At 41.5% G+C, this 257,278-nt stretch overlaps 6 protein-coding genes and 1 long non-coding RNA gene across 7 annotated transcripts; 5 read left to right on the top strand and 2 right to left on the bottom strand.

The window, feature by feature from the left end:
* The first annotated feature begins 2,822 nt into the window (after positions 1-2,822).
* gse1b (Gse1 coiled-coil protein b) lies at positions 2,823-153,776 on the top strand. Its single transcript, XM_029497711.1, has 17 exons — positions 2,823-5,612; positions 48,404-48,536; positions 130,053-130,250; positions 136,986-137,194; positions 141,987-142,153; positions 142,409-142,609; positions 143,837-144,004; positions 144,117-144,481; positions 144,730-145,060; positions 146,398-147,044; positions 147,192-147,304; positions 147,394-147,655; positions 148,647-148,760; positions 148,963-149,337; positions 149,550-149,888; positions 150,475-150,578; positions 150,927-153,776. Exons 1-17 carry the CDS (start codon positions 3,102-3,104, stop codon positions 151,065-151,067), a joined length of 6,378 nt encoding a protein of 2,125 aa, XP_029353571.1. The 5' UTR covers positions 2,823-3,101; the 3' UTR covers positions 151,068-153,776.
* A 152-nt stretch (positions 153,777-153,928) lies between these two features.
* On the bottom strand, positions 153,929-156,624 carry gins2 (GINS complex subunit 2). The gene is made up of 5 exons (XM_029498821.1): positions 156,255-156,624; positions 155,948-156,062; positions 155,188-155,287; positions 154,950-155,076; positions 153,929-154,400 (listed from the first exon to the last, which is right to left on the bottom strand). Exons 1-5 carry the CDS (start codon positions 156,465-156,467, stop codon positions 154,272-154,274), a joined length of 684 nt encoding a protein of 227 aa, XP_029354681.1. The 5' UTR covers positions 156,468-156,624; the 3' UTR covers positions 153,929-154,271.
* Positions 156,625-156,786: 162 nt separating this feature from the next.
* Positions 156,787-157,961, top strand: LOC115041445 (uncharacterized). Its single transcript, XR_003840606.1, has 3 exons — positions 156,787-156,853; positions 157,031-157,136; positions 157,830-157,961. It is a non-coding gene; the product is annotated as an uncharacterized LOC115041445 (long non-coding RNA).
* Positions 157,962-170,187: 12,226 nt separating this feature from the next.
* emc8 (ER membrane protein complex subunit 8) lies at positions 170,188-173,452 on the bottom strand. Its single transcript, XM_029498608.1, has 5 exons — positions 172,957-173,452; positions 172,525-172,601; positions 172,341-172,410; positions 171,727-171,821; positions 170,188-171,597 (listed from the first exon to the last, which is right to left on the bottom strand). The coding sequence occupies exons 1-5, from the start codon at positions 173,167-173,169 to the stop codon at positions 171,438-171,440; spliced, it is 615 nt and encodes a 204-aa protein (XP_029354468.1). The 5' UTR covers positions 173,170-173,452; the 3' UTR covers positions 170,188-171,437.
* An 89-nt stretch (positions 173,453-173,541) lies between these two features.
* cox4i1 (cytochrome c oxidase subunit 4I1) lies at positions 173,542-175,973 on the top strand. The gene is made up of 5 exons (XM_029497996.1): positions 173,542-173,613; positions 174,385-174,461; positions 175,049-175,213; positions 175,396-175,527; positions 175,703-175,973. The coding sequence occupies exons 2-5, from the start codon at positions 174,386-174,388 to the stop codon at positions 175,837-175,839; spliced, it is 510 nt and encodes a 169-aa protein (XP_029353856.1). The 5' UTR covers positions 173,542-173,613; position 174,385; the 3' UTR covers positions 175,840-175,973.
* A 733-nt stretch (positions 175,974-176,706) lies between these two features.
* On the top strand, positions 176,707-187,252 carry dusp22a (dual specificity phosphatase 22a). Its single transcript, XM_029499084.1, has 7 exons — positions 176,707-177,138; positions 178,065-178,098; positions 178,863-178,945; positions 179,597-179,646; positions 183,096-183,170; positions 183,393-183,564; positions 186,432-187,252. The coding sequence occupies exons 1-7, from the start codon at positions 177,118-177,120 to the stop codon at positions 186,615-186,617; spliced, it is 621 nt and encodes a 206-aa protein (XP_029354944.1). The 5' UTR covers positions 176,707-177,117; the 3' UTR covers positions 186,618-187,252.
* Positions 187,253-189,892: 2,640 nt separating this feature from the next.
* irf8 (interferon regulatory factor 8) lies at positions 189,893-193,188 on the top strand. Its single transcript, XM_029497988.1, has 9 exons — positions 189,893-190,017; positions 190,188-190,396; positions 190,711-190,894; positions 191,158-191,252; positions 191,487-191,544; positions 191,845-191,892; positions 192,035-192,427; positions 192,586-192,701; positions 192,828-193,188. The coding sequence occupies exons 2-9, from the start codon at positions 190,226-190,228 to the stop codon at positions 193,026-193,028; spliced, it is 1,266 nt and encodes a 421-aa protein (XP_029353848.1). The 5' UTR covers positions 189,893-190,017; positions 190,188-190,225; the 3' UTR covers positions 193,029-193,188.
* Positions 193,189-257,278: the final 64,090 nt, after the last annotated feature.

A 257,278-nucleotide genomic window follows, 5' to 3' on the forward strand; every position in this document is an offset into this window, starting at 1 on the left:
ACAAGGGGATTTTATTCAAATCAGACTTTGGCCGCATTCCCCCTCTGCCCCCCCACCCATGACCCAGCACATACAGAAACATGCACACATCCACTTGTCCTGTCTCCTCAGCCTGGAGGGTCTGCCTTAGCCTGATTGGCGCAATTTCCTCACAGCGTACGACAAGCAGTGGGGCAGGTACCTCAACTAGCATGTAATTTGCATAAAGCCCTAGTTCAGTCACTCAATAAATTGAGGCGTTTGTGTAATATTACCTATGATAAGCACTTAAGGACACAGAGACATTTACTTACAAGTATAAGGTACACTGTTGTTCACTTGCTATTTGACCCCTTGATATGGAGCAGCGTTAACTTGTCAATCCCCTTTTTATTGTCGCAGTAAGGATACAAGTTGTGAGAAGTTCACACAAAGAGTGACGAGACAACTTTTTGTCAAGCTAATGAAGTGAAGGTATATAGTATAAAGAAAAAACATCTGAATCTTGTGATCCCAGATCCATCCAAAGCACCAGGTTTAGGGCCAGTGCATCAAAAAAGAAGAATGACATAAAGAAAAGAAAGGTGATACAATACAATGTTTTTTCCTTTGTCATCTTTTTTTATCTCCTTCTTTTCCTTTTATTCTGCTCATCTGTGATTCCAGCATGAACCTACGTCTGACCAGCTATTATTCGATCATGCAGTACCAAGATCTGACACTCCAAGGCAGTGTTGTAAATCTACACTGACAATGCATCTGGTCTACAGTGTTTCATTTCTTATTGGCTAATGAGTAACTGGGGTAATACATTATGAATACATAATGTATTCATGATTGAAATAGTCAGTTAAAATCATCTCAGCTGATCCATTTAATGTTGGACTGTGCTCTCTGTGCTTTCTGTGCTTGCATTTCCCCTCGCCTCCTATAGCACATCTAACACCCTTCTCTCTCGCTTGCTGTGGAAATTGACACTAGAAATAGGTCGGTATCAGCAAGGAATGCCCTTTTTGTCTGATAGTTTTCTTCGCTGCCATGCCAAAAACTGATAAATGAAATACCTTGGGTGGGTAAGAAGGTGTACAAAGGCTCAGAAATATCCTTAAATTTTTTTTATTGTGCTTGAGATGAGGAGGATGCCCAATTTGCCTTTAGGTTCAAAATGATAATGAAAATGATGCAAGGATAGGCAATCATGGCTAAGTGCAAAAGGGAGAGAGAGTTATTCCTTGACTCTCTGACATCACTGAGTCAGTGGACAGGGGCCGCAGCCAGGGACAGCACAAAGTGTAACGGACAGACATAACTGTTTATGCATGTTATTGTTAGATGATGTGAGTGTTTGAGGTTTGATTACTTGGCTTGCTGTCTTGTCTTTTTCTGAGATGCTGAAGTTTAGTAAGGGGAAAGGTACTGGGGTCATGGGTGTAGTTATTGTGTCATTTGTGTTGATGGAGAGACAGACAGATGGATAGATATATAGATGTACAGGCAGGCTGAAAGAAATATGCAGAGCTGGTTAAGCTCAGTAAAGCTGCATGGGGAGAAATGTTGAGTTCTGTCATAAATTCTACGCTGGACTGAGATCTGGACTCTGACAAGATCTTAAAGCCAATCCTGTGTAGTTCAGACTTAATGTTTGGTGGGGCTCCTTGCTAAAACCTTTCCTGGGTCACGGCCGGGTCACAAACCTGCAATGGGGTTTCTGTCATGATTTCTTTGAATTTGCTGCATGATGCAGAGAAACATCCCCACATCATGACCAACATGCTTAATAGTGGGAATTGTGTGTTTCTGCTAGTGTGCAGCTTGTGATGTGTAATGTGCCTAAAAGTCCAGTTTAGGTGTTATATAACCATTCCTGGTTTCTGGTTAGATTTTAATTTTTTTTTTGTTTTTAAGTCTCCCACATTTATTTCTTCTGGCAAACAGTATCCCAGATGCCATGTGAATTTTCTTCAAAAATGGTTTTTGCTTACACTTACTTCCATATAAACCAAAATCACTTTTGACCGATTACACAGTTAAAAAATCTAGTTCAATATGTAAATATAAATATTTATTCACCCAATAGAGAGACACATTATTATGATTAATTATCCCTAAATATAAAATCAAGAAATATCATGAAATGACATCAAGCCAGTTGTTCAGAAATCTTAGTTGTCCAAACAGGCTTTACAAAATTTCATTTCAGTGATTCAGTGCTGCTTTTTCATCTTCAATCTGAAACAGAGAAAAGAAACGGGATTTTGCTAGTGTATATATTTAGTTTTGGTCCCAATTCATATTTTACACAAAAAACTTAATAGCTAAAACATTTGTCAGAAATCTACTGTGGAAAGTTTTAAGACTCGCTTCATCATGAATTTTCCATTTCGTCTTAGTGCAACAAGCTGAGAAAAGTGATTTAAAAGAAAAAGTTTGACGCAATTGGTCCAACAGTGCCTGATATTGATTTATATGAGGGATTTGGAAGTTTTGAACACAGGTGGTAGCTTCATACTGACAGCCAGCCTGTTAGATCTGACGCCCCAAGTGCATGTTAAACTGTGGATATCCTCTGCAGGTCGGTGCGTTCAGGTTCGGTCAGCTACTGTGGGAGTGCGGGTTTATAAATCTCTGCTGAAGTATCGGTGGGGATGGGGGGGTGGACGCTACCGTCGGGGTGTCGGAGCGGGTCTTGTGAATTGGGGATGGCGCTGTGTACAGTGTGAGGGAGTTAGCAGCCAAAGTTTGTGGAGCGCAGACAGGAAAGCTCACCGGAGGGGCGACCCGGGATCGGACTTTCTTCTGTCACAATTACACACAGAGTCCCGGCGCAAACGGACTACACAGTTCACATCACAAGGACGTGTTTGCTGTTTTCTGGATGTTTTGGTGTTTTTTGTCCCTTCTCCCCTGCTCTTTGGAGGATAACAGTAAACGGTCTCTTGATTTGTTGCCTTCGCTTGCACGTTGAGCTTTCAATGGACCTCCGTCTATCTTATCACTCAGTGAGTAACTTGCTCTAAAAGAGATTGCATGATTTCCTGACCAGCAGATAAAGTGAATACCGTGGGCATGACTTCACTATTGATGTCCTGCTATGTAGCCTAGTCCTGGGTGTTATAAAAACAATGAACTCCCCCCGTGACAAGGAACTGACACCCTTATCTAGGAAGCACCGTCTCATGGCTGCAGCTATGCCTGGTGAGGACAGCCCTTTGCCCGGTAACACTTCCAGGAACGATCGGAACGGATTCGGGGGACTTGTTCATTGTTTTATATGTGGAAGCGGAGTTACACCAGGGAAGGAACTAAGGTTGCAAGTGACATACCAAAAAGAGAGGGTTCCCTTTTTCCCGTTTCTCCAAAACCAGGAGCCAGCCCCGGGTGCGTGTGAAGTGAGCCCGGACGGACATGCGCTGGTGTGCGCCGTATGCCACTTCTTCCTGACGGAGCAGTGGAACTCCTTCGAGCGGAGCAGGACGCCAATCGAGAAGCGCATGTACTGGCTCAAACGGCCCTACCAGTGCGACTCTCGGCGGGTCCCACAGGAGTGGAACATCTCCTATGACCTGGAGAGAAGGATCAGCGTCAGCAGCCAAAATTACGACGGGGGCGCAGAGTCGGACTTCTCAGATTTTTCCGAAAACGAGAACATATCAGACCAGGAGATGGATTTAGTCGACAGAACCGGTGTGGGCAAAGACAAGTGCCTGAAAGCGTCTGGCAAATCGCCGAGAGACAGTAGCAGGAAAAACAATGTCATCAGTGTTAAAAACAGCCCGGATTCTCAGCGGGCGGTCCGCTATCCCCTTGGTGTTTATGGGGCGCAGAGATCGCCAAAAGCAGAGAGTGTCCTGCCGGCGAGGCGCGGGGCTAAAATTATGAATAATGTCTGTCAGTCATCAGAATCTCTGGCAAAGCCCCAGGAGAGATTCCCCCAGCGATACTATGACAGCCATGTGTCTGACACACCTGTGCAAGACAACGGGGTCATTATGCGCAACAGGCGATGGCTGGAGGACGGGAATGTCAGACGTGCGGAGCCGCGTCAGATCCAGCGTGCCGCCGACAGCAGCTGCGCCTCGTCCAGGCATCCGCCGCTGCTGTACCGGGGAGCAGGCGAGGGCCACAGCAACGCTGCTGTCACCACTAAATGTGGCATGGCTGTTCCCAAGGAGCATGACTCTGACAGCTCTGATGAAGATGAGATTAACATTACAAGTGATGATGACAGGGACACGTACGACAGGAAAACGGGCCCAACAAGTCAGTTCAGACCTGCCAGAGACCTTTCGGCGAGTAAGAGTGTCCAGCAACACAGCACCAGGGACTCCAGGCCTGAGGAATGTGTGTGCTATATCTGCGGCACCGGACTGAGACCAGATTGTCGCTTTAAAGTCAGTGTTCAGAAACAAGAGAGGGCACAGGGTGAACCCTTCTTTCCTTTCCTGTGGCTCCACTCCCCTCCCCGCGGTGCAGTGCCTATTAGTCTAGCAGGTACAACCCTTGTTTGTGGCAGCTGCCACACCTCCCTCATGCAGCAGTGGCAGAGCTTTCAGCTCGCCGACGTGCCTGTTCTCCAGCGCCTCTATGTTGTTCCCCTCAACCAGACCACCAGTGCTGTCTGTCCACCCCACCTTAATCCCCAGGAGGGCAGACCCCCAGAACGAATGGAGTGCTTACCTGAACAAAAGGCTGCCCACAAGGCCTGTTTCCTCTGTGGTCAGGAGTGTAAAGGGGATATGAGAGTAGCATATGCACAAGCAGGTGTTGGCAAGTCCCGTGGTGTAATGTATTTCCCCTTCATCAATATGTTGCCTTGCCCACCAAATGCCCAGGGGGTGAGTAATGGCCGTATACACTGCTGCCCACAGTGCCATTTAATCCTGGAGGAGATCTGGGGTGCATATCGACTCAGTCTCAGTGAAGACCTCATCACTTCTGTCAGTTCCTTCCTGGTCAGGTATCACGCTGCCATGGCAATTGAAGGGTCTGGACCTGATCATTCCCAGACAGGTGTGACCTCTTGCCCCATCAGCTCAATGTCAGTGTGCTACCTGTGCGGAGCTGAGCTTTCTGCAGGCAGAGAGTACCAGCTACATGTCAACCCACCTGGACGTTGTGGGGAGAGAGAGCCCTTTTTCCCTTTTCTCACTGTCCACCCTCCTGCTCCCCAGGCTAAACCAGTTGATGCTACAGGCTTGGTGTCAGCTTGTAACCTCTGCTATCATGACCTGCATGCCCAGTGGGCGCTGCATGAGAGCAAGAGCCTGGGACCATCCACTCCTTCTACCTCTAGCTTACCCAATGCCAACCTCCAGCTGCCCAGCTCCCCCTGGGCCCGGCAATACAGCTGTGAGGTCTTTGTTTGTTTCTTCTGCAGGCAGGAGCAGCGAAGGCAAGGTAGGCTGTGTGCTGTTACAGTGGCCAGGTTACCTCTGTTCCTGTACGCCCCACGCAGTACACGCACACTCCTGGTGGATGATGGAAGGAAGCTGGTGATTGGCTCATGTGTGGAATGTAAGGCCATGGGGCAGGTGGGACAGAGGATGCAGCAGGACAGGGATAGGCTGCAACATGGAACTTCAGACGGGGAGAGCAGAGAACAAGAATTGGCTGTAACACCGTCTAGACATAAGGTAAGACCAAAGATGTGACACAGCTGAGGCACAACACATATTCCTTGCTGTTCCTAGCGCTTTTAATTTTCACTCAGCAAATTTGGGTATTGTTCAAAAAACAGTCTGTCAATCTGTCATTCTATTACTACAGATCCACAGGGCGCTACAGACTGTGCATGCCCTAATGCAACCAATGATTTATGTGGCAAGGGGAAAGTTTTATGTTTTCCGAGGTTGAAAGCATTCATAGCTTGGATGAACAATGATGAGACAAACATTTTCATGAAAACTCATTTGTATAAACACTACAGGAAAACTACTGGGATCTGAAGGCCAAGGCCAGCCTTGCATTTACTGTAGCATGTGTGTGTGAGTGTGTTCATTTAAGCAAGCATGACTGAGTGTGTCTCAGCAATGCTGAATAGGCTTTGAGCAAGTTGAGGACATTGAAGAGTAACCAAGAGTAACCAAAATTATTTTAAACACATTAGCTGCATCAACATAGGGGCTAAAAAGAGCCAATAGGAATTTGGAAGTGGTTATTTAAAGGTGTTGAATGTCTCTTTATGTTATATTAGCATGTGCCAAAAATGCAACTCACTCTGTTACATTAATCAAGTTAACTTCCCACTAGCAATGTGAAATTTGTGAATCTTAGTCCAAATATTATAACATAAATTCTCACTTAGTTGGTCATTGGTTTTAATGTTTTATTTGCCGTATTTTGTTAAGTAGCTTAGTTGACAAGTCTATATGTGGATGCATTTGCAATGACATAGTTGATCATGAGATCAAATTAATGTGTTACTGATAATTGATCCTTGTTGTTGTCATCCAACCAAACATGACTCCACCCCCAAGTCATCCTCATGCAAAGACACACTGTGATTCCAATACCTCCCAGCTTTGGCTAATTTGGTAGCGATGCAGAGAATTTGCGCTCTACAAAAGCTGAGTGACGTGTTTTACCAATGTAACAATTTATCATTGTAATCATCACAAAATACTCAGTGTCGTAAAAAGCTATTTTGACGTGTAAATGTTTACAAAGGTAGTCCTATTGGGCTAGCTCAAGATACAGGCCATGTATACAGGCTTCCCCCTGAGGAGAGAGCATTCTCTCATTTTTCACTTTTTGTCTGTTTCTTGTTTTCTTCTCTGATGATTTTCTCCTGTCCTTTCAACGGCACACATAAAAACTCATTCCTGCTGTGAATTTGATATCAAAACTCTTCTCTGTTACTCCAAATGATCAATAGCAGAAGATGAAAGCTTGGTGTTACAAGCCAATATGGTGGACGAGTGCAGAGCAACTAAAGATGCTGATGTGTTAATGAAAGGCTGAGGCAATTTTATATAGCCAGTTGGCTTCGTGAGCCATTCAGAGCGGCGCTCTCATGCAAACAGACACTGACTGTCCGGGCATGTGGGACATGTGAAGAACATCTGTGGATGCCATTCACACTCAATATGGTGCACACCCATTAACACTGTCACTCTTACTGTTACAATAACCAAATTTTAGTCTATAGTGTTTGTCAGAGCTAGTCCTGGATGAGCTCATCAGAATCACATGTGGGGCTCATCTTGATATAGAGGAAAATTATGGGTGGGTGTGATAAGAGGGGTGTCGGGGCAGGCAGGGTATCGGGTGATTATTTTGGACAGGGAGTGTTGCAGGTGGCACAGCCAGTTTTGGCCTAAGTGAGCCGGTGATCTCATGGCTGAGAAAGGGCCAGTGTGTGTCTCTGCGGGGAAGGGGAAGTGTCAAAGAGCTGCAGGGGAACAGGTGCTTTGTCCCCTCGTGTCATGCTATACACTTGAGAGGATCTGTCATTGCTGGGGTTTGGGCTGTCAGGAGGGGGTACCCATCTGGTTCCCCTTAGCGCAATGTGTGTCTATTGGAGGAGGCTGTGCAAAGATAATCACATACAGTTATAATCTTTTCTAGTTTTTTATCATGCTCCCACAAAAATACAGAGGGGGATGCAGTGCCAGTAATTTATATCTGGTTATAGTTTAGACTTAACCAGGACTTGGACAAAACCAAGATATTAAATATAACATATTGAGATTAAGAATTGAATGAGTTCTCAATTTCTAGTCATTAGGATGCTCGCTGTAGTGTAAATATGATTGTATATGTACGAATGCTCACCCTGTGAAGTGTGAAAAGGGTGGATTATGCTGTGCTGTCTGTTTTCCCTGTTTGGCAAGATGTGAATTAGCAAGTGAGATGAATGAGAACTACTTCAGGACACTCTAGTAGCTGTTAAATGTTGTGGGTGCGGACACACACACACACACACACACACACACAGATATGTGATGGTTGGTTATCATATTCTCTGTTCTGCTGCCTCTTTAATTAGTATGTTGGACATGACCTTTGACAGGTGCTTAGTATACACCAGCAGTCAGCGCCTGTGGAGAGACTGCTGGTCAGCAGAACTTTCACTTGCACCCTTGGTAAAACAAACCTCTTTTGGTCTGCAGTGAAGTCATTAAATATTGTTGCTGCTTGATGGGATGTCAGCAGGGTGGCAGACTAATAAGCAAAGGTATACGTGGCATACTTAGTGCTTAATTTTTGACATACTCTGCACTTAAAATGTGGAATTAGTTTGCTGAAACATGTAAATATGGTGGAAAAAATTTCATTCATTTTCTTTGTTTCAGTATCCATCTGACTGGTGACTCATATTAGCCCCAGCTTAAGTTTGGAGTCTGGATTCTGTCCCACTCACCCCGACAATGAATTTATTTAAGGAAGGGAAGGGATATCCTATTTTCTTCATAATCAGACTATGGACAGAATAAATGATTGTAACAACTAAATCCTTTATTTTCAGTTGAGAAAATGTGAACCAATATTTTAAGGAAAGACCATGAATGCATGACTACTGGAATACTAAACTGAAGAAAAAATGGAAATTTTTGTTTTTTAAACAATGTAATATAAAAAAGTAACAAATGACACAGAAAAAATAAAAAAAATAAATGAACATGCAAAAAGGCAAATGACAAAACCACAATAAATAGATACAAACACTGCATTAAGATGTATGTTTAAAGATTAATCTCTCAAAACATCTTTTGTATGTAAGGGAATTAAAACATCAAATAAATTAATAAGTAGTCTGGCTAGTTAGTCAGGCAAAGATAAATATGACATAATTGCACATAGACACAGAATACTCAAACCTGCCAAATCTTGCTTGCTGAAAACCACTCATATGTATACAGATGTGTGCAAAAGGTGTGTTTGTCTGTATACACATTTGGATGTTTATCTTTGAATGGCGCTCTGCTGAGTGACTCTTCTGAGTGGATGATTATTGTTGACCTGTTGGAAGAGTAGCGTTGAATGGTGTGTGTATTTAAGGGAGGGTATGTTTGTATGAGCATTGAATGTGCTGTAACGTTAGTGTGATTATACATGTGTGCATTGTGTGGTCATGTGTGTTTTGTGTAAAACATGTAAAGACTGTGTTCTCAGTGCACAGCCCATATCCTGTGAAGGAGGTATTTGCTGTCACAGGAAAAACATGCCGGCATCCTGACAGTGTCGCCAAAGAAGATTTATAGCGAGTGAAAGAAGGAGTTTAGGGCAAAATTATTAATCAAATCAGAATGTGAAGTTGGAAGGCAGAAGACAAAATTATCTTGAGTGAATTATTGGAAGAAGAAAAGGAGAGAAAAGATGGGGGGCTCAGAGAAGGTGAGGGGGTTAATGGGATTTAAAATGTGGGACACAGGAAAACTGAAAAAAAAAAAAGGTCCATTCATCTCAGACAGAAGTATAACAGGAGAGAGTTTTTTTTATGGAATGGGGATTGTATTAAAAGTGTGTTAATCTGAGGCATGTGTGGGAGTATGGTCATAACATGTGGTGTGAGCTGTCGTTTTTCGTGCCTGTTCATATGTGTGTTTAGTCAAAATTGCGTGTATCCTGTAAAGTTCCTGCAGCTGTGCTTCTTTCTTCTCCCAGCAGTGGAGCCTGACAGACAGCCTTGCGTTTCACAGCGAATCCTACAGTATCAGAGGGGTTTATTTCAAAGCTGTTGGAGGTGGGTTTTGATTTAGCACTCAAAGCTTTAATCACGCTCTTCCTTCCAGCATCCCCCACTGCCCATATCTGAATGGAGTGATCAGATTCTACATAGAGCAGATGAGATAGAGGTGTTCCAATGATTCTTGGGCGTGTCTCCAAGCTCTCTGCCTCACCTGTAGCCCACTACAAATTGTGTGTCCTGGCTAGTGTTTGTCAATGCAGGCCCTGAACCCTGTGTCATTTCTAAGTTCATAGATGGTGTTTAGGCTGTCCATGTGAAAGCCCCCAATGAATTTCAAAGGAGAATCCTGTGATCTAGCATCTTTCATACATAAAGTACATTCAATTCCAAAGCATATCCACTATGCGTGTATGTCATAGATGTAATAAGAGAACTTGATATCGGACTCCAACATGGCTTCCATTCATTCCGATGAAAGTTGCTTTCATGTACTGAAAAGACTCATCCCTCACTACTTCTGCACATCAGATTCAGTTTCTGTGAACCAGCCAGCACATTTAGACTTGCATTTAAGGTTCTGTTTTGCAAGATTTCGAGTGCCATAGCTTAGCTCTTGATTGTTGGGAAAGATTAATTATACCTGCAGGTAAAAGTTAACCATTACTGTGAATCTGTGTTTTTGGGTCCATCCATCCAATCCAATGCAGCCAATCATTTGGCCCAGATGGCAAAGACTTGCCTCCATTGATCGACTTTCAAGTTGTAGTTCAACTGGATCACCAAATGCCAAATTTGATCATAACTGGCATTTTGATTTAAAAATTCCCTGGCAGGTGATTGACAGGAGGAAGCAGTGGTTTGCCAAGGAAGGAAGGAGAGAGTGATTGAATTAGGCAGTGTCAGAAGTTTCCTCACAGAGAGGAATGTCAGTGAGTACAAAGCATGAATGATGGCAATGTCACATCTTTGCTTTTATGTTTCTTTTGAGAAAAAGGCCTTGACGTCATTGAGAAAGAAGCTTGAGTTTTGAAGCTTTTCTGGCTTCCTATCTAGTTTTTAGTTGAGAGATGGGGAATACTGACCTTTTAACCCAGCAGAGCTAGAGAGAGATGGGGTATTGATAAATTCTCAGCACTCAGAGCAAGGTCATACCATTTTAGCGTTTCATCAAAAAAAAAAAAAAAAAGAGTATTACATGGTCAGTTTGCACTGGTGATCTTTTCAGCTCTTTTTTTTTGTGGATGATGTTGGATTCAAGCAAAAGTAGAAGCTGATATAGCAAAATGCCCCTCTAAACCACTTAAATGCTATCCTGCTCAATTTCAAACCCAGATAAGCAGTAAAAAAAACATTTTGTGGACATGTACATGGCATGTAGTGGGTTTTAAAGGGATTTCTTCAAGACTGGATTTATGTATACTCTGTGCCATAAACTCTGCCAGTTTTTATAGGACGAAAACCTAAATCAATCAGTTCAATTAACCAAATATAAATACAAATACACCCCTTTAATAGATTTCTGTGAAACGCCTTAGCCTCTGGAGACCTGAGCTTTTTATTTGGTACAGCATGCATGTTAGTGGGAATTGTTGGATATCTTCACACAAGATGACAGACAATATGTCCACAAATGAGGCCAACAGGTCTAACTTAATCAAAATTGATGCAGGATCTTAGGAAATTGAATATGTTTTCAACAAACTCAAAGGAGAACACCAAGGATAGATATAGAAATCTTTTAACAAGCTTTGGGGAGTAAAAATGTTCCAATTGCTGGTATTGATATTATTGATATCGATAAAATATATTGATATCGATAAAACACAGTTACATAAAGCCATTTGAGTGTATCTGCTGCAGTGTTTTTTATTTAAATGTCCACTGTAAGTTGAGAATGTTACAATGATGTAATGGAGAGAAATTTCTAGTATCAAAAGATATTACACATTTTAGCAGCCAGCAATAACCCCCCCCCCCAAAAAAAAAAAAAAAAAAAAGTTAAAGTTATTATACAAAAAAATTTATATGGCAACTGTTCTGGATAAACATTACAAAAATAAACATAGCTCTTGGTCACGGTTTGTCATTGACATTTTCAATCTGCTTTGTAGCAAAATCTGCTCTGTGTGTGTGTGTGCACATGAGTGTCTGCCAGGTGGTTGGGAGCACTGGCAGGTGTTTCTGCTTGTGCTGGCAAATGCAGCTGGATTGTGCCACAGCTGTGTAAGTGTGTGTGTGTGCGTGTGTGGTTCTGCACCTGGATGTAGCTCTAATGTGTGGTGGCACAGTAGCTAATGGTAGACCTGTTTCCTTGCCAGAGATTTAACATGTAACTCGTGCTTTCAGCTGACTGGATATTATTCATCACTGCTCATTAGTCGTTCTTTTTTTCAGACTTCCCCTTTGCTGAGGGTCTGTATAAGTGTATGTTCCTTAATCTTTGAATTCTGTGGCTTAGCTTTTGCATCACTTTCTTGCTCTTCTGTTTGCCCTCTGTTCTGCTAATACTTTGGTGAAGAGATGAAGATACCTTCTTGTCATGACAACTGGCGATGTCACGGGGAGCCAAAGAGCCCCTGTAATGGACAAAATATAAAACACACTCTCCTACACTACAGTCTGCACACAGCCAACCACCGGCTCTGACAAGCCAGCCTCTAGCTAGTTTGACCCTCCTTCCGTCAGCCAACCAGAGAAGAGATAATGATTAGCATTACTGATGATCTTCCTGGATCTCATTTTGGCTGAAGAAGACATTCCATCCTTGGCCCTCCGCACCCTCCCAAGTCGTGGCCTTGACACCCTCCACTCCCACCCAAACCCCCACATATGCCATCCAGCCACCTGGTCTCTCGCATACTCAGCTTGTTCTGCCAGCTCAGCCCAGGACAGCTGGGGAAGAAATAGACTGAGTATGAGTTTTGTACTCAGGCTCCCATGAAGCTACAGACAGTAATACCTCCAGAAGAATGCAGCCCATACTAAAATATGCTGTAGTCCTGACACGTGTAGTATTTTGTCTATACACTTTGCGTTAAAAGATGTTGACACGAGTAAGATAATAATGTATTTAATGTATTAGTTGCTGTCATGTACTATACAGGAACTCTCTGGGATTGCCTGTTGAGAAAGCTGTCAGCTGTTTTTTGTGAATTCCCTTCAAAAAAGGAACATTTGATTTGACATTAATACTTGTCTGATGTTAAAGTCTTAGTTTGGGTTGTGACTCAGTTGCTGTGGCTGAGCAATAATCCAGAGCATCATCCAAACAAAGAAAAGTTACCTAAATGTTACCCAGATCATGTGGTCTTCAATGGAGAGGCTCTCAGTGGCCAAGCAATGAATGGACACACACACATAGACGTAAACACATATGTGCAAGCACACGCAAATGCACTAACATAGCCAGTCTTACTTGGTCTTTCTGAATAGTTTCCATGGGTGAGAGTCTGCCACACTGACATGGCCATCCTGTGAGTCAGAAGTAAATTGTTACAATTTCTCCATCTGTGTGACAGATAGTTATCACAGATTCTTCCCAAAGGCTCATCATTATTTATTTGTTACCTTTTTCCTTCTTTTCCTTTCAAGTATGCCATTTGCAATTTTTGATTTCATGTGGCTTTTGCCAAGCTGCTGGTTACATCCGACTTGCCCAACCAAATCCAAGGCTATGAGGCTACCAGCATGACATAACACATGACTTGCCAGCTTGGTTAGGCATTTCCCACATGACCAAAAGTGGTGTGTGTAGTGTGTACTGCAGTGTGTACCTATGTACTGTGTAAATCACAGCTTCAAGTCCCCAAGTGAAGTTAACAGGAGTGGTAAACCACCAGAGTCAATTTAACCTGGTGTTAAAGATCCCCGATCTCCTTTAGGCACAACCACAGGGTTACCAACTGTAATGTGTGGTGTATGTGATATTACTGCAATCAAAGATCAGCTTTCTCTTATCATTTCAAGTTTGTAGAGACTGGATATATCCCAAACAGACCCATAACTCATAGTGTTGGATAAAAAAAGGGGATTAAAAAAGGTACTGTAAATGCAGCACCTCTTAATATGGACATTATAGGGTTAAAAAGTAAAAATCCAGTGTTTCCTTCCTCATTATAAATTGCTTAAGTTATTATTAAGGCCCACAGAGGCCAAGAGGCTCTTAATGTCTTTATGGTTTTTGTCTCTACAGGGGACTTTTAAAATAGTACTTGGCCTGAGGTAGGTGTCAGAGGTCTTCTCTTCTCTCCCTTCTGTCCTCTACTTCTCCCAGCTCTTACTTCCGTCCACCTCTGTATTTCTCTTTGCGTGCCCATCACTTCACTCTTCCTCTTTCTGTCTCTGCCCCCCCCCCCCTTCCCACCACGTTTCCTTTCTCTGTTTTTCCCTTCTCCCCCAATTTTCCTCCCTCCTCTTCCCCCCTCCTCTTCATCTCTCCCTGTGGTATTAGCGGGGCCACATGTTGCTGGCCTCTCCTGGTGGTGTGAGCCCCATGGCAGGCCCTGGCTCCAGGCTGACGCGTAGCTCAGTGTGTGTGTGTGTGTGTGGATGAGAGGGAGCCTGTTATGTGTGCTTACATGCCTTGGAGTGAATGTGTGTGTGTGTGTGTGCAGGCCGTGAACACAGTAACCTGATAGTGGTTCGGCTGAGCAGTACAGAGCGGAGCAGTGCTGTGATTTATCCCGCGGGCTCAGCAGATGGCTGCAACAGGAGTTTGTTTAAGTTTGCTTCAGAGCCGGGCAAGCCGCCAGGAGCATAGAAAGGGCCTGCCAGAAAAATGTTCACTGATTCTGGATGCCTAACCACACTACTCCCCCTCTCTTCTCCCTTATGCCTTCCCCTAACCCCTCACAATCCCCTCAGTCCAACGCACACACATACACACACATGCTCTTGCAGACTTTCTGTCGCTACTCTCCTTTTACCCCTCTCTAATTTCTCTCTTCCCTCCCATCTGCTTCACACATACACAGAGGTGCGCGCACACAGAGAGACACACACCAGTTTGTGCATGCTACTCTGTTCTCTTTGATACAGAAACGGCCTCACACATCAGGGGGTCTTAAAGGACCATCCATTGTGCTGGAGGTCTTCTGAACACAACCATATGACAGATGCTTTGCTGTCTTATCCTAGAACAGAGAGATTTCGGCAGCATTAATAAAAGAGAGAACTAGAGTTCCGTTGGGTTTTGATGTGTGTGCATTAACCTTCCCCTCTCTTGCTCTGACTTAAGCTCTCGAACTCTGTTTGCAAAGGTGATGGTGAAGTCCTGTCACATCGTTTCAGGTCACTCAGGTGATGGTGCTTGACCTCACTCTCCAAACATCAGCCTAGCTTTTTGTACCTTATCTCTTCCTGTATGATTCCTTCTTTTCTCCTCTTCTCCATATACAACCTTCCCTTTCTTGACACGGAAGGCATCAGCCAAAAAAAAAAAAAAAAGAAGTTGCTATGTCCAAATCAGATGAAGCAGTAGGTATCAAATCTGACAGACAAACACTCAAGACTAAATAATGGTTTGTTTGTTTGTTTGTTTGTTTGTTTGTTTTGAGACAAACTTACAGAGTACAGAGGCAGGGAAAGCCTTTAGTTAGCATATGAAATACAGAAATTTGATCAAATGCTAAAAGCTTTGAAGCATCTATTGTGTTGATTTCAGTTTATTTTTAGGATTTCTACCTAACCAAACATTAAATCAAATGCATAGCTAATCCTGCCCTGTATAGTTGGTTTTCTCCGTGATGTTTTATCCAATGTCCTAAAGAATTTTAAATCAAAATCAAAATATCTGAGTAATTCAGTTGAAATTTGACCAATTAGTCTTGCAAACCTGTAAAGCCGGAGACCATCTGTAGTTCTATCTTTAATTGCACTTTTTTTGTCTTATAGGCATTTGTACTATACCTATAAGGTACTGTCATGTAGGTACAATCATCAACGCAATCACTTTAATATCCTTACCTTTTTCCCGCAGGAGCATTTGGTTATGCACACACATACTTGCTGTATGCAAAGAATACCTTAGATTTTTACTTAACTGAATCAGGCAAAGTTTTTAAAGATCTACTGTTAATTTAGTATTCTTAGCGATCTATGTGCATAAAGATGTGCGTTTGTCACCGCTTATTAAACAGAACATGCAAATCAAGCTCACATGGATGAGTTCCCAAAGATCCCTGTATCTTCTGTTTTTTATTTTCTGTTATGACATGTCCTCTGTTTAGGCTCCTAGCATCAAATGCATACAGAGCTTTAATCAGATTTCTTGCCAGCATCAAGGTGAGTAAGTAGTAGATCAGAGCCACTCCAGAGAAGAACAGAAGTGCTATCGTAGTTTCTGGTTTTGTTTTTGACTTAAAAAATAATTATTAAGAGCTGCTGAGGGCAATTATTGAGAAAAAAAAGAAGCAAAAAATACAAACAAAAACAAATTGTGCATCAATATTACAATTAACAAAATAACATTAATTATTGTTTTAAGCCAATAGTCATCTGTATTTTAAGGAGAAGTACATTTTCAGTATTCCATCTTTATGCTGGTTCTTATAGTAACAGATGCTAGGGCAGTTCATTAATTGAAACTGCTACTCCAATTAACACTTGGCAAGACCTTTGTGTATGACTCCATCTCTCTAAGGTACATGTGTGCTTTTGAAAATATCTTTGAATGCAGACTAGCTACAAAAAAAAAGGACAAAGAGGACAAAAACCTTTTTTTTTATTAGACTTCCAATCTGTCTGCAGCTCTTGATAGCATCAGAGGATAAAGAGTAAGTGGGTCGCAGGTAGGTTAGCTTTTCAGCCCAATAATGAATATGCCCGTCAAGGATAGGTAGTCTCAGAAGAAACAAAATACCACAGTCAAGAATTATCTGCATGTAAATGGGGTTACATGCACTCATTACCTTCATATACGCTTCTTTTTGGACTGGTCGTAAAATAAGATAGGTAGATTATCAGAAATAACAAAGCCATTCCATTGTATTTTAGGTGCTTTCACATCTCTCACAACATTTTCACCAGAAATCGTTGATTACTTCAGCTTTTGAGCTATGAATTGTGTTCAAATTGACTTTCAGAGCATGAAGGTCTAAGTCATCTCCACAGTGCAAGAAATAAAAACACATGAAGCCTTTAAATGACTTTTTTACTTTTTTGTCAATGTAAAACTAGAAAATACTTTCACCACTTTGTACAATTGCCACCAAAAATCTAGAGCTGCAGGATAAAATGCTCCGCAAGTTGCTAAATAAATTACAGTGCACATGACCTCACTGTTTTCATTGGATATCTACAATGTCCCTTATTAAAACATGTAAAACATACCTTTTTAAAATAGAATGTGGAATTATGTAGCTGCATATAATCACACTAACTGCAGACTGCTAACTAAATCAGCTTTCAGTTTAGCTAATTTAATGATTTGTAGATTACCAATATTTCTTTCATGGAGTGATTTGACGCCTCTTTCAATATGAATTACTAGGGCTCTTTGAAATTTCATTAAACAGACTGGAAAATAAATTCTTAATCTGTCACCACAGCAGGCACTGATCCTGTCGCATTTATTTCATGAAGGTGTTTCGTATTCATTTATTTGATGTTACAGCAAAGTGGTTTAATTGAAAACCAAAACCAATATAAATGTGCTTTAAAACCACATTTCTACCTGTGTGAAATCTGTCTTGGATGCGGCTTTGAAACAAAGTCAAGTGTAATAGTAATTCCAGTTCTTGGATCTGTGAGATTCATCAGCAATCCTAGTACTCTTTAACATACTAAAAAAAGAAACATATAGCCTTGTATTATCTCTGATCTTCAATCTAGTTAGTCTCTAATCCATAAGGGAATGGCATTCATAAGATGCCCTCAGTCTTTTTGTGTGTATTATACTTTGTTTGGAATGGGCCAGATGCTTATTTTCGTCCACCTGTTTGTTGCCTGAGGATAACAATAAGCAATTTCTACAAACCAGATCTCCAGACAGACTGACGCTGGCCGAACACCGATCAGACGCTGTTTGACTTCCACTCAATATGTAACATGTGTCCTTAGCGTTGGATTGATAGCAGACTTTGGGTGGTTTCCCACACTTTACTACTCCACAGGTGTCAGATTTGTTCACCATTGAGTATAAGACGAAATGATTGTGTTACGAATATCAGACAGCTTTCATGTTTGTTTGCACATACATATGAGAGCATTTTGACTGCCCGAGCCTCTTAAGTGTGAGGATCTGTCAGTGTGTCTCGATCAAAGCTCTTCTTCTCTTGTGTTCCTGTACTTGGCTGTGTCAGCATGCATGGAGTCTGAGCTGGTTTTATGGAGTGTTGCTGAGCTGGTCAGTGGCCTGAGCCTGTATGCGTGGTTGTGGTCCTGTTGGATCTCTGTGATAGGCTGTTAAAATGACTGACAGCTCTGTTTTACAAGTTGCTATACATCAACTTGTAGCCCTGTTGCGACTGTGGGAACACAGAGTCATTTGTGTTTGAGTGTGTGAGTGTGAGTCTGAGAGTAATGGGGGTCAGCATGGAGGAGAAACAGGGCATGTTGCTGAACGATAAGGCCTGCTGACCTTGTAACCTGCAGCTCACTGTGACGAGGTCATCTCGTATTACACCTAGCCAAATGTTCCCTGTCTGCTAACGTTAAAACAGGAAGGTCTAACCTCTGGAACAGAAACCTTTTTTGGTCTGGTGATGGATGGCGGTCTTCAGTCCAACCTTATGTTCAACAAACACAGACAAATGGACAAACACCCTCATAGTCACATAGTGATGGCATGAGAATTGAAGCCTGCTCCTGATAACATACTGTCAGAATATTTTGCTCACGATAACAATAGTATTACAGTGTGTGGTATGTATTCTATCCTGTAACAAGGAAAAGATGCCCAAATTAGTCTAAAGTGTAAAAAAATCTATAACATGCATATGATACAAATAATGCATCATGTACTGTATCAGGAGCAAGAAGATAGAAAACGCAAATGTTCACCAACATTGAATAAAGGCGACAATTGTGTGCCAGATGTTTGCAAAAGGAAAAGTAGGAAGCACCCATAATACATTGATCATTCTGCACAGGAAACATGATATCTTCACCTGTATCATAACATATGGCAGCTTTAATGATGTTCTTACTAATCAGGTACATCAGTTACACACTGAATTCCTAAAATGTTTTGCAGGTTTAAGCTCCTCTGGATAAGAAAATATCTTCCAAATAAATAAAATACAAAAAGGCAATTTATTCAGATTTTTTCAGATGCACCCCATCAGCCATTAAACCACTGAGTGATCATATGCTAAACCTGGTGTGTATGAAAAAGAGGTACGGGTGAGAGCAGAGTTCCAGTGTGTGGTATCGCGTGGCTCAGCCCTGAGGTAATATTAGAGGACTGCAGGCACCAGTCAGCGAGGGTCTGTCTTTGATGGGCTGATTTTCGTGTGAGGCCAAGGATGACGTCAACTTTCCCTCAGAGGATCAGAGAGAGAGAGCCAGGAAGACTGTGTGTGTGTGTGTGTGTGTGTGTGTGTGTGTGTGCGCTCATGCCTGAGCGTGTGAGTGTATCTGCAGTTAATGTGCACACAATAGCAAACTCTTTTCATTCAGAGCACAGAATGTGGGTTTGTTTGTGTATGTCTCTGTGTTTATTGGAAGTTAAATTACCCTCTACTTTGGTTGTGACATCCCTTCAATCACGTTTCCTCCTCACCTGCCACCTGGGTTCTGCTCAGCGACAGGAATCCACACGCTTCAAATACATCAAAAGCATTACAAATTCATTTTGTTTAAAGATTTAGATTTTTTGTATCCAATGGACAACTGGCAGGAACTTGTGTTGACAGAAATTTCACCCAAGCTGCCAAGGCTCCTCAGTGCCACTGCTGATCTCTTTCTTTTTCTATTTATGCCACTTTTCTCCCCACTTTATTCTGATTCTTAATTGTAAATCTCCCTCATTTTCCTCCTCCTCCTCATTCCTCTTCTATCTCAAATTCACTGCAGAGTAAGCCAATCTTTGTTGGCGCCGATGTTGCTTCTTTACTTTCCCTCTTGATGACCCAGATTTGTTGTTCCGATATTTAGTTTTAAAACAAATTTTAGTTGTTCATTACTCACGGATTCAAGATAGTAGAGTGTCTTTTTTGTAGGTCCAGTGATAAGAAATAGTTATTGGTGTGCAGTCCGGCAGGAGGAGTATGTGTTGGGTTGCACTTGCACGTGTGTCAGTTTGTGCATGTAGGTGCAAAGTCAGTGTACAGATGTTTTCAAAGGTCCCAGTTTTCAGGCTGCAGTTCCCCCTTTTACTTCCAGAAAAAGGGAAGTGTCTAATAAAAGGTGGGTGTATGTGTCGGGGTGAGTCACACACACACACACACACACACACACACACACACACACAGGCACAGGCACAGAAAGCGAGAGAAACAGAGTTGGCCTCTCTCGGTCTCCCTGAGCTTGTGTGTGTGTGTGAGAGAGAGAGAAAGAGCAAGTGAGTGAGAGAGTGAGGCAGGAAGCAGAGAGGGAGGCTGTGCCAAGCTGGAGCTGAATTCCTGCCAAGAGTCTACTTGTTTGCTCGTCTGGCTGGAGCCAGAGGCTGACCTTATTAGCTGGGAGGGCAGCCGTCTTATTAAAACACATCTGGCGCTCAGGGAGCCCAAATAGTCCTCATATTGTCTTCCTGCTTTCTCCTGACCTTGCGTTACCTAGCAGGAATGCTGACAAGGGCTTCACGCATCTGTTGAGAGTTTCACCAGGATCTTTCTCCCCCTTCTTCTCTCCCTCCTCCCCTCCCTTCCACTCTTGCTGTCTTTGCTGGCGCCTGCACGGTAGCTCTGAGACCTACATTAACCCCCCCCCCCCACACTTTTCTTTCCACACACCACCCCAAAACACTGCCACCACTTTTCAGCATAGCATCCTGTACCCCCGTTGAGAGACAGCCTTTTTTTTCTATTTGCTTACTGTGTAGCAATATCACAAATATTGGTACAGTAGTCAGTACCAATACTGTTGGGATTTCATTATTCTCAATACAAAATTTGATGCATACACAACAAAACAAAACAAAACAGCAAATAACAGACTGCTTGTGTAATGAGCTGTCACCTATGTTGTCTGTGTTTGCCTGTGCAATGTCTATATCTGTGTCAATTCAAATATTCCAGTGTATCTGTTTTATGAGAGGCTGCAACCTGGTCCTGTTTAAATAGCTCTTTGCTGGTTATTTTAAAGTGTGAATGGTGCCATTTCCTGGGGCTGCTAGCTACTCTTTATCATCTGTTTAGAGAAGGGGGGGCTTTTTATAGTATGTACAGTTGCTTACAAGAGAGGAGCTGTTGGTAGGGATGCAAGCTGTTAACGCACAGGCACCAGATCCCAGCAGGCGTCACAATGGATACACTTTAATTACATGAAGTCTGTGTGCTGAGTTCACTTTATACACAATGCAAAGGAAGACCTGCTAGCTTTCACTGTGGGGAGCCTCATTTGTTGAAAAATTTAAGTCGAAGCTTATTCCTGGTTGATTGTTGGATGTTTGCCATGAAAGCTCTGCCTTGATGACTCCTATAGCAAAACTCTGGGTGGATGGCTGCTCACTGGTCTGGAAACACTCTTGCTATCATTACCAGCCTTAACACCTGTAAGTATCTTAGGCTGCTGCAGATGGAAGTGAAGTGACCCACTTAACACACCACTGTGACAATCACTGATATTTCGCCCTACTCCTGCAGTAGTTTACACCCTTCTCCAATACAATAACCCCATTTGACTTGCTCTATTGTGTAAAGTTTGTCTATTTGTTGGTCCAGTTCCTGTGCTTTGCAGCATGCTGAATTTGCATATTTTCTGCGCTGGTAAGTGCTTCCTCAGCATCCTCTGGGTGAAGGTCAGATTCAACTTCAACTCTCCCTCAAGTGATTCTACCCCCTGACCCAGGCCCCTTAACCACATATCAGACCCCCAAAAGCCCACCAGGTCACTCACTTTTCCATCCTCCATCCCCTAGTCCCTGGTTCCTCTTGGAGTGTTTATGTTCTTATTTGATGAACAGCCTTTTTAAGACTAGCGCTTTTAAATAGAAGTTTCCACAAGCAAAAAATGTGTATTTACCGGGACCGAATCCAGTGACAGGCACATTCTACATCTTATAATATCACTCTTTCTCCTCTTTTCTCTCTGTTTACATCTTCTGGACGTCTTGTTTTTTTCTACCAGTCTCTGCATCCATCCACTCTACGCATTTTATTTTTTTCTCACGCTAACTCTATCATTCCCAGCACAACACCACAGAGGGTGATGTCACTTGCAAACATACATATTTTCCTGCCCATGATTCACATCCTACAGTCTTGCCTTAATCCTCTCAGCCTTCCTTTTGGCTGCTCCAGGTGCCACAACAATTCACTTTGTTGTTTGCATGTGTGCTTTCAGGTGACCTGGGACACAAAACACAGTAGTCATCACTGAGGATCTGTACAAACACACATTAACACACACGCTCGTCTGTTCTCCACCCTTTGTTCACTCATGACCTGTAAAGGCTTTATCACCACCACCACCTGGATGCTCCTGACTGGCTGCCAGCACATTTTGTGGAACAGACATCAATGCTGAAAACTGCACCGCAAAGTGGAATTCACACGCACACACACACACACATGCACAGAAGTGAACATGATCTTGGACAATAAGAGAAGAGGACACTGACACATACAGACTGATAGAGGATTGTTTCACTACCAAGTGCAACTGGCAAAGTGATGAGAGCTCCTGACAAAGTCTGTCCACCAGCTCTTTCATCTCACCATTTAAGTCAGACTGACACACACACATCAGAGGTCTCTGGTAAAAGCTTTATTTTACCTGCTCCCAGGCTGTTAGTGAACTTTATTGGCTAAAAATCTTTTTATGCTCATCTCAGCGACTGTGTTTGGCTAGTGCATGACTATAGCTACATATGCATGCACTATATTTAGCCTAAGCGCCTGAGATTGAGAGAGTGAATGAGAGAAATGGGAAGAAGGAGAGAAACTGTGATAGTGAGAGAAAGAAGGCAAGAGAAAGACAGGGTTGACCGGACAGACCCTGCATCCTCTGGGGAGATTTCTGACATTCCTCTACTTCCCTGCCCACTACAAAGAAATCCATTCCCCAAGGCATGTCACGTCTCTGCCCTGTTACACCCACTCACACACACATACACACACATGAAGAAATCCTCCATCCTAGCTCTGTTTGTGGGCACTGTTGCAACCTAAAGATCCAATTACAAAGTCTGAAAAAGCTAATCTAAACAATGATAAATCAGTGGCCTCTTTATTGCAGAGTACAATGTGTTTGTGTCTTGTAGATTTTGTGTGTGTGTGTGTGTGTCCTTAGTGGGCTGGATTGGAAAGTGACGTCTCTTCCCAGAATAAATAACAGAGCTTCTTCCCTTTGCTTTTTGACAGTTCCTGTTGTCGGCTTTTTAGAGGGAGGAAAGGACATAGCACTTTCGCACCTGTCTCACAATCTGCATTTTATCTGTTGGTCTTAACATAAATACTTGCCCAATGACTAAAATCCTGTCTGTATTTATTAAGGTCTGTTATTAAGGACTCAAAAAACAAAGCAAAATGACGGAAGTCATAAAATAAAACAAAAACATCAGAATAGTCAACTTTGGTTTAAAGAACAGACCCAAATATACAGTATTATATGTTTCCTTCAGCTGCTCTTTTTTTATTTTTTCTATTTGCCATATGAGTTCATTCATTCAGACTATGGTTATGTGTGTGCTAACTACACACTGATAATACCTGGATGGCTTTACAGGACGTGTGTGTGTGTGTGTGTCCGTATGTGTGGTGTGTGGTGTATGTGGTGGCCAGTTCCTCAGCATGGGAACAGCTGTTTGGAGCATCGCTGGCCACACACACATGGGTCTGATTAGCACTTGGTGACTCCTTCCCTCCCTCCTGCTCTCCCTGCTCACCTCCCTCCCTTTTCAGTGGGGGCCACGGCATGCTGGCGGCACCAATAATTTTAATGCCTAGTCTGAGTCTGCCAGGAGTACAAGCTTGTGTGTATGTGTCTGTGCGTGCACGTACACTCACTCACACACACACACACACACAGACACACACAGCAACAGTTTTCTCAAGAGAAGAAACACAAAGCTCTCATGCCTTGATCTGCTCTTTTCCTTTTCCTCCCTTCCCCTCAGTCTTTTCTCCCTGTTTACCCCTGACCTTCCCCTCTCTCCCTGCCTCTCAATCACAGATGTTCTATTTTAACAAGTTTAGAATTGATATGCGGGGGTCTTCATGCCCTCTACCGCTGTATACTAATCCCCTTGTAAATGTTATATATTGCTCTTGCCTTTTCCTCCTTCTCTGGTTAATCCCTCCATCCACCAGTCTGTGTTTTTGTCTCAGTGGAAATGTTTAACGACTTCATTTATCTGTTGATGTTATCGACCTTGTATGAGCAAATATTTCTTTGTCCTCAGTACGGTATAATGCAGTAATCCAGCAGAGAATGTCTTTCTTTTTCTTTTTTTTTGAGAGGCAGATTCTATGTAGAGCAAAAGCGCTATGGGGGCAATAACTCACAAAGGGAGACAAGTGTGTGACAGTGAGAGAGGAAAGATGACGATAGGGGAGAGGCAATGTTAGGAAAAAGTTTGAGATGTAAAATCAGAATTGGACATGTGGTAAGAGGAGGATGAGAAGCTTGGATCAGATCATAGATCATTGGAAGGAACAAACGCAGCATGGGAGACAAAAAAGATCACTTGCAAGGGAAAGAGAAGATCACAGCCTACCATGAGCCATCAGTGTGGAGTTTGTGTGTGAGTGTGTGTATGAAAAGAACAAAATCCAGACCATAACATTAAATGTTAAATTGGTCAAACTCATACATGTACTAAACACTGCTATGTAAGTTAAATGTAAGGTAAACAGTGATTGGGTGCAATGACCATTCAACTCAAATAGTGTTTAATTTGTGCAGCAGAATATGGAGCTTACCACAAAGATATGCAACCTTTGCATATACAAAAGTATATATTCATATAAAGTGCCTTTTCCCAACACAACACATTAAAGTGACTGGTTGAGTAAATGTGCCATCAGTCTTTGTCCCCATTGCTTGAGGTTTTGGCAAGCTGTTATGAATTTTGATGATATTATATCCCATCTTGGGTTGTCTCCCCCCACTCTCTCTCCATCTGTGTCTCTTCTTCTCTCCCTGTCTCTGTACCGTATGTAGTGTTTCCTGTTAGGAAGTACTGTGCGACAGACAGAGAATAGACTGGAACCTTGTGGTTGACTCCAGAGATCAAAACCACCGGCGTCTGCTGTCGCCGCTTGATTTGTTCCAAGTGACTGTAGTCTGGACAGACTTTATGTTTCAGTTTCCAGCTGCTGGAAGCATCTTGTCTTTTCTCTTGACATTACATGGAATTTATTAGCAATCTTATATTTTTCAGATAAATTATTGGGCCTTCATTTTGTCCATTTCTTTTTTAAATACGTATCAGTATCATTAGTGGCTCCCTCAGCATGTCAGTGGTCCCTGGCAAATAGGAGATACCATGTAGTAGACTCTGCAGAACTTGTATTTATCCACCAGATGGTGTTAGTGCTCCACAGTGAGGTCTTGTTGTCAAGCACAGAGTTGGAGATCCAGAATTGGTTCAAAAATGGAGCTTACAGACGGTAACTTGTGACTGAACACAGGTATTTGTGAAAGTGGACCTTAAATAAGTGATAGTTTGGTCCTCATTAATGTGTGTGTTTATATATATGCCCATTTGTGTGTGAGAAAATTAGATTCCTTGTGCTGCAGTTCTAGTCCCTCTGTACCAGTGGGTGGCTTGGAAAGTGTGCTTGAATGCATGTGTGGTTTTGAGGAATTGGGATATAGAGCAGCTGTTTAAATGCTTGGTGCAGTAATTGCTGTTGTGTGTGTGTGCGTGTGTGTGAGAGAGAGTGCGTGAGCACGTTTGCGTATGCATGCATGTGGTGTATGGTGTCATCACTTTGGATGTGTTGTGGTAGACTCTCGGCTCCACACACCAGGCAAGTCTGTAATTACTCAAGCCAACACTCATACACAGTGTAAGCTTGTACAGTCTGTGGTCCCCCACCCCCACTCCCTCAACTCGCTCTATATCGCTTTCTCCTAACTTGGTCTGTCTTTTTCTCCTTTAAATTCTTCCTCTCTGATTCCCACTGTGGTCCCAGCTCTGGTTTTGGCCTTGAGATCTGTCTCCTCTGTTTTGGAATGTGTTGGTGATTCTCGCCAGTTCACCCTCACGCTCACACTTCACTGGCAGCAAATGCACACTAACACATGCATATACACACAGACACCAATTATCATCAATGTCTGGTTCCTCCAACCAACCTGAGCCAGCTCCACACAGTGGGCTAGCACACATATCAGGCAGATTTTGAAATTGTCCTGTCAGCACTGCGTTTGTCTGGCTCTGTGTGTGTGTTGATTAAAACAGCGGCTGGTTCACTCCAGCCAGACCTGGGATTGCAGCCTGTTTGACCTCCAACCTCCTCATCTTAACGTTAACACAGACAGGACATAACTATCCCCAAGTCATGCTGCCGCTGGATTGTACATATAAAAGTTCTGCAGCTTAGATCAGCCAGGAGGAAGATGATTTCTGTGTTTCACCCGTCTCATCCGTTCATGTGTTTGTTTGTGTGTGTGTGTGTGTGTGTGTGTGTGTCAGTGTTCCTATGTAGTCCCTGCCAGCTGTCAGAGGACAAGAGGCTAAGCCACCAGTTTGAGAGACCCCCTATCTCTACTCACAGATTGGGTTGTTGATCATAAATGTAGACACACTCTCACAGTCTCTCAGAGAGAGAGACTGAGACACATACAATCTCCTTAATAGTGAAGAGGACACCACAAATACAACCGAAATCCAACACATGCTTGTGCACTCCTAGATGAACATTCCCTTTTTCCCTTTTTCTCCCTCTCTTCTTAAATCATGCACACATTCGCTCACACATGCCCCCCGCACGCGTGCAAACACACACACACACACACACACATACAGATTCCCTTTCCCAGTGTGCCTAACTAAATTAGCGAGTATAAAGGCTCATAATCCCTGCTGCCTCCCCAGCAGGCAGAGAGGAGCCTGTCCTCCAAATTAGGTTGGCCTCTCTGGGTGATGAGTGGCTGCCAGCAAGGGTCCACTGTATTTACGTGTATATGTGTGTGCATTTTGCATTTGTGCATGTGCTTTGAAGAGCATGTCTCCAGCTGCTTAGTGACTTGTCCACACGTGCACGTCAGTCCAACAAAGGACAAAGGACAAAGATAGCACCAGCACCAGTGGCACAGCGTTTACTTTACTTAGGGTTATATCTTATGTTGTCTGTTGAATGCGCAAAAAATAGACAGTTGTCGTCTCGGCTTAACAGCAGGATTTGCTTGTTAAAGGGTGTGTCAGTGTGTAATATCCCCCGGTAGAGTGTATTTCCTCGGAGGGATGTGTTAACGTTTTCTGTGGTAGCTGATTGTTGCTGAGGGAGTGAAATACGTTATTATTGTAAGATGTTTGCAGTGTTATTGTACAGGACATACTGTAAAACGCAGGCTGCAGGACTCCACTGTTTTGGTTGGCTGTTGTTTACTGCAGTCTTTCCTAATTACAGCAGACATACTAAGATTGTAACAAACTGAGAAGAATGTCAAACAACAGAAAACACTTGCAACATGCAACTTAAATGCCAAAATGATGAGCAAAATCAGATACACATTAAGCAAGGAGAAAATGGCTTTTGTAGATCAGAAATGTTCACACACTGCATTCTGTATGGGATTTCTCATTTACATCAGCTTTTGGCCATTGCAGAGGTGGTATTACAATAATGCCACAGTTGTATCCCACTGGTACTATTCAGTACAGTGTGCACTTTGATCTTAAGCTTGATTGGACTGTGGTATCCTGCTGCCTGTTAACACTCCTTATCTAAATAATGTGAATTTCTGATAAGGTGTACAATTATACTGAAAAATCAGTATCTTTGTTACTTTAATTATTTCACTTTCTGATCTCTTCTGGTGCACCATACTGTATCTTTAATCCAGCCCAAGTCTTTATATGTTGTAAATGTTGTCCTTCTGTTACCCTCTGTGGTGCTTATCATCGTGATTCAGCAGGCTGGCTGTTATACTGAGGCAGTATTAGCTATGGGGCAGCACTCTTTGGGGTCTTTAGTGTGCTAATAGTGAAGGGCCTATAGGGAAGCACAGTAATTGGTCTTTATTTATGCTGAGTGAAGGCTATGATTAACTAATATCACCCCTGAGTATATATGCACGCACACATTAGCACACATGCAGCACACACACATACACACTCAGAGATCCTCCTTCCATGGCTTGTGTGGTAGTGAGATTGAGTGGAGAATTGAGTATTGAGCAAATCCCTGGTAGCCGGCTGGAAGCTCTGTAAAGTCACTGACAGGCAATAAAAAAAGGCACATTGTAGTTCACTTACAGTACCACAGTGAATTGCTCAAGAAGACCTGGTGTTAGCACTATAGTTTTTAAAGGTTGTGATGTGGTGAGTAAACAAAGTGTCTGATAGGCTTCTATGGTGTGCTTGTATATCTACATCCAGATTATGTTATGTTGTCCTCAACTGGGTGGCATTAAACTACCAAAGGGTCCATAGCATTTCTCTGAGAAAGCAAGACTTTGAATGTGTGCATATGTGCTGTTTTTCTTTTTATTTGCTGCTGCTAATGAGCTGAAGGCATGAAGGCCATGTTTTGTCTTTTGAAGAGACAGACGGCAAGCGGGGAAAGTGGCGCGTGTTGGGCAACCTACTAAACTTACACAAATGTAGACGGTATGTGGCAGTCACATTCTCCTCTGTTGTGCTGCCCGTGCATGAATGCTAAACCCACCTGTGTGTGTGTGTGTATGTGCATGTAGGTGTGTGTGTACGCATGCTTATGTATTGTCAAATCCCCATAGCGGCTGTGCTCTCATGTGTTTACTCCTAGCGTAGAAACTGAACACCAGGCTGTAATCAGAGCTGCAGTGAGAGGATCACAAAAACAGTGTTCCCTCATTATGGCTCCAGCAGATCGCCTTTACCTCTTGTGTGTGTGATTATGCTTCTCCCTGGTAGCCTTACAGGTAGCAGTGGTGCGTGTGGGTGCAGGTAAAGCCATATGTATGTGTGCTCATGTGCTTCATAGTCTAGGTGGATTTCATGACATTCCTCCTCTGGCAAAAGCAAACAGAAGCGCTTTATAATACACTAGGCATTTACATAATCTCATGCCCCCATAGAGATCTATAAGAATGTATTCTATATAAAACCCTTGATGTCAGGGTTTTACCATGTAAGCATAACATCCCTGCATGCAAATGTCTCACTGTACAACTGAAAAAAGATTTTTAACTTGTGACACTTGAGTGAATGTACCAGGATAAACAAAGAAAGAGAACTCTATGAAATTAGGTGCGTAACCTATCGTAGGTTTCATCAAACAGCCAGTTTCAGGCAAAGCACTGAGAGCAGCACAGGGATGGCAATTTCAATTGCTTAATTTTCCAGATAATTTAAAGTTTAATGAATATGTACACAGCCTCTGAGGTTTCAATAGGATTTTTTTGTCTTCGGCGTCCCTTTGTAGTGCATTGTAATCATAATCGCTTCAAATTACATGCTTGCGAGTGAACTTTTAAACGCTGAACTCTAGAGTTTGGAAAACACCCCAGAAACTTCTCACATGCTCCTAAAATTTGAGTCCTAACTTAAGTACATCCTTCCTTGCAGCTCTTCTCAGTGACAAATGGCTACTAAGGAACTCAAGTTAGGTACATCAGTTTCAGCTGCTCCCAAGTGATTCCCATTATTGAATTAGGAAAACCTGGTCCTCCTCTCGCCTTCCCTCTTTCATTTCTCGTTCTCTGGGTTTTCATATTATTGCATTATCTCCGCCTCTCTAACCCTCCCTTTCTGCTTTATGTGGCCCAGTAATGAGACAGTGACAGATTACCCAAAACCTTACTCTTTCCATCTCCACCCCCCTGTGTCCCCTTCCTCATAGTGAGGGAGAGGCTTGCAATAAGCTTCATTTTGTAAGTTCTATGTATAGATGTGCAAATATGTATGAAGTGTGAAAGCATGTATGATCAGTTGATGGCCGTCATTTGGTTAATGTGGTAGAGGTTCGGTTTCAATCCCATTTCTGAGAGTTAGTGCCAATCAGTAAGATATTTGGCTGGTAAACTAAAACCCAAGTTATCACAAGAGCATTTAGTTATTGATCAAGATCCTCTGGGTTGAAGGGACTTCTTGTAGTAGTTCTAGTTCCACTTCACAGCTTCCAATTTTGTTCCGGCTAGTGGTCTGATTCCCCTGCTCCTCCTGTCCTCCATGGCCATGACACCAAAACTGACCTCTGCCATCAAAAACCAGGCAGACATTTACCATTTATCATATAAAACTACTCAAACTTGCTCTTAAGTACAGCATTTGAATAAATTTGCCTCCACTCATGATACATAACATTATGTGCCTGAAATGTTCTTCTTAAGTTTCTGAAAGTCGGCAAACACACATTCCCTGGCATTTTCTTTCAATTTCCCATTTTTTAAATTTTATTTTTATTTGTCTTATTAGTTGTGTGTAACAGACAGCTGTAAACATTTGGAAAGCATGCATACCATTTGTTTGCGTAGCCATGAGTGTATGACAGTGAATTTGCATGTGTAAGCATGAGTCAGACTGTATTATTGAAAGGAGGTTCAGTAATTCTATTGACAGAGATGCAGCTTGTTCTTGCTCAGCAGCAGCTGTCTATTTTGGAGCAGAGACGTCTAGTTATGGTTAGCAACATGGGTGGAGGTTGAGGGTGGAGTCAGGAGGCACCTTCATGTTGCTTCCTATCTTGTTGGCCGTTTTTTTATATTTTACTTCCCTCTGTGTTTTGAATTTTCTTCATTTTCGCTATAGCTTTCTTTCTGTCACTCGCTTCATTTTTTTGGTCCAACTGTATGTGCTTAACACACTCACAGACACACACATGCACATGCACTCCTATGCTCCCCCAATTCCTCTGCTCCGCCTCTGGCTCACTGTGCTACCTCTTAGTCCCAGAGCACACATTCAGTATCTAATCTTCCTCTATGTTTAATTTACAGCCTTGGCTGCTGCTGCCATATGCCTTTTGTCTCTGCCCACTAACACACTCTTTCGCACATGCATGCATGCACACACAAAGAAACCTGCACACACCCACTTTTAGCAACACATCTCAGTCTGCTTACAAACTTGTGTTGACACAGACAATGGTGTGTGTGTCTGATTATGTCTCGAGATGTGTTTTGCGCCCGCTGTCCATGTATTCAGACAGATTTGCTCTGAGGATATAGACAGACCAGTTTGAGGTGAGAAACCTTTACAGTAGATACTTTTAATTTTTATCATCCTCACTTCATTTTCTTCGTACATTTTCTTCTTTTATTTATTATTCTATGACGTGTGATATGCGTGTACTTTTTGGTTTGTCAGTTCAGCCTCTTCTCTCAATGTTTTGCATCACAATAGCTTAACACGTCCATTCTGGTGTGTGCTGTATATCTGTGCACAGGTTGAGACAGAACAGGGCTTGCAGACTGGTTGCTCAGGCAATGGGGGCTAATGTATTGTTACAGTGAAATATAAATGGGCCAAGAGCAGCTGTGCAGTAGACGAGCACTCCAAGGCCTTTTTAAACTGTGATGCTGTATGAAGAGCCCCAATCCTTGTTCATTTTCATCGCGCTGCAGTCCTGCCATTGACTCAAAGTGCAGCGATGCAAACACCTACTCTGGTGCACCTGGGAAGTATAATGAGCTACAGTGACAGGGATTTAAATGTAGTGGAGTGGAGAGGGCAGAAGATGAGAGAGGGTAACACAAGTGGAGTGACAGAATATGTTTCCTGTTTGCTTTGCTCGGAACGACGGTGAATTGCTGTGCTGTTCTCCACTCACTGTGTCCCTGCCACTGCCATTTCTCTTCCTCTGTAACTCTTCTCTCTTTCACAAGCTACTTCCCCCGCTTTTCCTGGCCAGGAACACATGTTTTGAAATGACGTATTCACACAGTGAGACACTTTCAACAAGGGTGTGTGTGTGTGAGAGAGAGACACACACAGAGAGAGTTTGTGGCTAGCAGGGCTTTCTCTCTGGCTCCAGAGACCCTGGCCAAGTCAGTGGTGAGGTTTGGCTCACTTCTCTCCACACTGCACATACAGTCTTGCACATGCAGAGACATACTCACAGTCTCCCTTTTGTCACTCATACTTCGCTCTCTTGCATAAGTGGTGTTTTTATTTTGTGTACAGTGCACCCATCCTCTTTGGCTTCTGGCCCCCCAGGAAGTAGATCCCACCTTGTTTTAATGGTCTAACTGTGTCGCAGGATAAACCTTAAGCTGTTCTGCAATGAGATTCTCTCATTACATTGCACCTCTACAGTAACAAATTCTTCCCACTACCTCTGTCTTGCTCACCAACACACACATTCACACACAAAACAACACACAGAGTTCCTTCGAGTGCTTAACAAGACAAAGAGCCATTGATTTAACAGGGAGTACAAGGAGTTAGGAGTGATCGATCTTGTTAAGCCCATGGACACACTCTCACAAGGGTTGGAAGAGGAGAAATGTGAAATGGATGCAGGGAAGGCAGAGAAAAATACGGAGAGAGTAGGGGAGGTGTGATTAAGAGATATGGTCTATTAATGTGGTCATAGGAGTTGTGCTGGGTAGCTATTAAAGTGACCTTAAACCACATCACATACTCCATCAGAACCAGATGGGATCAGTACCAGGTGGGTTGGAGTTAGGAAAGAGGGGAGTAGGAGAATGGTAGCAGAGAGTAAGTACTGAGTGGATGGGTGGTGTGAAATAATGGAAGGAATTGATATGGAGGTTTGGGTCTGATTGGTTGAATTCTTCTGGAGATTGTTTGTGTGGTGGGGTGTTCTATGGTTTGGCTGAGGTCTACCCTTTAGACCATGCATGTGAGCCAGCTGCATGCGTGTTTGCATGCAGAATCCCCTGCTGACTACCATTTTCAATCATAACTTAACAGACACAAGTCTGAACTACACAATTATAAAAAAAAAAACTATTAATGCCAATCACACTTAAAAATGCAATTGATACATTTGATAAGGGAGTTTTCCTGTTTCATTGTGTGTGTTCGTTCATGGCAATACTGCCATGGATGCACATTATTCCTATTATTAGTACTGCAGAATAATTTTATTACAATCTGGTATAGGCCATTTTGTTCATTGATCCAGTTTGATGTTAAAAAACAGGAGGAGATATGCCTGTTTGTAGGCCTACTTTATTATCAAATGCATGCTGTCGTTACCGCAATCTAAAAATAAAAGCAGCCCGATAAATTTCCCAGCCGACGGAGTAAGGTATGTCAGTGTGTTAACGTCCTGCGGATAAGCTAGCTAAATTAGCTGGACTCTCTCCCGATATATGATTATTAATATAATAATTTCCATTAACATCTGGCACAGTGCACGAGCAAAAATAACTTAATCTACCTTTCTTCCTCTCATTTCCATTTTTCCTCCACCCTGCTGCTTCTTTGTCCTGGTCACCTGTTTTTGAAGAACTTTCTTATGTCCATGCCTGTAGGACAGCTGTCCGCTGACAAGTGTACGTCCAGTCCACACACAGTGACAGCGTAGCAATAGCAGTGTTTGTATTTAAATTTCGCCCGTCGCCCGTTCCATTCAGTGATTATACAGCATAGACGCACCCAGCGCCTGCGCGTGCAACGCAACCTCTCTACTCTTTGAAGTGATTTTGCTGCAGGCCTATTAGGCTGGGCACTGTCACAGGAGCTGTCCACTACTCCTGGACACGTCAGTCATAGCGCAGGGGTACGGATATTATTCTGTGATTAAAAAAAGACTCATCAATGAAATTTCATTGAGAATTTTACAGGGGTGCACAACGCATGTAGTGGACATTAAGACTGTCAGCAGTAAATTGGCTGACGATGCGATAGCATGCCATGCAGAAGAGTCAAATAGAGGCAAAGCAGCTAACATTTGTTCCTTTTATTTTTCTCTTCATCTACTGGAAGTGAATTATAACCATTTAATCATGATTTTAATTGCATATATCCACAGACATGCTGACACAGATATCCCAATCCAAAGCATCACTGTTGTCTGTTAATGTAAGAAGGAAACACTGAAGAGGTTAGTGTTAGCATTGTTCTCGCTTAAGGTTTAAATCTGTGGAGATGTACTGATGCGAAAAGTTTCTATGAGTCATCTTCACTGACTCTTTCACCTCAGTACTAAGCATCTAAAGACGGAAACAGAAAAGAACATGGGGACATATGGTATGAGGTTAAATGATTACAGCAGTGTAAGAGAAATGTGTTATCTCCTTATTGTGGCTTGGCACTAGCCTCCAGAATCGGTTTTGAGTTGGTGATTAGCTGTAGTATGATGTTTCTCCATGGAGCAGAAACTGGCAGTCAGCGAGGCCTTTGGAGACAGAGTTCTGCCCAGGCCAGGGCCCTCCGACTGGCCTGGGGTTTGGAAGCCAGCCCCATCTCACCATGGAGAACTTCCACAGTTACCGGAGCACAGCTGGGCCCAAGGATCATTGGTACTGGAGCCACTGTGTGTGTATTGGTATGTGCATACGTAAATACGTTTGCTCTATGTGACTCAGTAACAGCCCTGTTGATGAGCTGTAGAGTGAGATTAGATATGGCCTTTCTCCCTGCTAGCCACCACATTGCATATATCAAAGATCCAGTCTCACCCTAGGTGTGAGTAGGATAAACCATGTGAGAAAGAACTTTTGTTGTCTTCTGTATGTCTGAACTTGAGGTTTATTTTTTACAGTGTTATGCCTGTAGAGGCTATTCCAGCCTGAACCAGCAATCCTCAATGAAAAATGAAGGACAGGTTTGAGGGTTTGGTAGGCTCACTTGTTTTGAACTCAATGCCTGCATGCAATTTTCAAATCATTCCAGCAGTCTTTAGTCCCAACTGATGCTACTGATATTAATTGTGCTTTCTTTCACACATATGAACAGATTTCGTTTTGTGCAATTTGGGGAGTTCCTCCTCAAGTTTTTGACCAGCCTGGACATTCTGATATTCCTGTTATTCAATGTTTGGTCTTTTGTGCCTATTGGTACTCACATAACAACTTCTTTAGAGGGCAATGTCTTTGTCAGACAATGTTTTAGTTTGTTTTAGAAACGCGCTCTATAATGTTCCAGTTCAACATTGATGCTCAAATGTGCAACTACTCAACACAAATTCACAAATCTAGAGTTCTTCTAAAAAAGCAAACAAACCACAAGACAAACAGATGTACTGATTGCATTGTATTTTAGAAAATAATGCCAGACAAGCTGTGAAACCTGAAGTTGATCATGCTGGTGGCTGCCTCTTATTTGTTGCTGCAGTTCATAGATGCATAGCACGTGTGCACACTGATGTACCTATATGTTTCACAGCTGTTAAATGTAACACAGACACATGCAGACACACACACACACACACAGTTATAAATCCATCATGGCCTCTGTGTCCTATTCTGCCAGCTGCTCACTGCACTGCTACTACGTCTGTCTTGTTGCTAGGATACACATACACACACACACACACACACACACACACACACACACACACACACACACACACAGACACGCACACATACACATACACACACTCAGCGAGTAGCTCACCCCTTGTCATACACATTGTGTTTGTGCCCATATGCTGCCAAGATGCCACTAAATGCACACCCATAAACATAAACGCACACACTGCACTACATGTGGCCCATGTATACACTGAATTAAGAGAGTAAACTGTCCACTGTCACCTCCAGCATCACTGTTGTTTTTGTTCCACCTGCCACCTTCACTTGTTAGCGTGATATAGTGTGAAATTTATCATTGCAGTGAATTTCACCGAATAAGTTAATTATCATTGTAATTGATTTGGAAATGTAGCGGTGATTAGCCTCTTCCTCTTGTGTGCTGTTAACTCCCTGAACAAGAGGGGGCATGATGGAGAGCACACTGCTAGTGGACAAGTACCATTAGAGGGAGCTATCTGTCTATTATCAGGGAAGATACCTTGACAGGAGCCCCTCCTCTCAGTTGCCTTTTTTCAAAATTCTCTGAAAGCCTTTCCTCCCTGCTCATCCCTCATCTCCTCTTTTCCTCCCTACCTTTTTCCTTACATGGCTCTCTCCTTATGTTTTACCTGCTCTCTTCCTCACTTCTCTATCTGTCTGTCAAGTAGTCGCTCCTAACATTGCCAGTTATTGCCCTCTTGCCTGGTCCGTGTCCTTCCCTTCCTCTGCTATCTCAATTTCCCCTTCCTATCTTGCTTTTCCACAGCAACAGCAGATGAGATCCCCCCTCACAGAGCCTCCCTTCTCTGCCTCTCTTCATCTTTTCCTCCCTCCCTCTCTCGCTCCATGCATTCATCACTCTTGCCCCTCAGGGCTTTGTTCTGCCTTAATCAGGAGCTTAAGTGTTGCATTTTCACCCAGACAATGCCTGCCATTCAGTCTGGGCATGTGTAAATAGGTGTGCCCTGTTAGTGTGCCAGCGGGCATGCCATTCCAAACCTGGCTGTGGTAGTGGTGATCAGCCATAGCCCCCAGCTACAGGAGGCTCTGCTCCACAAACACACACAGACAAACAGAGACACAAACTAGCAGCAGCAGGAGATGGAAGAGCAGAAACTTACTGAAAGCTGCCTTTGAAGTGCTGCCATACAAGCGCATGGATGGCCAAGGCAACACACACAGCATCGGCACATGGGCACAACACTTTTCTTTAAATGGAGTGCAAGAAGAGGGACTCTTTTCATACTCAGCCATTTGCCTGCTGTCCTTACTTGGCTGTTTCCCTTTCGGTTAGTCTGCCTCTCATTTGTGGTTTTGCCTTTAATTTCTTTGTTGGTGAAAAGCTTTGTATTGTGCTTAGTGGTAAAAATCTAATGGTGACCAGAGGGTTATGTGTGTAGTGGCTGTAGGAGACCAGCAGCCTGTTTCTTGGCCACCTGGCATGCTCTTTCTAGGAGGAACTGTAGGCCTCTGCCCAGCTGGAAGATGCTTGCTGTCAGGCTGCTGTGCCACATGCAGGCAGTCAGCTTCCTCCCAACACCCGGCCATCTGTCTGCATGTGCGACGACTCTTACCTGCATACGGAGACAGGCTGACAAACATACTGCACTTTGGAATGAGAGAACACTGCATACTGTACACACACGAAAGTAAGATACTGTAGGTGCACTTAATACACTGAAGTTCAGGGCTGCGTGTTCATCACGCTTTTGACTGCATTTTCATATCAACTTACAACTTACATAGAGAGAGGAAGCCAGATGGAGAGAGAAGATAAAAGAGAAAAAGGGTGGAAAGGCATGCAAACAAACAGTCGTCAAGCAGCAAGTGACACATGAAAAAAAAAAAAAAGGAGACCACACTCGCCCATGCTATCTTTCCTCCTCAGATGGCCATTTGGGCTTGTTAATCTATCGCCTGGTAACAGAGACAGCCTATCAACAACAGCCACGCCCCTCCGCACATGCTCATAGAGAAGGGCTCATTTGGATCTTTGAAGGGAAAGCGAAACACACTCACCACACTAAAATGCACACATGCACGCATGCGCGCGCACACACACACACACACACACACACACACAAAACTCCCCACAAATCCTGGCCTGTCATTGCTCTCCATTGTTTGGCTGTGGTTGCTTTCTCCTGGTGTGACTGCCAGCAGATGGCTAGCACTGAGCTGTCAGAGTCAGCCTGGGGCCCACACACAGGCGCACACTCACACACACACACACACACCATGCGCATACATGCACATGCACACAGGGAAAACCACTCACTCATACAAAGGATCTTATTGCACACAGAGCATATGCACAGTGTCCACTAAATGGCGCTAGTTTTGGCTCAGTAACAGTCCCCTAGGTTTACTCATACTTCAGTTTGTACATTAAATACAATACACTATTTGTCACACTCTTGTACTGCCTTGCTGTTCTTCCACACACACACACACACGCACAATTGCACAGCCAGCACACCCAGGCTCCTGATAGACTGTGGAGTTGCTCAACTACAGGTGCCCCTCATGACCCTTCTCCCTGTAATGACTGTGTAATCTCATAAAAGGGCTGCCTTACTGCATTAGCATGTGTAAAGGCCATTGTGTTTGTGTCTGTGTGTATGTGTACGTGTGTGCTGCTGCATAAGTAACTGCTCTGAATCTCTCTTATGCCATTCTGTTTTTGTATCTATGTGTGCATTTGTGACTGTGTGTGCGGTGTGCATGGTTGTGTGTTTTACTGTGATTCAGTGTGTGTAGAAGCAGGTGTCACGTCCAGTGGAGTGTGTTGGCACAGTGTAAAAGCAGCTGCTGCCACACAGGGTCACCCGGGGTCGACTGGAGGTGAAAGGTCAGGGTTGGGGTGAGGAGTCGGCTGTAGCTACATGACATTCCTCCACTTGCTAATCATAGCTCTGATGAATGGCTGCAGAATGGCAGCTGGTAGACAGGAGGCTGTGTGTGTGTGTGTGTGTGTCTGTGTGGCAGTGTCAGAGGAAGATACAGGGAGGAGGATGAAGAGAAAAGTCGAGGGGGGGAGAAGGAGGGGGAAGGTCTATACATTGCAACTGATCTCACACACACAGGTTCATAGAAGCTGGCTGGAAAGTATTGACTCCACACTCCTGTGATCCTGAAGGGATTGTACATCAGAGAAGAAAAGCATAATCAATGCAAGCGTTTGTCAATGTCTGAAACTCAACACATATATACATATGCAATGCCCACATGCACCCAAAGGTGCACAGGAATGCATTGTCATCCTCTCTCTATCTGACTCACAGATGGGCGCACACACACACACGCACACACACACACAGTTTGTTGTGTCTGCAGAAAGCTGGGACTAATGACAGGCTTTGCATTGTGTGTGCTCACTCAGCTGCCCCCTGGACACACTTTACCCACCCAGCAGAAAGCAACTCTTTGTGTTTTTCTCTCTCTCCCTCTATCTATGTATCTCTATCTTGTTCTCGCTGTCTCTCCACTTTCTTCACCCTCTGGAGAATAGAGTTGTTTTGCTGTGCTCTGCTGTATATATTACCTACTGTATATATTTTCCTGGGCCCTGACCACAGATATATGAGTGCAGCAGTGTTTTTGGCTGACACCAGCCTTTCACATTTGCCAATAAATGGAGCAATAAAGTCTGTACATAAAAAAAGAGCAAAAACTCAGTTTCTGTGAAACAGCAGGACCAGACCTATAATGGAGAATATCATTGGCTAGCTTACTTACTGACTGACTGATCGTATTTCCACCATTGGTCAGCCTAATGCCACACGACTGAATGCATTTCTCCCATCATCCAATGCTCTGTCCTGACGAATTGATGCAAACAGTTTCAAGAAGGGTTTGTTATTTAGGGTGAAGTCTTAGCAACTTCATGGACAGTTAGTATTTATGAAGATATGATTTTTGTCAGACGGTGTCGTAGTTTTAAAAACAGGTGTGTTCATGGACTGCATTTCAGTCACTATTTCAAACTTGTTCTGTTGTGTTAAAACAGAAACAGAAAAAAATTTCCACTTGACAAGAAAAAAACTGCAAAGACATGCTTGCATCTTTTGTCAGTAATGGAAAAGGCAGCAATTGTCATTCAGATCCGGGTCACATGACAGGTGTTTATCGGCTCAGGCTCCGTTTAGTATTGATGTAAACACAATACCCTGGTGAGCATGCTGAGTTTTGCTCCTTCTCCTGCTGTAATGTTTCTCAGAGCACAAACACACACCTGTCACCTGTCCAGCACTGTGCTGTTAAAGAGGAAACAGTAGCTAAACCGTCTCCTGAAAGCTCTGAAATAACATTTAAAAACACGATTGCTGATTCGAGGCATCTCATGCAGATACTTTCTCAGGAGCACCAACCCTGAGATGAGACATGACAGATGTTTTTATCAGTTTCTTCAGTTTGTAGCTTTCTTTCCCTCCCTGTGTCTGTAAAGGTTTTTTTTTACAGCAGCTCTGCAGACATTTCAGTTTTGCACATTGACCATACATGCTGCACCCACAAAACCCAATCCCACTGGGTTTTATAGGAGTCTTGTTTTATTTACCCACCACCTTTCATGTGTTCTAAATCACTGCAAATAAGACTGAAACACGGTGCCTTTTACGGCTATTTTGGTTGGCATAAAGTTGTGGAAGTAAAATAATAGTAGCAATACTGGAAATGTAATATTTATTGTTTCTCTTTGGCAGCAGTGCGCCTTCCAAGTGTTATGATATTGCTTTTCACTTTAAACTACCCAATTCATCATTTGGGTAGTTTGGTGAGTTGAGAACATTTAGGAAAGAAAGTTCTTTTCAGTACTAGACAGAAATTGATCTGTCTCCTGGACTGACCCCAAATATGTACAGTCATGGACCCCTGGAAGGAAGACATAGAGTCATTAGTGCAAGTTCGCTCACATACACACACTTGTACCTCTGTTGTCTTCTTCCATCCCTCTCTTTGATTTGTTGAACCATTATGAGCATCCTCTCTCTTTCTCCTTTAATATGTTTATCTGATCATCCGTCATCTCCCATCTTTCCTCTGCCTCATATCTAAATGCCATCAAAAGCAGTTGACTGCAGCAGAGATTTCTGTTCATGATGTTTTAGTGATGCCAAGAGGAGGGTTTTTACATCAAACCAAGTGTCTGTCTGCATACAAGCTTTACTTACTACTGATGCATCAGAATGTTTTCAGAAACAGATTGAAAGCATAGAACAGATCATAAACATAACCGTTGAATAATTTTTCATTCATCTTCAACCGCTTATCTGTTTCTGGGTCACAGGGGGCTGCTGGAGCCAATCCCAGTAGGTCAAACTAGACGAGGGTGGGGTCACTATGGACAGGTCACCAGTCCATCACAAGGCCAACACACAGAGACAGAGACGACCAACCACTCACACTTACACTCAGACCTACGGACAATTTAGAGTCACCAGTTAACCCAAACATGATGTCTTTGGACGGTGGGAGGAAACCGAAGTACCCAGTGGAAACCCATGCAGGCAGAATCAAAATAAACTCTATTTTTTATACCAACTGAATCCTTTTTATGGTCATCAACTGAAGGCAATTATTTATCACTGCTGGTCGACCAACATGACTAATAACTATCACTATACCATGATTACTAACGATTAATATATTAAAAGTATTATTTCATGAATATCGTTCTCTGATAGCTCCTAACCTTTTTCATTAGCCCACAAAAAGGAAACTCGATAATGGGCAATCTCTGGTGTATCCCAAATCCTTTCATAGTTAGAAACAAAGCTGCTGTGTTGAGTGTGCGTGTGTGCACACATGTAATTGTTTACGTAACTGAAAAGCAGGCAGTCAAACAGTCTGCTTGTTTTTGCTTTAACAGGAAGTAGGCAAGTGCTATCGATTGGCTTCTTCCTGCTTGGCCCAGCTGTCAAGAGTTGCGAAATGACTTGGGAGGACTCTGAAACTCAGCAGTCATCACCAGCTGTGTGTGTGTGTGTGTGTGTGTGTATGTTTGACTATAGTATACAAGTGATTACCTGCCTACCCACACTTTTTGCATAGAAAACATTGTGTCTGAGTCTGAGTAAGATTGAATGCATTGGTTTATTGGAATTTGAATGCCTAAGGACATACTGCAGAGTTCAAGAAAAAAATATTTTCTTATTTTAATGTGTTCCATCCAGCCAGTTTCGATTCAAGTAATTAATAACTAAATTAAAAGGAATCGTAGTATTTCTTTATGTTCAAACTCCAGCCACAACACAAACCAGTGGTAGGCTTGTGCTGGTCCCAAGCCTGGATAAATTGTGAGGGTTGTGACAAGAAGGGCATCCGGCATAAAAACTGGCCATGCAAGTCACAGAGCAACCAAAAGCAGGGACAAGCCGAAAGAGGAAAGAGAGTAGTATGACTTGATTACTTGAGTGTGAAAAAAGATGAAACAAGACTAAAACACACTAGACATATTTCTATATGTATTTATTGATCTGGGTGCCAGGACTTGCTTGAAGGGGAAAGAGATTGGAGAGTTAGAGCTACAGAGTTAGATATCAATAAAGTATCACAAAGTTTTTGAGTTTGTACCCAAGCATCCTGTTTCTGGGGACAAACAGAGCCAGGACGTAGAAAAATATATATCCTGATACATCATTGAGCTCTATTTTCCTGGAGGATGCATACGTATTACAACCATGAGATCGCTGGCATTTGAAGGACAGGATGATTGTGAACCCCGAGGTCAGATCAGAACACACTATGGCTGGTCTGCTGTCTGCCAATATCATGTGCTGCAGGGAAGTTTGTTTTAGCTTGTGTGCACAACATGTCGGAGTAGTTCAACCTAATTCAAACTGCTGATTCAGTCTGGATCTTAGTAGAAATTATAATGTTTTCTGAGATATTTCTTGGGACAAAAAAGGCAGCTTGCTCAGTATTCATGCCTACCAACACTTCCTGTGATGTTGTTTTACTAGGCTATACCTGATGAGTTTTTGTATTTTAGTTCCAAATGTTTTCTTTTGCAGAGTAAGGCAGGTTGAGCAATATGATGCAACAAGTGAAGTTTTGAAAAATAAATAAAAAAATAAATTAATAAATGTATTTATCTACATATATATATGTGTGTGTGTGTGTGGTCACAGATTTATGTAATCTTCTGTCTCATACAACATCCACACTTGAAATTTAATGTTAGGTAATAAGACATTTGATGTGTGCATCTGCTTCTCTTTGTGTTCACATGCATCTTTTAGTGTATATTGCATTGTTCTGTCTATGCAGCTGCCCCCAGGTCACCCTCAGTATGAGGCATGTTTCTGTCCTTAAGCACTTCACTGACCCAAATCTGACCTGTGTTTGGGCCCTGGGCCTCCTCATGGCTACTGTATGGGCCTGCATGTGTGGGTGCATATGTGTGAGTTCTATTGTGAGTGTGTGGCAGCACAGGGTGGTGGGGTGTAACTTGACCCCCAGGCTTGGATGGGACTGCTGTAGATCGCATCCGGGCACAAAAAGAAAGACATAAGTGCTGCAGGGTGATCAGAGAAGAGGAGGAATCAGAGAGGTCAGGAGAGCTGAAAGAATAAGAGCGAATGTTGGGGTAGAGAAAGACAAAGAGCGAGGGTGAGAGAGACGGGGGGGTGGTGGGGTAATGGACAAATAGTAGTCAGGCTCTTTTTAACTTGGCCTCTGTGGAAGAGAGATGTCAGTCTGTGTCAGTTCGCTCTACTAGACAGCCTGTAGCAGAAGAAAGAGACCTCTCACTCCCTCTCTCACACGTTCTTGCTTTCTTTTCCTCTTGCTCCCTCCCACACCATCTCTATCTACTTTCTTCTTTCATTTTTTTGGTGATAGCTTTTCTGCCTCAGTTGTGAGAAGCAGAGATCCTACAGCTCAGGGGAGAACAGCAAAACTAAGTAAAAGACCAAGCAGTGAACCAGTCATCTCTAAAAGGCAGACAATGTATAGTGCAGGTCTTCTCCTGATCACACTATGGGTGAGTGAGGACGCTGTGGAGGGAGGCATTGAACGCAGACCACACTGCTGGCTCTGCTGTAGCGTTTCCCTCAGTGTTGTGAGAAGGGCAGCACACAACTCTTCAAACACAGAAGGGATCAAATCTTCAAATCCCCTGGAAATGTCAACCACATTTGAGGAAATGTCAGCCGAGTTGAGAACTCATGCAAACACATGTTGGCCTGTGTGTGCGCACACACAGCCACTCGCACTGGAAAGCATGCCAAAAGAGACAACGTGATGTAGCGCAGTCACACCCTGGAGGTGAAATCAGACTGGTCTCCTTAATTTTTCAAACCTCAAAGGAGAATCACTGTACGCCTCTGAAGATATTTACAGTGTTCAAGCTATAATCCATGGTATTTTCACTTGAATAAACGTCTACTGTGCAATGTTCACCACAACATGATGTAAAACGGTATTGACTCAACTAGTTATGACAGTGAAGTGAAGGAAGGGCAACAGCGGAAACTGAAAAATAATGTATAGTTCAAGGTTTTTTCAAAAGTTGCACTCAGCCTTAATTTACTCTCAGTCTGATTGTGTTACGAGTTTCAACTGGTGGAACTACACTAACAAATGATTTTTTTCACCTCTGGAGATATGAGGGAAGGAGCAAAGGAGCAAACCGCCATCTTCCTCATCATTCTTGGTCTATTTATTACAAAGTTATACAAAGTTATAAAAATCACAACCACAACAATAAACATTTCCCTTATGTAAAATGTCTCAGTTATTGTACATTTGCTAGACACAATACAGTTATCTCTGCTCTCTGGCTATCATCGGCTTCACATACCCACATTCACAGAGATAATACAAAAATATACAGTACCAAAAATAAATATTATTCTTTTAGCTGTAAACTGATATACCATCATATCATGTGAATACAATAATGTAAATAATATACCTAACATAATGTACTAACATAAATAATCAACCCTTTTAGGCATATATTTCCACCATCATGTTAATGTAATACTGTAAATAATAAATCTTACTTATTTTTCTTTCTTTAAATTAATACCCAAATAACTTGAAATCATAATACACAGGGAAAAAAATGTTTAAGTCATGTACAGACTATGCACATCACTATTTATTCATAAATTTAGAAAACTCTTTAAATCATGGAAAATAAACCTCTCAACTTCTTTATAAAGAGTTGCTCAATTTCTTTTAAACATGTCAGAATACTACGAAAACACGCCACAGAGGGAGGACACAAACACACAGAATTACACCGACACAGCTTCCCGCTGTGAACATGGCGTTAGCTCATGCTAATTGGCCGCTAACGCCATTGTTTACCAAATCATACTTCGCAGTTATAACAGCGGCTTTTTTGCTGGACTGTACACATCAAAAATTACACAACACCACTGTATATTCAAGGAGGGAACAGTTTTGGGTTTGACTGTGTACCAACCTGGAAAACAGAATTATAAGATGCGAGGGAAGGAGCAAACCGCCATCTTCCTCATCCGATTCTCACTCTGAGAGAAGGAGGGGTTAGGCTCCTCCCACTACAGTTATTGCACAGACACAACCAACACTACTTTTCTATTCTCCCTTCCTGTCCTCCTTACTTAATAGTGTTTTACAAAAGACCATATTGAGTTTTAACAATGACATTAATTAACTGGCGTGTCAAATGAAACACGAATTTAAATGATAGGGTTAGACCAAAAATATTTAAAGTAAATGTTTTGTTTTAATCACATGACAGTGTATCACAGTTGGGGAGGAATACTTTAAGGAGTTATAAAATTTATTCAAACTCCTTAATTCCTTCCCTGCCTCCTGTGACTTGGAACACTTTGTGATAACACAATGAATGTAATGTCTAAACTATATGACGATCCCTACTTGCCTCATGTGATCTCATCTTTAGCCACTGACATCATGTCCTTATGTCCTTATGGATTTCTCTTCATCTCCACTGACTAACATATTGACATTCTCAAGTGTATTTCCTGTCTAGACTGTCCACGGTGTTTATGGATGGCCCTGCACCCTGGTGACACATGCACATACACAAGTGAGGCCACCTCTTCTGCTTATTGATGTATTCTTTTGCTTTGACTCTGTTGCATCTGGCCGGTGTGCACAGATGTTATGCAGGGCTCAAGTATCGATGGGCATAGCTGTGATGAAAGAGGTTTCCCCTGGGGAGCTTAGATTTAGGTCACGCAGTGTGTGTGTGTGTGTGTGAAAGAGAGAGTAAGGAAAGAAAAAAAGAGAGTAATTGTTAAAGGGGTCTTGCATGAGTGTATCCGCTCATCACTCACTCTGTGTCACCACTAGGAAGCTACACTGAGCCCAGAGCATGGTGTATGCACTGTGTCAGCACTGCTTCAAAAGGTTGACAAGTGAGACGTGGGCTGAGACAGGCAGATGACTAGAAAGGTTGTGACTGTTTTGACTGGCAAGCCTCTCTCTCTCATGGGCACTCAGACTTTTCCTCGTGCAAGCCTGCAGGCGCTCCAGCCTCTCTGTTTATCTACACCTTCCTCTCATGGTCTGCTCTGTGCTGCTAATGTCTTCTGATCCTTTGAGGGCGCCGAGTACTCTGCACTGCTGCGTGATCTCGGCTGACAGGCTTTCTCTATGCCCCGCAACATCATCCGTTACCAACTTCCCCCTTACCGATTAGAGATGATGATGCTGAACTGCGGAATTAACCTCAATTAGTCCTACCTCTGTAGATCTTTCTCATTTCACTTCCTGACTCCTGTGGTCTATTTAACATGTCCATTTTATATTCTTGCTCCACTCACAGTGTGTATATCAACATGATAATGAATATAAATGGGGACACAGAACCCGATGTAAAAACGTTCTAATGCTTTGCCATATTGCCAATAATGCCATCATCCAGATGTATATGGGACAAACAAAAAACAAAGAAAGTGGAATCTGAAAACAATCCAGGTACAGGTGATACATTTTCTACAAAACAATTTTGCAGCTGAAGTTTAGTCATCTAGAAATATAATTTATGGGAGTTTTCTATTTCTCCCTAATGCTTTGCATTCTACCTTTCATGACACATCAACCACAATTAACTCGTTGGCAACCCTTGTTGTAGACTCCTATTTATGTTATCTCTTGAATGCTTGCACCCACAATAATACTCTACTGAGCAATAATATTTGTGAAGTAATCACACCTCTTCCCAATTAAATTAGTCATTTGAGAGCAATGATGGCAACAGCTATATTTATGCCATCAAATCTTGGCTTCCAGCTTGTTCTTTAAGACCAATATGTCAAGTGTTACACTGCCATCTGCCTCAGTGGCTGAGAGAGAAGTAATTATATCTCAGTAATTAAATTTTGCCTTGCCTTGACCTGGCCAAGAAGTTAAAACACTGCTTTGTTCTTTGTACTTTTAAAAATGTGTGAAATTCATATAGAAGCCCCTTACATGCACACTTTATTTTAAGAAGAGAGGAAGGAAGAAAAAGGATGGACAGTTGAAGCAAGAGGCAGGAAATGTTAGGAAATGTGTAGATCTTGTGCAGAAGTGTTTTCTGGAGTGGATGGAATCTGCAGGCTCAGACATGAGTATTTATGCAGGGTTTTTATTTACACCTGAAATGTTAAGGGCAACAACTGGTGTGGCACACCCAACACACCTGATGAGGTGGATAAGATAAGTAGGGACACAAAGCAAAGAACAAACCTGTGTGGTCTCTGTCAGCACACACGCAACCGCAACTGCTCTTCGGTTTCCTTGCCAACGGCATTTTCAGGAACATGATGAAGAAGAGCAGCAGCAGGAGACACTCTCAACATCACAACCACACACGTATGCACACACACACACACACACACACACACATGCATGAGAATCCCAATACTTGCGTCGCTACCGATGGAGGGTGGGAGAGGTGACTGATTAGCCTGAACAAAAGGAGGTGGTTTTTTTTTCTTTTTTTGAGTGGAGTCTGTTTAAATTGTCTTTAACTGCTGCTCTGGCAGAGGCAGCTGCCTGGGCTGGAAGACAGGCCAGGTGGGCAGGTCAAAGAGAGGCAGTTGAAACAGCAGTTGAAATTGCACTGACCTATATGTAAATCCCCCAGCCCAGCAGGTGGATTTACATATAGGCCAACAGCCAAAACACTTGTCGGTTTTTGTGTCATGGTTACTCTTGTTTTATTCAGCTCAGTCTATGACTGTAGGAGGAAGTATTCATGCACCTTGATGCATATGTGTATGAATGTAAGGACACAGAAACACAGTCCCCCCCCCCCCCAAAAAAAAAAAAGAAAGAAAACAAAACAAAAACACAAACTACACCCCCCTGGCTCCTCATGAGAAGGCATTATGAATGTGTGTGTTTTATTTTTAGCTGTGTGTGTTTAGGAGGGGTAGTGGAGTCTTGTCAGTCTTCAGGGCCCTCCTGCTCTGTCACACTGTGTCTCTGTCTCCAGCTGAGAGCTATGTATATTTCATAAGCCCAGGGTGCCTTTTTGTCTTAAGATGTGCTGCACCTCCCGTGCCTGTCTCTCTGCTACTCGTTGATGGAGGGAACCATCAGAGTCTCTTTTAAACTCTCCCCACTGCTCTCTCTCTCCTCGCTGACAGCCACCCTCTGCTTCTCCCTTTTCTTTTCATGGTCAGCTCGTTTCTCTCCTGAAGCCTCATCCCTCTTTCCTCTTTCAGCTGTGGAGGGGAGTGGAGCACAGTTCACCCAAGCAGACTTGGGCTGTCAGTAGAAGTCTTTTTCCCTCTCCGTTTCTCTCCCTCTTTGATTCTGTCTGTCTGTCTGTTTTCTGGCTCTGTCACTTCAGGGAAGGGACACTGCTTCACCCAGCACTGCATCCCCTTCAGTTGATGTCTTTTTATAGCAAAAATTCAAGAACTGTGACAGCAGCTAAAAATGGCATCAACAATGAGTTTCATTTACAATGAGTCTATTTTCGTTGTGTAGAGTTTATCTGACTTATGTTGAACACATAGACACATTCCTAATCACTGAAGTCACTTATTGATTCAGTGGTAATTTATGAACTCTGACTGTTCCCCGCAAATGGAGGTTTATTTCTTGTTTATCAGCCATTAATGTCTTTTTATGTGTCTTTATATATGTATGTTTTAGGGTTGTGCTGTGAGTGAGGGTGAAGCTGGAAGCAGAAAAGAGGTGGACTCCCTCCCAGCAGGAGACCACACTCCTCCTCGCCCAGTGCCCTTGGAGCCACAGAAAGCTGACCAAGCTGACCGCCCACTTCCCAGTGCGTATTGCCCTCCTTAATGCAATTTAGTTATTTTTTTTTTATTTCTTTTTCACAGTCTTCCCTTTTTTCTTACTTTCTCTTGATTTGCTGTTTTTCTGCATTTCACTTGAAATCACGGATGTTGGTACAGATTCATAAAATGTAATTCTCTTGCAATTCCCCATTTTCAAACAGTATTATTTGATATCTGCTTTATACTAGATTTCTTGATCTTGTCACTCTGTATGGACACAGCTGTGCGAGAGCCTCTCATTAAAAATTTATAGTAGCAATGGTTTTGATTTAGCCTTCATCATTTAACTTGTAAGAGGGCAGCACGGCGGCATAATGGTTAGCGCTGTTGCCCCACAATAAGTTGGTGTCGGGTTCAGTTCCTGGCCCTGGGGCCTTTCAGTGTGGTGTTTGCATGTTCTCCCCGTGCCTGCATGGGGTTCCACCAGGTACTCCGGTTTCCTCCCACTGTCCAAAGACATCATGTTTGGATTAATTGGTGACTCTAAATTGTCTGTAAGTGTGAGTGTGAGTGGTTGTTCGTCTCTGTGTGATGGACTGGTGACCGGTCCAAGGTGACCACGCCCTCACCCAGTGTGAGCTGAGATTGGCTCCTAAACCCCCGTGACCTTGAAACAGTGTTTGAAGATGAAATAATTAATTAATTAAACTAGTAGAGTGAAATATACATTATGAATATACACTTACAGAGCATCTTATCTTTCATGTACGAAACAGTTGTTCTCTTGACCATGAAGGGAGCAACACAGGAAGTAGTTACACCCCTCACATTCACAAGGCAGTTTGATCACTGTGTTTGAAGAGTGTGAAAATCTCCTTTTGAAATGTTCTTTTCTGACTTCTTCAATTGTTTCCATCACCATTTTATTGGATATATGTATAGCTACCTGCAATACTTTCCTCCCTCTGACCCAGACTAAATAAAGTCTTCCATTCATCTTTGATGGCATTACAACATTCAACCTATCCATGCTTCTCTGTAAATGAAAGGAATTATCATCATTTCCCTACAGTTTGTTTTGCGAATGTGCAGGGTATTTGATCTCTTAGCCCCACTTTGAATGTATTGTTGAATAGCAACTGCTCTTCATCGTCTAACAAAGAAACCCATATCTCACCCTGTTTCTGTTTTCTTTTAGAGAAAGTGTTTATATGTTTCAGGTGTTTGTAGATTCCATGATGAAGGAGGCATGGAAAGAAAAAATAAGTGCTGTGTGTGTGTGTGTTTTGTGTATGCCTCGGGGGGATCCATCACTGTGGTGGGTTTTGGAGCTCAGTGCGTTTATGTGGAAAGTGCTGCTGTCTCCTCTTATCAGTGTAACCGGACTGGCTTTTGACTCAGCATCTATTCCCTCTTTTTTTTTCCTTATTTTTTATTTTTTATTTTTTGTACACAAACATTCACACTACTCAGTAGTTTTGTAAATCAAATTGTCTCCACTTCCTGCATTTTTTTCCATGTTTTTTCTCTCTCTTCATGGCTCTGTCTGCTGTCGCTCCACTTCACAACTTCCTCTCATACAGGCTTCTTTTTCTCTGAGGCTATTTCTGTGTAGCCGTGAGGGCTCTCCCTGTCATTTACCAAGAACTCATCTCAAACTCTTCGAACCGAACCGACACACACACACACACACACACACACAGGCGTACACAGAGTCACATTTGCTTAACCACAACACACTCAGGTTAAACAGTCATGACAAAGAAGACCACCACACACCCACAGAAATACACACACAAATGCAGAAGACTGAATGTTCCTCTCAGTGGTCTAGTGTGGGTAAAAACAAAGTTTTCATGAGTTATTCAAGTGTTCTCCATCACGTGTTGCACTGTGGCTCACACTGATGTGACATGGTTAATTTCTTCCGCTCAGGCAGGAAACGTGACACAAAACACGCTTGTGGTGTTCTCATAGAGAAAAGTGGTGCACAATCACTCTTGAGACTAACGTACTTAAATGATTAAACTGGTCCCTATGTAACAGCTCAAGTGAGGCTAGAGGGACAGGCTGATGAGACAGTTGCAGTTGGACACTCCTGCTGTCCACTGCATCTAGCTCTCTGGAGGGTTTTAATCATGAATATTTAATGATTTCATAGTTATGGCTCTATTTTAAATGTTTTCTTTGAACAGTGCAGGTGAAAATTAAAATGGAGTGGTAAAGGAATGAAATGTGTATAATTTAAAAATAGATACCGATCATAAAAAATAGAGAAAAGACACAACCAGTTCTCATTTAAAATTCTTAAGCATCTATCAGACAGGAGTCAGACCATGATATCGGAGCTGACCCAAGAAAACATTAACCAAAAGCTTGACACACATCAGTTGTCGCTCAGTCTCAAAATAACCACAGCATCAATACATCATTATTAGTGTTGATGTACAAAGGTGGGAGGGACAGACAATGCTAACATAAAAGGCAAAATGTATGGTAAGGAAATTTGTGCCGTTTTGCTCATGTTTGTCTGCGCTGCTATAGCATCTGTCACTCTTTTGTCTTGCCTTGGAGTTGTATTTATTTTGTCCCCTTTCACTGTATCTTTACAGTCCTCTGTCCTTGATATTATAAATACGAGACAATCTATATTTATATATTTGTGTGCACCTCTATGTATGTATTGTATGTTTTTGGCACAGAGCAAGATGATTGTCATGAGAAAATTTGTGAGTGCGTTCTGATGGCAATGACACAGCTGGACTTGGCAGACTTGGCAGTCTTGTGTGCTTGGCTGCTGGCCAGTTCAATACAATTGCAATTACCCACCGTGGGAGCATGGAGCACCATTGAAGATGGGGTGTGGGTGCCGGCTGGGGCACAGAAGGACAGTAATTCCAAATATCTGGCAATAAGCATTTGTCCAGTAGGAGGATCAATGTCTTAGCTGTTGCCTTTGCTGCTGTGGTTAACATTTCCCATTAACAGACTTGCATGTGGACTTGCTGGGGAACCCAGCAGTCATGTTCAGCCCACAAATAGCAATCATACCCTGAGAGCACATATACTGGACACACACACATTAAAGAGGAGCTCCCTATCAAAGAAAGAGTGATTACAGGTGCCCATTCCTGTATCTCTTATACAGAGAACTGACCACCAGGTGGGGATTAGAGAGGGGAGGATCAGGAAGAATACAGCTGAAGGTTGACAGGTAGTCTGCTGTGATGTGGAGGAAAGGTATGGTGAAAGGGGGAGACTGAATGGAGAGGCAACAGCCGATGTCTTTTGGCAAAAGAGAGATTGGAGAGTGACAGAGGAGGTATGGAGAGGAATGCCACTGCTTGCTGCCCCTCCTCCCTTCCCTCTCTATTCTTCTTTTCTTTTGTCACCCTCAGTAGGGAGGGCAGGAGGGTGGGCTCGCTTTGAATGACAGGGACAAGCTTGCCACTAGTCCCATGAAGCACAGCAGATGGAAGTCTCTGCGTTTGTGTGTGTGTGTGTGTGTGTGTCATTAAAATGCCACTGGAGATCAGGGTATACCGGGTCTCTTTGCGGCACCATGTCTGGCAAAAAGCCAACTCGCTGCCCTCTTTTTCTAGCCCGGCAGAAGGCACGTTGAGGTGTGTTTGAGTGTGTGTAAAGTGAGCGAAAGCAGTCTCAACAAACAGATATTAATTGACAGTGTTCCCATCGTCTCTTCCATTACATCTTTTCTTCAGGGGGCAAATTAGTTGGATGGCCTGTGTGGCTGTTTTTTCATCCATTTATTTGAGTAATTCAGTAATATAATGATCACAGGATTTTTGAGAAACAGAGCTCTGTTCTGCTGTGTGGCGCCAGTCCTGACGGGCATGAAGAAATCAGTCAGGAGACAGTGGGTTTGGCACTGTGCCACACTTATTAGCTACTCACAGGGTGGGCATAGGGTTATGCCCCGACTCAATCACTCACTTTGTTTGCATTTGCGTGGTTAATGTGTTTGTTTGTGTGCCTGTGTGTTTGTGTGTCTACCATTTGAGTCATGATTCTCCTCTGGTCACACTGACCTTATTGTGGAGTCACTCCTGGTTGATTTGTACCCTTTCCAACACATTCCTCTCCCTGAAAGACTGAGAAACAAGCCGTAACCCCACCCACCCATACGAACCCCCCCCCCCCCCCCCCCCCCCCCCCCCCCCCCCTCCCCACCTCCACCCTCTCTCTCCCTCTCTCTCTCTTCTCTTCTTTCCTGATGGGTATGAATCAGTGACTGTGGCTTTCCATCCACAGCCTGGGAGCCAGAAAGTGTAGACTTGGGGAGAGACCTATAGATTCACAGCCAGTGGAGCACATTGTTGCTTGGCCTTAGCTCATCAACAGATATATCAGCAGGTTGGAGCAGAAATAGTTGTCACTACTCAGGAAGTAAAAAACTTCTCTTCATTTCATCCCCTTAATTGTTTCCTTCTTGTGGATTGTGCAAATTGCACTAAATGATGACAGCAAATGACTAAGAGCGAATATTTAGCTGGCTCACACAGTAAGACCACACATATATATACATATCTATATTTATAGCTATGTATGTGTGTGTTCATTTAACTATAGCATCTTACAGCAAAGAATTCCCTTTGTTCACTTGGTGTAGCCATATTTAGGCAACCTGCTCTGAGGTTAAGGATCAATGTAGGGCAATAAGGTCAGGTTACATATATGATCCCACAATTAGCCCTTGAAAAGAGGACCACTTTGAAAGAAACCAGCAGACTCTGACCTTTGACCTGCCATTCACCAGGAAGCAGGTGTTCATGCAGGATTAATCCTCTCTGTCTGCAGACTTCGAACAGACTCCAAGCTGTGCCATGTATGTGTTTCTCTTTCGATTTCCAGAGATAAAAAAAAGCATACTTAAGCAAATGCAACTGTTTTATTGTTGTTATGTTAACAGTGTTAATAGTGTTAATTTCTGTCCTTTTTATTTTCCTTGTGATCTTGTCTTTACTTCCCTTTATTTATATCATATATTACTTCTCTCCTCCATTCTCCTACCCAACAACTTCAGTCATTGTATCCTCCCACGGAGACACGTTGTCTCCACCTCCACCCTCTCTTATGCCTTGCACTTCAATCCTACTTTTTGTCCCTCCCTCTTAAACTGCCCTCCACTGTCAGGTGACTTGGCTGAGACTAAGTGCTACTCGCTGTCACGCTGCAGGTGAGACTGTAGTAAAGCATATCAGTGGGAGGCATGAGTCATGCTGTCACATACTTTTTAACCCCCTCCCTTGGACCACCCTATCCTCAACCCCCCCCCCCCCCCCATGCCATTGTCTTCCAAGATCCTATGCTTTTATTTGTCCTCCTATTCCTATGCTTTTTCTTCCCCATTTCAACTTGCTCTTACCCAAAACCGTACTCCTTGACCTACTGTATCTCTTGTCTCTCTCCCTCTCTTTGGTTTCCTTGCCAACGGCACTTTCAAGAACATGATGAAGACGCGCAGCAACAGGAGACACAACATCACAACCACACACACACACACACAGGCTCGTTCACAATCCATGTAAATGACTCCAGGTGAGGTTGTATTGTTTGCCCAGCTGCTCCTGCTAAACAACTTCTCCTGTTCCATAGTAAACCAACAGGCTGCCTTCCTCTGCACGAAACAATTCTCTGTTCCCTCTTGTCTTTTTATGTGCTTGCATATTTATGTACGTGTCTTTTACTGAAAATAAGGCTATGTGAATATTGAAGTTTCTATACTATGTGCATGCATGTTTTACAAGCTTATTTGTATATATGTGTGTGTGTGTGTGTGTGTGTGTGGCTACAAATAGAAATGCATTGCACATAGTAGCTTACTGGTTCTAGCCACAGGATGGCCACACTGAGCTCCCTTTATAAAGGAATCCTTTACGCCACCGTTCATTCACAGGCACACTCGCACACATGCACACACACGCACAACCCTCTTAGTCTGAGTTTGCGCAGGCTTGTGTAAGGTGACAGAGTGCAGTGAATAATTTAACCCTGAGCATGTTAATGGCTGACAGTGAACATGGCCTCTCTACTCTGCTGTTGGCCCATCACTAGTACATTCTGTTTCACTCTCACTCTCACTCTTTCTTCCTCTTCTTTGTGTCCTTTTTACCTGCACTGTTTCTACTTATATTTTGCTTGTGACTGCATCTCAATGGCCTAACCCTAACCCAAACCCTTTTTTAAAATCATAGCTGTGTTGTCATATCACCAAAAATGAATATAACCACATATTTTTAGAATAAAAAAATTATTACAAATATGAATTCAATATAAAATGATCGATTTCCATTTACCTAAATGAATTCTAAAACAATCTTTTTTGCCATTCAACAACATTTTCCTGTTCTCATGTTTTCTTCTATTTTTTTTTGCTTCCTCTGTGGGCCTTCTTTTCCGTTTTCTGTTTCCCATTTCTTTCTGGCTTCACTCTCTGCATAAGATATTGAGCAGAAAGACAGGAAATGTGTATGTGTGTCTGTGGGTATGGGTGTGTGTGTTTAAGTCCGATCAAGCTCTATTAATGTTGTGATTGTCCCAGTGGGCTTCAGTTCTCTGTGTGTGACGTGGGTGAAGAATAATATGGCTCTAACGCTAATTCAATCACATACACTAAACAAATTATAGCTCCATCCCTCGCTCTTCATTTCCCCCGTTTTCAATTCAACCATGAAGATGTTCCATGTGGTGTGCGTGGTTTCCAGCTTGTATACCCTTTGTGTGTCTCGCTCCATTTTTCTGTCTGATATGATCAGGGTAGTTGGGCAGTTGGAGCCATGAGGCCTGGCGTAGCAGCCCACAGCAGCACTGAGGTCTGGCCAGGCTCACACAGACTGAAGGGGGATTGGCTGTGATGTGTCCAGGGTGAGACAATCCATAGTTGGGACTCCCTACTAGCCTCTCTGGCTCCAGCCTGGCTGATAGAGTCCAGCTGGGTGTGGAGAGGAAGTGCTCCATCCATCTCTTGGCCTCCTTTCTCCTGTCTTCTCTTCAACATCTGTCTGTCAGATCAAAGTGCTCATCTTCTCATTTCTACATTCCTTCATACCTATGCAGTTTTTTTTTTACCATTTCTTGTTAGCTGTATTTTATCCGTTTGTTATTCAATCTTTCTGCCCCACCTCCACCTCCATCTTACACGCTCCTGCTGCTTTTTTCTTTCACTCCACAGCACATCATATATACTCTTCAACTTCCTACACCAGCATTCTATCTCTCTCTCTCTCTCTCACACAAACACATCCAGAACCCTTGAAGTGGGTTCATGATTGAGACGTACTGTTAATTAGCCGGCAGTGGTTGTTGTAGCAATGCAATGGTAGGGTATAATTAATTAGGTGGCATGTGCACAGTGGGAGAAAAAGAGGGAGGGAAATGATGGAGTGATAGAGAAATACCAGCTATCATTCCTCCTTTTATCCTCTGAGCTCAGATGACTTCTCCATATGAGAAAAAATGAGATGCTCCCAGCCAGGGAAGAAAGCATTTTATCCTTTACATGTTCTCTCTGCCTCTCCTCTGCTTGTCATTCTGTCACTGCCTTGGTCTCTTTTCATCTGCCTATCACATCCAGGCTATTGCTGGTAGGGTGCCAGTGAGTTGGAGTCACCAGACATAGATCTCCCACAGTAAAACAAGCACAGCCTCTGGGACATATCCGGACTAATGCATGCGGTGCCGATGACCAACATCACACTGCAGAGGACTTGTACTTGTTTAGAAATATCCTGTTGTAAGGGCTCCATCTTAACTATACATCTGAGGGTTTTGTTTATGAGGCAAAAAAGAGAGCTGGGGGACAAGGATAGAAAATATGCAAGGGGGCAGGGTTAGGGTTAACACTGAAATCTATTGATCCTCTCTTCATTTCAATTCTAAAGCATCTCAATATGTATATATGTGTGTGTGTGTGTGTGTGTGTGTGTGTGTGTGTGTGTGTGTTTGTGTGTGTGTGTGCACGCGTGCGTGTGTGCGCAAATAAATGTATCTACACCTTCATATGTACATGTCAAAGGCCTAACCATAGTGCAATATATCTGTTTGCAGGAACCACAGGAAATCTCAACTGGTGTCAAACTGTCAGCTTTAACTGCTTCATGAACATTTAGACGTAGACAATGGCCTGAACTCCTCCTGCGTAACACACACACACACACTTTTTAGCCAATTGCCACCACCAATTCATATCCAACTTAAACATTCAAGCACAAACTCCTTCCTTTGAATTGTAAACTGATAGTTTAATACATGCCCAGTCTGTTGTCTCCTGTATTGCTGAAACTGTCTTATGTGACAGGTTTATGAACAGTTTGACAATGTCAGCAGAGATAGATAGCTATTTACAGCCTGGTGTTAGACACTTTGGACACTGGCAGTTAACATAAATCCCCTGGTGGGTTCAGCCATTGGATAATACACATTGGTGCTCCATCATAAATCACCAAATACACAAACTCAGCTGGTGATCACACAGTCCTTTTTAATAATCTTGTTAATGCCACTGTTGAAACACACATATACCTCACGCACAAACTTCACACACATGCTGTACATCTGTATTGCCGTTATTTACGGGCTGCTGCCATCACATTAACGACCGCCACTTGCTTTTCCTCCATCCCTTCCCCACCATCTCTTGCCCCTGTCAACTATCATTTAGTTTTACGAGGTGTCCTAAAAGAAGCCCAATGTGTGCACCCCTCCCTCCTCACCCTTGTGACAGACATATTGATATCCTTCATAAGTCAGACGTACCTTTTTCTGTTACTGAGGAGAAATTGATGATAGAAAGGTTTGACTGGAGTTGGAAGTGAGTTCGAAGAGCTTAGCCATGTATGTATTGAACTCTGTTTTTGTGTGAAAATGGGCTTCTACAAGTGTGCAGTGCATGCAAACAGACTTATTAGGGAAGGGGAGGAACTGGTTTGGCAAGAATACAAGTTAAGCAAAGGAAAAGATTGATAATCTAGAAAAAAGTGAGAGAGGGTGACAGAGATGTGGAGAGATAGGGAGGAGAGAAGAGGCAGCTCTGTTTCCTTCTTTATGAGTTTTCCCTCTGTGTGTGATACAGTTGCTATAAACAAGAGGTCAGCTGAAAAGTGTCTGTTTATAAGGTCCATCTCTCAGAGTGAGAGTATCGTAAAATCCTAATCAGGCTGCTGCGCTTTGTGAGTCCTCTCTGTGTCTGTTTGTCTTTGCATGTGCAACTGTGTTATCCAACAGAGCCATTAGCAACCATCTGTCTCATACTCCAACAGGAGAACCAAAGCTGAACTCTTTGCATTGTTTATTGTTGTGTGTGAGTTAGGCAGTGTTGGAAGTGTTTGTTTGTGTGTATGTGATACCAGAGTGTATCAGTATAACCTGTCTCTCCTGGTGAGAAGTAACAACAACATAGTTATACTTAGAGTTTCTACTATCACAAGACGCCTGGTCATCGTTCACCACAGAGCTTATGCTTACATCACTATGCTTTGTTTTGATTTTTGTGCAAACCGTATTAGTATTCAGTGGGTGTAGCTACTACGAGTGATTAGTTTAATCTCACATGAAGAGATACTAAGTCACCTTCACCATGTGGTTAGTCCAGGGGTGAGTCACGCTAACTGGCTCAGTACACAGAATTTTGTTTCTTCAGATGTAGCTAAACAGTGTGATTAGTAAACTTGTCTCCTGTGTTGATTTTATTTTTTCAATACTTGTTTTCGTGCATGTGTGTCTGTGTGCTCTGGCAGGTTGTTTTTTTTTTTCTTTTTTGCTATTCTACTGGGATAAAAAAGGGTTGTTTGATTAATTAATGCATTTAGACATGAATGTAAATGATCAAAGGAGCATATTTGCATTCAGCATTTAATTATTCATGAGCTGTGAATGCTCATGAATTAGGACACCTGTGAGGCCCATCTCCTCTCAAGCTCAGTCACTCACTCACATTCACACATGCTCACACTGACACACACAGAAGCACATCCTGGGATGTGACCCAGTGTGTTTAACCAGGCCTGCTCATCACCCCTGTCTGTGTGCACTGTTGTGCACTGGGATGCAGGTCACTGCAGGTTCATATTGGTATTATTAGGTTATGTTGCCGCTCAGGCTGAGATTCAAACGTTCTGATTAGGTTACCACGTAGCACTAAAGCTCAGACTGTCACCCTGACTGTATGATTCATCTCCATGGAGACAAGAGAAAAGCTCTGATCTAATTACCCATACTGCTGCCATTTCAGACTTGAGCAGAGGGCTGGGTGGCAGGAAGAAGGTGAGAGAAACTAGAGTTGAAGAGACAGGGGGTGGCGCAAAGATATAAAATAATTGATAGTGGAGGCAGAGGAGGTGTAAAGGAAATATCAAGAGCTAATGTTCACAATAGAGAGTTTGATAAAAGTAAGTATTATTTTTCCTCTATCTTCCTTTTCCTCCCCATTTCTCTGCTCATCATCAGCAGCATCCAACTGCTGCACAAACGGGCCCTTGTTGCCATGGATATGAGCAATGGCTCTCCCGTTCTGCTCGATGGGCTCAGTGATAAATGGCGGGATAAGGAGGAAGTTAATAATTTATCCTGGGGAGGGATTGACTGTTCTGGGAAGCGTTACCTAGCATAATGGGTTAAGTGCGGCGATTGCTGCATACCAAGCAATAGACTAACAGGAGGTGATATATAAAAAATGAATAAAGGCTGAGAGAAGCCTGCTAGGAAGGAATTGTCAAGGGACCATGTTATTTTCTGTGTGTGTGTGTGTGTGTGTGTGTGAAGGTGTGTTGGTGGGGTGGGGGCGGGTGTGGTGGTGGTGGTGGTGGGGGTGTTGTCATTTCTTGAATTTAGAGGATTTTCAGGTAAAGAACAGTTGAAACTTCTAGGGTTAGGGCCAGAAATGAAAACAGTTCAGTATGCTTTGTGCTTTGAATTCTGACAGCAGCGGTGACGGATGAAGCTGCGGTAAAACAAAAGTGGAGGGCCTAGCTGCATATACTGTGCTGTCATCATCAATGACTCATTGACACTTGTATATAAGACGATAGAAATGCATGCACAGACCTTTCTATCCCTCATCTTATGTGTGTGTATGTTGTTTATTTTTTTTTGTTTTTGTTTTTTTTTTTACATTTTCTCTTGAAAGAGAATGACTGCTCTATTTTTACAATGTAAACAGGAGATAGAGGACATAGGATAGGCCTGAACCTGCTGGATCATCACCATAGCACCTCCTAAATATCGTAGCAATTTATGAGCAGCTACACTTTATGCCACTTCAATTCCCATCCTTCCTACTTACGCTTTCCACCTTTCTATTGCTCCCTCTCGAGCCCTGCAATCTCCCTGATCTTGTAGTTGGAGGTTGATGGCGCATTTACAGGGTCATGCAGGGGTCACTGTGTTGTGTTAATCCAAGAGAATTTATGAGAATACCTTGATTTCATTGTTGTCATGTCATAGGCAGAGGCTCAAGCTACTTAGCATGATCCTCTCTTGGTGAAGCTATAGCCTGTTTTCTGTGGTGGACCTGGAGTCTATTGTGTTGGACACTGCTGTGTGCTGGAGTGGATTTGGAGCATAAGAGACTTGTGTTAAAACATAGCAGAGCCTCCCATCTTTTCGTTGTATTGCCTCCCACTGATTATTTGATGGGTTTTCCGATACTCACATCTGGTTTGAGTATTTTGTGTCTATTCCACTCTCCTTATTTGTGTGTGTGAGTGTTTTTGTGTGTGAGCTTGTATTATCACGTGTATACACAGTGGAATACATGATTTTTGGTTTCTTTTCATTTTTTCGCCATTTTGTTTTGAATGTCTGTTTTCCAAGAGCCTTTTTTCTCTGCCTCCTTGTGGCTGATAAGTGATACAGATAACTGTGATGGATAATACCGCCTTACTCATACACAGGCAAATATCCACACATGCACGCTCACTCTGATTCGGCCAAACAGCTCCAGTTTCTTTGGGTGTGTGTACGCACGCACAATTTATTCTCCTGAAAAATAGCGTGTGTTCTCAGTGAGCTGTACTCAAAACAGAAGGCCCATTTGTGAAGACAAACAACTGAAGGAAGGATAGAGGGAGAAGGGAAGGAGGGTGGGAGATGAAGGAGGGACAAGAAAAAGGATGGCATAGAAGGAAAGAGACTGTGATTATTCTCTGCAGGTGGAATAAAATAACACCACCTGGAGCTCAGTAATAACCATGTTCAAGTAAACATTAGAAATAGGTGGAAGGAACACACTGAATGATAATTTCCACTGTGTTTGTTTGTTATTTAATAATACTCTTGCCAGTAATTTCAAAGTGGTCCTCACTCAGAAATGACAGCCAAGTGTCACACAGGTACAACACAAGTTGGGCCATACACAGAGCGTCCATGAACAGACTTACAGCGGGAAGGTGCTGCTCTGTTTTCCTCCTTGCTCCGCCTTCGTCCTGTTATTAATGTCAATATCTTTCTTATGAGCTCAGCTATCATTGTCATTGGGTTAGACAGGAGCTAAAGTGTGCAGTGACAGGGTCATGCAATATACAGTATGACATGCAAAAACCCCCCACATTAACAGCACACACATGCACACTCTTCCTGACACCGCCATGCAAACAACCTGGGAGATACTGTCAGCCTTGCAGGCACCCAACTTTTGTGTGCCACTTTGACTGACAGCTTCATCAAACCCCCACCTCGTTGTAACCATATGTGGACCCACACATGCACACTGGTAACCCACACAAACACACGTACACATGTACAGACTCATGGCCAGCTAGGTTGCCTTTGTTCCAAGCATCTGTTTCCTTCGGTGATTAATTGCAATTAGCAAGAGGTTTGAAGGCCTGTGGAAGAACACAGCAAGAGGAAAAACATCAAGATTAATGAGGGGAGGCATTCATCAGAGAGAGAGAGGAAGGAAGAAAGACACTAGAGAGAGAGAGAAGGGGGGAGGGACAGTTGAGGGATGACATGGTAAGAAGGGAAGAACTGGGAGAGGAGGAGGGAGCGATGCTCAGATGTTAATGACGTAGGAGATGGGAAGAGCAGAGGAGTGTGACACAAAGAGAAAGAGGGAGAGTGAGAGCAACAGACAGAGAGAGGAAAGAGTGAGAGGGAGGGAGAAAGCCAGTTGTCAAAGCTCAGGCCACAGAGCAACACCACAGGGGATTGATTAAATATGGAAATTATAATTGCTAATTGACCTTTATTAATCAGAGCAATAGAGGGGGGACAGTTTCTTGTCTGTGCATGTGTGTGTTTACGTGAGACTGTGTATGCATAAGTACACCAAAGCATGTGTCTTTGTCTGTGTGTATATGTTTGTTTGTGTCTACTTGACTGTGTTTGTGTATGTGTGCTCATTTGATCCCCTCATGGAGCTCTCTCTTGTCTCAAAGAGCACTCTCATGTTTAAACACAGCATAATGGGAGAAGGAGCAAAAATAACACACATACACACACAAACTGGGTGGTAATGAGAGTGTGAGTATATTATGGAGCGCTAAATAGGGTCACGTTGGAACCTCAGTCTTTGGGCAGCCAGATGTGCAATCGTGAATTCACATGTGCCCCCTCATACACATGCATGAAGGTCCTCCCGTTTTTCTGCCTCTCTACCATCCTTTTTTTGTCTCCCACTTTGATGTCTGCATGCTTATTATTGCATTTTAGTAAAACCTTGACATCCTATTTTACTCTGCATCAGAAGCATGTAGACAAATTTGTCTACATCATCTGGCTCCATGTGGATTTATTTCCTCTTGTTATCAATACACATTTAAATTTGTAATCACACACTCACGCACACACTGATGTCAGTCTTGTTGCCAGATCACACAGATTTGATTAGAGGCTCCCTAAATTCATTAACCCAGTATGATTTAGCCAACTGTCATTAGCGCCACATGTAAACTGGCCTGAAGTGGTTTGATTTGGTTTCAGCTCATCGAATGCAGCAGATTCATCCTGCATGAGCTCTGCAAGTCTTAGTCAGCTTTATCCAATCGTTACTCAAGAGAATCATTAATGACGAGCGCTTTTTCACAAATTGTCTTCGAGTTACACAAAAGCACATTTTTCTCTTTTTTCAAGTAAGCACAACTGTGAACATTTGAAATTCAAGGTAGTCCCTTCCTAAAAGACGCCTTGATGTTCGAGATAACAATGCAAGTGGGTGTTTCTCTTTCACTTTCATTAATTTCTTTGCTGTTGGTGCTGTCAACACTAAATAGATTTGCTGTTATATTCTCGCTCACCTTTGAATCTGCATTGCGTCATCTGCAGCTCTAAGGCATCTGCTGAAGCAGTGTCATTTCTGATCCCCAAGAGATAGAGACTGGGGGCTCCTCCCTTCTTATCACCGGATCCTCTAATCCTGTTAACTCAGCTCAAGATCCGGCTCCTGTGACCCCACTGCCTCCACTCTCCCCTGGATAGAGCCTCTGTGCCTCAAAGAGACAATTGTTGCGATGTTCAGAGGTGGCAGTGAGTGCCAGCCATCAGAGGTGAGAAGATAGAGCACACATATGTGCACGGACGCACGCTCACACAAACAGATACAGTGTTGTCTGAGTCTGTTCTTTCCTCAGTCTTTCAGTTTCTCTTTGGGAAGCAAAAAAGATGGGTTATCCTCACATCACTACATACTACATATTATATACTATACGTTCAATACACAGTGGACTGGCTGTGCGTTTTTCCTGTGTTATTCCTCTTTTGAGCTGAAAGCAAGAAAGCTGCGGTCCTCTGGGAAAGGATTTGGTATCTTTGAAGGGCAATGAAGCCTATCAATTTCAACTTTGACTTGCGCCAAATTCCTCACCAGTACCCAACCCAGTTGCAGAGCAGGATCTTTCCCACTGCTATGTGTCATCCATCCAGAAGAGGGCGCTTTGCACAGTGGAGCAGAGGATTCCCTCCTTTTGTCATCATTGCTGACTTTACTGCTCATCTATGCAGGAATAATGGCTGAAATCATCCAATATACAATGTTAATGGCATTTGAATTAGAACACCTCTAAATTAATTGGGAAAGTAAAGTATGCAACAATCAAAGTGTCACTTTTGATAAAGCTATGTTCCTGTAAGCAGTCAGGGAAATCGACAGACTGATTTGTTTGGTGTTATCAATCTAGGTTTGGCTTTGCTGGCTCTAGGCTTGCTTCATCTCTATGTGAGTATGCACATGTGTGAGGCTCACTTGCACTGGTGTTTGTGTGGCTGTGTGTGTGTGTTTACCATTGGGTGGGGAGACAGTTTGATTGAGCTCTGTGCTGTAAAGCTGTCTGATTGCCAGACTGTTTGTCTCTTGGCCAAGACTCTGCAGCAGAGACGAATACAATGATTATCTGTCACAAGACCACAGCGTTCTTCATCAGTCTGGCTAGCAACAGAGCAGACAGCCCAGTACATGCTTCAGACCACACACTGAATCACCCTCAGGACCTTTTTGACTCTCAAACTCTAAATATATATTTTATTGCTTCTTTTGTCTGTAGGGTGAAATCACCCTCTTCATGGGTACTTTTTGTTTGATGCAACTATTTTACTGTCTGTGTCAGTTGAACGTCATGCTTTCAGCACAGAGTAGTGTGTGTAAGCCCCTCTTTTGTTGTGGTTACTCTGTGTTTTTGTGTGTGTGGATGCATGTGTGTGGGCTGTTGCAGTAGGGTTCAAACAGGAGTGTGAGAAGAATGTCAACAACCTTTAACCTCTGGGCTCATTAATATGAGGGGTGTGGGGTGATGATGTGGCAGGAGGATAATTGGTGTGTGAAGGTTTGTGTGTGCCTGTGTGTGTGTGTGTGTGCATCCAGAACAGTGTCAGAGTAGACATGATTTATCACGTATTAGTGTGCAGGGAGGAGGAGGAGGACAGAGCGCTCAAAAGTCTGGGGTTACAAGGTCAGGTCAAAGGTCATGAAAGGTCAAAGTGCTGAGTGGATATCAAAGAGCACCCTGGGAGTTAGATATAGCTGACTGGGACCAGACAGTCTTCCAGGGACTGACTGACCAGACAATAGACATGCGCACACTAACACACTAACACACCTCACTTGCTGGCTTGTGTAGGTGGAGTATATAGAGAATAAGGTCAGTGTGGGTGTTCAAAGGTCAGGGGAAATAGCCATTAGATCAGTGGATTTTCTTGGTCTGTGTTCTACCTTGTGTGGACAAACACACGAGCATTAGTGCACCAGTGTGGGTTACCTCTTGACAGACTGACAGCAAATATGTTCTAAAATACGCATCTAAACCAAGCGTGCTGATACACCCAAACAGACATGCATAAGCAGACAAAGCCCCGCAAAGACAGCTAATTTCACACTGACTCTGCTGGGGCCCTGTTTGGGCACGGCTGTGAAGCACAGACAGAGAGACAGATGGTGCAGGGCTGGCAGGAGGAGTTTCTGCTGTCCTCTGTGCGTGTATGTGTGTTCGAGTGTGTATATGTATGCATTTCAATGATTGTTTATGAGCATTTGTACTTGCGTGCATGCATTCTCTTGTGTCTTTGTGCATTTTCAAACATCACTTTGTACTCCACACACCAGAGGAGTCGAGGCTTTAGGCAATGCTTGCAGTGCCCCTCCAAACTGCTTCCTGTTTCGATGCAAGGTGTCAGGAAATGTCACCTCCAACACAACATCCGTGTCTTCATAGAGGTTCTTCAATCCAGTGACAGTGCTTTTTAACAGTCATTTCCTGTCTAAGAGACTGCAGAGTAGAGACTCTGCATATTAAGCACAGGGGGGACCTGTTTGATGTTGAATGTAGCTGGCAGTGAATGAAACAAGCTCTTGTATCCTTGTGTTTTGCTGGGGGTATTGTTTTCTGTTGCACTGTGCATGCGCCCATTTGTGTTTGTGCATGTGTGTGTATGTGTGTGTGTAGTTGCTGTAATTGAAATGACTGGTTGCCATGATGCTTTTGCATAACCAAAGCTTGTTAGAGTCCTTGGCTTGGCTGAATTGAGGCCAGGGTCTAAGGAAGAAAGGAGAAGGAAGCGTTATGGGAAGGAGTGAAGGGAGAGGGATGGAGAAAGGACAGATGGATCTATAAGACAAGTGAGGGAGGCAGCAAAGAAGATGGCAATAAACCAAGCTGATAATAAGAAGAAGAAGAGAAAAAAATGGGATGAGGTAAACAGTGAAGGGCAGGGAGAGATTATTAATACAGGTGGTTTCAGCAAGCTGCTTAAGCAGGTAGCCACTGGAGGCACGAATAATGGGCAGAGAGGCTGACAAATAAACAGACTGACTGAGTAACTGAGTAGTAGTGAGGCTGACAGACAGCCAGACGGATAGATGGACAGGCTGACAGCCAGCACGCCAACCAGGCAGACAGGGAGCCAGTGTCATCCCACACTGGGAGAGCAGGAGGAGAGTGAAGGGTTCATATTCCCCAAGACAGGTGGCAGGGACATGCCACTGCTGCCACCTGGCACTCACCACCCTGTGTCTCTCTATCCTGTATTCTTTCCCTGAGCCATAATATTGCTATCAGCTCTTGACCTGGTCCTCCTCCAGAGCCATTGCAGTATAGCAAAGCTTTCTTTTTCCAAATTTGACTTGCTTAAAGGGCAGAGAAACACCTCTCCTCAAGGCTTTGCTCTCTTTGTTGCGCGGAGAATAGGTCATGCAGGCAAAAGCCAGCATGTTCACAATTAGTACCACCTTCCATCTTTTTTCAGGCTCAGAGAGGCATGCACGTAAGCTCCCATCAGTCAAGGCCAGGGCCATGTGTGTAGGTAAAGGGGGAGAGAGATGGGGGCACTCGGGACTCTGACTGCCCCCAAGTAGCAGAGGCCACCTGCTCCCACTCACCACTCCACAGTCCTGTCTGACCACAACCCCATTTGCACCACACAGGCTAATTAAACTCAGTATGGCACATAACTCTTACTCCCACTCACACAGAGACAGACACACATACGCCAGCTCACATCAACTGTGTGAATTTAATAACACAAATAGACACACACGCAAACGAATAAAATAAAAAAATTAAATCCTCCCACACTCTTTGGATGTGAAGAAGATGAAGAAGAAGAAGAAGAAAGTGTGGAATGCAAACATTTTATAACTTAGTAAGAGAAACAATTGTAATGCATGCTTACACACACACACACACACACACACACACACACACACACATATAATTACTTTGTGCTGCCAACAGACTGTCCCACTTTAGAATAGGAGTGTTCTATTTGGCATCCACCCACAACTCTCCTCCTCTTTCTGATCTCAATGCAGCATTTTTCGTGGTCCCTTGACATGGTGCTGAGGACAGAGCTGTCACTGAGGTTATTGCGATAAAGTCTTCAGTGACTTCATATGGGTATCTTTTTAGCCTCAACAAAGCATTCTCCTTTATTCTTAATTCATCTGCTATTGTTACCATATGATGGCAGAACTGGGCAGAAGACAAACCCCTGTACAGCAGGGCAACATGCATATAGTCCCCTGGTAGAATCTCATGGCACGGATATTTATAGTCCATCTTTATTCTTATTTGGACTATTTTCTGTTTTCGTTCATCATTCATTTAAACCAGCTACTTTATTTTTACTATCTCTATCTCATATGTTCACATATGTATAAATTTTAAGTTTTTATTTCAATTTTGTCCATCCAATAGAATAAATGTTATAATGGTGATGTGATGATGGCAAAGAGAATGACTTCTGCAAAGAAATAAATCTAATATTATTTGATGCATTAAGTTTAGAAAACTACTGCAACTTTAATATTGTTAAAAAAAAAAAAGGGAGGGAATAAATATTTTGGGCGATTGAGTGTGTGTGAGAAAGACAGAGGCAGACAGACGGAGAAAAAGAGGAGGCAGTGGCTGTGAGAGACTTTGAGAGATGTGACTGTTCCCTAAACTGATTTAGGGCCCAGCCCTCCCAGACCCCCACAGCTTCCAACATGCCACAGGGAATTGTTCCATAATCCTCTGTTCCAGGTAAACAGCTTTCTTCCTGCAAAAGGCCTGGACCAATCTATGCATGCACGCACACACACACCATCACCATCAAAATGCTCTTCTTTACATTTGCTTTTAAACCTTCTTCTTGCTTAAAGCTTGGGGTCCTTAAACTGTAGTGGAAGTCAGTGATGCATAAATGCTGCTCTGTAATTGGTGTGAATTAGTATGATGTTTGTTGATTTGCAGCTTATTAGGTGCTTCAACAAACAAATAGTTTGCTTCATTTGTTTCTGTTATTTTCACTCAGCTTTAGGATGTATGGGAGTTGAAGAATTCCAGTGTATCTTTATATCACCAACATCTCTGAATACAAAAAAATGACGATTAATTTACCATGGAAAATGTACTTAGCCAAAATTTATTTTGGCTGCAAACCTTTCTTCTCCTGTTGAGGTTGGACAAGGCCATAAAAGCTGTGCTGTCACCATGTTGCCCTTGATTGTCCAATGTTAACCTGCACAATTGCACAATAGGCAAAGCTGTGTTCTCCTCAGTTCTCCTCCTTCACTGTGTTTAACAAAGTCTGTCTCCACGCTGCAGAGAAACTCCTCTGTTTACACTCCATCACACACACTTAAACACTACTCCCTCTCCTTTCCCTTCTATTCCCTCTTTAATCTCTCCCTCCTCTCTTTTCTTTTCTTTTCTCTATCCACTCCATTTAGTCATTAGGTCGGCTCTCATCTGCATAAGCTTTCCGTTGTAGCACTCGATTGCACTGGGCTCCAGCTCATGTTTATTAAATAAGCCTTCTTGTTGTGTCAGTCCCACTGCTTGACTTGCTCTCTGCCTTGTCCTGCTATTTTCTTGCCTTGCTCTTTCTCTTCTCTCGGTCTCTCCCTCTCTTCTTCCTTCTCTCTGTGGTAGCGTGCTAAGCCTAGCCCCCCCCCACACACGCACACACACACACCTCTTTTGATTCCTCTGTGGGGGTATTAAAGGCTGTTTCTGTTGGCCGTCATTCTTCATAAGCGGTGTCTTGCTCAATGTGTTCGCCCTGTTCCCTGTGTGAAATGCACCTCAATGCCCTGGTGCATGTTCTCTCTACAGGCCCCACTCGGAATGGAAATGAAGGGAGTCTGTAATGAGTTCCACTCAGCCAGGGTCCCCGACTCCACCGCCATCAGCCAGTTTAGAGGGGAGAATCAGAGAGGCAGCGAGACAAGGGTCAGAGATGGAGGGAAGGGGAGGCTCAAGGGAAAACCTTTCTTTCTTTCTTATTTTTTTACATCCCCCTCTTTTAGTGCCTGGTTGCCAAGCTGCTACAATGTTAAGCTGGCCTTTCTTTCAGTCTATAGGGAACAGTGTGGGACAGTCACATGGTGCTGGAGAGGAGAGGGGAATGGTTATCGAGGGAGGTGGGGTAGGTGAGGTACGGGTGGGAGGTTGAAAGAGAGAGGAATGGGATGACAGAGCAGACGACAGGAGAGATGATAGGATTAAACAGGGAACAAAGAGACAGACTGTATTTTCAACATGAACATATGGGTGATAAGAATACAAGCTGTAGGACGATGACGACACCAATGATGACGATCGTGACGACAACTGCAGCCTCCATAATTGATATCATTCCTCCTCCTGCCAGCTCATCCTACGGTGCAACATTAGCTGTGCTCAGCTCTCATCAGGACAGGATGCTGCTTTGTGCCTAATGTAGGAAGAACCTCTGAGGAAAAGTATGAGGTTGATTATGGTTAATTGGCTGTATGTCCATAAGGCTTTAATAGAAAGCCACAGCGCAGCCATATTTTCCTAATTATTGAAATGGGCTGAAATTTAACCATTGAAATGGAATTCAGCCAAACATTATTAGATTATTTCACTGATATTTTTCTGCTACAATATTGGATATTTTCTTAACTACAATATTGGACTGTCACATTTAGTCAAACTTTAAAACTGCAGATGAAAGATAAAGAAACCCTAAACGAAACAAACAACAAAACTGTGACAGATCTGTGACCCATGTGTATGTGTTCCTATACTAGTGATTCCTTCACAACCACATGAATCATATTAGATGCTATTTACACAATGTCCTTACCCCGTAGACCAAAGCAGTCTGCTGGAGAAGCTTGAGCCACGTCAACACAAACTGAAATGGCCTCCTGAGAGATGTGTGTATATTTGTGTATGTATGTGTGAGAGAGTGAGAGTTGTGTCTGTGATAGATGAGAGACAGCTGATAAGGACACTTGGGGTTAGTGCAGTCAAACAGTCCACAGATACAAAGTGGCTTGGTCTTTCCTATCTATTTCTGTGTGTGTGTGTGTGTGTGTGTGTCTGTTTTTTATGTATGTGTGTGTGAGTGTGTATTTCCATCAGGGCTGTTGTACACAAGACTGTCTGTTCAGAGGCAGATGCCTCACTGGGCGCGAAGCCCAGGAATTGTGTGTGTGTGTGTGTGCCTCTGTGTGTCAGTGAAAGAGGGTAATGGCTGACTCTACATGGCCTCTGACCCTGCTGGGCAGCACAAGTCCTCCTCTGTTTCTTCTCACACAGATTAGAGGGTCAGAGCTGCATCACACACACACACACATTCAGATCTATACGCAGACACACATACACAGTGTGTCTCTTTTGGCTCTTCTGTCAGCACAATAGAGAAGGAGAAAGAGGACATTTAGCAATGCTGAGAGAGAGAGAGGGAGAGGTGGGGTCAAACTGAGAAGAAGAGAGAGAGTGGAGAGATGTGAAGTGAGCACATAAAAAGAACAGCGGCATAACATGGATTTGCAAAGATAAGAGGTAAAAAAATGGATAGGACAGGATATAGGCTTGGAGGAGACAGATATGCTCATACATAGATAAAAGACAGGAGGGTGAGAGCGATATACCTGGTTTTTAGAGGCTGAGGGAGCAAAGGATAAAAAGCAAGGATGGGTGGAGTTAGAGCAATAGAGAAATGGGGGCTATGGGAAATGGTGGATTTTTTTTTTCCCTTCTTTGTCCTTTCCTTTCCTACCTCATTTTAAGCATGAATCATTCAGAAATCCTTAATTTTTTTTTATTTTGAGGCACAACTTCACCCTCTTTTACCTCCATGCTAACCTCTTTATATCTCACAATCTCCCCCTCCCTCATATCACTCTATCTGAAAATTAAAAGGAGGGGAAGCAGGGTTTTAGCACAGCCACAGTTCCGAAGGAAGCACAATATCTGAGAGCAAGGTGTGTGTGTGCCTTTGTGTTTGTGTATCTGAGAGAGACACAGTTTTAGCCCTTGAGGCAGCTTTCTTGGCATTTGACTAAAGGCTTTAGGTGTCTGCAGGCCACTTTGTGTATACATGCATGCATCCCTGTGCAATTTTCTGTGTAGTGTGCATGTGTGTGCACGTGCATGTGTATGGCATTGACCCATGTAAAGAGATGGTGTGTGTGGGGGGCATACATAATGAATGCTTTGCCTGCTGCACACAAGAGCGCACAGTGCCGTGACAAATTCCCAGCTTAACAAGCTGTATGTATGTGTGTGTGTGTGTGTCTTTGCAGATGTGTTTGTGCGTGTGCATGCACGTGACTGGGTGAGTGAGAAAGACAGAGGCACGTAGGAAGACAGAGAGCAAGGGAGTGTGTAACATACATAACTGATGCTCGAGAACAGAGCCATGTGGTAAACTCAGCCCATCATCTCTTAACCTCTGCTAAATTTGAACTTGTTTTTCTTGTTGTTTTCTTTTTTGCATAAAGTATTGCTCTTTTTTTCCTTCTTTATGCTGTGTAGCTTTATGGTTTCCATATTAATGTCTGTTGTTTACCCTCCTCTGTATAATTTCTTCCTTCACTCTTCAGATCGGTTGTGGTAGTTCCCCCTTTAAGAATGGAACTTTTTGTTTCCTGAACTCTTCCAGAGAGAACAGCCTCTCCACTTACTCAGTGATAGCATATTAATGCACACAAACACACACATATACCCATACATACAGAATTGGAGGCAGAGAAGCAATCGTTCAGATAAATAAAGACAGATTGAGTTTTTACCTCAAAAATCTTTTTTTTTTTTTTTTGTTCTAACCTTATATCATTTCACTTTGCGGTTGGAACAGGTTCAAAGGTTGAAAGTTAGACTGTTGGACTAAGCTCTTATTTCCATAATGCAACCGTAAATGTTGTGGCAGCTTTCCATTTCAGAGAACTGTGAGAACAAGAGTCATACCTGATTTTCTCTACGTGAGAAATTTTTTCAAGGCTCTAGTAGAATTTATAGAAGCCTCCCACTGTAGCAGCATTATAAAACATGCACATATTTTTGAAACAAATACACCCATTAATGATGAATAATTTATACATTCAAAATACCATGAAAAAATGTATGCTTCTTTCAGAAAATGTTGGCCTATTTTACCCTCATGCTATCTGCTTTTGCACTTCTCCAGATGTCAGACCCCCATCTTTTAGTAATAAATAAACAGAAGGAGGATAGTTATAGTCTGTAGTATACACACGTCTTATAGTGGTGCAAAGTCATAGGAATGTGGAAGTGATGAAAAAAGGCTGCTCACTGTCTCCATACCATATAGATACTGTTTTAATCCCAGTTGGACCTTGTGAGGTCAGAATATTTGAAACACATTAAAATGAAATATCTAAATGGAAAAAATGTCGCAAAGAAGTATACTAGAAATATTTCACAAAAGTTTGTGTACAAAAAAATTGTTGACTACTTCTAACCCATATCTTTAGTTTATCTGACTGGAATATTACTAATTCATGTGGTGGCTTTAAAATTATACATATTCTTAGCATCTGCAGTGCACATTGTCAGCTTGATGTTGTGCTTGGAGCAAGGTTCAAGGCCGGGGCCAGAACCCAGAGGTGTCAAGGTGCAGTCCTGATGACAATAACGGATACAGTATACACAGGGCTGAACAGCAGAACAATGGATGTTATAAAGTAAGGCAGGAGGGCAGAAATAAATATTCGTCCTTCTCCTGCATGCGTTCTGTAAACAAAATGATGAGAAAGAATGAGAAAGGTGGAGGGAGGAGTAAAGGGCTTGGCGGTTGAGTGGGAGAGATGAGAAGGAAGGATCTTTATTGTAATAGCCAGGTCAGAGGGATCCCCGCCATTCAGGATTGAAAAGAGGCCACAATTAAATGACTTCGTAGAGCAAATGAGCTGGACCTGTGTGTGTGCATGTGCTGAGTACAGGTCTGTGTGTGTCTGCGTGCATGCGAGTGAATGTTCTTCAATGTGTCTGCATTTGTGTGTGTGTGTGTGTGTGTGTGTGTGTGTGTGTGTATGTGTGTGTGTGTGGGTGTGGTTATGTCATTGCTGATGCATTTTGTAAAATAAGTATTAGGAATAAATCTTCCAACTGTGTCTGCTTCTGTAAGTGTGCGTATGTCTGTATGTGTCCTGCTTTGTGTGTGCACATGCACCCACTTTTGTGGTACTGGGGGGGGGTTGACAAGGTACTTGAAGTGTCGCCATGGTGCTGTAATTAGCGAGCAGAGGTGAAAGGTCGGCCACAATTCTGCTGTCCTGGGACAGGACCTCTCTCTAGAGCTGGAGGAGGAGGAGGGGTAGAGGTGAGCAGAAAGGAGAAAGGAGTGTTTTTCAGAATAAAGACTAAGCACACAGCTAAAGTAGGCTCCTGACTGAAACAGGAGAGAATAGAAAGCCATTAAGCAGTGTTAGTTTTGTAACGGCTACCCTTCCTGCTCTCCCCCTGCTGGCATATGTAGACATGTTTATTGCCGAATAGTGTGCATGTGTGGGTGTGTGTATGAAATGCAAGTTGAACACTTTGAGTGCTGGGGTATGAATCTAAATGCATGTTTCAGTTGTTTAACTTGTGAAGCCCTTAATGTTGAAGGAATTTTCATCTATGGGTGGAAAGAAAAGAAACTGATTGTGAGTGTAATGGCAGAAGCAAGCCAAACTGCTGTAAATAGATGCAGGTGGGTGAAATGAGAAGGAAAAAATGGAGGCAAGAGGTAAGAGGCAAGAAACAAGGGGAAGAGATATTGGGAGACAGCAAAAGAAAGAAGAGTACAAGACAGCTGCAGCTGTGAGCGATAAAGTATGCTAAACACTGTAGAAACAGTCTCCCTGCCTGTTTAATGCTTGTCTCTCTGTATGTTCAGATGCTTGCCTGTCTGCTGGAGTTTATCATTACGACCGTGTAAGAACATTGTCCGTTGCCGCCATGTTTCACCAGTCACGGCATGCCAGTTTCTCCACCCTGCTGCAGTGTGGAAGCGGTGTATAAATTAGTAAAGCAACAAAACAAGTTCCCACCATCCCACAAAATCTCCTGTAGATGTCCTGTCAGATCTCACACTGTTGTGGAATGGTGTTATGACACAGAGAAAGCACTCTCTTTATCAAAGTATAATGTCTCCAGAGGGAGTGGAAGGCAATTGTTCTAGTCAGTTTGTCAGTTTGAGTTGAATAGAGAAGAAGGCTTGTTTATAATTGGAGAGTCTTTGCACAGTCAATAGAATTATATTCTGCCCATCAGGCTCAACGACATGCCTTCCCATAAGCACACAAAAACACACCCTCAAAGAGAAATACAGTGTGCTATAACATGTTTTATATTCAAAGTGTGTGTATCTATAACTGCCTATAAAAAGGCGTTTGTAGTGTGAAGGAAAAGAAGGTATGATGTGTGGGTGTCAAATGTGGAGATGCTGCTGAACTGCCCTTGCCTTGACAGGTTCATGGAAAATACTTTTACCTGTTTGTTGTTCCTTTCTTCATTTTTATGTTATTTTAGTTCATATTATAGCCTTTGCATGCGCATGGGTGTGGGTATTCAGTTGATTTGAGGTTATTTTGGCCAGAGATCATCTTCCCAACCCTTTGTTTAGGGTTAGAAGTAAAATTTAGATAAGGGGCTCAGAAAAGCAGAAGGTCCTCAAAAGAACATTAAGACAAGCGTGTGTGCAGGCCTGTTATCTTCATGTGCTCACTGTGCTCTACACTGAGGGAGTGCACCTGTTAACTGTGTGCCAACTGGCACAGAGCCCTTGGCAGGGGGCAGGCGTTCGCGTGCCCGTTCAGCTCCCGCCACCTGTCTGGTCCTGGAAGAGTCAGCAGGATCCTGCTGGGAGGGCCTCCTCAGTGAGTAGGGTTTGTGGTGTGTTCATGCATGTCTTTGCACTGTGTGTGTGTGCGCGCGTGTGTGTGTGTGAGAAATGGAGTGGTGTGGGGTAGGGGGGCATGTAGCCTGTGAAAATGGGAGGCCAGGGGGGAGCAGGGAGCAAGTTGGCCTTTTGGACCTCCAGATCCTTGCCACAGGAAGGGGTTTTACTGTACAGACAGTCAGGCCTAGTCTGGGCGCTGCTATCTCCAGGAGCCAATGAAAATCTGCCTATCCTTCCCTCAGTCCATCTGTCTGTCTGCCTGTCCATCTGCACCCTGAATTAGTGTCTCTGTCTTTTTGACTGTGTATTGTGCCTTTATGAGCCGGGAGGATGCCAGGAGAAGAGAGAGGGGAGACACACTGATCCTCCTGCTCTCCACTTTTCAGCAATTCACTCACTGAAATATTTACGCGTCAGTTAGCTAACCCACTGCCTCCTAATTTCCTCATGTTTGTTAAAGTATTACTCAAAAACTCAGGAGGATACAGAAAGAGAACATTCAAAGGCACAGTGTGTTGCATGGCTGCTGTGTGTGGGCGTAGTTGGTTTTCAGAAAACCCTTGTACCACCTTTTAGCGGGGGATTGTGTGAACATACACTTGCTCAATAATTTAGGCACTGGAAAGAGTGGTTCTGATTAAATAATGAAGGTGCTTGGCACTGATGATCAAGATCATGTGTGCTGGTGTGTACGTGCCGGCGTGTGTTTTTCCACCAAGAACCCGTTTTATCCATCCTCATGGTTGTTTGCTTGTGGACAACACCCCTTAATAAGCACAATCAGGGCTGAGGTCACACATCCTCATGACAGTAAAAGTGCTAAAAATCATTTCAGAGCTGACTGTACAAAGCAGACAACTCCTACTTCATACACACACTCACTGGGGCCTCAAGATGTAATCAACATGAACAATCGGAAGAGAGCGAAGCACCTAATTTTCCTTAGGTGTTTATTATTTCAGGCTTCAAAATAAATTCTGATTTAGAACAAAAAGGCCTGCTGATAGCTCAGATTGTTGTCACTCATACACTATGCCAGTCTGAATGCCATCTCTGGTCACTCAGTTTTTAGTGTATATCTCATATTGAAGCAACTCAAATTAGACAAATCTCTCTGGGGGAGTACTTATATCAGGTTTTAATGACCTAATCTCTGTTCAGATTCCCAAACTACACTGAACAAAAATATAGACACAATACTTGTTTTTGCTCCCATTTTTCATGAGCTGAACTCAAATATCTAAAACATTTTCTAAATACACATTTCTCTCAAATATTGTTCAGAAATCTGTCTAAATCTGTGTTAGTGAGCACAGGTATGCCTTAGGCAGGCCACAATAAAAGGCCACTTGAAATGGGCAGTTTTGCTTTACCGGGTAAAGCAAAGCGTCTCCTTCACATAGAGTTGATCAGGAGTGTGGCCTGTGAAATATTGGTCCACTCCTCTTCAATGGCTGTGTGAAGTTGCTGTATATTGGCAGGAATATGCGCCGATCCAGAGCATCCCAAACATGCTCAATGGGTGACGAGTTCATTGAGTATGCTGGCCATGCAAGAACTGGGATGTTTTCAACTTCAGGAATTGTCTAGAGATCCTTGCAACATGAGGTGATGGTCGTGGATAAATGGCACAACAAACAATGGGCCTCAGGATGTCACAGTATCGCTGTGTATTCAAAATCCACCTGCGTTTGTTGTCCATAACATATGCCTGCCTATACCACTCGATCCACAGCATTGACATCAGCAACTAAACAGTGAAAACCGGGATTCATACATGAAGAGAACACCTCTCCAACGTGCCAGATGCAATTGAATGTGAGCATTTGTCCACTCAAGTTGGTTTCAACGACGAACTGCAGTCAGGTTGAGACCCCGATGAGCATGCAGGTGAGCTTACCTGAGACGGTTTCTGACAGTTTGTGCAGAAATTCTGTGGTTATGCAAACCGATTGTTGCAGCAGCTTTCCAGGTAGCTGGTCTCAGATGATCTTGGAGGTGAACATGCTGGATGTGGAGGTCCTGGGCTGAAGTGGTCACATGTGGCCTGCAGTTGTGAGGCTGGTTGGATGCCAAAATGGTATGGTAGAGAAATGAACATTCAATTCACAGGCATCAGCTCTGGTGGACATTCCTGCAGTCAGCATGCCAATTGCATGTTCCCGCAAAACCTGCGACATCTGTGGCATTGTGCTGTGTGATAAAACTGAACATTTTAGAGTGGCCTTTTATTGTGGCCAGCCTAAGGCACACTGTGCAATGATCCTGCTGTCTAATCAGCATCTTGATATGCCACACTTGTGAGGTGGGATGGATTATCTCAGCAAAGGAGAAGTGCTCACTAATAGAGATTTAGACAGATTTGTGAACAATATTTGAGAGAAATGTATATTTTGTGTAAATAGAAAATGTTTTAGATCTTTGAGTTCAGCTGATGAAAAATGGGAGCAAAAACAAAAGTGCTGCATCTATATTTTTGTTCAGTGTATATTCCCGTAGCTCATGGCTCATGTATGGAACAATGTTTCCATGTCAGTAAGGGGAGCGATCAAAGGCCGTTAAAGCTTGCTGCCGTGGCTGGGTTGTAAATGATAATGGATGGCTGTAGACCACATGGCCGGTGGTTTTAGAGGCGGCAGTTTGACCTTTGAATTCTGTTGACCTCAAGGGTCCAGTCTAGATGGGAGGTCGCAGGTAGCCACTAGTACAAGGCCTCTGACTTCAGCTTAGCATGGAGCAAAAGTCAAAAGTGAGGCTTTTTGGTAATACCTAAAAATATAACATTCATGACCAAACAAGTTCACCTTAATGTTGACTGGTCCTAATTCAGACTTAAATTCTCCAGCATATCTCATACTTATGGTTGGCTAATTCAGCTTTCTAAACACATTTTCTTTACTCCTTCACTCACTAATCACTCCAAAGTAGGAAAACAATTGAATCCTTTCACTTTAAATTTTTCGTAGCTGAGCTGAAATCTTTGTAGTAATTAAGTACAGCTACTGCTTTTGGTCCCCTATAATGACCAATTAAGATGTTAGTTAATTTTCATCACCATATTATTTTTTAAATAGTCTCAAAAATATTCTTAATTTTTGACCATCAACATGTCGGAATTGCTTTTTAAGTTGTTGATTTATATTTTATCATTGCCTCATTCCCAATTTCCTTGCGGCCAATGACCTGACTCTCATTTCTGCCATGTGATCTACCACAAACAAGCACACAAAACTCAATAAAATACAGCTTGTTCTGCTACACCACAATCAAAAAAAACAAAACAAACCAAAACTGACCAAAAAACAACTGACAATGCAAACATTCATTTCACATTACAACATCACTGCTGGTTCTTGGACGAACCTGTGTGTGTTGTGACTACGTGAGGAGGGGTTGTGAGTGAGGTGGGGCGGGAGTAATGCACTGAAGCTGTTTTTCCGATAATGCAGGCAATCCTTCATGTCTTATCTAAGGCTGCTAATGTCTGGGGCCAGTGGAGGCTGGAGTTTGCGATTCATGGCCTAGACCTTGGCTTTGTGAGAGCACACATCAATAACCTCCTTCTTCCCAGCTCTGCCTGCAGCACCACCAGCATCCATATGGCTCCTGGATGTTACTGGCTTCTGTGTGAGTGTGTGTATGTGTACATGCACTGTGTGAGAGAGCAATAATACAAAGATGAAAGGTTTAAGTAAGCTTTGGACAATGATTCAATAAGGAGAACAGAAGAAAGGGGGAGTGGTTGGGAATAAATGACACACAGTTATGATCTTTGAAGATATTAACCAGCTAAACTTAAGGTGGGACGTCACAACAACATTAGAATTCTTGAAATAGTTTGTGGAAAATGTCTTGATAATGCAGTAGTTTAAATCACTGGTATATGAATAATAAATACATGAAAAGTGCTGACTGTAGAATGTCACATACACTGTTTGTAAATCAAATTGAGTAAATATTGTATTGTGGAGCCTGTACTGGATACATATTGCTTAGTGGTCTCATAGCTAATATAGCATGCTGTGCAATTGTGGATCTGAGGTCTCTGACAAATAAACACAAGCCCAAAGAAAGACACGGTGATGTCCAGGTTGGTAGACAGGTACTCCACAAACAGAATTCATCACAGCAAATTATTCATTATCAATTTTGTTTGGTTATACCAATCAAATATGTGCAGAACTAGAACCAGAACAAAAACATTGCACCTCATATTTTGTGTGTACGTACATGCACATGCAAACCAAGTATAAAGACGGAAAGCAAAAAGAATTTTAGCATGACATCAAATACAGTGCCAGTATTTTGGTCTGGTTTGTAAAAGAATATAACAAAGGAAAGAACACAACAGAGTTAGGAAGCAGTGAATAAGATGGATTTAATAGAAGTGGGGATGGGACAAGACTTTGGGTCTGTGGCAAATAATTGTTGATAAAGAATTTTCTTGGTATCTCAGTGTGGTTCCTGTCTTGTCTCTGATCCAGTATTCAGTTGATATAGAAAAGCTATAGAAGCCATTCAGTCTGCCAGTGAGGCCACTAGGTGGCTTTGGTTAAATAGGGCTTATCTGTGGGGAGCTGCTGGCATGCAAGGCGGGGCCTGACCCTGGCTTCGTCACCTGGGCGAGGGTGTGACCCAAAAAAACTTATGACCCCGGGACACAACACTGATGATGTGTCGCAGTGCATCCTGGAGATATTTCTTGAAGAATGAAGATGTGTTACATATTCTGGTCTGTTGCTGCCTATATTTTCCATTTCTTTGAGAAAATAAAGGGGCAAAATGAAATTTGAGTTTAAAAGTGGGATGATAAAAGCATTGCAAATTACAGGACAGATTTGGGGATGAAAACATAAAATATGTGACATTGGGGGGTTTTTTTGAAGTGAAATACTAGGATGAATGCTTGGGAAATGGAGCTGGCTGTTGGAATCTCAGATGTTGTAGTGCCTGAAAAGCTGCTCTTTCCAACATCAAAAATGTCGAATTTGTCTGAAATTTAGTAAGGCAATTTTGACGCAATCTAATTAAAACTAAAGTGGTCCTCATTAATTACTTGTAGGTATTCAATTTATGTGATTATATGTTAATATGATGTGTTGCGTGCTTAGATTGTTAGAGGACACATTTATACAACCACTTTAATAGGATTTTGACCACTAATGAGCAGAAAATTTTCAAAACAACCTGCCAGAGTGATTTATCAAGTGCTTCAATGTTTTCAGAAACAAATATCTCCTTTCACAACCAGTATACCAAGCAACTCTTCATCCATCTTTTTAAATATTCAATGTGCTTTTAGCATTAGTCCCAACCATCTTTTAGCTAACTCTTCCTGCTTGATGATTCAGTGTACAGTCAATGTGTTTAAACTTGTCTGCTAGGTATGTCTGCTTGAAAAGCTGATGAGAGTCAACATTATAGAACAGTATTGATGAGTTGCAGCAGGCTAGGATCTCTAAAAATCCAAGTACAGTGTTGATTCTGTTTTTGTTATATCAACAGTACAAGCAACTCCTTCAAATCAAGGGTTGAATTTTTTTGATTTATTGATGATAAAAGGATTATATTTTAATATGTCAAAATTAAGTACTTATTACATCTGTAATTGATTGAGGGATTAAAGGAGAAAGATTAGTAACGAAATGGCCTCACTCTAGCAGAGCCACACATCTTTTGCGCTGAGTGGAAATACCTTGGGTATCATGTTTCTCAGATGGCAGATAGAAAGTGAGGCTCGCTTTTCCTTTTGATAATAAGGTGACATTTTACTGAGCAAAGTCTCTGGATAAAAGCCCTGCTTTTGCTGTCATACAGCTGCTGTACATTTATTTTCCTCCTGATCTTTCTTCACCTTTCTTTGACCCTCCTCACTGCCTCCCTCAGTGTCTCTCACTCTGCTTCTGTCTGTAATTTGTAGTCATCAATTTAACGTTTGCACTTTTTTTTTTTTTTTTTTTTTGAATGAATGAACCTGCCACTGAGAGACTACTTGCACTTTGTTAGCCAGCAGGGAGGCAGAATCAGAGCACACCTCTACTTACTGTATAAGCCTATAGTGTGGCTTCCCTTAGAGACTGGTGGACCTTTAAATGGCTTCAATTTGCACATGCAGCGTAGATGAGTAGAGAGAGAAAGAGAGTATCCAGAGAACCTCGATAGAATTTATTCAGCAGACTGCAGGTGATTTTCAGAATGAGTTTTCAGTTATTCAAAGTGCAGGACTTGATGGCTTCACTCACTCAGTAAGTGATTCATTCATGTTAGGTTTCCTTATTTGCCTCTAGAGGCTAGCAGGCAGCATGACAGCATGACATTTTCTTCAAAGCAATAAACCTCACCTCTTCTGTACAAACCACAACAGTGACTATAAAAAAGAGAAAAGACTATTTATATATATATATAGCTGGGAAAAAATGTGTTGTATTCACTTACTTTCCTCTTCCGACATTGCTTCTTCCTGTTTTCGATGCAGTTCTCAATGTGCGACAAACAAAGAGAAGGAGTTGTCTCAGTTGAGCAATATTCACCCCCCACCCCATTAATTAGTTCAGTAAATGCTGTTGATATTACGGCAGGCGATTTGAAAAATGTAAGTCAGTCAGAAATAAAGAAAGGGTATAGAAGAAGCCGAGGGGAGGAAGAGAGAGAAAGAGGAAAGAACAGATTATATATCCAGATTCACTGTGGTGAACAGTCTTGAACATGGATATGTTTTTTAACGTATCTAGGACATAGCCCAGCAGACCTTCTGATTAGAGAGTCTGTGAGGAGGAAGAAAGTGGTGAGAAGGGAGAAGAAGGAGAAGAAATGTTTCTTTACTGTCTCTCTGTCTCCTCTTTTCTTCTTCACTCCAATATAATTAATTGGCTCTCTCCTTCCTCATACATCTGGATATCTCCATGTCATTCTCTGTGCTGCCTGCTGTTTTGCCATCTATTTATTGGACACATTGAAGCGAGAGAGGGGCAAACACTAGGACAACTATTGGTTGATAAGCTGGACTCATATCAGGGACTGGCTGCTGTAAAATTAATCACTGTGAATATGAATGAATAAATATTATATGAATACTATTTTCATATCAAGTAATAAGCCTTGAAATTATTGGAGTTCTTTAACTCTGTGTTTTTTCCATTTAAACTTTGGCTGAGCTTTTTAACACCCATTGCTCTAGCTGAGGGGGAAAAAAAAGTTTGTAAACTGGCATCATCTTATTAATAAAGATTTCCATTCTTAGAGCGTACTTGTGTCCTGTGGTGTTCTGAAAGCACCAACAGTAACGATCAAAGCTGTCACTCTGCATTGACATACACCTTACGTACCAGATTTTTCTTTGATGTATGTAAACACATCTCACAATGTTTTAGTGTTTGCACCGGGCACATATCACCTCTGCTCCACTGAGCTACTTGCCTCCCTCCCTCCACCACCTGCCATTATGTGTAACAGAGGTGGCTCTAATGGCCCATGGCTCTCCTTTCCTGCACTTCTTTCCTTTCATTTTCTCATAACAAGCCCCCTGCCCTCTCTTCCTGGAGCTCAGACAAGATTATCCCTCTGTTATTCCACCTTCCGCTCTGTCCCTCACTTCCTGGCGGCACTCTGGCATGACCCCGCAGCAGCAGGAAATGGGTATTTGCAAGAGTCATTTCTCTCTTCTGCCCTCTTTCTTGCTCCACACCACTGTTGGACACCGTTTCTCTCACCCCTCCCTACAAGTGCACGCACTTAGAACAGGTCATTTCAAGCACATTGAGTGTGCTAAGGCAATTATTCTCCCTCCTGGTCACCTCCAGTGCCCCTTCCATCACTCCCTGCTCAACTTTGAGTGGTCCCACCTTTATTATTCCCATTCTTAACACAGTGGGAATCACCACTCAGATGGCACAACCCATATCTTCACCACTGCTGGTGTGCGACAGTCAGCCTGTCAGCCTCAGAATCATCCTCTCATTGCTGGTCTGCAGTGGTGCTATCAGCACATCAAGGGGCCATATTGTTGGTTATCTGTCCCAGCAGAGGAGACAGGAAGATGGAAGCCAAGACTGGGAAATGTATTGCCTAAGTGTATGTTCTTGTCAGACTGGCTAGTTGAATGAGAGAAGCCATCCGTCATCTGTCTCCACGCTCTGTTTGTTTCCCCTTCATTACAGTCCCTTTTTGCTCTGCTCCTCATCATAAGCTCTCCATGAAAAGACTGCGATCTGTGTGTCCCTGAGTGTATTTGTGTGTATGTGTGTGCATCTGATTTATGGCGAGTATGGTCTTAAGCAAGAGCCAGTAATAAATTCAGGAAATCTAAGTGTTGCAGCACTTACTTACAACCCCTTCATCGTCCTACTCTGTGTGGTGGTTATTATCACACACACACACACACACACACACACACACACACACACACACACACAGTTCTGGAGGTCTAATTGAAGGTGTGATCATTAAGAGAGGTGTAAATCCTGCTGCAGTGGTCAGTGGTGAAAGTACTTGTTTCACTGTGACAGGTTTGGCTACTCTGTTTACTTTACAGGAACTCAATTGTACACACAAACACACACATACACATACACTCTCACACACACATACACACACAAGCGCAGACAAATGGACACACAAGAACCGCTTATGCTCTATTTGTGCAAACAAATATCATTTAAATCATACAGATTCCATATTGGAGATGCTGTTATTGGGTACTGTTTGGACAGAAAGGGTACACACACCCACAACCTCACATTCATACATACACACACCCACAGATACACACAGACACACAAATCATGCCTGAGAAAAGACACTACTCTTTCCAATATGGTCAGTGATATTTATGACGCTAATTTTGAAATAACAATGTCCTGAAACAAAAAAGTCTCTGTTTCATTATATTCTACCTCTCTTTGGAAAACTTCATCATCTGTATCTAATAGGAGAGGTGTTTGCTAAGAAACACAGGCTGTTTCCATCCAACTGTCAAGCAGGATTTATACACACTTTGGAGACGCAGCCAAAAAACTGAAATAGATACATTTCCATCTTGTGGGCTGAACTATTAATCAGGCCCAGGAAGAAAATATAGTAAAAATGTATTAATATATGTTAAGTTGTTCTTTTGACAAATGCCAGATGAGAGAACGTATCATCAATCTAAAGTACACAAAGTACATTACAGCTCATTATTGGAAGTAAATGCCTTATGTATTTTATCCAATAAAATAGTATATTATTAGAAGTGACTTGATTATTTGCTCTTTAAGTGACAAAACCCCAAATTATTTTTGTTTGAATAGTAAATTCTGAAAGATGAAGACTCATGGAAACAGCCCACCTCCCCTCTGTGGCAAAAATGCTTCTCCCCTTCCTCTGTCTGTTCCCACGGAGACCAAGCTCAGCAGCACCACGGTCACGGCAGGACCCTTTGAAGCCCTCTCGTCCCCCACTTTCTCCCTTACATTTTTTTTTTTTTTTTCTTATTCCAGCTCTCCTCCCTTGATCCTTATCCCTGCATCTTTTAGAAATGGAGAGAGTTGTTTTGACCTTGGCCATAAATTATGTTGACACCTTAACAACCTGCACATTCAAAGACAACACACTCTCACGCTTGCTCAGTGGGTAAAGCAAACCTGCAATTCAGTATTATCTCAGTTTGCACAGACAGTACAAAAGTGCACATTCTAAGGGACCATGATGAAAACTGCTCAGAGTCTCGAAGTCTCCGTTGCGATGCTTACCAAGGATCAACTCTTTTTGTGTGTGTGTATCATACATAAATGCTCCAGATAGAACATTTCTCAACAGTGAGTGCTGAGATTTATACGGCTGCTGGACAGATTAATCTGCAGAAAAAGACTGAGAGAGAAAGGAGGGTTTCTTGGAAGGCCTGTTCTCCTCGTGCTGATGCAGCTCTTTACTTTCTGCAGGATGAATAGCTCTGATATCAGGTGATTGCCTCTCTGTTTTTAGCTGGTTGCCATTGTTTCCAACTGTGACTATCAAAAGCGAAAACATCCTCAAATACCCATAGCTGTGACAATTAGTTTGTTCAAAACCAAAACTATTTGTGTGTATGCTTTTGCATCCTAGTGTGAGTGTTTGACTGTGTGTGTGTTTCTGGGTGGGTGTGTATATTGTGATGCTTGCCACTGCAGTACTTTTAATAGTGTTCTCAACATATTAAAACAATACAAAGAGGAAATGGGACAAGAAAGGAAGGTAAAAAGAAGGAAAAATGAGTGAGACAAAGAAATGGTCAGATTAAGCAAAGGACAGGAAATGGATAAGATGCAAAGAAGAAGGAGAAGAAGAGTCAGATGAAATAAGAGGTAATACAGAGCAAAAAGGAGGCACAGCTTTCTGGTATTCTGATTATATACATAAATAAATTGAATGTAGATCTAAGGATTTGGGTTTTGGGAACAAATGATGCCCGGGCTTTCTATTGAACTGTGACTGACTTGCCCTCTCTAATTCATCCTACCTCACCCTGACTAAACTGACTTGCCTGTGTTCTATCAAATTTCTGTTTTTCAAACACTAAAGTATCACACAGAGGTGCCATCGTCTAAATGTCTTTCATTCTAAAAGCACCAGTGTGAGACAGTAATTTGCCTTTATCTTTGTAGCAGCAGAAAAGACTGAGTGAGCTCTGAATCGGGGGGGGTGGGCAAGGAGGGAATGATGCATTTAAATTTTAACCACAGATAACTCCACCCAAACACCCTCTTGTGCATGTGTGTGTTTGTGCGTGTGTTGTTTGCGTATAAGCTTGTGCATGTGTGTTTGAATGTATAAAGGAGCATCCTTCTGCTTTGGCAGAGGATCACAGAGTGTTAATTCAGTTGTTATCCCTGTTTGAAAATGGAGTTGGCTGCAATGTTTGCATGAGCTGTAGCTGCCCATATGTGTGTGTGTGTGTGTGTGTGTGTGTGTGTATGCAAGCGTGTTTGGCACCAGACCGGAGGGTTGCTGTGGATCCACGCTGGCGTAGTTGGGGATGGAATGTGATTGGTCGGGACATCAGGCCAAAGGCCGCCCAGGCTAGCGACTGCCACTTGGTAGAATGCCCCAACTGAACACAGGCCAAATTTGCAGAGATTGACCCTTAATTCTTTCTGTGTTCTTTTGCAGATGCTGTTATGCAGCTCATATTTTGAAAGTTCTTCTTTTGTGTTTCCTAGAAATGAAAAAAAAAAAAAAAACTTTTGTTTTTTTCTCCATAACTGCATCTTCTCATACAATATTCTTTTAAGTTTTTCCATATGTTAAGGTGTCATTGCTGTAATCATAATTAGCAGTTATCAGAGGCGTTTTTTTCACTTTCATTACAGATCGACTTACTACTTATGCTATGTAATGTTAAATATACTACCACACAAACAGAAACCATTTGTTTCTCCTCATAATTCGATGTTTACTTTTAAATGCCCCCATAAAGCAGCAGCCTGTTAACGTTGATGATCCAACACAGGGGCGTTGACGGCATCATTCTTCACCCTGGGAAAAACAACAAAATCTCTGTGTTATTCAGCTGTGAATGGAAGGAGGGAAAGGCAGAAGGATAGAGGAGAAACAGAGGAGGAGTGGAAACAAAGCAGGGCAGCTAGAGAAATGACAAAAAGGAGAGAGAGCGATGATTAATCCAATCAAACCTCTTAGTGTTTCATCAATAGGCATTGTTCTAAGATGGCTGCCTCTCCCTGTGGGCTGCCGCTAAGCTAACACATCAGCTAATCCCAGAATAATATGGAGATGAGGGCAATGCTGAGGATGGGGGCTCTGCCAGCAGATTAGCACTAGCAAAGGATACAATCACACAAACACACACATGCACACTCACATACACAAAGACTGAGTTGATGTCCCTATAGTTTTTCCCAGTCTAAGTATGTGTTGCTTGTGTTGCTGCTGAGTGTGGCGAAGGTGAACTGTAGTGCTGAGGATTCACAGACTATAGCCATCTCAAGATGGAGAGGTTGTGTGTGTGTGTTTGTCCTGTTCTCTGGCGCATATGCGTGAAAGTGTAATACTTCACCTCCTTATACCTTGTTATGAAAATAGTTGAAAAGAAGTGTGTGTTGTCTCCAGCAGTATAACGATGTTGAAAAATGGCATGTTTAAGACATGCTGTCATCCACCCGCTCCTTCCAATGCACTAACTTTCACTGGATTGGCACAGTTGGTGTTTGTTTAACATATATTAAGAGCACAACATTCCCCCTGCCTCGTTTTTCTATCCCCTTCCATCAGCATTTCCTTTTTACACTTCCAATGTTATCTAGCTTAATCTGTCCCCCTGTCGATCTCCCTCCCTGCCTCCATCCCCTCTCCTCCTCCCTGTAGCATTTTCTGAGATGACAGGAGGGTGTTTTTCCTTTGTTGGGGAGCTGCTAGCACATTCTCTCCACTGTTGACAGGTAAAAGGCATGAAAGATACTAAAAGACTGAGCATCATGGAATCCTCCAGGGAGGAGGGAGGACGAGAGAGAGAAAGGAGGGCTGATAACAAAGTAAGAGGGGGGAACAAGAGGAAACTGAAAGATAGAGTGCTAAAGCTTGGATAAAGGTAAAGTATTTAGTGAGAGAAAAGGAAGGATTGAGTCACAGGGGGGAGGCGGTAGGGGTGAGGAGGGGAGGTGGAGAGGGGTTCGACAGTCTGTGACCTCGGGTAAGTCTCTTCAACTGTGTGCTGATGCGTGAAACCTGAGCACACGCAGTATTAGCACGCCTCACTTACTGAACACAGCAGAGGCCTGACATAGGGCAAGGCAACCTTCTTATACACACACACACACACGTATAGGTTTCCAATGTACAAACATTACAGGCACACAAAGACCTACATCTAAGGATGCACTTATCCACAGTTACATTACTCACACACAAAGCTGCCTCCATGTTGTAGGATTGTTGTGTTAAATCCAGAAGTGCAATGGTGAGTGGAGAAGGTCAGCTATGGCCCTCTAACAGGCCCCGAGGAGCTTGTCCTCTGCTGCCCCTTCAGCTGCTGTGCTGTCTGTGTACATGGACAACTTTTGTATTTTCTTGGCAACCGGCCAGGCCAGTCTGTTTGTGGCCTTATACAGTTGTGTGATTCATAACATGCCTACGGCGGGTTGAGCCATCATCCAGTTCTCTCTTTCTTTTTCTCTCTCTCTTTTTTCCTTCTCCCTGTGTGTAAGTTAATGGGTTAGCCATCTCTGTCCAATAAGCAGGGATAATTGAGACAAATAAGCCAATGAGAAAATGTCACAGGAGAGCACAAGTCAAGTGAAAAACACACTGCCAGCAGCTCTCTGTGTGTGCTTGTGGTGTGTGCGGATGCAGTCTTGTGTCTATGCTTGGATGCAATTAAATTTTAAATGAAATGTATTTGGCTATTCTTATTTTTGTTAAAGCACATAAAATGTGAATGTACCTGTCTGCAGACTCTGTGTGTGTATGTGTGTGTTTATGTGTGTGTGTGTGTGTGTGACCCCACTCTGTCAGCCTGTTGTCAGCTTCTTTCTGGCGTGTTGCTGTTAAGCAGGATTCTCCTGCTGCGTCTGCTCTCTAGGTTCCCTGGGCTGCGTTTGCATACTATACAGCTGCCCTTGGGCCATTGACACACACACATACGCACTGCATAGGGGAACACACTACCCACATGCGCATGTACATTTGTTAATCAAATGAGCAGCCTCCTTTCTCTGGTTCAGTACCTCATCTGTGGTTCTCTGCTCTTCTGTCTATTAACAACGGGACTTGCTGAAATGCAGCAGATCTGATGTGTTTGATATGGAGACAGATGAAGGGTTGGAAGATGCAGGTAAGAGAGCTGAGTGACTATAAAAAGGCTCATCAGAGCAGAGATGTGTGGTGCAATGCACTCCCTCGGCTGAGAACAAGGACGCTTCTGTTATCTGTGTTAGAAAGCAGGTGTGCCACAAGGCATTGTGGGTTAGTGTGTGCACATGAGTGAGTGTCAGCCACAATAAGGGCTAGTAGCCTTTTAAAAGGGAACTCCACTTTAAATCAGGACCAAGAGTATTCTGGAGGAAATAAGGGGTGCAGGCTTGATTTCCGAATATTAAAGTGTGACTCTCGAGGCGGAAAAAGCAAGTGCTGAGAGTCTCCTGAAGTTTCCATCAAGAGATTTTTGCAGTGTTCATAGCGCTATTCACAGAGCACAAGTTGTCTGCTTTAATGAGTAAGAATCTTGTGTTTAAGTGTTGAAATGTCCCTTCTTTTTAATTTTTTTTTTTTTTTTCAAAGTAAGAGCAGCATATCGTGCAATTGATTGTGATAATTCCATTTGTTTCCAATTCAGATAAAATCAGTCATTCAGTGAGGTGCTGATTAGGGTAGATTATATATCATTTCTTGAGAAAATGTCAGCTCAGTTGGAGTATAGAGCCAGTATTCACTATGTTACTGTCAAAAACTGTCAAAAATATGTGACCATAATTAGGTCACATTGAAAAGGAAACTCACTGCTTCTCTGGCCTCTCGAATATATCTATATATAACTAACAATGTATGACATACCATTTCAACTCATTAATAAATCAGGAAATAATAAATGGTTTATCTGGCCTAGCATCTGTAGTAGCTTTGTATCTCATTACAATATTAAAAGAAATTTTGTTCTACCGAACAGAAATCAAACCAGATGTGCAGTGAGCCAAAGGCAGCCCTGCTGCAGAGAGCTCATACGATCTTACACTTTGACACAAATTTCTCCAGACCTCTGTGGTCTCCACTGGAAGTGTTAAGTTACTCATGGAGATATCTTACTTTTGTTTTGCCAAAACAAATGATCAAAATAGACTCTTTGGCAGTGTTGCCAGCAGGGTCTCCAGTACATGAATTTGTTAACTTGATACTTAAGTGTTTGTCTTCACTGTTTTGAGTTAGGCACGATTAACAACACCAAAGCCTTGTCAGTTGGACAGTGGCCTGAGTACATAAAAAAACCTTAATTTCTTTGTCTTTAAGCTGAGTACATTTTGCTTGTCTTGTGATTTCTGTCATGTAAGGTTGACATGAAAAACCCATTATGCATGAGCATGTACACACCATTGGGTCAGTCTGGGTGCCAGGACCGTATCAGAGTTGACTGAGCCTGAATCATTGAGGAGTTTGTGTGACAATTGTGTGACTTAGATGAATGAATGCCACTGTGGGGTCAGTTTGTTGTAGCAGATACATAGTTGTGTGAGAAAAATCAAACCATGTTAGGTTATTGAAAAATAAATGCTTTTTGGGACCAGGGGGTTTCCCCGCATCATTGAAATATAGGTGGGTTATTAAAAAGCACTTCTGCAAAAATTCTATCCAGCAATCTTTTGGTTGTGGCGGCACAGCGGCATATTGGTTAGCTCTGTTGCGCCACAATACAGAGGTTGCAGGGATCTTTCTGTGCAGAATATGCATGTTCTCCCCGTGTCTGCGTGGGTTTCCTCCGGGTACTCTGGATTCCTTCCACCATCCAAAGACATCATGTTTAGGTTAATTGGTGACTCTAAATGGTCCGTAGGTCTGAGGGTGAGTGGTTGTTGGTCTCTGTCTGTCTCAGTGTGTCACCTGTCCAGGGTGACCCCGCCCTCACCCAGTGTGAGCTGAGATTGGCTACAGCCCCCCCATGACCCAGAAACGGTGGTTGAAGATGAATGAATGAATGAATTGTTTTGCTGTTGATGCCGTTTTAACATTTTCTTTCCAGACTGAAAAAATACTCTAATAGTAATCACAGTCATTCCTCATCTTCAAAGCCATAATACATCTATCTGCGGTCCATGTTGTTTTTATTGTTTATATCTCCAAAATAAAATGAATGGGTCCAATGGGGCAATTTAAAAAGAATAAGAAGTTTTCTCAGTCAGATTTTCAGACACCACAAACCTCTAAAACAGCTCCACTGCTCCCTTGCAAAGATTCACAAAAAATTCTACTATTCTCTTGAAAACTGTCCAGTAAAACTCGAAGATATTTTCTTATTTGGCGATTCTATGGTGTTTGTGAAAAGCCCCATATAACAAATGCCTGTGAGATATCTGTGCACCTATGGCTGTGCTTTGATTTGTATCCAGTACACAAAGAGCTGTAGCACATAGTTTACATATTTTTTATCATCTGGATTCTTTGTTTTGCTACCCTTTTACATGAGTTTCTTTACTTTTACAAAACTGCAAACATTTATTGAAAAGATAATAAATCTCTGCGGTCTATTCATAGCTTTTTGTTTTCTTTTTTCCCATGTGAACCACCCTCCTCCTCCTCATGGCCACTGCACACCTCACCCCTGATCCTTGAACCCTCACTTCACAGGTAAGTGCTTAAACCCACACGCATACACACACGCTTGCACGTTGCTCAGTGTGTTTGTCTGTTTTTGTGATCTGAAGCCATTGTGTGATGCTGATGCAGTTCTTAGTGAGGCCAAACTCCTGGATAATGTTGCTAAGAAGAGTGTGTGAAAGTGCACAACTGACCTTGGTAGCTGTCCTGTTGACACTGAGGTGAGGATCTGTGATTACACTGTAAACACACTGAATATCTCTTGGAGGAGCAGAATGCAATATCTTTCAGATTGCAGCATTTTCATATCAGAGCTGTTGTTCAGTGCTGTGTGTGTGTATGTGTGTGTGTGTGTGTGTGTGTGTGTGTGTGTGGTCAGCTATGAACATGTGCGGGTGCATACATTTGCCTGCATGTGTGGTGCTCAGCTGGCCTGGCGAGAGTTGTGTAATTGCAGGGTTATTGCTGCTGAGTCTGATGGGTAATGACACATTTGCAAATTAATTCTCAGTGCTACGCTGTGATTAGCATACGGAGAGAAGCATCTCGCACACATGCACACATGCTCACACACACTTCTCAGGCTTCTAATCATGAACGAGAGGTCAGGTTAAATGGGTGTGTAATGGTGGAGTGGGTGTGGATCTCTGCAAATAGGGGTGAGTGAAGGGTGACAAGATTTTATTTCTCTTTAGATCTGAGATGTGGCAACTCTCTTCAGTTCAGACCATTTTTTAAATCATACTCTCCAATGTCAAACAAAACCCTTAATTTCTTTTCTTGACTACTGGCTGAGGCTGAGGCTGTATATGTGGGGTGGTCTCTGTATGCACACAAAATACATTTTCGGACTCAAATTTTAGTTTTTGGCATTGCACAACCAGTGTCATGTTGCTTGTTCTTTGTTTCTCTCTAAGAGAACCGCACACCTGCTCTGAAGAAGTGACCTGTTTTTGCAATCATGTCAGAGTGCAGTATATTATTGGAGTCTACAAAATGTGTGTTTGTGTGTGTGTCAGTATGCTTGTGCACCTCCAGAGGCTGTGTGTGGCTGGGAACGATTATAGTGATGCCTTATCTTTGCTGTCCCTCCTGTAGTAGAAGACAGACCATCTTTCAGTCCTTTTCAAAACACACACACATGAACACGCACACACACAACAATTGAGAGGGATGATTACTTTTGGAGGATGGTTATAAGGAAATAATTACATAGGTGGTTGACAGGAAAGGGGGCATGGCAGGTTTGTGAGAGACAGGAAGCACTTTAGCCTTCTCTTTCTCTAGCTCTCTCATTCCCTTCCATCACCTGCATCCATCTTTTTCCTTTTCCTTTTCCTTTGACTTGTTTTGTTCTTCCCCTCTCCTCTCCCTCTCCTTCTTACTTCTTGATCACAGTGTTTTCAGTCATGCATGCTGCCTTGGTCCTGAGAGAGAGCTTTTATAGCTTTCCTGTATGTGAGTGTGTTCCTTTTGTAGCATACTTGTCAAAGTATAATTCATTAAACTACTTTTAAATAATAGAAGATAATTGCTATCTCTAGCATTTCCTGTCCCTCAATGAGCAGTTAAATAAAAAATACAAACGGATGATTCTTTCCCATTACTTGCCCCCTCCCACTGCTAAGCTGTGTTACACCCATAGTTTCAGTTTAAGGCAGTTACTTGTGACATTTCCCTTGAAATAGTGACTCTCTGACTCACAAAACCAATATGAACAAATAGAGGCTTTATTGGCTCAAGGTATTTCATGCATTTTAGTGGAAACTCATTGATTCACAGAAATTGAAGTTTTTTATGTGTCCAACAGCAGTGTACTTCGAATGAGATAATAAATTACTCAGAATATGCAAATATCTAACAAATAGAACTGCACATTCAAAATAATGACACAGTTGTTTCCTGAATGACTTATAATTGATGCTACTATGTAAATGCACTGCAAATGTAACAGAGGTCAAGGAGCTGGGATAACTTGTTTTTGTTTTTGTTTTTTTTTAACCCTGAACAAGCCTGCCATAGAAGCCATAGAAGGAAGCTCACTCAGTCAAAGATGTATTTGCAGTAGTGAAGCTGTTAACTGTACTCTTTTGATTGTTGTAGTTGGTTTAGAATATTTACATAGCTTTATTAAATTATTGGGTAAACATCTGAATGAGCCTTTCTGTGTTGTGGTATTCCTCGTCTCCTTGCCGTCCACCTTCTGAAAATTGGATGCTGTATTTTTAGTTCTCTGTCTGTCTCTGTCTGTCAATGTGTCATCAAATGTGGTGGTATAGCAACTCAGGGGGACACTTCCCCTCTCAACCTGTCTCACAAAGTGCAAGACACTTCAACACTTAGCACACACAAGCATGCGCACGCACACACACACACACACACACACACCTGCACTAAAAGCCACAGAAGCATGCACATGCCTTGCAGTGATGATAATATGTATTCTTTGCACACATTCAGCACTGCACAGTGTGAGTGAAGGGTGTGTAAATTCTTCATTTATCTATCCTTATGGTGTACCATACACAGCCACACATTGCTTAGGCATTGCAGCTTATTTGTCTTAATTAAACCTTTACCAATTTCCTATCTTTATATTAATATAAGAGGGCTTTTTACCTCACAACAAGCCTCCTCCTCTCCAACAACCCATGCGCTCCCCTCCACTTCCACACTTGCTCTTTCTTTCTGTCCATCTTGAATTCTCCCCACAATAATTATACCCTATTATTTGCCCTATCTGTCACTGAGCACGCCTTTCATGCTCCCACTCATTCTTGCTGTGCTTGTTGCATTTGTGAATGTGGTGGAGAGTTTTGTTTCCTGACCTCTGAGTCTTTCTGAAGGCCACCTCAGACTGCCCCCCCCATTTCTCTTTCTCCCCCACTGTGACTTTCAGAGTCAATTCAGAGGTTAAACTGTCGTGCTAGACTATTTCCCCAGGATCTCCCCCTTTCTGTTTTTTCTCCTTCTCTCTTTTGCCCTGTTCTTGATACTGGCTGCCCTCCTGCACATAGTTAACTCCTCACCCTGACTGCCACCATCTCCCTTCAGGTTTGTGTGCAGAGCAGGCTACAGAGTAAAGCTGCAAGTTTATGTGTTTATTCATGTATGTGTGTCTGTGTTTGTGAATATGTGTGTGTGTGTGTGTGTGTGTGTGTGTGTGTGTGTGTGTGTGTGTGTGTGCGTGTGTGTGTGTGTGTGTGTGTGTGTGTGTATTTGTGATGAAAAGAGAGAAAGAGAGAAGGGGGGAAAGTCTGTCGTCGGCGCAGCATGGTGAGCAGTCTGTGCGCGAGGCTGCACAAGCCAAGTTTCCTAGACGGACACACAAACGCACCCACACATTCACAGACAGAGACGAGGACTCTCATTTTCAGAGATGAGAATGGAGGCGGGGATCTTTTATATTTTCCTCTTCCAAACACGTAGCTGTTCTATTGTGAGCTGCCCTTGAAGACCCACCGCACTCTCTGCACTCTCTATTGGTTGATGCTCTCCTACTGTCTGATACAGTGTGAACAGATGCTCCCTTGATAGTCGTTAGCCCCTCGCTGTCACAGAGGCTGTCCAATCAGCTGTCACCCTGACTCCAAATTGAACTGTGACCAGTCTCCTCCTCGGGTGAAACATCAGCAGTGGCTGGTATTTCGCTCTCATCTGTACCCTGGCCTCTCCTATCTCTTCTCTATAACTCCACCAACCCCCTCTCTCACATACACACACGCACACACACTTTCTTGCTATCTGGCTGTGTTGTTGCCTGGAGGGAGTTCATTGTGCCCTCCTTCTCTCCTCCTCTCCTCCACCTCCTTCTCTCTGTATCAGCAGTGAAAGGGAGGGATAAAAAAGGGAGGGTGAGAAAAGGAGAGAGAGAGAGAGAGAGAGGCAGCAGTATAGTGGAGGAAGCCTCTCCTCTGATCATCTTTCTTGGATAGAAGGATAAAAGACAAGTCCCAGGAATCAGTCATTGCTCTTGTCTGCAGGATTACCCAGCCTATATTTTATCCTCCTTCCTGCTTCTTTTCACCTCTCCATGGCACTGGACGACTAGCATTTACCTCTTTCTCCGCCTGTCCCGACTCTCTGAGTGTGCATTTGTGTGTGTGTGTGTGTGCGTTTAAGAGAGAGCTGACCCTTTGCCCAGGGGATCTGGAGCGAGAGCGAGGGGGTCGAGAGCAGGGGCGTGCTCAGGGGTTGACCCCTTGCACTGCTCTGTCTGTGTGTATCTGTGTGACTGTCTGTGTCTTTGTGTATGTGTGTGCGTCTGTGTGTACGTGCATGTGTGTGTCCTAGCTGGCTGGGCGGTCCCAGCCTCACGCTTGGTTAGCGAGGACCAGAGAGCGGGGATGACAGGCTGAGTCCCAGCCCAGCCTCCCCACACACAGAGCCTTGTTTCTGGGTGGCTGCGAGGGCACAGCCCCTCTCAAGCGCAGTCATCCAGGACAGGACGGCTGTCTGCGTGTTTCAAATAAGTTGCTCTCTCTTCATGACACTAAAACAGTAACCATGTTTGGACTAAAAGCTCCACTTTACTACTTGCCAGGTAAGCCAATGGCAATTGTGTGTTATATGGAAATGCACATCTTAATTTGTTTTTATAATTATATGCATATCAAATAAATTTTTTACATGCACAGTTGTATAGACAGAATTTATAGACGTATGCTTGTATATTCTGAGACAGCGCACAGGAGGTTTGAGGTTAGCCCTGGAGTGCATTTAAGAAGATGCTTGTCTTTGTGCTGCTGGTCCTGAGGTTGAAACCTGAGATCTGAGACTGGTAATGCTGTGTGACAGCAGCTCCCACTCAGTTTTGCTGAGCTCTCAGCCGTTTATTGGAATTGAAGTCAGCAGGTAAACAGAACACAAAGTGGAAGTCTGTTTTTTATTCAACACAACCATGCAAAAAAGAAGCAGAAAAGAAAGAAAGAAAAGAGAACAAAATATGTGGGTTTATAGGTGTGTGCCATGCATGTGTCTGTGTGCCGTTTACTGAGTTTGAAGAGCAAGCACCTGTGCATGTTTATGATTGTGTGTTTCTTTGTGAAAAAGAGTGAGTACTAGGGCGACCTGAGGTTACTGTCGGTCGGGACTTAAGTGCATCTCATGGCTCACTGGGCACAGATTATGAAGAGGATGGCAATGAATGGGGTGGTGAGCGAGGGAGAGAAAATGATAGGTGGTACGATGGAAGAGAAGGGAACTCCATATTGGGCCCATTCCACATTTGTTTTATATATGCATGTGTACAAGTGTACAGACGTTTTTCCAGCTCTGTGGTTGTTCATCATGCACAATGTGCACTTACAGTGACAAAAAAGACAGATAGAAATATATTCACTTTGAGTGTATAGTTTAAGAACATGTATACAGATCACAGTTCACACAGTTTACTTTTGTCATCTGCATCTGTCCAAAGCAGATTTTTCTCTGGTTAGTGTGTCTTTTCATCTTTGTTTGACTGTTGTCACTCGACAACAGAAGTGGGTACACTTCACTTACACTTAGCACTGCTAAATTATTTATGTGCTTCAGTCAGTGCATAGAGTGTTCGACCATGACTGATATCACTTCAGTTCGGTGATCCCATTCTAATAGACCCGTTTTACTGTCCCACTGCCCATCCTATTAACAAGGCCTTGCTCAGCACCACTGAATCAAAAATATTGGCTGTGTTCTCTTATTTGATATTTCCTTTATTCCTCTCTCTAGTTCTTTTGCATATTTCTTTACTCTCGGTCACTCACTCCCAAGTAAACATACTCAGGTGACTTCATTTGCAAGCATTTTTACTTTAGAAATTTGTATGAATTTGTATCTGCTGTAGGCCGATATTTTTTGATGTGCTCTCTTCAGAATGTCACCAGTCTTCATCATGTCCTCAATGTCTTGCTATCCCTCCTCTCTTGCTCAGGAGGGTTGTGAAATGGAGATCTGCTGGTAAAGGCCACAGACTGCCTGCTGCGTGAGCAATATATATATATATATAATATATATGTATATATATAAATATATATATATATATATATATATATATATATATATATTTTTTTTTTTTTTTTTTTTTTTTTATATATATATAATATGTGATATAATAATAATGTGGTGTGTGTGGGGGGGGGGGGGGATTCATAGGGAGAAAGGACTCGCAGCATCACTTTTCTTCATGTCTATGTCTATGTGTCAGAGTGCTTAACTTGCTTAAGACGATGTTCAGTTCAGTCAAACAGACCAATGCAAGAAGCAGCACCGACAAGGACAGAAAGGGGGTGACACAAACAGGAAATTAGAGAGGAGAGGTAAAAATGAGGGCACACAAAATCAGTGGTCAGATTAGAAAACTCAGGAGTTCAGTTGCAGGCAATTGCCTTCTCACCTACCCCTCTGTTTCCTTCAGTCCGGAGTCAACTCCATCCTCATCAGCTGGGAACCTATGACCCTTTCCTCTCTCCCCATCACTATATATGTGTGTGTATGGTGCCCCCTGAGACTTCTAACCCTTCCACACAACCCACAATCAAAGCTTGTGAGGTTGGTGTGACTGTTTACCCATCTTTCTTTCTCTCTATCTGTCTTATCTGTGTGTGTGTGTGTGTGTGTGTGTGTGTGTGTTTGCGTGCCCATGCCCAGCGCTGTTGGTTGCTTCTTCTCTTCCCCCCTCTTTCATTCAGCCTTTCAATGAGCCCCTGCCTGCCTTCTCATCTTAACCGCCGTTGCCTTGGAGACCATGTCAGAGACATGCTCATTCTCCATGATTATTTGACAGCAAAAAAGGTTGGGTTAAATAAAGAAGAATACGAAGGGGGTAGGTGGTGGTAAGACAGTGAAGAGGGAACTGGATTAAGAGGCTGAGGGAGGGATGTGGAGATAAAGGTGGGCAGAAGAAACACTTGACCTTGGGCAGTAAGATCACAGCGGAGCTTGGGATCAACTACTTAAAAATGGAGGATGGCTTGTGGTCACTCTCTCTGTTAATTGCTCCAGCTTTTTATTTTTTATTTTCCTCTTGCTTATTTCCATCCTTCCTACATCAGTATGCTTCCTCCTTTTATTGTTCAAACCTTGTTTATACCCTCTGTGTGTGTGTGTGTGTGTGTGTGTGTGTGTGTGTTTAGTTGTAATGCCTGTGTGCATAATGTCTTTCTGTTAGAGTTTGTGTATGTTTTATGTATCCATGTGTTATCTGCACTTGTGTGTGCGTTAAACTTGACAACTGTGCTCAGATCTTCCCTCACAACTGTCTGCACATATAGCCTGAGGGTAAGGAAGAAGGAGAGAGAGGAAGTGCAAGAGGAGAGAAAACTGAATGGGCAGACTGGGAAGTAAAGAACAAGAAAGTAATGGGCAAAAAAAAAAATAATAATAAAAAGAAAAGAAAAAGAAAACCTTGATGTTATGCCAGACCTGCAAATCAGACGTGTAGGAGAAAGGGGAAGTGAAGTTAAGGAGCAAGAGAGGCTGGAGTTTTGTTTTAACAGGCCACAGACTGACAAGGTTTGAGTGTTGAGAGCAAATCTTGCCAAACAAAACTATAAAGTTCAAAACAGACCAGAGACAATGGGGAGCACTGGGTACCGCGCATTAGTATTTGTCTTTGCTCAAAATCTGAGACAACACATTTGTAATTCTGTCCGCTGCAGGATGGGACAGAATAAAAATGGAAACCAAATGTGCTTCAAATTGTCTTCATTGTCTCTCTTCAAGATTTAAGAAGTAGATGAGTCTGGTGCTACAGCAGTCTGATTGTTGTGGTCTTCTTGCTTCACATCTCCATGGCTCTATCTGAAAATCAATTCCTTGAGAACACAGGGATGTGGACCCACAAGCACACACAGACACATACACAGAAGGATAATCAATATGTGTGCAAGCTGTGCTGGTGTTGAGCCCTGGATCAGACTAATCACTGGTGATTACTGAGTGCTCCTTTAGGAAAAAGATGAGAGGAGAGCGGTGTGTTTTGAGAGTATCTTGGGATAAATGTGCATATTGTGCATCTGTTTGTGTGTTAGCAGAATGATTGCATGCTGGTAACCCTAGCCAAGGGAGGACAGTCATCGATAAATTCACCAGTCCATACTGTGTTAGCAGATTATCTCTGCAGAAGTTAAATCATTACATCCAATTAACTAGATGTTATTTCCTTCCCCTTTCTTCTCTCCATCCCTAGCTAAGGTAATATACGCTGATCAATACAAATCTCAATTCAAATCTACAAATCTCCCCCCTGAATTCACTACTCTACTCTTCATGGTAGCATCTACTCAACTGTCACCCATGTATCTACATCTTTCTCCTCCTCCCCCCATGCTCTTATCCTCTCATTCAATCTATCATGGCATCCATTCATCTGTTTTACTCCCCCTCTGCTCCTTGGCCCTTCCGTCCCTCCATCCCTCTCACTCCATGTGCTCTGACAGCTCTGTCATTAGATGGCAGTAGCGGCAGTAAAGCAGTCACAATGACAGACTACCAGATGCCTTGCCCTTTCCCTCTCCCAATCTCTCTCCTTTGCTCTGCCCTTCGTATAAAAGGTCTGATTCATTCTCGATGTGGCATCTGTTTCACGCTGTTTCACGCCGGTCCGTAGGTGGCACTGCCCTGGCTGTAACAGTCGCCGATGGAGCGGCTCACCGGCTGGCCTGTTAACCTTCTCATAAACCTGGAGCTGTTAACCCTGACCCGGCACACCTGTGGCCACCGCTCCTTCATGGACACAAGCCACTACCAGCAACAGTGTCGGGGGAGTTCCAGAAATGTGCACATATTTGTATCACTATATTTGTAGGGTTTACATTCAATAAATGCACAACCTCAGCGTCAACTATTATCTATTCATGAATAGATAAAAGTAACATTTTATTCTGCTCCTAGTTTTTATTTTATTTTAATTTAGCAAAAGATGTCCCAAATAAAGCTTTGCATACTTAAAGAAATTCTAGTTTGTATTTGGTTAAATGAGATTGCTCCCATATCTGTACACTAGATATGAAGAACATTAGCTTGGCATACAGGAAATTGGTAGTCTGCTTCTGTTTTTTTCTTCCCAAAACACTTTCTTTAAATAAAGTCAGACCTTTAAAGTTCATTATCTCAGTCAGGTAATTTGGCACACCTGCTCTGAGAAGCAGGAGCTCTCCATCACTCACAGATAGGACCAAACAAACAAAAAAGGAAACTGAGACTTTGTTGGTATCATAGTAGCAAATAGCCATGATTTATAGTCTATAGCTAGTTCCCTCTCCTCGTGTTCTCTCTGGTCTTCTTGCCAGTCTGGCAACAGGGAAATGCAATGCTGTTTGTGCAGAGCAGTGTGTTTTGTGTGTGTGTGTGTGTGTGTGTTTGTTTGCTTGCTCTGCTCCTCTGTGATGTGTGGACAGCAGACACAGCAGCAGCAGCGGGATGGTAAATGGTTCCTTCACAGCTGTGTGTATGCTGGGATATCAGCTGACAGGTCTTATGTGTTACACTCAGAGAGGCTATCATGACGGACAATCACCTTTGCGCTTTGGCTTTAAGTCACTTTGAACTTGCATGAACCTGATTTCGAATGTAAGAGCAACAAGGGGCCCACCTTTATTTTGGATTGAAGCGTGTATTTCTTTGTGTCTGCGTGTGTTGTCACTTCTCTCCTTAGTAATTATTCCGGTAGCAGGAATAGCTGAGCTGTAATAGCCCTCATCTCTCTTTGCCCCCCCCTAATCAAATTAGACAACAGGGAATTGTAATTAAACCCTGCTTGCATCTGATGATACTGGGTTCACATACACTTTAACAGATGCACATCAAAAACACTGACATATGGGCATGTAGTCAGTATTATTTTTCACTCATGAGCACTCTATTTCGGTCTAATATTAGAAAGCATAGTAATGACTAATTTATAAACTTCCCACCAGCTGACCAAAAGTGTGATGAAAGTGCATTGAGAATGGATGTGGAATGTATGGGAGAAATGCTGCTCTCTTTGAGGTTATTTATGTAATTGATTTTTTATAATGTGGTTTTGCAGTGATGGATGAAAAGTGAAAGACAGAGAAACCAAATTTAATATAAATATGTATTAAACTGCAGGTATGAAAAGAAAGAGAGCCTGTGATGTAGAACCTACATGACCTGGGTGACAACTGTGGTGTGTGGTCCCCATGGGTGAAAACATTTTATTTGATTTTTGCCTGTAGCAAAGTCCTTGCATGGGGACTTAACAGGACTGTTGACACAGCAGGCACCATGACACCATGTTATCCATGACTCCTTAAGGTAAGAGGTCGTGCCCAGTGTGATGTGTGTATGCTGACCAGAGCATTGCTCCAGACAGGCTGGGGCCATAGTCCCTTCTATGCCCATTTACTAATTTGTTTAACATATTAAATAAGAGTAGCATCAAGCATGTGCGTCGATGTATAAATATCATTATTTAGAATTTTTTTCCCCACTAAATCACATCTAAGTTGTTGTTTTTTGCAGGACGCACTGAACTCCTTATGGTTTTCCAAACAAGATGTAATCAAAAGTAAATTGCATTCATAATTTAAAACCATCCAAGCAAAAGTGTCGTAAATGTTCCTGTCACCTCATTCACACACAGACAACATAACAAAGGATGGGCTGTATCTACTGCCACACGATCCCCTGCTGCTGGGCAGTAAAGGCTCTGTTACAGTTTGTTCACTTCCTTCCTGGCAGAGCACATGAAGGCTGAACCATCAGGTTCAGCTGCGTATTCAGCACCTCACACTTAATAGTGCCAACATGTACATCCTCACCTCCACATGCACCCCATGCAGACGTATACACACTTGAGAACTGGCAAATGCCATTGAGCTCAAATATCCCTCACCCTTTTTACTGCATCGTAGATACACAGTAGGTGGAGAAACAAGCACAAACAAGGAAATAGATGGGGTTAGAGGGAGAAATAGGGTAATCCTCCCTTACTTCCCAAGGTAATTAGGAGTGTGTGAGGCAAAAAATTATGAGGAGGGGGAGGGGAACACAGAGCTGTGCTACCCAAAGAGAGAGAGGGTAATGGGGTTTTGGCAACACTTGTTTTCTACTCTAAAGCTTTGTAGAGCAGTGTGTGTTAATGTGTATGTCTGTGTGCATTTCCTTTGGTGGGTAAGAGGTGCAGCCTTTCAAGCTGACAGCTTTCCAATCATTAGTCGAGAGGATTTCAGAGCTTGGGCGTCAGTGGAACCTTGTCACTTAAGACAAATTAATAAAATATAATTTTCCTGTTTCCATTCCATTTTGTTCAGTCTTACTTAGCATTTGTTTTATTACACAGAGCTTTCTTTAGAGGAAGTTCCTCCCTCCTGGATTGTTGTCACATGATCTATCTGGGGTAGCAGGGGTCTGTCTTATTTTCACTGCCAGTCTCTGGGGCTGAGCGAGGTGCAGGCAAAGTGCTGTTGTGTTTATAGATGAGTTTGTAAATAGCTGCATCTGCAGGGAGCTCCCTCAGCTCAATATGTGAGTGTTTGAAGGGTTGGGGATGAGAGGCTGATGACCTGAGGGTGTCAGCAGGAGGAAAGAGAATTGGCCTGAGTTTGGTCGCAGTTATCTTTCACACTAGGTAAGAAGGACCTGGGTCAGAGACCACACTACATTGAAGTGTGTAATGAATTAATAACCTGTGTCTTTGACCTTATTAACAGTATGTGTGTGTGTGTGTGTGTGTGTGTGTGTGTGTGTGTGTATGTCCCTTTGTGATTGAGAGTGTGTGAAAGTGAGACAGAGGAAGAGTGTGTGTGCTTGTTTGTGTGGCTGATTGGTGCCGGGCTGCCAGCCTCTCGGCACACAGGAAATGGAAATGGATCATGGGAGATAGATTAAAAGAATGGCGAGAGCTCATCACATCCTGTTAAAGACTAGAGTTGACTTGAGGCAAGGTCTCTCTCTCTCACTTTCTCCCTCTCTCTTCCACTCTCATTTTTCCTCACTCTCTCTCCTTCTCCCCACCCTGCGCCGTCCATATCTTCTCTATTTCGCTTGCTTTCTTCTTCATTGCCTGTCATTCTCAGACATTGGTTTGGCATGGGGGGAGTGATCAGTGACAGGGTCTAAAACATCCTATTAAAATTAGTGTCACACACTGAATTTGTGTGTGTTTGAGTGAGTGTGAGGCGATTAGACAGGACAAGACTCGATGATGGATGAAAGATGATGGTTGTGACCTGAATAGATGGATCCAGGCCGGTCAGTTGACTTCCTCAGCAGGAGGAGTAATGAGGAGGGGGGCTCGGGATTATGGCTCCATCACTCTGTGTTTATGGAAGCCTTACAGCGACCACAAAACAAGTAGCCAAGCGGCTACAGCTGGGTATAAATCTCACACACTGTGTTTATGTTTGTCCAAGTGTGTGCACAATATGTTCTCAAAAAACAACGTTTGTCTTCCTTTTGTTGTAGAAAAAGTAAAAAGGGGGCAGAGGGTTGGGTCATATATCTCTTCCCTCTCACATCCATTCCTACGGGCACTGTGTTTGTGTATTTATGTGATTACTTGTATTTGTTTGGCTGCTTGGTGTTGGGCTGTAGTCTCAGTGGTGGAGGTTTTAGATCCTTTGGGAAAATTGTACATGTTTAAAGGTCAGACAAGGTTACATAAGTGGCTCTAAGTGAGTGGACACACATGAACACTCTTCCTCTCCCACACTCACATGTATTGATGCCCTAAGCCCAATAGGGATGAAAATGACTTGCTAGAAGTAAAATATGCGGAGCTCTACAAGTCCAGAAGCCGGTTTTCCTATAAATCCCAGAGTACAACCAGTTGAACGATGATGCATCGATCTGACACGCAGTCATCCCACACTCCAGTGCTGATTGATGTGGCCTGGCTCCTGGCTCCATGAGTGTCTGCTCTGGTCTCTTGGCATCATGTCAAGTGAGGTCTCAGAAAGGAGCTGGGCGACTGCTTATGAGGGTGGAAAATGGCATATGAAGGTCAGAGGAATGTAGAATCTAAGTTGGGGAAAAAGCACATGGAAAGATAAGACAAGTGGATTTTAGGACGCTGCAGAAGTGCTTGGCTGCTTTGTGTGAGACGAGAGAAAAACCTGGCAAGGGAAGAATGAGGTTAGGGGTGTATGTGTGGAAGAAGAAAGGCTCGGGGTGGATACTGATGAATGTGGGGGACGATGGGTGGTGGGAAGTGGGAGCAGATTTGGGGTAGCCAGCCAGCTGAAATCCTGGTAGGGAGTGGCAGAAGTAAGTTGGCAAAGTGGAGGCGGGCATATGGAGGGCAGGTTGGCACTTTGGCTGCCACCGGAGCGTGCACCTGCCGACAGAGGGAGTCTCTGCCAAGATGAGGAGAGGGAGCGAGAGTAGGAGAGATAAGGATGTGCTTGTGGTATGTGGCAGTGAAATAGAGTGGAGCTCGGTATCCTCTGAAGATTCTGGTTATTAATGTATTGGAAAATATTTTGCCCTCTTACAATGGAGACACACACATGTTCACTCATTTCCTAACAGAGAAGCCACACACACACACACACACACACACACACATACACACATGCATACACATTGGTGCTTAATTCAGCCTCAGCCTAAAATAAACACTTTTTCCACTCTTATCTTGTTTGTCTAAATCTAGCAGTTAGATGCACTGAGTGTGTCTCCTGGTACAGGAACACATAAACAACCTTGATAAGCAGGATAGCATTTAAACCCCTCACAACATACACTACAACACACCCCCAATTGGACTCAACTGTTTTGCTGCTAACTAGCTGCTAATTAGATCAGTGTATTCCTCTCACTCCCTCTCTCTTCTCCCCTGTCATTATTTGCCATGAACAAAACACTTCCCAGTATTTTGCTAAAGATTGTAGAGTACTCCTACATGTTGTGGGAAGGAAAGAGATATTTTTGTCAAGATGACAGCTGTCGGAAGATATTTGCCGAACATATATAATACAATCAACCAAGTGTGTTTGCTCAGAAATTCATTTTACATTTAAGCTTTTCTTAAACAGTGTTTGTGTGTTTTGGCTCCTTGACACTAACACATGCAAGAGCCAAAGGCCAGTGCCCTTGTTAAGCCACTGTCAGAGGAGGTTTGTAACAGCCCACTGGAGCCCATCTGTATTGCAACACACATACATATGCACATACAAATAGATTATTTCATCTGTGTAGACAGTATTGCTTAAAATGTGTCCAAGAAGAGTTTTCTTGTTTTTATAAACATTACAAATGCCTGTAAGTTAGCTGTTTAAGAGTTGCATTGGCATGTTTTGGTGGGTGTCCAAAGGTCTCTGTTGTCAGTGAGTGGTGATGAGCAGTGACACCATGCTCTGCTTTTAGGTTTGGCTGTCGGTACAGGTCTTTGGGCCGCCATGTTTTCCTCTGATCTGCCTCACCTCTTTCATCACGAAAACCACAGAGAGTGGGGCACAGGGAGACAGGGAGGTTTAAGAGCTGGCAGCAACTCCATGGCCTTGAGGTGTTATCTCTGCCCCTCCCTGTCGGAGAGAGGGTCGAGGGAGTGGAGTGAGGGAAGGGATGTCAGGGAGGTGGTTGCAATGCAGCCCACTTCTCAATTTTTTTTCTGTCTGTATGGAACAGGATGGTTAACAGATGGTCGAGTTACCAGAAAAAAATGAAAATGAACGCAGTAAAATTCGCTTGTGTTAATTTTCTCATCCCCCAGGTGAGACCTCGAGCACTAACATGCACTGAGAAGCACACTCACACATTCACACACAAATCACAAGTACACATGCATGCACACTCACTGACATGCACAGCCTTGCCCTGCTGGCTTTAAACACACACCATCTGCATGTGGAGCAAGTGTGTCGGAGGAAAGTGAAGCATGTCTTTGGCTTAAGAATGTGTCTACAATGTTCATAGCCATAGCTTATGTTGCTTTGGAATGTAAAGGGTGTTACAAAACCCTTCATGTATTAGTGTTTAGTAACCCAGTTGTCCAAAGACAGTGGGTGTTTTGAGGGCAGGCTGACATAGCTGAAAAGAGGGCTGAATTGGCAATTAGAGGTAAACGGAAGCAAGGGAATCTGTGCTAACAGGGAGGAGGAGATGGCATGTTCATCCGCAGATGAAGACTAAATCCTTTATTCCCTCCTCATCTTTCCTCCCTCCTTCCCCTGCTTACTTAGCGGTGAGATGAGAGCTTTTGCTTTCTAACGTCTGCTTCTCCATGTTTGTGTATTTTGAGGATCCGGGCTAGTCCAATAGCTTATCCCTCTGAGTGTGTGTGTTCTGCAGGGATAGAAGTGCTTTAGCCTTCCTTATCGTCTTATAGTAGGGCTCTCACTATTGCTGTTTGATCCCATAGGGAGAAAGAAAATGATGGAGGGAGGGAGAGGGAAGTGACTACCTATTTGTAGTTGGTAAAGTATCATAATCTTCACTTTTATTTACAATGATTCATGGAAACCACACCAGTTTTTAATGTAAGATGTAGATGGATTTACAGCAATAGGATATGATGAATAGAAGAATGGCACCACTGTAGCTTTCTTTTTTTTTTTTTGACTATCTCTCTTACCTCTCCAGTTTGTCCAGGGGTATCGTGGGGGGGAATTGAAAAGAATACCAAATACAACAAAAGAAGAGCAATGCTCAGCTTAGAAAACGCTTTTATTATAGAAAAACAAAACCAAATAAACCGAAAATCACTGGTCTTACCAGGATGTCCCATAAATGCACACTGGTCCACATACAAACTAAAAGAGACCAGGAAAACAACAACCACAGGTCAGTAGCAAAACACACCTTTCCACAGAAAGGGACAGAAATGTAACCAAGCTGCTGACAGTGGAAGACAAGCACCATGGGGACCACACACCACAATTGTCACACAGTGGCACACTGGCTGCAAATGTTGTCTCCCTTCCCCTTTAATCCTCCAGCTGCTGCTCAGGTGATGCGAAGCACCTGTATCTGGGGTCAGAGCATCCCCCTGGGCTGGACAGAGAAAGAGAAAGAGAACGCAGCAGCCACACCAACACACACACACACACACCTTGGCACTAGGGCCATAACACCTCCACCCATAAAATAAAAGCCCCTGCTTGTACTGCTTGTACAAAACGAATGGGTAAGAGTCCTCCCAGGAATCACCACACAGCATTGCCAGTCTTACTCACCCCGCAACCAAAACAGGACTCTGGGACAAAGCATCAGCCACCACATTATCAGTCCCACGCTTGTGCTGAATTTCAATGTCATAACCTTGGGCTGATAAAGCCCAGCGCATTAGGTGCTGGTTGTGCTTGTACATCTGACTAAGGAAGACAAGTGGGATGTGATTGGTGTATACAGTCACCAGCAGCGTACTGGATCAACAGCCAGGGTTTCTTTCTCGATGGTTGAATAGTTTAACTGATACCTTTTAAACTTTATGGAAAAGAAACACACTGGGTGTGAAATACCACCAGCATCATCCTGGAGCAGCACAGCTCCAGCACCAGATGCACTAGCATCCACCTCTAATTTGAAGGGCACAGAGGAATTTGGCACTACCAAGACACAAGCACTGCACAGGAGGGACTTAGCTGCTTTAAATACCTGCTGGCTTTCTGTGCTCCACACGAAAGGGACCTTCGGACTGCACAAAGCAGCAACTATCACCAAGAAATTGCTACAGAAAGACCAGTAATATCTTGTCATGCCAAGAAAATGACGAAACTCTCACGTACTAGTAGTGACTGGATAATTCACCACAGCCGCTATGTGTTAGCTTCCACTGGCGGTCCTGCCCATGACCTACCTGCTTTCCTGAATAAGAAACTGTGGCCTTCCCAAACTCACATTTTGCCAGGTTAAAAGTCAAAGATTAGCCACTGCTGGCCGCTGGAACACTCTCTTCAACCTGGACACGTGACTTGCCCAATCATTGTTGTAAATGACCACTTCACACGACATAACATGCCTTACACTCTGGAACGTCACCCACTAATAACTGGATTAACCATTGGAATGTGGTTGACGTGTTCTTTAACCCGGAAGCCATCACCGTATACTGCATGAAATGATCAGGAGTGACAAAAGCAGAGATCTTTGAAGGGTTAATTGGACCTGCCATGATTCTTTAAGAAGATCCAACTTGGTTACATGGGTGGCTGAACCGATGCTGTCCACACAATCCTCCACATGGGGCAAGGGGAAGCAATCAGACACTGTGACTACATTTACTTTTCTAAAATCCATACAGAAAGTGAGCATTCTGTCTGCCTCAGCAGCCTGTAGGCACAGGGAGCTCCATGGACTTTGGCTGGGTTTTCGCTAACCTGTTCTCCACCAGGTATTCAGCCTCTGACCTTATGACCTGTCGCTTGTCTATAGACCACTGATATGTGTTTTGCTTAATGGGAACAGCGTGGCCACATCAATGTCATGGTGCAAGACATTTGTACAAGATTGTACATCTCCAAACGATGTGGGGAACCATTTAAAAACCTCTGAACCTCTGAATTTGTCAGCCGAACCTCTCACACGGTGGCACACCGGCTGCGAATGTTGCCTCCCTTCCCCTTTTATCCTACAGCTGCTGCTCAGGTGAATGCGAAGCCCCTGTATCCAGGGGTGGAGCATCCACCTGGGCTGGAGAGAGAAAGAGAGAGAACACAGCAGGCACACCAAAACACACACACACCTTGGCACTAGGAACAATCTCCCTGCTCTCTCCCTTCATTTTTGCAAATTACAACTTTTTTCATGGATGCATGTGCAGTTAAAGACTTGGATCTCACAGGAAGTATCAATACTCAAATGTCTGGCCACTGCAGGTATTGCAGTTTGCTTTGGAAATGTCCAACTCACATATGTTCCACTCCGTATGTATGTTTAGCACCAGCACTTGCGTAGTGTGTCTGTTGTGTTAATATCAAGCTACTATACCGCCCACTCAGACCTTGGATGTGAATGAAATGAGTCATTGTGAGGATGCTTTGCAAACACAACACACAGAACACATATGTTCCCCCTTATATATGAAACATTTACAATGCTCATCATTAGAGAAAAACGTTCGACTTGTTTCCCAATAAGCGCATGTGGAGGAAATAGTGCTGTGAAAGAAATCACTTCACTTAACACGCACATAGAGATATACCACAGCTCCTGTTGCTCTTTAACTAGTGTGGTAGGCTGCAGGTCTCGGCAGAGTCCTTGATGTGTGCAGAAGAGTGATGATGAGCTTAATGCAGTCTGTCTGTGTCCCGGACGTGACCACCACATTAATATAGCACTAATACAATACTCTGTCTGCTGCATGCTAATCATTGCCACACACTCTCTTACCCTCAGTCCCTCTCTGTGATATATCTATTGTTATTAGACATGAGAAGTGAGCGAAGACAGGCTTCTAAAGGCTGATTCAGTTTAACCTGTTGATTGTCATGTTACTACCATAACAGTGAATGGATGTTTTATGCCTTATCAGACAGTGTGCGGTGGGGGAAGAGAAAACCTTGAATGAAAAGCATAATTTGGCCTTAACACTTGTAAGGCCCTGACATTTGGTCCATCTAAACAAAATTGTCTCACCCCTAACCTCTCCACAAACACACAGCCACAATTCAGAGTGGTTGAATAAAGAAGGCCTCTGCAGAGCAGCCCAGCACGAATGCCAAGAGGCATTTGATGAGGAAAGGGAGGGACTGGAATACTGGAATGAAACAGGAGGGAGGGGGGTGGAGGGATATGTAAGCGTGACTGCTATTAATGGCCTAATAATGTATTTGGCTGTTTTGGCAGTTGTGAAAAGGGTGAATGGGGGGAGGGGGAAGAGGAGCAAGGGCCAGAGGAAAAGGGGCTGACAGCATGTCACGGCTGGTTAAAAGCAAGCTGGGAGAAGAGAGAAAGGCCTTGTTTGTTGGACTAAATGCTGTAAATAACATCAGAGAGTGCAGCTAAATGGAAATCAATGCAATTACCCTATTAGCATGAGCTTGAACTCATACTGGCTGTACCTACATTTCTCTCCCTCTGTCCCTCTTCCCCTCTATCCATTTCTTACACATTTATCACTCTCTACATCACGGTATACAGTACATATGTCGGACTGTCCAATGGAAATACAGGATTTAAACACATGACACTGTGACCAGTCAAATGGGTATGCCGGTTTTTCCTGTTAATGCCATTGTGGATGTAATAATTTAGTTTAGATCTCCATTAACCCCCTAATCTTGATTTGAATGCTTAACAATCTGGGGGGAGGCGGGTGGAGGGGGGTTAATATTTAAATAAATAATTGGTTTTGCCATCATTGTCCCTCTGCCATCTGTTTGTGAGTATATGTGTGGCGGGTGGTGTGGGTTACAGGACAGGGCTCTTGGAAATGTTACAGGGTTTTTATGCTCCTGTGCAGGTCACATTAGGTTTTCTGGTTGTATATATATATATATGTATAAATATATATATATATATATATAGAGAGAGAGAGAGAATGGGACAGTAGTAGCCAAGCAATGCAGTAACAATCTGTCTTTGCCTAAAACAATAACTTGGACTATATGATAAACCTAGTCAAGTTGGATTATGTTTTCATTTAAAGAATTTAAACAAAAAATCTGTGAAATGTCAGCAGTCCTCCAACTGTACACCTGCAGGGTGTAAATATTAAGTCGTACACTTTGAATATTGAGTATCAGAGCGTTATTTCAAACATGATTTGTTTCCTTGTTTCAGAAATTTGTTTGTTATCAAACTATTATATTGCAACCTATAGACCAGGCACATGCATGGATTACCATGCTGTCAGTTACAATAGAAAACCGCATTTTCTATGTTTCATGTGATGCATTTATTTTACCCATACTGTCCCATCTACAGCTGTTAGATCTGTTAGATTTACACTTTTTTTTTCTTTTTCCTCTTACCACTTTGTTTATGTCCTTTTCCTCTTCACCAACCTCAGACTTTACCCCTCTCCACTTCTCCTCTTCCTCTTCTCTTTTTGCTATAAGATACACAGGAAAATCATCAACTCTCAAAAGACAATGCTGTAAGAAAAATTTAATTAAATTACCAATTGAATTATTGTCAATTAAGGCTGAACTCTTAGCTAGCTGCTCCTGAGGTTGGAGCAGGAAACAAAACCAGGTTAAAATGTGATATAAAACCGAGGTACAATGAGTGTAGAAATGTGTATGCATGCAGTTGTACTCATAAAAGCCTGTTTTGCTTTTGTCTTTGTGCGTGTGTGCATACAGCAAAGTGCATAGAGGGTTAAGGGTGTCTATGTTATCTGAACATTCACACTGACAGCTAACAATTATCTGCTGTCGGTGTGGCTAATAGAGGAGTGTACACTGTTAATTATGTCACAGCAGAGAGGTGGGAAGGTGGAATACATTTGAATAATGGGAGGAATGATATAAAAGCAGGCTTTTAAATTCCTTGACTTTATACAATGTGTGTGTCCACTCATATACAGGGGTCTGCCTCATAGCTATCAAGACAAACACACACAGGGTCACACAATATGTTGCACATTTGCCACCAACCTCCTAGTGCAAATACACACACTCTATATTTCTCTCACTCACACTTACATGATAACACTGATAGGCTTGAGAGATTGAGGGTGTGTCTAAGTAGTGTGCTCGTGCCTGTTTTTCCAGATCAATGATGTGTGGCTGGGTGATCGATGTGAGGGTTTAGCAGAGTGGAGAGAGCTAATGGGCAGGTCAGTGGCTCTGACACATCCTGGTTCCCCCTGCCTATTACAACTACGTCTGTTAATAGGCCTCACCCTACTCCCCTGTTGCTCATACACATCAACACAGACACCCAGATAATAGGAGGATAGCAAGGAGGGAGCACAGCTAGGCATGCTCAGTCCACAGACCTCCCCTCCTGCTCCCTCTTTTAATCTATGTCATTTCATACATCTCGATTTATCTTCGGTTGTATTATCTCTCTGTTCTTTACTGTGGCCTTTACTTTGTATTTACAGAAAGCTTGTGAAGCTACATCATAAAGTATGTATGTAAACAAGGACAGGGGGAAAATAAGCAGCATGTTCGCAACATAAAAAGTAAATATGAAAGAGATTTTTGTTGAACCCTCATCTGATCTCCTCAAGGCCTGCTCCAGCTCAATCGGGCTAAAGACAATCTGGTGTCTAATTGGTTGAAGGATATGTAAGTGTCTTTTGATTGGTCCCCTATGACTGTCAGTACAGAGGTATGTGGTGGGCAAAGCAGTTTGTTGTTTAAATTTATTAATAATTGGAGTAGAGGTTTTGCATGTCATGGTGTTGGTTATATCATTTAATGCAAATATGTAGTTAAAAAGTGAATAAATATTCACTCTTTAAAATGTAAAAGATTGTATTGCTTTATTTGCCTGGCTATTTAAATTAGAAAAAAAAAACAAATGCATTTAAGAACCCAGTGAAATTAGTTATATTAGGACAGCCGTTGTTTCAAGATTTACATTTTCTAACAGGATAGACTCACTGTGTGTCTTAGGGCTGTATTTGTCTCTCTATGGATTTATTAGGAATTCCATGCTTATTCCTAAAACTGTGGGTTTACCTATGCAACATAATGTAACATTTTTGTTTTGGGAAGATCTATTACAATGAATTTCATTGCAACTTTGTTCTCAATAAGTTAAGTAAGTGCAATATCTCTACTAACAACATTTCTAAGAATAAGAGTTACAAAATGGAAATTTTAAACCTCAGTATACTAATCTACCAGATCGCATTGGAGCAGCCATGACTGGTCAATGTATTTATGTATGGAAAAATAATTAACAGGTATTTTCCTAATTGTTCAATTAATTGACCAAACAGTTAAAATAATAAATGTATTAATCGTGAAAATTACTTTTGGAGTAATTCAAAATGAAAATGAATTAATTGGAATATCATCAGGTGTAGCTCACTTTTCTCACCATGTCTTTCCGATCCATCTGTCTCCCCACATTCTTGCTTGAACTGTCACTTTGCATAGGCCTTCTCTTCATATTCAGTGTGGCATCTGATCTGATGTTAATTACTTCTATTGCCTTAATTTAATATCTTCATTTGAGGAATGAGGAACACAAACCCAAACGGTATACCCTCCAGCCCTCCAGCACTGACGCAGTCACACGCATAAGCAAATCCACTTGTGCATTGCACAGACATAGGCAAAGCTTCGTGTTCTTGGTTGCTGGTTTTCTGAGTTTTTGTGTGGAAATTGTTGATAGGAGTCAAAGCCTTAGATACTCTACATAGTAGGATAAAGTATAAAGGGTCTGACACCTTTTCTTACAGATCCTTTGGGTGTCTTCTATGGCCTATTTGCCACTTGTCGTTCAAATAATGAAGAAGAGGCAAGGGGTGGGGAGGATTATTTGCCATTTGAATATGAGAAAGTCAGGGAGTTCTAAAAAGAGGGAATGAGCCTTTCTTTTATATGCCGAGGGGTAGGAAATTGTGCATGCTTTCACAGTGCTGGGCAATTCATCTGCCACAGGCTCTTCTCTAGCATCAATATCCATACAGGCATCCATAAAACGTGTCTGCTGCCACGTATATACAATATACGCAGACACACATTGTACTACCAGCCCTTGGCTGCACAGGGATTTGTTTGGTAGAATAGAAGTGAATTGTGCTTTTTCATGACGTGTGATTTCATTATAGCTCTAATAATTACAACAACTTTTATTACAACAACCCCCCTCCCCCCAACACACACACACACACTCACACACACTCACTCTCACTCCCTGTCTCAGGCATGCGAAAAGGCTGTGTCTCTTGTGGCTGATAGATTATAATGAATGTAACAGCAGTCAGATCCTTCAAAAGCCTCTCAAAAGCTTAAGCCCCTTTATTAAATTAAGCTAACGATGCCTAAGGCCAGGTCTGCTGCTGGGAGAGAGTGAAGAAGGGGAGAGGTGGTGCATAGGGAAGTAAAGGCTGCAGAGATAAGGAGGAGGAAGAGGAGGAGGAGGAGGAAATGTTAGGAGCAAGAATGTGAAATGGCAAAAAGTCCAATCAATGCGGGATGGTGAAAATGGTGTGGTTATGGTGGGGGCTGTGTCAAAGGAAGAAGTTGGACGAAGTAAAAAAGAAGGGCTGGAGAAAGGACAGGGATATCATGCAGACTCCTTGGTTGTACAGTAGTGCACTTGTGGCTGAAAGGGGGAATAGCAGTAAAGCAAAGGCTCATGTGAAGCTAAGGCTTTTTTTTAGTATCCCTGCCCCTCCAAAGATGAATGCAGTCTTGCTGAGCAATGTGGAGCTTACTAAAGACCGAAACATATTAGTGAATTTATTGTGATGCCAGAGATGCGCCTATCATCTGTAATGACTTATTCTTAATAGCAATGACTAATCACCTGAAATGGCTAAAGATTTACAACTCATTAGTGATTAGACATTAAAAAAAAGACCATAAAAATTACTAATTGATGAAAAATTTCTGAGTCAACTAGACATTTTAATGCTTTAATGACTGATTATTGGACTAATTGAGCAGAAGGGGGCTCCTTCGGTGTCTGGGGGTGTGGGTGGGGGTGGGGAGCATTTATACAGACAGCAGGCAGATCAAAAGCTGAGGATCTCGGTGCTGCGTCGTTAGTCAGGTTACCTTTTCTGCTGGCTCTCCCCTGCTTACTATCGCAGGTCAAGTAGAGGTGAGGGATACACTATCACATTGATGAAAGACACAGACACAGCACCATTACTACACACACATTTGCTCACATACCGGAAAAAGGGTCATGCTGAACAGAGGGGGATGTTGTGAGTATTGGGTGGTGTTTCTTTTCTTATACACGACTGTGCCTTTTGTTAGCATAGAGATGTAGGGATGTGGCAGGAGAGCCATGATAAATAATTAGGCTTGCATTTGATCCAGTGTATCAGAGAAATTAGCAACGACCTCACTTCCTCCCCAGCCATCACTGGCTAATTCCTTATTTTCATCCTTGGCTTTGGGAGAACACCCTGTTTTTACTGCTTACAAGTGTGGCTTTGATTTTGCAGTGTGTGCAGTCGCTGGTATCTAATCCACAGTAAAACCATTGATAAACTACAGGAGTAGAGGTTGTTTGATCAGTCTCCTCTCCTGCTTTTGGTAGGTGGCTGTCCCCTTGTGGACCCTTGATGGAATTGCTCTTCTTTATATCAGCCTACTGTAATGCATTTTAGTAACCCCCTTAACATTAACATCTTACTGTTTAATTTCTGTTTATTACTGCGAACTGTCTTATAAGTTTATAGTTCATCCAGATTTAACAAAGGTTATCTCCTGCTAAGTAGTGTAATATAGACACAGCTCAACCAAAACATTAAAAGTGATAACTACGTTTAATTTTGTGGAGGATATTTTGCTTCAATAGTAGCTCATGTGGTTTTACAGATACTAGTATTAGACTATAACTGATCTATTGTTAAAATTTGAATTTTTAACACACTGGTGATGACAAGGCTATGGTGTCGGATTCACAAATCTACAGGAAATGTGTTTAGTGAACAATCAAACCATTCATATCAAAACAAAATCATCGTCATTAACCACATCCTTATTGGCTAGTTCAAATATGCTTCTGTTTGGCAATGAATCTAAAAAGCAATCAAATTCAAAAAGTAGATCTCCAAAATATAATAAAATTAATAAAAAAAAAAACACACACACATTAATAAGTAGCCAAAATTAGTCATAATGTTAATGAATCTGGAGTCTGCAATATCAAATTAAACCTGTAGGTTATCCTATAAGTTAGATCAGATACAAATCTGTAGTAATTCCCCATCAACAGGAAGTGACTCTCCATCCTGGTCAGGGATGGATGGGATATTCTTTATCCCATTTGGGTGACAATGCGGGGTCAGCCCTGTGGACTGGAGGCGTGACGGGAGGGGGGGAGCAGGTGCTTCTACCCCCCGCCCCTTCTGGCTTGGCTCTGTCTGTCTGTCTGTCCGGCCCCCGCCGGAGAGGAAGCCCCACCTCCCGGCTCCCAGCAGCAGGCCGCCTCTCTCCTCCTCTCCCCGGCGCTCTGCCCTGCACTGCTCCGTCCCTGTGGCCTCGCGAAGGCGTCGGAGCTTCTTGCGTGACAACAAAAGTGCCGAGTCTCGGGTGTCGACGGAGGGATGGACACGGGCTTTCGCCGCTGCGGACAATTTTGGACAATTTAATGAACACTGGAATAGCCCGTACTTGTTTGCGGTGAGTGACTGTGTGTTTAAATCTTGTGCTTTCAAAACCCGGAGGTTGTGAGTGTAAACGAGCGAGCATACGGCTGGGGGTTTGTCAAGGAAGTCGTTACGATGTCGAGGAAACGACTGCTAGCTCTTTTCTTTTTTTCTTAATTATTGCTATTATTTTTATAACAATTATTATTATTATTTTCCACGAAGGTCGGGTGCCGAGCCCTTGATTATGCACGCGGGTCGTGCGCGCGGGCGGCGATAGTGTACGAAAGAGAAACAACAGAAAAAACAAGAAAGACTCAGACAAACCAAATCGGCCGTTCCAATAATGGTACTTCAGTTTTCTTGCTTTTTAAAAAATGATTATTCATAGTTCTGTGAAGGATTTTCAGACAATCTTGTTTTCATGCAGATTAGCATGAGGATCTGAAAGGAATAGCGGGCGACCCCCCCCCCAGCCCCCCCTCCCCCAGCTAAAATTAACTTCTTCTAACATTGTTACCGGTGCACTGTTGTGATTATTATGTAAAAGCTCACCCCTCGGGGTTTCTCCGTGAGCCATTAATGTTCACTGTGGGCTCTATTTGTGAAATTGTATTATTTTCTGTACTTGGTTGCTAGTTTCTCAGTCAGGCTCCATTAAAATTATTGGGAGAGTGTCTGGTTCGGGGTGCTCCTCCTGAGCCGGAAAGGGGGCTTTTTTTTCCTCCTTCTCCTCCCGGCATAATTGTGACTGTGACTGCGAGAGTCACACATGTTGACCATTTGGTTCTCCCCGGTGGAGGAGCTGACCCTGTTCGTGCGTGCATGCGCGAGTGAGTGGTGGCGTGTGTGCGTACGCGCGCACGTGGCGGGTGGACCGTGTTGAATCCCTTCCCACGCGCTCCTTCACTTCTCTTGAACTGCAGGCGAGCGTAGCAGCTGCTTGCTTGTGTGGGGATCACACACACACACACACACAAACAGACACACGCAATATTCATCACTCTCATCACACACACACACACCTTTCGAGTTTAAAAGACGGTCTGCAAACACCGTGGTGAAGCAACAGGCTTTACTGAGCACACTGTGCTGCGGGTCGAGTTTATCTGCAGCCAGAAGGAGCCTTGTTGTGTGTTTTAGCTGCTGCTGATAAGGTTAGCCTTAACTGCAAGAGCAGGGAGTTGGAGCCTCTGGTTTCTATAGTGAGACAGTCTCCTGTTGTCTTTTAACAGCTTCTGGCCTGTGCTGAATTGCTTATTCATTACATGTGAAACTGTCTGCTGTGTACCAAAGCAATGTGATGTCATTTTTAACACAGCCCTGATGTATAATGTTTTCCTGGTTGAAATTTATTGAGGGAACACATATTTCATCAGATCACATTAGAATACAATAAGTTAAATTAGTTGTTTTATTTCACTTATGGCTGACTTAATGTAGTTCAACAATATAATTTCAGTGTTTGCAGGAAATTTTTGGGTAATTGTTTATTTTGATATAGTGCTCATTAGTTTTGGTTATAAGTAGAGTTGTAACAACAATCATCTCACCAGGGGGACTGTGTGGCTGGCTGGCTGTTTGTAAGGAGCGAGGTGGTCATAGCATCCCAGCGATTTCAATTAAAATTATTCATAACAAATCGAAAAACCAAAACAACAAGAAGTGATCCATTCTGGCATAACAGGAATTTGTTAAAGGATTAAGCGTTTATTAATAGTTCATTTTAAACATTTGTGCTGTTTTTCTTTTGCACAATGGAATAAATTAAGTGAGGAAAACTAACACACGGGGCATGTATTCTATGGTTGTCAATCACTATTTGTATTTTGATAATGATCTTGATCCAGATTAAGCTTTGGTGTTATGTGCACTATCTGTGTGGCTTGTGCATTCTGTGAGTGCTTTCTATTTGTGGTTTATCTTCATTGGCGATCAAAGTACAGCTTGACCTGTTACCTTTACCACTGATGGATGCCAATGTTGCTGCTACTCTATTCCCTCCTGATACAGGAGGAAACCCCCACATGAATACCCTCTCAACTTGGCATTTGACCTGCTCATGACATGGGCTGTTATCACAGGATAATCTCTGACTGCTGTCTTTAAGCTTTGTGTGGTTTTCCTGATGTTTTTCTAATATTGACCCATTTAACTCCACTTATCATACTAATAAACATTTTTTTCATGTTCAAAAAATAATTTTGTGTTGAGAATTTGTGTTATGTGTTATTTTCTTCTTACAGAATTTTTGGCTCTATTTGTGAGTTAAGTCAGCTTTTAAACCTGGTTTGATTTTTATTGTGGTGTCTCATTCTCTGATCTCTTCATAGCTTGATGCATTGAAAGAGAATTACCAGAACCCTAAAAATTTCACGTCTTCCTTGAGCAGGATTAGCCAAATTTTCAATTATAATGACTAATAAAATTTAAATAAATCTACAATGAGGAACAACGAACAGCTGCACACGCCGCACAATTATCTATTGCCATTAGAGGTAGGAGTTACAAGTGGTCTGGCTGAAATTAAACCTTAACATGTCAATTAAAATGAAAACAAAGTCATGTGATCTATTTTCAGAAAACTAGTCTGCTTAAATTATGTAAGGCTTGACTCATAAATGCTGTGTGTTCATTGTAGACATGTGGAAGGCGTAGATGTATGTTGGTATTTATGTATCATTTGTCGACTCATGATGCAACCCACGCTCTACCAGAAAAGACCAGCATGACTACGTCAGTCAATTGAAAATTGTTCATGCTGCAATACTATCCACTGTTACTTATTCAAAGGATTTATGGTAAATAATAGAAAATTTGCAATTTTTTTGCATTGGTTAGCATTCAACAGCATCCTACAGATGAATTCAATATGGCAAAAAAATTATACATGAATAATTTGTATAAATTGACATTTTTGTAATTCACAAGTCAGACTGGCCATGGTGGCTGGGCTAACAAAGACTATGTTAGCATCGCACCTGTTCTGACAGTGGATGAAAAGAACTTTTTGTTCAAATGAACAACCAGTTTCAAGCATTGAACCAAGATAGGTGTACTGCTAGTGATCAGCATATGGCACTGAGAGGATCGTTATAAGCTGCTCCGTTATTGGAAACATCTCAGTGTCATCCATCTGCTTTTTTTGTGAACATTTCTTGATGATTTATACTTATAATAGCAAAAAAAAAAACAAACAAACAAGCAAACAAAAAACACATTGTAAAGTCGGAAAATGCTATTTTTGGATCACTGTTTAAATGTAAAGTGTACCTAATTTCATGAACTGTTTTTATTGGGCCCTATCAGCATGGAGACAAACTAACAGGAACAAACATATTCTACTTGGCAGATAAAATAAAAAGTGTGTTAGCTGACTTAAGGTGGATATATCCTTCCTTGTCAGACTTAGATTTGTCTGATGTTTCAGCACATGATAAAAGTATTAGATTACTTATGCAAATCTTGCTGTCAGGAGCAGAATTTCTTGTTTGGGATCTGCCTTTTAAAACTTTGTTGAACATTTATATTGTGATAGTGCCGATACAAGTTTGGCTTGTTTTCAGGTGTCATTGTGCTGTTTGTCATGCTGCGGTAGCCTGCAGTGCTGCGAGTGTCTGGGGGCTAGATAGCAGCTGTGCTGAGCAGAGTGTTGGTGACAGTTTGTCTGTGGCAACAGCACCTGGCTCTGTTTAGAGAGTGATTAGGAGAGTCCCAAGCAGCTCCCCTCACTGTTTACACAAGGAGCCTGGAGTTAAAGGTGACCCACTTTGCATTTCCTTATCAACAGCCCACATTGATAGCTTTGAATAGCACAGACTGTAGAGAGGCCTTTGCATGGGTTTACATAGTTCCCTATTAGAGAGAATGGGATGTGTTTGACAGGGCGAGGCTTGGATTTGACTAGCATTACAACAATGTCCTTAGGTGGTATGAAAATGTGGGTGTACACACCGCTCTCTTTGTGTGTCAGACAGGGTTGCTCTGTTGTCTGACTGTGTGATGGAAGAGAAACCACTTGAGGATGTTTAGGAAATGAAGGTATTCTTCATCCAACACGTTTCCACCTTTTGTGCCACCTCCTTTCAACTCAGTTTAGTATCGCTTCCTTGGCTTCTGTTCTTCTCTCTCTCTTGCTGGAGCTCAGTCCATGCTGGTCTTTTAGCGCAGTTTTCATGGCTTCCCCACTTAGGATAGACAGAGTAGGTGTCAGTGATTTGTGTGTGTCTAAACATCCCTTCCTGGGTGTAAGAACCGGTAGTAAAAGCAAGCTGTAAATGTGATAACCAGTAAAGACTGAACAGAGCAAGAGGTTGTTAATCAGATTCTCAGAGAACCAAAAACTTCCTGTAGCTCTTGACTTTTTGTTCTCATGCCTACAGCTTTGTGCTCTATATTTTACTGATAAAGCTGCTTATCACTTTTTGTGTACATGTTTGCTCTCTTTGAGTGAGAGCAAGCTTAACCTGCTCTGTAAGCTGTGCCTTTGCAGAGATGCATGTCCCGCTGTCACCCAGAATTTCTGTTAAAACACTTGATACACTTGAGACGTGTTTAAATGCTTGATTTTTCACTACAAGGTATTGTGTGTGCACTTGTCATGGAGTTTGTCACAATGTTACACATATTTCGAGTGTACTGAAATGTATGACTTAACGATTATTGTAATTTAAATTCAAGACTTGTTTGTCATCACTTAAAATAATTGGCTGTTTTCCAATAAGAACTGAAGAAGGCTGAAGGGAATGTAAACAAGGGCTGGTCCCCTGTAATAACTACACCCATGTTTAGTTAATAGAGTTGGTTCTTCTAGTGGAGTCAAGTAGATTTTCCTATTGTCAAAGAAGAGTTTGAGAAACTTGGACCAAATTTGTAGACTAAAACATTTCTGATGCCTAACTTTGCAAACTAAAAATCCTTATCTCTTACTCCCTATGTAGATCTCATTTAGACCTAGGGGGTGAAAATTCAAAACAGATCATTGTTTCAATCCAGATTTGCCTGCTTAGTTTATGTAACATGGCGGTATATTGTGAACACATTTTAGATTCAATCTCATCTTCTTGTTGAAGCCTATGTACATGGGCGTGGCAAGTACATAATAACAAGCCTCTAGTCACCTTATGTGCCCCCTTGCGCTTCAGTAACAGGATGACAAACCAAGAACTCCCTTTTTAGTCCTAAAAAAGAGTTTTCCCAATTTTTTATTTGTGTAATGTGTACTGGTGATTCATTGACTAAACTTGAGCTTAGCGCAATTAAAGTTAATCACTTTGAACAGACTAAGTTGCTGAGTTGCTGGGTTGAACAGACTATTGTGTCCCATGCTTCACTACCCTTTCCCTGAGCTGCACTGGAGATATGCTTTAGTGTCCACATTTCATTTAGATGGCGGCATGCACTGCTCAGCGTTTTTTCAGATTGCATGAAATTATCTGAGGGGAACCAAAAAAAATATGAAAACATTTTCATTCACACAAGTTGGTGTAGCTACATTTAACAGACCAAACCATGTTCTTGATATCTTCAGATTATGCGTGCATATGTTTGTATAGCTGATGTCTGTTGCTGCTGTTGTCATACCGTAGGAGCTGATAAGCACTGGCCAAACAAATACAACACAGGCAGCATGAGTGCAGCAGATAAGCGAATCATCCACACACTCAATACTGGCCACACCTGACTATTGCCCTCACCAAAAAGGGTCTCCTTCATTCAGCATTTTTTGGTGTGTATGTATTGCATATCATATTTAGTCTGTCTGTCTATCTGTCTTGTCTTTGTGCTTTCTGTAGTCATACTTACTCAGTATAACCCAGCATTGTGCTAAAAGCTACTCCTCAACAAAGGCCTTCTTTTTTGCCATCACATCACCCTTTCCTTCTATCTTTCTGCTTCTATCTCTTTTCAACATGTCTGTCTGTTTCCCTCTTCTGTGATTCCTCTGCTCTCTCTCATCCTCCATCTCTGTGATATCTGCTATGTCAGCTGACTGTCATATTGTGTGTGTCTGTTAGCATGCCTCCTTGTGTATAAGAGCAAGGTCAGATGTGTGCCTGAAGAAATGCAGTGGGTTTTTGTGGCCATGTCTTTAATCAGCTCATGGATGGTATTGCATACCTTTGTTGGTGGAGGCCACAGTTGCCATGTCAAAAATGCTTTACAGAAGATTTAGTTGCCAGCTAGATTTGTTTTATCTGGTTTGCATAAATAAGGGATATCTGTTTTGCACACTGTTATTTTCTTTTCTTTCATAAGTGTTGGCTTTTATCTCTGTTTTAACCATATGTTTCCCCTTTGAATTACTGCTGACAAAATGTGTCATAGTTTTGTAAACGGATAAATTACACAAGGTCACCCACTAAAAGAAGCCTCTTGCATAGTTTCATAAAAATATTCTCAATATTTACAATTTTGGAGGCGCTTTATCTGTACATTTGGAATATATGGTTCCTCGTGGGCATGAACACAGAGAAGGGCAAAGGTCATAGCCCAGCTGGGTCCAACAGCCTGCACAAAAGCTTGAAGCAGATCTGTTGCTGATTTGTTGAAATAATATTTTGTGTACTGATTGAAGCCACTTTTTGTTTCCCATATACAGAGCCAGAGCTGTCTATAAGTGCTGGATTGTTTCTGAGCACAGACAGAATGGACAGCTAGCTGACCATCAAATAATATCAGCTAGATGAGATGTGTTGGGAGACATTAAAATGATCTAGTTTGATGTTCAAAATTGTAGAATAATACATTTTTTCCCTATGGTGGGGGGGGGGCTTTTGTTTGAAACTGATGAGTCAGTTACTGTAAAGAATGAAGGGCAACATAAATCTCAGCTCTGTAGCCAACAGAAACCTTGTCTTTAAGGCTTGACCATACATGCACTCACAAACACATTCAAGCAGGAATGCACACCGATTACACCAATTACAAGATTATACCAGGGCGACCGGACCCTGCAATGGAAAGTCAAGTGGTTGCTTCGTGCAGCTGCTTGTGTGTGTGTGGGAGGGGTGTCATTTGGGTGTCAGGACCCTTGCAGAGGACTTGGGAGTGCTAATTAGGCAACCACAACCCATCAGAGAACATCATAGAAGGGGAGAGAGAATAGATGTAAGGGAGAGGTTGAATAGAGGATGAAGAGTGGAGTGTAAGTTAGCAAAGTAGGAAGGTGTAGTTGGTATCAATACTGATGAAAATTCACAGATAGTTGCGTGATTCGAGAGCTGGAAAGCCCCTCCCAAAAAAACTTCTATATAGTTAGTGTACAAGCAGAAGTTTAAATTGTTGAACAAGATCATAAATTCAGCACTGTATAATGATGACCCTTTAATGTTGAGAGCACCTATCTCACGATAAAAACTGTTGATATATTAGCCTAAACAACATTGCGTTAACTTCTTTCAATGTTTTGTGTGCAGCATAGCTATAACATATACCAGCTGTCACAATTCACGGCCATGTCTGACCAACCCTGAGTTCTGTGTACAGCTGCTTAGGTAATTCTGATTTCAAATACTCTGTATTAATGTGTGATGGAGTTTGGTTGTTTGTTCCTGCTTATCCACATCAAATACAAAGCTCCTTCATACTCTTCATACAGCAGACCTGCTGCTCTTCCATAGTTTGTTGTTATGCTTTACTCTGCTTGACCTCTCTTTGAAATTAATGTCAGACTAAAAGATTGCTGTTTTGCCCAGCTCAAATACTTACGACATCTACCGTATCTGCTATGCTGTAGAAAAACTGTCACTTTCAGATTTTGACATTGACTTAATACTGAAATTTTAGAGCCAGCTAAAACAATGCTCCAAGCACTTTGTACATTGAGAGAAATTAGCATGTGAGATGACGAAGGGGGACTGTTGAGAGAACCTTAACATGTGACATACAGTTGTGTCCATCTGAGACTTTATAGGTCAGAATAGTACAATTATTCTGCGTCTGTGGGATATAACATGCATCCTGTCTGTTGTATATGTTGAAGGCTTAAGGCGCACAAAAAAGAATAACAGGCACAGAAACCATGTCCTCCTCATCCCTTTTCTTGTGTTATGAGTTCATGTGAGTGTTATCTGTTATTATCTCCCTGCGTTCCTCTCCATAGCAGGTGAGGCTGATTAAAAAGACTTGGTCGGCAGGCCCAAATGATAATGATGGTGATGATAATGACGGCGAGTGTGAGTTGCCTCCTCTCTCAGTCAAACAGCAGAGCTCAGGCTGAAGCGCTCCTTCTTAGCGGCAAGGCTGTGTCCCCTTCAGAGAGAGGCTATGCAGGGCACAGCCATGCAGACAGCAGTTTGACTCCTGGGGCATGGACCACAAAGAACCAGAGACATGGACAGAATGTACTTATGTGTGTTTGTGTGACTGTGTCAAGACTGGTCTGCCATACACCCACGCTGGTGTCTCAGAGAACACAACCCCACACTGTCCAGATGACATGCACACACACAGACACAACCCCAGTAACCCCTACCATAGTCACTATGTAATTAACTACCATAGGAAATAGTGCTATTGGGATGGGTGAGTTGGATGCAGGTGGGGAGGAGAGGGGAGAAAATCATCTCAACTTCTGCCTTCCTCAAGACACGCTATGTTGTGTATATGTATGTGTGTCTGTGTTGGAAAATGAGAGAGAGAAAGGTGAAGAGAGGGAGAGAGATGCCGGCTGGTCTTTTGAAATCCTAGTGTTTTTGTTGCAAGCTGCTGGCAAGCAGGTTGGGGGTTAAAAACAGAGAGCAAGTGGAAGAGAGGAAGAGGGAGGTGAAAGATGAATAACAAGGTGTGCACACACATGCACACTCACATACACAGCCGTATCATTTAAAGCCACACAAGGTGAAAAGGCAGCAAGACTGTTCTCTTTTCTTTTTGCAAAGAGGCGTGTGTGTGTGTGTGTGTCTTCAAGACAGCGTGAGTGAGCCAGGTCAGAGGGAGATGTACTCTGTTCTCTGCTGTAGCTCTATAATGGAGGCCTGCTGTATAATGACAGCTCAGACACAGGCAAAACTGTGTCTCCCTCTTTCAGCTTCTTCATTGATCTTGTGCGCTCTGTCTCTTTGTCTCTAGTTCCTTTTTCTCTCCTTTTGTCTTTTCACACGCTCAATCTCCAGTGGAAATGTTCCCTTTGATTCCACAGCTCTGCAGCCATCATGCTGCCATTTCAGGATTTCTCCTATATTAAGATTTTGTCTTTGGTATGGAGTAAAAGAGTTGATGTGCATGCGCATGGATATGAACTTATTTATTAATGCACGTACACTCACACACTCCCACAAACACCTATTCCATTAAGCCTGAGGGTAGATCACTGTGACATAGCATCAAGTCAAACAAACCTGGAACTACCAGAACAGGTTTATCCTGCTGTGTCCCTTACACTTTGTGTGTATGTGCTTTTTCAGGCGCAGTTATGTTCAGGATAGACCTAATGAAATACATCAGTTTGGGTCCAGCCCTTTCTTTACATCTGTATGAGCACTTAGGCACCCCTGAGGTCCCATTCCTGTTGACAAGTAAAACCATTACATGACTAACCTTTTGTTTGTGGCCTGACCAGTTTAATATTTGATTAGCCTTTGTTATCTTTTTACATCTTGAAAAGTTATAGTATAGATCAATGTGAGGGAGTGCTCATTATAGATGGTGTACAACTTAATTTACACCAGCCAAAGTTTCCTTTTGTCATTCAGTCAGCTACACTACATTACTTTTGTTAAGCTCATGACAACCTGTCTATGATAGTGGATGTTGTGCCCATATTACATCCTGTTTTGCTTGATTGGTTTCAGCCAGATGTTTCCCTCTTGCTGAACTTCTCAGCCTCCTCCCATATGTTTTATCCCCTGTCAGCATATCTTAAGCGGACTAGCAAGTAATTCAGCCGTTCATGATGACACATTCTCAACCCAAGTCTCTCATGAATCAGGATACTTTTTGTTAGAGAAAAGTAAGAATAGGGATAAAGGAGGGGAACAAAGCACCAAACCACTGAGGGTGTTATACTGGCAGCACAAAAGTATTCAAAGCATTGCTGGACTTTTAGAAATTGAGCTTTTGTCTCCTGCCTGGCCACACATATTGAGCCAACCAGTTTATTGTAATGACATTTTTACTGCTCATCGGAGGGCAGACACTGACCGGTTTGGCTCTTTTCCTAAACAGGACCACAATATTGTGGCATGCCTAAAGTGTGCCGTATCAAACCACTGGAAAAGGGACATCTGCTGTTCCAGTGAAGAGAAGCATGGACACAGTTAGTTATGGGCAGTGCAGCTCCAGTCCATGCTGTCTTGGACTTGGCCAAGCCAGGTTGGTGGCCGGATCAGATAGATGGGCCAGTAGCACTGCCCTGCTAGTTCTCATGAGCTGATAGGCAAATCCCATTCTGGTTAAATATTAACCACTCACCATAGCTGCCACTGCATTATCTCCTCAGTGGCTGGGGCATACAGGGGCCAAGAGGATTTACTTTGTGTGTGTGTGTGTGTGTGTGTGTGTGTGTGTGTGTGTGTGTGTGTGTGTGTGTGTTTGCGCGTGTGTTTGCGCGTGTGTTTGCGCGTGTGTTTGCGTGCGAGCGTAATCTGCATTCCTACCAGCAAAAGGGTGGAACTGTGTGACAGTGTGCTTGTTTGACTATGGGAGTTAGTGATTGGCTTTACTCTCAGCAGGGCGTTAAAACCATGTTTACTGTATGCCATTTAGCGGTCAGTCTGCACTGTGTGTATATGGGTGTTTATGAGCATGATCATGTCTGTATGTAGTTTTTTGTAATCTGCATTCCATTTTTTTATGGCTTTGTTTTGTTTTACCTCAGGGAGTAATGCCATTCAAGGGGTTAACAACATCAGGAAGTTTGGTGTGTAACCAACACTCTTAGATGGTTGGAAAAAATGTTGAACGTTTGAGATCTGAAAGATCGAAGTTATTCATACCTCTTTAGATGTTTCCATTGGGTGTCTTAATGTTATGATTATAAGGAGGCTTAGTCCTTCTCATAATCCATGTAAAATGATACATTATCAAATTTACAATTAGAATATTTTTCTTTTATGTCTCTTGATTAAATGGCAGTGGCATAAGTTGGACTCCCTTACATTAGCTGGAGGACACTGCCATCTGCTGGTTGTTTAAGGACATAGGCCACACTGGGGAAGTGTGTTGTAAGAGTGATGTTGAGAGGTGGTGGCATCATGTGGAAATTCATAAGAAATTAGTCAGCCTGGGTTTGCTTAACTCACGCCATTTATCATTACGTGAGTGGTGACTTGGCTTGTATTTTTCCAGTTTAGTGAGAAAATGTGGTAGTAAAAAACTGTCATTGATTTCCACTTAATTGGCTGTGCATGTTTTTAAAGTTTCAGTGCCTTCTTTTAACCTTTATCATGTTATTTTGAAAATATGTTCTAAATGGATACACACCATTTTTCAGTAGGAACTTTTAGCTGTTTACGTGGGTTACAGGGAATCATCCACTTAGTCTGAGGCTCACTGTAATATGGTTGAAAAATGCTGTCGGAGAGGGAGCAAGAATCCTTTTCAAGACCTACAGGCCAACTAGACAGAAAAAAAGGCATAAAGGCGAAAGAGTGTGCCCTATGTTTTCTCAGGGTAGTCAGACTGTGGCTTAAGCATCAGAGAGGAGCTTTGTTGAGAGGTGGCCTTTTGGCACAATGCTAGCCATCGGGCAGCCTTCCCCCAAAAAGATAATCTTGCTCCTTGTCATTGCTGTTGCTCATTCGCTCCTTGGCTGTTCAGAAGGAAGGAGGAAATGACTTAAGTAACAACCCATTCATAACCCTGCAATGACAGAGAAGTCAAACCACAGTTTGACCTTTTTCCTCAGTCTCTCACCACTGATCGTGCACAGGAGTCTCTGCCACCCTGATAGCAACTCCTTGTAATTGCTGTACATTTATTTGCATTTAACCTGTGTGTGTATGTGTGTGTACACATCAGTGATAACTGAGACAACAACATTTCACATATGTAGTAGCCTTTCTGTCTCATTTTTAGTAGTTCCATAACAATTATGGTAATGAGGCAAACGGAAATTAGTTCAGGTAGATATTACAACACAAATGGTTTTCTTTCTTTTTCTTTTCCTATAGGGCTTGACACAGGCCAGGACATGCCCTCTTACTTTCTCTTTCCCACTCCCTCTTTTTTAGCCTTCAAGAAGGGAAAGGGACAATTCACATATTTGATGCCCCCCCCTTTCTCTCCCATCTATATACATGCACAATGCATATACACACCCAGCCTGTCGGTCCCCAGCAATGGCTTCAGATGTGGTGACCGGCTGAGCACCCTCCCCTCCTCTTCAGCTTCTCCTCTCTTCTTCTCTCCCCTCCCCCCTTCCTCCAGCTCACCCTGGCAGGGCATGCATGCCTGTGTCTGTTATCTACAAATGGCTGAGGAATTATAGGTTGAGAGGGGAAGAGGAGGAGGAGTGAGAGAGAGGGTGAGGAGGGAGGGAGGGAGGGAGGGAGGGAGGGAAGGGGGGGGGGTCATGTGACATCGCAGCAGCTGCTAGGCTAAGAATTTCTGTTTTCTCACTAAGAGAGAGCGACCAAGTGCAAGGAGGGGAGAGATAGGCAGCGTGTGTGGTGTGTTGCTTTGTTAGATAAGCTCCAAGCAGTCTTTGTGAGCAGCACCCTGAGAGACAGGAAGACAGGTGGGCGGGCAGGCTGGCAGGGAAGGAAAAAGAGAGAGAGGGTGGATGGGCAAGGGTAGATAGATGGAGTGCACGCAAAAAAGGAGCAAGAAGATGGTGTGTGTCCTGTCTGTGACTGCCGGTGCGTGCTGGGCAGGGCTCAACGTGAAGATGCAGCCATGGGGGATCCAGGCAGCTCCTCTCCTTTATGCAGTAAGGAGGTTTGGCCACACTTTCAATCTGAGGGGGTGTGGGGGGTGGTCATGAACCATCGCCAGACCTCCATATGTGTCTCTCTGCATTTGACTTTGTCTGTTCATTCTTATCTTACTAGTGCTGTGGTTTTTGTGTGTGTGGTTTATACGGATTTTAAATACACTGGGCTTTGTCTCTGTACGGTGTTGTTTTTTCAAAAGTTTCTTGTATATTTCTTTTGCTCTCTCTCTCTCTATAACTTTCTCTAATGGGAGAGGTAGGAGCTTTACTCGAATGTCTTGACAAAGTCACATTAGCATGCTGGGTAGTTTGTGTGTTTGTTTGTGTCAATGGCGCCGTGTGTTATTCAGACAGTGGTCATTGTTGATTCTATTATTAATTGTGAGCTGGGTTCATTTGGAGTGCATTGTGTAACTGGGAGGTTACTGGCAGGACAACTTGAGGTGTTGGGAATTTTATTCACTCTCATGCCTGACTTGCTGCTGTGCGTGTCCACTCACACACAAACACACACATATACACACACACACACACACACACATTATCATCGGTTGCTGTGCCTCTCTGTGTCTCTTCTCAGGCGGGAACATGATCTTTTTATAGCCCTCCAAGACTCTTGGGTAAACCCAGATATAACTCCTAGTTATTACCCTTCTACTACCCATTTCACCCTTCCTCTCCCTTCAACCACCACAGAGCTCTTGAAATGTAAAGTTTGAAAGAGAGATCATCCCAGGATTCAAGAAATCCTGAAAGCCTTTTTGTCTAAATTCTGAAATATCCAACTGGCATAACCTACTAATTGGTCATAGTTTAACAGGAAAGACACACGATGCCAAAGTGCTGATAGCACACACGGGGACAAATACAGCCATCCTTATCAGAACATTGGAGCATGCTCAGTAGAAGAGTTATGTAAACTCTGTGACCATGGACCTCTGGCAGACGTAGCAAGAATGGACCTGCCCTCCTAACCCCTCACCTCTGACCCTAAGCCATACAACCAAAGCCCCCATCTACCCCAGCTGTCACGAACAGATACCCAGCACCACACTGTGTGCTGAATATCCCCATGTCCAGGGAAACAGCCAAGCCTTATTCAGTTTTCATTCCATGTCTCTTGTAGAACTAATGTGTGTATAGGGCAGAGGGCAGTGTTGGATATTAAACCTTTCCTATTGTTTTTCCACGTTGTCCAATTTATAGGTATGAGCCATGAGCCAAAGTCACCATCGTTAGGAATGATCTCCACGGCGACCCGTACCACGGCGACAGTCAGCCCCCTCACCCCGTCACCTCTCAATGGTTCTATTGTAGCCAATGGAAGCCCAGCGACTCAGTCTGCTCACTCTGGATTCGCTGCAGCCCTTCGTAAACTGGCAAAACAGGCTGAAGAACCTCGAGGTAAAATCACACAGCGTGCAGTGATGTGATACTTAGAAGAATTTTCACATATGTGTTGTAGACCTTTTGATTTCGCCTTTGGTCTTAATTATGTTAACACTATCACTACAGATAGAATACTAGCAGCTTTCGGCTTTGGCATTATGCTATGCTCACTTATGTACACGCTTACATACACAAGAAGTCATCCAGTTTAAGTCGTGTATGTTGTGTGATTAATGAACAATAACAATATTTCAGTTTGAACTAATTTCCTAGCCTGAATCAACAGATGGCTGAATAGCGGCATGTCTTTCTGTGACTTTTACTGTGCACATTCCTCCCGTGATGGTTTAGTAAGGACATTCTTGTACGTTTAAAAAAATTTGGTTTTATATTCAAATTTTTTCAACAGCAAGTTCTGTTTAAACTACTGTGATAATATCAAAGATAACATTATTTAAAGTTGTTCATATCTTGCATCAGGCCAAACTCAAACTTAAACTCTGATAGGGTAGGTGTTATGTAGTTCGTGTGAGCTGTATGTGTGGCTGTATATTTGGTTTTGTTTCTGTATTTGGAGGGCCTGTCAAATTGTGTGTGAATACATGTAGGCTCCACTGGCAGTATGTGTGGCTGTGTGCAAAACTGCTAATGGCACTGGAGTGATATCCACACAGGATTGAATTAGTTGGTGTCCCTGGAGATGCGGGGACCAAGTGGAGCCACTCTAGCTGACCCACTTAATGTGCTGCGTGTGAGTGCATGTTTGCTTGGGAGTGCTTGTCAGCATGTGTGTGTCTGTATGTGAGTGTTTGCTCATCAATTTCCTGTCATACATTCCTCCTTGCCATTGTCTGCAAGTGCGCGTATACACACACACACACATGAAACGTAGAATTCGTATCTCTGAGCCCTGTTGTGTGCTTGTATGAATATGAAATCAGCATCAGGTGGTCAAATTACTAGTTAGGGACTCATTAAATGTTATAAATTCTGAGCTCAGCCCTTTAAGGCTGAAGCATGCCTGCTTGAGCCACCATTGTTTTTGTGCAGGTGCTTAGGGAGAGGTTTGTGGGTTTCACAAGTCTGGCCTGGAATGTAATGCATGTACATGCTTGATATCGCAAACACACAAAGCATATGATGCTGAATATACACATGAAACAATAGGAAGATACTCAATTTGGTTTAATGAGGGTGTGTAATTTTGTGTGGGTGGCTATATGCCTTAGCTCCACAGAGGCCCATCTACCCCAGCTGTCCACCCTTGCTCTGGCTCTTAAATCAGATGGTCCCCTCCTTCCTGTCTTTCCCTGGACACCTTGTTCCTAAGCCCACTGCAGCCTAGGATCCAGAACCAAGCAAATTATTTATTGCCCAGAGACAGAGAGAGAGCACTCAACCCCAGCCTTTCCTCACCCTTCATCTTTTCATTATCTCCCCCATGCATGCCATCCCTGTTACTTCTTTGCGTTCTCTCTCCAAGAGCAAAATCCACTTCCAGATTCCAGATTCCTCCTTTCATTTTAACATACTGTCAGCTCATCTTTTGTTATTAGAATTGCTCTTGTTGCTTATTCTACTTTTTAACAATTTAAGCTAGATAACACTACAACTGTGCTGTCATATTTTTTTTTTACTTTTACTTTGCATTGTATGGTGAGGCCAGAAACAGTGTGCTCTGTTTTATTGGTAATTCATGATCTACTGAGGTGCAGAGCTCCTGTCTGTGTCTTTGTCATACATAAACAAGATCATGTCTGATAAAACTCTACAACCTTTATATTAAAAGCACACAAAAGCGCCTTTGTTATTTTTGAGGCCTGACTGACTGTGTAGCCCAGCCTGTGTAGGCAGTGATTTGTGGGTGACTCAGGAATAAGGGGCTACTCTGCCCACATTTGGAACACCAGCTCTGGAGTGGGGAGAGAGGCGTGAGGCCCCTGGAGCTCCAGTCACCTCCATGTCTGCAGGGCTTGTATTTATAGGCAACACACACACCCAAACACCCCCACACATGCAAACAGTCTTTGCCACTGTATGAGCCTCGTGATTTCTTTGCATGCTGCAGCCTGCTGTCCTTTCATTAGCTACTTTGACTCAACCCCTCTTTCTTTTTTTTTTCTTTTTTTTGCTGCTTTGAGGTGAATAGTGCACTATACACGAGGTGCCATGTCTCAGTGTCCTAAGGCCAAGAAGAATTAGTTACGTTGAGTACTAGTATCACTGCCACCAGCTGCTGAACTGATTTAAGAACCTGGGCATGGGTGCTGTTTCTATACACACCCACACAGACACATACATCGTCACTTGTCTGTGGTGACTATAATGAATAGCTCTGTGTACTGAGTGCTGCACTGAAGAGGGGAGGTGATGGATAATGAGTATCAGAGCAGTGTAAAGGACACACTCTCATTCCATGTACACTCACATAGCACTCACATGTGTGAGCAAACACACAGCAGACACAGATAACACTGCCTCAAGAAGGCAGGCTTGCTGATATCTGATTAATTAGGCAGATCCTCATTTAATCCTCTCAGCTGATTCTTCTCACATACTCACACCACCAGAATTTCATGATTAAACTCATACCAACTGTCGTACGCTGCATGGGGAGTAAAGAGGAGAATAAAGGTGTACAAGATAGATGGAGGGAACTGGCTAGAAAAAGAAGAATCGGAAGTAATTAGTAGATTTGTGAAAACCTGAGGTGTTTGTCAGCTTGTGTGTGTCTAAAAGTGGGATGTTTGTGTATGTGTGTGTGTGTGTGTGTGTGTTTGTGTGTGGCCGGAGGCATCCCTTGTTTATGGGAGCCCAGAGCATGCTGGGACAGCGGGGCAGTGTTTCTCTGACCCCTCCATCTGGAGCCTGCCTGGAGCTCACACAGACTCGCTGTGCTATGTGTGTGTGGTGTGTGTGTGCGTGTTTCTTGAAGGCAATATCCTTCAGGCTGTGACTGTCCCTGAAACTCTCACAAACAAGCTCAGTTGCTCCACCCACCCACCACCCTGCTCCCCCCAACACACATACTACAACCTTACACCCCTCAAGACTCTCTGTAGGAAAAACAGCATTTAAGCCTAATATACAGTTTGTATAGCAGTCAGCAAAAGGCATTGATATTTGCTCCTCTTATTTCCAACCGCCATCTTGTACCGTCTTCCTTTCCTCGCTGGCACAGCAACACACACTGTGTGCATCACCCCTCCCCCATTCAGTGATGCAGATTACAGGCTTTGTGTTGTGTTGTCAGTGCATAGCCAAGACTGTAGTAGCAGGTGTGTGTGGGGTTTGTGCGTATCAGTGGTTGCTATGCATCTGTAAGTATAGGAGTGTGTGTGTGTTTGGTAGAGTGCACGTGTTGAGGCTCATGCTTGTGTGTGCTGGTGAGGTGGCATATGGATACAGGGTTGGCTGGGCACTGCTATGCACACCAGGTGTGAAATGGACTGTTTAATTAAGTGCTGATGTTGTTGTAATGCATGCTGGGAGGGAAGAGGGTTGAAGAGGAGGCGTAGGCAAGGATGGGTGTGTTGGCAGGGTGGAGGAGAGCACCTTCTGCCTGGCATAGCTGGTGCTGGCTGTGCTCGGCAGCTCTGGCAATGATGTTGGAGGTGGAGCAGAGAATTGGTTGGAATCATTTGGCAATGTAAAAAAATATATGAAGTGATGTCTTCTTGTCAAGGCTGAATGATCCAGTCGGTTTAAGTACTGCAGAACCTGTGCTCTGCCATTGAAAGAAATAGCCTGCTGAAGAGCTGTGGCGACTTTTCCTGGCCTTTTGATTGGGTCAGTTGCTCAAGTGAAAAGTGCCATTTTTGCAGAGATACTTGGCCACAGCTTCTCGGCTTGGTTTGTTTGTTTATTAGTGTGTGTGTGCGCATGTGTGTTTGTGTGTTGGGGGTGGGTGGGCGGGGGGCGGGCTTGGCTTGAGCGGTCAAGTGTGGAGGCAGTCTGGAAGAGTGGGACTGGTAATAGAGGAGGTGATAGAGAAAGGAGCCTCACATTAATCACAAACAGCTTGGGACTGAGACAGCATTATCTGTCTCTTCAGTTCCCCCCCCCCACCTACCCCCATGACCACACACATCCCTACACACCAAACGAATGACAATCAGTACAGCTAATGAAGTGCAGGTTGAAAGCTGATGAGCCTGTCTTAGACTCTGGGGATGAATTGTGCTTCATTTCTCTTCCTCACTATCAGGCCAGCATGTGTGGCCATCTTCTCTCTGTATAGATGGAACGGGAGAAGAATGTGGCATAGATGACACCAGTGCCATCAAACGTGGTGGTAGGAGGGGGTGTGTGTGTATGTAAATTAAGGCAAAGAGGTTGAAAATGGACAGGAGGAAATCTTCAAGGAGGGACTAAGGCTTGATAGAGAAAAGAGGCTTATGGACACCCATGGCTGTTGTGGTTTTTACAGGAGGATAAGAGGAAAAATACATAGATGCACACATGTAAACATGTAACCACTCTCTCAGACATCTCCCTGAGCCCTTGCCAGTTGTAAGTATTGTAGATGTGCTTATGAATGTCTCTGTCTGGTTGGCGGGTACTGTGTTTGTAGAACAGACAGAAAAGGACTTGGTGTGTATGAGGAGGTGGTGTGTGCGTGGGGTGTTGTGAGAGAGGAGGAGGAAGGATAGAGGAATAATAAATATTTGTTTGTCTTTTATTGTGCGATTTACATGTACAAGACGCTAGGTCGAGGTACAAAGATCCTGAGAGCTGCAAAAAGGGAATGAAGCTGTAGGTATCTATCCCTTGTCTCTATTCCCTTCTTCCTCTCAATTGCTTCTCCTTCTTCTCTCCTAATTACTTAGTCTGCTCTGTCTCTTCTCCAGTCTGCTCCTCATGGAAAATTAGGAAGAAGAGGAGGAGTTGGGAAGAGAGGGGGTGAGAGAAATGGATGGAGTAGGGGTGGGTTGCTTAGCAGTTCACAATTGCTGGGATCACACCCCTCCTCTCTATGACCTTATTTGTTCCCCCATCCTTGTGTATGTATGGTGTGGGTATATGTGTGTGTGTGTGTGTGTGTGTGTGTGTGTGTGTGTGTGTGTGTGTGTGTGTTTGTAGTGAGTGAATAGGCTGTGACACTAGAGCTGTATTAAGTGTAACTCCATTCCCCAGGCTGAGTGGGCTGCTATTGATTGGCCTAGTCTTGCAGGGGAGAGTAATGGCTCTCTGAGGTGAGGGGGGAGGATTAGGCCACTAATTGCCATTGTGCAGACAAGATATGCCCTCACCGTCCCACTAATATCCCCCACCCCACCCTCACCACCCCCTCATCCATCTGCACCCCGGCACCTCTCTTGCTGTTTTGGGTTTTTTTTTTTTCCCTCACAATCATTCTAAATCTCCTGTCATTTTTAATTTCAATATCTCACCTCAGATGCATCATAACCACCTTTTCTTCACACATCCTTCTCTTATTGCCCCCCACCACCAACAACACCCTTTAACCCCTACACCCCAATCTTCACATCCTCCTCTTAACAACACTCACAGCTCAGACATAGATTTTCAGATTTTCTCTGAACGTCACCTCACTTCCATTATTGATTCTTTCCGTTATTTAGCAGTACTATTCAGCATGGGTTGTTTAAAATCAGTCAATATCCCCACCGCACCTACTGTATGTGGTCATTGTCCGTTGGGCTATGTTGTCATAGAAACCAAAGCAGCCAAGAAATGGCGGTTGGGTGGAGATCTGTGGTTTTTGTTGCGAGGGTGATAATTGGAGAGGAAGTAGACCTGAAACTGGCCTGAGGTTTCTGCTACTTCTTTTAATGGCTGCATGTAAGAACACTGATGCGGAAAAGCACACTACCTGCACATGCACACATCTCCTGCTGTCCTTGCTGCAGCACTGAAATGTATGGCCCTTTGAGAGGGTTGTGACCCAGTTTGACTGTGTAATGCTGTGCTTGCTTTGAGCAGATGATACGTACAGCACACTGCACTGTCAAGAGAAGAGGTGTAAGCAAGGAGAAGGAGAGGAAACAGAGACCAACATAAACTAAAATCCAGGAAGGAGAAAAGGGGGGGGGGGCTGGTGGATAAAAAAGAGACAGGAGGGGGAAGACAATGGACACAGTTGAAAGGAAAAGAAGGGAGGTGAATATGAAAGGCTGTAAAAATTAAATTGCAATGACATACCCATGTGAATGTTAGCATATCATGAGAGCTTTGGAACAACAGAGAAAGAAAGCTAGATGTGTATAAAGTGAGGCATGTGACCAGACCGTGACCCTGCACTACAGGGTTTCCCTGGAGGGCTTTGTTAATGTGGCACAGCTACAGCGCATCAGAGAAGCTCATTGGGCTAGCTTTTCACCACCTGCTGTGTGTGTGTGTGTGTGTGTGTGTGTGTGTGTGTGTGTGTGTGTGCGCGTGCGTTGGGGGGTCTGTGTGCAAGCTCCACTGACTGTATATACATCCAGTATGGCTGTTCAAACTCAAGCAGCATGTTCTTGTGGTTCTCAAATCCTGTATGTCAAAGCTGTGTAGGTGTCACATCACTGTCACTTCATTGTGAGACCCTCGGGCCATCCATCTGGCGCTCTATGTACACATTATTTGTTAATGTTACAGTGCTGCAGCTGCTTTTTGTTCCCATGTAGAGGAACTACAGGATCTTAGTGTTATATGATCCTTCCGAGAGTGCAACAAAGATGATTAGCATCTCTACTGCTATCTGCTTTATGACATTGTCATTTATCTGTTTCATTTCTCCTTTACCAGCTGCATCCTCCATCAGCAGTGAATCCTCTCCAGTGTCCTCCCCAGCCACCAACCACAGCTCTCCAGTCAGTACACCCAAGAGAGGTCCCCTTGGTCCAGGGCCTGTCCTGGTTCCCCCAACTGGCCATAGTGTGCCAAACACTCCGCCTGTAGTCACCATTGCTCCGACAAAGACCAGCAACGGCCTCTGGAGGAACGAGGGACGACAGGTAAAACCACATTCAAATACTTTTGGCAATTACTTTTTGTCTGTTATCTTGTAGTCTTTTACTTCCTCTTTTGTTTCTTTCTGTTGCTCCCTCTGAACTCTCTGAGATTGTTCCGATTTATATTTGTTCTTTGTATTTTGCTTTCTGTCTTATCTGACTGTTCAAGCAACATTCAGATGTTGTCATACTTCTGCGTGCCTGCTAGCACAAAGATGCACACACTCAGGCTTTCGAGGGATTAATGGATTTTGTTGCTGGCCTGTAACCTATAGTAAGTCTTTATGCACTTAACATATATACAAGTGACATAGTGGGTCTATGAATGTATGCTTGCCCCAAGCCTTCCTCCCTCCCCGCACTCCCCCATGTCTCCACACGTTAAACAATGCCAGCTGCCAGTGGGACGTTGAGGCTGTCACCTCAACGGCAGCTAACATCTGTGCCCTTCCTGCCCCCCTCCTACTTAGCCCTCTTGCCCTTGGACAATCCCATCCCATGTCTCCTGCTTTCCACCCTCACACACTTCCAGCTATACCCTCACCCTCTTGACTCAAGCAGTCAAGTGCATCTTCTGCTTTGTCACCCTGACACCCACTCTCTGTTACGTGGTGGGAGAGAGAGAGAGAGAGAGCTGCTTGCTTTGATAAGGAGTGGATTATGGATTATGGACTTGCTTTAAGCTGTTTTATCTCAACTCAGGGGTAATGGTTGAGGCCAACTGCATGGTTATGAACAGCAGTTGCCAACATGCAAAAATTCTGAGACACTTTGACGTTTCCCTAGAGACACCAGATACACAGAGAAGGGGGATAGAGAAGAGCTTTAGCAAAGGGTGCATGGGGAGGTCAGTGAGCCAGCAATGTGTTGGACCATTCGGGCCATTGTTACTACACTCCTCCTTCCTTTTTCTTTTTTTGACCCCTCCATAGCTCAAGGGCCAACCAGAAAGAGGTAGCAGAGAGAGAACAGAGCTCTTCCAATGATGTCAACCTTTTCTTTAGCTTGGCAAGTTTCAAAGGCAAACAGAAGGAATTAAGGGGCGAAATTTCGGCTGCTCTCATCCACATAATTTGAAGCTAATCCTGGTGTATGTTTACATCTCAGTGTTTTTATGCATTTGGATTGTGTGCTTGTATGTGTGTGCGCGCGCATGTGTGTATGCGTGCGTGTGTGCGTGTATGCATGCATGCAAGGGTTCAAGCTCAAATTAAAAAAAGTCATGTTCCCAAGTTTGTGGTGCCTCTAGCAGTTCAGGGGCCACCCAGCCAAAGAATGGGAAGATTAAAGAAGGTGATGTGGACATGGGGCCAGTATAGATGTGGGGGGTTGAGGCTGGGGTAACAACAGCAAGTGAAGCGTCACAGGAGCTGGCGTCATACAATTTCCTCTATTTCTGTGGAACTGCTTCAGTGAGCAAATATAAGTCTGTGATAACAAAGAGCCATGGGACTGTAGAGGACACACATAAATACCTGCCCTCAAATTGTTCCCCTTAAACAAAAATAATACTGTCTGGAGATTTGCTAACAATGATAATTGCTGCTCTGGAAGAATGAATTAGGGAAGATGGGTACTTTAAAGTTGCCCATTTGCCCCTGCAACATGTCATCTTCTCTTGCGTCTTATGTCTGGTATCATCGTTCAATTTTTATTTAATTTTACTTAGTTAAGGTGTGTGCCACTCCCTGACATCCTGTGTTTTTCTTGAAGGACAGAGGAAACAGAAATTCAGAGAAAGTAGCGACATACAGAGGCATGATTGTTGGTATGGATCCCCTTTGAGTATCTGCATAAAAAATGCTTGACTATAGCTGTGTGTACATCTGTGCGTTTCCTGCTTTTCCTGTTTGTTTGAAGGGGTTGATTAGTGTCTCCCTTGCTGAGATACAAGTCTGTCTTTCAGAGGGAGTGATGGGCAAGGCAGCAAAGGAGGGAGGGTTGTGGTGCGTTGGCATTTTGCTTTAATGACTGCAGGAGTCTGCTCCCGCTGCTGCCTGTAATTACTTTTTAATTGGCAATTTGGATTCATGGCTCCATCTGAGAGGCGTAAACGAGAGCTCTACGATGCACAGGGTCTCCCAGCCTCACAGGGGTTACAGGGGCCTAGCTCACACAGGGGGAAGATGGCTGTTAATGGATGTGTCTTTTAGTCTGAGTACTTGTATTTGTGCTCTGTGGTGTGTATATGGCATGTTGCTAGTGAATGGTGTGTGTTGGAGAATTGAAGGCTATGTTTGTTGGCAGGGTGAAAGGTCAAAATGGGATGGCTGGCTGGATGTGTAGGTGCCTGAGTGACTAACATGCCTCTCTAATGGGAATAAAAGGTTATGTCTTTGTGGTATGAGTGGTTTTTCATGGTTGTGACCTGTTACACCAACACCTTTTACATGTTTTCCATGAGCCTGTATCCCCACATACATGCACAGAGATACACAATCAGGGATCAGAGAGGATGGCAGTAAAATACACACATTATCCTTTACAAATGAGCTTCTACAGTTATTTTGTTGATCATTTTATATATGAAAGACACGCCCAGGATTCTGTGACAGCGTTACTCTTAAAAGCAGAAAGCAGAAGCCAGGAATTCCAAAATGCCTTTGCACCACTCAGTTTTGGTGTTTACAAGCATCTTTGCTCCATCCTCTTATAGGATTTCTGTGGAATATGGTGGCACAGAAGAGTTGAGCAAATATTCTAGTAATCTGTGGGAATCACATAAACAGTTATTGAGTGATTGCCATTATTTTGAAGCTATGCCCTTGTCATGCATAAACATGCGAAGTGCAAGATACTGAAAAAAGATTCACACTGGATTTGATTCATAACAATCTGATAAGTAGATAAATACGGACAGTCAGCATTTAACATCCATCCATTATCTAGAACATCCAAGATCCACCCAGAAAGGCCTTGGCTGGGGTTGACCAATGCAACACCATGCCACCTCCAAAATTCAACAACATTCAATGAAATGTCATTTTGAATACAGTTAGTGTAATTTGAGCCGGGCAATATTTTTTTTTCTCAGATTTTTCTCAGTTGTAATGGCTTGATTGATAGTTGATACAAAAATTAATAAATACCGTTGCCTGTAGCATCAGTTATAAAAATAAATTAAAATAAATAAAAAGTAATGATGGCAGTTTTGCTGAAACTAAACATTTAGTGAGCAAAGCTGTCATGGACGTTGTTATAGCAATTGACTCACTGACATATAGAATGATAGAAAGCCGCTTCTCTCATTATACAGACATATTAGTCTTCAGAAGATAGATTATTATATTTTATAAGTTATTTAAATAAGTGTGTGTATGTTTGCCTGCCTCAGTTAGCCAGACTATCCAGACTTCCAGACAGCTAGAGTTAGATCTGGATAAATTTGGACCCCAAAGTAGATTAAGAATAAAAACTTTTCAAAATAAGCGAAGAGCAAACAGAGAACCCCATTTTGGCATTTAGGGTTTTTTTTTTTTTTTTTTTTGCTTAGTATTGATACTGACTTCTTTTGATATATATAACCTTATTTCCAGTTGACTGCTAATTGGCAGGAACATACCTTCTCCTTGTGCTCTGAGAGGATGGAAATAGAGTGAAGGGGGGTTGCCTTCTTATAAAGTGCCTTACTGCTTACTGGAGCACAATAAACGGCAAGAAGCTAAGTATTGGAAAGTGGGCAGTCAAAAAAATAAAAGTGGGTTTGGGGGATCTAAACATTAGACGCATTTAAGATTGGATGTTGACTCTTCAGTGTCACATTGGGTCAGCTGCAAAAGAGGACATGGAGGTAATGGCTCACTAAATAGGATTTGTCTTATCAGAATTGGTAGTGAGAGAGAGACCAGTGCTATTGTATTGTCTCTTTTTGCTCCGACATGTTAATTTAATGGGGCAAGAAGTGCCCACTCTCCCTTATTGCTTCATCTCAAACCCTTTCTTATTTCCTTATTTCTATGCTTATACTTTTGTGTTGTGTACTTGCCAACTTCAAGTCACGTTTTTGCTGGCTGGCGATGGGATGACTGGCCCATCATTCTGTTGAAAGCCTCCTCAATTGTACATCCCTCTATGAACAATTTCCTTGTTTGACTCACAAGGGTTGTAAGTCTCCCAATTCCACCATTGCATTTGTATATAAAGGGAAACCAAAGCTTCAGAAAATGTACTCCCACTCCCTCAGCAGGATGTCTTTGTAGCTCTGAAGAAGTGTGTATGCTTGCTGAGTGTGTGTGCATGTGTATATGTTTTGTTGTGGGATTGGAGGAGGGAGACCAGGCTTGCTGCCAAAGGAAGCGAGAGAGGTGAATAAGGGAAAAAGGAAGAAAGACAACGTAAGTAAAGGGACGTTGCTTTTTGGACTTTGCTGTTTGGCGTGCACACAGACACATACACACTAGGCCAAGATCAAAGGTATCATCTATCTCAAAGTATTGCTGTTGTACATCTTCCATTAGCTCATCCTGATCCATCATGAAGATGACATCTGTTGTTTACAATTAGAGAAAAACGGTGAGATAGTTTTTTGTTGTTGTTGTTTTACCACTCTGCCTGTTTCCTCTAATTTATCATATATTTTCCTCAGAGAAATGTATTGTGGTGTGATTGAGAAAGTGGATAGAAGTGCCTGAGGTTGGAAGAGAGAAGGAAGGCTGCTGCACCACAAACAAGCCCATTCTCTCCCTCATCTCATCCCAGTATAGGCAAAGGATAGGCTCCATGAGTAGTGACAACTGTGACGGTCACAGGTCCTCCAGAACAATAACTAAGGCTCTTTCTCTATATCTCTCTCCAGGCTGACTCGGGGCATCGTGGGATCAGCAGGGAACGCTTGGGTGCAGAGGGGACCCTCCCTCAGGAAAAGAGTGGCCCCTCAGTCCCTGCCCACCTCCTGGGAAACCCCTATGCCTTTGGTCTCACCCCCGGTGCTGTTATGCAGGATTCACGTTTCCAGCCCCTTAAGTGAGTCACACACTGCTCTTTTCTCATGATTTTTCTGAAATTTAAAAACAAAATTGCACTGTATTTGCACTGTCGACTGTATGATATGATGTCGACAGTTTTGTTAATATTGTGGATGGTGTTGAGAAAACATTTGAATTTAGACAGTTCCTTGGTGAAAAAGGTGCTAAATTTGCAGTGAACAGTTGAATGCATAGAAATCAAACTAATCATAGCTTTTCTCTGTTTTGCCCCTACTCCTTCTCTTTCCTTCAGCCTGCCCAGACAGTTGCCTAATGCAGTGCCCCCTGGTCCTGTACCAGAAGAGTACCTCCGTGGTTTCCGGCCCTATGCCACAACTGAGGATGCCCTCCGAATGCCCTCCCTGCCCTTGGGCCTGGACCCTGCCACTGCAGCCGCCGCAGCTGCCTACTATCACCCCAGCTATCTGCCTCACCCCTCCTTCACACCATACAGGTAGGCCTCTCTATTAACTTCTTTCGTTGACCTCGCACCCAATTCCTCTGAGACCAAAATGTGCAAACCAGTGCATACAATTTGCACTGCTTAGACTCAGCAGTAAATCCATTAATGTATAGCTGACCTTGAGTTTATGTTCCCAAAGGTAAAATATTTCATCACTGTTATTTATTTATGTATTGATTTAAAGGGCTGGCTATCAGTACGGGCAGGAAAAAGTCTGTAGAAGCACATAACACAAAGTTTATCAGGTTGTATGAATGGGTGTTTCTTGGACTTGATTAAAACTCCAACTGAAAAGAGAACCACAGCTGGTCTAGTTTTAAACAAATGGAGCTTGTTTGTTCATGCTATTTAAAGATCACCATGACAGAATGAAATTGTTACGTTTGAAGTAAGGCAAACCTTTAAAAAGACAAGACATTCATTCATCTTTAACCAGTCATCCATTTCTGGCTCACAGGGGTGCTGGAGCCAATCCCAGCTCACACTGGGAGAGGGCAGGGTCACCCAGAACAGGTCACCAGTCCATCACAAGGCTAACACACAGAGACAGACAAAGATGGACAGAGACAAACAACCACTCACACTCAGACCTACAGACAATTTATAGTCGCCAATTAACCCAAACATGCATGACTTTGGATGGTGGGAGGAAACTGGAGTACATGCAAACAACTGCACTAACCACTAGGCAACTGTGCCGTCCAAGGACTTCTATATAAAGATGCAACATAGAAAGTGTACAAAACTGAACAGATCCTATTGAAAACACCAGTCAGTTAAATATCTACACTGTTTGCGATCATATAAAAACTGTGTGTGTATAGACATCTCACAGAGTTGAAAAGGACCCTGCTTACTTTGGGCTATCACACAGCCTGGGCGCCCCTGGTCTGTCAACCCAGCAAGATCAGAGGACTACATCCCCCATCACACACTGTGCTGTAATGGATTTAATGAGGGAATGAGCAGTGGATGTCGCACACACATACAAAAACACATAGCACAGTTTGTAGCTGCAGTGTGGTGATTGAGGTTAGCTGACAGACACTGCTGCTTTCTTGAAAGATGGAAGACCCTGTGATGTTGCGTATTTGGGAGATGAGGCAAACAGGCTAATGAAAATGAATGCCCTCCTGTCATACAGGGAGACTGACTAGCTTTCTCTTTTTTCAGCTTTTTAATTAATTATTTTTTTAATATATAATCCTTATCTCCCAGGATGGATGACCCATTCTGCCTCTCTGCTTTGAGGTCACCTTTCTATCCACTGCCAACAGGGGGAGCTTTACCCCCCATCCATCCCTCTGCTGTTCACATGCACCTACCAGGGGTCCGCTACCCTGGAGATTTCACACACCCTTCCCTGTCAGCACTGCAGTCTGAGAGGTAAATGCCCCACAACTCTCACACACAAGACCATGTGTAGATATCAGTCTTACTTATGAATTAACATCCATCTTTTTTCGGCCTCTGTTTCCCTGTCTTCTGTGATTTTTAGGCTTCAGCTAGAGGATGAGCTGCGGCAACGAGAGAGGGAGCGTGAGCGAGAACGCGAGCGTGAGAAAGAGAGGGAGCGTGAGGCTGAGAGAGAAAAGGAGCGAGAGAGAGAACGAGAGAGGGAGAGAGAACGAGAAAAGGAACTGGAGAGGGAGAGAGAGCGTGAGCGAGAAAGGGAGCGCGAGAGGGAACGGGAGAAGGAGAGAGAAAGAGAAAAGGAACTGGAGAGGCAGAAAGAGAGAGCACTAAGGGAGAAGGAGCTCCAGGCATCCAAGGCCTTGGAGAGCCATTATTTTGCTGAGCTCCATACCATAAGGGGGCAGGAGGACCGAACCAAGCCTGAGAGACTCACCCCTAATCGGGCTGGTATGTCTCTGCTTTCCCTGCAGCCTCTCTAGGCTATAATCATACTGTCTGTACACATTCAATCCTATAAAACACAAAATAAAATTTTAAGCCATTGGTTAAATAGGTTCCATCATCGTCAGTCTACTCCTTATAGATTTTATGTCCTAAAGATTAACTGAAGATTGAGGAATAGTTAGTAAATGAAAATTAAACTTGTTTGCATGTCCAATAAAATACCCTTTGCAATGAACTTTCTTTTGCGGCAGATAAAACCAAAGAGCCCGCCCTTTCATCTCCCAAACCAGTCCCGCCAGGACTTCACTCTTCAATGGTTCAATCACATCATCCCGTTGCTGGGTTGATCTCAAGCCATGGTCTGTACATGGGGCCCAGCGCTGTGGGGACAGGGCTCCCAGCCTCAATGAGTGCTCAGAGGTCCAATGAGGAGGAGAGGTGGTTGGCAAGGCAACGCAAGCTTCGACAGGAGAAAGAGGATCGTCAGTACCAGGTGTCTGAATTCCGTCAGCAGGTTCTGGAGCAGCACTTGGACCTGGGCCGACCAGCTGATGCACCAGATCACAGGACGGACTCACACAGGTAAAACAGCACTCACAGGGTTGACCCTGTTGTAGAAAGAAATCTAAACTTTTTCAGACGTGCTCAAGTTTTTTTAAACACATGCACAAACACAGAATCCATGTATGATTTCGGAGAACACATTATTTTTGAGTCATTTGGTTGTGTGTCTCTGCTTGCCTGATAGGGACAGTTGTGTCTCGGTTTTGAAACCTCAGAAGCTGACAGGCTTCAGAGGTCTGTTTTCAGGCAAGGCTGAAAAAAAGAAGACAAACCTTGTCAGAAGTATTACATCTACTCTATTTCTGTCCTTGAAACCTTCTACACTTGACATCTAGAAATGATTGCAGCTATATTTAGGTGTTGTGTAGGGTCCTGATAACTGCGGTTTGATGAGAGGTGGAAAGGCTTTTCAAACAGGCAAGCAAGTGGAATGGCTAAGATGCACAAAGGGTAATTCTCAGCAAAGGGTAACCCCCCCCTTTCCCTTACCCTCCTTTGTTACTATGTCTGTGTTGTGTGGGATTCAGACTTGAGGTTATGGTTAATGCTGAACTGGGAGGACACGTGCACACGTAAACATCCGATATCAGTAGCTCAATGGTATAATCGCAGAATCGCAGCTCACAGGCTGCAGATCGTGGATAACACACATTTACTCACTCACTCACTCACACAGAGAAATGCAAACACAAACAGGAGGCATAGATAATTTGACTGGTCATGCAGCATGCACCACTGCCAGGTTTAATCTGGAAAGATGTTCCAGTCAGTATCCATCCTCCATCGAACTAGCTTTCCTTCTCACATTTGCTATTTCACCATACATTTTCACCTTTTCATGTTTGTTCTTAATTTAGTGTATATTAATTTTTCTTTGTTGAATTGTGTGAGTGTTCCCAAACATTCCATCATTATTCTTAACCTTCTTGTCTCAGTCCTTTTCATCTCTTCCTTCCTGTCAGAAAAACATTTCTCTTGGCCTCCTTGGCCTTCCTTCACAGACTCTTGCTCCTCTCCCTTTTTGTGTGTGTCTGTGTATGCACATACATGCCACACTTCAAGGGCCCAACAGATCAAAAACAGGCGGGTATATTTGGAGGACAGTGTGCACCTTGGCCACATCCTCACTCTGCTCTGGGCTACTCTGTCTGGACTTGATAACAGTGCTTTGCACAGACACACAAACCCATAGACACACTGACAAAGATGGCAGGAAGAAGACAAGTCATATGAGCACGTTTGTGTATCTCTGCATAGCATGTGGAATTGGAAAACATTATTTCTCAGTTTTAGAAGACATATGGCCATTGTACTGTATGTCTCATGGAAATGCAAAATACCTTCTATCTCTACAGATCCATGACAAATCACCATGAATCAGGAAGCCGGGACCTTCACCCCCATTTAGGCGCCCCTCCACCCCTCATCTCTCCCAAACCTCCCCAACCCCCACGTGACCACCATGCACCACCACCACCCACCACCTTGTGGAACCCTGCATCTTTGATAGAAACAACCTCAGAGTCCAGACGGAACCATGAGCCCTCAGGGATGGCACACTATGAGCTCAGTCGGCTGCCTCCAGGACCCTCTAAATTTGAGGATGGAGTCCGAAGAAGAGATGGGGGAGCAATGGAAAAGTATCTCCCACTGAGGGGTCCTCCAGGCTTGACGGAGCCCAGCACATTCCTCGCTGATCTGGAGAAATCCACACAGACCTTCTTCAACCAGCAGAGGTCATCACTGTCCCTGTCTAGTCAGTATGAACTGGAGGGAGCCGTGAAAAGCAATGCTGGAATAAAAAGCCTCCAGGGACACCCAGGGCACAGTCGACATGGACAGGGGTTAGGAATGATTGCTGAGCAAGGGATTGGACAGGTAGCTACACTGGGGATGGGCCCAGACATAATGTTGATCTATGATGAGTACCTACAACAACACAGAAGGCCTGTCAGCAAGCTCGACCTGGAAGAGAAGAGGAGACGGGAGGCCAGGGAGAAAGGTACTCAAACAGTACACAGACAAACACTTATGTATAACCTGCACTCACATGTGTGTGTTATGTAACGACACAAATACATTTAAAAGTGAGTTTAAAAAAAGAGAGTTGAAATGGGGAATCAGTAGTGACCTCTCTTGCATCCTGTAGGTTACTACTATGAGCTGGATGACTCATATGATGAGAGTGATGAAGAGGAGGTAAGGGCTCATCTCAGGAGAGTATCAGAGCAGCCCCCACTCAAATTGGATGACTCCACAGAGGTAAAACATCTGCCAACACATCGACGTAAACAAGCTCAGATTCTCATGATAAACATTGCATTCAGCTGAATTTTTTTGCCTCTGCACAGAAATTGGACTTTCTTGGAGTGTTTGGCCTGACCACAGTAGGCCAGCGGGATGACCTGGTACAGCAAAAGAGAAGGAAAAGGAGGAGGATGCTCAGGGAGCGCAGTCCGTCACCACCTGCCTTGCAATCAAAACGCACTCCTCCTCCTCAACTCAGCACACGCTTCACCCCTGAGGAGATGGACAGAGCACCAGAGCTGGAGGATAAGAAGCGGTTCCTCACCATGTTCAGACTGTCCCACGTAACTGTACAGCAGAGAAGAGGTGACAGAGTTTATAGTTCTGCACTTAGTCAGCCCGTTAGATCCACTAGCCCAGGATTTTATTTTGCTTATCATGTTTGAAGCTGTTCTTAAAAAAAAAAAAAAAAAAAAAAAAGCAATAATATGTGTCAGTGATTCTGTCTTAACAGACACTATGTTGCTTACAAATCACTTTGTTTTATTATGTTTGGATACTTAATTAATTGGTGTGAGAATTAAGTGCTTGAAACAATGGCCCTTAGCTGTTCTTAATCAAATTAACCATGTCTTACTTATTGTTCAACCAAAGCATTGGTGTGCTCACCTGGGAAGCTAATGCCATTGACTTTAATATTAAGATATAACAGTTAAATCAAGGAAATTGTTGATGTAAATGCTTATATGAACAGAGCTGACTTAATGCCCTGTAAAATTTATAGACATCTATTACTCATTGGATGTTTTTTTTTTTTTGTTAATCAGAGGAAAGGAAAAGACTGTGTTCATTTAGCTTTAAGTCAGCAGTAGTCATCAGCTCTACAGCTTACAGATGTTTTAATTCAGCTGAGGTTCAGCTGTGTCAGATACATGCATGCTTTGTCATTAACGTGTTGACTCAAGCCTTGAAAGAAACCACAAAGAAGACACAGGACACAGCATGTAATTAACATGTGCATAATGTAATGCTTTGCATCCCCTTAGTTAGAAAGGTGAGCTCATTGAGTCTCAGTTTGCGGGTACTCACAATTATACGCATGCACACTTGCACACACATTGTATACTGATGAGAAATTGAGAGTGGCCGCAGTGGGCCTGCAGTTATCTTTGTCGAATGCTCTTGATTTACTGTTTGTTGCCTACAGATGGCAGTGCAAGCCTCACATACTGCTAGTTGTGAATGGAAGGTTGAGTACAGCTTGAAAAAGACAGAAATTTGTGAAATTGAGACTGAGTTGAAACAGACAGGCGTAACGCCACAGAGGTTTACATTGTGTGTTTTTCCTGTCTTTTAGATAATGAAAGAGTGGTGGAGTTGCTTCAGGCTATTAAAGAAAAAAGCATAACATTGGACACCATCAGACATGCCCCTCATCCGCTGTGTAAGAGCCCTTTGACACAGAACTCTGGTGAGACACACTAGTGAACATAAACGTATACACATTCTCATTCTTAAAATGTTGTGTGAGAGTGGTGTTTATTCATGTGTATAATATATTTGGATGCATCCAAAGCAATTAAATTCTTTCTTTTCTAAAATTGTAACATTCCATCTGTTGTACATTTGGATCTGGACCCCATCATAACTAACACATGTTCAATTGATTACAGATTCTGCATTTGCCCTGCCTTCCTCTGAATCAGAGGACCACCACAATGTCAGACCACATAGCCCCTCCTCACATTGCCCAGCATCCCCCAGTGGCCATTCGAAATCCCTTGGGGACACATTAAGACCAAAGGAACCCCCTTCTCCAGCTGTCTACCCAGACAAGGCCCGGGGGCCCAGTGAAGGATCAATCTCTAAGAGGAGCTCTAGCCTCCTGAACAGCTTGCGGCCCCAACTCCCCCTTCAAGCAAAAGAGGGCCTTCACAGTGTCAATGGACGCACCAAACCCTGGGACAACTTTACCCCAGAAGAATTTGCCCAGCAGTTCCACGAGTCTGTCCTTCAGTCGACTCAGAAGGCTCTTCAGAAACATAAAGGTAAACCTCACAACTCACAGTCACAGAAATGTCTTTGCAAAGGAGTCTGAGGGGCAGAAGAATATACAACTAAAGTAGCATAAACAATTTTATAAATTTGCTATATCATCAACATTTTTGTCTATTTTGTCATCTATTCATTCAATAGTTTTTTAGTATTAGATTAAGGAAAAGGGATTATATCTGACAAGCTTTCCCATCTTGTCCTTTAGGGGGGGGCACAGGTATCTCTGAGTCATCCCACCTCCAGGAGTCCTCGGTCCACTACAACATTCCAGAGCTACAGAGCACCCTGGGCCGACCACCACAGTCACATTCACAGTCTCTCCCAAATGCACATCCATTTCCCCATTCACTCTCACATGCTCACCCTCAGTCTAATGGACAGCATTTCTCAGTACCACTTCACCGGGACACCACCAGCACAAGAGAGGACCTGTCTGGTCCTGAGGACTCCGAGGAAGAAGACGATGAGGAGGAAGAGGAGGCTCCTGCTTCCAAGTGGCAGGGCATTGAATCTATTTTTGAAGCTTATCAGGAATATGCTGAAGGTAAGCAGCCTCACTGTATGAACAGTAATTGTAAAAAATAGTGACATTTTATGGATTTTCTGTTAATACGTTTATGAATTATTTCTGTAAATGTTCATAACATTATTGTATGGTTTCATTGGCCAGTCTTCTTTCATCCCTGAATTACTCCTGTTTGTTCTATCTACAAATGTGACGGTGTAGAGTCACAAATATTGTAGTGTATAATACTTGTAGGCAGTAGAAATATAAAAAGTGAAAATAAATGGAAAGTAAAAGAAAATATATAAAGATCATAATTAAAATTGTTTATAGGATATAACATATGCTATATAATACAAATAGTGTCAATACTATACAACTGAAAATTAAGTTATCGTGGCCTTTTCATGTCACTAGGTGTTATTCACGTTTTCTAAATTCAACTCAGTTGCAGAGGAATGTGTATCAAGATTCAATTAAAATGACATCTCATCAGTCCAATTTTCCCATCACATTACCAATGTGTTTTCAGAAATAAATATGACATGGTCAGTTGCTTAGGTCAGTGTTCATTTACCTCATCTTTTTATTTTCTCCACCCCACCCCTGTCAATTTTTCTTGTAGAGCAAAGTCTGGAACGACAAGTGTTGCAGAGCCAGTGTCGAAGACTAGAAGCTCAGAACTACAACCTCAGTTTGACTGCTGAGCAGCTGTCTCATAGCATGGGGGTAAGACACACACCCAAGTTATTTTCCTTCGTAATAATCCAACATCACAAATACTTTTGGGCTCTTCTTGTTCTTCACATTGAGATAATTTCATAATCCAAGATAACAATTTTTTGTCATCTTATCATTGCTGCACCTTAAAGATAGGTGCTGGTGTGGGAAGTAGTACGACATGATGGCCAACTGTACAATCCCACAACTACAAAGTTTTCATCTTGAAAATTAATATACCTCCTACAGTTCAGTACAAGGCAATATGTCATGCTCTTATTAGTCTCTAACTGTGGTTCTGTTTATTATAACTGAAATCTGATTGTCACTGATGTAATGTTGTTGCAATCTCTGTAGGAGCTGATGTCCCAGAGACAGAAGCTGGCAGTGGAAAGAGAGAAGTTGCAAGCAGAGTTGGAGCACTTCAGGAAGTGTTTGACGTTGCCACAGACACACTGGCCGAGAGGCAGCCATTACAAAGGTTACCCTCCCAGGTGACCCCAACATGCCGACCTGATGGCCCCCAGGTGTCGGCCACCTCCATTTTCAGACTGACAGAGTTTATTTTTCATGGCCAGTTCCACGTGACTCCACATAGGAGAATATGGCTGGCTAGATAAGATGAATGAATGAATTAATGAATGATTGATTGGCATGAATGGGTAGATGAATGCATGGGAGACAGGACCATTCAGTGAAGGACAGGCAGCCTTTGGATTGTGGCCAGCCAGGGACTGCGCCACAAGCCACTAATAATGTGTGCCAATGTAGCCAACCCGAGATCAGCTTGAGTACAGGCCAGGAGTAGCTAAAGATCAATACAAACACACATACACACCTGCTTTTCACACACTCCTCAGTCCCTGCTGCTCTATTGTTCAGTCCCTGCATCCCTCACCGCCACATCTAGAGACAATCCTGCCAATGGGGGAGCAGCCACCTCTGGAGGGGTGCCGTCAAGAGACTTGAAAGCTCCAAATCTCCAAACAAAGGCTTCTGGCCAGTTGGGACTGATTTTATCACAGTGGCCACATGAGCTTTTGAACTGGAAATGCACTTAAGAATAAAAGCTGAAGAACTACCTTGTGGTACTGTGTTACAACAAAGAACTGTTCAAACTAGGGAAGAAAATAGAAATGCACATTTTTTTTTTTTTTTTTGGGGAAAGACTTAAGGAAATGTTTTATTTCGAAAATAGAAAATTTGAGAATAAGAATTTTAAAAGGTGCTTCGGCCTTGTATATTATATGAAGACTTAAAAGAATTTTGTATGTTTTTATTACTTTAATCATTGTTCTTTTAAAAGAAAAAGCCTGCCATTTTTATATGTTTATGCTTTTGGGTTGGAAAAGAAAGCCTTGCTTTTAGTGTTTGTACTGCTGCTGGCCAGAACAGCTCATTTTGAGACATTTAACAGAGTGAGAGAAAACAGGATGCACTCCTCCTCTTCTTACTCTCTCCTGGCAGCTTAGACCCAGCCACAGCCTCCTTAATCTGGCCTCTGAGCTCAGCAAAGTTTACTCAGAGGTCATGAGACATGGCTCCTGCCCGGTCACCCCTCCTACTTGCAGCAACATTCGTCCCATCTGTTTTAATACAAATCTGGTTTGCTTCACTGCTGCTGGCCTGGCTAGTTAGCTTGTGATATTCTTATACAGAAATCAGCTGAAAACGAGTGACAAAATTAGTCTGTTTCATTTGCTGTTCTCTTCTTATTTTGATCCACTTGATTATTTTGTAAAGACATGAAGTCTCTTAAGCAGCCAGCTGATGAAACTGGTTTTTGATGCTTTATCCTACCATTGGACCCTCACCTCACTTTGTAGAACATTATACAGCATTGGACTTAAAACATTATGGCGGTTCGTTTAGTGTTATGCCTGAGAAAATCAAGCCCTTAATGGTTATGAGAAGACACAGTGCCAAAAATGAAAAACAAATGGTAGCATCCTGGATTCTTAATTAAACTGATTTGTATTAGAGAGCCAAACATTAAAACTAGTATGGCCATTTTTCACTGCTCAATACCATTGACCCCAATCATCTCATTACATTTTACCATTTTTAGTCCCTTGCTCTCTCAAGTTGCCAATTTGCCATAGACTAGAAATCACAAAAAAAGTTCAATTCAAAATGGGCATTTCCTATTGCATATAAAGTCAGACGTTTCCTTTACCTGACCTCATACCTGTTTACAACCTGTCTGTCCTCACCCTCTTTGCCAGCTCGGCCTGCAGATTCTGACAGTTTTACATCAACTCCCCATCTTGTAACTAATGTGGCCTCAGCCTAATTCCTGTATGTGCAACTGAAGACTCAATATCCCATCTGAGGTGGATAGCTTATGGTATTGAATTTAATGTTAAGTTATAGTGGTGGGGTAATCATCAGTATTTCAAAATAAAATGTGCAGAAAGTTAATTTATATATAAAAATGACTAAAGCACAAATCCCCCATATATCTATAATATATGACTTACAAGTGCCTCAAGAATTTGGGAGCAAGTGAATGAGTTGCAGTCCATGTGACGGACAAATGAATCAATAAGGCATATAATATTTTACATTTAAGTGTTTATAGTATGTCTCACACTTTTCAAATATGTAGGTATAAGTCAAACAGGCATAGAATCCTTGCTCTAAAAGCGTCTTCTATCAAATATTTAATTAAATCTTTTTTATAAATGAAGTCTGAGCCAGTTAAGAGGATCAGAGGGATACAGTGTCGTCATTTTTACAGAGCAGGAAGAAAAAGTCAAAGTGGAGCTTATCATTTGACGAGGGAGCACATATTCTGAGGGAAACTGCCATTGAGCTTGGGAAGATGGTGTAATACAGGAACTCCTTACCCAGCATCCCTGTCTCCAACCCACGCACGCCCATGCAATAGCCCCATTACTCAGTGGAGGATGTCTAGATGCTGTGAAATCCTGTTTTTAAAATGTACTTGTTTGAATTCATTGTAATGTAATATATTCTTTGTTGAATGTAGTAATTAGGTATTTATGAATATATGGCTGTGATTTCAGACAAAAAAGAAAATAAAATATTTCAAAAATGTTAAACACCAACATTTGTGTGTTTGCAGGTGCTGCAGCATTAGGTGTACAACTTCAACTGAGGGGAGCAAAGCAAAAGCAGTCATTTACTGTATCAATAAAAAAAAAAAAAAAGTTTCCTAGACCTTTCTTGGTCATTTTTTTTTAAGTAACGTTTGTTTTCTTTATATCTATCTATCTATCTCTCTCTCTCTATATATATATATATATATATATCCCTAACCCTTTAGAAACATTGCAAAAACATGACAAAAAAAAATTATACGTTACACAAAGTTTCTAAATACAGCGTACATATTTATTACAATTATTTTGTCATGCACTGATACATACAAAACCAAGTTGGCTGTTAAATTATGAGTATCCTATATGAAATCAAATTGAATGTGCATATTTTGCAAACAGCACATTCATATATACCTTGTGTGTGCTTGTAAAGATGTCCATTCATCTTCAACAAGGGTGGTATAACTCCTTGAAAAGGCTAAGGAAAATGTCTTCTCCCACTCAAAAATGTTTAAGAGAAAGCTGTCCATTCAGTAATTAAGAGTTTGCTCTGTAAATACTCACTTCCACGCAACACTTTATTCCCAAGCATCCAGAAGTCTTGGGACAAGAGTCAGATCAAGATTGATCAAGTTGGTCAATAGTCCATAAACTGTCCTTGACTGGAACCTGGTTGTAAATTTGAGCGTAGTTTGTACATGCAGTTGAGAGAGTCGAGAAAAAATGCTCGAATGGTGTTGATTTCCATCAGAGTCAGGTTGTCCAGCTATAGACAAATAAGCAAAGTGAGTTAACGATATAATATGATATTTATGCTCTAATGGCAGGAGTTAATGCTTGTATCGGTAGCTACCAAATCGTAATACTGCAGGGAAACAAGAAGAGCACACAATGAAAAAGTTCAATATATTTTGCAAGACACAAGCATCATGGCTAATAATCCCTTTCATTACGAACAATCAAAATGTGCCCAGGTTTGATTTTTCTCACTTCAAGATGTCCTTTAGAAGATAAAAACAATTTCAATTTGAGATGGCCATTTGAAATATAGTGCACACATGTATGTGAGCAATACCTTAACAACATTATTGATTGAAATGTATGCAATTAATGAGAAAATTGTATAAAATACCAGTTTCCGGTGCCAAAGGCAACAACTTCATATTGCTTGTTCATTGGAACAAACTGTTCAATACCAAAACATACTCAATTTACTATCACAGCAAAAATATCAACCTTTAAATTGTTCTTATCCTTTAAACTAATAATTTGGCTTCTTTAAGTGGAAGGCAGAATGTATGGTCATCTGTTTTACCTTGGCATGAGCCTCCTGCTGACTGATGAAGCTGTCAGTGGACAGACGGAGTTTAGCAATGCGTGTATCCCAAATGTCTTTGACCAGCGTGCGGATCTCATCTGCTTTAGGAATGTTGTCAGATGCACTACAGGAACACACATGCAGACAAAAGAAATCGTTTTCATGAACATTATAAGCACAATAAAAAGGTAGATCTTATATCTGCATGGGGATGACTCAGATTTACAAGACTCACTGGTTCAGCAACAACTTGGTCAGCTCCATGTAGTACGGGCTGGGAACAGGAGTAAAGGTCTTCTCCTTCCTCTCTTGCTCTCGGATGTCCTCCAGTTTCTCTGAACATTGGAACATCACGCCAAAAGAAGGCATTTTACAATACTGAACTTGAAGGTAGACAACATTCAAAATTTTTCTCAATTTGAACAAATCTCAGAAAATTATCAAAAATCACCAATTCCTTCTCACTGGATTGTCCTACAATCACAGCTAATAAGTTAAAATCCCATCCAGTGAGCTATAAAGCTTCCACAAAACTCCACTCAGCTATCCAACTATGAATATTATTACTGATGTCTATTCACTACAGGAAAATTATTTTATTGTATTGGCCTCATCTGAATCTCCAATTGTTGTAGTCATTTCTAATCCTACGACAAATCATTATTTATGTAATATAAACACGGAGAAACAGTTTGAGCATCAGGAAATTTAGTGCAGAGCTAATTTAGATTTATGAATACAAAAGGGGAGGAAGCATGAGCCTATTGAGTCTCTACCAAACCTGAATGAAGTGACTACAAAATCCTGTGCTACTGTGGTAAATAATAAATCACTGTTGATGATAAACATATGAAAACAATTCGGTCAGACTCATTGAAAAACGTATACATTGAAAGTGTAACAGTTGGAGAGAAAAAAATAGCTGCATGTATTATTTTGAAAGATAATTAAAAGATAAATAGATGTTATGAGATGTAATTTCACGAGACTCTTACCAACTTCCATCCACTCAGGGGGAACTATTCGACACTTCTGTCTCTGTTTCAGATTAAGAGCCAGCCAGACGGGAACATCGACCGGCAGTCCGGGGTTGAAGGGCCCCAAATCCCCCTGAGGACGGACAGACAGACTCAGATAGGAACTGTCCAAAAACACAAATACGAAACTCGGGCCCCCTACTTTCACTGAGCACCAGATGACATGTGGCCTCACGGTTTACATGAACTACACAGTAACAGGCTAAAGAGAGGAGGACACGAGAACCGGATTCAAACCTGAGCCGTTTCAATCCGACTGACTCACCCCGATCAGGAAGATCTTGTCCAGACTGAAGTTCGGGATGATTTTCACCGTTTCTTTCTCGGCGAGGAACTCGACCTCCGAAGGGTCCATTTTGTTTGTTTGGTTTGGTCTCGTCTGATGCGACTTCTCCCTCACATTCACAACACACAGAATTTCCCGCGCTGCGAGACTCGCAGGCATACAATCAGACCAAGGTCCGGACGATGTCGTCATCAATCGGAAGTCCTCAGCGTGTACACTTTATCTGAAGATTACAGATCGTTGTAGAGAAACGTGTGAGTGGTCTCTTAAAGCCTCTATTGTGTGTCCCACTTTGTGGAGATATTGTAGTTTGAAGCTGCAGTGATGTCGACATTGTCGATACCTTAAATGTTTCCCCTAGTCCGGAAGTACAAAGGAGTCATATGACCGTGGCGACCGTTTCAGGTAAGCGCCGCGAGGTGGCAGTATTGATCCAGCGAAGAAGAAGAAGAAGGTGTCGTAAAGTGGTTTGATACCGTTTCCAGCCATAGACACATTGACTGTGAAGAGACTTTCCTAAAGCGCCGCCATCTTGGTACAGGGCTAACAGAGGCGACAGTTTATGTACATCTACGGAGGTGAGAGGTAATTCCTCACTGTTAAAGCAGAATTACGGACTGCAATGTCGACCGATTTACAAACTGTTTGATTTTTTTTGAAAACACCACTCATGTAGCTATGACACAGGATGCTTGGATATTTAAAAAAAATGTCAATTTTACTACCCAAACACAAATTCTACTTAATGTTTTCAGCAGACAATCTTGACAATCCTGACAAGATGCCGGACTTTTGTGCCGCTTATGGTTGTTCCAATGAGCGGAACATAAATGTCAGGTCCCGAGGAATCACTTTTCACAGGTAAGGTGTACGTAAGAGACAATTTCGAGTGAATATGTCGTTAAATAGTGAAATAAACTCCTACAGGACATAATATAACCAGCTGACTTTACGTGTCCCTGCGTATTATCGCCTGTCTTTGACTTCCCATTTCATTAACAAAAGGTAAGTGAGCCATTTGGTTAAGAATTCATTCATTCATGTCCATGATTCATATGCCTGGAAGCATTTGATAACAATGCCACATTTTTTCTAAAAAAATGTCTGCATGGAATAAAGTACACTTTCTGATGCTTAAAACCTTTTTTTAATCTTGCGTTATATTTCTTATATTTTAGCAAGTAGCATAAAGGAAAGCTGAAGAGAGCCTGCCAGTGGACTTGCCTCAGCATTTCCATGAAGCTGAACCTCAGTCTAATTTTGACAGTATCTGCATGTAATATTTCTCAAACACATGAGAGCATCAAGGCCCTGATCATATTAAAACCACTGTCGCAGTTGCTCTCTGCCACTCATTTTAGACACACTCAAAGTAGATGAGCATGCATTAAAACAAACTGTAGTTGTTGAATATGTGTGCCTGACACTAAGACACTCATACCCAAGGCACCAACACTAGGATTTAGGGATGAGATTAAGAATGTGGGCGACTTACATCTGAGTGAATGATGAGTTATAAACATCACTCAATATTTTCATCCCTCTTTCCACTAGGACCACAATTACGCTTTGCCTGCATCTCCCACTGCTCTAAAGGCCAGACTTTTAATGAAGCTCTGGCTAGAGTGGAGAGCCTGGAGCACGAGAAGAGGAATTGTTTGATCCGGGAGCGAAGGGCAAAGAAGAATGTGCACGCTCTTCTTGAGGATTTGAGGGAGAAGCGCCTCATAAAAGAAGAGCTGAAAGACAGGACTTGTAAATATTCTTGTAAATATTTCTTTATGGTCTTGCACTTACATTAAATAGTTCTGCTACTTCACCCAACATACAATATTAATAATGATGATACTATTATCAATTATAATGAAAGTGATGATAATATGTCTAATAATATAATAGTAATCAAATGAAGCAATTATCTAAGTAAAGACTTTGAACACGCTTTGAACGTTTTCTGGGTTCCTTTTGTTCTATTTATGTCTTTGTCTGTTTGTCCCCGATATGTTGACAATATGTTTTATTACAGTTGGGCGATTTATGTTCGCTTAAATAGTGCGAACACGTCATTCCTGTATAGATGTAATGCGCTGTAGGAGCGAGCGGCACTGTACCAAGATGGCCGCCGTGTCGGCATGCCGCTCCAATCGGCAGCAGCAGTCAACGCGGCGTCTATGTTTACAGCAACCATGGACACATGAGTAGACGCCGCATTGGCTGCTGGGGCGCAAGAAATGCGGCAGCCATCTTGAATCGGTCATCCTACGAGTTGCCTGGCAGCAGAAGAAACGAGAAAGATGCCAGAGCACTGTGCAATTTATCACTGTTCCAAAATGGAGCTTGGTGGTTACTTTTTACAAGATTGAAAATTACCATTTGTTGTATTTTCTGAATAGGATATTACGGTACTGCATTTATGTCCAACAGCGAAATCGTATCCGGCTAGCTAGGCTATGTTTAGTGTCGGTTTTCACTATGAACAGACTTTAGAAGTCATATTCCATAACACTGACTGGCTCACACTACAGGATTTTAAAAATCTTGAAAGATTCTGAAATCGGGTTGTAGAAGGAGAATCTTAGAAAATTATCCTCTCTTAAATCTTAAATACGCTCCCATTACAAGATTTGGAAATAATGACCAGCACACACTACAGGATTTCATCGAGACTATTGGACGCACCACGTGATCCTTCATCATCTCACAAGGAAGCGAAAGTAAACACAAGGGCAAAAAATGTATCTTAGTACGGTGTTGTTGGCTGTAGTCATTATTTGCAGTGAAAATGGGGAAAAATGCTTAAAGAATCTGGATAAAGTGGTTTGGCAGACAATATGGGTTTTCCATCCTACTTCCGATTATCATTTCCGGTCCCTTGTTGGCGGCTCTCTTTGATTGGCTACTGTCATCGTGAGCGAAAACGAGTGGCGCAATCACCCCGACAAAAACAAAACAAACATGTTTGAAAATTATCTGGGTGTCCCCGATCGTGGGGCAAGATTGATCCGTCACCCGCTCGCACTAGAAGATAATCTGGTCCGACAATCGGGGTGAAATCGGCCCGAGAATCCTGTAGTGTGAGCCAGACTTTACATTACAACGGACACAAGAATGCTATTGTAGAAATAAAACAACTGACAACTGACCAGCGACTTTAACACAGGTGGCACATGTATTGAACCCTAACAAAAGTAAGATACCTCTCATGTCTCACACCCACCCCACTTAAAAATACAGACAACAGAGGATCTGACTGTAGAATGGTTTGCAAACAAGCTTATTCACAATTTCAGCAGCCTTGGTTCATTATCAACAGATGCATCGAAACATGAGTTGTGTTGAAGAAAGGTTCAAAGAAATTTGGACGAAGAAAATAAGCTTCACCTCGTTTGTAAAATGGTTTTGTGTAGACTCCCAAATCTCCCATTTTCATTTTGAAGGTTTCCCAAAGACAATGATGTGAGGAAGAAATGGGAATGGCTTTGAGGAGGAAAGGATTCACTGCAAGTGATTCATCAGTACTTTCCTGTGCATATTGTAAGCAAGGCGATTTTGATAGAACAGCTCAGATTGTCCGACTCAGAGATGGTGTTATTCCATCCATATTCAGCTTCCCAGTTCACCTTCAAAGGGTGGGTGTATCATCATAAGGCTATTAGCATTTATAAACGTATAGGTTTGAATTTACTTCAGAACTATATCAAAACAGCCATGAGGAGCCGTCTGTCGGAGGCAAAGGTACAAAGTTTAATGACAATAACCTCTGCGGCAACCTAACCTAACGCATTTCATTATGCACTAATGGGCACCCTGTTTCACTCCATGCACAACAGTAGGAAGGTGTGAATGAGACTGAGTTCAGGATACTGACTTCAATCCAGCTGATTTCTTGCGAAGTTTGTTCATATTTTAATTGCGGGTATTTAACTTTATGAAACTGCGTTGTGCTTTTACGCATATGGCCACAGTTTATGTTTTTAGTGACCACCGATGTCACTGCGGGGAAATGTGGTATTGACATGATGAATTTCTCTCATGCCTTTATGTACATCATTTAGTTTGTTCTAATTGAATTTTCATTAAAAACGAATGAATTAAAATTAAATGCCACTGACTATTAAAAATGTAAATGACAGATAAAAATAGATTAATGACAATGAAAAAGTCTAGCGCAACCATATATACGTATAAATATATATATATGTACTTCTAGTACTTGCTACTATTACTATTTATTTTAGCCGGGTAAGGACAGAATTACGTCTTCCTCCAGAGGAGCTGAAGAGAGCCTGTCCATGGCCCCTCTGGATGCCCCAAAAACAGCAACCTCACACCCACAACCTCAGCCTAATGATGTGAGTATTTCAAATATAAAGATCATTTAAAGATCATATCATAATGGTCCTGGACATATTAAAATCACATTTGTTTGCTGCCACTCACATTAAACACACAAATAAACCCATACACACACAATTGAAGACATGTTGAGCATGCATTCCTGGCACACACACCGTGCTGGCATTGACAGTGACTATCCAACTTATTTTCAATCACGGAAGTAAATACTGACGAACTTCCGTGTTTTTGTGCGCCACTTCCGGTCAGCCGTTTTCCCTTACTGGAGCTAACGATGCAAGTTAATGTTGATCAACAGTGTCGTGGGTACACGAAAAAGAAACCTTAAAAAAACAAAATGGGAGGCTGGTACCACATCATCAGACGCTTACCAACTGACAGTACCAGTTCCAGTACAAAGCTGATGTACTGCCCAGTCAAAGCAAAGCTAACCTCCACTCTGTCGCCATTCAATTCTTGAAATATAATTACAAAAATAGAAGAATTTATGAAAAATAGAGGTGACAAACACGAGCTGTTCAGAATAAAGCGAGCTCATTCAAGAAACACCCTCTTTCTCATAAATTGTAATTAAAAATACACATTATATATGTATGTATCTCATATGTACGAATGATAGCACATTCAAGGCATAGTGGTCTGTAACTAGATTAAAAAAAAAAAAAAGTGTACATGGCGTTTTTGCCTAAATGTAGATGCCATTTTTACTCAGCATCCTCATGGACGAACCACAGGCAAAGGGACTTATCATCTTTCGGCGGAGGATGCAGATCATAGGGCGCCTTCCTTCCACATTCAGCTTTCATACCCGGCCGATGTTCAAAACACTTCCCCTCTAGGTAAACTTTGCATTTATACTAGTTATTATAATGGCCCCTAACCACACAAAAGACCCCGGTCTTCCCTGAAGCCATTACAAAAAAAAAAGCATTCTGTCTTGCCTCTGTGCTTCCGTGAAAAATAAGGTGAATAGAGCAGGTCTATACCAAATTTAGAAGTTTAGAAAAAAAAAAAAAATAAAATCTGGTGTTTGTTTCTTTTCAACCCATTTCCTGGTTTTTGACGTAGGTACACTTGTAGTATGAATCCCACACACTGATTTATAAATGAGACCCCTGAGCTCCATAGATGGTGGTTTCTTCTTTGATCACGGAAGATCATAATGTGGTGTGAACATAATAGGGTGACTGAACTGGCTCTAATCAGCAGTTGTGGAATCAAAAGTCTCCAACCCAGGGTTCATGGATAGACTCTGTGCCTTGCTGTGTTTTGTCTTCATTAGAATGGGAATGTTTCAAACTCATTGAGGGTCCCTGTTATGTGTATGTTTTTATATCTCTTCAGGCCTCTGGAGATACCCTCAATAAGGGCAGGTTATCTTCTGAAAAATGCCTTTCATTGGAAACCTTTACGTGGCTGTGGCAGTAGAAGAGATGATCCTCCTACATGACATCAGAAGGCTGTCAAAGTACTTCTTTGAGCTCCTTCAGGAGGTCGTTATGAACATCATGAACAACAACAGGACCAATGCTCAGCAAGAGTGTATGGGCTCAGAAACAAATTGCTGAACAAATGACTGCTTTGTGGAACTCGGAACTCAGGTGAAGACAAAGCAAGCTAAACAGTAAGTGCAATGAGACACATGCAGTATGTTCCCACTGCGGTGTCAGTGTGGATTATGTAGTTGGGATTTGCGTCTTTGTGTTGAATTAGTTCTGGTCTCTCAGTTCAGAGAAACAAGTTAAGACTCCATCTTGCTTGGAGAATATGAATATTAAGGCTGGGTGATATGTTTTAAGAATAAAATGTCAGATTTTTTCACACCAAGTTCTATATATGATTTTAATCAAAACTTTTTTTCTTTGAAGCAAACTGCAAATTACAAAGAAGTAATTCAAAACAAGTTCACTTTTATTTAGTTTTGATTTTTACTTGTGTGATTTGAACAAATTTCCCCTCAGGATTAAAGTGCCCAAGTTCTTATTTAGTGTTTTTTGATTGAGTTGGGTGCCATTTTTGTTCAAGGTGAATTGCTGTACGTAGCTGTCCAAGATGAATAATTCTCATTAAAAACAAGTTGTCCTAAACTGCAAATTCTAAATGATAGATAAAATTAATTAACTGCCACTGCCACTGACTAAGCGGTTCTTTGTCGAAGAGGTTCTGGTCCAGCTTTTTGGACATGATGAAGAGGGCACTGAAACTGAACCAGAGATAGAGGAGGATGTCTCGGAAGTGGAAGACTTTGAGGAGACTGACCAGTCAACAGATGGAGAGGGAGAGGCACCTGAAGAACAGGCACCTGAGGAGACATTCCAGTGCAAGAGTGGACACTTGCTCTGGTCTTCATCCCCCAGGACAGAGGAAGTAGAGCAAGAGTGGAAAACATCATAACGATGACGCCAGGGCCAACACGGTATGCAACATCTCGTGTGGATGACATCAAGTCCAGCTTCCAACTCTTTTTTACCAGAGTCCATTGAGGGAATTATACTGGAGATGACAAACCTGGAGGGGAAGCATATGTTTGGGGACACCTGGAGAGAAATCGACCTGGTAGACCTCCAAGCCTACATAGGTCTGTTGATTTTAGCTCAATATATATCGCTCAAACAATGAGGCTACAAAAAGTCTGTGGGATGCAGAGTCTGGGAGGCCTATATTCCAGGCAACTGTGTTCTTACAACAGTTTCATGTCCTTTCAAGAATTATTTGATTTGATAACAGAGATACACCACCTGTCCACTGGCCAAATGACAAACTGGCTGCCATCAGGAACATTTGGGACAGGTGGGTGGAGCGCCTACCACTTATGTACAATCCAGACCCTGACGTGACAGTTGATGAGCGCCTGGTTCCTTTCAGAGGTCGCTGTTCCTTCAAGGTGTACATTCCACGCAATCCAGGGAAATATGGAATAAAGATCTGGGCAGCATTGGTGACTCCTCTTATTCAAAGGCGCCAGCACATTCCCCGCACTCCAGCCTCTGCCAGTCTGGTTAGGAGTGTGTAAGCCCCAGCCCCAGCCACTGCCCTGGCTGCTCTCCCCCAACAAGGACATGAGCAGAAAAGGAAGCGCTGTGAGCTCTGTGCCCCTAGAGACAACAAAACAAACCTGAGATGCTGCAAATGTGATGCCTATGTTTGCAAGGCCCACTCTGTCACACGCCACTCATGTGCACGAATTCACATGCGCGCACACACACACACACACACACTTCATGTTGAGTTTGGTCTTTGGTTTTCCATTTAGTTTTTACATTACATGTTCATTTCGTCATACATTTTCAGTGCCTATTTGTATTTTCACTGCAGTTATTTTATGTCTAATTCTATAAATTCATGTTAAACACTACTTTGAGACATTGTTCACAGCTAAAGAATGTTGAATAAAAATTTGGTGGTGAAAAATGGTTTTTGTGCTAAATTAAGAGCAGTTAAAACAGACTGCACTAAAGTAAGGGGCGGGTGGGTTAAACTTCAAGTGTCGTTGGGAAGTATTGGTAAGATGGCTTTACATTGTTGTATTAATTAACTTCAGTAAAAAATCAAAAGCAAACTTTGACTGATTCTTTGAGCCATGAATGCAAGTAGTTCAAAACTGAGAAAATGACCTTAGTGGTATGTGGGGTACATTGAAATCAGGGGTACTTGAGTGAGCAGTGAGGAGACTGGGACTGGCAGCAGTCGTCATGGTAATCATGATTCTGCGTGATTCCGCACATGTCTTAGAATACTTAAATGAGCTTTGTTGCATCACAGTTCTATAGAATGTTTCAAATAATGAGAGATCAAAGTTTCAGCTCAGTTCACCTGCAGTCATCACAGAGAGAGACACAAATATCCTCACAGACCTCAACTGGAAACGTCAACAAGACCAAGAAACGGTGAACTGACCAAAGCATCAGTGAACACAATAAGTATGAACTAAATTAGATTTTTTAAAAGCCAAGCTTTAAAAAATATTTATTAAAAATGTTTGTTCTTTGTGTTTTTCAAAATCATAACTTAGATCAACTCCAAACTCTTCTGTGAGATATTAGTTTTTAACTTTTTTAACTTAGTTTTAACTTAGTTTTTAACTTCACCAGAGATGTTGTTGACTAAGTGAAGAAACTCAATTTATTGTTTTATTGGTTGAACGTTAGGCTGATGACATGATTACATTAATATCAACGTTTGCCGAGGTGAAAAGAATAATTATATATTGTTGAATAGTTTTTTCTTTTCTAAATTAGCTACATACAAACTTATTTTGAAAAGTAAATACAAAGTTGAGCTGTTAGGTGAATGTAGCAAAGAAACATGTACAGTTTTTCATAGTGAATGTCTCACAAACAGCTTTCTCTTTGTGTCCAAAGCTCAGTAAAGATGGACATCAGAGAACATCTGGATCGTCCCAGCAGAGGAATAAAATGGAGTGAGATCTTTCAAACATGACCACACATGGTAGATGAACTCATCTCTCCACTTCTGCCTCCATCTCCTCCTCCCTCCCCTGCTATTCCTATTTCCACCCCTACTCCTACCCCCTCCCCTCCCCCTGCTTCCTCTCCTACTCCTGCTCCCCCTGTTCTCTCTCCTCCTTCTCCCATCTTTGCTCCTCTCCCCCCTGACCTTGAGGACTTCATCAGTGACGTCTTGGGTGACACCAGCAGTGGAGACATCACCACAGAACCAGCTCCACAAAGCTTTGAGCAGCCATCAGTATCTGCTCCTGTATTCTATGATGAGGCACAGGTAAGACACTAAACATAGCTGATCAGTAGAGTTGTGAGAATTTTATCAACCTCTGAGTCAAAACAGATTTTTAGTTTTAACACAGGAAATGTGATTTATTATTTAGATATGTAAATCAGGGTAAAGGTAATATAAGAACATTACTAAACAAACTTCAGTCTTTATTAGACTGACTCATACATCCACTGCTGTATTTGTTGGGTTACAGTAAAAGTTCTGAGTTCACATATGTAGATTTATATGTAATATATTACGTATATAGATAATTAACTTCTGCTCCCCTCTTCACAGTACCTGCCCTACCAGTGGCCTGGACCCCAGATCCTGGGAACAGTAGATGCCCCCGCTCCTCCTCCACAGGTAAGGCCCAGGTTTAACACACTCTGAAGAAACCTCACTGACCTGGTGGACAGCAGCTTCAGGAGCATCAACTTGGCATCAGCGATGGACTTCAAAACTCTGATACAAACAAATCTTCTTTAGTGATATGACTAGAATTGAAACAGGTCTCACACTCACACAATGCTGACACGCCACTACAAAAATTATCAGAAACCAGGTTTAATGAGATTATGTACATATTTTTTAAACCTAAGTCTGTTCAAGGTACACATTTAAATCATATTGGAGTCATTAAAGGTGGTATTAAAAGATTCCCAGCCCCTCCCCTCCTCCTCCCACACATTCACCGTTCAATAAAGAACTGACTTCAGCATGGAGTGAGGAGAGGTGAGAAGGCTCCCCTGTATTTGGATAAAACACTTGTAAAGAACTTCCCTTGCTGGTGGACACTTTAAATCACAGTCATGCTTGTCTTCTGTTTGCATATATGTACAGATAAAATTTCAAAACATGGGCTTCATGAAAAAATGTAAGCATTTTCCCATGTGTGATGTGATGATATTTATGGCCTGTATAGATAACCCTGACTCCTGCAACCCCCTTCAGGAGCATCCACCTCTGTGGTATTATGGTGATTTACTGTGATTGTTTGCCAGGTGACACAGATGATGAAGATGGAGCAGCTTGTCTAATCATTTGTTATATGTGTTATTTGTGTTATTTGGGCCTGTTTTAAGCCCACCAAACGAAATGCAGGAAAACCTGGTTCCTGTCGGTGTATTGTAAGTAACACACACAAACACCTGGAAGCCTCAGTCTGTATTTTGAATTACTTTTTTTCTGTAATCTAGTTCATCTGTCTGATGTTATTCATGCAGGAACAGTGAGGTAGTGTACACATTTCCAGCCGTCTAACCCATCGTCTCCTCTGTTCCTTCTGTTTCAACCACATCACAGTAAGTCATCCTGACTGGTTCACAGGAGCATGTCACATCCACACTCTGTATTTCATTACAGTTTGGCTCATTGGTGATAATCTGTTTTACCATAGTAAGAGAAAACGTCAGCAACAACAAGACGATGACCAGGAATATGTGAAGAAGCCACTCAACGCCTTCATGCTCTATAAGAAGGAGCAAAGGAACATTGCTGCTGCAGAACTGAACACCAACAACAGTGCAGTAATAAACACTCTGCTTGGACATAAGGTATGTAAATAGAGAGATTGATTACCTGAACCAGGATTTCCAGTGTTTTAGGACTGTGGGGTCTGTGACTGTTAATGTTTCCAATGGTATGCATTGCAGTGTGCTTTGAAAATGTGCTGTTGTTTGTCTGCAGTGGAAATCCCTTCCAAAAGAGGAGCAGGTGAAATATTATGAGCAGGCAGCGAGGCAGCGGCAGCTGCATGCCCAGATGTTTCCAAACTGGTCCTGCAGTGACAGTTATGTATGTACATGATGCAAACGTGTTTATATCATTACATTAGATAATGCTACACAGTCACTGCACAAAGGTGATGTCACGCAGAAAGTCTAATGTGTTTGTGATTTTGTAGGGCAAGAAAAGAAAGCGAGTGAGGAGAAAGGCCACAACTACAGCTGAAGGTACAATAGTATTTCTACTTAAGTGATGAAAACTGTGATCAATGCCAGCCTTTATTTTCTGCTGTAAACTGAATAAGAAACTCAGTTGACTGATCAGTTTGTGTTTGGCAGCCATCTGAAGCATAAGCTCCGGACTGAGCTCCCTGTCAGCCCAGTCCAGACAGCAGCTATGGAGCCCTCCTCTTCTCGAATCAGCATGATAGAGGCCAACTGCATGAAGCCTCACAACCTCACAGCCTCACAACCTCATCCTCCCAGACCACCGCCCCAGAGGCCTCCACCCCACCAAAGGAACAGACTGAGCCTTCCTGCTCTGCAACCTGCAGCCTGAAAATATGTCTGTCTGATGTGCTGGAGTTCCTCAGATTAACATCTGAAGCTCCACCCTGCTCCTCCACTTTCAGCACGTCTTCAGCTGCCTCCAAGTTCAGCTTCATCATCCCCTATAACCACCATCCTTAAAACTGTCAACCCAACACCCTACTCCTCAGCCATGGTGGGAATGTTAGGCTTCTGTAAATAAAATAGTCTTGACTCCGGTCAAGGCACAAATAATATTGATGAGTGAGTGTTGTCATTGATGAAAAGTTTCAAGCTCAGCCACAATGATTCAAACTCTTCAAGAACTTGTGATCTTTATGTGAATTCATAAACTTTGGATTTTAGCAGCTCAAGTGACACTTGAAAATGAGAAGATATTGTATTTAACATCAAGTTGTATGTGTAATTATATAGTCTGAAATTCTTTTGGTACCATTCAGTTCTTGAAATATAATTACAAAAATAGAAGAATTAATGAAAAATAGAGGTGACAAACATGAACTGTTCAGAATAAAGCGAGCTCATTCAAGAAACACCCTCTTTCTCATAAATTGTAATTGTTTAGTTAATGTAAACATACACATTATATATGTATGTATATCATATGTACAAATGATATCAATCAAGGCACAGTGGTCTGTAACTAGATAAAAAAAAAAAAAAAAGTGTACATGGCGTTTTTGCCTAAATGTAGATTGCCATTTTTACTCAGCATCCTCATGGACGAACCACAGGCAAAGGGATTTATCTTCCACATTCAGCTTTCATACCCGGCCGATGTTCACAAACATTCCCCCTCTAGGTAAACTTTGGTCCCTAACCGCAGAGGAGACCCCGGTCTTCCTTAAAGCCATTACTTAACTAAAAAAAACAAACAAACAAACAAACAAACAAAAGCACACAAATATCTCTCTGTAGCTGCAGTAGACACAATTTAGTGATGAAGAGTGCTGGACTGGAAGTGTCGCACAAAAAACTGGAAGCTAGCTGCGTTGTCTTGCCTCATTGCTTCCGTGAAAAATAAGGTGAATAATAAACAATGTGGGCCATACACTAGTAGTGTCAAAGTGATGTGTGTGAAGTGAAACATCACTCAAACCATGTTCATCCTTCTTTCTACCAGGATCATGGCTATGCCTTGCCTGCTTCTCCTACTGCTCTTAAGACCAGACTCAATGAAGCCACAGCAAGAGTGGAAAGTCTGGAGCGAGAGAAGATGAATGCCATGGCCAGAGAAAAGAGGGCAAAGACCACAGTGAAAAGTCTTTTGGGGGGGTTGAGGGAAAAGAACCTCATTAATGAAGAGCTCAAAGAGAGGCTTGAATTATACTCAGGTAAGACAAAATTAACACTCAGTGTTATTCTTACACTCGTTATTAAACTCCTTAGTTATTATCTGAAAGGTACTTCTAAATTTTTGCTCATAAAATTTTCAGATAGACTTCATGGCAAAGCAGGGCCATGAGTACACAAAGGACTACAAAGAGTTTGCACTCACGCTCCATCTACATGGTCCAAAGGCATACAAATACCTCAGAGAGACTCAACATTTACCCCTCCCACATCCACATGCATTACAAAGTTAGTTTTATTATTTTATTATTATTATTTATTATTTTATTATTATTTATTTTATTATGTTAGTTTTATTTATTTTTTTTTACAGGTGGCCTGCATTTAGAGGATGACAAGCCTAGCTTGAACAATATGATGCTGGATATGCTGGAGAGAAGATGCCAGGAAGACCAGGCTGAATATGGCTGTACTGCACTAATATTGGATAATATCAGAAAACATGTGCAATATAATCCACATACCCAGTCAATGTCTGGTTGTGTAGACATGGATGATGGAAACAGGGAGACTGATGTTGCTACTGAGCTGAAATAAGTCATTGATTGCTGTTGAGTCAATATACAAATAGATGGCTAACATTTTAAAATCTACTGTATTTTAACCTAAAAGTCTTTTCAAGAGTAAATCACCGTTATTACTGGGTCAAACTGTGAGCTTACGGTCATGTCTTTTGATCTCTGAAACCGATATATATATATATATATATATATATATATATATATATATATATAAATCTTTTGAGAGCAAAGTTTGGTGGGTGAGGGAGGCATTACACATTTTTAATTTATGACAAAGGAAGACATTTCTATAGGGTCAGATAAGGGAAGAAAAGCTTAGGAGGTTTCAGTCATGTGAATCATTACTTTCCCGGAGAAAGGGGAACCTAGGAAAGGATCAAATCAAATGGTTAGTTAACCTTACTTAGGGGAGATGAAGTTTTAACCAAACACAATTAATGTGTCCTGCATTTAATAACTACGATTTCCTGAAGTCTCTGTCTCTCCCATATCCTTTCCTCTCTCTCTCTGTCCTCATTCTGCAGGTGGTGACTCATTGCCATTCCATGTTCCTGCAATACCTGCTAACCCTTGAATTGATATGATTAATGTGACTTGCCTGTAGTGACATTATAGTTTCCCAACGGCATTAATAAAATACACTTATAGCTCCTTTCTGTATATATTTCACAGTGTTGTGATTTTTTTATTGTAAATTCTGTCATGCAAATTGACATATAAAATTGTATTTCAGATTATTTTCCATGCTACCTGTTGTAACAGATCAGAACATGTGCTACTTGTACAGCTGCAAAGCCATTAATACAACCCTTACAAAACTACACCAAAAACTGCAGCCTTGCAGCTAGTTAATGATTGTTTACAAATGTTCGTCATTAATACACTCAAGACAGTTGTATAAGACATGGAGCAAAATTATTTACTAAATTACGAGTCAAAGCTCTTTAAAAAAAAAAAGTTTTCATTGTACATTCAGCTCATAAATTATCTGTAAAAATGTGCGGGTCTACAACTGTTTAAGTAAATAGCGCTTATGGACTAAAACTCAACTTAAAAAGGCAGTACTGATTTTACCTTATGCATTTCATTTAAGATTACTAATTAATAGCTTTATTTAGAGTGCTCAATGTGATGTAGATGTCTCTGTAAATCTTCCAGAGAAACAATCACAAGCCATCACACTGCCATGTATTCATCCAGGATGACACTGCAAAGCCCAACAGCGACAAAAACAGCACACATGCATCATAGAAATCTTAAGAGAAAAAATTAATGATTATCAATCATCCCTTTGTCATTGCAGATGTATCTACAGAAAGACACCAGCTGGCACGTTACATATAATCAGGTAAAACAAAAGTTTCAAGATTCCTATCTCTCTGATTCTATGTGACTTCAAAATTCTATGCAGAATTTCAGTAAATGGACTTAAAGCTAGAAAAGTTAATAAATGTATATTTATCTAATTTCTCAGCAGTACAATCATCTAAATCTTTTAAAAATCATTTAGAGGTGATCTTATATGGCTACCAACTGATTTTATTAATTTTAGTTTGTAGGAAAAATAGATCAAATACTCTAGAACTGAACTTAAATCACACAACTACGACTAAAGACAAATCATTGCAGAAAACAACAACAAAAAAACATTTAAGTTGCATTCAAAAACATAATAGGCTTAACAACCTCAGGATCACCTTGTAAAGGTGGACACATGCCAACAGTGCACATATAGTGCTTGCCCTTGAGAGATTTTTGCCAAACTGGTCATTTCTCCACAAGTTCCCATCATTAAGGAAACATATGATGGAACAAAGATGACATTCAGCATTTTTGTATTCCTGTGCTACATGATAAGTAGTATCATGCATGCTGAAATGGCAGCATTATATATGTGTCTAGGGTTCTCCTGACTGAGGGTCTTAGCACAGATCCAGGACAGACTTGTTAATCACAGGGTTGGTCCAATCGTTCCTAAGATCATCCAAGTGATTGTCAAAGTCAATCAAGTTCTCATAGGACCTGCCCTCCAGCAGAGCAGATGTGATCTTCTGTGCTTCGCTCCAGTCTTCGAAAGATTCACTGTAATTATAAATTAAGTGATTAACATGTCATGTGCACACAATGAAATGTTGTAAATTATTGAAGGAACATGTAACTAATTTACATGTCTTGCAGTGAAATAGGTGTCATATATACAGTGATACTTACGAGGTTACTTCTCTGCTTTTCCACTTGTTTTCATGATGATCATAGATAAGCACAATGGGCTCAAAACAGCTAATTGTTAATCTGCTGTTGTCCACCTGAAGGGAAAAAAGAAGGTAAAATTAAAAGGAATATGTTTGTTTGCAATTGTTTTGCATGTTTCAGAAAAATCTTTCAAAGTCCTATGTTCTTCATAATCTTCCTAGCTACTGTTCCTCCTTCTTATATTTAAAGCAGAAAACTGCAATAATTTCACCTTTACATCATTAACATAAAGCATTTGTGCATACAGGTGCTCATGAGAAGCACCAACCTCCAATACCTAATTGGAGGCAGCTAAATCAATGCACAAGGACCACCGGATTCATATTCTCAACTTCAGAATATATTTTCATATTTTTCATCTTTGGATTCACTGAAACACTCCAGAAAAACAACATGTCTCCTGATTGTTGAATTAAAGATGAATAAAACTAGTGACAGTCTGGTCAGTGGGATGAATATATTTGTTAAAAACCAAATGTACAAAATGCTTTGGAAAATCTGAAAGCCAGATAAATTAATATGCAACTGGTAGAATAACACATTTACAGTAGTCTAAATTCATGCATTATTACCATGACAATAGCGGCTTCACTGAAGTTCTCACAAATCCTGGCAGCCACTTTTTCTGCTACTTGGTTTGGTCTGCAAGAGAGAGGACCAAAATTTAAGCTCACTACAGTTTAGTGGGAGTAGTTTGGGTTAATAACAGGTTGTTCTGGCACATTATTGTATTCATGTCTGCTTGTTTTTCTGTACCTTGAATCCTTGGTACGTTCATTTGCTTGATAATATCCAGCAATGACATAGTTATTTTCTTTACACCAAGTATCAATCTGAGATGTGAACAGGAGTCATGGGGAAAATGTGAAGAAACAGAAAGAATTCACATTCAACGAAAGAAATAACACTGATGATGAACACTGATGGCACACTTACGTGAACATACCTCAAAAAATGTAAAAAGTATTTACAATTGCTGCAATGTTATTTTTTTAATAAAATGGTTTTACAGAAATGTGATTCAAATTACATTCATTGTTTTTTTACTAGTGTTTAAAATGGGAAATACAACAATGTGGAAAAACCCATTTGGTTTGCAAGACAATTGTAAGACTGCATTAGTTTCCTGATGGGCCCATCCCCAGTGAACTTACAGCAGAGTTTATATTTTACTGCACGGACACTTACCAGTGTTAAAGCTACTTCTAACATGGGTGCCAGAGCCAGAGTACCGTGAAACAGCGGCACACAGTCCACACACAGGACTGGATCACTGTGGCTGTCTTTCTTTTTCTCCTTCGTCTTTTCTGCCACCAGCAGTCCGTTCACTGCGCAGTGAGGATACTTTGCAGTGTGTAAGAGCATTTTACAGTAAGCCTGGCTGGTTAGTAGAATAGGCATGTTTAGAAGACAATCTGCAGAACCCGCGGGAAAACAGATCCTGCCAAAGTGGAGTCTGTGGATGGGCTTGCTGCCTGCAGTAGCTAGCTATCGTTACCTATCATGCCCGGTGAAAAGTCGATAATCTTCTTCAGCAAGTCGCCTTACAGCTGTAAAACGCCGTCGAAGCTAAGCATTTCGTGTGTATGTTCTTTATATTCAAAACTGTCTTTTTTGTTAGTCGATGTGACAAAAGCTACTCAGAGGAGCTAATCTGACTTTTTCCATCCACTCCTTTCTTCAGCACCGGTAGTACCGTAAAGCGTAACAGTAGTGTCGCAATTCCAGATCATCTTCCGTCAGGGCTCTTGACGTACTTCCTGGGGACGTAATTTACGTTTTTCCGCTCTTATTTTCAATCACACTTCCTTTTACAAGCGACTCTGGGCAGAGCAAAGAAGAAAGGTTAGGTCTTGCTTTTTTCTTTTTTTTTTTAATCTTACCCAAATTAAGTCCGATGCACGTTACTGCCTACCCGCTCTATAGGATTGCATCTATTCAAAACGTAGGATGAAACGTGGATTTTAAGCGAAATAAACTGTGGTGTACAAGTGACTTTGTCGGTACGGATTGGAGCTAGGACAAGCTAATATATCAGTTAGCTGTCATTAGCTTATAGCATCACATTCGCGAAGGCAGCTACTTCGTGCAGACACAAAATCCCACAGGCTAGTAAAAATGTAGCCCCAGTCAGTGGGATAATGTTGAACTTTACGATACTTTCCTTAAAAAAAAACATGTTTCTGCCAATATGTGTCCTGGGCGCTATGACCTTGTGTGTGCAGCTAACGCTAACATTACCTTGCATTGTGGCTTAGACGCCAGACGCAATTTAAAAGAAAAAAAATCGAAACATATTCGGAGCTCATATAAATTTAACATCGCGAATTTCAATTTCTACTTCTGGAAATAATAGTTGGTGTTACTGGTTATGGAATGTGTCATGTCAAATGTTTGAGAACGTATCTTCTAAAGTAATTAAAAAAAAACAGTCCTCAAAAAATGTGTTTGTTCTTCAATCTTTTAATACGTGGTTACCTGATAAAACAAATATTGTTCATGGTGCTGTTATAATTTGGCTCCTGTTATACAAAAAATTATTGTAGGGAGTCATGTGAAGATGGGTTTATTAGTATTTAACATGCTAATTAATACCTCTCCTATGACCTTTTGCAGAATGCTGGCCACTAGAGCCTTTCGCCTTGTTGGCAAACGTGCCATCTCCACATCTGTCTGCATTCGTGGAGGACATGGTAATTATTACCTGAAATGACAGGGGCATTTTCTTTCTGGGTATTGGATGATGTATTCGTTTTGCCCCTCGTGTAATCACTGTTTCTACTGAATAGGCTTTTACATTGATGGCCAGTAAGAGTTTATTCAGAGAGAAAATCAGTGATAGTTTTTTACAAAGCTCTTTTGATTAACCAATCTCACAATAAGATGTAAGTCATAAATCAAAGTGATGAAGGAAGTTGTAGCATTTGATTTGTATTTTGAGAACTATTGTATCGTCATCTGGAATGTTGTTTTAAGATTTATGATTGTAATCCAGCATGAGAAGATTTTGCTGAGTTCATCATTAGCAACAAAAAGAGTACATCTCAGCATTACACATAATTTTGCACCAAAGAGTTACATTTAGGCTAAAAACTGAGAAACGCTGCTGGGGATATTGAGTCAAGTTATGATAATGACTTAGCCGTTTACTGTTATTCATTATATTTTTCTGCATCTTAATGTATATTAGATAAAGAAATTATTTTTCTCTTGGGATACACAACATTGCCACAGAACATTGACCCAGATGAAGGCATTTATTATATGTTGTTCTCTACAGGTGTTGCTAAACTCGAGAACTACACTCTCCCTTCCTACTTTGACATACCAAGTACCCCCCTCCCAGAAATCCGCTATGTGCAGAACCTGAGTCCAGAGCAGAAGTCCCTGAAGGAGAAGGAGAAGGGCTCCTGGGCAGCACTCTCTAATGAGGAGAAGCTTGCATGTAGGATACTATAGGACGCAGCAGACTTTTCTGAGATAATGCAATCTTTATACATGTCTGCATTTAAATTGAATTTTATTCCCATCAATTAATATATGAATATGTGCAATAATGTCTTGTTTCAGTACTTGTTTTATTCTTGCCACTTCAATGACAAAGATTTATGTCTTCCTTATGGTCAGTGTACCGCATCAGCTTCAACAAAAGCTTTGCTGAAATGAACCAGGGATCCTCAGAGTGGAAGACTGTGGTGGGAGCTGCACTGCTCTTTTTTGGCTTCACTGGGCTGATTGTGCTCTGGCAGAGAAAGTATGGTAAGTATTTGAAAAAATTAACATTGTATACATTCACATATGTGCAAGATTTGCTGTACAGCTGCCTCTTTTATACACTCTGGAACAGAAGAAGACAGCCATTGACTTTATACAAATTTGTTGCTTACAATTTAATTTAGCTCATGGTTTGACATGTGTCATTGTTTATTTGCAGTCTATGGACCGATTCCCGACACCTTTGACCCTGAGTACAAAGCCAAAGAGCTGCAGAGGATGCTGGACATGAGAATTAACCCAGTGGAGGGCATCTCACAGAGCTGGGATTACGAAAACAAGCAATGGAAAAAGTAAAGGCCCCAGAAGATCATAATAAGTACTTGAAAATAGAGGAAGACCAACTCAACAATACAAGAATTACCATATTTCTGTATTTATCAATTGTCCACTTTTACCGCAGCTTGTGCATTTGGAAGACCACTTCCTCCTAAAATTACATTGTTTATTGTAAAAATAAAAATTGTTAAACCGGTTCAACAATTTGAGTTGTGTCCAATTTGAGGTATCTGAATGAATATTATTCTTTATCAAATGACTGCTATACTTCAAAAATCAGGAGGGAATATCTGGATCTAAAATCCAATGAAGCAATTAATATTTTTTTTATTTATAGATTCGCCCTATAGTCATGCCAGTTAAACTCAGTGTTCTCTCTTCAGAAGAAGCAGAAGCTCCTGTTGGTATTGTTTTAGCATTCATTCTGAAACTGCTGCTTACCTCAGGTTTAGGAGTACTTATAAAGAAGGTAAACTACCTAATCTTGGATATATCAGGGAACAAAGGCCAGCGTCATTCAAAAATTCAAATGTATTGTTATCAGCTGTCTCTGACTTTGGTCATAGGAAATATTAAAATGAATAAAAACCCCATTAGACATCTTCCAAGGAATGTTGTAAACAGCTCTATCTATTTCTCTGACCACGATTGTTGGAAGATTTCAGAGGTAGGTCATGGTGGAAGTAACATAAGTGATACTGTTGAAGGCTTGAATTGATTACATTATTTGCTAACAATGCACAGAAACAGGCTCGATGGGTGGGTTAGATAAACCCAGGATTGTTAATCCAAGTCATGATGTATAATGTTTTGTATTATACATACATACATACAATACAAAAGTATTTGATGTGAAGGTTTTAAGGTTTCTCGCGCATATATGTCAGTTTTAATAGTTGGGTAACAAGCGCTTGGACGATAAGGAGTACGGCACTGGTCTAGGGGTCAAAGTTCATCTGCGCCGATGGCGTCTTGCTGTGATGATGTCACTTACCGGATGAAGCCGCAGCTGTAGTTGTTTCACGTCAAAGCATTCCGGAAGACGAAATGAGATGACGGAATTGTTGTTGGTGCCGGATTAAGGTCATTATTGTTTTCGGTGTGATAAAGGAACTTCATAATGTTGTAGGGTAACAGACAAACATAGCGACCGAAGCGAAGGTTTCCCGCTGATTTTTAAGAAGCGGAAGTTGGACGGTCCAGCGTCACGTTTGGATCGAGAGTCCATGCAAACAAACCTAAGCTGTTCAATAAATGAAATTGTTGCTGCTCATCTGAGGCTGCTCCACAGTAATCATGGGCAATGGAATGAATAAGGTAGGGCTGTATATCCAGGACTGTATGGTTGTTTGTTTTTGTTATGTTGTTGATGGTAAAATAACGTGGCTGGTGGACGCCTGTCCAAACTCAATCTCGTCACATGTTTAGCAGTGGTACTGTAGACAGTAAAGATTAACCTGGATCCTCAGTTAAAATATTTTCAGTTCTTCAACAAGGCTCAAAGCAAGACTAAGGTTGAGATCTGGTGGTATTTGAAAGAACTAGTTAGTTTCAATTTGTAACTGGGTCACAGCTAGAAGACTTAGCTTTTACCATGTGTCAGCAGGAAGCTATCTCTATCAGCTGCTGGCCCTGACCTGTCACCTTTTAATGGCAGGCTCATTTGATTATTTCAACATAGTAAGACTTCATATCACTTTTGTTCAATGCGTGTATTATACTGTCTCATTTCTTTTTTTAAATGTTAAAAGCTGATTGTTTGTATGTAACAGATGCAGATGATATTAGATTGTCAATACACCGTGAAACAAATTCTGCAAAATTTCTTTTGAAAACCATAATCTTTTAAATAAAACCAGTGTATTTAACTTCCTTCTCCTAGCTCCTTTGTCTAGTTCCATTATTAAATCCAACAACAATGTACTGGCCCTGTTGGTCCTACATTTTATCTGTATGAATTGAACACTTATTAGTCATTAGGCTGGCACTGGAGCTGTACTGGAGTTGCACTCAGTGGCTGCTTGTCACTCATCACTTTGTGCTGATAAATATGCATCGTTGCTTCAGGCCTTGCATGGCTCCATGGAATGCTTCCTTTGCTAGTACTTTGTTGTTAAGCCCTAAACCCTAAATCCAATCTGGCTCAGCCCATAAGATTTGTTCCTTTCAAGTGAAGTTTTCCAAGTTGGACTGTAATGAACATCCAACCTGAATTCAACATGTCTGTGACTGGTGCTTCACAGGTTGTTGATGGGCTCTATCTTGGGAATATAAGAGGTAAGGCAAACACAATGCAAATCATTTGATGCACACAAAAGAGAGGACCTGATTGTTTTTGTTTAAGAAAAAAAAAAAAGCAGAAGACAATGATGATAGGGATCAACACTGTACACTTGTTTGTAACTTTAGACTAGATGTCTCATTTTGTTATTAAAACTTTGCAAACATGCACCCTTATTTACTGTGAAAGTGGTAATTTCATCCTGTGCCTTATTAAGCATGCACAAGATTTCAGCCATCAAACATCAGATTCCAAGAATGAAAAGTTGCTTTTCTGTGAAGCACAGGTACTAAAAAAATGCAAATGCCTCAGTGAGAATAAACAATTATGACACAAAATAATGTCTTGATTTTGTGAGTGTTCACATGAAGTAAGATCAAGCTAGAGCCAAAAGTGCTTAATGTGTCAGTCCGTGTCCTTGAATAGCCCCTTCCTAGTTAATGTTGCATTTGCAGCCTTCTAACTTTAACTGCCAACATGATAGCAAATAGGTTAAAATTAGCGCAAGAGACAGGAGCAAGTAACTACAGGCCTAACAGTACCGAATGATGTAAACAACTGACAACTCTGCTTCTCCAACGGCATGTACACAAATTGGTCTGAGTTGTTGATGTGATATTTATACGTGCGTGTGTATGTACATAGGCAATTTCCTCTCGGGGTTCAATAAAGTATTTCTGTTTCTGATATAAAAAAAAAATAAATAAAATAAATATATATATATATATATATATATATATAAACTCTCTCCTTGTCCCAGATGCAGAAAATAGAGAAAGCCTGTCTAAGAATGGCATCACCCACATCCTGTCTGTATACAACAATGCTAAGCCTGTCTTTGAGGTTAGTGGAGATTCCAGGGTGGTTTGTGTTTTTGCAGCCTCTTCATGACAGATTCTGAATGATTCAAAACAGTACTTTTGGAGAAAATTTTGCTATGACTGCGCATGTCTCTTCAAGAGTGATTCAATAATGTGATGTGTCCTGTCAGCCAGCTGAGGGTAGTGATGACTTATGGTTGAAGTGAGTGAAATTTTGTGGCTGAGAAGCACATATTGAGTCCTCAGTGATGATCATATTTAAGGACAGAGGTTCACCATGTTTGAAAATGTGGTGTAATTATCAGAAAGAAAAACATGAAAACACTTTTGGTTTGCTTCTATGTTCTGGGAGTTTTACATTTCTCCCCTCAGTTAAACTCAGTTCTCCACAGTTAAAAGTTGCTAATATGAACATATTTTTTATGGTACATCTGGGTGACAGAAAATTTAAGTATGCCTGTCGACCCGCAAAAAAAAAAACTAACAAAATTCAAACCTCCATAATGGTTTGAAAAAAACCTTAACCACTTAAAGCATTGATAGCAATATGCCTACAGGTACTTTTACTGCACATTTAGATGATATGTTCTTCATTTGACAGACCCACGGGAATTTGATTAGGTTGGAGTCAAATGTTTGTCTATAAAAATGACTTTTCATTTATACCTTACAGGATATGACGTACCTTTGTATTCACGCAGCTGATGCTTCCAGCCAGAATCTGTGAGTAAACACACACCCACACATTACCTAGGCATTTACACAAACTAGTATGACTTTTACCTCACAGTTAAAATTCCTTTTTCAACATTTCTGCATTTCTGTTGCTATATTTACTCACACGTTGCACTTTTTAACAGTAACCCGACAGATTTGTTCCTAGGGTATGACAGTTACACAAACTGTTGCAAACATTATATGAAGACTTTCGAAGGTTTTGGCAGAAAACTGATAGAACCTATTGCTTTTTTTTTTTTCCCAATTGCAAATTTTCTGTTTGCTGACATTAATAACTGCTAGTGTAGTGTAGCAGTACATACAGTGGTAATGTATTCAGTAGTTGGAAGGTGATATAATATATATACCGTAATTTCTGAATTATAAGCCACTACTTTTTTCACACACTTTGAAACCTGCGTCTTAATCACCTATGCAGCTAATTTATGGATTTTTTTCAGGTAACAAGCTTCATGCTGCCAGTACATTTAGCATTACACTGGACCAATGAAATTGTTTGTATTAAATTAAACACTCAATTCAAACACTAAATTCTTCAGATCAGTCATTTATTTTGCACTTCATGCACACACTCTTATGGAAAACACACAAAGCAATGCATATGATGCAGTTTTCAAATTAAAGGCTATCAATCTGGCGATCAATCTTTCTGTGTAACATAGTTCCTGCCATATGCCATTTCCTCCCATATTTCCGATACCTGCGGTTTATCAACAAGTGCGGGTAATATATGTACAAAACAGTTTTTCTCTGTAAATTTAGCGGGTGCGGCTTATATTCAGGTGCGCTCTGTAGTATGGAAATTATGGTAACATTTATATTCATGTTATTTATATGGCATAGGAAGATTGAAAGATGGAGAGCATATGCGTTCTGTGTGTTAGTTACTAACTGGGTTTGTGATGATTTCTATTTTGGTCTTTGACATCAGGCAGCACTAGCAGTGTTCATTCTTAAATTTTTGATATGGACAAGGAGTACAGGCAATTCAATCACAGTTTGCACATTTGTGCAAAAGAGCAGTGTCATGTCTTGCAACCCCTGCAGATGGCCCACTTTCAAATCAGTGTGGGAAGTAGTAAGAGTTTATGACATTGCTGTTGCACTGGCCATGTATTGTTTGGTCAGAGTTTCTGCACAGGCAGAAGTGGGACTGATACATTGTGCTCCTGCTTGGCAGGTCCAAACTGCTTATGACAGCATGTGTACTTGAAGTTCATTGCTCTTTAACCCTTCATAGGTCAACAGGGACATCTTCATTTATAGACTACAATAGCAGAGTTTACCTTGTGAAAATGAGCAGAAAGACAAGAGAGAAGTGGGGGAAATTTCAGACAACAAATACATGATACATTGCTTGGTTGACTAAAGGCTGAATGCTATGTATCCATGACATTCAGACCAATCCAACACTACCAGAAGAGTTAGAATGTAAATTGAATTTTATTTTATTTAATTTTTTTTTAATTGAGAGTTCTCTGTGGATGATTTTGAACTCTGGTTTAACTGTGTTGAGCAGAAAAGAGTCCAGGGTGAGAGTTAATGAAGTTTCATGTTCAGTTGGCTATTGTTGATTAGGTTCAGTTGGAGTTGTCTGACCCCCACTGTCGCAATCAAATGTCCTTCCCTCAGGCAGCAGAGGAAGGAAACCTTTATGTGACATCTGGCTGTGGGCCTCGACCACCCAATGCTTTAATAAACCTCTTCTGTCACAATCACTGGTCTGAGTGATGCGAGGGTGAGGCCAACTGCCGCCCCACCATGTTCAGCTCCAGCTAGGGGCCCCTTTAGACAGGTCTGCTGGCCCCTCCCATGTGTAAGGTTAAAGAGAAGGAATGTCTTTCATTTTTCATTGTCTGCATTTTTTTTGGAGAAAGCTGCGGCAACATTTCATTTCCATTTCCATGAAATCTTTATATCTGCACTTTGGCCCTAAAAGTCAGGATCTTAAAGGTACAATGTCCACTGACCCATGAAGGTGTCAAACTGATTTGCATCAGTCATTTAGCTAATGAGATGTGTGCACCCTGCACTGTGGTACATTCTTTGTTTTCAAAAATGATTTCCTATAATGCTGATGTGATGAAGTACAATTGCTTTTTTTTGTTTGTTTGTTTGTTTGTTTTGGTATTCTCTGGATTCAGCTGGTCAAAACCTCAAATCTTTGTCACAAGGTAATTTTCAGCACATTAAACAAGACAACCGGAAACCTCTTTGCTAGGAAGTCGGAACAAAGTGCTGAGGAGATAGCTTTGAGGAGTTTGGATGTCAGGAAGGAGGAAAAAAGAAAAGTGGTAGTGAATCTATTTTAGCCCCAGCCAGTTATTCTGTCTGCTATTGAGTAACCAGCATCTGCTCCTCAGGAGACGGCGCTATCAGCCAAGCAGTTCTTGATTATGCAAAAGACTATCAGTGTTTCCTGACAGTGAAGAAGCAGTATATTTAAGGAGCTGTTGCACTGTATCATGTGGCTTTGTCTTAGTTATTATCTCTTGTTTTTCATAAAAGTTTTACATTATGAGGATTTCTGCCACCTTTTTCATGAGACAGCTAATGATTTGTTAAATATTTTGTATGTTTGGATTTGGTAACAGTATAATTTGTATTGTGGTTTTAAGATATCTTGGCTCTCAATTCATTTGTATCTTTGAGATGGCTATGTGAAAGCCTTTGTGCTTCTGGGTGCATCTTAACTTTAATGTTTGGAGGTGTTGTGTAAACCTTAACATTACAGTCCCCCATAAGATGGGATCGATGCTGTGAATTTGCTCTAAAGTTAAAGTAATTTGTCCGACCATTTTTAGACACAGAATAACTGAATGATGAATGAATGCTGGAACCCAATGTAATTTTGCAGATAGACAAAAACAAGGACATTTACTTCCCTTGTCTGTCTCTACTGTCTGTGCTCTGGTCTACCACAAACGTTGTTTGAGCTGACCTATCTTCTTTTCACATGACCAGTTGGAAGAATTGGAGGAAAAAGCACGACTGCTCAGTATATATGTTTTTTTTATTTTATATATATATATATATATATATATATATATATATATATATATATATATATATATATATATATATATAACTAATAGAACTAATAGAAATCTGTAAGTGTCTGGGAGTGTCACAGTTTCAGCAACATAATTCTAACAGAAAGTTAGGTCCTGGAGTTTCAGTTCAAGGTGTCTCTCGTCACATCCTATAATGTGTTGTACTTTTATTTTCACAACCTTTGTACCAAACTACCTGAATGAATGTAGGCGGATTTTCTAATTTGGTAAGAAAGATATCAGCTATATGGTACTTTTGTAAAACAATCTTGGCTTCAATGTTACACGTTCAGTAAGCAATATATCAGTTTTGTTGCAAATTTGTCAGTGGTCAGTCATGTAATACATCACATTTTTGTTTGTTTCTTTTTTTCTTTCCAGACAACAACATTTCAAAGAGTGCATCAGCTTCATTCATGAATGTCGCCTGAATGGTGGCTCTTGTCTTGTTCACTGGTAGGTATTTATATAAAGCTGCTACCAGCTCATTATTGACAGGTGTACTGTGGATGTAGGCTTTCAAATAAAGCACACACATAAGAACAAACCAGATTCAAAGGGAAGAATTCAATACCTTTTCTGTTGTTTACCTATTCCCAGCAAGAAATAAAGTGGGAAACATTCAGTAGGATTTACGAAGATGACCATACCAACAATATCACCCTTATGTTGCTGCAGCCTTGCAGGTGTGTCCCGCAGTACTACCATGGTGGTGGCCTACCTGATGACTGTCACACACTACAGCTGGGAGGAATGTCTGTCTGCTGTCAAGGCTGTACGCTCTTTTGTGGGCCCAAACTACGGCTTCCAGCAGCAGCTGCAGGACTACCAGACGACACAAGTCTCAGAGGTGCACACACAAAGGAACACAAAGACACTCCCTACAGAAAACATCCAGTCCCCCTTTTTCCTCACTGCCATGTACCCTTGGCTCCATGGTATGTTAGCACACAGATGCATTTCTGTGCATGTGCTGTTGCTGGTGGTTCAAAGCCACTTAGACATGCACAGGATATGATGCATATAACCATCACACTGTGCAGGCACACCATGGTTAACCTCGCAACCGTTAACTGTGGCTCTGTTGTTGTAATGGAACATGATATACCTGACACAAGTGGTGGTCTTTCTTATGTGATTGTTTATATGTCGTGTTTTTGTTTTTTTTTTTGTAGCTGCCTGCCGAGCTCAACAAACAGTAAACTTAATTGATGGCTACGGTGTTCTTGCTGAGATTTGCAGCACTAAAAAGCACTTTCATGATATATATTTCTCTATTAATTTCAGAACTCAGAGCAATCCTCCTTCATTATAAATTAAGGGCCATTGTCCTGTTTACAATGCACTTTTCTTGTGAAGTTTACAATCTAAGGAGCCTATTATGCTACATAAATTGTAATTCGGCTCTTGTCAAGGAAGTCAAACAGGTAGTTTAAACTTGCATTTTTATTTCCAATCTAGTATGGAGAATACTTTTTCCACTTAGAAAATTGTGAAGTAGTGTGAGTGAGCACATGACAGGTGCACACATGCTTGCATTAAAATGCTAGTTAAAGCTACTAGTGCTGGCATTGGTAAACCTTAACCATTGAGTGCAGAAGGGGAACTGCAGGGGGGGTTGCTGGGATTGCATCAGCTTGGTACTGCTCATCACGTGTTAAGCATTACTGTCAGCACCTTGCAACATAACATGGCTGAAAAAGAAAAAATCATTCTTTGTAAATCTTGCACTGATTTTGAAGATTTTACGGAAAATCTTTTTTTTTTTTTTGTACTTTAAATTTTTTTGTGTGCGCGTTTCCCACATCAGTCTCAAATAGAAAGTAAGGAATCCTGAAGATGATGGTGAAGTTTTGCTTTTGATGTAGCTGTAACAATAATATTTACTTCCAGAAAATTGTAGTGCACATCCAACCTTTAGAAAGATTCAACATGCTTTGTCTTGACAGCAGTCAGTACCACTGTGAAATTGAGCCAGGCATCCTGAACTAGCTTTGTTTTCAACTTTAAAGTTATGATTCAGCTTTGATAGGACAGATTTCTGATTGCAATGCCACCAAAATCACATTTGGCCCATCATCGCCAGAATTTGGCCAAGATTTTTCTTTCTTTCTTTATTTCTTTATTTATTTGTTTTTCAGAATGAGAGTTGGCAGTCTTGTGCAACACGTTATCAGTCCATTGATGTTTTATTTACACACTGTACTATTTACTGGCTTACTTTCTCACTTACTCATCTTCTACCGCTTATCTGTTTTCGGGTTATGTGGGCTGCTGGAGCCTTGGACGACGGCAGGGTACACACTGGAGGGCCAACATACAGAGACAGTCACAGACAAACAACCACTCACATTCAGACCTACAGACAATTTAGAGTCACAAATTAACCCAAACATGTCTTTGGATGGTGGGAGGAAACTGGAGTGTTCGGAAGAAACCAATGCAAGCACAGGGAGAACAAAAAGCCCCCCAGGTACGGGAACCAAACCCGTTACCTTCTTGTTATGGGACAACAGCACTGGCTACTATGCGCCATGCTGTCCTGACTTACTTTCACTTCAATGTGTTATTTAAATAATGACCTATTTCATAAAGTAAAGTTTGTTTGTTTTTTAGACCACCTGGTGTTCCTGAACTAACACTGAAAATGCAAGTCTAGTAAGAATAAATATTACAATATTTAACTGATTTAAATTCATAAATCTTCAGAAGCTTTTACCAATCGCTGCTGAAAGGTCTGTAGCTGTAAGTAAAGAGCACTCTTCCCTTTGTGTTAGGCAAACAAAGTTTTCCACAAGTAAATAATGAAAAAGTGGAAAATGAGGAATTATATTTTAGTTGCTCTGGCATTATATTGATAGTTTTTGTGATACGACTGAAACACCTGGATATGGCATACAGTGCCAATAAAGTGGCTTCACATGTCGGAAGATTTAATTTAAACTCAAACTCAAACTTAAACTTAATTGATAATATTGAGGCAATTGACTGAGAACTTAGTCTAGTCTCTAAATCCTGAGAAGTAAAGATGGAACCTTTAGTTTGGTGGTTTTACAACCTTAAAATTTGCTTTTGTTGCTCACAGAATATAATTTTTGGTAAACCTACTTAATTCAAACTTTGCAGTCCAGGGTTAGGGTTAGGTTTATTGCCACTTGTGGCACACTGCGGTTTCATTAGATAGATTTGTTCACAAACTGTTGGTTTTATGAATCTAGACAAACAGACCCAAGACAATAAGTATCGATAATATAAATTAATGGTTAAATGAATAGAAATAGCTAAAATATTTATGACCACAAAGATGAAAAATCCTGAAGGGAAAAGGAAATCTTCTGCTAATGCTTTGTGTCTGTTTAAATTTCAGTCTACATGTTTGAATATGTGTAGTTAGAAGTTTAAATACTGTATTTCCTCTAATAGTGATAGATGTTCAGTCTCTATAATAGCTGGCGTTGGCGATTTGCACAAACAAAAGCTTCTCTCTAATAAACACTTAATAAAAATAAAGTTAGTGCCACTAATTGACTGTAGCTAAATTACTATATCAGGAAGCTACAGCACCACCACATCTACCGACAGGTGTCATTTCCAATTTAGTTATATTTATAACAGTTTGCTGACATGACAGTTGTTAGATGGTGAAAGTTGACCTTGGAGTTTAAAGAGAACATTATCATGTAACTTGAAATCTTTCCTCTCTCCTCTCACCCCCAGTACCGAGCATGGTTACAGTCAGGTTTCCGGCCCAGTCCATTCAATGACCAGGAGCAGGTGGGGGCTCTGCTCAGCCAGTACACTGAGCAACAAGCGAGTCAGAAGAGAGGAGCAGACCGGCGTTGGATAAATCAGGGTTTTGGTGCTCTGCCATCTGAGCCTGATGACTCTGATGGCAGCAGCTGAGACGTTAGCCTCTGGCCACAACAAAGGCCTGTCTGTCCTTCTATCCGGAAATGGCAGTAGCTAAAATTCTGTACACAATTCCGAATCAACCCCTATATTATATCCCACTTCAAGAAAACATAGGGTTAAACAAATGTCCCCTATAAGGCAATTCTATCTTCACGTTACTTTATCAGTGTAAATCATTTTAAGCAGTGGAGGTTGATTAAGAATGAAACCTACTGACTATGTTCACTACCAGAACCTCCCATACCTCCTTTAAGTGTGTGCAGCCACATGAGAGGTACTGGTGCTCACAAACACCTTACTCTAAACACCTCAGCACCTTATCCGTGATGATTATACTATATTTCCTTGTCATCACTTTGCACCTGCACTGTTCAGCTTATTAGCCTTATAAATATGGCTGATCAGTGCTGTGCATTTGCCTCTAATTATGAAAACGACCAGTCTCCGCTGGTGGAAAAAGAAATTCACAAATCTAAAAAAAAAATTGTTTGCAAGTATTCTGTCCAGTAACTCTGATGTGTACCAGTTTGCAATTGTCGAGCCACTAACTGGTTAGCAGTCTGATTGCCACTGAAGTTTGAAAGTAAGCATGCTTGTTGGGCTGAGAGCATATAATATGTGCATTTAAAAAAAAAATGTACATCCCGCTGAAAACAAGCATTACTGCCTGTCAATTGTGTAGACACAATTGACGTTGCATGAACCATTAAACTATACAATAATAGAACAATGATGCTGACCACTTACACTTTACAACTGTTGCACATCACTGCCTATGTAGTAAACAGCTATTTTTACACCCAGTTGAATGCTGTTCTTTTTGTGTAGCCAGTACTTTTTGTTTCATCTGGTTCATTTCAAACCATATGTGAAAAGTATCTCAAGTATCTGCAACGGAATCTGTCACCAACAAACCAGAGTAATTTAGTCACTTGGTATCAATTAACATTGGTAGTTAGCTGGAGAGAAAAAGGTGTAAGCTGGTTCTTCTAGTTCCCAGCAGCTCCTTCACAGCTGACACTACTGCTGTGCAAGTGTATCTTATCAGGCAGAGAAGCAGTTCAAAAGATTAAAGAAACAAAACAAAAAAAGGCTAGACTTTGTAATCTATCCACATTCAACTGATATCACGTAAAACAGGGATTGGCATTGTTTCATATCAGAGCCGGTTAGAGACATGAATCGAAAATCAACATTTGGAAGTCAAAATTTTCAACAAGTTCCTTTAACTAATATATAACGACTACATGAAGAATAGCTGAGTAAAACTATATCTACATATAAAGGATCTCTGTAAGCCTTACTGATTTTACTGAAACTCTGGTTCATTTTTTTATCTTTTTTGCAACAAACCAGATTTTGAGGGAATATGAGTTTTAATATATATGTATACAGTATATATATATATATATATATATATATATATATATATATATATATATATATATATATATATATATAGGGTTTAATTTTTGTTTGTTTTTGTTTTTATAATAAAATGCAGTGATTGATCAAATTGTAAATGCTAATAAACCTGCACTCTCTACACCATGGTGTGTATCTCTGTTTCATGAAAGAAATCCTGGATAGAGAAAATTAGCATATGCAGTATGTAGGTGGTGTTGAAGTGAACAGCTTCCCTGTAAATCAGGCGCTTGACTGAAGCGCATACCAGAATAGTTTTTTCTAAGTTCTTACTTTTTGTTTTTACTATAAACTGAAACAATAACTTAAAAAGCCATACATAGGAATGTGTGTTTTCTCTGGTGTTCTCTGTCATGTAATGATACACAATCAGAGTAATTTTAAGTTTAAATTGTCAACGTTTACAAAGGGATAAAAGAAAAACCAGGCTGTTCACTTTCATGACAGCAAGCCAGTATATTCCACCTCTAAAATAAATGTGTTAAAACTATAGAAAAAGACCCCTTAGATTAAGGGGCATGGCATTCACACAAAAAATACATTCTGCTGTAAGGATATCTAAAAAAAAAATCCTAAATCCTATATTTTAAACACTTTCCTCCATAAACATGTTTCCTGTGGTGCAGTTCCCCCTTTGTTACTGAGACACCTCACAGCAAGGTCTCTAATGAAACAGAAATGCTCTTAGCATCAGAACATCAATTTGCTCTCATTAAACCTGCCAGGAAATACCAACCTGTTTCCTTGGAACAGGTTTCTGTGAGAAAGTCTTAGGGGTTGCATTACCTCAATTCCAAGTGTCTCTCAATGCTTTAGCTTCTAAATTGCAATTACCTGAAATTGAAACTACAGTAATATTCGCAGTGGAAACAGTATGTGCTTATTCTGAGCTTTTGTGACAGGAAAACCTGAGTGAACAGACTTTCCAAAGCCAAGGTATAGAGGTGTTCACTCAAACAAAACACAAAATCAGTCTTCCTCTAAGTTTAGCAAAAACTAGTAATGAGTAGGACTACATTTGGACACTAACTCATATATTTCAGTCTAATGTAATTATCATACTATCAAGTGAATATATTCATTTAAATGGGTTTGAATACTGGTGGTGGATTTCCATTTTTGTTTGTCAGGTGCAGATGCACAAAATTGGTGAACTCATTCAATGAATCTTCTGCAGTACATCCAAGGCTATCTCTCAAAAACCTTTGCATACCGTGACATTGTGGTGGGGAAAAATAAGAGTGCATGAGAAGCAGTGTCAAAACAATGAAGCTTTATGAGTCACAGTGTATTGTTTGACTCATGGGCCTCAGACAACTTGTAGGTGATATCAAATTTCTTTTCTAAGTCTATTGTAAAGCCCCTTTTGTATGTGAAAGAGTCCATTATTGTTGATATCATGTTGTACTAATTATACGTGTTTTTATTTTTTATTTGATAAACATATTTTCCTCTTTGATAATAGGCAATTATATGTCCCAGAAGACTCGGTGTAATGAAATCATCACACTCACACAAAGAACAGGCTTGTGTGCCTGCACAGAGAGTGTTTGAGGTGTGTGAGTGGTGGGGGGGGCAGGTTCCTCCACTGTGGAGCTCAGAAATCCCCCTCACTCTAGAATTGTCAGTCTCTAGAGTGTGGGGGATTTAACTTGTGACTCCGGATTTATTCAGTTCACCGCGTCTCCTCAGCGGGGGCAGAGAGCTCTTACATCGCTTATGTCAGGCCATTTCTTGTAAATTCACAGAGTTAGGAGAAAAACACTTCCGCACTGGGCGGAGCCTACTGACGCCTGAAGGCGCTCATTGGTCGATACGAGGGAACCGCTTCATTCACAACACAGAGCGTAATAAATTAGATGTAACTTGCCGGTGACAGCTCACTTGATTAGATCTCACAGCATGTCATCTGTCAACCTGTGAGGATAGCACACACAGACCCAAGAGCGCAGCTCCTTATCAGACTGTAAGTGTGTTTACTTTTCATTTATATTTTAACCATGAAAGATGAAAGTAAAATAAATTAATACAAATCGTCCTTAATTTAAGATAAATTCTATAAATTGTCTCAAAATGTGTTAAAAGTAAGAAGTAATACTTGGTAACGCCGCTATAACCAATTATGTCCTTCTTTAGGTACAAGTGAACGAACAAGCGATTTAAAAAAAATCAAGATGTCAAACTCAGGAGGGCGCAGACTGAAGCAGTGGTTGATGGAGCAGATCCAAAGCGGTCAGTATTGCGGACTGCTGTGGGAGGATGAGAGTCGCACCATGTTCCGAATTCCATGGAAACACGCAGGAAAACAGGATTACAACCAAGAAGTAGACGCATCAATTTTCAAGGTTTGGCAGCACTGTCGTGTAGTCTCAAGAACACTATACTATGATTGAATGGAGACGGACTTTGGGTTTGACCTGCAGCGCAGGTGTTCAGGACTCAATTTCGTTTCTTTCATTTCGGGCTCTTTAGTGACCGGTGGAAAGCATAAGATAGTTTTACTTTTACTATATATAAATGAACGTGATTTTAAAACAATAATGTAACTATCGCCCAGAAAGTGTGATTTTCAGATTAAAATGTTGCATTGCATGTTACGCACATTCTGTCTGTCTTTCTTTTACAATACTATAGTTAGTCACTTTTTCCCCTTTCACAGGCCTGGGCTGTGTTCAAAGGAAAGTTTAAAGAAGGGGACAAGGCTGAGCCGGCCACATGGAAGACCAGGCTCCGCTGCGCCCTGAATAAAAGTCCTGACTTTGAAGAGGCGACAGAAAGATCGCAGCTGGACATCTCTGAGCCCTATAAAGTTTACCGCATTGTGCCAGAAGAAGAACAGAAGCGTGAGTTTGTTATTATAGCTTTTGTGTCGCTATGTTATAGTCTTCTGTAACTTTTTAGCATCCTTTAAAAGACTTTGTAACATTAAAACCCCCAAAAGACATTTTTGCTGATAGCTATTCTGCAAATTACCATTAGACAATGGATGTTGTAGAATAAAATTACATATACAATGCAAAAGAAAGAAAGAATGTGTAATATGGAATGCAACATTTTAGTCTGTTTGTACCATGAGAATTTCAATATATAATTCTATCACCCACAGATGGAAAAAGCTCAGCAATGACCTTGGCAGCTACCACCAGCTCTGGTGATATCACTGACTGCAGCCCTGCAGAAATGGAAGAGATCATAAAAGAGGTGAGACTGCTTCTCACTAAAGCATTTCTTTTCATCTCTCACCTCTCTCTTGCTGTGTGCTGTCACATCTGTTTATACATTTCCACTGAGCTTTGGAGTTACTTTTTTTTCTCTGACCCCACTGACAACACTTGTTGCATAGTACAGACCCTCCTGCTTCCTCTTCATGTTTGTGCAGAAGTGCTGTTGATGTGGTATGCTCACAACAAACTGTTATGTTGTTTTATTTTCCAGGAAGAAGTCTGCAGCATCCAGGCCAGTCCAGAATATTGGTCCCAAGGCAGCATTAATAGTAAGACAACTTTTTCTACATACTAATTAAATATGGCTGTTCAGTGTTGTTGTTCTATGTTTGCTGAGAGAGAGCTCAGAGATAGCACTGGGTGCTAAATAGAGGTTATTTGCTTGTCTGTTGAATTCTGCAATGGAGGAATTGACTAACATCCTGTTGAGCTTTGCTGACTATGTTGATTATTTCTTTGGGAGATGTGCTAGTCCTGTGTATTTCTGATGATGCAGCAAAATCATGATGTGACACTGTGGTTGTGTCAAAAAAGCGCCTTACCTCACTTCTTTCCCTTCTAATTCACAGCTTTCCCAACGCATCAGGACCTTTTGCCATCAGGCTCTATAAGCACAGGTATTTATATATATATATCATAATGGCATCAGATCAACAATTAAGTATTGCTTGAACTAATAGATAACAAATGGAATCTGCGCAATTTGTATGAATAATTTTGTGAGCTTTGCACTCATTCTTTTTATGTTCTCCTCTTCAGCTTTCTCCCAAATGATGATCAGCTTTTACTATGGAGGGAAGCTGATGTCTAACATACTGGTTACTCATCCTGAGGGCTGCAGGATTTCCCCACAGCAGCACCTGTGTCGGGGTGCCCTCTACAGTTCAGACAGCATGCAGAGTGTCAACTTTCCCCCAGCTGAGCTCATTGAGATTGACCGCCAGCGCCATGTGACGCGCAAGCTGCTGGGCCACTTGGAGAGAGGTGTGCTGGTCCGTGCTAACCAAGAGGGCATCTTCATTAAAAGGCTCTGCCAGAGCCGTGTGTTTTGGAGCGGGCTGGGAGAAATGGGCTCACAATACAACCCAATCCCTTGTAAACTTGAGAGGGATGCTGTCGTCAAGATTTTTGATACAGGAAGGTTTTTTCAAGGTGAGTCTTGATGTGTTTTCAGGTATTTAAAAGCTTGGAATCTTTAAAGTCAGAGCAAGTCAAATGCATTTGCCATCAATGCTTAAAGTCAAGAAAATGACATGGGATTGATATTTTGTGTTGTCTGATCAGCTCGTTGCATACCTTTTCTTTTCCAGCTCTCCAACTGTACCAGGAGGGTCAGTTTCCTGCTCCTGATCCGACAGTAACTCTGTGTTTTGGAGAAGAACTCCATGATCTGAACAACGCCAAGAACAAACTGGTCATTGTGCAGGTACATTTGATCAAGTCAAAGACTGCTTCTTACAGACGCATAAATAGCAGTTCTTTTCTACACAGATTTGGAGTCTTGACACTTTGACATAACAAAAACTCTTTCCATGCCCTCTCCCTCTGACAGATCACCATGGTGAATTGCCAGCACTTGCTGGAGGCAGCAGTGAACATTCGCCGCTCCCAGCCATACAGCAACAACTCAAACCTGGATATGTCTGATGCTATAGCCAGTGACCAGATGGCTCGCATCTACCAGGACCTGTGCAGCTACACTGGACCCCAGAGGTCAGCCTGCTACAGGGACAACGTGTCTATCACTGCTTAAACTCAAAGCCTCTTGGAAATGGAAACTTTCTCAGATTTTTAAGCATATATTTACAGTGAAAATAAATCTTTACATTTTATTACAGATAGGTTTTACTATCAGTGATCTTTGTTATATTTTTTATAAAATTAACTTTGAATAAAAGAATCTTTATACTGAAGTGTACATATGCTTTTCTTGATATAATCATATTTTTTAAGTGATTGTGATTGTGGAATTATTATTAAAATGCTCTCAGCAATTTTCTAAAGCATACTGTAGCCTTTTTGGATTTTTTACAGTCCAGGCAGTCGTCTTAATCGCTAAAATACAGTACCAAAGTCTGTGTGTAGGAATTTTTCATTTTGGGAAATCTATCAATCTCGAAGTTATACACTATACTTATCAACACAACTAACCAAGGATGGCATACTGTAACTTGACGACAACAAAAGCAAACCAGAAGTTCCTCATTTTAAAACTTTACCAAAATGCAAATGTTATACACGAAAAAAAAAAACCAAACACATTTTTGACAAGTAATTGTACATGATGTGTGCAGCATATTATCTGTTTGCTTGTTTCAGTTGTTAATTGACTTTATATCAAGCTTGATGGATCAAGAATGCAACTGAAAATTAAATAAATAAATTAAATTTTAATGGCTGCACCATTACACCAAACAGACCATTCTAAATCTCTTATTTAAATTTAGATTTATGTCAACATATCCGCATTAATTAATTAATCCAGTTCATGGTGAATCTTAAAAGGTGTTAAGCATCTTCATTAGAATTTGAAATTTTATTTGTGGTTTGAATAATGTGTGACTGCATAAAATGAAAATCGTAATGGAGTTGAAGAGATTTAAGTAAACATTAATCTACCATTCATGCAGCCACATAAAGCACATGATATGAACTTGAAATTTCATATTGGCCAGCAAGGAATTACTAAAGACTTGACTTGAAAATATGGGTTGAAAAAAAAAAAAAGGTTTTGATAAGAAAGGTACTCAACAGTTTTAACAATTGTACAACAAAGCATTCTCTTATACAGGGAACTCCTCCATGACTGAGACATTTAGCATGTAGTCATTAAGAATGAACGCATTTTAGATATCACTTTGGCACAGAATGATGAAACCAAAACAATGCATGAAACTAAAAGAAGGATCTAAGATACATAACATTGGGAAACTTACAGACGTGGCATTTATTATAACTGTCTTGAGTAACAAAGAAATGAGAGAAGAAAACCAATGGCCCCAATTGATTAGATGAGTCACAAAGAGACACTGACATCCCATCTTCTTCAACATCCCTTCATCCATATCTCAGACAATTGGTCATCAAAAGGCAGCAGGCAGATGACAGTGTTATTTCACAACAAACTCTTGGTGACAATATTGACAAGGAAGTGTGTACAACATATTTGGATTTAATGCACAAATATACAAACAAAGCACAAACAGTTTCAGTTCCTGGTGATCATTGTAAATGCTTCCATACTGTACATATATCACTGCTGTAATATGAAATGAGAGGACAGAGCTCATTTCTTAATGAAAATTGCTGAAATGCATGACAGTAAAATAAAAAAGAAATAAAAAATCAACAAACAAAGCCAATTGTTTTACTTGATAGATTAGCTATATAATCACCATTTGTAGGAAGTAGAGTTGGGTGGCTAAGCTTGTTTTTAGTTATGCTTTAATGACTCATAGAAAGATCACATTGTGAGAGAGGTCATGTGCTCTTCATATGATCTCTGGATAAAACCTTTCACTCAAATTAGAATATTTAATGAATGGTTCACTGAATAAAACCACAACTGGAATGTTGTGTGTCTATTTGTGTAGGCTTTTGTGAGTGTCTTTCAGTATGCGGTTATTGATATAGGGGAGTTCTGTCTGTGTTCCACAGAACAGGAACTTACTTCAAAAACTGTCACAGGAAACTAATTTTACCACCCCGCTAATAGCATGTCTTAGACATCTAAGACTGGATTACCATATGTATTTTTCATACATAAACAATATACATGGCATACAAAGAGCAATAACTACTGTGTTTGTAAAAATGGAATAACAGGCTTGTACAATAACTGCATGCTGGTTAGTTCGAACATAATATAACAAAATCTGTAACCTATATGTCTTTTTTTACCTTTTGTAAAGATGACCTTAATGAGGCAAAATGTGTTGATTTAGCTATAGTGGCAGACAGACAGTGCCCTGTTCTTATAAATGTGCTCTTCGTGTCCTGCACAGAATTTGTCTGACACTGATTTCATCATTGTTTGAATTGCATATCTTACCAGACATGGGAATGTTCCAAACACCTACATTCAGAATATTGGTGTATGTTGGTATCTTAATACAACAAATATATTCTTGTTGTATTAAGATATTCCACTGAAAGATGAAGACCAACAATGTTGAGCTGTTATTGAATTATTGTTACTCTAAACAAAGCTTAATACCCATAGTTATATTTACGTCAACCACAAATCTCAGATTGGTGTCCGAAAAGCACATTAATGAGCTACATTGCTGCTATTTTACTCCATTTTATTTTTATTTTATTTTGAGTCATTCCCATATTCACCATTCTGTGGCTGTGAATTCTTGGTAGACAATTAAATCCCCAGCAGAGTAGTAGTAAGTAATAAATATACAATGAAATCCTGTTTTATCATATTATATAATGGAAATTGACAGAGCCTAGAAATTTTACATCACTATTTAACCTTATTATTAAAACTAAAACTGGATTTTGGAGGCTCGGAATTATATTATATAGTTTTCGATTTGGGAAACTATAAGCTTTTGGTCTAGTTCTATTACAACAGAAATGTTATTATTATTTATTTTACTCCACAGTATTTGTCTGACCCCTCTGATATAATCAGCGCACCCGATCAATAACATGGGATGAATACAGATCTTCGAAAATCTAAAATATCATTATGTATTGAGGCTAATGGATTAAAATGCTGTTATTCTTGAAGTTTAATTCCATGGTCTTGAGCTTACGCGAATGCTGGCGGGAAGTAAAAGCTTCTAAAACCTTAGGATGGAGAAGGAAGCATTTTTCAGAAAAAATTATTTTTACTTCTGATGCCTAGTTTCTGGGAAATGCTCTTATACTTTTACTTTTGAATTTTGAATACCATCTAATAGTTTGCCACCTCTTCAGGAGCAAAATTCGAGGAGGAGGAGGCACATGCTTGTGTGAATTTTTGCAAACAGTCTCTTTTCTGCAAAAATTTCGAGTGTCTGCAATGTGGTTCTCTTTGTATTGCAACATGTCTTTGTGGCGTCTGAGGCTTCCCACAATAAAACATTAGAGACAAGTAACAAACAACTGATGTCGTCTCCATATGGAACCATGGCCATCTGCTCCATAACATTTCAATTTAATACTCTAGAAATGTAACAGAAGCAGGATGTATTATAAAAAAAAGTGATTCTAGGAAATCAAGTAAAAGAGGAATAACTGCAATTTGTACGCTTTTTCTGATTGGTTAAAAGGGATTACTTTGTCTTTTCTTGGTTTCCTGACTTGTCTGTATTGCTGACTCTTCAGTCGTCTAAAGTGTTTGGCTTTATGCTCAGCAATTACCTTTCATTGATTTACTGCCTGTATCAGCTGAAATTTTATACAGATCATCACAAGTTTGAATAAACAAGAGAAGGTCAAACTCTAGTATATGAGGACATAGTTTAGTGATGCTGTTTGAAAACTATTGTAAAACACCAAAAAAAATCACCAAACATCTAAGCTAAAGACAATCACTGTGCTGAGATATCAGCCACATTTATTTATGAAATGATCACCTGTAAAGAAGAATCTGGGAGTATCACAATAGCTTTCTTAGTTCCCCCCCACACAGACAGTCTCTCTGGGATCCACAACAGTTTTCAAGAAAAGTTTTTTCTCAGTCGAAGACGGGAAGACAGCCTTGTATTTAAATGCTGCAGGATCAAGTGCTTTGTAGGCCATGTTAGCGTTGCTCCGATTCCTTTAACAAAAAGCAAATGGTTTTTTTTTCCATGGGCTCTTGGATTATCCCAAAAAAATTATATCTGGGACAAACAAAAGCTTGTGAAAAAATATTCCAAAACTTTGGAAAGAGCCAAACAAATTTTCAGGGTGACGGGCTCAGTCCTGTGGCTTCATATTAGGGGAAGGCCTTTTTTTCTAGTTTACCCTCTTTTACAGATACTATTAGTGATTATACTAATATTTTTAGCATAGCCTTTTAGTATGGCCCTGTTTTGTTGGAGTAAACAAAAAACGCACTTGTTTTAACAATTTCAAATTAATTGTTGTCCACTTTTTCAGTGAACAAAAAGGCTTTTTTTTTTTTTTTTTTTTTTTTGCTTTTTATAATATTTTTTTTTCTCCTTTATTTGGGTAGCCATAGATAGAACAGAGCCTGCAATGATATGCACGGTACCCACAGCACCACTGAAGCACCTCACAAACCCAAAATTTCTTCACGCCTTTATGGCTGTGCTGATTTGCTGCAGTAAGCGTGCTGACTCGTTTCCACTTGTGTGCGTTTACATGATTTTCAGTTTCCTCTCTTTCTCCCTCTGCCTCTTCTGCTGTCTCTCTCTTGTTCTTCTGTACATTTTGGTCACTCACTCAGTGAATAATGAAAATAAATGATTAAAGGGCTGGACTAGCCGTTGTTGATACCATAATAACTTCTTTAAACATTCAGTTATAGTATGACTTACAAAATTTGTTGTGACTATATATAGACGGCATTTTTCAATAAGAACATTTGTCTAAACATTTGACTGACTATTAATTATAGACCTTATAAATAATGAGTAAGGTATTGAAGGCAAATTGTATGGTTGGAGGTTGTGATTTACCCTGAGCAGGCTTATACAAGCCGTGCTGTTGAAGGCGTTAGTGGTGTCTCTGGGGACTATGCTGGTTTAGAATCAGTGTTGCTGAGATTAGAATAGGCATCCAGAGAGGAACTGGGAGAGCAGTGAAAACACAGTCAGTGGAGACACAGGTGGATGGAGAACCCACATCCTGGGACACAGAGAGAAAGCCACCTAACCACACATGTGTACACACATGCACACACACACCATGGTAGCCACTGATCAAGGAACAGATCCTCTAAACAGTATCAGTTCATGTCCTTCAAGTCAAAGGTCCTTGTAGCCTTGCACCTATGGAGGGCTAATGTTATGAGATAAGGATCTGTAAAACCTGCCATAAATTAAGGTACGACTAGTATAAAACTTGAACCAATTTCCACATCAAAGACAGCAAGGCAAGTGAAAAAAAATACGAAAAATGGGAAACTGTGTAACATGGCAGGAAGGATTTGATGTGTAAAAATGAAGAGAAGGAAGTCTGCTTATTTACGGGAAAGGCATTTATTGTAAATCTCCCACTAGTGTCAAAATATTATAGTATCAACACAAGTCTGCCTTCCCTGAGTGTTCACAGTCTTCCAGGTTAAACATTTCATCAGCTTGTGATCAGGCATCCAAAGTATGACACAATAACAACACAAAGGTTGTGTTTTTCTTCATTGGGGGACTCACATGTGACTTATCTCACAGAGACATTTATTTATCACAGGAACATTCATATGTTCAAAATGAACATCAGGGGTTGCATCATTTAACTAATAAAGTAATGACGTAGGTATGTGTGACATGTAAACTCTGTTAGCACACACCATCCAAAGCAACCACTGGATGGACTGTGATGACAAGGCACTTAGCATACTGTATCTAAATCACTGAGTGATGGCTGAAAATGTAATTGCCTGTTTGCTAGTTGGTGCTCTCTAACTAGAGTGATCCCTGACCGAGTGCTCTCTCTCTGGACAAGAAACACAGGAAGGAGCCCAGGAAGATGATCCACCACACAACTTCTCCCTTAAAAAGAGGAACAGTTCATATAGGGGCTTGCTACGGAAAAAGATTTAGACAAATCATTTGTAAACTTCAGTTTATGGGAGTAAAGCATGAATGGGAGGGAATTCACCCAAAAGTGGTGACAAATGTTTGGATTTTTTTTCCCAGTGCACTGAAAGTTTTAGATAAGATTAAACGTACACCTTAAAATTTTTGTTTTCATTTTCTGTACGGAGTTAATTCGTCACACATCAGCACAACAGTATTCAGTCTGGACGAAACTGTCACTTTTCATTGCTTTGATTGAAAATGCCTGCCATCACCATATCTTTCAAAATACATTACGTAAATGATGGTAATGAAGAAGACTACCAAACAGATCAGTCTGCAAAGAGATTCTCTCCTATTTGTTTTGTTAGAGACAACATAGAACTGTAGCTGTTGCATATGCATATAGTACAGTGATTATGTATAATTTTGTATTGCATTGCTGGCATAGTTAAGTTACATTTTTTGCACTTGGAGTAGCTTTAGCACACTGGATTTCTGATTTCATCATGAAATCCCACAGAAATAAAAGAATAAAACAAATAAAACAAACAACAAAAAACCCAACACTTCCCACCATCTACCATGTTGAAATTTTCAAGATAGAAAGATAGAAAGACACCTTGGGTTCCTTGTTTACACAGGAATACTGTTATGATTTAATAAGTAACATCAATGCATGGTAAACATTTGTCTCAAGTTAAAGTAAAACAAAACTTATCAGAAGTAAAGGTGATGGATGTTGAGGTGGAGGGGAAGACCAGGGTGGGGTGACAGTCCCTGGGGAACCAATGCAAGGGGAGCAAGAGTGCTGCATCGTGTGTGTGTGTGTGTGTGTGTGTGTGTGTGTGTGTGTGTGTGTGTGTGTGTGGGTGTGTGTGTGAGAAAGTATGTGCACATGCAAAGTACCAAAGTGACGGGATGTGGGTAGCCAGAAAGGTGATAGTTGTGTGACAACAAATACCTGAAAAATAGAATTACTGCTTACTAAACAAAGAGAACTCATTAATTTGATAGAAAAAAATCTGTTTTTGAATGCATTTTTGTGATTTTTGAATATGTGTTAAGCCATGATCGATTGAGCAAAAAATCTCTGTGGTTTGAAACGGTGTTTCCAAATATACCGTTAAACCGACTGGTTAATGATTACACAACTTTTTTCTGGGGAAGAAGCCACACACTGGCCAGACAACAGGTGCTACTAGGATTATTTAAAGTTGGTCTAAAATCGTTCCAGCACAGCTGAGGGAGTCTGTGGGCCACATGCCTTAATAGAAAGTACAGTGGCAATACATACTTCCCCCTTTCAAATGCCAAAATCCAAACATGACCATCACATGATTGAGGTGGAATTACCTATTTATGCACGGCTAATATAATTTAATATAATGATTTGCTGTTTGAGCAAAATTTGGAAACCGTAGTAGCTATACCTACTGTCTCACTATAGATTAAGATGTTAAAATGGATCATTGATTTAAAAAAGTACATAAAACATTTGGATCGTTGGAGGGAAAATCTACCAGACGGAGAAATTGTGAACACTTTGCATGTTTAAAATCAGCTACCCGATGAGGAATTAAGATTTATTTTTAACACAAGAATTTGCATGTATGTATGCTGTAACAAGCCCCGTCGAGGGACAGAACAGACACCAGTCCTGAGGTCCATTGAAGCAGATCCTCCATGAATAGTTAATCATTGTTTGCACCGTTTACAGCTCACATCAATAGAAAGCGCATGGGGGAAAGTCCTACTTATGTAACTCAGGGCAAAAAGTAAGGCTCATGTCATAAGTGCGAGTAGGCATGAGAAGGAAACAGTGAAACTTTCGAAAAAGCAGAAATAGATAATTGTTGGTCCATTATCTATTGATGAAGGAAATTTTGCTAATGATATTTTTTTATTGTGTTTTTACTTTAAGTTTGTCAAACTGATATAAAAGCAAGTAACTTGGAGACACATGAGACCAATCCACTACAGATATGTATTGCCACCTAGTGGCATGATTAAGCCCAAGCTTACTCAAACTGTTCATTACGTTTTGTAGCACATGCATTACAGTAGTAAAGATTATATTTAAAAAAAAAACATTTTATGGAATATAAACACATGCATTCCCACAAAAAGCCTCAATTAAATAGAGAGCATTACTGATCAATATTTTCTGGACAATTTATGGTAGTCATATTCTGAATAGTGGGTTAGGGTTAACCATATTCTAATGGACTTACTGTTAGTATGATGAGGAGAATCTATGGTACCCCTAGCATTAACATTCATGATGAAAAGTTTTTATTTTTATTAACTTATTTCCTTTCCAATGCTGCCTTGTGCCCCTGATAACAAGTTCTGACTCCTCTTGCCAGTATTGCCCATCTTAATGTACATTACAGTCAATTCCATTCCTTAATTTTCCAAAGTGATTCCATAGGGAAAGCAGATCATATCTATCTGTAAGCTCTCCAGGCAAATTGTTTATTTGTTATTTCTGCTACATTTAAAAAGCAATAGAGGTCAGACACGTGACCAGTACAATTATAGATATTTCCTTGCAGTGGCCCCTCTGGAATAGGTTCCACACAAACTGTGTGGAACATACATGCTGTGGAGTGAAAGACTTATACATGTTTCCCAAGAAAAGAATAAGATGAAAAGAATGACATTATCTGCAGCAAGCAATGTTTTATATCATAGGCATGACTACAGTTTCTGGGAAATGTATGCTGTTTACGCAGTGTTGGCTTTTTAACAACTGTGAACTTCTCTGTCAGTCATGCCAGTTGTTATTCCAACAATTACAGTGAGCACAAAGAAAAGGCAAACAGGAACAAAATAGATAAGACAAGCGATTGTTGCTGTCAAAAGAGATAAGTGTCTCAATGGAGATTATTAAGGGAAAGTCATCAGAGGAAGCGCACACATTAACTAAGGTCATGGACACTGAAGTCTGATCTTATCTGAAAAACAGTCATCACATGAAAGCATTGAAACTTACAATGATTTAGTTTTGTTATTGCCTTTACTGAAAATTAGGATTTTGAAGGCAGAACCATTTGCATCACAAATGGATTTACGAAATGGATTTTTTACAGGCAAAAATGCAAGATATATCATATATAACTTATATATCTATATTTATCTATCTATCTGTCCATCTATATGTATATATATATATACATATATATACATATAGATGGCTGTGTATGTACATATGTACATATACACAAACGCACATTATTTTACTAGCCAGAAATTCAAATTACTGTATTTTTACTCAAATTAATAGCAATTAATAGCAACATTCTTTGTGTTTATGTGGATTGTTTGGAAAGTCTTTTTATTACTGAGTCAGTCACAACATCACAGGCAAAATGATCTTTCTCTTCCCTTCACTCTCTGTCTCGCACATTCCACATTAAGCTTAACAATGATCTCTACTTCATCTACACCCAATTACTCACTGACCCTAATTGAATACTTGGCAGGGAGGACTGCTGGTGATGGCATGCACTGAGCTAAGGACTCATCAGTCTTGGTCATACAGCCCCATTAGGTAGCCTGAGTGACCTATGATGTCATTATGTAATAGATTCAAGGGAACTAATGGACAATGTGGCTGATAAACAAGATGGTACCTTTCTTCAAAATTCACACTGATTGTAAAGCTTAACACCGGCCTCAACTTGACCACATGTCCATCTGAGGGCTGTGTGGGAAAAGTAGTTAAACTTGTTTTTCAGTGTTATTTTCAGCATGAAATTGAGAGAGTTCCCTCAAAGTTTGGGGATGTGAGAGTACCTTTTGTGGTTTAAACAAGCATGTTTTCATTTGAGAGGGGCTTTTTTCTTGTCTCACGTGGAAAGAAGTCTTCAGTTATATGTTGATTTTGCAAAACACTGTGAAGATATAGTCCAAATTGAGATGGTGAAACTTCACTGACCTTGAACCTGCAAATCTGGCTGTAACTGCAGATATAATAACAGATGAGATATTGAGATACTCACAAAGTTTAGAAAAGGTGGTGCACACACACACAATTACGTTTGTGTGTACCATGCTGTCATTACAGCCTCTGATAAAAACTGTGTGTTATAGAATTTTGGGCTGAGACAACATAAGTTCTCATTGCAGTCCAGTTCTGTAGCTGACGACTATGGCTAAGGATTTTCTCCACCTCTTCATTAAGCTCAGCCAAAGCAGCTGAGGTCACCGCTTCATCATCATCACACCCTGGACTCCTTGAGAAAAAGAGTGTGGAGCAGAAACGAAGACTTGGTCCCTCAGTCTCTCCCAGGGGTGAAATATGATTTCACAACTAAAGCTGAACCCAAGGAAACAGCCTGAATGGTCATTCATCAGCCTGGGTGTCTGCATCCTCCTGAACAATGTGTGACCCCTCGGTGCAAAGAGGGTCAGAAGAGGGGTGACTTCCACCTTCATGTGCATACACACATATTCCAAACACACTCATGCTTACAGACAGCCATTCCTTTCAGTAAGAGGACACAATGTAAGCCATCACTGAAAAACTCACAGTAGAGGGAATTTGCTTTTGAAATCAAAATCTATTTGACCTTGTAATATGACCCAACACATAGTAGCAGCATTAACCATTGAATCATTATTTTTCATTTCTCCCATTTGACGTTTTGAGTGAGTTTGAAAACTGCAGTAGTGTCACAGCAAGAATTTACACCGCCTAATACACAAAACATAGTTGCCTCATCACGAGAAATGGGCAGAGTAATTACTTCTGACACAGAAGGAAGTCATATGATATTCTGTCAACAATTCTGATCATTTTGATTGCATTTTTTTTTTTATGTGATTAAAAGGCAAAGATTAAACCGTTGCTGTGATCATCATCATCATTTAGTGAAATCTGACTTTAATATCTTCTGCTGCATGTTAGCTACCTACTTACTGCTGACCCCAGGACCGCAGTGAATGGGTTGTCCATTGGTCAGATGCCCATTAAACTTGGCTGTTAGTGGGAAAGTTTATGGCACTCTGTAGACCAAGTGGCAGTATGTGGAGGGATGGGATCTATCTGTATCTCTGCCTGGGATCCTGACAGCTCTGGCTTTAGTCTGTATTCAGACCTCCTACATACATGCCTCACTGTTTACTGCCCCCTGCCTCATGCACCTCCCTCTTCACACATCTATCATTTCACCAAGACCACACACACATGGATGACATACACAAACGCAAATACACACAGAAACACATACCCTTGTAGTATTGCCATGATTATAACTTGAGTCTTTAGGTTGGAGATCAACAAACATGACATCAAACTAAGGGAAGAAATCCTCACAGGCTCCTCCAGTGCAAAAGTGTCATGAGGAGATGAATTGGCGTTCATTCCACTTGTAATTTCCTGTAATGAAAGAGCAGTTTGAGATGATGAGCTCTGAGCGAACTGATGCCAGCCCTTGATACCTTGACACCTGGGAATTCTGCCTACGTCTGAGACCAGAAAATGTTGTCAACACAGTGTCGTCAGTGAACTTCAAGTTTACTGTGGTTAAATGTCTCTTTTTATTTTTGGCATTCCAACGTGTGATGTCAAGAAAACAAATTCTTATGTGTTCAGGTCTGCCTAAAACCCAGGAAGAGCCCTCTTTTGAATCCACTTTATATTTCCTCTCCTGCACTGTCCATTCATCATTAATCTGGCAAAACTGCACCTTCAGACATATGCATCCTTCAACCATAACCATAACCTTACCTTTAACCCTTAAACTCAACCATCCTTTATCTGCATGCATACTTGTACGAAGTTTTTCTTTTTTCTTCTTGCACTTTCTATCAGTCTGCTAACCTTTACACACTGTGAGAGCATCCATCTGTTTTGGCTGGGGGAGTACTGATCCTTTTTAGTTATTTACACCTTTTATTCAGCCCAAGTGTGTGTGTTAGTGGAGGGTGGATGTGTTTTTCCAGAAAAAGAATATTTTCACTTCTCTCCTATCATGTATACCACAGGCAATCACTTGTCAGTTGAAAGGTTAATGCTGCGAAAGGTGTTATCAAAGAAATGAAAGGGACACAAAAATATTTGGAATCCATGAATGATTCCATATTTCATCTTAATACACCTGCTAGTTTCTGAGATAGTCTTAACTGAAGTACCAACCCATGAGCTAACTTCACAGTTCACAATGCTACATTGCTGAAGAGGCTCTGAGTCTGTCTTAGTTGCTCAAGAACACAATGTCTGCAAATGTCATTAGGCCTGTTAGTTCAGCAGGATAAGAAAAACAATTCAATTCATGTTCATGTTAGAAATGATTGTTGATTGATAACACTTTCTAGAATTTTGTTGCTGTGAGAAACATATCAAAATAAATGCAAGAATGTGATTTTTTTGTAATTTGCAAGAATTCCTTTAAGAGCAGCAGTAAATGTAGTTCAGTGGCATTGACAGATCAGGTTGTAGACTGCACCCACCTTAATGCTGCTTTTGCTTAAACATTCTTTTACAAACAAAAAAACCTACAGTGGCCCTCAAGTAACATACACAAATCAAAGCCCCCTCCTGAGCTGTTGGTTCGGTTAAGCTGATCTGTGCTGAACATGGTGGTGCAAAATGGCAGGCTCCTTCATTTTTACCAATAAAAAACTATTCTTGGTTTTGTTTGATTATACACTTTATAATTTTTGCTAATAGGAACTATGTCCTACACACTGCTAACACTTTGAGTAAACAGTCACATAGGTCTGTGCTTTTTGGTCCAAAATTTGTTCAGGAAGCTAAATGTGTGTATTTGTGTGTGTGTGTGTGTGTGTGTGTGTGTGTGTGTGTGTGTGTGTGTGTGTGTGTGTGTGAGAGAGAGAGAGAGAGAGAACTCTGTTTTTCTTCCAGCAGATTGCTGTCTTACAAGAACATTAGCACCAGGTCACACAGACAGGATGTTGATAAGATCCTACAAACTACACCTCTCTCTCTCTCTTTCTCTCTTTTTTGTTCTGTCTTCTTCCAACTTTGCATGTACAAACCAGATAAAGACTCAGGATAAGAAAAGATGAGTAAGTATATCTACCAGCAAGCATTTTCAATATAAAATTTGAACAGAAAAGAAACATCTTGAGGTATTTATTCTGCTGAATCACCCGGTGTCATTCATTTGCGATCCCACTCACTCTAGTGGATGACACTCATTTCTCATTTGGAAATATTAGGAAATACCGCCATTTGTAAAGAGGATGAAGTTTCACTCTGACTATTTAAACTACGCATATACTCCCACACAGTCCAAAACAACAGGATTTGAATTTTCCAAAGTCATATCATACCTAAATGTACAGTTCAGAGCTTTGATATAACTTTCAAACAGGGCTGGAATCCCTGTCACAGCTAAATAATTGTGTTATACAGCAGCTATTGGCAGCGTTGGACAAATTTCTCCACCATGCTCCGATATTAAAGCAAGTATGAAGATAATGCTGTGGTCGCTCACACACCTCCCATGGGTTGGCAGCAGTCCAGCAGGCTGTGGACTGCTCAAAACCTGTATCAGGCCTGGATCGTTGGCAGGATCTTCTGGTCTTGATTACAATACTGTCACAGGATGACAGATGACAGTACTAAGGAACTCTATCTTTAGCTCTGGGTAAGTCCTCCGCTACTCCACGACCAAGCCTCAGCTTGGCTCTTAAGGGAAGGACGGAGGGATGTGGAGGAAGGCAAAGACAGAACAGCCAATTTAGAGTATAAATAAGACACGACATGGGAAGAAAGTTATGTTATGGCAAGCAGTGTTTTTTTTTTTTTTTTACCAAAAAAGTTTTCTAGCAAGATGGGATGATAACAAAAGGAAACGATTTGAAGCATTGACAGTAATCTCCAGAATGCCAACCTTACTTGACACATGCCCAAGTAAAAATAGTGAGAGTGTCGTATGTGTCTTCAATCCATGCCATTGACACAGTCTTGCTGTCAGTAAAGAAGACAAAGCACTGGTTACCCAGGCCCCCCTCTGTCTGTTAACCTCCCCTCTCGGGCTCTGTTGGTTTAACCCTGGTGGCCAGCAGGCAGGCCTGACAGCACCCAGACACAATCATGTGATTTATGGTTTGCTCTGAGAGTGGAGACGAGATGACCACTCAGATTTGACCCCTGCCATCTTTATCAGCCACTCATCAAGGAGTAGAGACCACTCAGACTTATTCTCCTTTACTCATCCAAACCATGAGCAATGGCAGCACTGACTGTAGACATAGCCATTATCATGGCCAAAGAAGTAGTAGAGACAGTAGTAGAGATGGTAGATGGTAGTCATTCTAGAGATAATAACATATCATAGATTTTGTTATCTCGTCTGTTAGTTATGCTAGTTTGGAATCAACAATCTAATACAGTTCTTGTAGATAGTTTAAACTTGATCTGTTTCCTCTTTGTGCAGACTGTGTGTGTCCACTATAGTTTGGTGGTCTATTTCTCAGAGTAGCCAAATAAAAAGCAAATACCTATGTATAATTTCACTATTTTTCATGCATATTTGATATTCTAGCATTGTATAAAATGTGGGACCTGCCATACCTCTGGCAATCAAAAGAACAACCATTTTCCAATGGATTTTTTTTTTTTTTTCATTGACTATGCCGGTTATACTACTTTGCAGTGCAGTATGCATCCTCTAGGGGGAGTAATGCACAATGCTATAAACCAAAGAAACCTTCAAAATCCACTGCCTGCCAGTCCAGAAGACTTGAAAAGGTACAATGACTCATTGCCAGTGACCCCTCAGCTAAGCACTAGTCATGAAAAAAAATAAAATAAAATAAAATCAGAACATGTAATTTGAGAAATTAATATCTAACTAGAGAGTAGAAATATCTGAAATATATTTTTAAACATCGAAAATCTTAACACAGTTTAATAATGTGAAATCTGTGTTAATTGAAACATAGTTTTTATGTATACCTGGTGATTCCTTCTCCAGCCCCAAGAAAAAGAAACATTTTTCCACAGAGTTCACCACAGAACATCTTTCAAAACAAGCGCTGGGTTGGGTTTAAGGTGATGTAAATACAGATCTATTTCTGTGGCTATGACACACGGTGGTTTCTTTGGAAAGGGAGTCACAGCCTAACATTACAACAAAGGAGGCCACACAGACAGTGGTGGTTAGAACATCTCTCTGGACCCACACATGGACAGACGGACGAATAAAAGGATTGAGGGAAAGTCCATCATTGTGGCCAAGTATAATCAATGCACATAAAAACTATAGGCCTCTGTCTTAAATGCTAAAACAGACTGCATGCCTGTTTATTGGCAGAGTCACAAGTAGAGTTGGAAATGAACAATTATTAATTCAGTTACCTCTCCAGATAGATAATATGCCTAACATCCACTGGGAATGTTGGTTCAAGAACTACAGAGAAGTGACGAAAAATAGGAAAAAAGAAAGCAAGAGACAAGTTGATTTTACTTTTATAGCTTGCTGAACCAATTTCCTTGGTAGAGAACAAAGAAGTGAGTGAAAAAAATGTTTTGCAGCACGGAAGAAAAGAAATGAGCCAGATCACTGTAGTAAAGTCATCCTGACATACAGACACAGAACAGAAACAGCAGTGAAGTATCAGCAGTTTGGGACAGACGACACACAGACACCCAGACACACAGGCACACACGCACACACACACACACACACACACACACACACTAGCTTTTACCAGTAAATACAGATATTCTAACAGGTTTATAAAGACAGAGAGGGAGGGAATTCAATCTGTGGGTGTATCTACACTTCTGTGTCTTTTTTTTTTTTTATCAGTTCAAGTGCACAACTGGCCACCAGTGAGGAGGGATCGATCAGACAGCAGACAGCAGATAGTTGAGGAGAGATGTAGCCCACATACTCCTCCTTTCAGTCAAACCTGGCCCACCCAATCTAATCCATCAATCAGTGGATTAGGCTCCAAAAACTCTCTTCCCTAATCAAACAACCCCTCTCCAACTCCAAACACACAAACATACCACAACGGCTCTTTTTCTTACAAGGCTGACCATGCTGTGGCCCATCATCAGAGAGCAAAGGTGAACTTAGGGTTTTAGGGTACAGTTGGTGAATGGCAGGCCAAGCAATACGTAAGCGTAACTTTCACTTCATCACACACACATAAACATACATAGAGAAATATGCTCTGGAGATAAATATAACTGATAAAAGCTCATCCAATCTGTCTTAAATAACAAACTACCAAACAGTTGTTCAGGCAGATTATATTCATTTTGCTCCACTTGTCATATGAAGTTGCTTAATAACCACACATACACACCACCCAAGCTGACATGGAACATCAGAGACATGCTATTCCCTTCATCACCTACGAGAATATGTGGGGGCTGTATGACAAGGAGCAGATGACTTGTGCAACGCTGGCGCATTTGTCTGACGTATTTCTTGTTGTGATCCACAGACTTCCCACGCCAGTGCATTGTTCATTTTAATGTCACTGTTTTTTGGACTATCCAGTTTTAGCTTAGTCAAGACTTAGAATGGTATGATAGTGTGGGAGAATTCGGAGGGGAACATGCCAGAGACATATATCATTGGTAGACTCTTGGGGCTGGTCACCCACTCACTCGAGGCCCTGAAATACAGATTTTGACTTTTCAGCTTTTAAGTACTCTTCAGTTGCTTAACCGCATGTTAATGGTAGAGGCATTTAAAGAGGTGTAAACTGTTTCCAGATAGCTACAGACGCATGCTGATGATGACTAACCCGCCGTACTAGCGTCATTAGATTTTCTAACAGATAGCAGCAATGACTATTCAGAGACATTAATAGTGACAGCATCACTCAACACTGACGTCATGTCTTGAATACGATTGCAGTAATTTCACCAAGACAGCAGCAACACACACAAAAAAGAAAAAACGGCCTGGTCAGAGGAAACAAAAAGTGTCATGGGGTAAAACATTTGCTATTATAGATTGTGATAAGATTAATGGACAAGTGTCTTGACACACAGTCTCCTGCCACAGTAGGGAGTTCAGAATAGTTCAAAATCAGACTGCCTGGACTAAATCAAGGTAAGATGTCTACTTTTCAGCCCCCCTTCGTGTCACCCTTGAAAGTTTTTACGCCCAGGTTCTGGTTTATTTCCACCCTGTTCGGGTCGAGTGTGACGCACATACAAAATGGCCAGGAAAATAATTGCTGCTTTTTATTGCTGTGGTGTCATCCCATCACAGAAGAAACTCTTTCAAACTATTTGGGTCTTCTGCCTGGATCAACTTTTTCTGCTGCAGCTGGACCAGTTTGGCCAAGAAACCATTCCTAACACCACAGACAGAAATAAAAGGCTTTATTCTGGTTTCTCTGTGTGTCTGAAGAGGAATGAAACTGGTCAGAGAAAGGATAGTTTTGGGAGTGCTCAGGTGATAGTGTTCATATAAAACCTATTTAGCATCACAAGAAATTATCAGAGAATTTTTGTAATCACAAATCATCAATGGGATCACATTTCATTATCAAATAGCTGATCATTGTTTTGTAGCTTTTATATAAATTTTCAAACATTTTGCATTTGTTTCTGGCATTTTCCAAACCTGGACCTTTTGAATTTATGCCTCGTGTTTCAGAGGAAATAAGTTTTGACTTCTGTTGTGACCAGGCGTTATCTAAATATAATTGATTAGATTTTTTTTTTTTTTTTTCATTTCTCTTTGAAATCTGTGTTGTGATTTAAAAAGACTGGAAGGAGGAGGGTGTTTATAGCCTGCAGTGTGACCTTTTTGTCAGTGCATTTTAAGACTTTTTAAGCTAGACTGGGTATAAAACTGTTAGATAGCTGGACTGTATGTGGATGTCCAACAAGCACTTAGAGCTACGTAATGCATGTTCAACTCTCTGCGAGTCAATAGCACAGCAGCTAGTCCTCACAGTCAAACAGTGAAACCATGACTTCTGTTAAAAGAGCCAATTAATTTAACAACCATGTTGTCATTGCTCTGACACGAAGCGTTAGCAGTTAAGATAATGCAATTTATAAGTATAAGCAAAGACAATGTAATTGAATAATGCTGGATCATGTTGTGTGTTTTCATGTGTTCTCGAGTTGTGTTTGTGTTGTAATGATGCACACAGTGCACTTGTGTGTCTGTGTGTGTTTAACCGCCACTGCTTGCTCACTTGTATTTCCCCTGCAGGGATACTGATAGTCCTTCAGATAAGCCCCATCTCCATTTACAGTCACAGCTCCTGAGATTGAGTCTTTTTTCTCTAATAAGTAAATGACCTCTAATACCTTCTTTGCTGTACTTGGCTGCTCTCGGCCTACTCAGGCCCTCATGGGAACCAGATGTTGCGCCAGCCTGCCAGCACGTACATACACTGTTTAATACATGCTGTGGACAACACACAACCTGCACTCTGAGGCACATACACATTCACATGCACACACATGTGCTCAGTGGCTGCGATGGGTAGCCAGTCATTCTTTTTCATTCTCATTTTTAGCATGTCGAATTGGACACATTTTCCACCTTCTCACCACCATTTTCCCTCTATTTTCTCTTCTGTCACCATCAATCTTGTCTTTTTATCAGTATGACCAGTTTCATTCCCACTGGACTCATTTCTCTCACACAATAACAAACAGAGACTTCGTGTTGAGGTTATGGCCAAATCCAATTGGCTAATGATGGTATCAATTGATCTTGAGGTGAAGTGCCGCCAGCTGGTGGTGGTGGTGGTAAGTGAGGGACCTCTTGGTGATCAATAGCTCCACCTGGAAGACGTATTTATCCACACTGCCTGTTTGATGATCCTCAAGAGCTGTGTATCAATAATGTAAACACTCTAAGGCTGTTAACTATTGCTAATGATATATTCTCAGTTTACAGATGTATCTATCATCATTGATGATAACTTGGAAAAAGAGAGGGTTAAAACCAGTACCATATGTAGTGCTCGATGTTTGATGAGTATGTATGAAATTTGTGTGTATTTGTTTGTAGAATATGTGTGCTAATTGAGTGGAGTGGTGGTGGTGGTTGTCTGGGGGTTTTCAAGCATAGTCCTCCCTCTGCCATGTGTGCTAGCGGACATGCTGTCTTGTACCATGTGGTTTCCAAAAATACAGAGGAATGGACGACACATTCACATCTCCTGCACCTCCACCCTACACAAACAGACAGCCCAACACAGTGAAGACACAGTGCGAAAGCACAGTCTGACCCTCCATATATGCTGCTGCCTGTGACCCGTGCCTGTTTCTGTGGTTTTACAGGCAGCTTCACACTGCAATGTCACAGTCCACCACACTGACGGCCCCTGAACACTGAGTCTTTGTACAGCCACAGACCTGTGTGGGAAGGACCTCCTGGCACACACCACACCGTCTTCATCAATGCTTACGTCTCTCACGCACTGATTTTTTTCAGTAGTCAAGTACATCAACTAAAATATGTACAAGAATTTACATCTAATACCACCTCTACTTGTGTTGTTATTTTTATTCCAACATGAATACAGCACAGCAATTTAATTATTTAAATTCATGATGAACGAATAAAATGTGGCATACGGCCATTAATTGAACTGACTAAGCTGTTAAATTAACCCCACTCTGATCAGCTATAATTCAAAAAAGCTACTTGAGTTTTGATTTCTTGAATAATAATAATATCAGTAGTTATAATAATATAATAATTATAATAACAACAAATACCAAGTTATGTACGTCTGCATCTGAAATTGTGAAAAAAATTTAATACAGTATTTTTCTATAACCTGACTGATATTTGAATTTTGAGGCAGACATTGAAATCAATATATGACCACATAAGAAAAAAATATATTGTTGATCTAATAGCCAATTTCAAGTTTCACGTATATAAAGCAAAAACTTTGGAAATCACAGAATTAGCTGCAAGACTGAATATCATTTGCCACAAACATCTTCTTCATTTCTATAATGTATAGCTCTTTCCTGGTTGGACAACAGTGGTAAATACAGTACCTTGAATTGTTACATAGTTGTACTCCTACTTTTATTTATGTGAAGGGCTTGAATATTTCTTCCATCAATGGATTTTCTTTCTCACATAAAATTTTCAAAAATTATATTTATTTCAAATTTTCTTTTTTTTTTTTCTTTTTTTTTTTTTTTTTTTTTACAATTATCCCTTTTTTGACATTGGATGTGTCTTTATGAATGTGCTTAAGTGTATATTTGTGTTGGTGTGTTTGTGTGTGTGTGTTGACATCCTTGGTGGACAGTCGACCATGTATCAGAGCAGTACGGGGCAAATGAGACCCATCTGGAAACCATTGGCAAAGGCTGAAGCCCTGCAGCTAAAAGAGCTTCTGCACACACACACACACACACACACACACACACACACACACACACACACACAATAACATCCCTTTTATTGGCAGCATCTATTCCATTCTGACCTCAGAGGAAAGTGGTGAACTGGGTTGGAGATCCCTATCATCACAGCCCCAGAGACACTGAGCTGATTGTGTGTGTTTGTGAGTGCATGTCCTTGTAAATTTGTGTGTGTGTGTGTATGTAGAAGACAAGCTGTGTCCCTAGAGAGAGGTGGATATAGAGGAGCCTGAGGCCACAGGAAATCCACAGAGACAGACAGACTGAGAGAGTGAAGCCTGTCAGAGTGAGTGGAGGAGACAGTGAGAGAGATGGGAGCAAAAGAAAACTGACGTACAGAGAGTTTGTCTGCTGCTCTCTGCTTTAATATCCATTGAGTCAGAGTCAAGTTAGGTCTATCCTTTGACAGTGATGTCAAAAAATACTCCAACCACAGGCGGGAGATGTGATGCAGGTGACTGATGGACAGGGATGCTGCTTCATATTATTAGATGGATGCCACAGATTACATAACAAGCACTAAACTTTGGAAATCTGGAAATCTTCTTCTTTTGATTTTTTGATTAAAATGGACCAGCTTTTGTCATAAAGTCCTTGGTGCAATTTTCCTGTTTTAGCACCATTCATGTGAATGTAGTTTCAGAGGGCCACAGTCAGAGGAGCAGGCAGCGGCAGGTTTTTATAACTCAAGGCCTTCTACCTCACTCCACTCAGACCTGTCTTTGGCTGCTCAGCTATTTAAATCCATTGAAACTTTATTAGGCGAAACAGCCGACCCATGTATGTTTCCCCTTGTGAAAGAGTTGCTTTGTAGAAGGGAGCAACCAGGCCAATCCACGGCCCCTCAACATGTCTCAGCGGGACACTATTTCCCCCTCTCGTGTAGTTTTTTTTTTTTTTTTCATTTTGGCATATTGTGATTTCATTCAGGCTGCTCCTGTGGCCTTTAACAGTTCACTTCCACTCACAGTGTAGAACCTCCATGGCCGTCCGCTCTTGTTTTAGAAGACCACCCACACACACATATTCATCTGCTGTCTCATTCGCTCCCTTCTTCGGTGTCTTTTATATGAATGCAAACACACACACACACACACTCCCTCGTATGCATGCATTAGACAGTGCTCTATCCAAACAGAACAAATATCGTTCTTGAATTTATCCTCCGTGGTGGAAAAAAATCATAGGTGATGGGGGTCAGTAAAAAGAAAATGGAAAGGTTGCGTCTAAAATACTTCCCTGTGTGTGTATGTGTGTGTTTTTTTCTTCTTCCAAATCCACCGCCGGTCAAACACATGATCTGTCTGCCTCTGTGTTTGATTATTGTGACGATGCTCAGTCTGGGGACTCAAAGTTTTGCTGGACTGCATTTGTTGCCTCAACTCTTGGTGTCTTATCTGTTAAAACGTCTGGCCCCTCCATTTATGCCCCTCTCCACCCCAGGTCCAGACCAGCATCACCTGAGGGCCTGTATAGAAACGAGCATTAGTAGTGGTATGGCTGCTGTGGGCAGACCACCACTTGTCCTTTATTAAAGGGTCAGTTCACCCAAATCAAGCACACTAAACCAATTCTTCAGCTCACCCCCAGAGAAACAGGCCATGAGTTAAACTTTCTTGAGACAGCATGTCTTTCTCAGATATATTAAGGGCTTTGTGTCCAACAAAAGAAATTTAGCATTTACTTGCATTTTGAAATACTTACCTGAATTTCAGATTAAATAAGTTAAAACTCATGTTTGTCAGTAGTAGCAGTCAATTTATAAATAAAGTTAGAAACATTCTCATGTTCTTATTCAATAGGTTTTTCAGACACAAGCACATGGTCAGACAAACACACAGACAACATTCAGCCACCCACTGAGGGTTTTTAGAGCCATGGTGGATATTAGTTAAATAGCAAATCCTCTAAAGCTCTAAAACTAAGCTTGCAAATTACCATCACCTCCTCCAGCCTTTCACATGCATACCCATGCCTACTTTCATTCAATCCTCTTTCCTCTTGTCCTCTCCTTCCCTCCCTGTCTCTACCCCTGCCATGTAGGCTATCATGTTACTTTGTGTAGCTTTTACATGGTTTACAAGGCGGTTAAGTCTGGAGAAAGCCCTGTAACTAAGACAGGAAGACCAAGGTTGTTCCTGAAAAGGCTTCTTAGTGACACTGTTTTTACTGGCAGCTGGAAGAAAACAATTCTGCTCATGTAACCTCCACAGTGAGCTTTTGCTTGAGCACATTTATCAAGATCAGCTCATCTTTATGACAAGAATTAAGTAATAGTTATTTTCACTGGTCAATGCACATGCTCATTATTGATAGATGAACATGTTTTTTTGTTTGACTGTGCAAATTAAACCTGTGTACCACATCTAGACAAGTTGCGAATGTAATATTTCTTGTAGTCTTGAGTCTCCATCACTAAACTTTCTCATAACATTGTTGACAGTTCAGGTAGTCAGTACAAGCTGGTTTTCAAACCAGAAATGTGAGTTAACAAAAATTGTGTTGTGTGTAGCAATTACCAAATTCTCTTTCACCTAATTCTTTTCTAATTATTTGCATTAGTAAATTTTACAAATATAGAATTTGTGCAGCACAAATGTGTGTTGCTAATGGCGAATCAGTTTGAATGTACACAACAGATTCTTGACCACTCTTATTACTGACTCTATTACTGACAAAAAAATTATGGTAATATTTTTTTACTTGTGTTTCATTTTAACATGGAAGTGAATCAGCATAATTTTTTCAATTTAGTTTTGATTGATTATGATGATTGATGATTATGCTATAATATTTCACCTCTTACTCATTAATTGCTGTACAAAGCTGGTATTCTCCCTCCCAGGCCTTGTGATGACACCAGTTCCCACTTATTTAAAATGATGTTCAACTATTCCCTTCCTGTTTCACTTAAACGCACTGATTCTGTTTGTTCCAGAATGCGTGAGTGCGTGTGTGTGAGACTGTGAGCGACTTCTGCATCTGTAGGGTTGTGTTTTCTACATGCGCCAGCATTTGTGTGTGCTTATGTGAGTTCTCGAATGTTTCTATCTGTGATTTTTATGATCATAAGTGTATTTTTTGTGTCTAAAACTGTAGTGTGTGTGTGTATAATTCGTCTGTGTGTGTCTGTGCATGCACGTGTGTGACAGACAGAAGACAGAGAGAGAGTACCTTGTTAGGTAAACTGTTTGACATTCACGTAGAAGATGTGATAAACAGGAAACGGCGAGACCCCCCGCATTGTCCCACAGCCACACGCCAGGGTCGTAGCAAACATTCCCAATATAAACATGTCTGATACATGAACATTTAAAGTTAGCAACGCTGCCAGGACATCAAAGCATCATATGAACATTGTCTCTTTGCATACAGAGACAGATTTTGTGATATAACTGACATACAAACAGCTGACAGCTGTGCACTTCCTCAAAACTGAGCAGAATAACTAATGTGATTTCTGATTTCATTCTTTTTTCTTTTTTCTTTTTTTTTTTCAAAGTGACTTGTGTGAGCGTGTGTCCCGATACTGAATGTGTTACACTGAATGCAGTATCTCAATTTTGGTGGGACTGGTTTCACTGAAAGTACATATCTTAAAATTAGTTCATCTTCCTCCCCTGTTCGGCCTTTAAAGATGGTGTTAAAAACTAAAACATAAGCGGCATAAGAACCTGTTTCTGTGTGTGGTACATCACTCTGGCAGTCATGTGGTAAATATTGTGTTTCCTGTCTCCTCCTTAACTGTTTTGGTAATTGGCTTGTGTTAACCCTGTGACCCAGTGACTTGAAGCTTAGGCCCTGCCCATGTATGGTGGTTCTTGCGTGAGAGATAGAATGAAAAATAGCAAAAAATTGCTAATCAAATTATGATAAACTATTATGTTAACTATATATGTTTAAGTTATATAATAGAGCGTGTTTAATAGAAATAAAACGGTGTAGATGTTGTCTTCCCTCCTGAATGTCTGTTGGAGGCGCAAGCTTATTATTTGGCATTTTACATATATATGCATGTTTATTTGCGTTATTTGTTAACTTAAACTCAATTTGTTTAATTCATCACTTGTAGTAACAACTTACTTAAATTTATTTTTTTATGGGTAACACATATCACTGCTAACCACACATAATTTTTCAACTCTGCCATTTAAGACATTTATTTATCGTCAAACCTTGATTCCAAACGTAAAAGTGCAAAGCACAAACAAAATGGCTAATTGGAGCTACTGAGGTTAAGGTGTAAAATCATTCACAATATTTGGATTGTCGCTTTAGAATGGTGATAATAAATAAATACAAAACACATGAAGTGTTTATTCAGTAAATGAGGCAGAAGGATTTAAAACTAAATTTTGGTGCAGAGGATGATATAAAGCTGACATTATGAAGTCGTTGAGTGACAGTTTTTCTGCCCAGCTGTGTGGTGACTGTACCAGAGCTGTAGCTGCTGTCACTCTGCCAAATTCAGCTGAGTCAAGTTCAATTTGGTCTTGAACATCGCGGCTACTGACCTTAACACTGGTCCGGGGGTTACACTGTTCGTTGGCCTTCTTAGAAAACAGGCCTGGCTGGATTCTCAACCTGAGCGTTCCCTATGAGCTGTTCCATGTAACAGTGTCAGCGAAATGCACAACTGTAACTTGATATAACCACACAGCAAAATTTAACTTAGCTTCAAGGACCCTGGTCCACAATGATTTGTATTTTCCATGCCATGTACACAAGGAAATAAGTTATTGTAACTAAATGCCATGATTACAAGTAAACATCTACCGTGTGGGCATCTGCGTGTGTGCATGCAGTTAGTCAGAGCACGGGGAAGCTCGGGGGCTGAGACTGGGGCCAGTTAGTGCTGCTGAGTGGTTAGAGATACAGAACAAATGAGCAATTAGGGAGCTCCTCTGTAGCCCCTCTTTTGTCCTGGGAGGCTGATTAGATTGGCTGTGATGTGCTAACAGGCAGAAGTCTTTTAAAAAAACCCTCTCATCTCTTCCTCTGTCCTGTCTACTCCTCTTCTGCAGTCAACGGCAGAAAACCAAACGAATCATACATATATATACTTTTTTTTTTTTTTTTTAACTTGCCAGTATTACAAAGAAACACTTTAAATCACTTCATAAAAAGTATTTCTATTACAGCATACAGGTCCATAAAGCACAAATTCATTCAGGCATGTAACAGGTACTACTTAGCTGACTGATCTTTGAGCTTTCCTCTTGCTCTGACAAACTGCCCACCACAGTCATTTATTTAATTAATTTTTAAACAACACAGCTTTTTGGCATAGACTTTTTATTTCGCAAAAGATGAAATCTACAAAAGTTTTTTTTTTTTTTTTAGACATACATGAGTAGAGATGGAAGAAATAATTCCCCCCCCCCTCAAAAAAATCAATTCAATCAATTTAATTTAATGAAAAAAAAAAAAAGTCTCACACAAAACATTAAAAGCTGCAAAAAACCCCAAACCAGCTCATTTCTTAGAATTTGTCTTTCAGCATTAACAAAATTCACTCCTGTAACATTTAGCAGGAGAATCTTCCACAGCATATGACTGGCTGGGAGGGGAAATTTGTTGAATTTGCATTTTTACAGTCACTGTGGTTCAGTGAAACAGCACAAGCTGAACCAAGATGATATCATTAGTGGTCCAGCAGTTGTCTCATGTGCCATTTCAGTTGATGTCCAATAAAGCTGCCCTGCATATCCACTCATCCATCCGGCCCTTTCAAAGTCAAACATGGAAGTCAGTCCAACCAACATTTTTTCATTCCCGCTGGCACTGATCACCCGACAGCACTGGCCTCTCATCACCTCTCATTTGATCTGACTTGCTGATTCTGTAAAACCAATTTAAGATTGACTCCATGTGTCTGGATGTGTATTTGAGATAGTTTGCATTTATGGACAGTTTAGCCTCATGCGATGCAATCAACAAATTTATTACACTAGCAGATTTTATTTGCAGTTGAGAGGAAAGCTGTGCCATGTCAAACAAAACTGGTGACAACCCAAAATGCATCACAAAAGAAAAAAAATCTTCACCGCGAGTAAAAGTTTCAGTTCACAAACCTTGACAAACAGTGACTTAACTTGTCCCAGCAACAAAAAGTATTTCTTCACAGTCATGTGGTGAGTAATGCTTTTTGTGCCATGTATGGTGTGACGATGGCTAATATGGTCTATCCCCGAGGAGCATGACATGACAGAGAGATATGAGCAGTATCTGCAGCTACAGAGTCCACGACCCCAGTGTGTAAACAGTGGCTTGTGTTAAGACAGCAGGGGACAGAACAGGACAGTGTTCATGCTCCAACCAAAAGAAATCACTCTTCCAGCTACTTTGTCTGCACATCATACAAGATGGACTGTATGTGTGTGTATAAAAAAATAAGATGTGTTCATGTGAAGAATAGAGAGTGAAATAAGGTCAAGGTAAATGCATTTGTAAAATTGTGTGCCTGTGCATGTGAATCAAATATGACAGAGAAAATAAATAATCACTCCATCTTGTCTTTAGTGAAATTTATGTGCGTGATATTCCATGTGAACTGCACTATTGCAACTTGTGGTTATTTTCATCATCTGCCAATGGCTTTCTCAATTGACTCATTATTTGTTTTGTCAATTAAATGTTGGTAAGAAGCAAAAATGCCCTCAGCCCACCGGGACAATGTCAAATTTGATAAAGATTTCCAAAGCTCGAACCACCCAGCCAGTCAACTACAATAACAAAATGTTTCAGCTCTATATTGTATACTGACATTGCACTGTGCAACTGTACTTCATGAGCAGATACGTTATACTCTCTTATTCTGTTAAAGCAATTGATGCTATGAGAACCTGAAACGGAGAAGTTTTTTTTCAGTGGTGAACACCTACACAATAGCAACTTATATATCCTTATATAACACACAATGTGCAAGGTTTGTGAGCACAGCCTAGCAGTCAAAATAGACACATGAAAACATGTTTATTCTGTCTGCCTGTTTGTGGTCATAGTGCATGTGCAGCTTCAGTTCACCACCAAATCTGCTACTTTTATAGCATTGACAAATCCTTCACAAACCTTCTTCATTCTATATTTTAGTTTCGTTTTTTTTCCTCTAGTCTATGTATATTTAAAGGATACAGTTAGAGATATTTGTCTTTCGAATTTATCTGCTTTTTGTTCTTGAGAAAAAATATAGCATTCAATAATATGAAAGTTAGTTTTGGCAATGTCTCTCTTACCTTCATGCCAATAAAGGTTGTTTAATTGTGAGATAGAAAAGAATGGCACTTCATCACTTCCAATAGTTATAGAGAAAAAGAAGGACTGTGAGACGCAAATATGAGACAATGAGAAAATAGCCTTTCTCTCTCAGCGAAAGAGGGAGACCATTTACCATTCCAGTGCTCTCCTGGGTGGTCCCAGTTAGGAGGAGTACAGAGGACAGGCAAACAGGCAGATGTAAACTGTAAACCAGCTCGAGTCTGCAGTGGGCCAAAATGCTGCCGGCACTGACCACAGAAACAACATGAGACTACTGCACTGACATTTAGGGAACGATGATGTGATGATGACAGAAAGAAAATCAAATGCAGAGTTAAGGAGCAGGCTGAAGCACACAAAACTGTTGAGTCATTAGAGCCTGTACAGATGAGGTAGAGGTAACACTACAGCACCTAGAAAAAGTAGAATAGACACTTTTGCGGTAAATTTTCAAAATGTAGGCTATAAAATAGCCTGCAAACTGTTGGCTGACTGAAAAGATCAGACAGCCACACACAAGCACAAACACATACATAGTGAGAGCTAGAACAAGTAGGAAATGACACAATTTGCTTGTGATTCCAACTGTCAAACACAAGGACGTTGACCCCAGCTGAAAGGGAGCAGTGTAATCTCATAGCAATCAACTGTACGCTTAAATGGAGCCATGGCCCTGCAGTTTACCTTGTCCACAGCACTATGGAGCCATGTGGAGGCAGAGGAGGAGGAGGGGTGTAGTTGCTGGGCTGAGGTCAGGCCAGTTGAACAAGAAAGGGGGGGGGTTGTTCAGGGCTGCAGGGCTTCAAGTCAAGGTTTGAAGGACCATGTTTGGCGACAAACTTCTTCTGCTGGTGACCTATTGGGAAACACGCACGTCTGGATTTCTTGATGCCTTTCTGGTACATCAGGAATGTGGTATGTTTAAGTGGCTGGATGAGACAGAACAGCACTGGCAAGTGCTTGGTCATCACCCCTCCCTGCAGGAAATTAAGACAAACCATTAAGACTTTCCAACCTGTCTATAAAACCCTGATCAGTAAAGGTTGTGTGTGAGAGGGAAAGTGCGCATTTGCATGTGCGCCTATGAGTGAGGAGTTCGAATGGATGAATGTGTCCAATCATCAAACAATCACAACATACAGAGTACAAACAAGTACAAACAAAGTACAAACAAACAAATATATTGATAATTCCTTTAATGTTCCCTCAATAGCAATTATCGTTTATTGAATATTCTAATCACAAAAAATATTTTTTATGTGAGGAGCTGCAAAATATCTTGAGAGTATCATTTTTACGTAATGTTGAAATGAACTATATAATTATAACATCTGGGTGACATTTTCTGGTCTCGCTTACTTCTCCTATTTTCAAATAAGTTGATGTAGCAGGAGTTTGCTGACCTATTCTACATATTCAGTCACTCACATGTTTTGGATCATGTTGCAACATTGTAATAATTTGACAGAATAAAAAAACATGTTTTAACTGATTTCAGTTGACAGATTAAACCACATGAATGTTTAAACAGTATCACAAAATGTGAAAAGGAAAAATGTCTTACCCTTTGGAGGGCAAATTGCGTTTTTGCCAAAAATGACAATGTAGCAATTTTGTGTTCTTTTTCAGAAGCAACTGATCGATTTCAAATCAGCTTAAATAAATTGAACCTGTGCATGCAAATGCTCTCCGTCAGTTTTTGATATCAGTCCTCTCTTCATCACTTCCTCCTCACCTTCAAATCCTGCCCTCTTAATCCACCTACTTCCCCTGGCTTCATCTGTCCTCCCTCCTTCCTCCACTGCATTCCCTCCAGGGGTTCTCAGGTTACCACGCGTCACTGGCCCAGACAAGCTGGGGATTCTTTCAACGAGTAAATTACTGGCAATTAGGAGCCCAAAGGATAACATTTAGTGTGTAGAAGAAGGCTGGAGCAAGAGCGGAGAGGGTTGTGCCTTGGAACACCCAGATCCTGGATTGTGAAGGGAGAGAAGAGTATGTGTCTTTCTGCTGTATTAGATGTATATATTCGTGCAGGCATGTGTAGAGTAAGTCCTGATAACTAACTCTTCATTCCCTAAGACATGGGAATTCAACTGCCGAGCTCCCTACCCAAATGCTACACACACAGAGACACATATAACCAGTAAATCCTTAGTGAGGGATGCCAAACGGACAGATAGAGTCACAATCAGTGTACCACACACACTGGAGTGTTTATAGTAGCAGTATGGTTAAGAGAACCACAACCATATAAACTGGAGCATTCCTCAAGACGTCTGCTGCTTTACACCAATATGTTTTTTAGTTTTGTGTGTGTCGGTGTGTGTATGAGTGTTTGTGAGAGTGAGTGAGTGAGAGAGAGAGGAAGAGAGTGAGTATGATCGTTGGTGCATGCTGCTGTCATGCATTTACCATTCTGAGCCTACTGTGAGAGAAGAGTGAGGAGATTAGATCTGAAATGGATGAATAAGGAAGAATGGAAAAATGTATCTCAGCATCTCTGTACGATGGGGTTTGATTTCTCAGAATATCCCAAATGAGATCCAATTTTTGCTGGGGGAGCTTTGTGCTAAATGCACATTTGGTTTGTGTTCTATTTGAGTGAGGTTCAGAAGGTCAGCTTCATCTTACTGATCACTGTTAATGAGTGTAAATAAGATGAGGTTTCACGAAACACAGAGGAGTTCTTTATCACATTGAAAATAATTCTGTCTGTATATTAAAATTTTATGAGTTCTAAAAAAAATATTGACATATTTCCCACACAAGCAAACACTAAATGATACTAAATGATACTAAATGATACTAAATGTCCCGTACAGTCTGGGCGGTCACATATGGACACCACTCATCATCATCATCTCGCTAACAGAGTCTGGTATGTGTTAAACCTGCTCATTTCTTTTTACGCAGTGGAATTAGCAAACTATTACAACAAATTACTCCGCACTGTAATGAGGTGAGAAAGGAAGAGAGAGAGTGAAGGAGGATGAGTGCACAAAGGATGGTGCACTCTACAGCTGTGAACAAACCGAGGCCTGGAAGAGCCAACATCATAATTCCAGGCCTATCGTTGTAATCACAGCTCCATCACAAAATGGATTTTGTCAGGGCATGCCAAGTCCACTAAGAGCAGCTCCAGTTAAACATTAAGCAGCTGCTCTTGCTCCTTCTCTCGCTCGCTCTCGCTCTCACACACACACACACACACACACACACAGACACGCACACTTACACACAAGCACACAAACATACAAATATATGGCAGGACTTTTTCTGTGCATCTGTGAAGGGGAAGAATCTTTTGCAGCAGCATTTGAGTATACCTGTGTGTAAGCGTGTGTGTGTTTCAGTGAGGCCTGGAGCTTGTTTGGATTAGCTCTGTGTCTTGTTCAATCTGACCACAGTGACGTGTGACCTGGTGGCCTGCAGTGTTGCAGTAGTGCAGTGAGTGTGCAACTTTCTCTTATGCGTGCATGTGTTTATCGGTGGAGGTTTGAGCATTTGCATATGTTTCTGCATTTATTTGCACAAGTTTGTGCTTGTACCTGCCGACTCAATGCTGAGAGGCAGAGAATGCAGAGAATGCTTCTGGGTCTGATCCCACCCCTTCTCCTGCTTGCTTCCCACTCCAGAGGGACACTGATGGGAAGTGATGGGGGTGCTCATAGGGGATGGGGGAAGGGATAGTGACAGTTGTGTAACACTCACCAGAGCCTGCCGTCCCCTGTCGCAGAGTGGCATCGCCCACCCTCAGTGCCAGAAGGGAGAGTTTATTTTTTTAGCCCCTGCTCTCCCTAGTGCTGGCTACAGGGGACCACCGAGCATGGGGTCTCTTTCTCTCTGCTCTAAGCCTCCTCTCCCCCAGCCAAAAAGAGATTTATTGGGGGGGTGGGGTATGAAAAAAAAATGGTTGTGACCTCCACTTAACTAGAAGTAAACATGACTGTGGTAGTTTAATCAAAAGTGCATGCTCTTCTTGCTCTCTGTCAGAGCAGCAGGGTTACGGGAGTGCAGTAAACAGGTTGTAGTGTTTTAAGCCGAGGATGTCACAATAAAAGTATTTTCAGTTTCTTCAAAATATGAGCTGGAAATACACAAACAATAAAAATTAATAATAATAAATAAATGAAAATGAATTGCTCAAATTTTGAATTCAGTTTTGAGCAAATGCTGAAAATATTTCACAAGGGATTGCATGTGGCCAAAAAATAAAACACACACTTGCAGCATCTGGTTAGACTGGCTGATTTCTGTTTCCTGAATGTATCAAATCTTTAAGATTAGATATATCAGCTCACTTTGAGACTATCGCCATTTGAAATGAGAACTGATCTTCTTGCCCAGAAATTAAAACACAAACCACAAATAACCTACATCTGTGTGACATCATATTTATTTTACATGGAGTAAGGCTCTATTGCTTGTTTAGCTTGTTCAGCCCAGCGCTTTTAAAGCCAAGCTGTGGGTGGGGTTTTTTTTTGTGTGCGTGTGTTTTGTTTCATTGACATTTAGAGTTTTTGATCTGACAGTTTAATTCAGTTCACCTGTCTCGGCATATTATCATAGCAATTTCATACTTATTTGTTAGCCGAATCATAGTAATTGAAGTTGGCCTGATTATTTTTCTTTTTTCCTGAATTCTTGATTACTGTTTTATTTACACAATTCCTATTAAAGATTCAGAAGTATATGATGAACCAATAAATATACAATTTAAAAAATGTTGAATACAATTGTATGCTTTTTTTTTAACATGTCTTATTTAAAAAAAAACAACAACAAAAAAAAAACACACACACACACACAAAACTCCAGTTCCATTAGGCAGCTATAATTGGTGCATAATGAGTTGGTAATGGTTTAAGTTATGCTAAATAATATAATTTGACAGATATTAATTATATATAATTAATTCTAAATAAATGTATGTCTTCATGTGCATTAGGAGCATTAATAGGCCGGTGCATAACTTTTGTGTTAAAATCTGAAAGCTACGTCAAAAGAATTATGATTTCATCAGTTAGTTAGTTAGTTAGTTATTGAGAAATAAAACAAAACAGGGCTCATAACCACTCTAATGTCCGTTGCAATGTGTTAAAAATGTTGACATAATGAAAAAAAAAAAAAAAAAAAATTCTCCGGCTGCTGTTAGCAAATTCAAATTTGAGTGTTCAGCATTGAAAATTTGAACATACTGTGTTATGTATTCTGTAAAACCTATGTCACGGACAGTGCATGCACGGTAAAAATAAATTAACTGTCACACATTTCTGAAAAAGTTAAATATATATATCGTTAACGATTACTTACAACTGCTTGATTTTCCAGTAAATTGTTTTAAACACAGGTGCATAATTATGCTGATATAAAGTGGGAGTGACGCATTAGTGTTAAATGTCAGTGATTACACCACTGCTGCCATCACTGCCAACTACACAGTGGCTTTTGCTAAATAAAACAGGTCCCTCACTTGGACTGCACTGCAAACTCTTCTATACTTTTTTTTCATTACAAACACAGAACTGATCCCTATCTTAACTTTATTTTATAATTTCTATTATTCTTCTGTATTTTGCATATTGTTTCTCTACTGACCATCTGCTGTTGCACTATTTCTCAGCACTGCATAGCATTTTCTTCACTGTGGATTCAGTGAGTGCAGAAATATGTCCTGTGCATTTAAGAGCAAGACTGGTCGTTTCACAGAACAAACTGAATATAGACAGTACTGTAAACCACCAGCACTAAATAAATAGGCTCCTGCTCCTATGGTCACCCAGTGAACACAGAAAGAGCCCTCCAACTGACTCCCCTCACAGGGCCGGTTCCTGTGTGAGACCTGAGTGTGGCCTTCCTGTCTAGACCTGTGGAGATAGGGTGAATGAAAAGTCTGAAAGCTGTGTCAATGTTGCCTGCAGCTTCCATCTTCAACGCGTTCCTGCAGAAGCAGACCATCCCACCTCCAAATGCTCCTATGTTTCTTTCCTCCCACCCCCTTGGTTCCTTACCCTTCCACGACTGCCTTCTTTTCCTCCACCCTCCATCCTTGACCACTAACTTACAGTCACTGTCACTGTGGAATTCCCCTGCTCCCCATCCACGTCTCTTTTGCTCTAACGCATGCGTTGTTTCATGGAGAAGCACCATTTATGAGACAGTCCTAGAATAAATGGTGGTCAGCAGTTCAGAATGTTGGCTCATTCAGCTCTGTAAATATGGATGACTGAGCCCAGCCAGGAGAAAAATGTGTGAGTGTCTACAACAGCGGCTGCATTTCTCTGCCAGTAAGAGCACCTGGATGGTGTTAATCACAGTTGAACATAAACACAGCTCCAAAACAACTGAACTCACACACACACACACGCACGCACGCGCACACACACACACACACACTGTCTTCTTTACATGCAAGGACAGATCCATCCTAGCAGAGTGCCACACAGACGATGTACTACACAATGCACCAACACATGAGCATCCATCACTGCATTCTCAGTGCAGAGCCAAAACTCTATACACTAACAAAATAGCCACAATGGTAATTTTGACACTACTCAATTTTTCAGTCTGACTCATTTACTTGTCATTAACTATTTTATGTGGTGAGGGGATATGAATTTGTCTAACCATCCACCTGTCTAATCATTTAGCAAGTTGTTTGTCCAGCCAGTCTGACATGATTTTGACATCAAGGTTGCCTTACCCAGGTCAGTTAGTAGAATTTCAGGTTCACCTCATGGCAGGTAAAAGGGAGATTGTCATAACTGTGAGTGGATTGGATTTAGGCCTATACAGATTTAGTCTCATTGTTCTGATGCAGGATAACAATATTCAAGGCTGCAATGACAATTCTATCAATGCAAAATAGTTCCCTCCACCAAATTCAATGTTTACCTCTCATGGTGCACCTCAAAATGCATCATCAGTGCTAAAACATATCTATAGACTCCTGTGGAATATATTACATACTACATTCGAAAATACCTGATAAAATGTGATGTTTCCAGATTACAATGGAATACATGGCCACAATTACGCAACAGTTAATTAAACAAGGATCAAGGAGATTATTCAAGTATAAAATGTTAACAGATGAAAGACATGTAAATGGCCTTTTGCTGTCACTAGAAACTGGTTTCCATCATTTTGTTATTTTTCATATGCTTAATTGTTCACAATTTCACACCAAATTCTTTAACACTTAGAATGGTTTTCCATGTAGTGTAGTATGTAATTCATGTGGAGCCCAGCCCCCTGAATCAATAGATAGACTTCACTTCTACAAACTTCTGATCAGACACACAGACACAAGCAAAGAGGAAGGGGGACATATTTTACTATAAACACTCCTTTCTGTACAAAATGATCTGTGCACCAAAGCATTTCGAATTGGCCTCATGGCACTGGGCCATCCCAGTATTTATCTTTCTGGAACTTCGATTTGACCATAATGCATCATTCTTATTGTCACTTAAGATCCAGTCAACTCTCTAATAAGTAAACATATGTTGTCACACTTCAGTCCATCAGCCAAATCTCTACAGGTCCTCCAGTGGAGGGGGCAATTGGTCCAGCATTTCTCCCGAGACTGCGTCCATGTTTGTTGGGCAAACAGAAGGATAGGGCTGGCCTGGGCGCTGACAACGTCCATGCTTTATTGCCTGGTGTCTAGGCTGAAATAAACACAGTCATCATGCCATGAGAAGGCTGTGTGTGAGTGTGTATGTGTGCATGCACATTAGTGAAAGGAGAAAGATGTATTATCTGTTTAAAAACCCTCAGTGCAGCCAGGCCACACAGTAGGCCTGCTGCCTATTTCATTTCAGCTTACACAATCTGTCCTTCTTCTCATATCTGTAATACTTAACATTTTTTAAAGCTTACTTTAAATTTCCATTCCTATGTTCAGTGTCCAGGCAGAGAGAATTTGTCAATCTTATTTTCTTTTTCTGAAAAAAATAGTAAACAGTATGAATCAGTTTTACAGAAGTCTGATGTAGAGACACCCTGATATTGCACTTAATGATAAGCTGACAACTGTATAACATTTCAGTGCAACACTCTTTTGATGAGCTTTTCTTTTTTGCCTGTCAAGTTGCTATGTATGCTATATATTTCCGATCAGACTTATGTTACATTCTTTGAATTGTTTGCCTTCCCTCCAGAGTAATAAGCACACAATTGTGTGTTTTTTTTTTTTTTTTCAAATATTACAGTGATGCAACCGGCATTTTAATGTTGCTGCCAATTAATTGAATCTAACACCATATTACAATTTTTTATTGGGCAACCATCATTTTGCATGCGGAATATTAGGCTTTACTCTAGCAGCTAATTATAACTGCCCCATAAATGGAACAAAAGTGGAGTGAAATAAATAAAATGTATACTTACACACAGCACCTCAAAGTGACGCTTTAAGTAAGTGCACTAGGATACTCTCTTAATTATCGATAAGCCTTTGCTTTTAGCTCTCTGCAGACTTAACATAAAATAATTGGTTCATATCTCTTTAAAAAATATTAACATGTAGGAGATTTTTGCCCAGTGTTCATGTTGCTCAGGTCCAGTTTCCCCCCCCCCTCCCCTGTCGCATTTGGTTTTACACTCTCTCACAGTACCGTGGAACGAACCTGTGACCTTAACTTTATGGGAGGCACTGTAGTGGTCTCACTTCTCCTGTGGAGCCAGCTGGAGTCTCTTCACATCCAGCCTATTAGCACTCTGTGCATCCAGCTGTGCCTCTGTCAGACAGCAGGCCTGATCCACTTACCAGCTACTCCTGCTTCACTTCTCACATGAAGATTAACCGCACAGGAGGAAAAGTAGTAAATGAGGATGAACAGGTTTGTGTCAGCGTACCCCCATACTTTTACCATAGAAAAGCAAAGTAAAGCAAAGACACACACACACACAGTCACTTGACAACCTGTGTGGTTTTGAGGCCCCGGACCTACTCAGTGTACTCACACATTGATTAACCCTGAGAGTGTTTGGCCATTAGAGCCTGATCTGCAGAAATCAAACCAGTATGTGAACTCTGTGATTAGTGTCAGAAGTATTACAACGCCTTTCACTCAGAAACCAGAGCACAGTGCATTCCAATCCTGCTCACCATATCTCTGGCATGAAATACAAATACTCTATGATGAGGGAGAGAAGCACAGAAGAGATGCAGGGTGGGGGTTATCGAGCAGCTTCATTTTTTCCGAGTCAATTTGGAGAACATGTCACCCCGGTGCTCCCTCTTTTCCATCTTCTCCCTCTCCCTCTCATACACAGACACACGCACACACTCAGACAATCAGTTATACAAATATTTCTACATCGTCAAATGTCTAGAGGCTACAAAGGCAACACAAGTCTCCCCTGTGGGAGGTATATCAGAGAAATAGTTTGCACTCTACCTGCTCTACTGACAGACCTCCCTGAAATCCACTGGCTGCCTTTCACCTGTAAAGACAGACACACTGCATGCAAACAGGCCAATGACCCCAGAGCGTGAAGGGCGGCAATACAACAGAGACTTACTCGCGGCACAGACAGAGCCATCACTCTTTACTCCAGCCAAAGACATAAATGCCTCCTGTATCATTTATGGTGCCTAAAAACCCAAAAACCAAGGACAGGAAAGAGGGAGAGACAGTAGTGTTTTAGCACAATGGAAGGGATGATGGAAGGACAGGCTGGTTAGAGCAAAAACTTTTACCACACACAGTGTGGCTGATGAGCACATTGAGACGGTACGATGGCCGAGCGGGGTGTATTTACAGTACGGGAGATTTTGCTGCCCCATCCCCACCTCTGACTCAGTGGCAAAGTGCTGACTGGAAACTGCACAAGGGTCGTTTTCCATTTCATCTTGACCAGTCATGTCTTTTAACCATCTAGCACACTTCAGTTTAGAGGAGTTTTTGACCTCGGGTTGAATACCTCCCAAGAGACAGGTCTTTCTTGCGCAGCATAATAATCTAAATTGCACAGTCATAATTGAGATATGATATCATATATCTCTCTTAGAGCTGGTTGGCCTGAAGGCAGAGGCTGAGCAGGAAGTTAGTGATAGGAATAAAATGTTAAGAGGAAGGAAATGTTTAAGTCAGGAGGGATGATAACTGCTGTTTCTGCCATAGTACACCTCTTAGGACATTAAACCTAGCTATCAAAGTTTTACAGACTGCACTACCACTTTATACTTTGGGATTTTTATATTATAAAATGTTTGACATATCTGCTATTTATAACAAAAAAAAGTTTATATATGCTATTTCCTACTTTAATTAATGCTCCATTCGTCTTAATTCTGTTTTACCAGATAGGCATGTAGAAAAAGAGGACACACTAGTGTTTAGCTTTATGGTTATGTTCTCATTCAAAACAATCCTGCAGCAAGGACTCCTGATGGAGGCCCAATGCCCAACCACAACACTTGCGATTGAAGTGAATATCAAGAGCCATACCTTGAACAGTGGGAAACTGTCTGTTCTAAAATATACTTAACTGTTGAAAACAATCAAACAACAAGCAAATCAAATTGAATAATAAAATCCCAAGAGCAACATCACTGGCAAAAAGAAGGTTAAATGACCTTTGCATGCAGACATTATTTTTGTGGTCAGCCAGGAATTTCCAAATGACACTGAACAGGAAGTTGTTTACAAACAGAAGTGATGCCATTCACCATCATCTAATACAATGTATACCTGAAAGTTATAGTAAGCCATTGCAGGTTTGGTGTTTTTATAATATTTACAAGATATACAACTGTGTGAATGAGCTTTGATTTCTTCTTTTCTCCTCACAGATGTGTGAGGCCAAACAATATAAGTTATGCATGTGTTGGAGTATTGTTTCTCAGCTTCACTAAAATCACTAAAATTAGTTGACAAAATGGCTGCATGTTCTGTCTGAGCCTATTTGTTCAGTATTCTTTTATCCATAAAGGGGCTCTCTCCCCGTCTCTGGATTCTCACTACTCCCTGTTGTAATTGATGCAACATACCAGCCATATTGACAAGTTTTTGTTGCAAATGGAGTGTGGAAGGTGGTGTGGCCGCCCAGGCTGGAAGGTACACATGTGTGACCCAGCCCTGCAGTGGAGGGCTGAGCCTATGGAGTTCTGCAGCTCTTCTCCACAGGTTTAGTCTACATGACCAGAGAACTACAGGCCCCACATCTGGACTTGACCACCATCATAGCCATCACCACGAACACAGAACTGAGGCACATGCACCCCTGTGCCCAACACGGGGTGTTAGAGGACACCACAAGCTATTACAGTGGAGCGGAGTGGAAAGGCTGACAGAAGCTGTAACACCTTTCACTGGTTGCAGAATTAAAATACACAACAAACACACCTGCTGCATAGTATTGTATTTCCAAAGGATCCGCTCTACTATTCAACTAGAGCATAATATGCAGGTATTTTTTTTGTCAACAGAACCCCAGCAGATCGAAAGTCTTTCCTCTCTCTGCGCAGAAAAGTGTGTACGACTTCAAATATCACAACTGATAATGTGTGTGTGTGTGTGTGTGTGTGTGTGTTCACCCGAGTTTTTTTTTTTTTTTCTTTCCTGTGTGTAAATGGTTGCAGCTGTTTTGAGGAGCCTTACTAAGGTGTTAGGGGGTAATAAACAGATATGGAGCAGAGCGGTCTCTTATGGTCTACCAACCAGCAGGCCATTCATAGTTCACTACACACAGCCCACAGGAGTACTCTCTTTCTTTATGATTTTCTGTCTGTCTCGCACACATTCCCTCTTTCCTCCTCTTTCCATCTGCTCAGGTCAGAGCAGGACTGTTGCACTGCTAAGAAGGAACTTCACCCCCAGAATATGAACAATCTTTTGTATCAGGAGCTGATTCCATCTTCTTCAAACTCCATAAAACTGTTTCCGTACATGCACATCTGTGTACCAAAAAAGATTTAAAAGCCACGTGATCATTATGAACCAATAGTTTTCGACCACCTTTATTTTCTCTCTCATTCTCTCTGTCCTTCAGTGATCAGTGGGAGACCTGGAGCATCTGAAGCTGCATGTAATGGCAAAATTCCTAACAGCTCTCGGATGTCCCCTCTTCCTGCTATTCTATATATGTCACCAGGCCTTTTGGATGGGACTCTTATGGGAGCTTTGCTGGCGAGAGATTTGTCTTTGCACACTCACGCACACTCATGCACACTTGGCATGCGCATGTTTGCATATACACAAGTTTCGCAGATGCTTCACTAAGACACACACATATCCAAGGAGCAATAAGTGTGAGGAATCAGTTGCAGGGTCTGGGATTGACCATGAGGAATGCCAGCCGAGGGTTGTGGTCTGACACCTCTCACTGTCTGTCACTATCAACCATGGGAAACACTGCAGCCCAGGAGAGCTCCAGCCAGAGGGTGACGTGATGGGGCAGGATGTGTTTCCAGTGGTGAGGTTTAACCATGTATGTGGACATGCTCAGGGGCCTGTGGAGGAAATTCTCAGCACCCCTTGGCCTCTTTGTTTCGTGGGTGTCAGGAGTGCTGTGCCCCAGCCTGTCATACAACACACACTTTACATAAATATTAGCGCCTACACCATGAACTACAATTCACCTTTTAACAATGGATTTCGACCCACAATCTTTCTCACTAATTTGCGTATACTGCAGTTTTTTAAAGCTAAATACACACTCTGACAATTCAGAGAATCCCCTTGGTGGCCATATAGTGGCTTAATAATACTATCTGGGGTGATTCATCCTGTTCTGCTGTGGAGGTTATGACTTCTTCCTGTTGTTCTCTGCAAAAACCTCAGACTGCTGGATCAGTCATTTACATTCAAAAGCAATCTGGAATTTTAATTGCTCCCATTGAACCACGTGTTGATTTCCTCTGACAAGAATATTAGTGGTTTCTGGTTTTAATGGACTGTGACAGTCCTTCAGAGTCTCACAACAGGGCCACACGTTTTCACACACAGATTTTACCCTTTCATTCATTCTCTACTCTCTCTCCACCTTTTGAACAAGGTTTTTTTCTCAATGCCTCCCTGTAATATATTTCCATTCTCTATGCTTCCCCTGAAACCAAGGTTTTTCCCCTCTGATAGAATTAGGGAGTCCTTGAACCGTGGTGATCAAACTTCCTGAAGCAATTACTATTAAGCAGCGGTGACCAGAGAGTGTAGTCCAAAAGTGTGTTATAGAAGTAGGAGGCTGTTTACATGGAGCCCAGCAAGTAGTCCAATGACACCCAGACCAGAAGCAGCCAGAGGTGCTTTCAGTTGGCCCGGAGAAAGGGGCGGGGTTAGATGGGGTGTTGGGGCAAAAGGCTAGAGGGCAATCCTCTGTTTTTGTAGGGTACAAGTCATAATTTGCCCACATGGTTTGAAATGTTCAGAAATGGTGTATTACAGATGTGCTCCAGTATTTAGTTCAGTAACACAGACTGCATACAAAATGACAACAAAGCAAAGCACAATGACAATAGGCAGGTTAGGAAGTGGTGTAAAAAAGACTTTTAAAATTGCTTCCAAAAGTTTGGATTTTCTATTTTTCATGAGATACATGATATGCATGGACTAAGAAAATAGGTGAAAATGTCAAATGCACACATGTTCATAAATATGTGATTCAGTGCAAAACATCCACTGCTCAGGGGAACTTATTGAAGGTCTACTTTTTAAAATGAGATCAATAAACTATCATTACAATAAACAACTTTTCTTTGAGATTATGCTACATCTTGCACAATATCATCATTTTATTCAACATCACAGTTTTTTAGACAAATACAAGCATGAACCAGCTGTTTATTTTTGGAACGGTCTGCGTTAAATTTAATTTGTGCAGCATGGGTGCTGGGAGACCCAGGAATCCCCTGCAGCCTTGGAGGAGGAAGAGGAGGAATTTGACCCCTTTGGGTCGGCGGTCCCCTCCCCTGGGTTAGAGGGGCTCCTGCAAAAGGGCTGAGCCAGGGTCACAGGTCAGTAGGCTCGCTCATTCGGCTCTTCCCTGGCGCCTGCCGGCACAGCCCTCAATTTGTAAAGCGGTAGAGGGTGACCCCAGAGGGCCTCTCCTGGCTTCCCTGGCCAAACACAGGTCTTAAACACTACCAGCCTCCCACTGATTCCCTGGTCTCCCATTGACTCCCCACTCCCAAAAACAGGACCTATGGGCTAGCGCACGTGCGTGCACACACTCAACAGCACTCCATCCCTAATAAGAGGAATTACCCCAGGCAGAGCCAAGAGAAGGGGACGGGGAAGTGGCTATGCCGCCATCTCCACCTCATTACTTAGTGGATTTATGTAGGATCATATACCCTGTGTGTAGTGGTGAATATGAGTGCTTAACTCTTTGACCTGGACTGTAAATGAGTAAATTCAGAAATACTAAGCCATGCTGCTGTCCATGGAATAAGATCAGAGAAGTCAGAAAGGTCAAAAGAGGACATTCACTGCAGAGATGAAGGTAATTTGCATTAGATTATGCACATTTCTAACCATTTTGCTATCTCTGTAATAAAAAATGAATAAAACCATACGAATAAATTATTAAAATACTTGTCTCTCATTGACTGGTAGAACACCACCTTCAGAAATGCCAACTTGTGCAGTCCGTGCTTTGTAAAAAGCAAAAGGTAACTTCGACCGCCTGGTTGTCTGCTTCTGAGTGAGTTGTTTCTGATACCGACTCGTACAGAAAGACCAATTACCCTGGCCAATGAGGACAGACCTCTGACAGCATAATTACAGGCAGCCTTGCCTTGTAGCAACCATATGCTTGGGCATGGCTACCAGTCAGAGAGTGGTTGGGAACAGAAGATGAGAGAAAGACAGAGTTGGGAGTAGGGGTGGGTCTGAGGGTGTCTTAATCCACCAAGACCCAACGTCCTGTCTTGTCCCAGACTCTGGGGCCTCTCCATGGGCTGCTGAGAGTCAGAGCTGGGGCCTGATTTGGCCCAGCTGGAGGAAGCGGGCGATCAGAGTTCAGTTGGTGAAGACAGAAGTAAAGTAAACAGCCGTGGTCACTGGGCAGGCCGTTAGCAGGCCTCGGACAGATGAGCAGGGGGCCGGGAAGACCACACACATACATGTACAGCCAGACCACACAGGGGCCGGGGCTCAGGGGCCTACGCACGCAAGCACACATCCCATCTATGAAGATCTCTTGTGGGCAAAAGCACGAAGCAGACCAGGGAGGAGCAACATGGTGCACAGAGGAAAAACAGACTGGCACGGAGCTGCCCTGGGACCGTCTGTGATGAACCTTTACATAGCCTCAGTATGAGAGAGAAACTGGCAGGTTTGACCCAGTGACTGGATACACTGAGAGAGTAAACACAAACAGGAAGAGATTCATAAGTATGCTGCTGTTCAGCTGCCAAATCTTAAAGTGCAGTTCGGTGACTGCGTCTGAAGACACGCACTCTCTTCCAGAGAAAAACTACATGTGCATTAGCTGGGAAATCTAATTGTGTTGATAAACCAAAAGTCGCAGTTGCAGTCGTCAACAAGATTTGTTATCTGTATGAGTTATATGGAGTTATTGCTTCGTAAATATTCTTAAAAGGGAAAAGTGATACATTGATACAATGAAACATCCTAACATCATGTAGTTTTTTTGTTTTTATTTAATGATTGCTTTTCACATTCCAAACGTATGTGGTACTCAGTCAACCTTATTGTAGCTGCAATTTGAGATAATTGTTTTGCAGAAACAAGATCATTTGGATAAAAATTTCCTGTCATGACTTTTTGTGTAGTCAAAGTGTTTCTAATTAATTTATATTTAATTTGATGAATCAGTTGTTCCTGCGTGCTCCTGTAAAACAACCCACATTTCTACTTTAAAATATATCTATTAAATCATGTCTGAATTAAAACACACACACAAAAAAATCATATCTCTCCACACAACTCTCACTCTCTCTCTCACACACACACACACACACACAGTTTAGACTTTCACAAACACATTAACATGCAGAGGCCAAACAAAAATAAATATATACCAAACAAATGCACTACATACTTTCTATTTTTCCTCTATTCTACATAACTATCAGGCTATTTCTTTATCTGGACAGTGTCAGGATGACCCATGGGAGAGCCTGCAAATGTGTTGTGTGTGTGTATGTGTGTGCGTGTGCGTTTGCCTGCGCTCTCAATCACAATTACTCCCCACTGCCACCAGTTATGCCGCCTGCCTCGCATCACCTTACCACGTGTGCACGCACACATCTAGGCCTGCACATAGAGACACAATGAAATACAAGGTCAGTGTTTGGAAAGTCACGATGTGCTCCGTGTTTCGGCAGCAAGTCCAACTTCACCTCCACTGAGGATTGAGTGCAGCTGTCAGGGGGATCAGGCGGAGCCGGCCTGGACTGCACCATCTGCCTGCTTACAACACACACCCTCCTGTGTATCAGTAATCCTCAGCACCCTACCTCCTTCTTCTTTCATCACTTATCTCCACATTTAATACCACATTTATGATAACAGATGACAGGTAGCTTGGGCAGTGAACCCTCCTCATCTGGCCTTTATCTCATAATGATACAAGCTGCATTCTTCCTTCCAGCACAGGGCCCTGATAAATCCTAATCACAGGGTGGGCAAAGCTCTGGTTAAAAGTTTTTCTGGCTGCAAAAAAGGGTGGTTGAGAAATAAGTATGAAATTTGCTGCAAATGAAGTATGCAGGCCACAATTTGCAGTGTGATGATTTGCAGTATGTGTGATTGTGTTGTGCATTGGAATGAGAGGAGACACCAACATTAGCAGTGAGGCATTGTCTCCAGATGCATTGTTGAGCTGACCTAAAGATTCAAGGTCTTTTTCACTGAACGGAAAGGCTCCTAAACAAAGTCTGAGCCTTACCCCAGGCTTCTGACATTTGCTATTTGGTAGTTTTGAGCGAAGAAAAAGTTTGGCGGGTTGTGTCTCGGGGTCAGACTTGACAAGGACATGGGTATTTGTTTGTGTCTGGACAGAAGGCTGGGGTCAGGTGGATCACCAGTGGCACTGATTTGAGGTCATGGATGCATGTTTGAGGAAAAGGATCGGTCACACTGTGTAAAGGTAGCAGAAGCTGTTATAAGAGATGATTTAATGTTGAGGTGACGGGGTTAGGGAAGGGTTATGGTGAGTCTGGGCTTTGGGGGGATGGGGGTGGGGGGTACTGAGCGGCAGAGACATTGAGCTTTAGGGGGAGCTGGACACTTGTCTGAAGGGGTAGAAACTGGTGAAGGTCACAGAGCAGTAAAATATGGCTGTCAGGTAGAAGGGAAGAATAACAGATTCTGTCCTTCCTGCTTCGCCACGAGAGCGTCTGCGTTCCCACTGGTAACATGGCAGGGTCATGTCCTAGTTTCTCACAAACATACATGGAGGACAGTTTGAGAAAAGAAGATATACTGTGACATGAAAAGTGGTAAACTTGGCTCTCAGATGTAACAACTCCAAAGTTTTTTTTTTTTATATATATATATTTTGGATCCAAAAACGACAATAAGAACAGCAATAATGGCAATGATACCAGACAGAATAAGATTAAAATTTTCATCAAATTATAATCTCTATTTAGTTGCACCTCTTATCCATCACAAATCATTTCAACTGCCAGGAGCAATAAAAATCGAATGAATTAATTGAATAATTAATGAGCGTTTTTTAACAGTAGTTGTATGAACGTCTTTCAGAGCATCTTCGATGCCTTGTTCCAAATACTTAAAAGGACAAAATACTCATATTCACATCTGAAACTGTGTTGACCATGAGTCTGCTTGAAGGTTTAGAGACTTTGGCTCTGACTTCGCTATTGTTTGATCAGACAGGAGGAATCCTTCAGCTCTCTAAATTGGTCCTTAATGAGACTCGCACGTAGGCCACTTCCCTTTGACCCGCGACATCTCCGAGCTTGTTCCGCTGTTCCTCTTCGGAAAAGGGGGACCAACTGGCGAGGAAACCTGGCCAAGGGAGTAGAGAGGAAGGCTCGACAGACTGGTGACTCATTTCATTTTCCAAACGTTTGCATTTTGGTCCTAAAATGCAACAACACACTTTCCGTTTTGGCTGCTGCCAAATGTTGCGTTGATTGCACAGAACGTGCGTCGCAATTAGTGACACCCCCCCACCACCCACCCAATAAAAAAATAAATAAATAAATAAAAATTGCACCATCTCAAATGATCACCTTGTAATGTTAGCGATGATTATCGAGGATTACTGAAAAATACACAGCAATTGAATTACAATTAATATTAGATCGGGTAATATCCGACAGCTTAATAATAATAATAATAATAATAATAATAATAATAATAATAATAATAATAATAATAATAATAATAACATAATTTATCTCTGAATATTCTGAAATTGGACTCTTTATCGATGTTAGGCAGTAACATCGATAGTAAAGATATTATTTATCCAGCATTACTGACTGGAATTAATATCAAAATTAACAGAGATTGCCACTGTGCCGTCTTTCCTCTTTAAATCGGGGTGTAGTTCTCCGTGGTAAAATCCATATTGTGAGTTTTGGTTCAGGTTTGTCTTTGACAGATCTGGACGGATAGACTCTGAATACAATCGGTTTATGGCTTTGTGGGACATCATCCAGCTTTCACTGCTTTCCAGATGATTGCTTCTTTTTTGTGTTATTGCTGTCTAACACACGCTTCGCACGGCTTATGACCAACACATGACGCGTGAAACATTAGTCTGTCTCGGACTGCATGTGGCCTATTTATTTATCTAACCCAAAAAAAAAAGATGGAGAAAAAAGAAATGTTGCTATGACTTTCGAGCTGTCCCGTCCTTGACTGACAGGATAGACTGATGAAAAGAGGATGGATTAGCTCAATACAGTATTTCACATTATTTATGTTACCACAGAGTAATACTGCGCTGGTCAGTTACTCCTTTTATTCCTACTACAAATGATAAAAGAATACATTTGTAAAAGCTGTCTTGAGGAAAGAAAGTTTTATACTTTATACTGTTATACTTTATATTATAAAAAAGTTTATATTAAAGACCATTATCACTTTTTTTATATCCAATGTATCAATTGAAACATCACAGTTTTAGCATTTATCAAGCTCAGACCTAAACAATAAATATATTAACTTGTGGAAATTATATAGGTCATTTGGGTAAAAAAAATGATTTTAATTCATTTGAAAATAAACTGTAGCATATTTTTATAAAGTCAGCATAACATTTACTTCCAAATAAATGCTTTCTTCTCTTAGAGGAACTCTTGGTTTTATTAACTTCGGGCAATTGCTTTGTTTATTTGAAGTGAAAATTCTCTCACAAATAATACAACGTACAATAATAGAGGTTTTCACAATGCTAAGCACGTCTATAAATGTTTACTGTTTAATGTTCACAGTAGCACATGAATAGCAGAGATATTATACAGCTGAGTGTATCAGTGTAATTGTAAAAATTACTGATATGACCCTCTAGATGGCGATAACATGCTTTCAGTGTCTAGTTTATTATCTAAAAACATAGAAACATAAAGTCATAAAAACTGTTTTTTTAATTTAATCTCTATTTAAATTACCTAGCAGAAATGTCACGCGATCTTTTGTGCTTTGCTTTGCGCAGAATCGTACTGTGTGTAGCAATGCTAATGTATAAATTGTTTGCTGACAAAAGTTCGTCTGAGCAAACAAGCACAAAACAGCACATCAGGATAAGAATGAAAATGAAATGAAACACTTTAGTGTGTCTGTTGCCCTTCCACATATTTTCACATATCTGCTGCACTAAATACCCATAATTGATGCGTCTGTCTGTCAGCTGGCAGCACATGATTGTGTTAAAGTAGTCCTGTGGTGGGGGGTGGGAGGTGGAAGAGTCTCACAGAGCCCTTATATCTAATGATTTGGAGTCCCAGGGTCCCATACTCTATGGCTGTGTGGTCCTGAGCAGACAAACCCAACTCAATGTGCAGCCCCCCTCCTCTGGGACATAAACAACATTCGTTCTCTGGATCAAATAGCAGCATAACACTCCATTTGATGTGATATCTCCCTGTGGCACACAAGAACCGCTGCATCACTGCATATCAAAAGCAGACAAGTATTTAACTTTAACTACCACACAAGGTCAGTGTCACTGTGACGTGGACACACCTTTTCCTAGAGAGAGGATTTCACATAAGACTCCACTCTGTTTCTGGTTTTGTGAAGTTTTGAGGGGAAGATAATGCATTGAATATGTTATTTTTCAAGACTCCATTTTTTTTTTACTGAATTCATTAATACCTGGTTGTCTAAGTCTCAACTTGAACAACTAACTATATATAGAAACAGTAATGGAATATAATCCTTAGACATCCAGAGATGGAACTAAGCCAAAGGGATCTGAGTGATTGCTACTATAAAATGTCTCCCAGGCCTTGTAGAGCTGTAAAGGACAAAAAGAAATTTGGACAGGCCTGTTCTCAGGCTGCAAACATGCGTCTGGCTGCCTTCAAGACCACTCTGTCTCTTCCTCCATTTCTCTTTAGTCTCCTTTTTTTTAATTTTCTCTTTATTTCTTAGTTGTTGTTGTTTTTTTTTTTTCTACACTCCTCTGTCTTTTCTGCTCACTTTCGCATCCCTCTAATCTCTCCTTTAGGGCAGCTTTTCTGTTTCTCCTGCTAGACAGCATGGAGGATTGGTCCATTAGAGCTATTTAAAGGTATGTGTTTGTGTCAGTGTGTGTGTCTGTTAGTGAAATGACGGTTGTTAAGGCAGAAGTCTGGGGAAACAGAAACCAGAGTGTCCCACAAGAGTTTGATGGGGTCACAGAGAATAAGGGGTCTTCTGTGACCCATCACACAGAGCAGAGCGGTCGACAGGGAGTTCTTATCACACCACACTGTCGTTCACAAATCATCTTCTCCTCACACACACATACACGCGCACACACACATGTCCATGCAAAGCAGTGACAGACTCTCCTTCCAACTTGCTAACTAAGCAGCTATTGGCCACGTATGCCACATGCTGGGGGAACAACACCAAAATACTTAATACTCAACCTTTCATTACAATTAATTCAGTTGCCCTTTGGGGAGAAACATGCACACACAAATACACAAAAGCATCTGACGAAGCATACACAAACTTATTTAGTTGATACAGATAGATGTTCTTTCCACTAAGCTCTCGGCTTGGCGCACCTCCTCCGGTGCCAACTTTGTTAGGGGCAACGGAGGAGCTTACAAACAAATTCAAGTATTGATGTCAAAATCAGAAATTACAGAGGACACAGCATACAATTAAAAAGATGTCAGAGGTAAATTCATGGCTACGATTTGTGGCTCATGTTTCTTCAATATCAAGGTAAACAGATAACACTGCTCATCTTAGAGGTTTCCTCCTCCTGCACACACCCTTGAGTGTAAGATTGACTATAAATCATTGCCATTAAATTTAAATGCACCAAAATTCCTTTCACACTTATGGTGAGATTTAATTGGTGCTTATTTAGGAGAGCGTCCAAGTACTCTAATTCCTGTTTGTGTTGTGTGTGTATCTGCCTTTATGGTGCGTGAGTGTGTGTATGTGCAGGGGAAGCAGCACAGTATAAGGAGAATTCATGTTAGTCAGCTCTCAGAGAGGTCTCAAATGTCTGTTTTCCTGACGCCTGATCCATAAATATTTGAAGTGGAATGGGCTGTGCTGCGTTGCAGGACAAATCTAATTAACCCAGCACTTCCTAAGGGTTCCTCTGTCTGTGGGGCTACGTGGGCGTTTCTTACATCACCAATTCACCTCCCTAAAGGGGTTTGGCTCCTCATTTAAGGTGCTTAAACCCTAACATGTCAATCACTCATTCAAAAAGAGTTGATCCTTCTTTGAAGGAGTTCTGACAAATAAATATTCATTACACATTTTAAAATTGTCTAAAAGTTGAGGATTTTGCTTTGATATAAGAAATTATTTTGTTGAAGTGCAGAAAAAAACTACATGTTGTATACTGACACAGCAGCCTTAAAGATGACAGTCAAGACAAGCATCTAACTGGGTTTCTTTTTCTCTCCAGCCATTCTGTCCTGTTTCTCATCAGACAATCCATATAAAGTTCAAATTACGACTCTTAGCATTGTTTTTTGCCCCAGTCTGTGTTAAGTACACAATGACAGTAGTACTATACATCTCTTCCCTTTCTGTTCTCAATCTGACCTAAGCAGGAAATATAGTGCCTCCAAAATACTAAATTGATGCTGATTCTAAGATAGTCTTCCATCCTTTTAGCCAGATGAGACATGAGGCCTCATCTGCTTAAAACCAGCGCTGGAATGCCCAATTGAAAAGACGGCTTGGGTGAGGATTTGGGGAACGAAAAGCCATGCATGGATCTCATTCCTGAGGCCTGGGGTTGCTGATTTTATTAGAGTGCACCACAATATTAGAGCCGCCTCAGTTTGCTTTGCACTCACTCTGAGCCTCACATTTCCATAATGCAGCAGAGGATTCAGTTTCACACAAGAGGACCACGCACAAACCATTTCCACGGTAAACCACTCACTTAAGTTATTATACATTTTTACAATAAATACAAAAGGAAATGTGGCCAGCGTCTTGTTAGTGGAGGTTAGCTCTAAAGCCACGTCGACCCATATGCTGCTCAGTCTGTTTCAGTGTCGTGCTGGTTTGCTCTCCGATATAAAGAGCTCATGCCATCCTTCCTGAGCACATGCTTTTTTTATCCACAGTACTGGCCGCCAGCTGACGAGTGTCTGGTCTGAGGCAGCTGCGTGAGTTGAAATAAGGTGAATTAAGCTGTTGTACACACTTTACCGTGACTGGTAGGTCTTCAGCACCATAAAAAATTACCAAGCCTACTTGGAGCAGCCCTGTTTGAGTCTATAACTCTCTGCCAGCAGTTATTAGACACAGTGAGGGCTAGCGCCTGCTCCAGATGTTCCAGCACAAGCAGCAACAGGGAATTGGATGAGACCTTGAATTAAAAAGCATCACACACGGAGCATGTAGTGCACTTCCTCAGTGCCCCTTAGAAGTACTATTCCATTTCACTGCATACCACCAACAGTGTACCACTGAGGCAGGATAATGAGAAGGGCCAATTAGGAGCTGTTGGACAGGATGAGAAGTTTCTGAACAATACTGCCTTTATTGTGATTTCTCAGTAGTGTTAGCACTGCCAATGAAGTACTTTCATACTTGAAACTGTCTTATAAATAAAGTCACTAGTAAAGTACAACTACATTTTTTTTTTGTACGTTATTGATGTTTAATGTATTTAAGGACTCCTGCTCTTCAGTACAGTTCTCATCCAATATTTCCATTTTCCATTCTATTTTTTTATTCCTATCAAGTTGCCTCAGACCTTGATATATGTTATAGTCAGCTTTTTGTTTTGTTTCGCTTTTTTTTTTTTTTTTTTTTTACAGATAGCTGAATTACTTCATTCTATTTAAGAAGAATGATTAGTTACTAAATTACAATTATAGCTACACATCTAAAATGCTACTGATAAGATAATGAATTCTTTGAAAATAAGCATGAAGAAAAGTCAGTTTTGGTAATACTGTTCTACCCCTATGCATAATTTTTAAAGGCAGGACTTAAAGGAAACGTTTTTACAATGTGGTATGACTAATCTTGCCTTCACATCCTATTACATCTTCCTGGCCTGAGAGAAACACTGTTTCAGTACAGTAGAGAGAATAGATCTATATGCGTGAAAACTAGGTGAGTGTCAGAGTTTAGTTTCAGTTTCTTTCACAGTTTCCCTGCACATGTCATATTGCATACTTTTTTGGTGTATTTAAAATCTGAGGTCACAGAAAGGACCAGAGTTTACATTTTGTTTAACATACAACATACCTTTTATGTATAAAATGACCAAGACATACATCGAAGACCTTCCATGCTTCTGCTAATGAAAGGCTACTTCACTTCATATAACAAATGAGACATTACAAAGAGTTGTTTAGTCTCAGTGATTGTTTAGTAGAGACCACCTCAGGCCCTGAATGACAGACAGAAAGACATTTGGTTTGGGTGAGTGTTTTCTTATGACCCTAGAGTCCCCAGCGCAGGCAATCAACCCTATCATATAAAACAGTGACAATTTGTCTTAGCATTCATTATCAATCTTATATGTGTCCTATAAGAAAAAATTACATCTGTTTCATACTTATTTGTTCGGTAATGTAAACAATACATTAATTCCAGGGCCTCTCACCAAGTACACGAGGTGAACACCTTTACCAGTTAACCAACTTCAAACTTTACAAGATATTGTACAAGTCATTTTTCCAAACCGCCATAAAGGTACTAATGCTTCTCGGGAGGTAAAGCAATGAGTCGGCGGCGCACATTGAGTTTCCCAGCTCAGACAGAAAGCCACAAGTCCTGATTCATTAGCTACCTCGATTTATGCACCCCCAGAAGGAGAACAGTCCATACTAAGTGGGGCTGTATTTAAGTTAATTTGTCAGATAAAATAAGATGAAAACATCATGTATGAACCGGATGAGCTGACAAGCATCAAAGAATGTCTTTGTAGATAGACATAATTATTTAACTAGTTGTTGAAAACTATACCCTGATGGATTAAAAAAACTGATTTGTGGAGTTTAAGTCCAGTAATAATTGCCCCCCTCTTCCACCCTCTTTCTCATTTGTTCTTATCTAGGTTGTAGTGCTAGTGGTGAGACAGTGTTAGATCATGGGGGGAAATGGAGAACATGCATGCTATGTCGTCAAGTCAGATAAGAGACGACTAAGAGTTTGTTTCTACATTTAAGTGCAAGTGTACACACGAGTGCGGCTGAGTGTGTGCGCGTATGGCATAGAAGAGTCTGGGTCTCTGATTGCCTTTGCCAGGCTTCCCACATTAAAGTGGCCTCTGCCCTAGGGAAGAGATTCCTGACTACATGGCAAAGTGGAGAGGGGTGGGGAATACAGCAAGAAAAAGATATGAGAGAAGGGAGTAAAGTGGGAGAGTAGGGGCATTTAGGTGAAAAGGAGCTGCCAAAACAACTCCCAAGCTTCATCTGGCCTGCATCCAACTGTCCAAAACACACTTGTTCAGTCTGTCTCTTTCCTTTTTTCTTCTGAAAACACAAAAATACACACAACTTTGGCCCTTACCATGTGGTCCTAAGTACGGACCGCACAGGGGGTAGCCCCATAACCTCCGTGCCCCCATATCCCCTTCCTCTCTTCCCCCCTCAGCTTTAATTGAGAAGACAAATGGATCTTTCAGAGCCCACTACTGCGCCACCATACATCAGTCATGACAATGTTAGCTTTATAATGGTGGGCTCGCTGTGAGCCAAACCATATGTTTGGCCCGCGTCACACGCACGAGCAAACACCTCAATACCATGCTAATGGAGCCCTAGTAATTGCCTGTTGTTTTATTATTAAAGGTAATTTAGAGGCTAATGGAATTCATTCAACATTGTGCATCAGCCCCACCCACACAGTGCTGGGGAGAGACCACTTTTCCTCTGCCGGACATCAAGAAACCCTTTTATCTCTCCTGAAATAAAATATTGTTCTACATTATGAAAAGTACTGCAAAGAGCCAGATACCATCCCTGTTTTTCATGTTAGCCTCTATTCCACTAGTCCCAGTAAGACATGCATTTTCCAACTTTCTCTCCCTGGGGTTTTCTCTTTCATTCTAAGTTTAAAAAAAAAAAAAAGATTTACTCTCATGATAGCTTTACCTTGGGAATATGATAGAAACATCAATAGTCTTAATCAAAATTACAAATTGTCAATGGGAAAACAAAATGATAGCCAGTGAAGCACAAACTGACTCTAGACTATCTGTTTATAGTCTGTTTATATCTTGTCCTGTCTCTGTCAAGTGCTCTTTGGACCAGTTTACTGATTGTGCCACATCAATTGAGCTAGAGTTAAAGTAAATTCCTGTCATGAATAATTTCCTCTTTGTGTTTCACTTCTGTACAGGTGTAGACTGTGGGATGTACCTGTTTAGAAAGCGCAGTACATCAGTGGGAACTTTGGATAGGTCATAGAGAAATAACTGATTACACTGCAAAGTCTGGGGACCTATGAAGTGTAATTGAATTGGCATACCATAAAACTGCACCTCAGACAATGACAACAGCACAAAACAAAGGCATGGAATAAATACATAAACCAAGATTTGCCTAAAACAGATGACAGTGGCAGTTTGCCTGCACATGAAAAACTCTGTTGGCAGATGTGCTTGTATGTGACTTTGTTTAACGGCAGCATCCGGAATCTGCAATAGATTAATATGAGTTGGCAGAAACAGGCCACTGTGGCCTGATTTATTCAGGGGGGTAGATACAGAGTTATGTGCATGTAAGAACTCTAATTTACAGCATAGTTATAAAGGAATATGATGGATTGTACGACAGCAGTTCATCTTAAAGAAAAGCAGATACTCCTAAGTCACATGAGAAAATGTCGCATAGACAGCCACAGATGAAGAATCTGCCATAAGATTTACAAATGTGCCATGACATACTGGAGACGAACTCCATCAGTGTAAGGTCACGTATAACACATACATACACAGCCTCTATGTCCTGCTGCAAGCTTATCAGTTCATCCTCTGTGTCTTTCCTTTTCCTCCTCTCTTTACTGTAATCTCCAGTAAGTTTCCATGTCTTTCAGCTTAATTACCACTCATGCATTCCTCGACTCATTACCCTTTGCTGTACCTTTTCCTTCACCTCCTACCCATTTCTAAATCTTTGTCACTCTCTGTTTCCCAACACAGGAAACCAGCATGGTACCCTGGGATCATCTGAGGCTGTGTGATCATCATTGCTCTTCTTCCTGGTCCTTGCTCCCATGGTTTTTCATGCCTGGCGTCCAGCATGCCTATCCTCTGACTAGACTTACTCATCTGGGGCCAAAAACACCAAAATAACAATCTTCCCTCCCCTCATCTGCTCACTCTTACATGCTGGTCTCTTTTCCACTGTCTTTCAACTACCCACATGTGACACATGTGCTTTCATGGGCTGTGTCACTGCGACCTCACTTCACATTTTATCACATCAATTTGAGCATGTCAAGAGGTGCAGCCAGTGGTGGCACATCAGATAATTCCCATTTTTATGATAGTTAAAACTATCTGGCCCCTCTTACTTTGTCTCCCTCACTGTTAGTCCTTCCAGTCTCTTTCCCTCTCTCTCTGTTGTTCCCAGCAGCATGTGAACATTTGCCTGGGTTTTTATCAGAGGACTTCCAACAGCGCTCCAGCAAGTCTTCCCAGGAGAGGAGGCTACAGGAAATCGTAGGATGATAAAACTAGGCCATTACTGAGCCAGCACAGGACCCTGGGGTTCATTACCCCCCCGCTTCCTATAATGTCATTCAAATCTGAAGTACAATATAATCCTGAGCACACCAAAAAGTGATTGTATTATTGATTAGTGATAACTGGAGTTGTGGGCTTGAATCATTACACAGTTTGTCGTTGTGACACTGCATGACAGGCTGACAGAGTTTCCATTTTGTTCCAAGCAGCCACCACTGAAATCACTAAGAAACTGAAATTCTGGAAACTTTTAGATACAAAACAGATTGGGAAAAAAAAAAATTATATTTTTGCATGACCGAGAGCGATTCAAAGCTTTGCATGACCAAGAGCAATTAAAAGCTTCTCACATGAGAATCGTTAGCCTCAAAGAATTTTATTAAAGATAGTAGCAAGTAGAAAATGTGGTCAGATAATTTATATTCCAACAAGAGCATAAAAAGTTCCCAAACTATTACTCAGCACCCTGCCAGGCCCGGAGAGTGGGTGCAAGGAGGACATAAGAATAAAAACAGCTGCCTCTTGGATGACGTCACAGCCTTGAACACCGCTGATGTAGCTCCCAAGAATAGTACACAAAAACATGGTGCTGTAGCTCTTGAGTAGTAGAATGGGGATGCGGCAAAAGAATTGGCAGTGGTGGTCTTGTGGAAGTGATGACAGCTGATAGAGAGAGCAGCTGAATATGACAGCAACATCAAAACACAGCAAATGACAAGCGGCCGAAGGCAACACTGAGAGAGAGCAGCACAGAAGGCACCAATGAAGGAATCACAAGGAGGATTGTATTCATTATTTCATCATGTGAGCAGGATTAGATCATATGACCTGCATAAAAACATATTTTTATTTGAACAACCTGTCTGTTATTTGTTTCTTTCAAGTATTTATGGCTTTAGAACAGTACAGTAAATATGGAGCTTTAGCTTAGCTGTAAATAACCTCTAAAGCTAACTAGGACCTGTAAAGCTTTATAATTAAAATCTAATTTGTTGTTTGGTTCAGAAAAATGGAAGGTAGAGTTGGAGGAATTGAACGTGGCATTGAGCAGAGTCAACTTGTTTGTTGGATAAATCCTCTGGTGGTGACGTCAAACAAACATTATGGGGCTTATCAATCTACTCATCAAATCTGCTACAAGAATGTTAGTAAGCATATTTCCAGAAAATGTCCACAGTATTTTGTGTTTTTCTATTCTAACGCCTAATTTTTCCAAAAGTTTACTGGAATCGCCTTACTAGTAAGGAAGTCTATGAAAAGTGTCTGGTCATTTCTGACATTCCTTTGCCAATCCAGAGAGAGCAGCCAAATGACCCTAATGCTCCTGGGACCCCTTGTTTTCCTCCCTGCTCATACCAGCAGATCAACCCAGCTAGTTTCCTTATCTGTTCACCACTCAATTTCCCTGTGCTGTTGAGGGCATTTGAAGCCTCAGACAAGTGGCCTGAAGGTTACAGTGGGAGAAGGCTCAGGCTGCTGATGGCCTTTTAACCCTCCACACACACACACACACACACAGATAATGTAAGAAGGGATGGGATGAACTCGCTCAAAGGTTGAGTAAGTTAAACCTAAATGTGTTTGTTGTACATGTTGAATTTCTGATGTTGATGAAGTTGCTATCACATGGTGTATTTTTTATCCATTAAATTTAAACTATTCTGCCATTTGATGTAGTTCTTTTCCTGATATTCATCGCCACAAATGATATTTTATCGTGTTGAGGTTGTGGTTCGGCTGAAGTTTTGAGGGACATTTGTGTCTGTGAATTTGTAACTCTGCCCTCAGCCAGTTATGCTACACTGAGCTACCGTCAAGTGAAGCCTGACTGACCATTTATGTTTCACAAGTGTATCCCAAAGGAAATAATAAAAATGTTCATTGTCTTACTTCACTTTGTATCCTAGTTGGGAATCAGCACTAAATACTGAAGAAATGAGCATTATCTTTTGATAATGCATCTGACTGGACCCAAACTAGAAAGAGAAAATAAAGACTTTTGATTATATTTAGGAACATCCTAAATCAGGAAGGACAATAAACATTTTTTAAACAGATAATAATGTGTTTTGTTTTTTTTTTAGGAGAAAAATTTTTTTTTTTATTCTAACATAACAAAAACTGGCAGAGTTCCATGACTGAGTGATTACAACTTAACTGAAAGTTTCCAGGTGGCATTTTCTATCTCCTGCATTGCAATGTATTGGACAGCTGGACACTGCTGAACATTATGTATTCAGTAAAAGAACATAATGAAAGTAAATCAAAATGGTCATAGTCCAGGTCTCAGCATATTGCCTTCCATATGCCTGAAGTATCTGGAATGTTTCTGCACCAAACAGAGGACATTACTTAATTTGCCCTCTAAACACAGAAGGAGATGAAGAGTCAGAGATGGAAACAGAAGCAGAACTGAGCATTGAGAGAATGCAACTGTGGTGAATAGAGAGGGGAGGACAGTACAGAGAGCTACCATGACTTGTCACATCTCTGTCTCTGTGTCTGCAGGATGTTTCCTTCCTTTTAAGGCAGCGGCATTGCTAAGCTTTGTTCCACAGTGCAGTTACAAAGAACAAGTGCAAGAGCCCCATCTTTCTTAGTGTTAGCTGTAAATCCCAAAATATTTTTACATGGCAATTGCAGCATAGGTTTTGTCTAGAGGTAGCAAAACAACATTGTTTGGCACCAGATAGGAAACATATATATGATCCAATCTGAAAAACAAACAGGAGAATATGTAGAATAAAACACGTCTCAAACTGCAAACTCCAATTCAGAAATTATATTCAGTTCAGGCTGCAATATATTTAAGTTGTCAGGGTCAGTTATGTTCCATGAGTTAGTTTCTCTTGTGACTCAGTTTTGATTTTGTTCATTACTTCCTGTTTTATTTTGAAGTCGCTGTCTCTTCCCCTGTCCCGTCAAGTTCCCTCCTGTTGATTGCCTTCCCTGCCCTAATGTGTTTCACCTGTGTCTCATATAGTTCAGTGTGTATTTAAGTCTTGCTTTCGGTCCAGTCCTTGTCAGGTCCTTTGTCCCAGTCCTGATTCACCTCTGTTTCCTTGAAATTGCTACAGTATAGTCTTTCTTGTTTTGTATGTATGTATGTATCTTTATGTTCCTAGCTGTTTTTGGGTTTCCTTGAAATATATTTTGCCTGCAACATTCTTTTGGCTGGTTCCTGCACTTGGGTCCTCACCACAGCACTCCCACAACTGTGACAAAAGTAAGGTTAAAGGAATGAAAACAAATTTTTGCTCATTTGAAACAGTCACAGAATTCACAGGAAATAAATATACACTAATTAAGAAACAAAACAGGAACACAGACAAATTTCAGCTTCCATTAAATGTGGGTGAAGGGGTGAGGTTTTTGCTAGTGCTTTTCTACATTCATTTCAGTTATGTGGCGTCAATGTGGGGTAATATTGTTCAATTCAGAAGAACAGAGCGAATTAGAGAAATGTGTTCAAGGGCTTAGATGTCTTGGCAAGGTGGAGGGTAGGAGACCAGAACGTATGTGTTGTTGAGAGAAAGAGATGAGAAAAGGAACGCTGCAGACATGCAATCAGGTCCAAAAGAGCTTCAGCTCTCCACCTGCTTCAAGAAACCAGCAGTCCCAGGCAGCTGATCATATTCTCCTCTTCACAGTTTCAACTTGTGCCTTTGTTTCTTTTTACTTCAGTTGCTCTTTCTTCTTTGTCTTTTTTTTTTCCAATAAATTTGAACATTTTCTGAGTTTCTGAATGTTTTGTCCCATAGCAACTCATTTCTTTTCCTTCTGCTCTTTTCTGCTACATGATAACGCGCTTAAGTCATAACAACCCTAACCCTTTGCTAGTTACTGAATTACATAGAATATTTAAAGTTAAGATGGTTTAGAATTTATTTTTACAACGTAATCAAGATTTCCACACCTGCCCTGTTTATCACTTCATCTCGCTAGGTGTCAGTACCTCCATCATCACAGATCAGGTGTGACTTTGCTGCGCTGAACTGTTATCTTCCCTCCACAGATAGACTTATCTCTGTGTCAGCACCCGGCTGCTTCATGTAAGCTATCACATTCCCTGTGACAGGGTCTCACCACCTGTCAATCTGTCACAACCTCTGTGCTCACTGGCATCCTTGGACATTTGCATGTTTATCAGTAATTAGAAGGGAGGTGCTGAGACTGAAACCAGCTGGGTGCGATTTAAACTCAGCAGTCTGTCAGCTGACACGGGTTTGAAAAGAGACTTGACAACTGTGAGTGAGTCAAAGCTCTCCAACAAGTCTACAGGTCACACTATCCAGTGTAATTTCACATATGATTATATTCTGCCTCTTAAAGTAATAATCTTTGGAGCTGAAATGATATGCACATGGGAAGTTTTTCTTATAAGAAGCACATGGTCAGCTAGAGCTGGAAAGATCTGATACTGTGCTCAAGGTCAGTACAGCAGGGCAGATTATTACTGACATGAGGGTTTGTACCAGAAGCCCTTTGGTTGAAGGGTGGTCTTTCCACTCACCACACTACTCTGCCAGCCTCAATGCCATCAGCAGAAAGATTTAAGAAAGACTTTGTAGATTTGTGTATAAGTGCATGCTTGCATGTGGGTCTCATGTGCATGTGTGCAAATACCCAACTACAGCTATGTTCTCCCTTCTCTTTTTTCCTTCATGTGTGTTCCACGTGTTCCAGCCACATTTCTGCAAATATTTATACCGGGTGTAAAACGCTCTTGATCTCTCTCCCCTGTTTACTCTCCTGTTCTTTCTCTCAGCCGACTCTAACACTGACCTTTTTTCATCCTGACTGAGAGTGACAGGGGGAGGGGACAAGAAGTTGACGAAGAGGGGGGGGCGAGAAAGAATAAGTGAGCATGGACTGAGGTCAGGGAAAGAGAACGACAACGAAGCAAAAGCTTTTGGTGGAGACAGAGAGACATGTAGAAAGGGAGAAGTGAGTAAGGAAGCATGGGGTGAGCCTTCTGCGTGATGGATGACTTGTCATCTTCTAGAAATCAAAAGCCCAATTCGCCATGCCCTCTTTTAGCGAAAGCACACAATGCAGGCGTGCAAGGAGGCCCATTGGGTTAATTGTGGAGCAATTTGACATCTGTTGATGTCTGTAAATGTGCTACCAGAGAGAGAGAGTGAGAGACAGAAAGAGACGGGGTGGTGTTGTAATGATCCCTGCTTGATTTCTAAATGAGCCACATGCTGCTGACCAAGCAGAGTGTACACACCTCTGAAATGACAACAAAAGCATAGCTCCAGTTACAGGAGAGAGTATCACATTTGTGGTCTTTGGTCATCAGCTTAGCTGCATTCACAGCAGCTAGATCAATGGGGTTTGTGTAATGATATTTAGCCTGAAACATGAAGTAATGTTTTACTGAAACTAATGAGGTTTGCAGCTGGGTGGGCTTTTGGACACCATGTGCATACATGCACACAGGAACGCAAAAACGCCTAAATATATGCATGCTGCTCATCTTCTTTCGAGTAAAAACAATCTATAAAACCATGCTGACCAGTAAGCAGCATATTTATATGTAAATGTATATTATTTATATATATATATATATATATATATATATATATATATACATTATATATCACTGTCAAGCTCCGTGTACCCTGAAACGTAAGATATAAGTCATGCAAATCTTATATTTTTTGAGATGCCTATCATCAGATATATCGAACATTTTATTCATCAATTATCAATTAACTGTGAAATCATTCAGTTCTCTAAAACAGAGAAAACATTTTTATCATCAAGAGTGCATCAGAAAAACGAATGGATCATTTTTCAACAATTGCCATTTCATAGCTGCTAACAGGGTGCTAAGATGTAATGAGTCCTTCAACTCTACCTTCACATTCCTTTCAGCGTTAAAGGCTGCTGTTCTCTGCCTGCAGCAGGGAAGCAGAGCTGGTAGCTAAATTCCTCTGTAGTTTTTTGGCCAAAGTTGTGAAAGAGGCCTTAGGATCATTAGTGAGGCTGGCATGAGAGGGTGAAGGAGATCTGCTAACACTCTGCCATTATTCAGCAAGAATGAAGAAAGCTTTGCCTGACTGTAATCACAGGAGCAGTTTTATTCTCTTTTAAATGGCAGCTGTCAAAATAGGTCTTTTAAGACAAAATAGTCAGGCAGCTCTGGAACGTTCGGAGTGTCTGCCCATAGATGGATTGCTGACCGTAGGCGGCTGGAGTCCTCTTTGGCCTTCCAAACGCCCTGTGCAAGCTTGCAACATAGCTACCAGACTGGCCTTGTCCACTTCAGCGCAAATAAGAGGCAAACACCTGACTTAAGCGGATCAGAATAAAGGATAGGGTTCAAGACATATGCGAAAGAAAATATGAGCACAAGCTATGCGTCAGGCCAACGTAGACGAAATGGAAAATTGGTGGATTGAAACAGAATCTAAAAAGAATCTGAGGCACAGCTAAAGGATGAGGGAAGGAGAAAAAAATTAGAAAAGCTGTACACTCTGTGCCCCAGTACATGACATCACAGAACTCCCAGCTTCCATTAAGAGCTAATAAATGAAGGGCTAACAAGGCAGAGGGGGTGGGGAATAAGGGAGGAGAAGAAGGACGGGTGGGTGGCGGTGGTGGAGGGGGGCTGTCCTGCCACCCCAAGCCTCTGTCAATCCCATCAGGAACACAAGAAGGAGGGGTGGGAGTGGAGAAAAGTTTGTAGCAAAGCAAGGGTGGAAGGAGGCTAAAAAAACCTCTCGGCCCATTAGAGAAATCAGGCTGGGACTCTAAAAACACCCTGAGAGCAGAGAGGCCGAGTGGCCCTGGTGTAAACATACGGTGGGTGGCAGCCCCCAAGCACTCTAACAGCCAACGGCGGCCATGATGGATCTGTAGAGTTATCTCATTTTCCACTGTTTTAATTAGAGACCAGGCTGTGAGCCTCGGCAGCTGGCTATGCTGTACTGACTCCTGCGGCCTGACAGAGAAAAATGTCCACCAGTACTTTTGCCAAGTTCAGCCTGACCAGAGAGAAAGGAAAAAAAAAAATCCAGCTTCTGGGATTCATATCGCTTTTCACTCAGCAGGTTGCACTTTGATCAATATCATGCTCTAATAATTTGAGCAGACTTTTTTTTCTGATTCATTTCTCTTTGACAATGTGTTTTTAATTTCACTTTAAATGAGAGAGCACCGTGTGCATAATTTGCAGGAGGAAAAAAAAATCACCTATATTTACAGCTAATTAGAGTATGCATCTTAGATGACAATGATAGGATGAGTTTAGCTATCAGATATCCATCCACAAAATGGTCTGGAGTTGAACCCGTCCTGCACCCTGTTATTAGGTGGCACTTTCAGCCCTGTAATCCAACCGAGTACCAGGCTGATGGGGTAAGATGGGACAAAAGACAAAAATGTACCTCACACAGTTTCAGAGAGACACACAAACCCCACAAAGCGTATCTGTGCAACCACAGGTAGTGGAAATGTTTTGAACGTTTCTTTCCAAAAAAATAAAAGCAAAAAATAAAATTGTCATGATAGCATTAAAAATACCAAAACACAATATGAGCATTATGAAAATAATCCAACGTAGGTAAACCTGAATTGGTTTCAATTGTTCTATAATTTCAGTGGATATCGTTGGTGTAGCAATCTAGTGAAAATCACAATTTCTTCTTTCTAGAGTTGTTCTGTCATTTTAGCAGATTTAATATATGGTTTATAGGCATGGAGAGGATTAAAGGCTTTGTGAGAGAAAGCTTAGTAGTTGTCATTTAGAGCAAAACTCCTCTTCTATAATTTACATTCCATTAAAGATAGTTAAAAAACATTTAAAATTAACTCAGCCAAACCCCCCCCCAAAAAAAACCAAAAAACAAATAAATAAAATAAAATAAATAAATAAATGTGATTTTGTTTTATGGTTTAAAAATCTCCTCTTCATAATCTTTTAGTTATCGGGTGAACATATCTTGCTCACATTGATTTGACAAATCGTGGTTTTGTCAGTTGTATGAACACATTTTTTTCTACACAGATGTTTCACAGTAAAATGAGGATAACCTTTTGGATGGGCTTTTTACTTCGTTCTCCTCTTCTGCTTACATGTTGAAAAGAGAAGTGGGAACAAAGCACAAGCGTGAAAGCAGTTTTACTGAGTGCTGGAAAATAGGAAAATAAAATCATGACATTGTTGTTTACACTGGACCCCCTCAACTGAAGGCCTGTGTGTGTGTTCCACTGTTTTCACTGTTTAGGTTGTGTGTTATTGTGAGTCGGCCTCAAAGGAAATTCTGTTATTCACCACCGTCTAGAGTTACTCTTTGTGTTCTGTCACAGACAAATACACAAGAAAACATGCTTTTTCTTTTATTATTAAAGAGAAGATTTTCGAATCCATAGCCTCAATTAAAAAATTCTATACAAATGACGCAAATATTTCACAAATGTGCAGAAAATTCTAGTAATCCTCATTCATTTATGCATGTAAAAACTGTATCACTGCCATTTATGAATATTCCCTTAAGACCTTTCTTTGTACAGAAACAATAAATACCACAATATCGCAACAACACAATAACACAAACATGCATGCTGGTGAGTACACACACACACATACACACAAAGGTATGTACATGCGCACACAGATGTTTTATGACCTCAGCATGTGTATAGATGATTTTCTCAGGCTCTGCCATGTGCTGAACTTCCTGTTGCACTGCGCAGGAACCTGCCTCCAGCTCACAATAGAATAATCAGCCTCCTTTTTTCACAAGGTCAGTGTCTCACTCTTACCTTATAGCTACCTTTTCCCGTCTACTCTCTTACTGTCTCTCCCACCATGTTCCTGCTGATGCTGCTCCTGCAGTCTCTACTCACTTCGCCAGCATTTCTCTGCCTCTCTTTTCCCCTCTGGCTCTTTAGAACGAACAGCAGCCTCCATTGTAGAATGGCAGGGTGTTATGACAGCAGGCTACTGTTAACTGTGTTTGGTTTGGGAGGACAAGGGGAACACACACATAAAGACGCCCTGCAATGCAGATACATACACTAGGACATTGACATCTTCATTTTCAGAGCTGCCATCATACATGAGCATACTTGAACACACATACGCACACACACTTGCATATCTGGCATCAGCCTCGCCAGATGGAGCTCATCCCACCCCACGCCCCCATCCTTTCCTGACGCCATATTTTGAAAGCTTCCTCAGAATTTCTCTCTATCTGGCGATTTTTAAGCCTGTTTGGCTCAGTGACATACATTCAAAACATTCAAAAATATGTTCGAAGTGGGAGTATGTGCTGCATGTGCCAGTGGTGAAGCACTACAGTAAAACAAGTATGCATGTGCGCGTGTTGGTGTGCATACGTACTTTGGGTGAAAAAAAGAAGGCTTCCAATGATTGCTGGCTCC

The sequence above is a fragment of the Echeneis naucrates genome, chromosome 3, assembly GCF_900963305.1.
Source record: "Echeneis naucrates chromosome 3, fEcheNa1.1, whole genome shotgun sequence".
Lineage (NCBI taxonomy): Eukaryota > Metazoa > Chordata > Actinopteri > Carangiformes > Echeneidae > Echeneis > Echeneis naucrates.

Coding starts and splice junctions, on each gene's coding strand:
- gse1b (XM_029497711.1), top strand. CDS start 3,102: ATGAACTCCCCCCGTGACAAGGAACTGACACCCTTATCTAGGAAGCAC. Junction 148,761..148,962: donor CCCTTTGACACAGAACTCTG/GTGAGACACACT, acceptor AATTGATTACAG/ATTCTGCATTTGCCCTGCCT. Junction 149,889..150,474: donor TTATCAGGAATATGCTGAAG/GTAAGCAGCCTC, acceptor TTTTTCTTGTAG/AGCAAAGTCTGGAACGACAA.
- gins2 (XM_029498821.1), bottom strand. CDS start 156,467: ATGACGACATCGTCCGGACCTTGGTCTGATTGTATGCCTGCGAGTCTC. Junction 155,288..155,947: donor CCCTGAGTGGATGGAAGTTG/GTAAGAGTCTCG, acceptor TCCAATGTTCAG/AGAAACTGGAGGACATCCGA. Junction 154,401..154,949: donor AGCAGGAGGCTCATGCCAAG/GTAAAACAGATG, acceptor ATTTGTCTATAG/CTGGACAACCTGACTCTGAT.
- emc8 (XM_029498608.1), bottom strand. CDS start 173,169: ATGCCTATTCTACTAACCAGCCAGGCTTACTGTAAAATGCTCTTACAC. Junction 172,411..172,524: donor GAACGTACCAAGGATTCAAG/GTACAGAAAAAC, acceptor TCTCTCTTGCAG/ACCAAACCAAGTAGCAGAAA. Junction 171,822..172,340: donor GTGAAGCCGCTATTGTCATG/GTAATAATGCAT, acceptor TTTTCCCTTCAG/GTGGACAACAGCAGATTAAC.
- cox4i1 (XM_029497996.1), top strand. CDS start 174,386: ATGCTGGCCACTAGAGCCTTTCGCCTTGTTGGCAAACGTGCCATCTCC. Junction 175,214..175,395: donor TAATGAGGAGAAGCTTGCAT/GTAGGATACTAT, acceptor CCTTATGGTCAG/TGTACCGCATCAGCTTCAAC. Junction 175,528..175,702: donor GCTCTGGCAGAGAAAGTATG/GTAAGTATTTGA, acceptor GTTTATTTGCAG/TCTATGGACCGATTCCCGAC.
- dusp22a (XM_029499084.1), top strand. CDS start 177,118: ATGGGCAATGGAATGAATAAG. Junction 177,139..178,064: donor TGGGCAATGGAATGAATAAG/GTAGGGCTGTAT, acceptor GGTGCTTCACAG/GTTGTTGATGGGCTCTATCT. Junction 178,099..178,862: donor CTATCTTGGGAATATAAGAG/GTAAGGCAAACA, acceptor TCCTTGTCCCAG/ATGCAGAAAATAGAGAAAGC.
- irf8 (XM_029497988.1), top strand. CDS start 190,226: ATGTCAAACTCAGGAGGGCGCAGACTGAAGCAGTGGTTGATGGAGCAG. Junction 191,545..191,844: donor GTCCCAAGGCAGCATTAATA/GTAAGACAACTT, acceptor TCTAATTCACAG/CTTTCCCAACGCATCAGGAC. Junction 192,428..192,585: donor TACAGGAAGGTTTTTTCAAG/GTGAGTCTTGAT, acceptor TTTCTTTTCCAG/CTCTCCAACTGTACCAGGAG.